We start from the raw sequence: 288,358 nt of genomic DNA, 5'->3' as shown, positions 1-288,358 counted from the left end.
CTCTGCCAAATGGTATTATATTTAAAAAAAAAATAATTTTTAATTAATTTTAGTTGTTTCCTTTTTCCCAGTTTTTATTTGTGTTTTAGTTAAATAAAATGTTTTCATCAATTGTAGTTTCCATTTAAGAATAATAACTATAATCAGTTTGTGGGGTGGTCAGGAGCAGTAAATAAATTTACACTTTACTTTTATTTTGTTTTAAATTATACAGTAACCAAAAACCACAAAAAGTCTTAGACAAGACTCATGTTTATGCTAGTGTCACAACGGACAAGTCACTGAGGAAATTTGCATATCCTGATGCGTTGATTCATGGCTATTAAAAAAGAAATATGGCTTGATGAATTACAAAACCATTGATAAACCAATGATTATCAATTTAATGTATTTTACCTATAATATGCAAGTTTTAGAACTTATCTGCACTGCGAACGAATGCTGTAAAATGTCAACTGCAATGCTTTATAATTGATGTACTTGGCTGCAGTGTCGCCATCTTCATTTATTATAAGAGGAATGTTCTGATTGCCTGAGTAACCTCATGGCAGACTGGATGTAGATTTATCCTATAGATGAGAAAAGCAATCTCATTCCATCCACAAGCCTGTGTGAACTTCTCTTTGCATGTTGGAATCGCACAGCACTGCTGTTCTCCCACTCCATCTGAGTGGCCTTTGCCTTCTTGAGGTTGATGTGGCTTGTTTTATTGTATGTTTGTGTGGTGTGTGCCTTAAGAGAGCTGTTGCACTCTTGCTTTCTTTATTGCTCTTGTTCTCACTCATGTTTAGTTAACCCCGTGAAAAGAAATTTGCTCTCCACAGGAAAACCTCAACAATGTCCATCTGTCTTAACCAACAGCAAACACGCAATGTCTTTACCAGCTGGTAATGGGGTGCAGTTTTGTGTGACGTGGACCTGGTGTTATGCTGCTTCTTTTTGCTCCGCTTTTTTCAATTGATTCCCTCCTTTTTACCTTCATGCCCCTCTCCATCTTCACAGGCACGTAGAGAGCTGAAGCGCTTGAAGGAGGAAGCCAAGCGTAAGCACGCCATTGCTGTCATTTGGGCCTACTGGTTGGGACTAAAGGTATCTTCCAACCATCGGTTGCCAGGAGTTGAAATGAGTGGGATGCATGCACATAACCGGCTAACTCTAAGTGTCACTTAACCAGCTGTTTTGCTATGTACTAACAATATAATCTAATAGTATAGTATAGTAAATCATAATCTATAGTTCAGTTCCACAGGTCCATTAGCATCCAAGTCAGTGACACAGACAAGTATTGTCATAAGCAAGGATGAAGTGCTAAACACATGCCGCGAGGCTTTACATACTGCATGTGTCTCCAGAAAGTATAATCAAATCTGTTATCATAATCCATGGCTTTAGAAAAGCTTCCTCTGAATAGATGTTTCCCTTCTTTATAGACCTTATTCAGAGCAGCACCATTTCACCATTTTTGCTGATAGAGTGATAGACTTTTGATAGGTTGCTGTAATTTATAATATCTTCAGTATTACTCAGAAGTCTAGTTTCATAAAGCACTAATTGTTGGTGATTTTAATATCCATGTAGACAATGAAAAAGACGCATTGGGATTAGCATTTAAAGACATTATAAACTCTATTGGAGTTAGGCAACACGTGTCAGGACCCACTCATCGCCATAATCATACTTTAGACCTTATATTGTCACATGGAATAAATGTTGAAAATAATCTTCCTCATCAGTTTCATCTCCTCAGCATCCCAGATAGCTTAGAAGAACTCGATTGCAACAGAAACTATTGACTCTCTCTCTTTTCCAGCACTTAGACACAGTTGCTCCCCAGCACTTAAAGAAGATTAAAGAAAATAGTCCAACGCCATGGTACAACGAGCACACTCGGGCCCTTAAAACAGCAGCCAGAAAAATGGAGCACAGCTGGAAGAAAACAAAACTAGAGGTCTTTCGTAATTCGTGGAAAGAAAGCATGATCGCATACAGAAAGGCCATAAAAACTGCTAGATCTGCTTATTTCTCGACTCTCTTAGAAGAAAACAAACACAACCCTAGGTATTTATTCGATACAGTAGCTAAATTAACCAAAAATAAAGCTTCAACTTCTGATGTTTGTAAACAGCACAGCAGTAATGACTTTATGAACTTCTTTACATGTAAGATTGATAATAATAGGAAGAAAATTTTAACCATGCAGCCGTCTACTACAGTATCACATCAGACAGAGCATTGTAGTGTCACTGAGGAAAAATTACACTCATTCACTGCTATAGGAGAAGAAGAATTGGCTAAACTCGTTAAATCATCAAAATCAACAACATGCTCGACCCTATACCGACTAGGCTATTACTTTTAATAGAAAATAAAAATGTAATTTTTAGATGCTACCAGAGGTAAAAATGAAAATTCTGTCATCATTTACTCACCCTCAAGTTGTTCCAAACTTGTATGAGTTTCTTTGTTCTGCTGAACACAAAAGAATTAGCCTGGATGCCAGCCGAATTTAGCCCCGCCCACAATGTTTTGGCAATTCGGTCTGGACTCGCTCCATAGAGGAGGAATTATGCCCGAACAGAAACTGTTGTTGACCAATGAAATTGTCAGGGCGGGCTTTAGATCGAAGGCTCTTGGGTTGAATTTGCTCTTATCCTAAACGGAGAACTTGTTCGTATATGCGTTCACCTTTACTATTTCTCTCAGAAACGATTATCGTGTTGGTAAGTAGTCTGTGTATCCTTAAATTATTTTATTACTGCCAAAGATCGTTTACACTCATCTTTTTCTTGTAACGTTACTTAATCCAGTGTGCGTGCAGACAGGGTTTCCAAGTGTTTTTGCAATGTCGCGCACAATTGCTACTCAAAACTATAGCCCAAAACTATAACTTTCCGGGGGGTTCTCCGGAAAAAAATAACAATGTTATTTTGGCATGGTTGCCTGCTAAAATTCGCATTCCTGGGTTTATATAATCACATAATTGGGGTCGCTTCAACCCACGGACATGGAGAAAAACACGGACTTGGTAACAGTGCAGTTGAGTTCTGTTGACATTTGACAACTAACGTTACGCGTTGCTCTGATTGGTTGTGGGTCTATCCAATTGAGGTCTTTCCTGGCTTGGTTGAAACACGCCCCATAATCAAAGCTCAATGGAGCGGTACCAGACTCATATTCTGACTAGAATTGAGTATGGCCACGCCAGGCTACAAAAGAATATATTTAGAAGAATGTTTGTGACCAAGCAGATAGAGCAACCATTGACTACCAAAACAGGGAAAAAAATACTATGGTAGTCAATGGTTGCTCTATCTGCTTTGTAACAAACATTCTTCTAAATATCTTCTTTTGTGTAAGCACTGTTCTTGAGCTAATCTGAAGGCCACACTAAGTTTGGAGGTCTGTAGCTATTGACTCTGCAGAAAGTCACCATGCACTGACCCTGCTCTGTGATTTTACGTGGCCTACCACTTCGTGGCTGAGTTGCTGTTGTTCCCAATTGCTTCCACTTTGTTATAATACCACTAACAGTTGACGGTAGAATATTTAGTAGTGAAGAAATTTCACGAATGGACTTATTGAACAGGTGGCAACCCTATCACGGAACCACGCTTGCATTCACTGAGCTCCTGAGAGCGAACCATTCTTTCGCAGATTCTTTCACCCATTCTTTTTGTAGAAGCAGTCTGCATACCTACGTGCTTGATGTTATACACCTGTGGCCATAGAAGTGATTGGAACACCTGAATTCAATGTTTTGGAGGGGTGTTCCGATACTTTTGGCAATATAGTATATGGCTGAATCCGAAATCGCTCCCTATACCCTCAAAAAAATTAGAGGGGACAGCCATTTGTAGTGGTAACCGAAACCGGGATATTATTGAGTGCACTCATTCTATTCCACAATGCACTGCAATAATGAGTGTACAGCTGATGTACACTCAACGGCTGTCCGACTTCACTCACTCATTTCATTCACTCCTTCAAGTGAACTGTATTAGTGGACTAAAGTAGGGAATAGTGATTGAGGGTATAGGGGGCGATTTTGGATTCAGCCTATGTCTATCCCTCATCCCTCAAAGATGGTGCTGCTGTGAACAAGGTCTATTCCTAAAGACTGGCACTGGGCAAAATTGCTGTTACTCCTGCGGAGGCTGCCTGATTATACTGCGGTCTCTGTCAGGGGCTGTTCCAAGGTCAGTGGGTGTTTGGGGTGTACCGTATCTGTGGATATGTATGGGCCGGCCTTTGAAATATTGGAATTTACAAAACGGATAGTTCTTGTCCTGGATGCTTTCATAAAAATCTGTCGTTAATAAAGTACATGGCCAAACCATTCAATCAATTACTAGACACATTAACATTAGATGTTTTGTTAGGAATTTTTTTTTTTGTTTTTGTTTTTTTGCTCACATATAGCAATTTCTACCCGATAAAATATTATAGAGCTTGTTACAAAATATATGTGTGTGTGTGTGTATTTATTTATTTATATATGGAGGGAAACTCTGAGCAAAGCAGGCCAAAACACAGTTTCTTCAACACAGGCCATTATGACGTATTTAAATGAGCTGTCATCTACAAAATTATTTCATGTTACACCCAACTTTAAGCCAATAGTCGGGATTCCAAGATGACATCTGAATTACAGAAACTTTGCCACAGTAGCTGAACCATAGGACAGCCATGTTTTCTGTTTGTTGCGGTGTGCCTGTCCTGTCTACTGTCTGCATGCTGCTCCTAAAAAATCTGTTGGCTTTTACAGACATTGAAGGCCTTTCTTGTGTTTTGCCTTTTTTTATTTTTACTTGCTGTCATTACCGGTTTTGTTTTGTGTCTGGGTTTTAGGGGTGACATCAAACTTTTCAAGTTCTCTGAAAAGTATGACTGTGGATCTCTCATGGTTTCAGAGCATCAGTTCTCTCACTTTTGCTTTCCAGTGTGCTGCTCTTTAGGTGTTAAGACCCTGTTTGTCACAAACCACTTGTCTGTCCTGATAGTGTCCTGTCCCATCCCTGCTGTCATCACAAGACTGTCAATACAAAGAACTGACTATTTAAACCCACCTTTTTACAGGTCCGTCGGGAATACAGAAAGTTCTTCAGAGCTAATGCTGGCAAGAAGATCTATGACTTCACCATCCAGAGAATTGTAAGTGACTTTAAGTAGCTGATTTAATTAATACTTTTTGCTAGTCACCTACTTATAAAGAAAAGTAGTCTTACTTGTTGGTGGGCCAATGTTTACCTTATGATTTGCCACAAGCTGTGTAGTATCAGGATCTATTTCTGGCAAGTCCAATGGTCCTTTGATGGAGAACATTGTCTTTGTAAAACTAAAGTGCTCCTGCTTTTTTTTAATTTTCATTTTCTTTGCATATATATTTGGCTGTAACCAACTAGTATATAAAGCTAATAACAGCAATAAGAACCCAAAGCAGAATAAGACCCAACACAGAATAATAAATAAGTAGTTGGCGATACACCTAGGATATTATTTCCCCTACATGTTCTCCATTTTATTATTTTTCAGAGAAGAAAATACTCCCAAAAGGGATTAATGCGAGTTTTTGTCTACAGATGCAAAAGTACTTCCTTGGCTTGAAGAAGACGATGCCTTCCATGTCACCAATTGATAAGAGCTGGCCAGCTCGGCCCTACGGTTTCCTGGACGGGACACATCAAGAGCTCAGGAGGGCGTTCCATCTGTGGAGGGTCTGTGTCATTAGACAACTCTGATATCTAAATTGAACTGATGAGACCTTTTGTCATGTCTGATTTTAAATTGATAATAATCTAACAGGGACCGTGGGAAGATGTTTTTTGTTGGGGTGCTCTGTTTTTTTGTTTGTTTGTTTTTTAATAAGAAACTTTAAAGGGGCATTCATTGACATCATTTTCCCACCGGAACACGCCCCCTCAGCCAGATTGCGTGGCAAAAGAGCTGCTGTGTGACTGGAGTTAATTGGGGAAACTGCGAAAACGCGAGTAAAACAAACGATTTACAGTTTAAATTTAAGAATGGACTCAATTATAAGTGTTCCCTACAACTTACCAAAGATCCAATGATCTATGGATATTTACATGCAGCCAGGAATCGTGTTTCCTGACATTTATATGAGCCTGATTTCAACGCCGGGGAAATACATAAAGCCAAATTGCCTGTGAACGCTTTATATAAAAACAATATAGATAGGTCTAAATCCGGGTGATCACTTATATCAATGTTATATATATCATCATATCGTATCGTGTAATTGTAAGTGTTTATTTAAAAGCATCAAATTAGGCAGAATATACTATTGTAAATATTTAATTGATGAGTTTTTAAAACAATATATAACAATACAATATATATGGTATGGATTTAACCCAAAATTCAACATTTTGAGACAAAATAACTGCAAATCCACATTTCGATCCCTGGTGTCCAGTTGTTTGTGAACTGCAGCAATCCATTTGCTTCTCTTTTCTGTAGCTTTCGGAAGTCTGTAAAAATATACCTCAGAAATCTGTTTGTACAGTCAATCTCAAAGCTCTTTCCCGTTTTTAGATGTGTTTTGTGTGTTTCGTGGCATTCACGCTGAAAACCAATGCTGCCTCTTAGTCTTTTTGCCACTCACTGAGCGTAACCGCAGCGACTCTGGCCGATGGTGACGTCACAGGCGTACCCTCTACATAGTCTATAACGGTCACAATATGATGTCACACTCTGTGCTTATATTAAAAAAAAAAAGCATAATTCAACATAAATAACACTTTTTTTTTAATAGCCCACTATTTATTACAAATAAATTACTTAATGCTAATGCTAAAAATGAATATGTAAATGAACAAAAATGAATTTGCGCAATTTTTTTATTTATTTACAAGTGTTGCATTTACAGTCCTGTAAAAATAGGGGTACAGCACTCCTACTTCCTGCGCCCCTGTAATCTAACCATCTGTCCTCATGATGTCCTTCTATTAGTGTAAGAAATATCACAGCCAGTTCACAGAGGAGAAGAAGGCTACCTATGAGGAGAAGCTTGCAGCTAGTGAACTCTTCAAAGATAAGAAGGCCTTGTATCCTAGCAGGTAGGGAAAAAAAGCAGTTCACTTATGTTCCTTTATGTAATTTACATACGGTAAATACATATCTGCAGTGACACAATTTATTGCAATAACATTTGTCCTCTGTTTACAGTGTGGGGCAACCTTTCAAAGGAGACTATGTGGAGATAACCAAAAACCCAAAGTACCAGAAGCTTAACAGCTTGGTAGAGGATAAAGTTCTTCTTGCAGATGTAGTCAGTAAAATCAACCGTGCCAATGGCAAGGTGAGTACAAGTAACCCCGTGCCAATAGAAATAACATTACAATAGATAAATGACTGAGAGCCCAAATAGCCAATCAAATAGCTAATAATCTTTATCAGCACTTATACAGTCAAACTTACTGTACTGTCTGTGGCATACAGATCCTTTTTAATTTTTTGCCAAATTCCCAACATTATTGTAAAAAGGTGTTATGGTACATGTAATTCAGATACTAGGAAACTAGAGAAGTTAGTGAATGGCACAGTTTGTTCCATTCCCAAAACCGTCAAGTAATATTAAAAAAGGCATGTGTTGGATCAGACTGCAAATTTCAAACGATCGTCCAAAAGCAAAACATGTCCAAATTTGCACAAAGGAATGGTAGAATACTGTATGGTGGCTATTTTTAGAAAACATTTTAAATATCGCTTCTTGTTCTTTGACATTGACGTTCATTTTTCACTTGGTGGAACGTGGTTTGTTTTCTCCATTAAATATAAAGACTACTAACATGCAGGCAAAATTAACTTTTATAAAACAAATGACCTTTCTGTTTTTCTTAATGTCTGTATTTAAAACATGTCAATAGTCTGACTTCATAGAGATATAAAAAAATTACCCAAATATTGAAGTCATTTCTTCCAAAAATCATCAGATACATGAGAAAGTCTGCTGACCTGCAACATCATTTTGTTTGACAGACATTGAGTACCCACTCTATCATGGGGTCAATTGAGGTTATTTTCATCCTTTCTGTCTAAACTTGACATTTAAAGTTTGTTGATTCACTTTTTAGGGAGCTCCAAGAATTTTCCTCCTGACCAAGAAGATTTTGGTTCTGGCTGATCAGAAGACAGGCCAGGTGAAGGCCAGTGTTCCCCTGCTGGACCTCAGCAGTGTTTCTGTGAGCACACAGAATGATGGCTTTTTCGCCCTTAAGCTCAAAGAGGTGCGACATACAATAATCATCTCTCATAAGGGCACCATTTAAGTCAGGACCGCTGCTGACCGTGCTTGCTCTCTCTTTAGGGTGCTATGTCTGCAGCCAAAGGTGACTTCCTGCTGAGCAGCGACCGACTGATTGAGATTATTACCAAACTTCATTGCACCGGTGCAGCTTCAGCTGACAGGAACCAGATCAATATCGATATTTCAGATGAGTAAGTGTCCAACCTTTCTGTGCATCTTGTTTCCTTAGTATCATTCTTGTAGCATAACTTTTTCTCTCTCCCTTTCAGGTTCTTAGTGCAGTTCAAACAGGACAAAGTGTGTGTAAAATTCATCCAGGGTACACCAAAGAATGGCAACGGTGTCTCCTGCAAGCGTAAAAACAACCGTCTTCTGGAAGTGTCCGTTCCGTCACCATAAGAAGTGGTCAGCTCGGCCCACTGCAGGGGTGTCATCTCTGAGATTCTTCACCCTCTCCCAATCCCGTAATGATCGTGCAATTATGTTGATCAAGTCATTGTCATTTCTGATTCTATTGTCAAATCAGCAGTTTTTTGGCACCTAAAGATTGTACTGCTTCCCTGTTTTTAACGATTGGGTGGAAGTCCATTATTATCTCTTCCTAATTCTTGGGACTCTTTCTTTAAAATAACAATAAAAACCATTATGATTTCAACTAGATACGTTCTGGCCGACAGTGGCTGAAGATTCTCTCAGTGAATCTCACCTCATGCTTTGCTCAACTAATTTTAGTTGTCATACTCTGGGTGTAAAACTATGTAAATGGAGATGCTGAAAGGTTTTTGCTAAGCTCCTAGAAAGAGGCTGAAAAGCTACAAAATGTATGATTGCACTTTTTCACTGGGTTGGTTGATGTGTTCTATTTTCATATTGTTTCTCTAGTGCAGAACAGTAATTTATTTAAAAAATACTCATCTGACTTTTGCCAAATGATAAGGCATTTTGTGATCTAAAATCTTGTGCCATTTAGCTGTTCCTCCCCAGGAGAAAGACATTTTTCTTGTAGACATTGTAGTGCAGACACTTACTTATTTATAAGCCAAATAATGATTCCGTTTCATGATAAATGCCAAACAATGAGTCCTGCTTTTTAACATTGTTTATCAATGCTTACTTTATTCTTTTCATAAATTGAATTAGGGTATTATTATGAAAACCACTTCCCCGCAATTTTAACGTGTCCTGCATTGTTCATTTATATTCATGCAGTTGAGCATTTGAATTAACAGGGCCTAAAGACCGTCCACCGCCTGCATTTATAGTGGAATCTCCAATGCTCTAAAAAGTAGACGCAACAATAATGCATATGTGGAAATGCCTTCATGCAGCAGGAAGACTTGATTCCCACATCTGGGATTACTTAGTCAAGACAGTTTGTGGGTGCTTGTTTCAGAAGGCCTCGTAGAAGAATGCTAATAACCTAAACGCTAAAGCCCTAGCTGGTACGATCTTTGCTAAGTCCGCTTCAGTAAGTCCCTTTTACTTAAAGCTTCATTTACGTGAGCAGTAGAACTTGTATGGAAGGAGGCTAATTATAGTAGGTGGTATTTGTTGTCCTATAGCTGTATCTTGGCAAAATCTATATGCTTTTTGCCACTGGAATGTGGGCTGCATCATTTTATTTTTGGCCTGCTTACATCTGCTAATAATAAATGCAGTGTTTTTCTTAAGGTCTGACCCACATGTTGTTTGTTTTTTTGAGTGAAAGCAGCAATGCATTCTTTGGATGCAAGGCAAACAGTGCACTCTGCTTAATTATATGCCGTTTACCAACATTGTGGATTATACTTTCAGTCGTATTTAATGTGATATTTTCTCACCGTTTTAGTGGACTTTTTGTACTTCCGAAGACAAGGCCCGCCAATGTAACTAACTCGGCTTCTGATTCAGTTATACTTTTTGATGTTTTTGTCATTTTACAGTAAAAGCATAATTAGGGTTTAGAGGAGGGGATTATCTTCCTCTTCAGTACAGGACAATTGTGGAAGCTGAATTACTTTGATCTAAAATTCTGCATTGTGCCTGTCTTTTGTGCAGTAAGCAGTGGGTTTTCCTCCTCCTCTTCCGTGTAAGGAGTTTGAATTGAAAGAGAGGAAAATATTTGTTGTATGCATTTTTGTGTGCCTAAATGTAACCTGTTCTGAATGAAAACATGGAAGTGTTTCTACGAAGTGTAACAAATGACAAGTAATCTTTTCTCTCTTTTTTGTGTAAATTAAAGCAATAAATAAATGACTTCGTATAATCAGTGTGGTATGTTGGTTTGATAATTGAATATTGTGAACTCAAAAGAAAGAAGAAGAGTTACACATTCCTTTAAAAATAATTAACAAAATTGTATTTTCTTTTATAAATCATCAGCTGCTCATACAATTTAGCTTAATTATATATAAAATATCTATATTAGAAAACGGCAGCAAAACCTGAATGGATCCCAGGCCCATACCAGCAGTATTAAAAGTAGTAACAATTTAGTACGCCGGGTTGGGCAAGAGTTTAAAAATGTGAGTCTTCCCAAAAAAATAATTAAATGTGGCAATTTACGTCCACTTATACGGACACATTTCTCTGTGTTCAGTAATGTCAATATTTACAGTTATCAAACGGTTTAATTTTACCATGAATCAGCACAGTGTTTAGTCTAATTGTTTATGGGACAATTGTATTGAAAAATTTAATTTAAAATGTTTACAAGTTACATTTTTTATTTCATTAAATGTCATTTAACTTATATTTCCCTTTATTATATACCAATTTCCTTTATTTTAATTTCTCTAATACCAATATCTTAATACAAATCCAATAAATTCAAACTCCGGTATTCAGTTTATGGTTTACAAGGCATTGTCAAAGCAATTCTGAAAGGACTCTGCAGAACACTTATTTGTCATACTTAATTTCTATTTGGGACTGAATTTCCAACTTGCGATTTGGTTGTAATAGTGTAGATTATTAGATTAGATAGAGTATAGATTTTCACCCATTTAACCAATCAGAAACCTCATTACACCAATATCAGAGGTTAAACCCCCAAGGAAATGTAATTTCTATAGACACATCTTTTAGTGCAAAAGTACATATAACAGCGAGGGAGAGATATCCCTTTTGCCTGTCTGCAGCTCAGTCCAGATGTTTTCCATCACATCTGGAGAGTTGTCCCGGGTTGAATTCCGTGGCTTGAAGAGAGTGCTGGTGGCAGGTCTCTGTGGAGCAAGCCTTGACAGATTGTGGATGTAGTGTTTAAAAATAGCACCCAACTGCAGAGCTGCCCTCCCAGGGTTCCCACCATTGTGCAGTCTGGGAACAGTGGAGGCCAAACCCCCTGAAATAGACCATCCCATAGACACACCCAGAAGAGTTTGTTAGCTTTATTATTTTTATTCAACATGAATTAGACCTGGGCAGTGTTGTCTTTTTCTTTTAGTAGTCAACAATGTTTCAGGTAAGGTAGCCCCAAAAATTCCACACTACAGCCAGGACAGTTATCAGGTGGGGACAACCAGGAAGACTGGTACTGTGATCCTCTGTGGTATAACCAACTCCCATTATATACCCATAATATTTTTCCCAGGCTCTGTGAATTTTATTAATTCATATGCAATAACTGATACCTACCTGTGGTCTGTAGTTTCAACCATAAAAAAAAAAAAAAAACATGGGTCTGCTTCATTATCACAATATGAATTGCGTGGGCCTCTGACACCCTCTTGTGGATAAATTGCAGGCTGTTGATTCAGACCAGATTTCCCATTTTTATTTTTTTACAGTTTGTTTAGACTTTTCGGCCATTCTCGGGGGAGTTTGCGACGCTGGGAAAAGACTTTGCGCTGAGAACTTTCGAGGAAGATCAGGAACGTTTACATGCAGTGAAACATTTTATGTTGTTGCCCAGCCATCTATAATATGGCAAGCCGTTTTGACTTTTAATCATTCACAGGATATTAATTCTTATGGAAGCCCGTTTCCGCCACTATTAAATTAAAAGAGTAATTGCGACTTTTTATCTCAGAATTCTGACTTTTTTTCTCACAATTGCGAGTTGTAAAGTCAGAATTCTGAGATAAAAACTCGCAATTGCATGATATAAAGTCATTGATCTGCCGCGACCCGACACATGATGAGTTGTGAACACATTAATGAGTATTTTAACTGTAGTTTTAGCTGCTAATGATGGAATGATTGTCTTATTATCTGAACGGCATTAATATCTGCAAACGCGCTCTTGAGGGGATTTTAAGCGCAAGCTTTGGCGCAGAAACAACAGAACGGATGTGAGGTGGCAAAGTTCACTCTCAAAAAAAAGAGTACAAAATTGTACCTAAAATTGTCACTGCAGTGGTACCCTTAAGGGTACATTTTTGTACCAAGTCAGGGGTAGGCAAGCTCGGTCCTAGAGAGCTGATGTCCTGCAGAGTTTAGCTCCAATCCTACGCCACCACAGTATAAAATTCATTGCTCCCAGCATGCATTGCAGAATTAAGTAGGCTATGTCACCATTGTTGAGATTCATATGCTGATTCTTGATATCTGTGTGCGTCTTAACTTTTTTTTCCTTAAAATGTTTTTAAAAATCAAAATTCAGGACGCCTGATCTGTGGAAAGAAAGTATTGTTGGTGAATATTATTAATTAATATTTTTGGTCAGTGATGAGTTTAGTCAAACATTTCACTTCATTTCAATTTTTGTTTATGGCTTTTTTAGATTTGAACAGATTATGTGTTTTGTTGACACTGTAAAAAAAAACAAAAAAAGCAAAACACAAACTCACATAAATAGCCAAGAGTTAAACTGTCCAACTAAAGGAAACACTAATCACCATTTGACCTGACAATCACCTAATGACCAAATATTTTCAATAGAACATCAACATCTGCACCTCTGTTAATTCTCAATAAGAGCTTCTATAGATGTCTTTCAGGGTTGGAGCCAAACTCTGCAGGACAGCGACTCACTAGGACCGAACTTGCCTACCAATTGTTTAATTGTACCCTAAGGACCAATTGTGTACCTTTAAAGGTACAGTTATACGTTTTGTTCCCCAAGGAACAAAATTGTACCTCCACTGTACCTTTTTTTCTGAGAGTGTTCATTGAACATATTCTGATGTGTTATTATGGAAATATGATCCCCAGAACTCCACCACCCTCAGAATGTGCTGTAATTCACGATGTCCTTAGAGAACAAGTGTGTCCAGTAATGACACGTCCAGTAGGCTATGATCTAGCTGTCGCTTCATACAGTCACCTGAGGGTGGCGCTGTTCTGGGATCATATTTCATCAATAACGCATCAGATAATACTGTAATGCAAAATTTCGTTTGAGAATGAATTTTATTGACCTCCGTGTGCTCGGTTTTGATAATATTTATAATTGATCTTTAGCTAATATGTTACAAATTCTAATAAAGTAATATAATTGCATATAATTAAATCTCAGCTGCAAACATTATCTAATGTCATCTTTATCTGTGCTTTTAAATAGAGAGTAAGACATAAATGCCTCCAATGATAAATATGTGCAATATTTATTTGACAAGAACCTTACTCCATTCCCTGTTAATTCTATTGTATTCTGTTCCATTGCACACCTACATACAAATGTGTCTATTTTTGTTTATTATGCATATGTGTATCTCATTCATTTATCTTTATTCTTTATTGTGGACTGTGGTTGTCTCTGTGTTCTGGAAACTTAAATTCCTTGTGTGTGCAAAAATGGTAATAAAGCTCCTTTTGAATTTTTCTGATTCTGGTTAAATAGGCTACAAAAGAGCAACTCTGGTTCAATTTGTCACGTGCGCCATTTATTGAAACATACAATATCATTTTACAGGAGTATAAGCTATATATATATATATTCACCGTTTAATGAAAACTGCTGCCCGATCACAACACTTCCAGTGCTCTGTTCCTAACATACAGTCACCTGAGAGTGGCGCTGTTCTGGGATCATAGATTTCATTAATAACGCATCAGAATATGCTGTAATGTAGGATTTCGAGAATTAATAGAGTAAGGCATGGAGATTAAATACAAAGAGGTACTCTGGTTGAATTTGCCACGTGCGCCATTTATTAAAATATATAAGATTGTTTTTTACAGGCTATTACTGTTTAATGAAAACTGCTCCATCTCAACCTCATATTTCTGTTGCAACTGTTCGGCAGCAGAACTCACTGTACAGAACTCACCTACATCAATTATTATTTTATATTAATTTAATATAATATTAATACTATTTTTAATCAAAACCGAGCACATGGAGGTCAATACAATTCATTCTCAAACGAAATCTTGCATTACAGCATATTCTGAACGAGGCTGAATCCAGCTTCTTATTCGCAACTTCTTCTTGATGCTATCCGGTCCACCTTAAAAGACGCGACGCTTCCGCGTCTTTGGTTTCTTATTCACGCTCAACTTAGGAACCGTGCGGTTTTTCTCCTTTTCAAGCTTTTTAGGGATTGTGTTGCTTTTGTGTCCATTTTCAGAATAAAAGAATAATATATTAGCGAAGATTGATAGTAAAAAATATTACGGCACATACAATATAATTACAGTAGGCTATGCCTATTCTTTAATTATTGTACATGCCATCAGCTCAATTTAGGGACCATGTGGTTACCACTTTTGATACTATTGTGTCTATTTTCAGAAAAGAATAATAAACTATTTTAAAAGGTAATTAACACAGAAATATCAGTGAAGATGACTGTAAAAAATACAAATGTACATAAAATATAATTACATCATTCTTCAATTATTGCACTTGAATGCGTTGAATGCATTACTGTAATAAATCAATAAAAGGTAAGGTAACTAGAGATTAATGCCAGATCCAGCTTGGATCCAGCCTCCGAAGACTTCAGATGAACCAACACCAGATGACACCTACCCCTGCAAGGTCTCCAGAACATCAAATATGGATGAAATACAAAATGTATAATCATGTTATCATTGCTTTGAAATGCAAACTAATTTTGCTTAAATTGATATAAGATATTTGTCAATGGTGTAATTTGTAATATCTTACAACTGTATTTCCTGATTTAATTGATTAATTAAATTGGCTTGAAAGAGCCATTGCATTATGGTTACTGTACCATTTTGATGTTATGGACCTAATCTGACAATGCAGTTAGAAGAGCAATCACATTGTGGACCCATTTGGGGAAGTAAAAAATTTCACTGGTGCTTTATACCCATTGTGCTTGTATATCATCATTCAAAATTTCAAAGATTTTTACTGTAGCGTTATGAATTTATGGACCAACGAATTTGACAAACGATATAGTACAGTAAGAAGAGCCTTTGCATTAATGGCACCAGTGGCCCATTTGGAGGCATTATATCTCGGCTGACTTTATAGGTGAGTTCACAGTTCCACTGGGGCTTTATACCCAGTGTGCCTGACTGTAACCATGCAAAATTCCAGACATTTTTACTGTAGCATTTTGAAGTTATGGATCCATGTATTTGACATATATGACAGTAGAGTTAGAATAACTATTGCATTGTTGACCCATTGGAGACGCTATATCTCGGCTGCCTTTTTGGGTGCGTTCACAGCTCCACTGGGGAATTATACCCAGTGTGCCTGACTGTCACCATGCACAATTCCAGACATTTTTACTGTAGCATTTTGAAGTTATGGTTTTATGAATTTAACATATATGACAGTACAGTTAGAATAACTTGCATTATTGGCCCATTTGGAGGCGCTATATCTCGGCTGCTTTTATGGGTGGGTTAACAGCTCCACTGGGGCATTATACTCAGTGTGCCTGACTGTCACCATGCAAGATTCCATACATTTTTACTGTAGCATTTTGATGTTATGGATTTATGAATTTGACATATATGACAGTACAGTTAGAATAACTTGCATTATTGGCCCATTTGGAGGCGCTATATCGCGGCTCCTTTTATGGGTGGGTTCACAGTTCCACTGGGGCATTATATCCAGTGTGCCTGCCTGTCACCATGCAAAATTCCATACATTTTTACTGTAGCATTTTTAAGTTATGGATTTATGAATTTTACACATATGGGTGGGTTCAAATTACTCCCCATGAAGTTGACTGTCACCATGCAACATTATAAGTAATTTTACTGTAGCATTATTGAGTTATGAATCTATAAATTTGACAGATGTGACGGAAGTTATGAATCCTCCAATTTGACAGATGTGACGGAACAGTTACATTAGAATTTGCTCTATTGGCCCAATTGGCGGCGCTATATCTCCGCTGCCTTTGAGGGTGCGTTCAATTTTGAACTGGAGCCTTATTCCCCATGAACTTGACTGTCACCATGCAACATGTTATGCAAGATGCATACAATATTTATTTTTTGTTGTCATAAACTATGCATAATTGATAGTTATGTAGTTAAATAATGTTTGGCGGACATTTGCAACACAGCGTACTTATACTGAAATGTAATGCATCAAGTAGTTCCCTTCACTTGCCTGTAGACTTGTTTAGACATCTTTCGAGTCTTCAAGCATGGTTAGTTTCAGTGTAGCTACTTAGTAATTGGAGCATAGGTTTATTGTTGATGTATATTGCATAAACCCTTGCTGGAAAAAGCTAATATATATATGAAATTGACAGCGCTTCCAAAGGGCCGACGGCAATGGTACTACATTTCGTAAAGTTGTCATAATACAGCATTTCATATATGACACAAAAAAAAAATTGTAGAAAACAATTGAGATAAATTAATTAATTTGTTTACAGCTGGATAAAATGTATTTTCAGTTCTTCAAAGCCAGTCGTTATTTCTTTGCACAATGGACAATGACATAAAAAACATAAAAATACAGGTATATTTTAATATACTTAAAATGTATGGGTCTATAACTTCAAAATGCTACAGTAAAAATGTCTGGGATTTTGCATGGTGACAGTCAAGCACACTGGGTATAATGCCCCAGTGCAACTTAGAACGCACCCATAAAGGCAGCCGAGATATAGCGCCTCCAATGGGCCAACAATGCAATAGCAATTTTAACTCTATTGTCATATATGTCAAATTCATGAATTCATAACTTCAAAATGCTACAGTAAAAATGTCTGAAATTTTGCATGGTGACAGTCAAGCACACTGGGTATAATGTCCCAGTGGAACTGTGAACGCACCCCGTAAAGGCAGCCGAGATATACGCCTCCAAATGGGCCAACATTGCAATAGCTATTCTAACTGTATTGTCAAATATGTCAAATTCATGAATCCATAACTTCAAAATGCTACAGTAAAAATGTATGGAATTTTGCATGGTGACAGTCAAGCACACTGGGTATAACGTCCCAGTGGAACTGTGAACGCACCCATGAAGGCAGCCGAGATATAATGCCTCCAAATGGGCCACTGGTGCCCTTAATGCAAAGGCTCTTCTTACTATACTATCGTTTGTCAAATTCGTTGGTCCATAAATTCATAACGCTACAGTAAAAATCTTTGAAAATTTGAATGATGATATTCAAGCACGATGGGTATAAAGCACCAATGAAATTTTTTACTTCCCCAAATGGGTCCACAATGTGATTGCTCTTCTAACTGCATTGTCAGATTGGGTCCATAACATCAAAATGGTACAGTAACCATAATGCAATGGCTCTTTCAAGCCAATTTAATTAATCAATTAAATCAGAAAATACAGTTACAAGATATTACAAATTACAGTATTGACAAATATCATATATCCATTTAAGCAAAATTAGTTTGCATTTCAAAGCAATGATAACATGATTATACATTTTGTATTTCATCCATATTTGATGTTCTGGAGACCTTGCAGGGGTAGGTGTCATCTGGTGTTGGTTCATCTGAAGTCTTCGGAGGCTGGATCCAAGCTGGAGCTGGCATTAATCTCTAGTTACCTTACCTTTTATTGATTTATTACAGTAATGCATTCAAAGCATTCAAGTGCAATAATTGAAGAATGATGTAATTATATTTTATGTACATTTGTATTTTTTACAGTCATCTTCACTGATATTTCTGTGTTAATTACCTTTTAAAATAGTTTATTATTCTTTTCTGAAAATAGACACAATAGTATCAAAAGTATGAATAAGAGAAACACCACATGGTCCCTAAATTGAGCTGATGGCATGTACAATAATTAAAGAATAGGCATACTGTAATTATATTGTATGTGCCTTAATATTTTTTACAGTCAATCTTCGCTAATATATTATTCTTTTATTCTGAAAATGGACACAAAAGCAACACAATCCCTTAAAAAGCTTTAAGTTAAGAAACCAAAGACGCGGAAGCATCGCGTCTTTTAAGGTGGTAGATCCGGTGATAGCGTCAATAAGAAGCTGCGAATAAGAAGCTGGATTCAGCCTCGTTTTGTGATCAAAATTTTTATTTAAATGTATTCACATACCAGGAACATATCAAAGTTCCCATGAACTACTGTATATACAGACAGATACCGTGAGAAATGTCCACAGTGAAAATGTTATAAAATAATATGAATATGAATAATATGACTAAATAAACTAAACTAAATAAATAAGCATAAGAAATTATACATAAACATACGTATGCACATATATAAAAGAAAAAGAGAAAGGAAAAAGTAGTGTCAACATTTCAGCTGGTCTAATAACAACTTTGCAATATTTGTCCAACTCTGAATAGTTTTTTCTTTTGCGCCGTTGAGCTTGGCAGTGGTACCTTCCAGTAAGACAATGTCTCTGAAATAAGATAGCCAAAGGAAAGTTGCAGGGCTGGATGGTTCCATCCATAGCTTTAAAATAGTCTTTTTGGCTGCAGTGCTTGCGGCCATTAAGGTCCTGTTTTGGTGAGCGTTCAGCTGGAGAGCGGAATCGTCTAAAAGCAGAAATAACACAGGGTCCTGAGGTATATTCAGGTGTAGAATGTCAGAAAGGAAAGAACATACTAAAGTCCAAAAAGGAACCACAGTTGGGCATTCCCAGAACATGTGCAAGTAAGAGCCTACTGTAGATGCATTACATAAATGACAATATGGATTAGATCTAACATGCATCTTATATAAAATACTAGGAGTGATATAAGCCCTATTAATACATTTATAATGAATCATCTGGTGTGCAAGGTTCTTAGATGCAGTGAAACACCTGGCCCATACCACTTCCCAATCGGGTTTGCCTAAACCTTCCTTTTCCCAGGAGTAGACAGCTGGAATGTAAGAGTACTGCAATAAAATAATAGAATTATAGACTTTAGAAACCAAGCAACTATAGGGGATGTCAGGGTCCAGCCACTCCCACAGAGGATGTGGCAAGACGCCAGTGGCCCAAGGAACGCCATAAGCTTTCAAGGCTGACCTCAATCTTAAATATAAAATGAAAGAAAATCCAGGTAAGGAAAACTCTGTATTTAAATCCTGAAACGATTTTATGCCCTTGCCACCAAAAATGTAATTCAGGGTGTGAACACCTAGATCAGACCAAGCTTTAAAGACAAAGGGTTTGTTACCGTGAGTACATAAACAAGTATTATGCGTGTTATCTAAGAAGCTAAGAGGTAAGAAGGGGCCTCCCATAATTTTCTCATCCCTTTTCCACACATCATATTCAACAATTGGTCCGTAATTTTTCTTAGAACTTTTAGAAACACCTGAAAAGGGAAGGTCTTGTAGGCGAACAGGATGGACAATATTCACTTCTAAATCTCGCCATGGAACCATAGAATCAGGATTAACCCAGGTCTTGATTGGCCTTATTTGAAACGCTAAATTATATAATTTGAAATCAGGAAATGACAGACCCCCATCAAGTTTCCTACACTGCATTGTCTTGAGTCGGATTCTGGGTTTCTTCTTATTCCAGATAAATCTAGAAATAGCCGTATTGAGCTCTTTGAAAAAACATTCAGGTGGTGCTAATGGTAACATGGAGAATAGAAAATTAACCCTAGGAAGCACATTCATTTTAATAGTAGATATTCTTCCATGAAGAGCCAAACATAAGGGGGACCACCTATCTAAATCTTCTTTGATTTTATTCAGAAGGGTTTGATAATTACATTTGGAGATAATATGAATTGGATGAGATATGGTGATGCCCAAATATGTGAATTGTTTAACTATGGGGATCACAGGAGGTACACTCTAAAAAAAAAAAGGTTCTATATTGCACCAAAAATGGTTCTTGGCTCGTAATCATAGGGGAACCTTTTTTAGTGCTATATAGCACCAATTTTGGTGCTTCAGTGGTTCTTCAGCGGTTCTTCAGTGCTATATAGCACCAATTTTGGTGCTTCAGTGGTTCTTCAGCGGTTCTTCAGAGGTTCTTCACCGGTTCTTTGACTAAGGTGCTATATAGCACCTCTGAAGAACCGCTGAAGAACCACTGAAGCACCAAAATTGGTGCTATATAGCACTAAAAAAGGTTCCCCTATGATTACGAGCCTTTTTTTTTAGAGTGTAGGCTATTAGATTCCTGTCTCACTGGGATAGAGCATTTCCCTCTAATAAAGCATTTTGTTACCTCCCATAAAGACTGAGTATTATTTGTAGAGCCCCTATTCAATTCAATAAGTCATTAAGAGGCTGATTTATTCCAATTAATTTTGTAACCCGAGACAGAACCAAATATTTCAAAAAGCTTTAAGTATTCAGGAACGGACATCGAAATATTGGAGACATAGAGCAAAATATCAACAGCATAAAGGGAGATTTTATGCAAAGTATTTACGACTTGTTGACGACAAGACGTACTGCTTGAGCCAACGGCTCTACTGATAAGGTAAAAAGCAAGGGTGATAGTGGGCATCCTTGGCGGGTACCCCGACCAAGAGCATAAGATCGAGACACTAAGGAGCCGCCGGTAAGAACACAGGCTGAGCAACTATTATAAAGCGTTTTAATCATTTTAATAAATCCTTGTCCTGCCCCTACATGTTCAAAGACTGACCAAAGAAAGCTTCATTCGATTCTATCAAAGGCCTTCTCCGCGTCCAGTGAAATGACTGCGGAGGAGGCCGAATAAGAATTTCATCTATGAATGATGTGTAATAGTCGTCTGATGTTATCGGATGCGAAACGGTTTTTGAGAAAACCGGACTGATCATAGTTAATGATCTTATCTATGCATTTATTCAATCGAAGAGCTAGAGTTTTGGCAAAAAGTTTGGCATCAGTGGTAATTAAACTAATAGGTCGGTAGCTTGCACATTCTAAAGGATCCTTGCCCTTCTTAAATAAGGGTTATGAGAGCTGTGTTTTGGTCCCTATGCAGGGCTCCATTTTCAATTGCAAAATTAAATTAGTTTAGAATAAGTGGTGATACTTTATCCCAAATGGCGGAAATTAATTCAGGAAGAATTCCGTCATTACCTGGAGCTTTGTTCTTTGGCATAGAGTCCAGCGCCGGTATTAATTCTTCAAGCGACATGGGGCAATTTAGCATCTCCTCATGGTGTTCATCCATTTTAGGAAGATGAAACTGTTGAAGAAAAGATTTGTGTTGCTCGTAGCTTATAGAAGAATTAGAAGTGTTATTCTTATTATTAATATACTTAATGTTATTAAGTATTATTATTGTTCATAATAATTTTTAAAGGTCTGATTTATTTCTTCAGATTGGGTGCATAAAATACCGTCATTCTTTATAGCATTTATGTTTGCTCTAGATTCCATATGCTTGATCCGTAACGCTAATAATTGACTTGGTCTCTCACCGTTAAAATAATAATATTGCCTTGTTCGATGCATAATGAATTCAGCTCTGTGTAAAAGAAATCCTTTTAACTCAGATTTAAGTGCATTTAGTTCTTTTACCTTCTTTGGACAATACGTGTTTTTAAGATCCAGTTCCAACGCCTGAACTTGTCTCTCCAACTCATTTCAATGGCTATCAGATTTCTGACAAAAAGAAGAGAAACCAATGCATTTCCCTCTAATAAAGCATTTTGTTACCTCCCTTAAAGACTGAGGATTATTTGTAGAGCCCCTATTCGATTCAATAAACTCTGACAGTGAGGTACGCAGTTGTGATAGGAATTCTTGATCATGGAGTAGGGATGTATTAAATCTCCAGCGTTTACACCCAGAGGGAACAGAAAATGGAAGAAGACATAAAGTTACCGGGGAGTGGTCTGAAAGAAGAAGAGGTAATATATCAGCATTATCAATAAATGGGATATAAGCAGGTGATATAAGCAGATAATCAATGTGTGAATAGGATTTGTGGCGGGCTGAAAATAATGTATAGTCTTTGGCACTATCATTCCTCAGTCGCCAAATGTCACACACGTTGACCTGTTTTATAAAATCATTAAATAACTTCGAAGAGGCCAAATCAGAGGGAAATATTTGAGACCTATCGAGTACGGGATTATGCACAGTATTGAAGTCACCGCCTATCACTAGATGGTAGTCATTAAAACTCATACGGAATCATACGGACAAGCTGCTGAAAGAATTCACTGTCATATTCGTTGGGGGCATATACTGAAATAAATGCACATTTAATATTGGACCATGTGCCAAGTACACAAGTAATACATCCATCTGCATTACTCTTAGAACAAAGAGTTCTATCGTGCTATGCCGTGCTATCAAAATCAGGACCCCTTTAGTTTTCTTAGCAGATGAAGAAAAGGAAACTAATTTATAGTGCCTATTCTGAAAACGATGTACGTCACAGGCTTTTAAATGGGATTCCTGTATTAAAACAATATGCACGTTTAGATCTTAAATAATCCAAACATTTAGTTCTCTTGACAGCGCCATTTAAACCATTGACATTCCAAGAAACTATATTAAGAGCCATAAATCAGTCATAACCTGCATACTGAATATAAAACCAAAATTTGTGGACTCACATGGATAATTCATGGCATCTGGAACTTTAAATGAACAACAACAAGAAAAGAATGAGAAGGCAGAAAGCAGAGAGATAGAACGAACTCTCCTGCCTGCCAGCACAACAACCTCGTCTGGAAACGTGGCCATCATAACAGTCGATCACTCCAGTCCAAAAACCGACTCGGCATCACAGTTTCCAAAGTAGTGCTCGGCATAGTCGCTGCGAGTCTCTAAATCCGTTCCTAGAGGTCACAGGCAGCTGGCGTCCATTAACATTCCCGCTGGCGTGTCATCACCTGTGGGCAGAGGTGTGGCAAATGCCTGTTGCTGGTCCGCATAAGAATCCACTTCAGCTGACGTTTCGAGAAGAGAGGTTGATCCGCGATGCGTCACTTTGATAGTAGCGGGATAGATCAAGAAGGAAGGTATCCCAAACTGCGTGAGTTTTTTCCTCAACTGGTTCATCGCACGTCTTTTCATAGCGGTTTGGTTACTGTAGTCGGGGAAGAAGAGAAGTGAGCTGCTTTTATGGAGTATCTGACCCGAGGCGCGCGCTCCTTTTAGGACCGCGTTTCTGTCTTGAAAACGTAGCAGTTTGAAGATCAAAGTTCGCGGACCCTTTCTGTTGCTGTCACCGGCATAGATGCGATGCGCCCGCTCTATCTATATCGGTCCAGTTTTAAGGGAAGGGATCCACAGGGGTAGTTGAGTTTGCATGAAACCCACGGGGTCACTGCCCTCTTCCCCTTCTTTAAGTCCAACGAGACGTTTGTTGCATTGACGGTTCTTGTCTTCGCCATCTTGTCTTGAAGTGTCTATGGCCAGTTTAACTTATGCCGAATCTTGCTTAAAGGGTTAGTTCACCCAAAAATGAAAATTCTGTCATTAATTACTCACCCTCATGTCGTTGGACACCCGTAAGACCTCCGTTCATATTCGGAACACAAATGAAGATATTTTAGTTGAAAGCTGATGGCTGAGAAAGGCTTCACACAGGCCTCCATTGGCATTCAGTACATTGACACTTCCAAGATCCATGAAAGGCACTTAAAACGTCGTTACAAAGTCTATCTCACCACAGTGGCTCTACAATAATCATACAATGCGACGACAATAGTTTTTGTGCGCAAAAAAAAATCAAAATAACACCTTTATCCAACTTGTTCTCGACTTCCGTGTATGCCTCCACGACGCATGCGCGAGAATATGACGCAGATCCGGCGTTCGGACATATGACCCAGAAGCGATTTGTTTACGAGCAGAGGAAGACGCGCGTGTCTAAGCTGTTGGATTCTACATTGATCGTGGTTTAGGTCTCGGCGTAGTGCTCAAAATGGGGCTTGAGTGTGTATTTCATCGATTCCCGAACACCGGCGCTACGTCATATTCTCGCGCATGCGTCGTGGAGGCACATACGGAAGTTGAGAACAAGTTGGATAAAGGTGTTATTTTGATTTTTTTTTGCGCACAAAAACTATTGTCGTCGCATTGTATGATTATTGTAGAGCCACTGTGGTGAGATAGACTTTGTAACGACGTTTTAAGTGCCTTTCATGGATCTTGGAAGTGTCAATGTACTGAATGCCAATGGAGGCCTGTGTGAAGCCTTTCTCAGCCATCAGCTTTCAACTAAAATATCTTCATTTGTGTTCCGAATATGAACGGAGGTCTTACGGGTGTCCAACGACATGAGGGTGAGTAATTAATGACAGAATTTTCATTTTTGGGTGAACTAACCCTTTAACTTCCCGAACTGCCGCCTGAATATTATCAAAGTTGTTGCTGATCACTCTTATCTCTTTCTCCAAGGAGCCAATTCTTTCTGCGATTGGTTGAAATTCCTCCTTAAAGATTTTGCGTATGACGCCAAGCTGTACTTTTAGCTCGTCTGCCATCATGGCGCGCAGCACTTCGTTATCAGGATCTTTCAGCCGTTTCTTCTCCGGGGAGGCTGGTAAAAGCTGACGTTTAGCCATCACCCACTGGTAAACCAACCCTGAGAGTAAAATATATTGTGATATATAGTGCCGAAAACGGATGATTAATCGACGCCGAGTAGTGGAGTTGGTCACGTGATCTCCTTCAGCCTCGTTTTGAAAAATGTATGGAATGGACGGATGTGCAGTGAGGGTTCTAGTCCTCCCCCTCTCTGACATTCTTTTTTCTCTATGTGTCTTCCATGTTCAACCATGTTTCCAATCAAAATCTGAATCTATCTTGTCTGGCTATCACCAGACCAAGCTCAATTTAAAATTGAACATTTTTCTGGGGAGTCTGCTATGTATTTTCTACTGCATAATTCAAATGACTCTGTATGCAATTGGATAGTCCTTCAACCAATCAGACTACAAGATAGCGCGTCAGGTGGATAAGCCAGTCTGTGATTAGTTCCCGCAAAAGTGTAACAGAAGCAGTAGTTTCAAACGAATGTACAGGTTTCCAGACTGAGTTGCAGGGCAAAATCAAATGGCCGGCAGATCAGGCTGGGTTTACCCGGTCTACTGTAGAATCTATTGCTATACATTATTTTTTACGAATTTTTTCAATACTTTTAACAATTTTCCTGAACATACCTACAACACACAATTGCCAAAACGGTTAATTTCATGCTCAAAATCACACATTGTAATCTAAACTCCAACACTAATTTTCAAAATACAATAATAAACTAACACAATACACAATGTCTACCAAAACCCAAACACATGTTCTCTTCCAACAGGAACATTTAGTCAATCATAGCACAATGTCATAAAAACACAAACATCGGATGGAATTACAGAAACTGCATTATTTTAAGTGTCAGGTCTGCCTTTATACAATAGACAGTATATTTTATTACTATATTTTATAGATTGTGTCTTTTGAAGCCTCTCCACATTTTTGTTTTGTTGGGTTTAAATGCATGCATTTTGTTTCTTTTGCTACAGAAATTCAATACAAAAAAATGAATGACCCATCTCAGAGTATCTTTATAGAATGCCCTTCAGTTTTATTTCATTATCAGCAATCACCATGTTGACAATAGCAAGTTTCTGTTCTTCATTTCGGAGCTTTCCTCTGCCCCTGAGGGAGGTAGACGTTGAATCCTTAGTTAGACAAAATACAGTTAGGGACCAGAGGCATACACATGGTAAAATTATTTACACTTTGCAGTAGGAGAACCCCTTATACAATATCCTATCTGGAAAATCTGGATAATGGATGCCACTGTGTCCCGGCTGAGATTTGGCTGTACTCATTCACCAGCCTCTCTGCATGATAGCCTGTGGTTTATGACATGGTCTATGATAGTAGCTCTTACTGTATTTAATCAGTTGCCCTAACTCTGGCCCTTCTTTGAGCGCCACCATGCAGTCTAACTCCTCAATCTCTCCCTTGCCCTTGTCCAAATCCTCTCCCTTGTCCTGGTACTCATCTTCCTCTCCCTTGTGCAGGCATTTCTCTTACTTGCTTTGTGTTGCTCTATATTGTTCCTTTTTTACACAAGATAATCCCAAAGATGTCATCTTTTACTGTATACAATATAGTCATGTGATTGAAAGAACATCAACACCTGAACAATTCCTAGATGGGAATCAGCTGTGATTTATATATTTGCATAACGTCAATCGGCTGATTCTCAGTACCAATGGAATAAAATACAGGGGATATATTTGTGTTTCAATTCACAATATGAACAGTTGTTCACTTTTACTTTAGTCTATAGGTTTGGAACATGGTGTTATCTGTTCTGACATACAGAGTTAAAGCATTCGTAAATTTGGCAGTAAAAATCCATTGTTTTGGTATTGGTTGATCTTGTGTGTATAAGAAGTTCAAGCATTTTAAATTTGTGTTAACTGTATGCATTTTGTGTAAAAGCAACAATAAATGTGTTAATTGTATAGCCTACACAGACAGATGTTGTGCTAACTGCGTTAAGAGTTTAGGAAATTAGTTAAAAGTATTGAAAAAATTGTCATAGCAATTGTAAAAAAACTGTAACATAAGATAACCAAAAAACAAAACAAAAAAAAGAACACCTGGGTCGGCTTTCAGATGAAATTGCAATTATTTGCGTTTGGAATTATTATTATTTAATTTGTAAATTGTAAATATTCTTCTAAGATTTTATATTTCAATATAATTACTACAGAAATGCACAGAGTTTGAATTGAATGTGCTTTTATCAGTTCCGCAAATATATAGTGTTTTGTATTCATGAATTTTGGAAAACGTGGTCATTGCTTTCAAACTAATTGGATTCAATGAAAAAGAAGTCTATCTAACTGAATCATGTTCCCATTCAGTCGGTCACTACGACGTACGTCGGTATTACCGACGAATTGGGATCACTTTAGAGAGCCCCTATCAGCTTCGAGATTTAGAGAACAGGCCAATGGGCCATTGGCGTGCGAGATTTGCATCTCGCGCTCCGCCCCACGCCGCGGGTATAAACAGGAAGCGAGAGCATCGCACTGACGTCATTCACTTCGGAGCCGAACGGCGTTGATGAAGCAAGCCTGCTTTTCTAAAAGAAAGCCTATCTGCAAGAGAGATGCTCCAGAGAACGAGAAGGACGCTCTGTGTTGGCGAAAAAGGCACAATCAGTGCGACCGCATGTTCACCGCTGCATCAGCATAACAAACTGCTGTTCTCACAGCAACTGTCGGTCTGGTGAGGGCGTTTGTTTCAGTGAGTGCACCACAGGACTGCACTTACCACCTGTGTGTTGCCGCGGTCTTCCCCTGGGTGCTTCAGCACTGTTTAAAGAGCGTTTCCTCACAAAAGAGCAACACGGGTGTGACACTGCGTCTTTTTCAAGATGTCATTCCACTCGTGCGTTTCTGGATTCGGTTGTTTCTTGTCCTGACGGCCACGATCCCTCTCGCATAAACATGTTGAGACTGTGTTCGTGGGTGATCCGTGTTCTCTCAGGGGAACGGGATCACGTCGACGCGCTGGTCATCTCGCCTTCCGCGTGAGGGTTTGAGTGTTTGAGTGTTCAGCGCGCCGTGTGCCGTCTAGCTGCTGAGTGACAGCGCGGGTTGCCACGGCAGCTCAGCGCGCGTCACTCGGCGGCTACGCATGTTGAGACTGTGTTTGTGGGTGGTCTATGCTCTCTAATGAGAGCATAGCCACGTCGGCGCGCTGTTCGTCTTGCCTTTTTCATAAGGGCTTGAGTGTTCAGCGCGCCGTGTGCCGTCTCACGGCCACGCCCACTGTCTTACATGTCTGCTGGTAGCTTACAGATGGGATTGCTGGTCCTAAAAAATAAAAAAAAATAAAAATAAAAAAGGACCTAGCGTTTCGTTTGGGGCTCTAGCAGAGGACAGATGTCAATCGCTGCATCGGAGAGAGGGCTGTTATGTGTTGAAAATGAAGATGATGCTGAGATTCCCAATGTGGGCGCTCGTGCTGAATCCGATTCATGCTCGACAGCCATGCTTTCCCGGGTGGCTGAGGCATAGTGCAACGCATAAATCGCCTTGCCTGCCCCTTGCCTTTCCCGGATGTGCGTTGGAAGGCTTTTGCATTATGGAACTATTGGTGCCAAAATATGGAACACCAATAGGGCCATAATCTGTATAAAGTTTTCCTCTCTCTCACTACCCTCATCGGTGGGGTGGCAGTGCCACTGGCAGGCCACCTCCACCCTGCTTAGGGCATGAGGGTAGTTCTCAGCCGAGGTTGAGCTGCGCACAGCGCTGGCTAGACGATGTCCAGAAACACCATTGACCCGGATTTGGTTAGGGACTGTTCTTCCCCCGGATAAAAACCATTAGTAATTCTGTTCCGCCACTGGGGTTAAAAACAGCCAGTGGTACCCAAAAATATATATATAAAAAAAAATAAAAAAAAAAATAAAAAGAGAAGAACAGTTCCAATATCTCTGGGTCTCGGGAGTTCAGGAATGGCAGCGTGTGACGCTACAAGCCTCGCCGCCCTCATTCCCCTCCCCACAAGAGGGCGAGAATGGCAGTGTGTGACGCTACAAGCCTCGCCACTCTCATTCCCCTCTTCTCAGCAGTGTGTGGACGACAGTGCGCAACGCTATGCCTCGCCGCTCTTGTACCCCGCTGAGGAAGGAGGTGAGGCAGACCGTGTGCAACGCCACAAAGCCTTGCCACGCTCAGCCCCTCCTTCATTTGGAGAACGCGCTGGACGGTGTACAACGCTCCCATGCCTTGTCAGCCTCTGGTGCCTCTCCAAATCGCCAGCAGGGGGTGCCGGCTGTGGGAACGCACTCAAGCGGCCTTCCCACACTCGCGCACCCCCTCAGCGGATGCAGGTCGTGTGTCAGACCCAGACCCCTACACGGACCACTCCCATGTCGTCCTGGGGTCCCTGCATTCCGCCTCGCTGCCCTGCTGCGGGTACGTCTGTGGTACCGATGGCCCCGCTTGTTCGGTCTCTGGGGGCCTGGCTAGCGCTCCCCAGCCCGTCTCGCTGGGTCATCTGTACCATCAGACTCGGCTTGCGATTCAGTTCGCCCGGCGTCCGCCCAGGTTCGGGGGCGTTCACTTCACGTCTATTGCATGGGTGGATGCCCCCGTGCTTCAGGCGGAGATCGCTGTCCTACTGGCGAAGGACGCGATTAAGCCGGTCCCTCCAGCCGATATGAAGTCCGGGTTCTACAGCCCGTACTTCATTGTACCCAAGAAAGGCGGCGGGTTACGGCCAATCTTGGACCTGCCTTACTTGAACCGTTCCCTCCACAGGATGCCGTTCAGAATGTTAACGCAGAAACGCATCTTCAGGTGCGTCCGTCCCCAGGATTGGTTTGCAGCGATCGACCTGAAGGACGCGTACTTTCATGTCTCGATTCTCCCTCGACACAGACCATTTCTACGCTTTGCTTTCGACGGACGGGCATGTCAGTACAAAGTCCTGCCCTTCGGGCTGTCCCTGTCGCCCCGTGACTTCACGAAAGTCGCAGAGGCGGCCATTGCTCCCATGAGAGAGCGTGGTGTTCGTCTTCTCAACTATCTCGACGACTGGCTGATTCTTGCCCAGTCGTGGGAACAGTTGTGCGAACACAGGGACATTCAGCCGGTTGGGTCTTCGGGTCAACTGGGAGAAGAGCAAACTCTGTCCCGTACAGAGGATCTCTTTTCTCGGGATGGAGATCGACTCGGTCGCCATGACAGCGCGCCTCACCGAGGAGCGCGTCCAGTCGGTGTTGAGCTGCTTGAATACGTTCAAACGCAGTACAGCGGTTCCACTGAAATAATTTCAGAGGCTCCTGGGGCATATGGCAGCAGCAGCCGCAGTAACGCCGCTAGGGCTGCTCAATATGAGACCGCTTCAACACTGGCTACACGACCGAGTCCCGAGATGGGCGTGGCACAGCGGGACCCTCCGTGTCCAAGTGACGCCGAGATGCCGCCAAACCTTCAGCCCGTGGTCGGACCCTTCATTTATACGGGCAGGAGTGCCTCTAGAACAAGTGTCCAGGCATTCTGTTGTCTCCACGGATGCCTCATCCACGGGCTGGGGTGCCACGTACAACGGGCTTGCAGTATCGGGTCTGTGGACGGGGCCCCAACTGCAATGGCATATCAATTGCCTGGAGTTGCTGGCGGTTCGTCTTGCTCTCAGCCACCTCAAAGGGTCGCTCAAAGACAAGCACGTTCTGATCCGGACGGACAGCACTGCGGCTGTTGCGTACATCATCAAACAGGGTGGTCTACGCTCCCGCCGCATGTCCCAACTCGCCCGCCATCTCCTTCTGTGGAGTCCGAAGCAGTCTTATAATTAAAACGGAGTGGAATAGTCATGAAGTTCCAGAAAGACTTGGACACAATCAAAATGCACTTACCAATCACAATGCAAGCTTCGGAAAGGTGCTTTCCCATGTAAACCTCTCCAGTTTGGCAATGTCATTTTTGATTGCTTGACTTATAATCCACAAGACCTTTACGTCCACTCCACCCAGCAATCACAGTTCAAGTACCTGAAATATGTTTAAAACATGCCGTCACTATTACAGTTTTTTTACAGACGCTATAGGACACATTTCTCAATACTTAGGTCACTTTTGCAAAACTCTTCACACAGTGAGCACAACAGAAGTCTATGTGGGCTAAACTGAGGATCAATTATCATTGCTTTGGCACAAAATGCATTCAATGACAACATCTCTCAAATTTAATGAATTATTTTCTCACTCAGACACAACAACTGCCAAAACTCTTTGTACGTACAGGCCAATTTGCACATGCTTACATACTGTTACAAACTTATGTTCAAAACAATAACATAATACAAAATTGAATAAGACAGAAATTTTATGAAATATATTTTAAATCTTAAAATTAAATGCTATAAAAACAATTGGACAATTGGACCAGCCACAGCTGATTCTCATTGTAGATGGTGGATGGTGTGTATACAAATTCTTGTATTTTGGAAATACTCAGTGCAAAAAAATTAAAATAAATAAACGACATAAAAAATTGACGAATTCTGCATCATGTCTGATTCATTCCAGTAACATATGTTGCAACATATATTGCAGTGAATTATAAACAGAGATGTGTCCTTGTTTTACACAAGAAAACATTATATAATGCTACATGTTGTTAATGTTTTTTAGGTTATTGTTTTGTGGGTGACAAAGTGTGTTTGTCGGCTGTCAACCTTTGCTAGTGTTCTGGAAGAATTTGATTGGTTGATTGGAGACCTGAATAAAGTGTTTTGGTAGTTGTAGTGCATTTTGAATGTGAAATGAACTGCTTTGCCAAGCTGAAAGTTGGTTAGGAGAACTGTGTGAAGAAGAGTTTTGCAAAAGTGACCTAAGTATTGAGAAATGTGTCCTAGCGTCTGTAAAAAACTGTAAGTCAAAACACTAAAACAGTCAACACTAGATCTTGCTTCAACGCCATCTTGGGTTGGCCACTTTTCAGGCTGAGAATTAATTTCTTTTTTCAAAGATTCAAACTCTTTTAACAGCCGTTTTACTCGTGTTATTTCGCTCACTGTAAGACAACATATTTTCCATTAAGCACTGTAAATGGGGGCTGAGAATAATTCTAGCACCTCTAACATTAAAACAAATAAAATTCCACCACAAAAAATGACTGCACACAAAAAGCCTACTGCGCTGTAGATGACAGACTAAAATCTAGTTGAGATATTAAAAAAGTATCAACTCACCTTGATCATGATGTAAAACGCCAAAAGATAAAACCGATATAGCGCTGTGATTGTCAGATTTATTTATTTATTTTTTAGGTTTTAAAAGACTTTTATTTTATTTTTTAAAGTAGAAGTTCAGCATCCGCCATTCTACTGAATTTTAGTTCTTTTTTTATTTATTTAAAAAATTTTTTTAAACTTTATTAAATCTTTACGATTCAAACATTATGTTAAGAACACACAAATAGAGTCATTAATACAGAAACAACAAATAATAAAAAAAGAGCAGAGCCATGGGGAGTTTCAAATAAATACATTAAAAATAGAGCATAACTGAATGGTTTTAGCAGCCTTCTTATTTTTTGAATCATGTATGGAATTGATGTACTGTTCCGTCTCCTTACCAAAAGCAATAAAAGAAGGTTTAGAATTACTAAATTTGGCTTTGTGAATATGATATTTCCCTAAAATGATCAATAGATTAATTAGGTATATTTCTTTGTGTTTTTTACTCTTGTTGTCATGGAAACCAAACAGTAAATTTTCCAAAACAAAGAAAAATCAGCAATAAGCTTAACAGTAATGTATCGGCACAGATCTTTCCAGAAAGTGATGGCATAACCAGAACAGATGTACATGGACATATTCTGGACATATTTCAAAAAAAGAACAATTAACACATATGTCAAACTTACACCTAAGGAGATAATGCTTAGCAGGATAATACCTATGTATGAGACTTCTCTTACTTTATTCGTAAGGAGGTATTTGTAAGGAAGGTTCCATATATTCCCCCAATTCAGGTTGTCAACAAAGTTAGACCAATAGGGAACAACATTAGGTATGCTGGTAACATCTCTCTGGAATAAAGAGCGAATATTACGATTATTATTCCTCATTTTGGTTGCAAAACATAATTTACCAACTGAGGTCAATTTAGGGTCCAGATCTGGTAGGCAATCTGGTTTTCCAGACCCTTTTAAGAGAGTTAAAATACCAGATGGGATGGCATCCATAACAATTGCAAACTCTCTTGGGGAGATTGGAATGCCAAAAGTGTTAAGGAATTCAGAATAATTCAGCAATAATCCACTATCATTTATTGATAGTGGGACACTAGAATTATGTTATTATTGAACCAAGTTTTATAAAATAAGGATTTATTCTTGAATTTCATAAGCCAATTATTCTAGATGAAGCACCTATGTGGGGAGAAATTATGTTTGTAAATTAAGGACCATGCTAAGGCATTTGTTTATGGAATTTAGATAAAATTAAGGGAATTTTTTCTATTTTATAATCTCATAAAAGTAAGAATTCTAGACCACCAACCTTAGAGAAGATATAGTTAGATATAAAATTCCACATAGATGTGGGATTTTTTATAAAATGCTTTATCCTTAATATTAAAAGTATTTTTAAGGGTTGTAAAATCAAGAAAGTTTAGACCACCACATTCAAAAGGTGTTCATGATTTTTCGAGATTTTTTTCACATAATGTGTCTTGTTTTTCCAAATAAAATTGAAAAGTAAATTATCAATAGAATTACAGAGCTTTTTGTTGACAAACAAGGGGATAGCTGCATATGTATGATGGGATAAACCTTCTGCCTTTGTCAACAATACTCGTCCTTTCAAGGATAAATCTCTCTGCAGCCATTGATTTAGGTTTTTCTTTGTCTTTTGCACCTTTTGCTTTGTTAATTTAAGTTGTTCTGAAATTAAAGTTAGTCGCTCCTCCTCTGATATATCTGCAGGGTCCTTCTGGTACAAGGAAATTATTTTAGAGACCACTCTTTCTTCCTCCAATTTACGATTTTTGGATAAGATACTACCATAATTCCTCAAATATTGGCCAGTTTTAAACTTTAGAAGTTCCCAATTGCTACCAAAAGCATCCTCGGACTTTGCTTTATTCCAGAATTTCACTATTAGATTCTTTATGTCTTTATTTTACTTCATCTTGTTGTAGAAGCGAACTGTTTAGTTTCCAGTAAGCATTCCTACATCTTGTGGAGGAGGCAGAGTGCAAATGGATAAAGATGAAGACTGCATTATTATCTGTTGATAGAGTTTATTAATATTAACTGATATTTTCTCAATATTCAAATGATCAGAAACGAACCAATAGTCCAATCGTGAACATCTGGTGGCACTTCTATTACTCCAAGTAAAAGCACTTGTGTTGTTAAATCTCCATACATCAATCAAGTTAAATTTTTCATAAATGGTGTTAAGTTATCATTTACTGCAGTGGAAACACGTGGAGGCCAACAGTCAATATTGTGATCCAGAATCATGTTAAAATCCCCCCCTATTACTATACCTGAATTTGGAAAGTTATTAAGGGTATTTTGTATATGCTTCTCTAAGGTTTCAAGCATTATGTCGTTCTCATGGTTAGAATTATAGTGTAACAATGTTCGTACAATGGGAAGGAAGAAGACAAGGGGTCGGCTGGCTGGAAACTCGGAACAGGTTTATTCTCTTTAACTCAGGTCACAGAACAATGTGCAGATCGCACAACTCAAGCAAACTTGTATTCTCATGTATCAACGGTCGACCGGACCTGTGCAAATGCATTTCTGAGCAACTCATCCTGGGACTGTTCCAGAGGAAAATCATCGTGGTCGGTGAGGATCAGCCTCTCCACACCGCTCCGTTCCTCTGCAACAGTCCCTGAAGGTCCCGACTCAGATTCTCCCACCTGCACAGCCGCTCTTTCTCCCCACCCTCTTTTGTCCCAAGAGACATCCGCACATAAACACCCCAATAAACTACCAAATGCTGGCCAATTGGTCCCCAAAATCAGCGGATGTCGAAGGCGCAGACTAACTGCCACCTCCACTCTATGTTTTTGTCCCCGGAATTGAATTATAACCGTCACCAGCGGATAATTCACCACATCCCCGTGCACACACTGTACCTTAACCATGCGGCTCCTATCCAATGCCAACGATTGTATCAGGCTTTGATGGATAGAGGTCTGGTTACAACCTGAATCCACCAAAGCCGGATAGGTACCCCCCTGAAAACTCACTGGTATTTGGTACAGCCCGGCTCGAACGGGGGCAGCCTGAGGCGCGTTGGGGATCCGGATCAGCGTCCCGACCTCCATCACGGGACACCGATCTATAAAGTGACCCGGATCCCCGCAGCGCCAACAGGCCGGCCCAGACTTCCCCGCCGCCCCAGTGGCAGGAAGTGAACCAAGGAATTGGCGTGGGGAGAGAGGGGAAATGGGACCGGAGGCTGGAGGGAACTCGAGGGGCTCCGCGCCCCTAGATGGCACTCGAGAGCCCGAGGCTCCGTCCGGGAATCCCCCGGACCTTCCTCGAGCCGGACCCCGGGACTGGAACCCTCCCCTCGTATGGGGAGCTGGAACAGGCCTATGGGAAGATGGAGAAGAAGAGGGACAGGGGAGAGAGAGAGAAGCTGCTGGCAGGGGTTCGCTGACCCCTGGACACGCCACCATTTGATCCTCCGCCAGCTCGATGGCTTTGTCGAGCGACGCCGGCCTGTGGCACTGGACCCATTGCGCGGTTTTCCTTGGTTTCCTTTATTCTCTTTAACTCAGGTCACAGAACAAGGTGCACATCGCACAACTCAAACAAACTTGTATTCTCATGTATCAACGGTTTCACTTTGGCAGTTCCTCTCTGCCCGAGCTCCCAGCGTGTGTGTATATGTGTGCGTCTCCAGCCTCTCTCTCTAGTCCTCATTTCCTGCGTGGCTTTTAACCTGTCACCTTTTTAACCCACGCCAATTACTGCAACAAGAGACAGGTGTCAATCATTTGCACTTGATTCACTTACGTGCCGCCCGTCCTCTGACTCTCTCTCCCGTCACAGACCTCGCTAAACCACGCCCCCCTCGCCACATATAGCCATGTATATTAATAACTATCAAAGTAAAGTTTTCAATGGTTCATACTTGAAAAATAAAATGACCTGATGTATCACTGACAGATAAAAGAATAGTCCCTGGAAAATTATATTTTAGAGTTGCAACACCAGCAGAGCGTTCAGACCCATGAGCCTGCCACAGAACATCCCCCCCATTGGGATCTCCAAAATCTACCATCGTCCGGAACTGAGTGTGACTCTTGAATGAAACAGAAACCAGATTTGTGCTGCTTGACAAACAAAAATAACGCCTTGCATTTAACAATATTCCTTATCCCCCTGGCATTGAGAGTAATGATAGATAAAGACGTATTAACTGATAAAACAAAAATAAGAGATAAAGTTTGGAAGAAATTAGACTTTAACCTTACTGTAAGGAGCTGCACCAATAAACGTAAATAAAAGGTGCATAGCAAAACTTAGTGAAACTTAGGTTCTCAGTCGACAACTTAATACAAACCAGATATTAGCAACTAAAAGACATAAAATGCTATATAGAGCATTGCAAATAATTAAGCAGGATGTAAAAGACGTTGTCTTGTGAACATATTCAGTTGAGTGTCATTAAAGAGCTCAACAACCTTTATAAAAATATTTGAAAAATATAGTGTTTCTCAGAACAGATAGAAAAATATACACACAGTGAATAATGAGCATTTTGGATATTATAGCTTAACTCAACTTAAGGCACATATTGACAGTTGTGACGTTTACCACAATCAGGTATCTGGAAACAGTTCAGCCCCGTTGGCAAAGGCTCGACCTCCAACGAAGTAAGAAGCTTTCCCTTGTTCTCGTGCTTTAGCCACCAGTGGCCACAGCTGCATCCTTCGCTCTCTAACTGCTGGGGACAGGTCTTCGGTAAAACGTAGCTTGTTGTTTTGCAGGAAAGTGGACTTCTTTGCAGCCTTCCAGAGATCATCGCGGTAAATACGAGCACTAAATATCTAGATGTATTTTTAACTAGGCCAATAACAAACATTTAATTGTATTATTTTTTACAAAAATTATCTTTATATAATGTATAAAATATGAACCAATTAATACCACAACTTCACAGCTGTTTTACAGTACAGCACATTCATGCCAGAGATCTTTTATTGAATCTTCGGCTAACCAAATTCCAACCAGATCTCAGCCAAATATTTTCTTATTCTGGCAGACCGAACTCAAGCCAGGGCTCAGCCAAACAGATACAATTTGCTTTTTGTTTCTGTTGGTTAGCCAGACTCCAGCCAGAGCTCAGCCTAAAGCTGTTTGACACAAGAGTGTAAAAAAACAGTGCCAGAATTAAGCCAGAAGTGCCTAATGTAAGCCAGACTCGGCCCAGACTTTGTTGCTATCTGGGTGGTCTTTGTGATATCACCCACAAATGCAAAGTCGGTTGTTAACATTGTTAACTTGTTACAATGTTATTGTACACATAACGTGTTTTACAAATCCTTACGGAAAAAGAAGTATACTTCAAGTTCATTTTATGAAGTATATTTAAGTAATGTTCAAATATATTTTCTAAGTATACTTTATGTAGTAAGTACAATGTACTAGTAGTAAACTTTTTAAACGACTTTTTCAATACTGCTTGGGACTAAATTGGCCCACTTGTTATTATATAAAAATTATATGTTTAAGTGTACTACAAGTGCAACAGTATTAAACTTTAAGTGCACAATTAGTTCACAACTGTGTTTTTCATTTGTACTACATCTGTACTAAAAGTGAACTAGTAATTTACTATTTTAATACTTGTAGTAAAATTTTCTTAGTTTATGAAAGTAGCACTTTGAAGTGTACTCTCAGTTTAGTACTAGTTTAGTAGTTTTATACTGCAAGTATACTTGTAAGTTTTCTTTATGTGAACATAACATCATACGCATAGTTATTTTTTGCATTTTTGCAGAGACTATGTATCTATTCTCTATAGGTATTCATTTTTTATACTCGAAATGTATCTTTTACTGTACTTTAACTCTTTCCATTTTAAAAACATTTTATTCAAGCTTCATGCATCCTTATTTATCAGCAATGTGGGATTGTTGCCAAAGAGTATGTCCGGATCAGATTCAGAACAATGATCAAAACAGTAGTATCAGTAACCTGGTGGATTTTGTAGGCAGGTTAAGACTATCTAAAAAATCTATTTTAGATTTTTAAAATGTAGCCAACTGTAAAGGAACGCCAATGCTTTAATAATAATAATACAAATAATTAGTGCATAAATATTTATATTTGTTGCATTTCACTGAGATCTGGGGCCCGTTTCAGAAAGGAGGTTAAGTGAAAACTCTGAGTATGTTAACCCTGAAATAAGGGAAACTCTGTTTAAGAATGGGAAGTATGTCAAACCCGAGAAAGCAGGGTAAGTCAAGCCCGTTTCTAAAAGAGAGGTAACTTATACTCAGAGTCAGTTACCAGGGTAACTTACTCTGTGAACCTAACCTGGTCAGGAGCAGGTTCTCTTATGAGAGGACTCCGGAGTTCGCTGAGAGAAGCTCGCCGGAACCCTTCCCGCCCGCTTCACTCTTGCCTTCCCCGCCCCCACCCCAGGCCGCCATTTCTGTTGCCGCCTCCGGGGATGAGGCGGATGCGGCCGCGGAACGCGCCGACAGCTGCTACATCATGGCTTCCGACAGCGAGGAATGGTCTTCCGTGACCTCTTCAGTCCGGGCCTCCGGACGCTCTCTAGCGGGTGAGGACGCCGAACTGTTGCGCCTTCTCACCCGGGCTGTCGAGCAGCTACAGGGATTAAAGTGAAAAAAATTCTTCTGACTGAAATTTTTTTTCAGGCCAAGTCATATTATTTTAATTTTACTTAAATAGTCGAGACCAATAGCGTTTTAAGGGGAGATGTTTTAAACCGCTTTAATATTGCCAGTTTGCGTATTTTAAAAGCTATTTTAATCTATGAAAAAAATATACTTAGCTTGACAAATAATCAACCATCTACATAACTTTGCAGTGCATGTTTTTATTTATCTTATAAGACTAAACAATGTTTTGTAAAACTCTTAATTAACAGAAAAAAAAGAAAAAAGTAACAGCACCACCATTAAAGTGCTATTCTTGTGCAAAAGTCTCTAGAGTGCTTTTCACTTTTTCTGCCTTTTGGCTGTGAAACCATATTCCTGAAGCTTGGCTACACCTGACACCCGTTTCAGTGTTTGACTAGCTACATGTGCAGGAGTTGCTCCAGGAGAGGTGGAGGCTGTAGCAGCAGTGAGTTTAAGTCCAGGGGTGGAGGAGGTGGAGGCTGTAGCAGCAGCAGTTTTGCCTTTAACTCCAGGGATGGAGGAGGTGGAGGCTGTAGCAGCAGTGCGTTTAAGTCCAGGGGTGGAGGAGGTGGAGGCTGTAGCAGCAGTGCGTTTAAGTCCAGGGGTGGAGGAGGTGGAGGCTGTAGCAGCAGTGCGTTTTAGTCCAGGGGTGGAGGAGGTGGAGGCTGTAGCAGCAGTGCTTTTAAGTCCAGGGGTGGAGGAGGTGGAGGCTGTAGCAGCAGCAGTTTTGCCTTTAACTCCAGGGATGGAGGAGGTGGAGGCTGTAGCAGCAGTGCGTTTAAGTCCAGGGGTGGAGGAGGTGGAGGCTGTAGAAGCAGCAGTTTTGCCTTTAACTCCAGGGATGGAGGAGGTGGAGGCTGTAGCAGCAGAGCGTTTAAGTCCAGGGGTGGAGGAGGTGGAGGCTGTAGTAGCAGCAGTTTTGCCTTTAACTCCAGGGATGGAGGAGGTGGAGGCTGTAGCACAAACAGAAGAGTTGGAACCTTTCTTTACTTTTTTAACCCTAACTGCTGAGAGGACCTTCACAGCTTCCCTCAGTTTCCTTTCCTTTTGCTTGTCAAGGTTGTCCTTCTTTTTCTTCAATTGATTTTGGTATGTCCCATAAGAAGACAGGCACGATCTCCTCAATGCAGGGGTAATTTGCATTTTGGAGGCAGTTTTGCCAATTACCTTCATGTGGGACTTGATAATGGCTAAGCCTTCATAAGTCTCAATGTTCAGCCTAACCCTGTCTTTCTCAATTATGTCATCCATGATGTTAAACGATCCTTCGACAAGAGGGCCAGTGAACAATGACAGAAGAGCCTTTACCAACTTCCCTAAGATGGGGAATCTCATTCCTCCTCCTGGCATCTTCATGGCAAAGATCTTACTCCACCAGTCAACATCGATTCGTGCAATGTTCTCCTCAAAACATTTGGCCAGTGCTCCTAGATCTGTATCAATCTGGTAGGCTCGCACCTCTTCATCCAGTTGACCCAATCGGTCATAGATGCATGAACCTCCGTTGTGGTACTTGGCGCACCAGGCAGGGAGCATGTGTATTGTAGAGCACGAACGGCAGCATTGTGACTAGCTTCAGATTGATGGCGAGCTAGGACTTTTTTGCCATTATTGCCATACTGAAGTCTCCTGTGACACACCGTGCAAAGACACGTACCTGGCTGTTTGATTTTTTTAGCCCACGAACTAAAAGGCTTGCCATTCTCCCCCATTTCGCTAAGCCAAGCCCATCTCCATTTATTTTTTACACTTTTATCAATCTCCGACACATCGGAGCCTTCCTGCATTACAAGTGTGTCCATGGTAACTGACATATAATTATAACGTTACCTCAGCGCTCAGTTGTACCTGACATGCACTTTCCAAAACTAAGATTAATTGAGTGAACATGGAGCAGTTTTTCCGTGAGCGGAAATTGAAAACCCGGAGTGGATCATGAGCGAAGTGATTACAGAATGCTTAGAGTGGAGAGAGGAACGTGCTTTCGCTCCACTCCAGGCTTTGATCACATCCCCCTCAGCAGGATGAATACACCTCGTCTTTCCTTAATTTAAGACCTATTCAAACTAAAATTAAGACATTTATTACACTATTTGAGAAATGAAAGCCTATTTACGACCTTAAAATTATGAAAAGTGATTTTAAGACATTAAGGACAGACGGGAACCCTGTAATTGACGGAAATCCATCATAGACTCGCTGCAATTAACGTAAATCCGTCGTAGCGACGGAGAACTTTAATCCCTGCAGCTAGGCCTCGAATGGGCCCCGCCCAAGGTGGCAGCGCCGAATCGACTTGACGGATGCTTCCTAAAAAGTCGCCGCCGTGCGCCCACCTCCAGGACTGCACCTTTTCTGCCAGAGCTTCACGAGGAGCTCGCGAAGTCGTGGAACGCGCCATTCTCCGCGAGGGTCTCGTCTCAGGCTTCTTCGACGCTCTCACAAGTTGACGGCGCGGCTGAGAAAGGCTACAATGCTATCCCTCCGGTGGAAGAGGCGGTCGCAGCGCACCTTTGCCCGCCTTCTGGTTGGCGCTCAAAGGCTGCCCTCCCGTCTAAGGCCTGCAGAGTGACGTCATCGCTGATCGGCCGCGCTTTCGCAGCCTCCGGTCAAGCTGCATCTGCTCTGCACTCTATGGCCGTGCTGCAAATCCTCCAAGCCAATCTCCTCCGCGACTTGGACGAGAAAAGCGGTGACGCTGAGTTGATCACAGATTTGCGAAGCGCGACGGATCTCTCCCTTCGTGCTACCAAGACCGCAGCACAGGCCCTCGGACGCTCTATGGCCTCCCTCACGGTAGCTGAGCGCCACCTCTGGCTCACACTCACGGACATGCGAGAAAGGCCTTTCTAAACGCCCCGCTCTCCCCGTCTGGGCTCTTCGGACCAGCGGTCAAGGGGATCATCAATCGTTTCTCTGAAGTGCAGAAAACGACTCAGGCCATGAACCTCTTCCTGCCTCGACGCCCCGGCGCTAGCAATAGCTCCGTTGCTCGCCGTCCTCGCGACCAGCCAGCACCGAGCTCCGCGCAGCGCCCAGCCCCCTTCGTCTCAGCGAAGACCGAGCGGCCGCCCCAGATCGCGCTCTTCCAGCCGTGGTAAGCCGCCTCCACCTCGGGGCCCCCGGCCTAGGATCGCGCTGAAGTCCGAGCCTCCAAAGTCCTCCTAGCCAGAGGCAAGAAACGACGGTTAAGTCCCGCCGCGGCCGGACCACCGTCAAAACTCTCTTTCCTGTCACCCCCCGCCACTGTGGCTGCTGCAGATGGATTTCACGCAGCCAACGAGCCGGCAAAAATGCCTTCTCGCCTGTCAATAACCGTTTTTACGGCGAACCAGAGAAATCACAAAAGTTGCATTATTTCTGGTTGCACGGCTCACGCCGTATGTGTTTCAAATGCAGTAAATGTGCCCACTTTTCTGTGTTCACCCCTGCACACAAGCACTATAAACCCCGTGTCCCCCACTCACATAAAGCGGCCACCGGCCGCTCGAGTGCTAGAGTTAGGTCACGTGTCTGCTTGTTTGCGTCCACGACTAACCACCACACGCGCTGTCACACAGCCACTCTTAACCGGTCATGTTCCACGCGTAAGAGTTGTGCCCGCTCAAACGCGCTCACACATTTTCGCGAACATTATGCCTCAGGCGCTACGCGCCGCGCCTCACACCATTTGTTCTCCGCCCAGGGTGGCCGGAGCGATGAGTGTAGGTCCACACACAAGCCACTCCCCGCTCGAAGCGGCAGAGATACAGTGTGTAGGGCGGCCAGCCATCACGAGCGATCGGCTGGCCCACAGCACAGAGAGCGCGCGCACTGCGCCTGCCCCTCCTATACAGGCCGTCAAACCCGCGAAGCGCGGCGTTTCGAGCCCGGAGGCCGTTCTATCCCGTGTGGCACACGCGAGAGCGTGGGAAGCCATTCCAGGTGTATCAGAATGGGTGCTGAAAACAGTGAAGCACGGCTACACTCTGCAGTTCGCTCGCCGCCCTCCGCGCTTCTGTGCGCGCACAGAGACGAGAGTGAGCGAGGAAGTAGCACATCTACTTCGAGCAGAGATAGCCACGCTGCTGTGCAAAGGGGCTATAGAACCGGTTCCCCATTCTATGAGCGAGTCAGGCTTTTACAGCCGGTATTTTCTCGTGCCAAAAAGGGATGGGTCGCTCAGACCGATTCTGGATCTGAGGCGTCTGAACAAAGCTCTTATGAGAAGATCGTTCAAGATGCTCACGACCAAGCAGATCCTCGCGCATATTCGCCCGAGAGACTGGCTAATCTCCCTAGATTTGAAAGATGCATATTTTCATATCAAGATAACGCCGCGTCACAGGCCATTCTTACGATTCGCCTTCGACGGCCAGGCTTATCAATACACCGTCCTTCCGTTCGGCCTGTCACTAGCACCCTGTACATTTACGAAGTGCATGGACGCGGCCCTCGCTCCTCTGAGAAGTCGAGGGATGCGAGTGTTGAACTATCTGGACGATTGGCTCATCCTGGCGCAGTCAGAGGCCGAGCTCGTCGCCCACAGGGCAATGCTGCTCAGCCATCTGGACAGCCTGGGGCTCACGGTCAATTGGACCAAGAGCTCATTAGTGCCCACGCAATCAACCTCATTTCTGGGTTTGAATCTGGACACTGTGGCAATGTCAGCCCGCCTGTCACCCCAACGCACACGCCAAGTTCGGCGCATGGCTGCGTACTTCCGGCCGGGCAAAATCGCACCTCTCAAGCTCTTTCAGAGGATGCTGGGACGTATGGCCTCAGCTGCAGCTGTGCTCCAGCTGGGCTTAATGCGCATGCGCCCGCTGCAATGCTGGCTCACAGAGCAATGCTCACAGAGCCTGGGCGTCCGGAGGCTTCAGGATCAGAGTGACTCAGGGCTGCGTTTCAGCCCTAGAGCCCTGGTTAGTAGCCGACTGGTACCAGAGGGGAGTGACGATGGGAGCCATCTCACACCGCAAGGTCATCTCGACGGACGCCTCCACCACGGGTTGGGGCGCCGTTTTCGAGGGCAGATGGGCCTCGGGCCTCTGGTCGAGCGAGGAAAAACTCCTACACATAAACTGTTTGGAGATGATAGCGGTAGAGAACGCGCTCAAGCAGTTTCTCCCGCTTATACGAGGACACCACGTGTTGGTCCGGTCGGACAATACCACAGTGGTGTCCTACGTGAACCGGCAGGGCGGTGTCAGGTCCAGGTGTCTGGGCAATCTGACAGAACGCCTGCTCGTGTGGGCACACAGCTCGCTGCGCTCGCTGAGAGCTGCGCACGTACCGGGCCACCTCAATGTGGGCCCGGACAAGCTGTCCAGGGGCCTCATTCTCCCAGGAGAATGGTCCCTGCACCCCCAGACAGTCCAGCTGGTATGGCGCCTATTCGGCAGAGCGGAGCTCGACCTCTTTGCAACAAAAGCGAACGCCCGCTGCCCGAGGTTTCTGTCCAAAAGCGAGGATGCGCTGTCCCAACCTTGGCCCAGCCTCCCGCTGTATGCTTTCCCGCCGATTTCCCTATTGCCCCAGGTCATAGCGAAAATCAGGGAGACGCGCCGCCCGGTGCTCCTTATAGCGCCGCGCTGGGAGAACCAGATTTGGTACCCAGAGCTGGTGAAGCTGTCGCACTCACCCCCCTGGCCAGATCCGCTGAGAGCAGACCTCCTCTCTCAAGCAGGAGGGTCAGTTTGGCATCCCCATCCAGAGCGATGGTCTCTGCATGTATGGGTGACCAACGGATACCCGTTGACCTGCCCGAAGGGGTTATGAACACGATTTCACACTCTAGAGCCCCCTCGACGAGACGGTTATATAGTTCTAAGTGGTCGGTGTTCACTGAGTGGTGTGTTTCCAAGGGATTGGACCCACAGCAATGTGGGGTCCAGCGGGTGCTCTCCTTCCTCCAAGAGCTTTTGGAACTGGGCAGGTCCCCTTCCACGCTCAAAGTGTATGTGGCGGCTATAGCAGCGTTCGCTCAGACGACGCTAGGTAGCACGCTAGGAAGGAACGAGCTCATCATCCGTTTCCTCAGAGGAGCCAGACGGATGAATCCCCCGCGGCCCCCATCGGTTCCTATACGGGATCTGGCCTTGGTCCTAGAGGCCCTGAAGGCTCATCCCTTTGAACCGCTCGAGACTGTGGAACCAAGGTTCCTTTCGCTAAAAAACGCGTTCCTGATAGCTCTGGCTTCAGTGAAACACGTGGGGGATCTACGCGCGCTCTCAGTGAGCCCGACGTGTATGGAGTTCGGTCCTAAAGACTCTAAGGTCATTCTCAGACCGAGGCATGGCTATGTCCCCAAAGCGATCAGCACTCCCTTCAGGGCGCAGATTATCTCCCTCTCGGCTCTGACAGCATCCGACGAGGGGGACGGTGGCAATATCCTCTGCCCTGTCAGGGCATTGAGGGTTTATGTCACACGCTCCGCCGCCTTCAGGCGTTCTGAGCAGCTATTTGTTTCGTTTGGTGGGCGCACTCAAGGTCTCGCCTCCTCGAAACAGACCCTGTCCAGGTGGATAGTGGACGCGATTGCAACTGCATACGCTTCCAAACACCTGCAGTGCCCGCTAGGTGTCAGAGCACACTCCACTAGAGGCATGGCCTCTTCGTGGGCTTGGGCCAGAGGGATTTCCATCCACGATATCTGTATGGCGGCAGGCTGGGCCTCCCCGTCTACGTTCGTGAGATTTTACAATCTGGAAGTTCCTGCCTTACAGGCGAAAGTGTTATCAGTTCAATAGGGCTGTTAGTTCTGCCCAGTGATTCTGCGCAGACATAGCTCACATACTGGTAGTAAGTTCGGTACTAGGCTCATGCGAATTTGAAGGAGACCGGCAGTGCCGTTCCCTTGTTTACGGGACGAGCTGTTGTGAGTTTGAAGGTGACCGGCGGTGCCGTTACCTCACTCATATAACAAGATATTGTGAATTTGAAGGCGACCGGCGTTGCCGTTCCCTCATTCATGAGACAAGGTGTGGTGAATTTGAAGGAGACCGGCAGGTGCCGTTCCCTCATTCATGGGACAGGGTGTTGTAACCACCCATTGTAACCACCCGTCAGTTCGAATGAAGTGTCTGTATATGTGGTGGCCCGTTTTCCTTACCGGCCACTCTGCCGAGCAGTGTTATGGTCCCCGGTTCCCTGGGATACATATGCTGTACGCGAGGCGCGCACGGCGTTGACAATGTGTTCCCGATGTGTAAGGAAACTTACGCAATACGAGAGAACCTCTCGTAAGAGAACGATACTCGGTTACTTAACGTAACCTCGGTTCTCTCTAGAAGAGGGAACGAGTATTGCGTTCCTTGCCGTGCGCCCCGCTGGCTTTTACGCTTCAGAACTACGAAAACCGAATATGCAGCCCGTGAGCCCTGCTTATATACACGTGGCCACGCCCCACCTGTAGGCAAATGAAGCCAGGTGGGCGCGAAGCGCCCTCATTGGTCGCCACGTCACGCGGGCTCACCGATAGGCTGCCGAGAGGCAATACCGAGAGGCAATACCGAGAGGCAATACTCGTTCCCTCTTCTAGAGAGAACCGAGGTTACGTTAAGTAACCGAGTATCGTTTTCTTTGGTAAACCCAGAGTTTCTTTCAGTCTCCTCGCCTTTTTAAAGCGCCAACAGAGTTTAAATACATAATTAATTAATTCAAATGCCTCAAATGCTTTTCTTACTGAGTATTTTGGTCATATTTCAAGTACAAATATAAAAAATATATAAATTTAATCTAGTAAAGTAAGCAAAGTTCACTTAAAACAAATTAAATTATCTGCCACTTGACAAAAATACATAGTAAGAAAAGCATTTTTTGCAGTGCAGGAACATTCATTCATTGCTCATGTTTCATCATGAGGACACTGTCAAAGTGACAAAAATGGCATGTCCTTTTATACAGGGTCCTGACATTCACTTGATAAACCTCTAGAAGTAACCTAATAATTAGAATTTCCTTTAGGATTTCCAGTGGTTGGACGCATTGATGACACTCATATTCCCATCATCACACTTTCAGAAAACGTATAACTGTATGGAATGGAAGGATGCTGCCAGATGGTAGCATGAGATATATGTCATAACCACCACCACAGCTGTTAAATACATTTATTTACAATTTTTATGGTCATCTTTATTTCCTACAAATGCTTTATTCTTTTTCCTGTTGGATGTTAATATTCTTCCTACATCTACTCTTCATCTGTCAGTGGTGCTGGTGTTTGGCTGGCCTGAGTAGAAGTCAAATGTTAATGTCATTACCCTAATCAATAAATGTAACGGGTGGGATCATAGAACATTTCATTATGTGAAAAGAGCATAGACCCTTTTCACATTTCTGGGTTTCTGAAGCTGAAGTCGTCATAGTTGGGTTAACTCTTATAGCGGTGAATGAGAGAATACATTAAATATATATTTTTGTGTCCCCATTTGCTCAAATAGCAAAAGAAAAAATACACAATAGTGATGTCACAACTTTCAAAAAGAGGGAAAAAATAGAGTGAGATTGATGACGGAAGTAAAAAGAGAGAAATATATTATTTTTTACCATCACTCACATAGACGCTTTATTAGAAACACCCTCAAAGCAGCAGTAACTTTTTTTTTTATTTGATGCAAAAGTAATATAATACAAAGTATTAGTGTTATAAATGTACATACATAAAAATAAAAAAATAAAAAAAACTTTGCAGAATTTACGATATTGATGACCATTAAAACACCATCACAGTCTGTGAAAAGGGTCTATGTGGGAAAAGCTGCTGCACATTGGACACTGAATGATATTTAATATGTCAAATGTTTGTAAAGTCATTAAACCAACACCCATGAACAGTTTATGCTTAAAGCTTTACCTGATTGAATTATGTTTTTATTTTTCATTTTTAGCTGTTGCCACATTCTTTTTTTGCCTTTTGGACACCATGAAAATTTAACTTAATTAAAATAATTAAGAATTAAACTTACATATTGACCCGGAAGTATGCAAACATCTTTTTGTTGGGTGCTGTTGCCATTGTGAATCATAATTCCGGAGCTCCATTAATCGTGGCTTTTCATAGTTGAAGTGCATGTGCTTAACTCGAAGTCAGTCTACTCAGAGTTGATTGAACTAACTCAATTCAGCTGTTCTGAAACCCAAAACCCAAAAAGAGTTTCCCATCTCAGAGTAAGTCAACTCAGAGTTCAGGTTTAAACTCAGAGTTGGTTGAACCTCCTTATTGAAACGGGCCCCTGATCACAATGTGCCCTCAACTACCTCTGGACCAGAACACACTAACTTATCACAAATGCGTTTACACTGTATTTCAATGTGTATGGGAACAACATGCAGATGTTAATGCATTGAAATGTAAACACAGCTATATACACATTAAGTTCATATTTTGCATCTACTCATAATAACACAACGCTAACACAAACCAACAAAAAACAAAACAAAACTGCTATGCGGCAGTGTTTTCCTCACTCAATCTAAAATCAAATCAAAGATATGTACAAGATGTATTTATTATTTTGACAAAATGTAGTTTATATTCAGGTGCTCCAAGTTTGTAAGAATTTCTCAGCTTTTTCCTCACTTATATATTAATGCTACAGTTCAATAAGAAAAATCATCTAAAATCTATACTAAGCTCAAATCTATGCAACATCTCTTTAGCCCTCTACACTACAGAGTTAATGATTAATGTCCATTTTCATTAAAAACACATTCTGCTAGACATTCTAAACCACATCCATCTGCTTTGCATCCATTACTCACATCTCTTTAAAAACAATGTGTCCCAACATCAGCTAGGTCTCTATACCCATGAATCGGGGGATCTTTGGTAATGTTCATTGTAGTGCGATGATCTCCTGGTGGATGAGTAAAAGTCCACATACTTGCTTCTGGTTTTAAAGCCATGTGCCTGGCTGTAATCAGTGGGGAAATAGTGCAACATCTTTTCCAGACATGAGTCCTCGTAGGCATGTTGTGAATGCAGGTATGTGCAATAAGTGTCATCGTTGCGGTGGCCTATTTTGTTGGTGTGATACACCTGCAGTGCACACAAACAGAACAATCGTTTCTAAACAGAAAACTTGTTTCTATAATAATTTTGTAGTGCAGTATATAAAATGATAGTTCAGATTACTACAGTTTTACAGAAATGATGATTTAATGAAAATTAGAATAAAAATTCAAAATGTCCTGGTGCATTGCAGTAATTGGATATAATATTGCAGTCATTTTTTTATATAATAAGCTTTTTATATAATTAAGCTTATTGTCATTGACATAATAATAATAATAATAATAATAATATAGGGTTAAATGGAACCTTGACATGCTTTTGTGAAACAGTCTATTTTAGTTCCCTTTTGATGTGGTTAACTTGCATTGCGTCCTCTAAGCAATTTCTTAGCTGAGGGGGAAACTCTGTTTCTCCAAATACTGAAGCCTGATTGGATCAAAAGCCTGCCAAACCGGGCAGGGCTGACTGCCTATATAGGTGCCCCGCCAGCAAGCAGCCCAATTCTTCCCAGACGTTCACAATGAACTCACCAAATTGTGGCACACCCCTTATTCCACACACGTTTACCACTCCACTTCGTCAGCCCTTAATGATGCAGTGCAGAAGGCCTATGCTAAGTGGCCCCTATTGGAAGAGGCCATCAGCACGCATCTCTGCCAGCTTACATCTCTCGGAATGAAGACCAAAGCCGCCCACCCCTGGCGGCCAGAGCATATGCTGCGGCTGGGCAAGCTGGACCTGCTCTTCACACAATGGCAGTCTTTCAAGTTTACCAACTAAACTCCTCCACTCCATGGACTTCTGGACTTGACCCGGCTACCTTTAAAGATCTGCGCAGCACCATCGTCGTTACCCTGTGCGCTATTAAGTCCACAGCCCAGGCAATCGGATGACCTATGGCCAATTTGGTGTTCCTCGAGTGCCACCTTTGGTTAAATTTAGACAGCCGATAAACCAGCCCTCTTCCACTCCCCTGTCTCCCCAGCGGGTCTGTTTGGTTCTGCGGTAGATGGATTCGCTGAGTGTTTTAAAGCAGTCCAGAAATTTCCGCAAGTCATGCGCCATTCCCTGACGAAGAAGGCTTGTTCCGCTACTGCTTTCGGCCACCACAAGTCACTGCCGACTCAGCAGCACACCAGGCCAGCATCTACTTCTGCTCAGCCCCAGCCCAAGGCAGGACCCAAGATCATGCAGTGCTCCTGCAACACTAAGCGCTACCAATAAGGATACTCACTACAGTTTACTCACAGGCCCCCCTGTTTCAGGGCTGCGAGTCACACTTCGGTCTTGGGCGGCGAGGCTCACATCCTCCGATCCGAAGTACAAGCATGGCTAGCAAAAGGTGCTGTGGAGAAAGTTCCCACAGCTCACAGTAAATCAGGCCGTCCGATTACTTCATCGTTCCAAAGAAGTATGGTGGCCTCAGGTCCATCCTAGAATTGAGGCTCTTGAACCACGGCCTAATAAATTGGCCGTTCAAAATGCTAACACTGAAAAAAATACTCTCACAGATTTGCCCAGGGGATTGATTTTTGTCAATGAATCTGAAAGATGCATACTTTCACATCCCTCATCACAGACCAATTTGCATTCGAAGGGGTGGCTTATCAATATACAGATATATTTCCGACTGTCTGCACCTTTACGATATGTGTGGATGTGGCCCTCTCCCCCCGAGACAGAAGGGAGTGTGCATCCTAATCTCGACAACTGGTCAGTCTTGGCCCCGTTGAGACAATAGCTATGTGCACACAAGGCCCTGCTCCTCAGGCATTTAGATTGTCTGTGGTTCAGGATCAACCTGGCCAAGAGTCTCCCAGCCAACAAATTTCTTTCCTGGGTGCAGTTTTCAACTCGGCCTAGATGCGGGCATGGCTTTTACCAGAGGGCTCTCAAAAAATTCAGAGGCTCGTGGCATCATTCAATGTTGAGGTTTCTGTTCCCATCAAAACATCCCAGAAACTACTGGGTTTCACGTAGTGTTGCACGACATACCAGTACTAGAAAAGTGTAGCGATACCCTGCTATTAAAAACGGTACGATATTACATTTTATTAGTACTTTAAGAATGACAGGATGCTTATAAGAGCATTATTTCTTAATTTGCGTAGATGTGTGACAGCAGGAGTCAGGACGTGTGCAGAGTTCTGCTTCCACCGTTCACTAAACAGTGGAAGCAGAACAGTCAAATATATACGCAAAGAAAGCAACAGAATCATACATGCATGAGAAAATAAAGCGCGGCGTGGGACGTGCTCGCGCTGCCGGACTCTGACCTGAAGTGCGCGCACATACCTTTCACTCAAACAGCATGCGATCACGACGTCAGTTTCGTGTATTATTGGGTTTGAATGGTCAAAAATATGTAAAAATTTACGTCCTGGTGAGTATTCATTTAAACACAGTCGGGTATGTCTTTAGTCAACATGACATCATGACTTTGCGTAAACATACATGCCACTTTCTAAAACCAAATGGCGTGTTATCTGTACGCATTATGAGCTATCCGCGTGTACTGTATGTCTTTGCCGTGTGATTCCGCGTGTATGTCTACGCCGTGTGATTCCGCGTGAATGTAAATGGATTTATAAACATACTAAATGATGTTTTTTTTCAAAATGTAAATATGCAGAATGTTTCTTGTGATGGGCAGGTTTAGGGGCAGGGGTAGTGTAGGGGGATAGAATGAAACGGCGTTGATAAACACGCTAAAAAGCGATTATGCGTCTTGATAGCACGCCAAAATGGCATAGCGAATTGGCGTGTCATACATACGCTATTTCATGAGATCAGTCTGCTTTAGTGAACATATACAGAGTTGAGTGAGTACACATTTTTACGCTAAAAATATGTTCTAAATTATGAATGGGTCAAATGCGTTTGCAAAACGCCCTGAATGCACTTGAATTAGTTTGGACTGCTCTCTCACTGAATCATCAGAAGCCATTTCTCAGTGGGTAAAATTATAAACAGACAGTATTGAGAGGACCAGCGCTGTTTTTCAGTATTTCCTCTGTGAAAATGAACACAATGGATGTCTGACAATTTCGTTGCTTTTTGCAGTTTTCAGATTTAAAAAACTCTCGAGATAGAGGCTTTACTCATTCTGCGGTGCCATTGCTCTCACTGATGCTCTGACAGGCTAGTAATAGTTTGGTTATGCTTATTTAACTTTAATAGTGTTAAATAAAAAACCTTTTGTGCATACCGTCAGATGAAATGCAAGCGTCCGCGCTTTCTCCATCCATGCAATAAATGCACATGCTTGAATGAGCGCACATTTCTAGCGTATTTACTTGAACTTCGTAGGTAATATCTATGGTTTGACCCATGTCAGAGGCGGCCAAAAATCTGAAATTTGAATGGACTGGGAATAAAGCTCTATGAACTTGACGTGCGATGCCCGCTGACTGACATGTATGCGCATGAATCACCGTCACACGCACAGAGAAATGGGCTATTGCAAGTTACTGCATAATACATTTTTAACAACCAGAATAATAAAGCATCACCATACACACTTTTAGCTATGTTTTTTTAAACTATTATAGTATTTTGAAGGACAAACATGAACTTTAACTATTGGCTTTACATCATCAAGTCAGCTGTCGTCTTTACTTTTGCGCGAGGCCCTGGTGAGGTGCGAAGCCCTGTGCGGTCGCACGCTTGGCACAGCCCTTGCGACGGTACTGACTGCAGCCTTTCATGTGATGGGAAAAGATCTAAAAATAATGCTATAATCAACACTTTCACGATTCGTTAATCTCGACAGCTCTAATAGTAAAAAAAACGAATTAAAAGTATTTGAAAGGGGTTCCACATGTAATACGCATTTCAAATGCGAAGATGTCAGCCAATCACAGCAGTGGGCGTTTACACTGAAGTCTTACTAAAGACACGCCCCTTCAAACAGAGCATTCAAGCCAGAGGGCTAAAAAAAAGCCTTTTATTTCTAAATTATGACATTTTATGATGTACAAATCATACTAACAATATAAGTACACCTCAGGAAACATTATAAAATAATTTTAAAAATCCACATCATGGGACCGTTAAATAAAGAAGAGGGAATGGTCAAAAAGCCAGCAGGGGTTCAGAAAAAAAATTGTCCGGAAGACAGTTGCTGGCAGCCAGACAACCTGCCAAAGTAGGCGGCACCTTCCGCTTCACGATCTCCAATCACTAGCATCCAAAGAGTGACAGCAACCAATCAGATGATGGCCGGGTGACATCAGCGTGTAAACAGTGTTGAAGTCGTCAGAGCTCAAATGAGTTAATTGATAGACATTATGAGTAAAAAAAACCTGGCATTCGATAAGAATCGGTAGGTTTGTTAATAACTTTAATATCAGCGAAGGACAGTATCGTTACCTACTGTAGTTAATTGTTTAAAGAGCCATGTCTTGTGTACCGTATTTCACATTTATAATTAGCTTCATCAGCCCCAGTATTGTCTGTCAGAAGAGTCGACACTACAGACTGTGGAAATCAGTGAATCTGCAGTTGTCAGAAATAAAGAAGGGGAGGAATAGACTATGTGAATTCAAGCAATTTTTTACTTTAACTTTTGAATATTAGTAATCACTAATTAATATTTTCTAGGAAGACACAGTGCACATTTGTTGCAGAAGGATGCAGGCAAAACAACAGACGAGGTAACAGCACATTCAGTGTGACAAATGCTAATTTCAAGTGTTACCCTCTCATACTATATCTACAGTATCTTTCTGATTAAAATACAGAATAAATGTATTTCTCAAGTACTAACTGCACCCATAGGATGTGCATTCTGTAATAAGGGAAGTTACTGTAAGTCGTGATGTATAGAAAAAAGTGTTTAATGACAATGTCAGTCATTTTTGTTAATTTTGTATGCCACATTGTTGCCAGAGAAATGCTTCTTCATGTGGTCATTGAGGTGGGTGATCCTGCTTTTGTAAACTTGGGTCCAGTATGTTTGCATTAAAAACTCTGGTGGGAAGCGACTCGTTCTGTGTGAAAGCACACTTTCGCTGGTTAGACCAGTGTTTCCCTATCCTGTTCCTGGAGGCACACCAACAGTACACATTTTGAATGTCTCTCTTAGTGAAGTTTTAGTAACTAATTTCGGGAGGAGCACGTCCAGATAATTAAACCTATCTAAACAATGGAGCACGCCAGATAATGTAACCTATTCAAACCCAAGTGGAGCACCCTCAGATAATTAAACCTAATTAAACACATGTGGAGCATATCAAGCCAATCGATTTAATCAACGATAAGAGGTGTGTGTATATATACAGCATATTTACCTTCTTTCGTTGACCGTTTTTATTTTTAGCATCCCTCCACCACCCCATCTCCTCACTTTGATTTAATAAACTCATTAGACGTCAACACAATCCATAATAAAATACAGTCTAGTTCTAGACTATCTTCGTCATGGGGAGGATACTCTGGGTTCGGGCCAAATTCCGAGCCCGGAGCCCTCCCCCGGACAGCACGCCAAATACGCATAATCTTTACTCCATTTAATTAGATGTACGTGTGAACTCGTGAATATGGCCCATCCATTTCAGGCCTTGGAGCAGGGATGTGCTCCAAAAAGAATTGGAGACCTGTAGACACTACCATGTAACCTTTAAGCACTGCTTATCAGGTGATAACTGTTTAATAGGTATTTGATGGCAAAATGCAACAAGAATAGTATTCACATGGCCGTGCATGCATGTATACTGTTAATAAGGTAATGTAAACCTTGTGTATGTAACGGTTTTCTTATGAATCCTCTAGGCTACATTGGAAGAGGAAAATGGAGATAGATGCTTCAAGAAACACACTGGTGTCAGGAGAACCACCTCTCACTCAACATCATCAACACCAAGCAGCTGGTGGTGGATTTCAGGGGAAAGGATAGAGAACACACCCTGTCACCATTGACAAGACACCTGTGGGGAGTGGGTCAAAAGCTTTAAGTTCCTTGGTGTTCACATCACTAAAGATCTCACATGGTCTGCTCTCACAGATGCAGAAGGCACGTCAGGACCTCTTTTATACCTCAGGGGCCTGAGGAAGTTTGGAATGATCCCCAACATCCTCAGATCATTCTGCACCTGCACTGTGGAGAGCATCAAGAGCACTTGGTACAGAAACTGCACTGCTGGCGACCTGCAAGCCACATTGTTGGAGGTGAGCTTCCCTCCCTCCGGGCGGTGTATAAGGAAAGCCCGGAGGATCATCAGTGACTCCAGCCACCAAGCCACGGACTGCTCTCTCTGCAGTCTCTGCAGCACCTGGACCCACACAAGCCGACTGAGGGACAGCTTCTTCTCTCAGGCTATCAGGCTGCTGAACACCCAGAACTGATGCACCTTACACAGTACACTCTATGCCATGCATGGCACTTTACACTCCATCACCACAATTTCAACCAAACTAGAATCTAATGTATTATGCACTGCACTTTAACACAATAATCAATTCTGCCATTACCAACTTATCAACCCACTGTACATCTGCAACTGTATAATTAGATGCCAAGGATGCTGAACACTGGTGGTGGTTGAGGAGAGACCCCTGACATGGTTGTAAAGCACTTTGGGTGTAAAGTAGTACATATGAAAGCAAATGCCTCATTCATTCATTCATATAATTGGATATTGTGTGTATAATATTTATATTATTTATTGTGTATAATGTGTATTGTTATCTGCAAAGTATGTCCAATTGTATTCTGCTCTGCTCTCAGACGGCACATGTGCTGTTGCTGATGTGACAATAAAATTGATTTGATTTGATGTGTCAGTTGCTGGAGGAGTGATTTGTATTTATTAATACAATGATTTGTTCTTGATAGTTGCACTCTTAAATTCAATAAAACATTTTAAAAACATTGTTTACATTTTGTGAATAGCTCTGCATTTCTGAATTACATCATTAATCTATTTGTGAGATGTGTTTGATACTTATATCACACTAAACGTTGTTTTTTTTTCTAACAACAACTACCAAACACAACATGCATCATCAAGAATTATATTATTGTATTATTGTTTTTTTTGTTTTTTATCACTGCAGTGTAAAACTGAACTTGAAATGTTTGTATGATACAGCAATTTATTTATTTTGTATATAAAAAGTAGGCTAGCCTATGTACTATAGTAAGATTTAATTTAATCATTTAAAATCAATCTAAATCACAATTATGATTAGGCTATTATTTTTACGATCACTCATTATTTTTAGCCTTGCTTCCGCTGAAAGCGACAGGTACCGCCTACTTCTGGTAGTAAAACGGCAGCCGACGTTCAGTTTTAGTGGCAGGTACTGTCGGCTGCCATCGGCAGCAACTTCCTGCTGCCAGCTGCCGATTTTTCGCTGAACCCCTTCTCCAAAAAGCAGGGCAGAAACCTGCTGGCCAAGTGAGTTTTTAGTTAAAAAAATTAATACATTTATAAAACAGTGAATAGTAAGTTATGTCATATTATTCAATTACTTTTAAAGGAACTGTATGTAAGAAATGTATTTCAATTAATCATAAAATGGCCCTGATATGTCACTAGACATTAAGAAATCATGTTAATTTCAAATATTTATATCACTGACAACGGTTGTCCGGCCAAGATATTGTCATTTTAAAAGTGAAGTTGCAGCCCTCAACTGATGTTGATGTTGACATGTTGTGTCATGCCTGAAGCGTCTCCCTCCACCTATCTACCAATCACGAAGTCAGTAGTGTTTCTGCATTCGGGTTGCCAGCTCTGCTCTAGTTACCACAGCTGCAGCTACAAACTTTTTGGATAAACAATGTCTAACTTTACGAAACCTAAACGACCTCGTTATGAATCAGAAAAACGTTGTGACAGTGTCCGAAATAAAACAAGGATTTGTATAGGAGATGCCTTTGAAAGATGTAGACGGCTGAAAACGGAGAATAATTTGAACTGATGCCAACGTTGCTAATTTTCTCCTGGACAGGTAAGGTTCATCTATGTTTGGCTACCTTGTACTTAATGTAAATGGACATTTCAAATATTCATGACAGTCGAACAAAGATATGCATGTTCGTGCAAAGTAACGTTAAGTTAGCGCAGATGGAGGAGGCGGGTTATTGAATTGAAAAGGTAACGTTAAGGAATTGTTTGGTAAATAAAAACGGCGAGTCGTCATTGCTAACATTAGTAATGCATTATCAGAGCCCGTTTCTCTGTCATTATGCTGAGACGCTGAGGAAAACAACATTAGCACGCCTATTATGGCAATGTGAAAACGTATTTGAGACCGTAGCCTAACGTTACCTCATATTCCTCATTCGTTCTTCGCATATATAGTGGACAAAACATGCTGCAAGTTGACCTGTATGACCATTGCTAATGTTATTTAGCTTTGCTGTAATTTTACTATAATATACTATAGTATTTTTTCATGTGGGAATGTACGAGCGTTCATATTTACGATTATATTTGGCTAATCGCCATAAGTAAATTGCGATTCATAATTACTTCACAAAACATCGCTCTTGAAGCATAAACATAATTAACAGAAAGAAAAAAACGTACTGTGTAGGACTCGTCAATTGCCATTGAAAGCTCCGTGTAGCAGCCTACGTTCCAGCTGGATCCTGCAGCCTATCTGGCAGCCTCGAGTCCGGGGGAGGGGGAGAGGGGATACACCGCTCAACAGTAATTTGAAAGTGATTGCAGTACCAGTTTTGGCCACAGTCCTACATACAGCTCCTTTAATGTTTTTTGCTGTGGTATCGATTCAGTATCGGTATTGAGGTATTTTAGTCTGGTATCGTATTGAAGCTATAATTTTGGTATTGTGACAACACTAGTCTCATGGCAGCAGCCTCCCCAGTATTTCCTTTAGGTTTGCTTCATTTGCGCCCACTCCAATACTGACAATACTGACTCCAATACTGTGTCCCTCCCAGAGGCGAATGGGACACCTTAATCTCAGGGTGACCCATGGCTGTGTCAGAGCCCTGGTCCCCTGGAAATCACCCCGTCTGTAGCTGTCTGGTGTGGATCTGGACTCAGTCTACCGAAGGAAGTTAGTCGCGACGGATGCCTCCAAATCAGGTTGGGACGCCCTGTGTGATGACAGGCCGCTTGGCTCCTGGACAGGCCCAAAGCTGAACTGGCACATCAACTGCCTAGAAATTATGGCAGTTTTCCTGGCCTTCAAAGCCTTCCAGCTAGAGCTGACGTCCTGGTCCGATCGGACAACATGACAGTGTAGGCTTTCATAAATCACAAACCGTCACAGGAGGAATGGAGGCTCCAGCCTCTAGTGTAGTTTCTGCACTATTGGATTGCATTCCCTATAGCGTTAGCTAAGAAAATTACACAAAGCGTGTGAACTGTATCAAAAGGGAACACTTCAGTTACTAACGTAACCTCAATTCCCTGAGATAACTGGAACGAGCAGATAACTGGATAACTGGATCCAGCTGGCCGTGCTACTATGGTCATGCACAAGTCGAGCTAAGAAACTGACGCAATGCTCTTTCTCGTTATCTCAGGGAACCGAGGATATGTTAGTACTCAAAGCATTATTTGCACTAATTGTTTTCAGTATTACAGGAAAAGTAGGTGAAGAAAGATAATGCAGTGTTTTGGAACAGAGCTTGAGTTCTTTTGATGAGCTAAGTGTCCAGTTCAGCTGTCTCACCTGTTCTCGTGTCGACCCCTCTCTGCTTAGGGAAGCGTATGGCCCAAAGTAATACTGAGATGCTTTTGCAGATCCTTAAATAAAATCAACTTGGAATTAGGTGGATTCATGTAGCTCATTTTTAGAAACAGTATCCAGTTATCCAGATTTGGAGACTAGAATTTCATTATGAATATACAGTAAAATTGGGTTTTAAACTCAATCCAGTTAACACCCTGTTAAAGGAAGTTCTCATACCTATATATTTGTTTTTATTGATGATGTTTTCTCCTTGGTAATCATAAGACTGCATAGTTTGAGTCTTCCGATTATCAGCATGTTCTTTGATGTCCAGCATGGCAGGAGATGATGATGTGCTGCCCACTACAAAAACAACAATTCACAATTAAATTCTAGGTCACATGATTAACACAATATTGAGATCATGTAAATTGTGAATGCAGTACTATTAGCATTGATGGTTTGCTCTTGTAAATCAAGAAACATGTTTAAAATAATACAATTAGTGATGACAGGCTACAGTAATTTTACCACAAGGTGTTCTTAGGAACCAGTTGAAACACTGTGGTAATATCCAGTAATTCAAGTAAAAACTCTAAATGTGTTTTCCTGTCATAAGATAAGGTATGTGGACATTAATCACAAAAATGTACATGTAATAAGATGTCATAGGTCAATTTCAAATTTGCTCTATAATAAACTTTTTCAAATCCAGAAGAATTTATCGTAATTTATTGTAACCATTTTTAATCTTCATTTCAATAATAAGTGTAACTGTGTTTAAAGGTTAGAATTATTGTGTGAAATACTGCGTTTAAACTCTAAAGTGCAATGTTTTAAGAATCACTTTACATTTATGCATTTGGCAGACGCTTTTATCCAAAGCTACTTACAATGCATTCAAGGTACACATTTTTACATTTTGTCAGTTCTTGCTTTCCCTGGGAATAGAACCCATGACCTTGGCGTTGCTAGCGCCATGCTCTACTGTTTGAGCTCCTGGAAAGCTACTAGGGTACACACAGCATTTGTGTCTTGGTACTCTGATCACACATAAAACTCCTTTCTGGTAAACAAAAACAAGCGGATTTGATTGATGCGCTATACTTGTGTGTTTAACACGCAAGTCTGTTTAATTATTCATACTAAATAAATACTAAATAAGTGTCTAAAATATAAATTTATACTAAATAGCATTTTTATACTACATAAGTATCTTAAAGGGGTCATGAACTGGATTTTTAAAATCTTTTTATGCTGTTGTCTGAGGTCAACTTATGACGTTCGCGTGGTTTTTATATTCAAAAACATCATAATTAATATGTAATAGACTATTTTCTACCCGGGTAGTTTTCAGCTCTGAAATTTACAGGATATTCTTATATATATCAAATGATCAAGGGAAAGTTGATTTCTCAATTCATGACCCCTTTAAAAGTTACAAATACATTTTATAAAACTATATTGGCAGTTCAACATAGAGCAGAAATTAACTGGCTCTCACTGATTCTTGAGATAAGGGAAAAAACATGTTTTAAAAAATAAAAACTAACAATACATAATTATAAATTGGTATTTTTGTAGACAAAGGTCTCTCAGATAAGGAACAGGCTTATTTCTAAATATTTTGTCTAAAAATTCATATTTATTTACTCCATAACTTAATTTGTGTCAACTCTGTCAGACACACTTAAAAGCATGCTAATTTAATTTAATCTATGCAAAAACAGTGTAAAGTCTTCAGTTATGCAATACTGGTGTTCAGTAAAGGAGCTAAGTCATAGTCATCTGGGGGGGGTTCTGTTTTTTTCTTCTTTTTTCACACTATTATGAACAACCCGAATAAAAAAAAAGCTTAATTCTCCTCCCTCCTTTTAATATTAAACATATATCACCAATGTTCTTGGATAATTAAAGGGATAGTTCACCCAAAAATGAAAATGTTATGTTTATCTGCTTAGCCACAGGGTAAGATATAGGTGACTTTGTTTCTTCAGTAGAACACAAATGAAGATTTTTAACTCCAACCATTGCAGTCTGTCAGTCGTATAATTACGCCAGATCATGTACAAACCTCACACACCGGAATTGATCGCACGCTCAAGACTGTTGGACATAGTGGTGTATTAGAGGTAAAAAATTATATAAATACTGTTTGTTTTCTCGCACAAACCGGTCGGTTCATGTCTTAAAACATCAATGCGTCGTCACGAGTCGCAGGGTTTAATTTGGATTTGTCTGTGCATGTTTTTTTTTACTCTCATAGATTTTGTTACCATGCACATGCATTATATGACTGACAGACTGCAACGGTTGGATTTAAAAGGCTTTCATGCTGCGTCATCTGCTGACGGTATGGGGAACTGAATGCCTGCATATTGCAAAATGCCTTCCCAGCAAAACCGGGAAAAGAAAAGCTTAGCATGCGTTTTCTGAGTGTTAATATTTTCTTATTTGATAGGTTTAACTTTTGAACTTCCCTTGCGCTATGGTATGTGCACATCATGGCCAAACATTTTTAAAGTTAGCCCTGGAAGATTTTTCTCCAAGGGTACTGTTTAAACACACTGTTACCTGACAAATATTTTTAAGCAGTAGTCCCTCTGTTTCTGTGCGAGTGTGTGTCCGTACGTACGGTATGTGTGAATTTCATTTTTATCCTATTGTTTACTATATTTATTCGCTTGGTCAGTATCATTGTGGGCTTCGGTTCTTTTGCTGTTGTATGCTGTAAAGACCTTTGAAATAACTGAAATCATTTGGCGAAGTGATATGGAACTGTAATGCGGCTAAGACCTGCCTTGAACTACTTGCCATGCATTTCCCTGAAAATAATTGTACACCTTAGACCATTTGTCACCCAATAAGATTTAAGGATTCAACAGCCCTGTAGTATAAGAATAAGCAATTACTTCAAAAATTACAATAATTCTGAATAGTATGAATGTGTGTAGTATGTATGTAATCTGGACATACTACATTCACCATGCTGTCATTATAAATGTGACCTACCAGCTGCCATTCACAAATCCTTTCCTGTAGCCTAATAGTAGAATAGTAAATTGTCCATCGTATGCACACTTCAGAATCTCGCTGGAAGTAGTAGGTCATCCAAGTACTTTTTGCGTATTCTTTTATGAGAATTCGAACATACTTCTTTTGTCACATACAATATAGTAGGGAAATATACCATTTCGAATGCAGCCATAGGCATATTAGTCATAATAGGCCAGATCTAGGATATACTATATGTCAGATCATACCTGCTAAATGGTTTTATGGATAATAATTATTTTGATAACTTGTTAGGGATGATGCTTGCCAAATATCATGGGAATAGAACAAATGGCCTAGGAGGAGTTTGCTGAAAATAAACTCTTGTCATTTTTGAAGACATCCATGATGAGTTACCTCGTTCATGGGGGGAACCAAATACATTGCATGTCTTTGTGCCCTCAACGTCAAACTATTCAACTATTGTGGGTTGCGAAGGCACACGGTTATATGACATTGCCTCAGATCGAAGAGACGCTCATGGACTATCTCCTTCTATTGTTCTCTTCATTTGTAAGTCACTTTGGATAAAAGCGTCTGTATTTGTGTGAGGTGTGAGGTGTGAATCTAACTTGTGTGGTGCACAGAGGATATCTGTAGTGTGGTTGATGGTACTGTGGGCTGTGACTTAAAGCGTTGTCTCTCCAGAGTTGACACAGGAGTAAGGAAGTCATTCTGATTCCAACCATCCTGCTCAATCACAAGAAAAAAATCAAAACACATACACTGATGTGGAGCAGTTGTAGCCTCAATGAGCTGCTGCTCACCTTCTTATAGATGGTTCGCAGGTCTCTGTACAGCCACAGCATGTTTAGCAGCTGAGTGGCAGCCTTCACCACCTTCATAGAGTATCTGTAGCACATGTGAAAACATGTGAAAAAAGTATTTTTCATTGACAGATGAAGGTCAAGAAAGTATATGATTTGTATAAGTGTGCAGTACTGAATGATTGCATTAAATATGAACAAGTGTTTATTTGTGCAGTGATCATATTAGTCACTTACCTTTCTCTTCTACCCTTGGTGATATTGACAAGCTTCTCAATGCCACCCGTGTCTGCCAGGGCCTTAGCATTCTCAATGTTTCTTCTGGTGACCTCATACAGAGTGCAGCAGATCACCACCACTGTGTCATCAGACAGCATTCTGGTGTTTTCCCCAGGCAAACCGTTTACCAGGTCCTGCATAGCATATTTTCCTGAGATAGAAACAACATAAATCATCACACTCACAAGATCAGGAATAGGGATCTTCTTTACAGTGATATTTGTGTGAACACACTAAGGTAAGAATTATTTGTTGCAGCTTTCATGATTAAAATTAACGGATGTCAACAATGTGAATAGATAACACATAATGCATAAGTACAATATTATAAGTTAATCTTGGTAATGGCACTCTCACCAATCAGTTCTTTATTTCTCACATCCAGGGCCATGTTTCTGAGTGTTGTGGCAATGGAACAAACCACTCTATCATTATCCATGCGTAGTAACTCAACCAGAATAGGCAAACCTTTCTCCTTACGGACTGCTGCACGAATATATGCTGCAAACTACAGACAGATTCAGATTAACACACATTAAAGGGCAGAAAAGAGAAATAACTTTCATACAAATTCTGGTTATTGTGTTCATATTGTATTGCAAAACACTTTTACTGATATTGAGGTGGGATATGGGTAAAGTTAGGGACAGGTGTGGTGGTATGGGTAAGTTTAAGGGTAGGGTTAGGTGTAAGGGAAGTGTCAACAGTGTCTCCGAGCAATGAAGCAAATGGCCCACGCAATCGGCCATTCTATGTCGGCTTTACTGACCACGAAGAGGCATCTGTGGCTGAACCTTATGGGGATCAAAGACAGGGACTATACATTAATTCTTGATGCCCAGGTTTCGCCTTCCAGACTGTTTGGTGGCTCAGTAAACACTTTTGAGAGATTCCGGAGGCAAAAAGGCATGAGGAAGCCTTAAGTTTCTCCGTGCCGTACTCAAGGGGAGGGGCTGTTGGCCATCAAGCCCCAACCCGGTCTGGCTCCTAAGCGGAGAGAGGCACAAAAGCAGAGTGCGGCGAGTTGGGCTCCCCTCAGAGACTGGGGACCGGCTTGTCACGCTCAGCAGCCTGAAGGGAGAACGGATCTAAGGACAATCATTTCCACAAAGAAAAAAAGTCTGTGGGGGTGTGGTCCCTCAGGACGGCGCGCATAAAAATACAAAATCAAACAGCTCCTTCCTAACACCCTCATGACACCATTCTCGTTAGAGGGCAGCATTGAGAGTAACTTTTGAAAGGGAACATCTTGGGTTACATGATTGTAACCCTATTCCCAGAAAAAGTGGGAATGAGATGCTGCACTACATTGCCAAACTGGGGACATGTCCAGACATCTCTTCAGACAAAGGGATACATGAATGTGCAGCTGTTTCATGTCTATTTATAGCCTATCATGAGTGCGGATTCCAATAGGCCTTTATCACTCTTCGTATACCTGTTAAGTGAAGCAGTGTATCGCAACTTCCAGTACCATTGCAACCATTAACCATGGATTTATTATAGTAAAAATGTAGTAACCATGTTATTTTTGCGGACTGATTACCATTTGTATTACAGTTTTACTACAAATACCATGGTTAAACTCTGATTAGCAAAACCATGGTTGATCTGCAGTTACCATTGTTTAACTACAATAACTACAATGTTTTTTTGGTTTTATTTGTAGTAAAACAATGGTTCATTTTCATGAGAGCAGTATTAAAATAAATTAATGTGCGGTAACTGCCTCAAAGAAATGTAATGATTTTAAAGAGATAGTTCACCCAAAAATGAAAATTCTACTATGGTGGTCAATAGATCTGCTTGGCAAAACCATAGTACCCCGCATTCTTCCAAATATCTTACTTTGTGTACAGCAGAACAAAGACATTTAGGTCACATTTTATATTAGGTGTCCTTAACTACTATGTACATACATAAAAAAATAAGTACAATGTTGTGCTGATGTTGTATTGCAAAACACTTGCTGCTTTTGAGGTGGGATACGGGTAAGGTTAGGGACAGGTTTGGTGGTGTGGGTAGGTTTAAGGGTGGGTTAAGGGGTAAGGGTCGGGTCAACAGTGTAATTATAGATGGAATTACAGAGATTAATTACAGCTGTATTTTTTTAAGTACATTGTAAAAACACAATATGTGCATTGTATCAAATTATTAATTTAATTATTAGTACATAGTAGTTAAAGACACCTAATATAAAGTGACACTGAAATGTATACAGGTTTGGAACAACTTGAGGGTGAGTAAATGATGACAGAATTTTCATTTTTGAGTGAACTATCCCTTTAAACTTTTAATTAATCTTAAACAGTAGCATGTTGACAGCATGACTGCTTTGAATATGAATGATTAATTTTGGCAAAAATGTGTGAATTACATAGTGAAATTATTGTCACTGAAAAATCGCCACCTTGGAATTATAAGGTTCTATCTGCATTCTGAGCAGTTTTGAGATATTCCATTCAAATTGTAGATTGAACCTTTTTGTTTTCTAAATAAAAAGTCCCAAAATAAAAATAAAAACATTAAAAAAATCACATAATGCAAATAAGTTATCACAGAATATGAATATGTGAAGACAGACAGAACCTTAAAATTCCAAGGTGACAGAGATAATGACTAAAATATTTAATACAAATAAATAAATATGTTAATTCTGATCTTAAGTAAAGGGATACAGATTTGTACCCTAAATGTGCCTTTAAGGTTTTTTGAGTTTTTAATAAAAAGCTTTTGAACTCCGATGTTTTAGACTGTAACACTTGGTCTTGTGTGGGTTGTAGAATACAATTACACACCTTCCAGTTTCCTGCGGAGAGATTTTGGAGTGACCCGGCAGAGCCCTCAAGTGTGGCTGGGTTTGAGCTCTCAGCTAATAGGGTGAGATAGGGCTTCACTACAGATGGATGCCATAACATCTCAGCACCTTTAGGAGACTTTGAGAAACCAGGGATCGGCCCGACACCATCCCACTGAAAAAGATTTAAAACACACAAGAATTGTCAGTGACTTAAAGGAACAGTTCACTCAAAAATGAAAATCTTATCACCATATTTTGAGAAATTTCTCAATGTTTTTTTGTCCATGCAATGGTGATGTCGTGAACATGGTTTTTCTGGTCGATTTTGCAGGCAACATTTGGCTATAGAAATCTAAAACACTGTTCATGCATAGCTTGATAAAAGTCACAAACATCAGTTCACACAAAAGAGGAAAAATAGATCTACTTTATTGCTGTGATGCAGATTTTGCTCTCACTCTGACATAAGAGAGATCGGAAGGGGATTTTATTATAATATTACCGCCCCTTAATTTGCACGTTTCCACCCACGGCGCTGCTATTTTGTTTTCATAAGCGACAACGGTGAAAAAGACCCTTTGTGTGTATTTGCCAGTTTAAACAAAACAAAAAATGTAAAAGATTGTCTATGTGCGTGTGCGCTCAGAAAACGATCCAAGTTTAGACCAATATAGCTTTAAAACGTGTGGAAATAATAAACTTTAATAATGAAAGAAGAACTATGCTATCCGTGAGAGTGATGTAGATGATAATCAAAACCAAGCAAATGTCTTGTTAGTATTTGGCAGAGAATCCGCGATTGAGGCAGGAACTGTGTAAAGAGGGGGGCGGCACGCAGCAGCTCATTTGCATTTAAAAGGCATCTGACTGTAGTCAGAAATAGGTATTTACAACATTGATTTATAAATGACCTGTGAGGTATTTTAAGCTGAAAATTCATAGACACATTCTGGGGACACCTGAGACTTAAATTCAATCTTGTAAAAAATAGGCATAATAGGTCCGCAATAACAATAACAAGTCCGCAAGATTTTAGGGTGTCCCATTTTTCATTTCAGAAGGGTGCGAAGTGGCGTCGCTATGGGTGGGCCCAGGTGGCCATGGGCCACTTTGTTCTTTTAGTTAAAATAATTATTTTTTATATATATGTTTTTTTAATGTTTCTCATACTCAACAGAAAGGGTAGCGCTTATCCGTTACAAATTATTGGCACCAGTACAAAGGTCTGCAACACGTATGTGCAGCATTTGCATAGTGCATACACATTAAATCAAACATTTATCAAAACTTTTGATATTATTTTATCAAGGAAAATTAAATCACAATAATTATCGTTATGGTTTTATCACCAAGCCCTAGATTAAACTAAATATTAATTTCCCACCGCACTTTTTGATGTATACAAGTCCACTCCACAGGGTACTGTAGACAGTATAAGCATTTTAACAGGCTCCATTGTTAACTCCGGTGCAAGCACTGACACTAATTTTTCTTCTGCCCATAAAAAATAAGATAAGAAAATACAATCATTCAAACTTCACACACACACACACACACACACACACACACACACACACACACACACGCCTGAACGCACACACACACGCACGCACGCACAAACACACACACACACACACACACACACACACACACACACACACACACACACACACGCACACACACACGCACACACACAAACAAAGGACTTAGGAATTTAATTAAAAGCTGTTGGCTCTCTAGTTTAAAAGTTTTTGTAGTTTTTTTTTTTTTAAGTTACTTAAGGTAATGGGTTCACTTCTATTATGTAATGAGATTAAGTTATACTAGTAAAGTAATAATTTGCAAATCATATTGGATTACCTTTCTGACAGTGTAAAGGAGTTACTGGAGTTTAACAGAAGTACCGTTAAACCATCTTTGGAGGTGTAATAGTGCCAGTCTCACCTGTTCTTCTAGTAAACTATTCTTTTTTCTCCTCTTCCTTCCCCAGCAGCTGTAATCTGCCTTTTTACTTGGCGACTCTGACACAACAAGCTCCTGATTGGCTGTCAGCCAGGAGGGTGACATTTCCAGCTCCAGCCGATAGGAGAGATTCCTCAAAATGCAAATACAGTTCTCTACAATCTGAGGGAGAGAAAGTCTTCACTGACTGAAGATGACTGTGTGACTCATAAAGTGTACGTTTATGAGACTGATTGAGTGTGTATGTGTGTTTGGTAGGGGGTGTATACCTTGCTGTCAAAATCAGAGGTGCTGACACAGGATTTAATGACGTACAGTAGTGAGTCCACAAGTCCCTTGCAGCAGCGCATATATTTCCTGGCTTCTTCTCCAGCTGAACTCAGGTTCCTGTGGAAACACAAAATCACTGCACAGTCATTCACAACAAGCTACAGCTCTGATTTAAATTATTAGTACAGTGGACGTCCACATCCACACAAAATTATGTCGAAATGCCCACCTTGGTGAGTATTCACCTAAACACAGTTGGTTAACTCTGTAAACAGTTGAGAAAGAAAATACATGTGCAACAATATATTGGATTCATGCATTCAGTCTTAAAGTGTCAGCAGACCCCTGGACTAGTTACATATGGTGGATTTCCGGTATAGCGAGTGTGTGTATAGACACTTACGGTTTCACCTGACACCTATGCAGAGAGCTGGAGAAAGCTGAAAATGATTTACATAATATCACTGAAAATATTATTAAGATCTACATTAATGGACTGCATTTATATAGCGCTTTTAACAGACCAATGGCCATCCAAAGCGCTTTACACCATGCCTCACATTCACCCATTCACACACCGACGGCGGTGTCAGCCATGCAAGGCGCCATCCAGCTCGTCGGGAGCAGCTGGGGTAAGGTGTCTTGCTCATGGACACCTCGACACTTGGTCAGGTGGAACCGGGGAATGAACCACCAACCTTCCGGTTTGTAGACAACCGACATGAACCACTGAGCCACTGTCGCCCAGTGACAATAGTACATTACTATTACATGATGAGCCACTGGCATTTAAACTCACACATGTTTGAGTCAAATTATTTAATTACACTTTACTGTCCACATAGAGAAAATTGTCTTGGACTTATGGCGCATATACATACACAATTATGTATTTGCTGACCAATTATGCCTATTATAAATATACAAATATGTAAACATAACAAATTTTTTTTTTTTTAAACAGAGCAAAACAATATGTATAGTAAAAAGGTAAAACATTATACAAATCTATCAGTTAATCTATCTATGCATCCACACCCATCAATAAAAAAATTATTTCTCGAAAATATTGATATTACATTGTGATACACCTATGTGTAGTCACAATGGTATGGAGCCCCTAAAGGGGCATGGTGGTGGAAAAAATATCATTTGTGTAATGAATAGGCCTACTTATGCTACTACTTTTATTTTATTTTAAATATTTGTACATTTATTATTTATATGTGCTATTACCAAACTAAGTTTTGTAGTGTAACCAGCAGGAGAGCAATGATATCTGAATTGAATTTGGTGACAGTACAGTGTATTACTGTCAAGGATCAGGACGAGATTCAATTGCAGACAACAAAACTCAATTTATTAATTGTTCTTTGCACTCAACTGGGCAAAAATAGTCAACAAAAGAGTAAAGTAAAGCCAGCAGGGGGCGCTGGCAGCACGGTTCCGTGCGGGTTTCAGGTAGGCTGAAGAAGCAGACCGCTACGAAGATCGCAGCGCCCGGGTGGGCGGGCCAGCAGAGAGAGCGACAGCTGGTGGGCGAGGGACGGGAAACTGGAGCGAGACAAACCAGAGCCGGGGAACGGGAGAGATCCAGCCAGGAACAGCGAGAGAACAGTCTGGGCGGCAGAGAGAGAGAGAAAGGAACACTAACAGGAACTCAAATAGGCACTGGAGCCTCAAAAACGGGAAACAAACACGATTTCACTATGACAAGACAAGAGAATGGCTGGCCGGAGCGCAAGGTAACAAACACAAACAATCTGGCACAGGACAGCAAACACGAGAGGATTAAATAGGGGAATAATTAAGGAAGTCTGATAAATAACAGGTGATAGCGGTGAATGATAATGCTGATGGAATAACAAGGGGTGGGGAGACACCACAATGACAGCAGAGCACATGGCGAACTGTCAAAACAAAACAAAACACGACAGGTCAGATCGAAGACATGACAGTACCCCCAGGGAGGGGCTCACCTCATTGCCGACGGAAGTCCTCGACCAACGTCTGGTCCAAGATGTCCCGAGCCGGAACCCAGCTCCTCTCCTCCAGACCGTAGCCTTCCCAGTCCACTAGATACTGGAAGCCCCTGCCCCGGCGTCTGACATCCAACAGTCTCCTGACAGTGTAAACAGGAGAGCCATCCACCAAGCGAGGGGGAGGGGGGGCAAGGGAAGTAGTAACAGCGTTAAGATCGGACCTAAACACAGGCTTGACCCTGGATACATGAAAAACAGGGTGAACCCGACCAAGTGAAGGGGGAAGCTTGAGCCTAATCGCCACTGGACTCAGAACCTTGGTGATACGGTATGGCCCAATGAACCTGGGAGCCAATTTACGAGAGGCAACCCTGAGAGGCAGGTCCTTGGTAGATAGCCATATTCTTTGACCACACACATAACGAGGTGAGGGAATCCGATGTCGATCGGCTGCTGCCTTGGTCCGTCTGGAAGTCTGGGCCAAGACCCCCTCAGCCCTCCTCCATGTGCGGCGGCAACGCTGGATGAAGGCCAAGGTGGACGGGACCGCAGCATCGGGTTCCTGTGAGGGAAACAAAGGAGGTTGGTAACCAACCAATAGAACACAGAAATGGGGACATACCTGTCAACGCTACAGGCAGGGAGTTGTGGGCGTACTCAACCCACAACAACAGTTGACTCCAGGAACTAGGATTCTGGGAGGTCAGGCAGCGGAGAGCTCTCTCGAGATCCTGATTGGCTCGCTCACACTGCCCGTTGGTCTGGGGGTGAAAACCTGAGGACAGACTCGTAGAGGCCCCGATCTGTCGACAGAACTCCTTCCAAAACTGAGAAATGAACTGTGGCCCCCTATCAGAAATCACATCAACCAGAAGGCCATGAATCCGGAAAATGTGGTCTACCATAGTCTGAGCAGTTTCCTTGGCAGTGGGGAGTTTGGGCAAAGGGATGAAGTGAGCCGCTTTGGAGAAACGATCCAATACCGTCAGGATGACGGTGTTACCTCTCGAGGGTGGAAGCCCAGTGACGAAGTCAAGGGCCAAGTGTGACCAGGGACGAGAGGGAATGGGCAAGGGCTGGAGCAGACCAACAGGCGGGCGGTTAGAATTCTTGTTCTGAGCACAAGTCGAGCAAGCCAACACAAACTGCCTGACATCCAGGGCCATGGAAGGCCACCAAAACCGCTGGCGGATGGCAGCCAGCGATCTCCGAATTCCTGGGTGACAGACCAACCTGGATTCGTGGCCCCACCGGAGGACATCAAGACGCAACGCAACCGGCACAAACAGCCGACCCTCCGGGCACTCCTCTGGCACTTCCACTCCTCGACCAGCCTCCTCCACTCGCCTCTCGACGTCCCAGTAGAGAGACCCTACCACCACCCCCTTGGGAAGGATGGCCTCGGCCGGCGCCCCCTCCCCAGGAGCATCGAACAGACGAGAGAAGGCACCAGGCTTGACATTCTTGGAACCCGGACGGTACGAGAGGTTGAATTTAAAACGGCCAAAGAAGAGTGCCCATCGAGCCTGCCGCGAACTCAACCTCCTGGCCGAACGGACGTACTCAAGGTTCTTATGATCCGTCCAAACCAGGAAGGGCTGCGCCGACCCCTCCAGCCAGTGACGCCACTCACCCAAGGCCAACCTGACTGCCAACAGCTCCCTGTTTCCTATGTCATAGTTACGTTCGACTGGGCTCAGCCGATGGGAGAAGAAGGCGCAGGGGTGCACCTTCCCGTCTTTATGGCTCCGCTGAGACAGGACCGCGCCTACCCCAACATCGGAGGCATCCACCTCGACAATGAATTGCCGATCAGGATCTGGAATAGAGAGAACAGGAGCAGAGATGAAACGGGACTTAAGAACATCAAAGGACTCCTAACCCTGACTACTCCATCTGAAAGGTACTTTGGTACTACGGCCCTTACCTTGGCGGGATCAGCCCTGATCCCATCAGCTGAGATGACATACCCCAGGAATGTAACCGACTTGGAGTGGAACTCGCACTTCTCCGCCTTAACAAAGAGCTGATTCTCTAATAGCCGTTGAAGGACCTTGCGAACGTGCTGAGTGTGCACCTGTAGGGAAGGGGAAAAGATGAGAATATCATCCAGATACACAAAGACAAACTTGTTTACCATGTCCCTCAGCACGTCATTGACCAAGGCCTGGAAGACAGCAGGAGCGTTAGTCAGACCAAAAGGTAGGACCAGGTATTCAAAGTGTCCCGTAGGGGTATTAAATGCTGTCTTCCACTCATCCCCCTCACGAATCCGCACCAGATGGTACTCGTTGCGGAGGTCTAACTTGGTGAAGACCTGAGCTCCCTGCAATAACTCAAAAGCAGACGACATGAGAGGTAGGGGGTACCTGTCGTTTAACCCTCTGTAGTTAATGCAAGGGCGCAAGGAGCCGTCCTTCTTCCCAATGAAGAAGAACCCTGCCCCGGCGGGAGAGGAAGAGGGGCGGATGAGACCGGCATTGAGAGATTCTTGAATATACCTGTCCATGGCCTCTCGTTCAGAACCAGAAAGGGAATATAACCGACCCTTGGGCGGAGAAGTGCCTGGAAGGAGGTCAATAGCACAATCATACGGCCGGTGGGGCAGTAGGGACATGGCTCGGGACCTGCTGAAGACCCGATGACGGTCGCGGTACTCCGCTGGGACTCCGGTCAGATCTGCTGCCTCCACCTGAAAAACAGGACACACAGAACCAGAAGAAGCAGCACCAAGACAAGACGTTAAACAAAACTGACTCCAAGCTAACACAGAACTCCCAGACCAATCCACGTGAGGGTTGTGCTGCACCAGCCACGGATGCCCCAAGATGACTGGGGCCCCCGTGGAATTCAGTAGGTACTGCTCAATATCCTCCCGGTGATTGCCAGAAACAACTAAACTTACGCGAGGGGTGGTGTGGGTAATGGTGGAGATAAGCTGACCAGCTTACGACCACACCGGAATAGGTGAGGAGAGAGGGATGGCTGGAATGCCCCACTGCTTGGCGCTGTCCAGAAAATTGCCCTCAGCCCCAGAATCCACGAGGGCCTGGCAGGAGTTGGAGGAGCCCCCATGCTGGACGGAGACGGGTAACAGTGTGCGAGAACAAAGGGAATTAACACAAAGAGATGCGCCCACCAGGAGTCCCCAGTTCACTGGTGGGCCTTGCCTTTTAAAGGACACTTGATAGCAAAGTGCCCAAGTTTCCCACAGTACAGACATAAACCTCGAGCCAGACGATCCTGTTTCTCCTGAGGTGTGAGGCGGAGACGTCCCAGTTGCATGGGTTCAGGGTCAGTGGGGAGAGGTGAAGACTGGACGGGGGTGACTTGGGGAAGGGAGCCCTCTCCCAACCTCCAAAATGGGTTAACGGACCGCCGCTGGCGCCGACGAAGGATCCGAGCTTCTATACGAAGAGCCAGGTCAACCAAGGAATCCATGTCACGGGGCAGCTTATGGGTGGCAATCTCATCCTGGATGCTGTCATCCAGCCCTTCTAGAAACTTGGAGCGCAGGGTGCCCTCATTCCAATCGCAGATGGCCGCCGAGGTTTGGAACTGGATAGCATAACCTGTGACGGAACGACCTGTCTGCGAGAGCCGCACCAGCCTGGAAGCGGCCTCATCACCCCTTGCCGATCGGTCAAACAGTTTAATCATTTCCTCACGGAAGTCCTCAAAATAATTACAAAAAGGAGCTTGAGCATCCCAGACGGCAGTACCCCATTCACGGGCTTTACCAGTAAGCAAAGTTAGGACGTACGCCACCCTGGAGTTTTCGGTGGCGTAGCGGCGGGGCTGCAGTGCAAACACTAGAGAGCATTGAGACAAAAATGCCCGACAGAAGCTAGGATCCCCGTCGTATAGTGGTGGGCTGTTGGCATGAGGTTCGGGCTCACGGTGAAGAGAAGATTGAACAGGAGGGTTGGTAGGTTGAGGCCCCGGGGCTCCTCGCTGGAGCTCTATAACCCGTGCGTTGAGATCGGCCACCTGAGCTGTCAGAAACTCTACCTCCCGTGAAGTGGTGGTAAGCTGGGTAACTTGCTGGCCTAGAAGGACACCTTGCTGGGCGAGTGCTGTCCGGACCTGGTCTGTGTCTGCTGAATCCATCATGGCCAGATTGTTCTGTCAAGGATCAGGACGAGATTCAATTGCAGACAACAAAACTCAATTTATTAATTGTTCTTTGCACTCAACTGGGCAAAAATAGTCAACAAAAGAGTAAAGTAAAGCCAGCAGGGGGGCGCTGGCAGCACGGTTCCGTGCGGGTTTCAGGTAGGCTGAAGAAGCAGACCGCTACGAAGATCGCAGCGCCCGGGTGGGCGGGCCAGCAGAGCGAGCGACAGCCGGTGGGCGTGGGACGGGAAACTGGAGCGAGACAAACCAGAGCCGGGAAAACGGGAGAGATCCAGGCAGGAACAGCGAGAGAACAGTCTGGGCGGCAGAGAGAGAGAGAGGAACACTAACAGGAACTCAAACAGGCACTGGAGCCTCAGAAACGGGAAACAAACACGATTTCACTATGACAAGACAAGAGAATGGCTGGCCGGAGCGCAAGGTAACAAACACAAACAATCTGGCACAGGACAGCAAACACGAGAGGATTAAATAGGGGAATAATTAAGGAAGTCTGATAAATGACAGGTGATAGCGGTGAATGATAACGCTGATGGAATAACAAGGGGGTGGGGAGACACCACAATGACAGCAGAGCACATGGCGAACTGTCAAAACAAAACAAAACACGACAGGTCAGATCGAAGACATGACAATTACACTGCAAAGGGAATGCAAATGTTTTGCAAGGGAATGCAAAAATTTAAAAAATATTTTTTCCTTCCATTCCAAATATTTTCCACCATGTCCCTTTAGGGGCTCCGTCCAATGGAAACGTCTGTTTTCTTATTATTTTGTATTTATTCATTAATTAATGATGAGACAGAGAAAGAGAAGACAGTCTTGTACAGTCTTCTGTAAATAATCACTGTAAAAAGCTGAGTTTTGAAACAAAGCAGCTTTAGCCATTGGGGAGGTAGACACTGCAAGTTGTCATAGTGATGTACAGTGTTTACTTCAGATGCTAACTGGCTGCGCCTGAGGAAAGCCATTAAATTTGCTTGTCCCTTTTGTCTTTCCTGATAACTATGTGTTCACAAAAGTGAAAAAATAGGTCAATATCACATAAAAACATGTACGCTTACATTTTTATGTGTTTGGAGTCAAACAACTTGTTTGCTGTGGGAAAAATATGTTAATTGAGATAAGTTAATTTAGATAAATTTTTACGAGAGTTCACAGGGTAGAGCAGCAGTTGGTCTGTGTTATGAATTCAGCCACCGATCTACATGTAAATGGAAAAAGAATCTCAGAATGTGATAATTTATACAAAATAGACTACAAAAATGTAAATGTATATTTGTTTAAAGAAATGTATCTGTTTAGCGAGTGCTCTGATAATGGGTGTAATGCTACAAATGCAGTGTAGGATTATCTTCTGAACAGGCATCGATTTACCGACACATCAGACTTCAGGGACTTCTTGACCCCCTTCCTCAATCTTCTGATTATTGAGTCACAAACTCAGCCTGGGGGCCAATTAGTCAGAAAATGGTCTACACACATCCGAGCGTCCATTTGCCCGGCTTATCTCAAACCCAATTCACCAGGACACGTTAAACAACAGACAGACATTCCTTTGTTCCACAAACAATGAATCCTTTCGATTCAACCCAGGAATGACCAGACTTGAAGTCAGCAGAATTTATCATCCCTGCATAAAGTAACGAGATTACCAGGACCCAACAGAGTGCTAAACGTTTCCTAAATGGGCCATTAGGAAGCATTCAGGAGATCCCAAAGACATGGGCAGTAACACCCCTCCTTTGACAATGACCACACATCCCAAAGACTCTTTGTAAACCAAACACAAAGACTTCTATGTAACCAACACGAGGACTAAAACTGAACTCTGAATCAATAGCATGAACTAATCCAAAATCGGGATTTGGATTAATTATACGTATTATGGACAATGACGTTTCTCAGGGTAAAACCTTCTATTGCCGGCGATTTTGCATGTTCTCTCTTTTAGATATATGTTTAAGTACCTGGGAAATCACTAAGAAATCTCCTGATAATGTGTATCAATGTATTATGTATGTCTTATAGGATCTGTGGAGTGTCTGTATAACTAGACAGTTACCACATCATAATCCTCATTATCATGCCCTCCATATGTACGAGATGGATAAATGATGACCTATATTTTGAAGCAGAGTAAAGTTCTGTATGATATACCATATTTGCAATATGAAAATTATGTGTTTGAAATGTTTGCCAGAAGCCAGGGAATCTGCTCGCGTTTGTCACATGGGGCAAAACGCTAATGATATGCAAGAACGGGAGAACTGGGCGGGAGACCCGCCCAAAACAATATCTGAGTGGCTGGAACACCTCCAGGGGCGTACCAAATGGACCTGTTAAAGGGATAGTTCACCCAAAAAGGAAAATTTTATGTTTTTCTGCTTACCCCTAAGGCATCCAAAATGTAGGTGTCTTCGTTTCTTCAGTAGAACACAAATGAAGATTTTTAACTCCAACCGTTGCTGTGTCACTCATATAATGCTTGTCAATGGGGTTGCATTCTATTAGAGTAAAAAAACATGGACAGACAACTTCAAATTAAAGCATTTTAATTTTGGGTCATAGAAATATACATAGATACCTCATTCGAGCGATCCACGCCATGATCCACGCAGGCACTAATGAGGTATCTATGTATATATCTATGACCCAGCCAGAATTTTTACCTCACCTACGGGAAGTGATGGCAGTCTGCAGAGCTGAAGCGGTCGCCTGATATGAGGTGATATATTTGCATAAATACCGTTTCGATTGTTTCGTGTCTTAAGACATCAATGTGTCGTCACGAGCCGCAGGGTTTAATTTGAAGTTGTCTGTCCATGTTTTTTTTACTCTAATAGAATTCGACCCCATCGACAAGCATTATATGAGTGACACAGCAACGGTTGGAGTTAAAAATCTTCATTTGTGTTCTGCTGAAGAAAAGAAGACACCTACATCTTGGATGCCTTAGGGGTAAGCAGAAAAACATAAAATTTTCCTTTTTGGGTGAACTATCCCTTTAAGACAGGGGACACAACAGTTGACTTTGCTTTTTTTTTTAGGCTTCTTGCTTCGTGCGTCTAGACGTTGTTTGCAGTGACCCTCGCTACAGCTGACTCGTGCTGGCCTCATCATCTTCTTGCCCGCACGTTTCACTAGCACTGAGAGCTGCCAAGAGTTCTTTCAAACTCAACAACTCCGTCTGAACCTCGCCGACAAACTTCAGTGAGCGCATCCAGCAGCTGCGCACCGAGAAGCAGAGAAAGCTGTTGCATAGCAACGACGACGCCTGAGTGACTCAAGCGACCAGAAACGGAGCACAAGGCACCTTCCGGTGAAGCCACCCTCGACAACCAGACCTGTCCAGTCCCGCAAACGCAACGACTGCCCGCCCGCCAGCCAATCAGCGCCGCAGCCCCTTCATCACGAGAAGAGCCCGCGCTTCAATGAGCAGTCAGAAACGCAGGTAGAACTACAACTTTCCATTTCTGGCCGAGCTGATGAAAATTGTGTCGAGCAGACACACTAAAGGCCTTAAGGGGGTGGTAAACAACGATTTCACTATTCTAACTTTAGCTAGCGTGTAATGTTGCTGCTTGAGCATAAACAACATCTGCAAAGTTACAACGTTCAAAGTTTAAAGCAAAGGGAGATATTTGCTTTTAAAGAAATCAGTTTCTAAGAACTACAGCAAACGGCCAGTAGGCGACTACACACATTCTTCCAGGGTTGGTGACATCAACAGGCTCAATATTTCCATAAACCCCTCCTCCGAGAATATTAAATAAGGGGGGGTGAGGCCATTTTGTATCGCGGCGCTGTTGTGGTTAGTAGGCTGGAGTGTTGTTGCCGCGATGCCGAGGAAACGCTGTTATTTTCATCCGGATTGCAGGTCTGGGGTACTTGCTCTGTTCAGCCTTCATAGGGACGGGGGTGCGTTGCAGAGCGTTTAACATACAGCATGTTATATGCACGTGTGTTTGAGTCAGCGGGGAATCAGGCACGCGCAGGGCTCCCTGCAGCACATCTAACAGAGGAAAACATCCACCGTCTTCGCGATTTCAATGCCAGATTTGCACAACGTCAGCTGCGTGAAAAAAACACTGCCGGTGCGTGGATGCACGACGCGCGCGCTGCACATTTCACGGAGGACAACACAAACTTCCACAAACTTCGCGAGTTCAATACAGGATATGCACAATGGCTTGTCCTGAAAGCTGGATTTACAAACAGAAGCTGTTTACGGGCCACAACCTGTAAGTCTGATTTATTTTTCATCGATGTGTTTTCCTGTAATACGTTAATTGTACGTTGTAGCAAGGAAGTAAACAGATGACAACGCTGTTCTGCAAACCAGTCTGTTAAATGCTCATTCATACTTAACGTTATCCGACGAACACCTAACGTTACAAACACTAACGTTAAAATCTCAACAGCGAACCTGGCATTAGTGTAAATGATTCTTTGATTAGAGCTTTTATGTATTGTTTATCTACAGGCTTGCTAAACATGCTTCTGTGTGTGATTTGGCTAACTTACTAGTTAAAGCCAGTGCTTAGTGTTCATTTTGGGTTAACGTTAGTTCTTGCGACAGATATTTGGCTATAATCGTTCTAAAAATACAAAAGTTAAAGTGCCATTCAGTAGCATTATAGATCCGCAGTCTTTACTCTCGAGGACTGAACAGGTTCTGCTCGATCATCTTCACTCAAATGTTCTGGGTCTGATTCGAGCTCATATGGTTTTATTGACGCCGTTGTTTCTAATACTGAACAGCCTCCGGTAAGGGGCGTGACGTTTCCGACGTGCACTGCGGTTAGCGAATCACAACACACTGGGCCAGCTAACCAATCTGAGCCCACTGCGTATTTTTGAGGGACTGGCTTCATACAACCCGGAAAGCATCAGACCGTTTTACAAGGAGGGACAGAGCAGTGTAGAATAAAGGTCAAATATATGAAAAATAAGGCAATTTTTTTTAAACGAAGCATGAACACATGTTACAGTGCACCCCACAAACACAGCCAAGCCTTCAAAAGAATGTGTTTTACCACCCCTTTAAGGGTAAAATTACTTGATTCTCTCAGGTCGCGGTTTAAAAAATAACTGCTAACGCTAGAAGGTTGGGACTCAACTCCTCTAACAAATTGTGTGTCTTGTGCTTTATGCTCATGTTGCATTAAAGCTACACTGTGTAACTTTTTTAGTCTATTCTTAGCTAAAAACACTTAGTTCTTTCAAAAATATATGTGCTCATTAATGTATATTTACTTCTTTCAAGTAATAAAGTATTCTCGTAAGTTTATAATATGCCATTGAAAATACATAAGGTAATGGGATCTAACGGTGGTCGCCATGCTGCCCCTCCATCTTGAAAGTACATTGGCCAAAGAGGGACATACCCGTAAATTCAAGCTTCGCCTTTCGCGTTTTAACCGGTTTTAATACTCGATGGCACTGTACAAAATTCTCTGCCTCGCGCATGTGCGCGTCAACTTGTTCAGACTTGTCTGGTGCATGTGCAGAGAGTTTTCATCTTAGCAGCGTCCAGTAACAGAGTTATACAGAGTTTTCCTGGCTTGTTTATTCCTCAAAAGTCTGTTTTTCCTTGTGTGGTATTTCTGTGCGTTAATAACTCCGTAAGTAATAATAGTTATTGTCATTGTAGATGTGTTTCAGAGTGTGTCATCGCGTAATTCAGTTGATGTCACCTCAGAAGTAATTTTGTGTCAACATACAATAGCGTAATGCTCACCTATTTGAATAATCATTCAGTTATTTTGTTATCAACAATGTTTATTGGTTTATAGAAAATATTTGCTTGTAATGTATGTTGATGGAAATATGTATCAGGTCTGATCGGCATATTAACAATTGTTATACAGAGCGCACTGCAGTGCTAAAGCTGCGTTAGCAGCAGCAGCGGCAGCTCCGCTCCTTTTAATGCAGCTGCATTTAGCGCCTATATATGGTACAATAAGCTCTGGTTTACGGTTACATTATACAAATGTAACTTATAAGTATAGTTATACAGTTCTTATTTGTTCTCTCACAGAAACCACATTTATGTACATATCCACGCAAACCTGTTTAGGCCTTGCAATTGGATGACTGAATAAACATTACTATCATCAAAGTTCACTCTGGATTAGCTGCAGTTCTTTCAAGCGAATAATTAGGCCAGTTGAGTTCCAACCATCCCACTGCGCACAGAATATCCCACAGGCACCGTGTCGAATGTGGACGAGGTCGAACTGGAAGCCATGTTAATCTTGGACTAAATCGGCCACCGTAGGAGTTGAAACGAAATCGGAATTGAGAGGAACAGAAACTAAAATTCACTGGATGGTCATATACCTTTTCACCACTAGATGGGGGAAAATATCACACAGTGTAGCTTTAAACTGTCGATCGTGTTAACGTTACCGTGCTCATATCAATGAACATAAAATTAATGATATTACCTTTGGCCAGGGAGTAATATCCTGACCAGAATTGATAAGATAACTCTAATATCGACGTACCGCTGGACGAATAGTTGATAAGGTGTTAAATATTAATTCTGAATTATTCATATAACGTTAGGTGATTCGGTTCTTTTAATTGTGAATCAATTCCCCAAAAGAGTTATTTGATCCGAATTATCCCAACAGCAGTAATTTAATGCAAAAATAAAACTGAACATTATGCAAACTACAACTGAATTAAATGCTAAATAAAATATATATTTGTTGTCCTCTCCCATTCACCACTATAGAAGTTTACCCAACTATGATGACTTCCACTTTTAAAAAAGATTTCTGAACTATTCAAAACCAACTTGTTTTGTGTTGTTTATTTGCAAAAACACAGTCCATCTCCTTAGTCATAAATTAAACAAACTGTGCAGCAATAAAAAAAATGTTTTAGTAACTAGGCTACACATTTATTAATTATGTTTTGTTGATATCAATTAAAACTATTCTGACTCCACACCTCTCATCCACGAACTGGCACTGTGCTTTGCTGGTGTTACCTGAGACAGCCAGTGCTATTGCAGAGCACGAGTGAGGAGTGTAACTTGAGTTTGTGCTCATCGTGGAAGTCAGTGCTGCTCCAGCCTGAGTGAGGGATGATCACAGTGTTGGTCATGCTGCTTAAGGCATCACGAATGATTGTCATCTTCACTGCATCACACGAAGATAGATTCCACAACACACCTACACAGAAATAAAGATTTAGTCATTTAGCAGGTTATTTTCACCAAAAGAACATGATATTATAGTAAATAATACAACAATATTCATATTACCACTTCACAAAGTTATCATTTATTAATCATTCTTCCTATAATAAATACATCAATTCACGCTATGACGTTGATCTTGTATTCGTTTTTCAAGTAACGTGATTTTGTTACTGGAAATGTCAGGAATGCAGTTAAGTCACACTCATTTATATAGTATAATTTATATTTATATTAGGGCTGCCAAGCATTTAATAATTGTAATCTAATTAATAAATAACTAATTGCATCATGTGGCGATTAATTAATCACAAATTAATCACACATCAAATCTGACTGTGAAATTACTCCCAAAAGATAATTTAAAGTTGTTGTTGTATAGACATTACAAAAAGTAGCTTCAGGAAAAAATATTTTAGTTGATTCAACAGGATTTATTACACATAGTGGACCATGAGGTTGAGTAAACAATGTTTAAAATGTTTTTTTTTATTAATATGGAAATATGATTTAAAGATTTTTTAAATTATACTCTAAGTAAGAAACGTCTCGGTTACGGATGTAACCCTCGTTCCCTGAGGAGGGAACGGAGACGTAACGTTAGTGACTAACGAATGGGGGTTTCGCTTAGAAGCCTATCAACTTCGAGTTTAGAGAAAACGCCCAATGGCGTGCCAATGCCATGGGGCATGCGGAATTTGCATACGTAACTCCGCCTCACCGCGTGAGTATATAAGGAAGTACGTGGCAATATCGCATTATGTTACCTGCTTGAGGAGCCAAGACTGAACTCCTGCGTTCCAGGTAGCACAACTGATGTGGCAAGGGGACGTTACGTCTCCGTTCCCTCCTCAGGGAACGAGGGTTACATCCGTAACCGAGACGTTCCCTTTCGTTCAGTCACTACGACGTAACGTTAGTGACTAACGAATGGGGGTCCCAATATAATCCCGCCACTCAGCTGTCTTCCAGTGCCCTGCGTAAGTGTGAGTACCCTGTCGTAAGACTAGTACGGACGAGGGACTCCCACTTAACACAGGATTACCAAGGTACACTGGGAAGCATATCCCAGTGAGGGAATGCCAAAGATGCCTACCCGTGGGGAGGACTTAAGAGACACATATGACCCGGAGAGGGTTGCATATGGAAGATCTCTAGGGTACCAGCCGAAGGTGGATTTTTAACCCTAGGGGTGGCGGGGACACGCCAAGGGAAGAAACCCGCTCACTGCGGAGACTTACGGTGAAATACACATGTGGGGGTCGCCAGAGGGAACCATGCACATGGGGCACCTGGCCGGACATGAGGGTCTGGGCTCGAAAGGGCAGACTGAACTGATGTCGGCGTCGACAGTGCTGGAGGAGCTCAGGGCTCTCGGGGAGCTCACCTGAGGAAAATATCGCACGTATCCAGTCCGTGGAGTGGAGTGGCGAGCAAGCGAAGACACCTGAGCCTGGCCCATCACCGGCCCCTCGGGGGGGCGAGTACATAGTCGGACACTGGCTCCACTCGGAGATTGTAGAATCTGGCGAATGTGTTGGGTGTCGCCCAGCCTGCAGCTCTGCAGATGTCTGCTAGCGAGGCGCCATGCGCTAGAGCCCAAGAGGAGGCCACACTCCGGAAGTGTGCCCTCACACCAAGGGGACATGGTCGGCCTTGCTGCTGGTAAGCCAAAGCAATGGTGTCCACTATCCAGTGAGACAGCCTTTGCTTTGAGAGAGCACTTCCCTTCCGCTCTCCACCATAACAGACAAAGAGCTGGTCTGAGGTCCTGAAACACTGCGTCATGTCTACGCAGGCGCGGAGAGCGCGTACTGGACAGAGCAATGCCAAGGCTGGGTCTGCCTCCTCCAAAGGCAGCGCTTGCAGGTTCACCACCTGGTCCTTGAACGGAGTGGTGGGAACCTTGGGCACATATCCAGGCCGGGGTCTCAGGATCACGTGAGAGTTAGCCGGCCCGAACTCCAGGCACGCTTCGTCAACCGAAAATGCCTGCAGGTCCCCGACCCTCTTAACGGAGGCCAATGCGGTCAGCAGAGCTGTCTTCATGGACAGAAACTTAATATCAACCGACCGCAAAGGCTCAAAGGGAGGTCTCTGCAGAGCAGTTAACACTACTGCGAGGTCCCAAGAGGGTACGAGAGGAGAGCGAGGAGGATTCAGTCTCCTGGCTCCCCTAAGGAACCTGATGACCAGGTCGTGCTGACTTACCTTTTTGTTCTCCAAGAGATCATGGTGGGCAGATATTGCAGCCACATAAACTTTGAGGGTGGAGGGAGACAGCCTTCGCTCCAGCCCCTCTTGGAGAAACTCAAGCACGGACCCGATCGGGCATTTCCAGGGGTCTTCTTGGCGGGAAGAGCACCAGGTGACGAAGAGGTTCCACTTCAACGCATAGGCATGCCGAGTGGACTCTGCCCTAGCGGAAGTGATGGTGGCGACCACAGTAGGTGGTAGGCCACTCAAACCTGCCGCGTCCCGTCTAGGAGCCACACGTGGAGGTTCCAGAGGTCGGGACGCGGGTGCCAATGGGTGCCCCGTCTCTGAGTAAGGAGGTCCGGTCTCAGAGGAATAGGCCAGGGAGGGGCTGTCGCAAGGAGTATGAGTTCGGGGAACCAGGTCCGGCCGTGCCAGTACGGGGCGACCAAAAGGACCTGCTCCTTGCCCTCCCTGATCTTGCACAGGAGCTGTGCAAGTAGGCTCACTAGGGGGGAACGCATATTTGCGTAGGCCCCGCGGCCAGCTGTGCGCCAGTGCATCCGTGCCGAGCGTGCCCTCGGTCAGGGAATAATACAGGCTGCAGTGGGAAGAGTCGTGGGAGGCAAACAGATCTACCTGTGCGTCGCCGAACTGTTCCCAAATCAGCTGAACCGTCCGGGGATGGAGTCTCCATTCTCCCGGGAGAGGCTGAAACCGCGAGAGCTCGTCGGCTGCGTGGTTCAGGACTCCCGGAATATGGACAGCACGAAGGGACCTCAGGCGCTTCTGACTCCATAGGATGAGATGGCGGGCGAGTTGAGACATACGGCGGGAGCGTAGACGCCCTGGTGGTTGATGTACGCTACTACGGCCGTGTTGTCTGTCCGGACAAGCACATGTTGACCCTTCAGCAGCGCTCGGAAGCGGTGCAGGGCGAACCGTACTGCCAGCAACTCGAGGCAATAGACATGCAGGAGGCGCTGGGGTCCTGTCACGGAGCCCGCGGCTGCTTGTCCATTGCACATGGCACCCCAGCCCGTGGCAGAGGCATCCGTCGATACGACAACATGCCTGGAAACTCGTTCTAAGGGCACACCGGCCCGTAGAAAACTGAGGTTCGACCACGGGGTGAGCGTCTGTAAGCAGGCCCGAGTCACTTGGACCCGGAGCGTGCCAGACTGCCATGCCCATCTCGGGACTCGATCGCGAAGCCAGTGCTGAAGCGGTCTCATATGAAGCAATCCGAGCGGCGTTACCGCGGCTGCAGATGCCATATGCCCCAGGAGCCTCTGAAATAGTTTCAGTGGAACCGCACTCTTGCTCTCGATTTGTCGGAGGCAAGTCAGCAGAGACTGCGCGCGCTCGCTCGAAAGCTGCGCGTACATGGCGACCGAGTCGATCTCCATACCACGGGGCAAAGTTTGCTCTTCTTCCAGTTGACCCGAAGGCCCAGACGGGCTAAGTGGTGGAGAACCAGATCTCTGTGTCCGCAAACCTGCTCTCGAGAGTGGCCTAGTATAAGCCAGTCGTCGAGGTAGTTCAGGATGCGGACCCCGTGCTGCCGAAGGGGCGCAAGGGCTGCCTCGGCGATCTTCGTGAAGACGCGAGGGGACAGAGATAACCCGAATGGGAGAACCGCGTACTGGTATGCCCGCCCCTCGAAAGCAAACCGTAGGAACGGTCTGTGTCGAGGAAGGAGGCGTCCTTCAGGTCGATCGCTGCAAACCAATCGTACGGACGAACGCATTCGAAAAGGCGTTTCGCAGTCAACATCCTGAACGGAAGCCGGTGAAGGGATCGGCTCAAGATGCAAAGGTCCAGGATTGGTCGTAACCCACCGGTTTTCTTGGGTACAATGAAGTAGGGGCTGTAGAACCCCGACCTCATTTCGGCTGGAGGGACAGGCTCGATCGCACCCTTCGCCAGTAGAGTGGCAATCTCCGCACGCATGACGGGGGCATGGGCCCCGGTCACGGTATAGCGGACTCCCCAGTAACGGGGAGGAGCCTGCGCGAACTGAATCGCGTAGCCGAGCCTGACGGTCCGGGCAACCCAGCGGGACAGCCCCGGAAGCTGAAGCCAGGCTTCCAGAGACTGCACCAACGGGGTCATACGGACGACAGACGTACCCTGGGTGGGGCAGCGAGGCAGCGTTACCGGCGCGGACAAGGGAGGCTGTTGGGCGTCCCGGGGTCGGAGCACGGTTAACGGCTGCGCCCTGACAGAGGAGACCAGGGAAGGACTCGCGTTCCACTGGGGTCTGCTCTGCCAGGGGGCTGGCGACAGAGAGGAATGCGAGTGGCGAGACCCGAGGGTGGCGCGCACTGTCATCACCGGTCTCTGGGTGCTTAGAGACAGGAACATGAGTTCTTCCCAAGCGCTGCTAGCCCGGGGGCCAGCAGCGGAAGGATTTTCCCCCGGCCCTCCACCGGGGGAAGGAGAGGCCCTGCTACCATCCCCTGGGAAGAACTGGAACCCATCTCTGAGTTGTCCACCTCCATCCTGGCGTTTAACCAGTCTGGGGAGCGGACTGGGCGACATCCTCAACCACCTCCACGGCGCGGCCCAGGTGAAGGCTGCTGCTGGGGCCGGGCGGGAAGAGGGAGGGCGCCCTCGGCGGCGAGCGGACTGAGGCGACTGGGCCGGCGGCTGGTGCAGCAGCTGGCCGCCGGGGCAGTACGTGTTACAGCCTCAGTCTGCTCTGGGGCGGCCGAGAACTGTTGGGCGCAGTTCTCAGCCGCGCCGCCGAAGAGGCCAGCCTGGGATATGGGTGAGTTGAGGAGGCGGGCCCGCTCAACGTCCTCCACATCACCAGGTAAGGCCCGGTGTTCTCCCGGACCACAGCTGTGGACATCGCCCGACCCAGGGAGCGTGTGGCCACCTTCACCGCCCGGGGGCGGGGTCAGTTGCGGCACGCAGCTCAATGAAGAGCCCTGGGTCGGCTCCACCCTTGTGCATGTGCAAAGGGGCGGCGGCCTGCCCGTAGCTCTGCGGGACCACGCCACCGAAGTAGACGAGCCCACAGGCTTTGGGGGGGGGTGCTTAGGACAGCCACACCACGCCACGTCAAAGCCCTCTGTGGACACCGTAGTGCGCAACAGAGAGTTCAACAGTGGGGGGGAGGGGGCCCCAGTGTACCCAAGGCCGCGGCCCCATCAAGGGCAGAGAAGGCGGAGGAGGCCACCAAACGGTCACGGGAAGCACGGGGACTTCCGGGACCGCGTGATCTCCTCATGCACCTCGGGAGCGAAAGGCATTGGGGGCGGGGCCCAACAGCTGTCGGGTGCCGCCCCCAAAAACCAATCGCGCAACCACGAGCACCCGCGACTGGGCGGAGTTCCACACCAGCGCGAGACCCGCGGCTGCCCGAGATAACATGGCTGTCAACTTTAGGTCAGATCAGGCAGTGCTAACACACCCGGAGGCGGAGCACAACCTAATCGTCATCCCCAAAGGACTCCAGCCCACCTTGGGATGCGGCGATCGACATCTCACTGCTATCCGGAGCGTGAACCGAACGAACGGGGCGTCAGAGACGGGCCGTAGATTCAATCCAACACTCACGGAAGCGATGTATAAGAGGGGGGCGTGGCCCGAGGAATGAACGTCGGGGTTCTTAATACCACAGCACCGCCCTCAGGTCACCCTGGCCACCAGCCAAAGTACCATCTCACTCGGGGACGGTAGATTGGGGTGTGGCAGAGGGGACTCTCTCTCCTCACGGAGATCATTGAGTCTCGACCGCGACATCGCGATGGTCACGCCCCCGCAATGGAAACGTGACACATCCGCAAACACTGCCCGAACGTGCTGAAGCCCAAACACGCTCGAGCAGTGAATGCGTCCACAGACAGCAGCGGAAAATCGATCGCACCCGGAAGTGCACGGGCGAGCCGTCTTGAAAAAGACGTGCCACGCGCAAGCTCTTTTTGTGAGAGGAAAGCCTCGCAGTCGATGCCGAAGCGCCCAGGGAAACACACACCAGCTGTCAAACGGACCACTGCGCAGATCAGCAGGCAGGAAGTATGCGATCACTGGAACGCGCCGTCACACCAACACCGACTGGAAAGCTGCTCGTCTCGAAGAAGCTGACAGAGTCTCAGAAGGCTGTAGGAGTGAAGAGGTAGGTACTCTTGGCTCCGAAAGCAGAACATAATGCGATATTGCCACGTACTTCCTTATATACTCACGCGGTGAGGCGGAGTTACGTATGCAAATTCCGCATGCCCCATGGCATTGGCACGCCATTGGGCGTTTTCTCTAAACTCGAAGTTGATAGGCTTCTAAGCGAAACCCCCATTCGTTAGTCACTAACGTTACGTCGTAGTGACTGAACGAAAGGGAACTAAAACTGCGAGTAGGTGGCGGTAAATGTCTTAATGATTAAGTCATTGAGTCATTCATTCATTCATTCATTCATTCGATTCGTTCAGCGGCCTTCACCGCGGTTTGCTACCGATCCTTGGAGCGAATTCATGCGGTCTTACATCCTTTTCCTATTTAGCACCTAAACTAGCATGGAACAGTCTTCCTAGCATCATTGAATAATTTTCCTGTTAACACTGTGAAGCTGCTTTGAAACAATCTGCAATTTAAAAAGTCACTATATAAATAAAGGTGACTGCACTGACAAATGGATGAGAACTGAACTGAGCTGATGACGACATGAGTGTTTTTGTTGATGATGTCATCAACTGCTTTATAGATGAAATTAATGAAAGTAACTGAATAATTGATGATCTTTACAACGGAACTGAATCAACACTGAACAATGATGCCATTTTCTTTTAGAGCTGCTGTTTGCATCATTGAATAATTTTCATGTTATCACTGTAAAGCTGCTTTGAAACAATCTGTATTGTATAAAGTACTATATAACTAAAGGTTACTTGACTTGACAATTTAATGTCACATTTCATATTTATCATATTTGATTACAGAACAAATTATTTGACAGAATAATCAAATAGCATAACAAAATGATCATATAACAGAAAAGAATAAATCATAGAACAGAATTATCACTTGCAGCCTTAATATTTTTGTATTTGGACAAAGGTACCAGCACACACTCTGCAAAATATGATCTATTTATCGTTAGTGACAAATTCCAGGAACTCCACTGGTTAAGCTGTGTGATGCTGTCACAGAGTAACAATATGTGCCATTTCGTAATATTACATGCTGAATGTGTTATGCATTTTCTGCAGATACACTCAGGGAAGTGTGTGTCTATTGAGAGAATGCATGTATATAAGAGAGATAAGCTATGCCATGTGATCATATGACAAACCACACACATACACATATGTAATGACTGACTGGCTGACCTGTAACAAGCTCTCGAACTTCAGTGTCCACTGTTGTTCTCAGCAGACGGAGCAGTGCAGAAACTCCATCTGCGTTTCTCACTGTAATCTTGTTGTCGTCTGTGGCTTTGCCATAAACAAGGTTCCTCAGGGCTCCGCATGCGTAACGCTGTACTTCCAGAACCTTGTGATCCAACAAATCCACCAGGTGTTTTATACCACCCAGACGACACACCTGCAAAGCATGAAATATTTTAATTTTGCTCAGGGGTTATTCAGTCTGCATTAAAGGCGAAGCATGTCATCCTATAACCAGGGGCCCATTCTTCGCACATGGATTACTCAGTTATCTGGATTTTACTGTTGATGAATTGACATGATCCAAGATTGTTAGGTCATCCTGGAGTTGTTGTCATAGCAACAGACCTGCAGGCTTATTTAGTGTAACAGGAATAAAGTGCATTTTTTAAGCGGAGGTAACACTTAAAGCTACACTGTGTAACTTTTTTAGTTTATTCGTAGCTAAAAACACTTAGTTCTTTCAAAAATATATGTGCTCATTAATGTATATTTACTTCTTTCAAGTAATAAAGTATTCTCTTAAGTTTATAATATGCCACTGAAAATACATACGGGTGAGGGGTTCGAATGCGGGTCGCCATGTTGCCCCTCCATCTTGAAAGTACATTAGCCAAAGAGGGACATACCCGTAAATTCAAGCTTTGCCTTTCGCGTTTTAACACTCGATGACACCGTGTCGAATGTGGAAGAGGTCGAACTGGAAGCCATGTTAATCTTGGACTAAATCGACCACCGTAGGAGTTAAAACGAAATCGGAATTGAGAGGAACAGAAACTAATATTCACTGGATGGTCATATACCTTTTCACCACTAGATGGGGGAAAATATCACACAGTGTAGCTTTAAAGTCTGTCCCAGCCTTTACAAGTGTACCTTCTTACAAGAGTACTTTTCTTACAAGAGTACCTTTTTTAAACCAGGAACAATAATAATTTGAAATAATAATAATAATTTAAAAATTTATTATAAAACATAATTATTTGTAACGACTGAGACAAATCAGACACAATAATTTATTCATTATATTTAATGAATGATCCAGCAAACTTACTCTCCCAAATATTTTTGTGAAAACATCCCCCAGAAGAGCAGGGAAGGCCTCTGTTACCATGGCTACCATCAGATAAGACTTGTTTTACGACTTAAAGGAATTTCCAGAGAGCTGTGACTCTAAATTGATTATTTTTGAAAAGGGACCCAATGCCCTTAAAACAGACTTTCCTGCATTAATTTATAGAAACACTGTTCTATAAATGAACATGCACCCCAGGACATTTGGTGTACGATTATAACTGTTTTGTAAAGGGTTTCTTGAATGGTATTTTGTTTTATGCATATCTTTTGAGCAAACTACTAGTTCATGTAACCTCATATATGTTGTGTCTCCTATCAAATTAATGCTTGTTTCACGATTTACACTTTTGTGTATGTTACTTCCTCATGGGAGGCAGTGTGAGTTTGTTGTATTAATTGAAATATAAATGGGCATAAACCCAGTTTAATCATGCTTGAAACAAAGAGCCATAAATCTCCCACAGAGGAATTTCCTGCTGGGAAATCCCAGCAATCCCATTGGTCAACTTGACCATCGAGGGTGGGATTTCTCTAAGACTCTTAAGAGAGATGCACAGATCCTCCCTCTCTCTTCTCCCTCGCTGTGCCTGTGGACTTCCGCCCGGCAGGCCACCAAGCATGGTGGGCCTACACACACAGTGTAATTTGCGTGTGTGGGACAGGAAACCCGATGCCCCCACATGGCCATTAGCCTCCTACGTACTTCAGGTCAATTTTCATTGTCCTTCATTACTCTGTCTGGGATTGCGGTATATTCTCTGGTTTTCTCCGGACAAATTTTAACCGGTCCAATCAGCGAACAGAGGGAGTGGCTGAGAACGATGACGTTGATGTTGTGCGCTAGTTTGAGATGACATACGTCATGACCAAACATTAGCGATTGGTTATGGCAGATCCAGTGTGGCTCTGGGCAGAGTGCCTTCAAGGAAGTTAATGCCTGTTAATGGAGAGTGGCCAGACTGATATGTACAAATGAAATGTATGAGAGTCTAGTAGGACCAGGCTACACGGCCATGGGCCAGTAGGTCCAAACTCCTCACGCCATGTGCAATTTCCTCAACCTCAACAGAGTCAAAGCAACCATGCAAGTTCACCGTCGTTCCTTCACTCAACACGGAAGGAAACGATTGCAACTGCAAAACCATCGGACGGAACCATCAATACTTACTGTATATCTGGACGCCTTCACAGGCAAATGCACGTAACGTACCACAAAATACAAATCGCTGTGTACAGAGCCGGCCCAAGGCATAAGCGAACTAAACAGCTGCTTAGGGCCCTGTGGCCACCAGGGGGCCCCCAAGAGCACACTAAATGGCAGCGTGATTAAAAAGAAAAAAGAAAGAGATATATATATATATATATATATATATATATATATATATATATATATATATATATATATATATATATATATATATTTATATATTATGTCAGTGGACAATGGTAATTATAAAAAAAAAACAATACAGTTAAAACAATACAGATAAATAAGTTTCTGTTCCATAAACTTAATTACAACATTGAAATAAAAATGTAAAGCCTGTACAAAGAGAAATAGTGAAATAATGGAAATAAGTGTGAAACATGTAACAAACAGTACACATTTCATTTATCTACTATAACCAGGGGTTAAAGTGAGAACTCGGATAAATTAATAACTAAATAGATCCAGCTGTCACAGCGCGAGAGCAAACTCGTTCGGCGCTTTTGCCACTCTATTGAACTGATAACGAGCGCCAGGCAGTTGCTTTATCCGTTTGAATACAAGCGCAACATCATGTGTACAGTAAAGGCTCTGAACCAGACTGAATAGCTCCGAGTCCGACCATGTAAAGTGAAGTGTTGAGGTAAACTATAGGCTGCCTACACAACTGTAATAACTGTAATCATGGCCGTAGTCAGCTCACCTGTATTTTTCCGAGGTGTAGCTATATAATACATGTTGTAAAATAATTTAAACCAGATTTGGCATAGAATAATGAATGTGTGTGTACATATTGTGAATTAATTTATTAAACATATTTACCTAGCGTTCGTAGCCTTCAGTGAATTAATAAAATATAGGCTAAAAATATCAGTTGACCCTATGTTTACTTTCTTCACTGAGGCGAAAATGAAGAGACTAGTCAGAGCTCAGCTTTAGGATGGGAAGAAACAGGACAAGAGAAGGAGACTGAGAGAAAAATAAAGAGTCATGGAAATGAGAGAGTGATGAAATGAGGAGAGAACAGGTGTGACAAGATAAAAGCTATTTATTATTATTTTATTTTTTGCATTCAAACACATTAAAATGCACATATGTAAATCAGAGAAATCAAAATTTTCTTGGGGGACCATGCCCCATTTAATTAGCTCGAATTTGGGACCTCACCGGTTTTAAAATTCCTTAAGGCAGTTTTATACTCAAAAGTTGTTGCTGTTTCTGGAAACATGTTTGCTTTGACCTCATTTCTGGAGATAATGCATTTATGATGTTAATGTGTTGCAGCTTGGAATATTTATAGGCCTACTTAATATTAAAATTGAATATTCAGACATTATATACTCATTATATCTCTGTGCTTTGACGAGTTAGTAAAGAAAAAAAAAATCTGTGGTAGAAAACGTTGTGGCACCAAGATCAGCTAATATGGGGCCCTTGGGTTTGTTATTGCCTCAGGGCCTACAGCAAAACTTTTGATTCTGCATTTTGACTTTGAGACTGGTCTATTTAGGCTGTGATTTATTTCTATTGTAGTTGTGTCTTCAGCCATTTTGGTGTGTTAAATGTTAAGAATTTTTATACTTCCCCTTTTTATGTTTGAATTTACAATGTGAAAAACAAGGTTGTGTTCCATATTATTTTAACATAGTATCATCATCATATCAGTGTAGATGTAGATGATGGACCAAAATAAAACCATTAAAATATAAAATAAATAAGTATTGTGATACTTAGTGCCCGTGACACTCTTGTCCCAAAAAGTATTGCTATACCACGATGCTCAAAATGTTGTCCCACGGTGAGTCATTTTTCCCTGCTGCACCTACACAAATTGAGGTTCCCCCATCTGCCAAATCCCACTTTAACCACTGACTATAACTATGTTGTTTTGGTCGCTTGGCTGTTTCCTTATAAAGGTCCAGAAATTCTGCAAGTTTGTCAGGTGTATGATCTTCATTTTGAACATGATGTCATTACATTGCTGTCTTGCGGCAGCCAATTGCTGCATTGCTGATCATGGTTTTGAGTATTGATATATCTGCCCTTTCCAATTAACACAAGAATGTGTAGTAATCTTAGGCCCTGTTCCAAATGGCACACTTCATGTGCACTTTCGGTCTTGTGGACTTACAATGGCCGCTGCGTGCACGTCCAATAAGTCCACGAGACCACAGGGTGTCCCATTTATCATTTTAGGTCTCAGAAGGGTGCTCGCGAGCGCCCCCTTTGAGGACGATATGCGCCCTCGATGCGCACTTCTGCCGAGCCCGCACTGGTGCGGGTTACACAGCGGACTTCTTCCCGGCAGTCAAAGCGGCATTACGTCGTGAAAGTGCGGAACCAGAGGAAGACCGTGAGGGTTTAGAGTGCCATTTGGGACAGGGCCTTAGACAACTTAATCCAGACATTTTAATCATTTTAGCCATGAGATCAGTTATCATGATTAGAAGATCTGGCATCTGTCAAATCATCAGATGTATTAAACAAGGTATGAAGAATGGAGCCCAGGTCAAGTTACCTTTGTTTATATAGAACTTTATACAATATTTATTGTTTCAAAGAAGCTTTACAGTGATAAACATGAAGATAATGATCAATAATGCAAAAATAATTAAATTCTGTGGTAAAAGCAACTCTAAAAGTGTAATTTTTCAGCTGAAGTCAGTGTTGATTTAGTTCAGTGCAATAATTGTGTTAAGTTCATCAATTGTGTAAAGTGAAAGTTCAATTCAGCTCTAAGCAGCTCTAAGGAAGACACAAGTGTTGTTATTTAGTTCAATGATTGAATTCAGTTCAAAAAGTGTCAACATTGCAACAATCATCAACTGTTAAACAAAGTCAGATCAGTTATAAAGCAGCTATATGCAGAAAACAGTGGTGTCCTCATTCAGCTCAATTCAGTTCAAGTTTTGTTCTCATGTGTTAAGTGGCTCAAGACAATTCAAATCCGCACTAAAAGATTTATGGATAGTTTCTACCCTAGCATATAGCCAGGTTCCCTATTGTTGAGGAGCTCAGATCTAAATGTGGTCTACTCCTGAGGAGACCACACGCAGCAACCTTGATCATTGGTTCCTGCTGGGGTGCCAACCATGCATTCATCGGAGAGCAGCATCATTCTTTACGGAGGTTCATGATGAACTCACCAGATTGTGGCGCACCACTTACTTGCCGTGTATCCACACTTCAACCTCCTCCACCCGCACCACATGGCGCTGAGGAAAAGGGTTATGTGAAAATGCCTAAAATGCCTCTAGACGAAGCAGGGACCGCACATCTCACAGCACTGGGATGGAAGGCCAAAGTCACTTACTCATCCAAGCCCTGCAGGACCATTTCAGCCCTTGCTGCTCGGGCCTACACATCGGCTGGTCAAGCAGGCTCCGCCTGGATTGCTGGATCCTGCACCAAAGAAGCCGCCCTGATCCTTCCCCCAAACAGCCTCGAGTTTGCCTTCCAACCCCCTGTTCAGTTCCGGGTGTTGGAAGTGATGTTTTTGTTGCAGGCCCATTCATGTTCACGCAACCAAGCAACAACCGGCTGTTACAGCGAACAAAATTAAAAAACAAACATATTCAAAAAGAGAGCATTTTTCCTCTTCCCAATACCATGGGCATCAGTCCCCTATCCCAGCACAAGCGGCCTGTCGTCCAAACCACTTCAGCTCCTAGCCACATGGGCCAAACCTTACGAGGCCATCCCCTGAGTGTCAAATTGAGTTCTGAACATAATCAAACAATGACCCCCCCTGCTTCAAGGGTGTGGTCAGCACGTCAGTGCTTCACTGAAGTAATGAATTTGCTGGTGAAAGGGCTGAAGAGGCAGTTCCTCTGGCCAACAGCGTGTGGATTACTCAATTACTTCAAAACAGTAATGGCCATTTCACTGCCATTATAAAGCTTGGAAGAGATAGGACATTTTTTAATATAACTCCGATTGTATTCATCTGAAAGAAGAATGTCATATACACCTTATACAAAATGGAGTATTCTTTACCTCAGTCTTGACGTGGTTGTCACTGTAGCACAGGTGCTGTAGGTATGCCGCTGCATTAGCCTGCACAGATGGAAACTGATGCTGTAGCATGTGGATTACCTCTGACAGGTCTGGGTCACGCCATGCAAACTCTCTACAAACACACATTTAACCAATACAAACATTATGAAGCCAGGTTATTGTTTATCATTTAATTTTACCCCACTAGGAACAAATGACCTGCAGCTAATAGGATGGTATGTGATGTTTTCTAAATTATTACACTCACCAGTCCTTTTATTAATGGAAAATATTATTTTGGATTCAGTCTTATTTTGAGCAGTGTTGGGTGTAGCTCATTACTAAGTAATTCATTATTGTAGTTTAATTACTTTTCCCTTGAAAAAGTGAAGTGTGGGATTACTCTTACTTTTTATGTAATTTAATTACAGTTACCGCTGATGTAATTGCATTAAATACTCTATGGACTTCATAGAACAATTCTATATAAAAAATAGTGGATTTAACATCAATTTATAACATTTAACGTCTGATGTTAAAATTTATGTTTTTAATGTAACATTCCTTTAAATTCTTAAGTTAGTTAAAATATAATTTATGCCAGTGGCGCCTGCAACCATACGGCTTTGAGAATGAAAATTCACTGGTATAAAAATGTAGGCTACTTATTCTAAATTAGTCAATACATAGCACACAACAAAACACAGACAAATTCACCTACATTTTAGTACTACCACAACTGTCGGAAACATCACAAGCTGGCTTTGATGTACAATAACTAGGACAAATGCTAGCAGATGGCCAAAAACTGTCAATAAAATCCATCGCTAGAGTATGCACTACTACAGCTTAAGTATAAAATGTGATTATGATCACACTGTGATCATACGTTACAGTAAACATGACCGCAAGTGCTTGTTTGAATGAGTGCTGTGAGTGAGAAGTTTGTAGCCCACATTTCTACTGATGTTCAAATAAGTAAAAAGTGTAAAAATGGCTGAGCAGTGTCGTCTACCTTGGGTCCTTCTGCATGCTGTCTACTGAAGGGGAGTGTATGGCATCATCATCCACGGGCTGATGTGTGTATCTGGGATCAGAGGGCCAATAGGGGGCAGACTGGTATGCTTCTGTGTATATGGTGTTTAAAGCATAGTTATTTCTTTGGAACATCATGTTAGCGCGCTGACTGGACTTCCGCTGCAAGTTACTCACACCTAAAACAACACAAACAGCACAGATGTTAAGATTTTTGTTTTGAACCTTGGATTCTCTGATTTAAAGAGATCAATATATAATCAGTATCAATAATCAATCAGTTAACAAATCTTTCTGTTGCCAACTTATGTAGTCCCTTAACAAGCACTGTATTGCTAATAGCCGATTGCTTTGTTATTCAATTCAACTTCATAAACTATACCATTTGAAAGCTGAAACCCTTAAGATTCGACCTCTAAAGAGCTTTACTATAGTAACAGCACAAAATACACATGAATGAATGGATTTTTTGGTACTGTTTTTCAATATTTAATGTATGTTTTAGTAAATCTGTGGGACCCACTTTATATTAGGTGGCCTTAACTACTATGTACTAACATTTTAATTAATAATTTGATACAATGCACTTATTGTGTACATATATGTTTTTACATTGTACTTACAATTTTTTTAAATTACCTGCATGTGCTTACATCTGTAGTTAATTTCTGTAGTTACATTTGTAAATACACTGTTGACACTTCCCTTACACCTAACCCTAACCTTAAACTTACCGATACCACCACACCTGTCCCTAACTTTACCCGTATCCCACCTCAATATCAGCAAAAGTGTTTTGTAATACAATATGAACACAATAAGTACATTGTACTTTTTTTTAATGCAAGTGCATAGTAGTTAAGGCCACCTAATATAAAGTGGGGCCAATCTGGGAGACAGTCACTATCAGAACAGAACTTGCTGTGTGACAGTCACCACCAATGACCGTCACCATTTAAATGTTTATATTTCAAAAATCTAATTGAAGTAGAAACAATTATTTTATTATAAATAATATAATAATTTACATTCTAAACATTATAGTGGAAATCAGTGCTGAAGCTACGGGTGGGCCCACTTTACAGAAACTTGGATGTCCGCTGAGATTCCAGATTCGGCCATCGAAACCACGGGGTTCTCCGTGCATCGGATGGACAGAGAAAAAGATCTCTCCGGGAAAAGCAAAGGCGGGGGTGTATGTTTTATGATCAACCGATCCTGGTGTGATCAGAGGAACGTACATTCTATCAAGTCTTTCTGTTCTCCTGATCTGGAATTTCTCACGGTTATGTGTCGACCATTCTGGCTACCGAGGGAATTCACAGCGGTCATCATCACAGCGGTGTATATTCCCCCACAAGCCGACACAGACCGGGCACTGAAGGAACTGTATAGGTCAGTGAGTGAGCAGGAAACCGCGCATCCTGAGGCTGCGTTTATTGTGACCGGGGACTTTAACAAAGCCAACTTCAAGCGCATCGCACCCAAATACCACCAACATGTTAGCTTCAACACACGAGGGAACCGAGTTCTGGATCATTGTTACTCTCCCTTCAAGGATGGTTACAAATCACTCCCGCGCCCACCATTTGGCAAATCGGATCACGCTTCCATCATCCTTCTGCCCGCTTACAGGCAGAGACTGAAACAGGAAGCACCCGCCCTCAGAACCATCCAGTGCTGGGCGGACCAATCGGACTCTATGCTACAAGACTGTTTTGATCACGCGGACTGGGAGATGTTCCGGTCGGCCTCTGATGACGACATCGAGGTCTACGCCGATAGCGTAACGTGTTTCATCAGGAAGTGCGTAGAAGACGTTGTTCCGACCAAAACAATACGGCTGTACCCCAATCAGAAGCCGTGGCTAAATGTGGATGTTCGCGCGGCACTCAATGCGCGGACCTTCGCCTTTAACTCCGGTAATGCGGAGGAGCATAAACAAGCAAGTTATGCCCTCCGGAAAACCATCAGAGCAGCAAAACGCCAGTACAGGGACAAGATTGAAGGACAGTTCAACACCACCGACTCCAGAAGCATGTGGAGGGGAATTAACACCATCACGGACTACAAAGGGAACACAAACTCCACCGTGAACACCGCTGCCTCTCTCCCGGACGAGCTAAACACCTTCTATGCTCGCTTTGAGGGAACTAACACCGCCCTCGCGGAGAGAGAGCTCGTGGCTGAAGATACAGAGGTTAGTGCACTCTCCGTATCTGTAGCGGATGTTACCCGTTCCTTCCGGCGGGTGAACGTCCGTAAAGCCGCGGGTCCAGACGGCATTCCGGGCTGCGTCATCAGAGCGTGCGCGCGCCAACTGGCTGGAGTTTTCACGGACATTTTTAACCTGTCCCTCTCCCTGTCTGTGGTCCCCACATGCTTCAAAACGTCCACCATTGTTCCTGTACCGAAGCAAGCAAAAACCACCTGCTTAAACGACTGGCGTCCTGTTGCTCTGACCCCCATCATCAGCAAATGCTTTGAGAGACTAGTCAGAAACCACATCTGCTCTGTTCTCCCCCCCTCACTGGACCCACTGCAGTTTGCATACCGCAAAAACCGCTCCACTGATGATGCCATTTCATCCACTATTCACACTGCTCTCTCCCACCTGGAAAAGAGGAACACATATGTGAGAATGCTGTTTGTAGACTACAGCTCAGCATTCAACACCATTGTGCCCTCCATACTTGACATGAAACTCCGGGCTCTCGGCTTAAACAGCCTGTTATGCAGCTGGATCCTGGACTTCCTGTCAAACAGACGCCAGGTGGTCAGAATGGGCAGTAACATCTCCTCACCACTGACTCTCAACACTGGAGCCCCTCAGGGCTGTGTTCTCAGCCCACTCCTGTACTCTTTGTACACACACGACTGTGTGGCAACCCACAGCTCCAACACCATCATCAAGTTTGCTGACGATACGACGGTGGTAGGTCTCATCACTGACAATGATGAAACGGCCTACAGAGAGGAGGTGCACACTCTGACACGGTGGTGTCAGGAGCACAACCTCTCCCTCAACGTCAGCAAGACCAAGGAGCTGGTGGTCGACTTCAGGAGGAATGAGAGAGAACACCGCCCCATCACCATCGATGGAGCACCGGTGGAGAGAGTCAGCAGCTTCAAGTTCCTCGGTGTCCACATCACAGAGGAACTCTCATGGTCCGTCCACACCGAGGCCGTTGTGAAGAAGGCTCATCAGCGCCTTTTCTTCCTGCGACGGCTGAGGAGGTTTGAAATGAACCGCCACATCCTCACACGGTTCTACACCAGCACTACAGAGAGCCTGCTGACTGGCTGCATCACCACCTGGTACGGCAACAGTACCGCCCGCAGCCGCAAAGCCCTGCAAAGGGTAGTGCGCACGGCCAGCTGCATCATCGGAGGTGAGCTTCCCTCCCTCCAGGACATTTACGCCAGGCGGTGTGTGAAGAGAGCTCAGAGAATCATCAGAGACTCTAGCCACCCGAGCCATGGGCTGCTCTCACTGCTGCCATCAGGCAGACGGTACCGCAGCATCAGAACACGCACCAGCCGACTCCAGAACAGCTTCTTCCCACAAGCAATTAGACTCCTGAACTCTTGATCCATCAGGATCATAACACACACTGGACAGAATATCACTCAGCACAACCCACTGTCGATACACACACATTATATACACATTTATATAATTTATTATTTATCATATAGCACCTATTGCACATTGGATCTCTACTGTGAATAATAATGTATACTGTACATTGTATACTATTATTATTATTATTATAGCGTAATGTATATTGTTTAATGTATGTTTTAGTGTGTATATTGTTTAAAGTATATTGTTTAAAGTATATTGTTTAAAGTATATGTATATTGTAAGTATGTGTATATTGGTTAAAGCTGTGAGAACCACACTCACATTGTGTAAATTATTTATTGTTTATTGTAGAGTTTACTGTGCTGTGAGTAATTGTGGGCGCATCAGTGTAATCTGATGCTGCTCTAAATGTTGTACATGTCATGTCGTGACTACTATGTTGTTCGGAACTGCACCAAGAATTTCACCTGCTGTTGCACTTGTGTACATGGCTGTGTGACAATAAAGTGATTTGATTTGATTTTGATTTGAATTGTGGTCCACCCAATAAATAGTTATTAGAGAGATATAAGGCCACTATGTGTCAAAATTTGATTGATTGATGACCGTCATAAATCACTTGAAACGTTTTTCAGAAATATAAAAACAAGTTAGAGAATATGTTTGATGTACAACTTGTAAAGATACAGAAAAGACTGAAATGTGTTTTCTAAAACACTGTTTCAAACAAGTGTATGCATTAAACATGTCAAACAACAGCGGTTAAAATACATCACAGTAATAGCTTTAAGTTCTCTTTAGTTTTAGAAAAAAAACAATTCTCTCTTACGGAGTTCCATGGAAAGCGTCCTTTCTCTCCGACGAAAACATGTATGAGCACTGGGGGGCGTATGTGAAGGAACCCCCAGTCTCCACCCCCTAACACACCCCCTCAACGCAGAAGAATACACCAGTTTATTAATTAAATAATGGTAAATAACGGTTAATAATATTTAAAACAAAATTATGTTTATAAATAATACCTATTTTGTTTTAACATGTTTTTATTTAGTTATTTATTCGCTCTTAGCTCTTTCAAGTCTAATTGTTTCAAGTCCCACAACAACACCACCACCACCACACACACACACACAGTTGTAGATTTAAATGTTGGTAAAATAATAAAATAAAATAACATTTATAAAATAATAGTTGCTTTAACAAAGTTTAAAAAAACATTTTTGTTGATTAGCTAATTGATTATTCAGTCTTTGATACCATCATCCACCCCCTTCCAATGGATGAATTTATGCTCCATTGTTTGAGAATGTGTTTTTGAAGTAAAACATTTAAACTGTTAAAAAACGATGTACTTTAAATTTGCGTTTAAGTTTTTTCTTACATTTGAAGAAAGTTTTTCACACACATGTAACATTTTCACATATAACTTTAAAGCTTTAAAGTGATGCAGATCTTTAACAACCACAGGGAATACCTCTTGATTACCCAGTAGTTGTGCTTAAATCTTTGTGCATATTTTTATACGCCTATATTTTGTCAGGGATATGTCACAACGCTGTGATGCAAATTTCCATACTCTTGTAAAGGCTAAAATAACTTTCAAACATAAACTCTATACATGAATTATGTGTATCTAGAACATCCATGTAAAATTCAAAAGACTAAATAACTAAGAAAAGAGGGCACAGCACATATTGTGAAGTACCAATTATAATTAAAGCTGCGAGCAGCGATGACGGGCCCAAGCCGGTGGCACCGCCACCCCGGTGGCATCAGTTTAACTGTGCACGGCAGGCAATAGGCATTTAAAATGGGAAAACATAAAAGGACTATGTCAAAGTCATCTGAATTCACCACATTAACTGCAGCAGTTGGTGCTGCTATGACCACAAACCACAACAGCCACATCTATGAGATCAATTAAATTTATATGAATTTCATGTCAGATTATGTCAAAGGTCAAATTGGAATGAGTTCAGAATACCATTCGAATGCTGATGTTGTTTTATTCTAACACTTCTCTTCATGTGTTTTTGAGCTACCTTAGCTACCGTTTGTGCACCAATCTTATGCACCATAAAACATGCTTTCATTTCAATATGGGTGGTCCAATAAATTCTTTTTAATGAAAAATGTATAAATGGAGCCAAATCACAGAAACTGCAAAGATGATTTTAATATCAGTGTCAGGTAAGAGTAAGATGCGTGTCTACATTTTATGGAAGTTTATTATAAATAGCCACTTTTATAAAATCATGTGAAATTTATGTTTTAATACATTTATATTATATCAGTAAATAATTAATTTAAAGACATGTGCATCATACGTGATCTTGGCAAACACATCACATGACGTTTTTATTTTAAGTGATAGTTATTTGTGATAGCCTATATGAAAGGGTTAAATTATGATCAAAAGAGAAAGTCACACACACACACACACACACACACAATGATAGAGTGAGAGTGAGGGGGAGGGGAAGGACTGAGAGAAAGGCACACACACAAACTCACAGGGTGAGAGAGAGACCCCCCCCACACACACACACACACACACAGATAGAGAGGGGGAAGGGGAAAGACAGGCAGATGGCATTCCATAGACTTAATGGTTTGTATACTGTACAAACTGTACATTCTATCCCCCTACACTACCCCTAAGCCTACATATCTCGCACACACACACACACACACACACACACACACACACACACACTACCCCTAAACCTACCATCACAGAAAACATTCTGCATTTTTACATTTTTATTAAAAAATTGTTTAGTATGCTGTTAAAGCTATTTTGATTTACGGGGACACATGAAATGTCTTCATAAACCATGATTATGTTGTAATAAACACCCCTCCAACACACCCATTTCTGAGGCTTTGCCCATTTCCACTGACTGACATCTCTGATGTGTGTGTTGAGTTTCAAGCAATTTCAAGCATGCTAAGAGGAATTATACAAATATTCACGTTCAAACCAAAATATCTGACTTCCTGTTGGTCAGAGCTAATGACTGTAAAGTAAAAAATTAACTAATTAATCAAATTTTTTTCTGTAATTAATCACGATTAATCGCAAGTTTTTAATATTTTAAGTTTGTAATATTTTGATATTGTAATAATTTCAGTTACTCTCCAAATTAATTTAGAAACAATTTAAAGACAGCATATTGTAAATATGTGTTGTGTTGTCATTTTTTATGAATGAAGGCCAGTATCACTGATACTAAATTCTCTATGAAACATTAATGACATTACAGTATAACTGAAAGCTCCCAATTTCAACATTTATTAGGCTTTAAAAAACAACTTTTAATTTAAGTGAACTTAAAACAATCTTTACATAAACCCAAAATAATAAATGTTATATTTACCCATGGCCTTCCCTGTTATACAGAAATGTAATAGTTATCAAACCTTCCTTAACTGCATAAATAATAAATCAAATATAGATGAATCATCATTAAAGCTACAATTTTCTCTGTTCCCGTTGTTCTTTGATGAACATTAATGACAGGCATCATCAGTGCTCCTGTCACTTTAAGAACAACCGCGGATCTCACGCGCGGTCCCGCGCATCTCATTTCCTCACAACTCTTTAAGTTCATTTAAGACGTTATTTAACTAATTTAAGACTCTAATATGAGAATACTCAAAATCCTCTGTGTTATTGGTTGTTCAAGAGCAAAAGAGAACTCGATGTGAGCAGGAAACTAACGCGTGTCTATCTATGCGTCGAGTGTGTGTGTGTGTGTGTGTGTGTGTGTGTGTGTGTCAGTGTCCCTTGATTAGCTGACATGAGACGCATCCACACAGACAGGACACTGACACACACACACACACACACACACACACACACACACACACAGACAGGACATTGGCATACAGCGCGCTCTCTTGTGTCTTGTCGCGCTTGGAAGCATTTACATGAATAGGAGCGTGATCATGTAACGCTAAGCAAAAATGGATATAAAAACGGACGCTGCGTTATTTGCGTTAAATATTTTTAATGCGTTAAGCTTCCGTTTCACGTTGACCGAGTTTGGTGGAGATTGAATAAATCGCCTACGAGGAGAACGTAAAAACTCAGACCCTGAATTATACAAATATTCACGTTCAAACAAAAACTTTATGTGAAAAAAAGACACTTATAAACAGACACTTGTAGAAAACAATGTGAATTTTGTTTTAAAATAAATTTGAACTATGCCAGTAAATAATGAATTTAAAGACAAATGTGTCAAAAGTGATCTTTGCAAACACAGCACATGACCTTAAAGCACATGTATAGAAAACACACTCACACTCCTCTGTTTTAAAAAAGAGTTCTGTCTGAATGAGTACATGAAATCACGGCTGTCAGGTGATAAGATAATTAGTCCAGAGATGTTTTTTCAAGAATTACTTTTTGTAATTGCAATTTTTTTTAACTATCCACTCACCTAATTTAATATATATTTTTGTTATAGCTTATGATTATATATTTTTATTTTATTGCTCAACAGTAGTTCTCATCGCCGATGAGGTCTTTAAATATTTTGAGAAGGTCTTAAAAAAGTCTTAAAAAGGTATTAAAATTTACTTCAGGATTCCTGCATATACCCTGCATATGCATCATACGTGATCTTGGCAAACACAGCACATGACGTTTTTATTTAAAATTAGAAAGTTTTAAATTAGTTAAATTAGATTAGTTAAATTAGAAAGTTGTCCGGCTCGAAGAGAACAATATATGTACGGGGACACATGAAATGTCTACAAATGTATGTCCTCAGAAATCACAGAAGCACACACACACACACACACACACACACACACACACACACACACACACACACACACACACACACACACACACACACACACACACACACACACACACAGAGAGAGAGAGAGAGAGAGAGAGAGAGAGAGAAACAAGTTTTTTTTTTATCCTGCTTCAAAACTAACACAATGCTGCCATCTTGTGTTCATTGAGGGAAGGGCAGCACACACGGGCACAATACATTATACAAATAAATATTTATAAAATATATATATATTCATCTGAAAAATAGTACAGTCATTTTAAATTAATCTAAGTTCAATTACCAAACATACAATCTTAATTTAATTTAAATCAAAATATTATTTTACAAGATATGAGACAATTTCTGTTCCCCTTTTTTTGTCCTTATTTAATCCCTCGCCATGGCAACACCGTTTGAGATATCCAATATTCGTTCGCATTTTAGCATCTTCCGTATCTTTGTTTCATGTTGACCGAGTTTGGTGGAGATTGAATAAATCGCCTACGAGGAGAACGTAAAAACTCAGACCCTGAATTACATAAATATTCACCTTCAAACCAAAATATCTGACTTCCTGTTGGTCGGAGCTAATGACTGTAAATTAGAAAGTTGTCCGGCTCGAAGAGAACAATATATGTACCGAGTTTGGTGACTGAAGATAAAACTAACCCCCCCACTTTTGTCAAAAGGTGGCGCTAGAGAGCCCCTCATCCCCGCCCGTTTCTGAGGCTTTGTCCATGTGTACTGACTGACATCTCTGATGTGTGTGTTGAGTTTCAAGCAGTTTCAAGCAATTTCAAGCATGCTAAGAGCCTCAGAACAGCCAAAAGATTATTAAACTTTGACACGTTGCCATGGCAACAGTATTTGAAATTTCAGGAATCCATTTCATACGTCTCTATCTGTCATGTTTTCACATTATACTGATGAAGTTTGAAATAAATCGGGTCAAAATAAGATGGTGATTCAAAGCATTTTTGAAAGTGACACACTTCCTGCTGCCAGTTGGTGGCACAGGAAGGTTTTGGTTTTGACTCACAAAAGTCATATCCATGTGATCGGCCTCTTACAACAAACACACAGCTGAAGTTTCATCCAAACCAGTCAATGTTTGCACAAGTTATAACACACTTCCTGTTTCCCTTTTCTCGCCATAAATTCGTTGCTTCGCCACGGCCAAACCATTTGAGATATCAAAAATCCGCTCGCAATTTAGCATCCTGGATATGTTCTCATCATGCTGACCGAGTTTGGCAATGATCGAAACAATGGCCTCGGAGGAGTATATTAAATTCCAGAGCATGCGTTTTCCGAACAACCCATAATAGCTCACTTCCTGTAGGGCTGACGCATAACTTAGAGCACGAAAGTTGTTCGGCCTGATGAGATCTATATGTGTACCAAGTTTCATACATGTACGTGCAAGTGTGTTTGATATATGGACCAAGTTTTCAGACCCCACTTTAGGGGGCGCTGTCGAGCCCCCCTGCCGCGCATTCCGACGCCCGTGCGAAGTTTCAAGAGTTTTCGAGCATGTTAAGTGCCCCAAAAGTACCCGAGAAGTCGAAGAAAAAAAAAAAGAAAAAAAAAAAAAGAAAAAAAAAGAATAATCTGAGGAAGAACAATAGGGCTCTGCGCCCTTTGGGCTTGGGCCCTAATAAATACATAAAATCTATTCGTGAGTAGTTTTGGAAGTTTGTAAATGTGGTAAATTACTTTTTGTCAAGTTAGACAAGTTTTTAGTCATCTTGTTCAGAAAGCAGACAACACTGTTCACATTTATGTGTTGGACTGTATGTGTTTTTAGGTGAAGACTCTTTTTGAGAGCTGTCAACATTCAATGTTTATTGGAATAAATAAAAAATAAAGAATTTAAGTAATAGTCTTTCTGTTTGAGAAGGTTTGATCAAATTGACATTTTAGTGCAACTTTATAGCTATCTATGATGTGGGATCGCATGAAGCATCAACACAAATTAATTTGTGCAGTTTACACTTAAAACAATTACAACTGAATCACATCTGACTATTGAACTGAAAGCTGCACATTCATTAAAGTTTGAGGCTGTTAACAAAGGTACACACTCTGGTAAAACCCATAGACAAAATGAGAAGAGAAAAATTATGCGTGTACAACACACTATGTAAATTCAAGACCCCACAAAGTATAGCTCAAATGTACAAGCACTGTTTATAATGCATACAGAAAATCGATTTATGAGCAATTTGCTAGTTTGTTACAAGTTTGTAAATTTACAAATTATGTTTTTTACTCCACTATGTTTTAGCCATCTTGTCCAGATAGCATAACACTGTTCACGTTTCTTTGTTTGTTGGAGTGAGTTCTGTTTTAGGTGAAGACGCTTCTCTGGGTGTTGTCAACAAAGCAGTGTAAGTTCATGCTATTCCTCACATGGGAAAGCGTGTGTGATGAACGCAGACCTTTCATTTAAGAAACTTTTTAAATATATGACTGAACTTTATCTTTTGACAAACCAGCATTTTAAAAAAAAATTCCTAAGGTGTTTAATGTACGCAGAATAGTTTATTTCAACATCCAACTTGGCATTAAAGATTATGTTTTCACCATGTAGACCAAATTTTCAATATTACTTTTTATTAGTATTCATAATCAGTTAATATTTTGTATCTGTATTATTTTTATTAGTATTCATAATCATTTATAATCGTTGTATGCTTGAATATTTGTGTGTTGGAAGGCATGGGAGAGTTAGCTGTGGACTATGTGGTTCCATGTGTGCGAGCGGGAGACAGCATAAATGTGTGTGTAAGTTTCAATGTATATGTTGACTTATACATTCCATTTTAATGTAAACCATATGTTCTTCGGGGTGCATAAAACCACAATCCCTTTGTCTGGAGAGCAGAAAACGGATGATGGAGAACTACAGAGAAGCTGTATAAGATCTCTCCAGAAATGGTCTTTCTCTCACATGTCTGACAAAATTATTAAAATAAAGAGATCTCTTGACAAAACAACTGGTGTCTGGTCCTGTGAATTAAACAACGGGGAAAGAGGCAAATTTCAAGTCTACAATTGGTGTCCCGAACAGGATTGCATCTTCAGCCTTTTGTCTCAGTCGATCAGTAAGCCTTTTTTTTTCCTTTCTAAAAGTACTAAGTCTGCCGGATGATTAGAGATATTGACTGAAACTGCTAAAAAGAACTGTGTTATTTAAAATACAAGTTGTATTGCCAATGGATATGTGTCAGGCATAGTAAAATGTAAAACCCTAACCTTTTTAATTAATAAAAATGTATTTGATTTGATTTGGCTTATTTAAATTGCTCAGATTAGTGGAGCTTCAAATATATATATATATATATATATATATATTTGAATAAAGCTGGGGTAAAAGTGGATCTTTGGTAGAAAGAAGACCATTTAGTAAAATTTTCAGGAGAATAAGCCATAAGGCGATTTAGCAATTAGCTTTACATGACTGTGAAGTGGAGGAATGTGACGAGTCTGCGGTGGTAGAAAACTCTAAATATTTCACACACTGAAGATCCGTGCTGTTACGGATAGACGGGGAAGGTGTCAAGTGGTGTTTGGATTAAATCGGTTTAAAGTGGCGGATCTGGTCTCTAATGAGAGTCCTGTAAATAAGAATCCTAAAACGTTTAAACACGCTAAAATTGCAGGCATTCTGATGACACACACACATGCACACACATACATACATACATACATACTTATACAGTCATTTGGAGATCCACGTACATGCACACACATAGTATACACAGCTTAGAGAGGGGAAAGAGAGAGAGAGAAGTGAAGTAGCCCCTTCCTTTGGAAATCCACTCGCAGACATACCACAGCCCTGCTGTTGAGCATACAGACACAGAGTGACCAATAATTAGCAAAATGGCAGAAAGTAACAGCAGAACAATTTCTGCTTGGTACTTGGAAAAGAAGAACAAGAAGCAAACAAAGTTTTTGAAAAAAGGACTCGACATTAATGCTTCTATGGATGAGCAGTTAAGCTGGTTTGAAAGTGAAAAAGACTATCAAGTTATTACTCTATCAAGACTATCAAGTATTTCCAATAATGGCAGCTAATTGGATTGAAACAAGGTGGAGTTTGTTGCAGCATTGATGGTTGTCCAGTTCCTCTTGCTGAAGCAATGAAGCCACAAGTTGAAGCATATAACAAGTTGAGCAAAATCATGTCTATCATATGTACAGAAAAAGAAAACATCACCAGTGATGATTAATTTGATCCAGATTGGACAGATATAATAGTCGAAGCTGAAAGGAAATATTCACAAACACCAGCAAAATCAGCAACAACTGCAGTGTTGTTACCGCCTCCTTACAAGCCAATTTATCCGACTTTGCCTGAACAATGTACAAGTTACTCTAAACCTCTGATACAGCATCAAGCTTCAAGCTCAAACAGAGTCCCAGTTGACAAAATGTATAGCTTCTGCACAAGCAGCTCCAATAATAACCAGATCTAAATCAACCCAGCCAAACAGAGACATGCTGCGATGCACACCGGCTCGTAATTGTGCATCCGAATGGGGTGATGAGACAAGAGATGACGACATGATCACAAATTGATAAAGTCAGTCCTGAATTTTCTTCACTTGCTGTTAACCCCTAGAAGTCTGAGCTGTTTTGGGGCCCTTTAGAAGTTTTGACATGCTCAGACATTTGTGCTTTTTTCAGTTGCTTAAAACATATTAATGGCAAAAGTGCAATTACACTGTATTCAGCACAAACTGGGCTACCATAATATGTGAGCAACATGTATGTACATGCTTGTAGTTTTGAGAGAATAATGTTTATGCATGGTTTTTGAAAAAAAAAAATTAATGAAGGCCTCAAAACACTCAATATATGTGTCCACAAGACTTTTGACTAATGGGTGTTATTGCCTAGAGTTTTTGCTTCAAACTGATGTGAGAATCATTGAGCCTACTTATTCACATGAAACAATATATTACTTTACATTTTGTAAGACACTTTTTCTTTACAAAGGCAGTATGCGAGGAGGCATGAACGTTAATGAATAATGCTGGGTATCACACCTGAGAGAACAATAGAACGCATAATGGGCCACATAATGACTTGCATAATGAATGAGCTTCAGGTATGTGACTGAAAGGGAGCTAAGCAACAGGACAAAGGAAATATATTTTGTTGTAGTTTATTTAGAATGTAGTCAACAACGGCCTATTATATTTTAAATTATGAAAAGATTTGACTACACTGCAAAAAAATGCTCTTCTTATTTAGTATTTTTTCTTGTTTCCAGTCCAAATATCTAAAAATTCTTAAATCAAGATTCATTTACTAGATAAGTACAATTTTCTGGGGGAAAATTGAAAATGAAGTGAGTTTTTGCTTAAAACAAGCTAACTTATCTGCCAAAACAAGAAACAAGATTTCAATCAGAAATGTTTTTGAAAGAAGTCTCATGTTAAAAAAACTGTAATATTGTGACACTAAACCCAATTCAATATTCAGTAAATACAAATAAATGAATAAATGGTAATGATGAATGTTACAAGTAAATTATTTGGGATTTAAAACAACATAATGTAATGCAATTATGATTTCAAATAGTATAGGGTGAATTCAGGTTGATTGGGACACTTTTTTCCCAGTCATTTCAATGGCAAACATGTTCTGAATCATTTGATTTTGTAAACGATCAGATACACACAATACTCAAATATAATTTCGAGCTTCAGTTCATTTATGAGACATGCGTGCAATGCATGATCGCCAGCGCTAAGGCTATTGTCTGTTATATTGGCTTCTTATTAAATAAGAAGCAAATATATTAAACATTGATTAAAATTAAGATACAATTTATACAAAACGAAATTCCTTTTTTTTAAGAAAGGCTTTCTACAAAACAAAACTCCAGAATCATCTCTGACAAACTTTGATATTAAATAAAAAAAATCAAAAAACATTAGGCTATAATATTTAAACATCAATATGAAGCAAAATATGTTTAAATGGCTACTGAACACAAAACGTTTGACTGGTACTATATTTATAGCATCTGAGCAGACATTTGTGAATAAAAGCTTTATTGATGTGACACTAGGCTCTTTTACAATAAACACGTTATAATCTGTCCAAAACAGGCCAAATATATTTTGTCTAAACAGTCTTGTGTCTATGACATTTTATGTTGCAACAGGATTCATATTTAAACGGTCTTTTTGCGTTTAATATTCACAGATGCTAACAGAATAAACTTAGCCTACCACAATCAGCAGCTGAATCCGTTGCTCTGAACAGAACATGAACAGCTTTTCATGAGAATTATTCCAGGATTATTCCTCAACGCGTCTCAAAACGATGTAGCTGAAGTGTAGCATTACACTTGATGTGTTTGTTTGAGTTGATGTGTGGGCGTTGACGCATGGATCGCCTCAGTATTTGAATCTTAAAGAACGTGCGCTCCGTTGGCGTGGTCACATTAGCGGATAATGAGACGCTCGGAACGACTGACATCTCTCTTTTTCAAACAGATTACATAAACACAAAATATTTGTTTTCGATTTGGTTTACATTATTTAAAACCGAACATTTTAGCATTTCTTTAGACATAAGTCTCATGTTTGTGTGATAAGTTTTCACTAAGCTACAGGTCATTTTCTGAAGAGAATCAGATTAGACATCATTGAGAGAGAGGCTGCAGATCGCGCATCATGTTTGTTTTCTTTATTTTGCAAAAAGCACAACCTTTTGTTTTTATTGTGACTGTACACAAAAAAGTAACTTAACAGATTATAATGATGTATAACACTTGCCTGAATTATAAAAAACAACAGTTATTTGAGTCTCTTTGGCACTGATAAGAAAAAAAATGAGTCGATTGACTCGAGGGGGTTAAAAAGGAAGAATCTGAAATGATTACAGAAGAGAGACCATTCACACCAGGAGAAAGTCAAACAATTCTCACAGCCTTGCCTCCTCCGAAGAGACAAGATCCAAACAAAGAGTTTTGGAGAGAATTAGATTGCTTTGTTGAAGCACATCAAATGACATTAAGAGACATACACACCATTGTGAAAGCTAAAATCCCAAGAGCCCGATGGGAACGCTTACCAGCGTCGATAACAACAGCCCAATGGATAGACTTGTGGGTAGATGGCCAGGGAAGCCCCCTGGGTCTTCGGCAAGCATTAGATGGATTCCGAAAAGAAATCCAAGAGCTCTTATGAAGTGGTAAAATCCCTTTCACATCGGTGATGTTGATTAAGCAAAAAGACGATGAATCTCCAGATGAATATGCCTTGCGCAAATGGAATGCTTATGAAAGAAGGGCCCTCTGTGCTAGGAAAGATCCAGATAGAGATGATGTACAGTTTACTGACACACTTGTGGATGGCTTTAGCACAAAATACCAACAAGATTTATCACTTGGCGTTAGCGTTAGGCGAGTGGCGACAGTGGTTAGATCCTTTTTTGGTCAGGACAGATCACCGTAACCTCGAATATATCTGTAAGGCCAAGAGACTTAACGCTCGTCAAGCCCGCTGGGCTCTGTTCTTTACCCGGTTCGATTTTACTATCTCTTATCGCCCGGGCTCCAAGAACGTCAAGCCTGACGCGCTATCTCGTCTTTTTGACTCCTCGTTATCGACTGAACCTGAGGAGATTATCCCCTCGGGTCGTGTTGTTGGCACGTCCGTCTGGGGAATAGAGAGGCTGGTAAAGCGTTCTCTTTCTCGAGTCATAGTCCCGCGCAATGTTCCTAAGGGACTTCTTTTTGTTCCCGTATCCACGCGACGAGCAGTCCTTCAGTGGGGACACGCCTCTAAATTGTCTGCCCATCCTGGCGTCCGGGGCACCCTCGCTTTTATCCATCAGCTCTTCTGGTGGCCCACTTTGGAGCGTGATGTGCGACGTTTTATTGCCTCCTGCGTTACGTGCGCGCAGACTAAAGGCCTGTTCACACCGGGATTTTCGCACGCGTTTATCGCCGACGTTTAACGCCTCGGGACTAAACAATGGGCGCCAATTTGAGTGTTCACACCGACGCGCAAAACGCCAGGCGTAAAAGCGTCATTTTTAAAAAAACGCCTCGGGTTCGTTTTTTTATTTTGACGCGACGCGTAAAAAACTGGCCGACCAATGAGATCGGCGCTTTTGTTCACGTGCCTGGAGCTGCTGAAGTGACAGTAAAACACGACTTGGTGGCGCTCAAGCACAAAACGCTCTTGCCGAGCACACATTGATACGACGAAGAAGTAGTAAGTAGACAAAGAAGAAGATGAACTGCTAATGCTGCTTGCCAGTTAGCAAAAAGTGTGTGAATGGTTTTGTCCATATACATAATGGGCCCTATCTTGCACCCAGCGCAATTGACTTTGTACACCGACGCATGTGTCATTCCTATTTTGCACCCGCGTAAAGCGCGCTTTTCCCTCCACAGAATCACGTCGCTAAACTAGTGAATGAACTTGCGCTACCTGGGCGGTTCAGCGCAAAAAAGGAGGCGTGTTCCGGCGCAAACAATCCCTGGTGCTATTTTGCTGTTCCATTAAACAATTGCGCCACTGACCAGAAAAAACCTAGTCTAAAGTCAGTGGCGCGTTGCGCGTTGTTCATTATGCTATTTTAAGGGCGCATGCTTGACCATAATGTATAGCGTGCACAACGCGCATACACTTTGCTCATGTAACCTACACAGATGCAACAGTTATTTTTGCAAATCATAAATTGTTACACTAAAAAAATATTAACACATGAGATGACGGAAATCATTGTGGTGTGCCACGAAGATGTGAAAAAATAGGCATAAATCTAGCTTACAAATGATTCAGGCTAATTGTAATAATTAAGGATAAGACCTGTTAGCCCAATAGTGGCAAGACATATATGTATATAAGGACATCTGACAAATTGGTTTGTCCGTCAAGAACCAGGAAAAAAAATCGACTGAAAAACTGAAAAAACTGAAAGACTGAAAAAAAAAAGACTGTGAAATCACCTTTACCATAATGTACAACATTACAACTTCACTTCTCTGTCTTTCACTGCTCTTACAAGCACATCAGTCTCCTCGGCTGTGAACCGCTCCTGGCGTGCGCCTGGTAAATACGCCATAATAATAGCAATCCATAATGGAACTTGCGCACCTGCTTTTAAAGGGAATGTTGGATGACGCTCGGATTGGTTTATTCACGTTACGCCCAAACCACACCTATGAATAATGAAGCTACTTCAGACCAACCCATTTTAGATTTGCGCCGGGCGCAAGAGCCATTTATCCCGCCGGGAAAATAGCAACAGCGCCGAGACCCGCCCACAAAGTTACTTGCGCTTCGCGCGTTGACACTTGCGTTTCAGATCGTTAAAATAGGGCCCAATATGTCTATGGTTTTGGCAAGCACGTAAATACTGTCTCTCTTCTCCTTCTGTGTGACAAGCGAGTGTCAGAGGCTTAAAGTGCCGCAGCACCATCTTGTGTACTTGGGTGTGAACACTCAAGACGCGCCGAAAAACGGCACGAAAAACGCTGGGGATAAGCGCGCGCGATATTCGTCCCGGTGTGTACAGGCCTTAAGGCTGGCAATTCCCCTCCAGCCGGTCTGCTTCAGCCGTTACCGGTGCCTACACGACCCTGGTCTCACTTAGCTCTTGACTTTATCACCGGGCTTCCCCTCTCGGCGGGTAACACTGTTATTCTAACCGTGGTAGATCGTTTCTCTAAGTCGCAAACGCACCTGGAAGCGAGTGCGGTCCACTCTCTGTCGAGTTAGAAGACGCATGACCGTTGCAGCCAATAAGCTCATGATTAAGAGTCCTCGCTATGCTTGCGGTCAGAGGTTATCTACTTTGAATTTACCTCTCCAGTCCGATTCACGTAAATTATCTCCCCATTTTGTTGGACCATTCCGCATTGTAAGGGTCATAAGCCCTGTCGCAGTTAAACTTCACCTTCCGCCCAATTTACGCCGAGTTCATCCCGTGTTTCATGTCTCCTGCATTAAGCCCGCCATCTGTCCTCCCTCTCACCCGGTTCACGCTCCTAGTATTGTCAATGATACCCCTATCTACAGGGTTCGTCGAATTCTCGACATGCACCGTCGGGGACGCGGTTATCAGTATCGTATTACGATCCATTGGTTTTCGATACAACTCGAAAGTTTGAAGTTTGCCCTCAGAAATGTATACATTTACATCAAGAAAACGAATACTCGCTGTGTCACACTCCTCATTTTATTTATGTGCTTTATATGTTTTGATTATCATATTATTTTACATATGCACCTACACTTTTAGAAGATATAGGGCCCACACCATATAACTGTTAAAACACGAAAAAACGGAAATTGGAGGGGAAACGTTGTCACATAAATAATGTAAATTTCTGTCAATAGCAAGGAAAGAGTTAAATAGCTCTGGGCCGTTCATTTACACAACAACAGTGTTTTGGGGGACTGAAAGCACAAACTTTTGAAAAGAGGTTTCAAAGTGGAAGTTTTTGAAAATTATGTCATTATCATCTCCGTGTAAACTACAAAGATGCTAAAAGGGTGACGTCATGCACATACGTATTTGCTTGTTAAGTCTATAGGAGAGTAGTGTTTCTTTTACACATAAACTGCCTACTGGCCTGGCAGCAGAATATAACAATTGTAATTGTTTTTGCAGATCCATGTGAATGGGGATAAATTTGACAACATCATTGTCTATACAATGGGAAAAAAGTTGTGTAAACTTAACCTAAACTTTCGGTCTCAGAAAACTCTTTTTAGGTAGAACTCTGATCTCTTTTACGTCTCTTTTAGGCACAAAAGGAGATTTTGTGCCATAAACCAACATCTCTTTTTGCCAGAGGTGGCCATAGTGTTGCTCATTTTGTGTGTAACTTATCTTCATAGCTTAAAGTTCAAAGTTAGAACAGTGTTTTAAGGTTTTCTAACTTAACATAGGCATTGCATTGAATGCAAAGAGCCTAGACACTTAGTAGGTGAGTTTGAAAATATTGTTTTGTGAATGGATATGGAGATTATATACTCCATTTTGTATCCATTTAGTGTAATGCAGATATGCATGTGGTAGGAAACTCAAAAGAGACCAGGAGACTCCAGTATCTCCTCAGCAGGATTCTTTATTGACAATAAAGAATGCTGTTTCATTCAGCAGTCATCAAGTTTAATAAGGGATCTGTCCATTGCTTTATATACGTTTAATTCATTTCCTGTTTTCTTACCTGTTAAGCTGTTTGGTCGCGGGTTTATCCGCTCGTAGATCTCATAGCTGTGTGTAATGAACGGCTTAGATCCGTCATAAAGAAACTTTCTTGGCATCATCGGCCCATAATGCTGTGGTACTGCTGTCATCACTGGCCTGGCTGGTGACCCCGACTCGATCTGCCCGTCTCCACTCACAGAGCTTACACCTCTGGAATAGGGTGACATGGTGCAGCTTGCACTGCCTGAGTGGGAGTTAGAGGATCTCATTCTACACAGGGTGGCAGGAGAGCTCTTCTGTGGGACTCCAGTGCTTGTGAAAATGGAGAGCAGAGGTTTGGGCTCTGTCAAGATGGGCCCATGGGAGCTCCCTATGGTCTGTAGGGACCCTTGAGACGGAGAGACTTTGCTTCTATACAGTGATTGAGTACGAGTGGGCATTGATCCAACTCGTCGAATAGCACAACCTGGTTTAGCCCCGCCCATCACTCCTGATGCCTACAAAAGGACACAAAAATTATTTATTGCAATCTGCTGATCTATCTAAAAGATGGGCATCACTTTAACAGTAATGTTCTCTTATCATAATACATTAAGATTCAAGATTCAAGAGGTTTATTGTCATATGCACAGTAAAAACACCACTGTTTGACCACACAATTAAATTCTTACTTTGCAAGTCTCCCTTACACAAAAATATACAGTATAATATAAATACAGAACAAATATTCAAAAATAAGCAAATATATACTGTACAAAAAATTTGCAAATATGCATTGTGCAACAACCAAGGTAACAGTAAGTGAAGATAATGGGGAGTTAGTGTTTCATGTGTTGTTCAGGAGTCTAATGGCTTGTAGATAAAACAATGTTTGTTTTTCTTTTTGTGTTTGAATTCACATTCCTATAAGTGTGAAGAAGTTGTGGATGTGTATTGTAAATTACACGGGGGAAAAAGTGCATATGCCTGTCATTGTATCTTCCGGAACCAATGTTTTTGCTGTGCTTCACATGGATGAATTGGTTCAACTTACCAGTGTAAACATGGATACAGGACAATTTAGAGAGAATTGATAAATGCATATCATTAAAAAAAAAAAAAAACAGTGATTTGCCGTTTTGAATGATCCATAACCAATTTTTATCATTCATCGTGTCAACAAAATTTCGACTTGACGTTACACACTTTACAAGCACAACACAGTAGCCAGAGCTACTTTTCTCTGTGTATGAATATGATGTGACATGCACAGATGAATGATATACAATTTCCTGTGAAATCTTTCCTGACAGCTCTAAAATATAAATCATTATTATAGGTTTATCAAAGTGTATTTTCTAAAAGACACATGCATTCTCCCATCAATAACATTTTTTTATATATATATTTTTATATACAACCCCAAATCTAGAAAAGTAGAACATTTGTAAAATGCAATAAAATCAAGAATCTGGAATCTGTGATTTGTTCATTCTTTTTCAACTTTATTTAATTGACAAAAGTACAAAGAAAAGATTTTCAACGTTTTCATTAAATAACAAAGTTGTATTTTGTAAATAATAGACAAATTTGGATTTTGATGGCTGCAAAACACACCGAAAAAGTTGGAACAGAGGCATGTTTACAACTGAGAATGTTGTAATTTTGCAAGTGGAATTTTTGCACAATCTCACCTGATACAAGACAGCTGCTCAACAGTCTGTGGTTATCTTTGTCTGATTCCACTTTTCATGATGAGCCACACATTTTCAATAAGAGACAGATCTGGACTGCAGGCAGGCAGTCAAGCACATCCACTCTGTCTAAGAAACCACTCTGTGGTAGCACATGCAAAATGGCAGTATTTGTCTCTGTACAATCTCAATACACAGCATCCACATCAATGGTACCTTCACGCACATGCAAGTCACCCATTCTGTTTGCACAGATGCACCCCCATACCATGGCAGATGTTTGCTTTTGCACTTGTCGTTGATGAAAGTCTGGATTTTTCCTAACCCTTTCGTCTTTGGGACTGAGATCTCAGTGTCAGTTTTTCCCGAAAACAAGCTGAAACGTGGACAGCAGCACACATTTCCACTGTGTTTTGTATCACTTGAGATAAGCTTAGGTCCAGAGAACTTGGCGCCATCTTTCCATTGAAGAGATGTGTAGCTTTCTACTTGCATAAGAGATTAAAGTTGTCTTTATTGATCCAGATGCAGAGGCAGACTTTGTTAAGTGACAACCAAAGTACCAAAGTTTTCCCAAGTACTCCCGAACCCATGTGACTATATTTAACACAGTAACATCATGGTTCCTCATTCAATGGCATATGAGGGCTCAAAGGTCATATACATTACACGGAGGTATCCTGCCTTAAGCCGGGTACACACTGTGCAATTTGGCCACGATTTGGCCGTCTGAGCCAAATTTAGCAAATCCTAAAAGATTCCTCTGATCCTAGGCTAAAATCTGAAGTCTTTGATCGTTAGTTTGACATGTTTCATCGGCAGCCAATTAATGACCGCTGCGATCAAATTTGACCTCAGATGAAATTCTGGCAGTGTCAGAAGATTTGGTGCACAGTCTGCAGTGTGACTTCTCCTACGAAAACCGTCAAATTATCTTCCTTTTTCAAGACAAGCTATATGCTGTTTCACTAAATGAGGTTCGGGAGGAACATGTCAGATAATTGACACAGGTGGAGAGTACTCAGCTAATCAACAAAGAGGTATATATACGCAGCCGTCCTACCTCCATTTTGTTGACAGTTTTTTCAGCATAATGGCTCAACGAACAAGCTCCTCATCCAACGATGAAGCAGACCTCCGTAAGGATTCGCCGTTGCAATCCGTCGGCCCCAGTAACACCTGTCCGACGCCGGCTATCACAGCCGAGCCCCAAGCTTCTTCACGCGGCCGCACGCCTGCTCGAACAAGCTCACGCACGCCGAGACGCCGGGGCCAATCTTCACCACCACCTACAAGGCTTCCATCTTCCTCCCCGGCCTCCTCCTACCGCTCGGCTGTCCCGACGATCCCACCTATCGGGAAGTGGACCGTAGCGGGGTTGAGGCAAGTGCTGGGGAACGCGAACATCCAGGCGTCACGTAAAATGAACAAACAAGAATTATACAATCTTTACGTGTCTGTTCAGTCAACTAACCTCTCTCCTAAGCTCTCATCAGCCCCAAAGGCAGCCCAAAGGCAGAGCAGAGCCCACAGAGCTCAAAGCTCGCCCAGCCAGACACCATCATCATCCTCCAGCACAAAATCCGGCAGGTGTCACCCATCAAGCCGCCGCCGCAGGCCTTCAGCAAGCCTGGGCCACGCCCAGGATCCCGCCGGTGCAGGCCTTCTCCAACCTCCTGATGCGGCTCAGCCCTTCACTTTTGCGGCCGCAGGGCCGCTCGCAGCCGGGCCCAGCGGCCTCCCCACAGCTTCGCATTTTAATGCCCCCGCTGTTCATAACCCTTTTTTTCCACAGTGGCCGCCAGCGCCAGTTGCAAACGTCAGCGCGATGATGCATCCGCTGACAGCACAGGCCCAAACTTTGCATCAGTATTACTCCACAGGTTATAACCCCACCCACTTTCAGTGGCCTGCAGCTCCAGTAGCGCAAACAAGCGCAGGCACACCTCCGCTTGCAGTACAAGCTCTCTCTGTCACGTTACGCTGAAAGAAAACTGAGGTGCGAGGACTCAAGTGCAGATAGAGGATTTATTAACAAAAACAAACATAAATACAAAACAAAAACCCACGAGGGGGCAAAACACATAATAAAACATAAAATAACACAAAAAACATACCACAAGAAATCACGGGGGAAAACGGGAGACGTAGACATAACAACGTAACCACAAAGACTGTGAGCACATGGGAACTATATAAAGGGGAAGAATCAGGAGGGAACAGGTGGAGGAAATCAAACACTAATCAGATAACAAGGGGGAGGGATCAAACAATGACAGAGGCACATGGCCACACTAACAAAACCCACATGTGCACACAAGACAGGACAGGCATGTGACATAACCCCCTCTCTACGGAGCGGCTACCAGACGCTCCATCAGCCGAGGGCGGGGCAAGAAAGACAGACCAGGGAGGGACGGGAGGGACAGACCAGGGAGGGACGAAGAGGGACAGACCAGGGCGGCACGGGAGTGACGGACCAGGGCGGCACGGGAGTGACGGACCAGGGCGGCACGGGAGGGACGGACCAGGGCGGCACGGGAGGGACGGACCAGGGCGGCACGGGAGGGACGGACCAGGGCGGGACGGGAGGGACGGACCAGGGCGGGACGGGAGGGACGGACCACGGCGGGACGGGAGGGACTGACCAGGACGGCGCGGGAGGGACTGACCAGGACGGCGCGGGAGGGACTGACCAGGGCGGCACGGGAGGGACGGACCAGAGCGGCACGGGAGGGACGGACCAGAGCGGCACGGGAGGGACTGACCAGGGCGGCACGGGAGGGACTGACCAGGGTGGGACGGGAGGGACTGACCAGGGCGGGACGGGAGGGACTGACCAGGACGGGACGGGAGGGACAGACAAGGGAGAAACAGAAAAGGAAGGGGAAAACAAGGGAGAGACGGGGATCACAAAAAGTTCAGGCGGCCGGGGGGGCCGGGGACACCAGCAGAGTTCAGACGGCCTGCAGAGTTCAGGCGGCCGGGACGGCCAGGGTGGCCAGCAGAGTTCAGGCGGCCGGGACGGCCGGGGTGGCCAGCAGAGTTCAGGCGGCCAGCAGAGTTCAGGCGGCCAGCAGAGTTCAGGAGGCCAGCAGAGTTCAGGCGGCCGGGACGGCCGGGGTGGCCAGCAGAGTTCAGGCGGCCAGCAGAGTTCAGGCGGCCGGGACGGCCAGGGTGGCCAGCAGAGTTCAGGCGGCCAGCAGAGTTCAGGCGGCGCAGGAAGAGCAGGGCGCCGGGGCGGCGCGGGGAGAGCAGGGCGCCGGGGCGGCGCGGGGAGAGCAGGGCGCCGGGGCGGCGGGGGAAGAGCAGGGCGCCGAGGCGGCGCGGGAAGAGCAGGGCGCCGGGGCGGCGCGGGAAGAGCAGGGCGCCGGGGCGGCGCGGGAAGAGCAGGGCGCCGGGGCGGCGCGGGAAGAGCAGGGCGCCGGGGCGGCGCGGGAAGAGCAGGGAGCCGGGGCGGCACGGGAAGAGCAGGGCGCCGGGGCGGCGCGGGAAGAGCAGGGAGCCGGGGCGGCACGGGAAGAGCAGGGCGCCGGGGCGGCGCGGGGCGCCCGATCGGCACCTCCGGCACAGCAGAGTCTGCCTTCCCTGATACCACCGGCACGGGGACCACCGGCACAGGGATCACCGGCACAGGGACCACCGGAACACGATTCACCGGAACAGGGACCACCGGAACACGATCCACCGGCACAGGGACCACCGGCACACGATCCACCGGAACAGGGACCACCGGAACAGGGACCACCGGCACACGATCCACCGGAACAGGGACCACCGAAACACGATCCACCGGCACAGGGACCACCGGAACAGTCACGGAGCGTGCTTTCCCTCTCCTCCTCCGCTTACGGACCCCAGGGACAGGATCCACCAGAATGGGGACCACCGGAGCGTGGACCACTGGAAGGGGGTCCACCAGAGCTGAGACCACTGGAGTGGAGGCCACCGGAGCAGGGACCACCGGCGCAGGGACCACCGGCACAGGGACCACCGGCACAGGGACCACCGGCACAGGGACCACCGGAACAGAGTCCGCCGGAACACGATCCACCGGCACAGGGACCACCGGCACAGGGACCACCGGAACAGGGTCCGCCGGAACCGGGATGGAGGGAACCTTTCTCCTCCTCCTTCGTTTCGGAACCACTGGAACTGGGTCCACCGGAACAGGAACCACCGGAAATGGAGCCACCGGACTCAGGGGAGGGGCCCTTTTCCTCTGGCCAGTGAAATAATCCACCGCCTCCTCGAATGTTGTCCCCTCCAGCGCTCTCATTATGATCCAATCAAATGGTTCGTCGAGGGCATAATTGAAGAGCTCCTTAAGAGACTCATCTCTGTATCCCAGTCCTTTAGCAGCCCTCTTAAACTCCCGTGCAAACTCTCTCATCTCAGTCCCCTCTTGCCGCATAGTGCTCAGGGAACTGAACTGGACTATGCGGTCCCAGAGGGGACAGGAGACAAAAGAGGAAGGTCCTTGCGGTGACCTCCTTCTCTGCTGAGCCCTCATAGTGGTGGTTACGTTCTGTCACGTTACGCTGAAAGAAAACTGAGGTGCGAGGACTCAAGTGCAGATAGAGGATTTATTAACAAAAACAAACATAAATACAAAACAAAAACCCACGAGGGGGCAAAACACATAATAAAACATAAAATAACACAAAAAACATACCACAAGAAATCACGGGGGAAAACGGGAGACGTAGACATAACAACGTAACCACAAAGACTGTGAGCACATGGGAACTATATAAAGGGGAAGAATCAGGAGGGAACAGGTGGAGGAAATCAAACACTAATCAGATAACAAGGGGGAGGGATCAAACAATGACAGAGGCACATGGCCACACTAACAAAACCCACATGTGCACACAAGACAGGACAGGCATGTGACACTCTCATCACAGTATCATCCTTCTTTTCCCTTCTATCCTCCAACAAATGTTCCTTTCCAAGCCACAGAGGGTAATCCAAGGGCTGAGCCACCGCCACCGTCGAGACAGCGCTGCCGATTTATGCACATTTGTTCTTTTTGCGGCGGGGCTCACGCCCGTGTTGTATGTCCTATGTACAAATCTGTAAATAAAAAATCAAAAAATTACTTATCGACTCCAGTAAATATTTCACGCCTGGACTTAGAACTAACTCATCACCCAGATGCCAGTTTTACCAATTATCTGCTGTCAGGGCTCAAAAATGGCTTTAAACCCGGAGTAGAATGCCCGCTCTCACAAAACACCATTTGCAACAATCTTCAATCCGCTCTCTCAGAACCAGAAGTAGTAAACAACCTGATTAAAAAAGAAGTCGAGTCAGGCTTCATGATCGGGCCGTTCGATATTCCCCCATTTAACATGTTTCGTATCAGCCCCATCGGCGTGGCCACAAGAAAATTTTCAGGTAAAAAACGCCTAATAATCGATCTGTCAGCCCCGCACAATTCCCCATTCCCCAGCATAAACAGCTTGATTCCCCTCAACGAATTTTCGCTTAAATACCACGACATAGATCAGGCAATCAACATGATCAAAATCGCAGGAAGGGGTGCATGGCTGGCAAAAAACGACATCACATCGGCTTTCAAAGTAATGCCCATCCATCCAGATTCATGGCACCTCTTCGGAGTTCGATGGCTGGGGAAATACTACTTCGCAGTACGCTTAACGTTTGGATGCAAAAGCAGCCCTAAAATTTTCGACATGTTATCAGAAGCCGTTTGCTGGATCTTGTCAAACAATTATGACATTCCCCACCTCATCCACCTTCTAGATGATTTTCTAATTATCTCGCCTCCCGATGCCATCCCGGCCGCTGATATCCTCACAGTGCAAAAAGTTTTTGCTGAGCTCGGAATCCCCATTGCACAGGAGAAATCCATGGGGCCCGCCACATGCATAGAGTTCCTCGGGATTAAATTAGATTCAGACAAATTCCAGGCATCCCTGCCCAAAGAGAAAATCGACCGAATAATTCTCGTCTCATCTAGTCTCCTAGAAAAAACCGAGTGTTCAAAACGTGAACTCCTATCTCTGCTCGGTCATTTAAACTTCGCAATGCGCATCATTCCACAAGGCCGCCCCTTCATATCGCATCTCCTCTCACTCGCGTCCTCTGTCCACTCGCTAGAGGACCAAATTTCAATAACTCAAGCATGTCGTGACGAACTCAGGCTATGGGTAATGTTTCTGAACCAATGGAATGGCCTATCCTTTTTCTACAGTAATCTCGTCTTGTCCCCAATCGATATCCAACTGTACACAGACGCCGCCCCCTCAACTGGATTTGGGGGGTTTTACCAAGGTCGGTGGTTCGCTTCTCCATGGCCCCCACAGCTCCAGGACACGACACAGTCCTCAGCGCTATTTGAGCTTTACCCTCTCGTAGTAGCGGCTTTTCTGTGGGGAAAAGAATGGGCCGCTAGCAGCATTCTAGTGCACAGCGACAACGAAGCAACAGTGCATTGCATAAATAAAGGTCGTTCACACGCACCTGCCATGATGCCACTTCTAAGGCGTCTCACATGGATTTCAGCTTGCGACCAATTCATCATGATAGCTAAACACGTACCTGGATCAGAAAACCAAATCGCTGACTCTCTGTCTCGTTTTCTGTTTCAGAAATTCAGGACGCTGTCTCCAGAGGCGGATCAGTTCCCAACTCCAGTACCTCGCTATTCGGAACTGATATTCCCATAAACCACCCCTTGAAACCTCTCCTCAACGCATCGTTAGACACCATTCTCCAAGCAGTTTCTCCCAGGACCCTCCAATCCTACATAACCGCTTGGAAAAATTTTAGAGCATTCCACAACTCGTATAATATGCCGTTCCCCGATTTCTCTCTCCTTTCAATCACCTCATTCTCACCTTAACACCGTAAAAAACCTCCAAGTCGGGTCTATCAAAGGGTACTTGAGTGGCATTCAGTTTTTTCACAAACTATTACACGGCGGTCCCTCGCCCGAGATAAACAATTCTCAAACCTCTCTACTGATCAAAGGGATCCAAAGATCCCAGCCCACCCGCCCTGACACAAGACAACCAATAACGATAGACATCCTCACCAAATGCATTCACACCTTGCGTACAAGCTACCAGCCCAGAAATACCGCCCGAACACTCGACACCATGTTTATCCTAGCTTTTTTCGGTTTTCTCAGATGCTCGGAGCTCGCTATTACATCCAAATTCGACCCAAAAATCCACCCCACCATCTCAGACTTAACAGCCATGGACGAGGAAACAATATCATACCTGATCAAACAAAGTAAGACTGACCAAACCAAAAAAGGTCATTTCATCTACATTTTCAACCTTCCATCACCAATCCAACCATACCAGTCCGTTCTGGCATACCTCCAATGGAGAAAATCTCAGGCCAAATCTCCCATGGAACCCCTGTTTACAGATGAAGTCAACAAACCCGTGACGCGCTTTTGGTTTCAGAAGCACCTCAAATCCGTTCTCCAACAGGCAGGCATCTCAGCAACGAACTACTCAAGCCACTCTTTCCGCATTGGGGCGGCAACATCAGCAGCTCAAAAAGGCCTCTCCCAACAACAGATCCAAGCTCTCGGGAGATGGTCCTCAGATGCCTTTCAGAGCTACATCAGGACCAACCAGTTCCACATCAAAAAAGCTCACCAAACTCTCATTGCTTAAAAATCCTCTAGGGCATTTACTGGGGAATTTCCTCCTGTCCAGCAAACATTGAGTCTTACGTTCTTCCCGGGTTCTTTCCAGAGTCAGTGGAAAGTTTCCCACGAAGCGAGTCAGTGGAAAAGTCTCCACGCAGCGAGTCAGTGGAAAAGTCTCCACGCAGCGAGTCAGTGGAAAAGTCTCCACGCAGCGAGTCAGTGGAAAGTCTCCACGCAGCGAGTCAGTGGAAAGTCTCCACGCACCGAGTCAGTGGAAAGTCTCCACGCAGCGAGTCAGTGGAAAGTTTCCACGCTGCCAGAAAGTGGAAAGTTTCCACACTGCCAGAAAGTGGAAAGTCTCCACGCAGCGAGTCAGTGGAAAGTCTCCACGCAGCGAGTCAGTGGAAAGTTTCCACGCTGCCAGAAAGTGGAAAGTTTCCACGCAGCCAGAAAGTGGTTTCCACGCAGCCAGAAAGTGGAAAGCTCCACGCAGCCAGAAAGTGGAAAGTTTCCACGCAGCCAGAAAGTGGAAAGTTTCCACGCAGCCAGAAAGTGGAAAGTTTCCACGCAGCCAGAAAGTGGAAAGTTTCCACGCTGCCAAAAAGGGGAAAGTTTCCACGCTGCCAGAAAGTGGAAAGTTTCCACGAAGCCAGAAAGGGGAAAGTTTCCACGAAGCCAGAAAGTGGAAAGTTTCCACGAAGCCAGAAAGTGGAAAGCAGCCAGAAAGTGGAAAGTCTTCCACGCAGCCAGAAAGTGGAAAGCCTTCCACGCAGCCAAAAAAGTGGCACGTTTCCAGGCAATAAATCAGCGCACGCAGGAAATCAGCAAAAAGTTCCCACGCAGTAAAAAGTGGCACATTTCCACGCAGTAAACCAACAGAACGTTTCCACAAAGCAGGGAAGTGGAAAGTTCCACGCAAGAAGTCAGTGGAAGTTTCCACAGAGCAAAGCAGTACGTTCCTCGCAGTGAATCAGTGAACGTTCCCACGCAGTAAGGCAGCGGAAATTTCCACACAGTGAAAAGTGGATCAGTTTCAACACAACAAGGAAGGATAAAAAATTCACACAGCGAGAAGTGGGCAGTTTTCTACACAGCAAAGAAAGGTCGGTCTCCCACGTACAAGACCACACCCGGCTCTCACCAAGAACCGTGCGATTCCTGAACCAACAGGGCCGCCCATCCGTGACACAAGCCGCTCACGGGCCCTCCCGGTCAAACAACCAGGCCCCTCTCTCATGCCAGCCGCCAAGCTCGGCACTTCTTGGGGGGTAATTAGCAGGCGGCTGTCCTATGCTTACTAGCTTTTTGGGGGGTACTCTGGGTTCGGGCCGAAGTCCGAGCTCGAAGCTCTCCCCCCCGGACAGCACGCCAAATACGCAATTCAATTAACTCTCTACAAATTATATGTAAGTGTGAACTCGTGAAATGCTGTTTCACTAAACGAGGTTCGGGAGGAACATGTCAGATAATTGACACAGGTGGAGAGTACTCAGCTAATCAACAAAGAGGTATATATACGCAGCCGTCCTACCTCCATTTTGTTGACAGTTTTTTCAGCATCCCTCCACCACCCCTTCTCCACATCTTGCCCTATCTTTTAGTTCTAAACTACTTACATACGGGGGGTACTCTGGGTTCGGGCCGAAGTCCGAGCTCGAAGCCCTCCCCCCCGGACAGCACGCCAAATACGCAATTCAATTAACTCTCTACAAATTATATGTAAGTGTGAACTCGTGAAGACCAAAATGAGCGCTAGAGATTTCTTTGTAGCCACCATTTCAATCCGGCGTGTAATGCAGCTCACTGTCACCAAACGCGTCATTCATTGATGATATAAAACTCCAGATGAGTTTTCTTGCGTTCATCTGTTTTACCACGCCTCAACTATCGTACAGTCTGACATTAATGACAACTTATGACGGCTTTACCCTACACAGAGAGATTTCTCAGTCCCTGAATCTTTCAAAATATTATGTATGGTAGATGGTGAAAGACCTAAATACTTTGCAATCTTGAATTGAGAAATGTGGTTTTTGAATTGTTTAAAATTCGGCACAAAGTATGAGCCTTGAACCATCTTTGCTTACAAAGACTGAAGGCCCCAAAATACTTTAAGCGTAATGGAAGAACAAACTGATGTGATGTAATTTCAAACAAAATCAGGCCAAAACAAACCTCGTTTGGAGTTTGTTTTAGGAGTTTGAAACCGCTTCCAAAAGCGAACTTTCTGGAAAAGTTTGTTACGGCTGGTAAACACCTTTGTACAACCATTGGTCTGTGGCAATTAAGTAACAGAAAGCTGCACGCGGAGGCTTTCCCTTCTTTCACATGGAACTTTTCCCAGGTTCTTTTCTCCATCGAAGTCAGACATCCACCAGTGAAAACATGAACACACAGGAGAGCTGCTGTATAGTTGAAAATTAAGTTGTACTTCTGATGAAATGAGACACTGACACTTATTTTCATGTTTGATACGGTAAAGGTGCTTGATTTCAAGCAATCTATTGTATAAAAAGTGCTTTGTAAATAAATGTGACGTGATGTGACTTTACTAAAGTGCAGAAATTGCAAAGCTTGTGCAAAAATATCCACGTTGCTATGATAATCAGATGCTTTTCTTATGGTTTGTTAAAAAAATGTTTGCTGTTTCCTCAATTTTGTTGTTTATTTTGTTCTTGAGAGTAAAGCGTGCAGCACATATTTGCATATTAATCTAACTGTTGCTCTCAGCAATGTGGGCATCGTCATCTGTTCGCTAACAGTATATAGCTGGTAATGCATTTCAAACTTCATTTTACTCTTATCGAAGAACGAAAAATAACATTGCCATGAGTATATGGTGCCTTGAGCATTTGGTGAATGCTTCTTTTATACCCAGTCACGATACCCTCACCTATTACCAATTCCTGCTGAATGTGTACTGTTTAAAAACAGTACATTAACCGTTTCATTTTTATTTGGAATGTGTTGCAGCCAAAAAAATAAATTTGATTATATTTACAACTAATTTGGCCAGTGAAAATGTTGGATTTTTTTTTCCTCTGTACTTTTGTCAGTTAAAAAAAAGTTAAAGAGAATTAACAAATCAACAGATTCTTTATTACATTTTACAAAATGTCCAAACTTTTCTGTAATTGGGGCTGTACACAAAAATTTAAGAAAAAATAAAAGCAAAATGTCTGGACATATTACGGTAATGAGATTTTTGGATATAGGAGTGGATATGCGTAATTGTCTGAAGCTCAGTTGTTCAGTGGTGGCTGAAGTGTACCTGTCCTGCAGCCTGGCCCTCTGCCCTGGAGTTTCTTTGCAGTGCGGAGCTTCCTCCTGAACCAGGGAATGAGTTTTGTAGTCTCAGCTGACACTTGCCCTGTGTCTGAATGCTGTAGTAGCTGACAGCATCTTGATAACCACTATCAGAGTTCATCTGGGTAGAACTGTGAGAGTTCCCCACAGACCCTGAGAAAAACAGTAAAGTTCAGGTTAAACACTTAATAATAATATTTAGAAAATGTTACATTTAGGGTGGTTTTACATTTGAGCTTTTTGTGTGGACAAGCACCAGTTTGTTTTCCAAGCTTTGTTTGTTGGCTGATGGGTTACTTACATAATGCATTTCATAGCTGCTCGTCACTCAATGTACTGCCTTTTGCTTCTCTTACAATTAATCTGGGCCTTACTTTCAATCAACAGTCATCAGGGGGCATGTGGATGGTAATTAGGGTGACCAGACGTCCCGTTTTTCCCAGGACAGTCCCATATCTCAGCTCTATTTTTAGTGTCCCGACTTATTATGAAAAAATCATGTCTTTTCCCGTATTTCATCTGTACAAAAAAAATTGTATGCCTATGATCATAGAGCAAGTAGTAGTCTTCTGTCATGCGAGAATAGCCTATCAAAAGTAAGCAAGCTCATTGTTCAACAAAATTACCATCCAATCACATTTCTTTATCAATTTGCAGTTAGTGAAGCGCTTTAGAGAACGTGGAGGAGATTGTTAGATCCAAGCATTCTGGATGCTTTGATCTTAAAGATGCAGCAGCATAAAATACCTGTCTGTATCATTAATGTTAATCAAACAAAAATGTGTGTATATATGTTAAATAAACTTATTGTACTGTACCTGAAAAATTCAGTTTATTTTATTTGTATCTCTATTATGTTTGCCCTACACTCTAAAAAAAAAATGGTTCTATATTGCACCAAAAATGGTTCTTGGCTCGTGATCATAGGGGAACCTTTTTTAGTGCTATATAGCACCAATTTTGGTGCTTCAGTGGTTCTTCAGCGGTTCTTCAGAGGTTCTTCAGCAGTTCTTCAGAGGTTCTTCACCGGTTCTTTGACTAAGGTGCTATATAGCACCTCTGAAGGACCGCTGAAGAACCACTGAAGCACCAAAATTGGTACTATATAGCACTAAAAAAGGTTCCCCTATGATTACGAGCCTTTTTTTTTAGAGTGTATTGTTTGTAATATGCTTGTACTTTTTTATATAAATTAATTCTATATAGAAATAACAAATAACTATACAGGTGCTGGTCATATAATTAGAATATCATCAAAAAGTTGATTTATTTCACTAATTCCATTCAAAAAGAGAAAGTTGTATATTATATTTAGGGGTTCTCCGATTGATCGGCAACCGATCTCTATCGGCCAATAATCGCTTTGGGATGATTGATCGGCGGTCTCTAAAAAGGCCGATCTCATAAACCGATCGCATGCTGACGACACATAAAAACCTGTGCCTGCCGTGAGAGCTAGGGCATGATATGCAGCGACACCGTCTCATTCTCTTTCCGGCGCGGGTAAAATAATTATAATGCTGAAGGTGTGGTACAATTCATATTTCTATATTAAATGACTTACGCAGTCATTTGAAAACTTTCTGTGAGACGTAAGTTCACAAACAGCGCGAGTGAATCACCGCGTGCGCACGCTCTCTCTCTCCCTTTCATAATGCTCAATTGGCTTCACATCAGCGCATCGCATCTCCACTAAAATCGAGCTGCACAGTTGACACAGGATTTGCCACTTGCACAATCGAGAAAGTGTCGCATCGTCACTAAAGTTTATCATTTGCATTTATTTTTAAGTCTTGCCAGTGTTCAAACCGCTCAGCACTCGCGCGCTCTCCAGACCATGAGCGCGCGCGCACACACACACACACAACACAGGCCATCTCACAAAAAGCTTGCGAGTACAAATTGCGCTGAAATGGTCAGATACACACAAATGTATGTAGTACATTACCGTCTTGACGAGTATGCACGTATACCCCGTCGTGACTCGCGAGTGAATGTTTGTGCAACTGCATGTATCCGTGTTCGCTCTTAAAGTGACAGCTTTCGAATAAACTGCTGCTGTCTCTGAGTTTCTCTTTGTCTTGTGTTGTTTGATGAACCTTTATGACACTCACTGCTCTTGAATGACTAACTTTTGCAACCTTAAGTGTAAGGATTAATCTAATTTAATTTATTCAGGGAAGACCAATATTAATTTACATTTGATTTCTTATTAAATGTCTTTAGTATTTCTTACCTCAATACTAATGTTAGACCTACCTGAAAATGTGTCTTTAAAAACAAAAATGCACTGCATGATCAAATATTTAGGTGAGATAATTATATGCATTTATATGACAAGAGTCACCTAAGGGGTGTGAATAAAATTCAGGCCCTGAATGAATGTCTGTAAAATTCCCTATTAATAATTCTACATGATAAAAAGAAGGCTTCAAATAGATCAGTATCGGTGATCGTATCTGCAGATACTGCTTCCTGTGATCGGTGATCGGCTCCAAAAATCCTGATCGGAGCACCCTTAATAACAGAAAAAAAAAAACTTGCCATAGTTTTGTCCTTTGTGGCAGTGGCCAGTTTTGGTGTAACAAGTTTTACATATAGCTGCCAATTATTAAATGTAATCAGTGTTTTAAGAGGCTACATCCCATTAAGCTGATCTGATGTGTGTTGGTCTGCCTAACCCCTCTTTGTTTGGAATAATTTTATGTTACTCTGCCTTATTTGGGAAAGATGACCTACAGTAGCCTTAAGTTATCTCATTTTCTGAAATAAACACCTGGTGGTTCTTCAAGATCTTGACTCTAGCCTATTTCTACAGTTTTTTTTTCTCAATATTATCAATATTTTCTTAGATTATAGATAAAAGATTCCCATTCCCCTGCCATTCTGTGATCGGCAATCGGCAGATCATAATCTTGGTGATCGGTAATCGGCCCCAAAAATGCTGATTGGAGCATTTCTAATTATATTCATTCATTACACACAGACTGATATGTTTAAAATGTTTATTTCTTTTAATTTTGATTATTATAACTGACAACTAAGGAAAATCCCAAATTCAGTATCTCAGAAAATTTTAATATTAGTTAAGACCAATACAAAGAAAGTATTTTTAGAAATCTTGGCCAACTGAAAAGTATGGACATGAAAAGTATGAGCATGTACAGCACTCAATACTTAGTTGGGGCTCCTTTTGCCTGAATTACTGCAGCAATGCGGCGTGGCATGGAGTCCATCAGTCTGTGGCACTGCTCAGGTGTTATGAGAGCCCAGGTTGCTCTGATAGTGGCCTTCAGCTCTTCTGCATTGTTGGGTCTGGCATATCGCATCTTCCTCTTCACAATACCCCATAGATTTTCTATGGGGTTAAGGTCAGGCGAGTTTGCTGGCCAATTAAGAACAGGGATACCATGGTCCTTAAACTGGTTCTGGTTGCTTTGGCACTGTGTGCAGGTGCCAAGTCCTATTGGAAAATGAAATCTGCATCTCCATAAAGTTGGTCAGCAGCAGGAAGCATGAAGTGCTCTAAAACTTCCTGGTATACGGCTGCATTGACCTTGGACCTCAGAAAACACAGTGGACCAACACCAGCAGATGACATGGTACCCCAAACCATCATTGACTGTGGAAACTTTACACTGGACCTCAAGCAACATGGATTGTGTGCCTCTACTCTCTTCCTCCAGACTCTGTTTCACAATCCTCTCCAGGGTGCGGTTATCCCTGTTGCTTGTACACTTTTTTCTACCACATCTTTTCCTTCCTTTCGCCTCTCTATTAATATGCTTGCACACAGAGCTCTGTGAACAGCCAGCCTCTTTTGCAATTACCTTTTGTGTCTTGCTCTCCTTGTGCAAGGTGTCAATGGTCATCTTTTGGACAACTGTCAAGTCAGCAGTCTTCCCCATGATTGTGTAGCTGTCACGAATCCACTGGAGGCAAGTTGAAGAACCCAAGTGCAGTTTATTATATACAAAATCCAAACATAAAACAAAGACGTTGCTGACTTGACTTGACTTGGAAACAGACTTGACAAAGGAAAACTCATCAACAGCAGGTAACAACATTCAATACTCGACAAAGACACATGGCAAACATGAGGGCTTAAATACACACAGACTAATGACAAGACAAGGGGCACCTGTGAACAATGATGAGACAATTAGCCAATGACATGACAACACATGAGGGCATGGGAATCACATGACAAAGAACCACATGACAAGACCAGGAAGCAAGGTAATGGGAAAACATAAACGTGAAAACGGAACATGAACCAACTGTGACAGTAGCCTACAGAACTAGACTGAGAGACCATTAAAAGGCCTTTGCAGGTGTTTTGAGTTAATTAGCTGATTAGAGTGTGGCACCAGGTGTCTTCAATATTTAACCTTTTCACAATATTCTAATTTTCTGAGATACTGAATTTGGGATTTTCCTTAGTTGTCAGTAGTCATCAAAATTAAAAGAAATAAACATTTTAAATAGGGATGCTCCGATCGATCGGCCAGAGATCGGTATCGGCCGATAATCATATTTTATGACTCGATCGGTACTCACTAACTTGGCCGATCTCACGAACCGATCGCAATTTGATGACGTCATCACATGAGGGCTTACATGACGCGTGGGCTAGGTAGTAGCAAATATTCAAACAAGAGCTTTGAGGCAGAAGTGGAGAAGGGTTCCATGTGAACAGCAGTTGAACACGGGTCAGTCGGTCCTAAAGCCCCGTTCACACCGCCAGCGATGATGTCGCTGCATGTCGCCAGCGCCGGAGATTCATGTCGCGTTCCCACTATGAGTTGCCTATAAACGTCATTAGCAGATCACCCTCCTCCTTCTGTCACGGGGTGACCAGGGCCTGAACCTTTTTTGCACGGGAGTTGTTGCCATGGAGGAACACTTCCGGTGCAACACCAGGCCGGTTCCGGGCTCACGAACAGGGCGGAAGTGCAGCGAGAGCTGATCGAGCGAAATCACCGGCACGTGTGAGAGAAAAACCCCAACTGATTATCGGGGCGTGAGAAGCATAAAATACGCTAACATTAGAAGAAAAAGGAGGACAGGACAGGACGAGAAACAGTGAAGGAGGGTGGGGGGAAAGAGGAAGAAACAGCGGGAGCCACAGTAAAGGCGCAAGGGAAGGACTGGGGACTGAGGAAGCAGGATTTTTCCAGCTAAGTAGCTAACTTGCTGTGGCATGAATGTTACATGAGGAAGATAAGTGACGTGGAGATGATGGTGAAATAGAGTCTTGTTTTATGCCAGCGTATGAAGATTCCATTTATCAAGGTGTCCATCTGAGCCCGAATACTGCCTTATTCATTGTGAAGTTTGGAGTGATTTGCAGTGCTGAGTTGATATTTTCACGTGTGGAGTTGAGTATGTTTACAGTGTACACACGAGTGTGGGACCTCCGCAGATTGTTCGGGCGACTGAGTGGATAAAAACCCTTAAGCACATCAGAGCTGCTGAATTGAGTTCATCTCCTGCTGAAACCCAGTCCTGTGAGTACGAAATACAGAGTTAATGCTGACATCCTCGTCTGTTCCCTGTCTGTGCTGAAGAACATCAGAGCTGCTGAATGGAGTTCATCTCCTGCTGAAACCCAGTCCTGTGAGTACGAAATACAGAGTTAATGCTGACATCCTCGTCTGTTCCCTGTCTGTGCTGAAGCACATCAGAGCTGCTGAATGGAGTTCATTCCCTGCTGAAATCCAGTCCTGTGAGTACGAAATACAGAGTTAATGCTGATATCTTCGTCTGTTCCCTGTCTGTGCTGGAGCACATCAGAGTTGCTGAATGGAGTTCATCTCCGGCTGAAACCCAGTCCTGTGAGTACGAAATACAGAGTTAATGCTGACATCCTCGTCTGTTCTCTGTCTGTGCTGAAGCACATCAGAGCTGCTGAATGGAGTTCATCTCCTGCTGAAACCCAGTCCTGTGAGTACGAAATACAGAGTTAATGCTGACATCCTCGTCTGTTCCCTGTCTGTGTTGAAGCACATCAGAACTGCTGAATTGAGTCTCCCTCCTCATGAAGTCCAGTCCTGTGAGTACGAAATACACAGTTAACGTTGACATCCTCGTCTGTTCCCCGTCTGTGCTAAAGCACATCAGAGCTGCTGAATGGAGTTCATCTCCTGCATGAAATCCAGTCCTGTGAGTACGAAATACAGAGTTAATGTTGACATCCTCGTCTGTTCCCTGTCTGTGTTGAAGCACATCAGAGCTGCTGAATTGAGTCTCCCTCCTCATGAAGTCCAGTTCTGTGAGTACGAAATACAGAGTTAATGTTCACATCCTCGTCTGTTCCCCGTCTGTGCTGAAGCACATCAGAGCTGCTGAATTGAGTTCATTCCCTGCTGAAATCCAGTCCTGTGAGTACGAAATACAGAGTTAATGCTGACATCCTCGTCTGTTCCCTGTCTGTGTTGAAGCACATCAGAACTGCTGAATTGAGTCTCTCTCCTCATGAAGTCCAGTCCTGTGAGTACGAAATACAGAGTTAATGCTAACATCCTCGTCTGTTCCCTGTCTGTGTTGAAGCACATCAGAACTGCTGAATTGAGTCCCCCTCCTCATGAAATCCAGTCCTGTGGATGGGAAGAACAGAGCCGACGTATGTTGGAGAGACACAGGAAGAGACTGCTTGATTTTAAAAGAGACATTCCTTTAATAAATAAAATTACAATTGTGCATCCTGTTGTCCGACCTCTTCTGTCCCGCGGGGTAGCTCCTCAGGGTGTCGGTGGTCTGGCTTTGCGCCATCAGCCCACCCCGGCCTGTGACACTTCCATGCATCATTTTTTTTAAATGTGTCTCTGTATGTACCATAGACAGGTATGCACACAGAGACATTTCGTAAAGAACAGGGAAATTGCTAACTGCTAAAATCAACATCTCCTCCATCTTAACACGACACCGCAGTAGCAGTACAGCAGACGGATCACGTGCACTCCACTGACTTCACTCCTATTGGTTGTCGCTCGGGAAAATCGCTTCTCATTTGCGTAAAGTTGACATTTCTGAACTTTTGTCGCTTGTCTCGTGCCGCTTGACACGCCCACATTCTGTCGCCAACGGTCACTGTTGCTCCTGTCGCCGAAAGTCGCCAGCGCTCCATTGAAATGAATGGGATCGTGTCGCTTTGTCGCTGCGTGTCGCTGGCGGTGTGAACGAGGCTTAAGGGATGGGCGAACGCCGTTCAAAAGAAGTACGCAGAGTGAGCTGATGCAGGGAAAGTGCATGATACAATTTGTCCTAAACATGACACATCCTTTATATTAAGGGCTTTAAAATAACTGGTAAGATATTGTTAATGCGTAAATTATAGTTTAAAGCAGCTTGTCCTGTCACTGTCAAACGCTCTGAGAGATACTTGTGCTGACAGACAGATAAATACCTGCGGTGTTTAATCCGTTTGAAATGTGGTGCTTTCCTCAGTGCATAACTTACATTTTACAGGGATATTCTCCTGTATTCTCTGTAAATGTTAGAAAGTCATGCAAATATGTCATTTTTTCTGTCAGGAGACGACGAGCCTTCTGCATGTGAATCTCCGCTAAAACTCAGACTTCCGCGAGCACCGCCGCGCCAGGGTTGCCAGGTTTCACAACAAAACCCACCCCGCATTTGGGGGGTAAAATATGTGGTTTTTTTGGCATGGTTGCCTACTAAAATTCGCATTCCAGGGGTTAAATATCACATAATTGGGGTCTCTTCAACCCGCGGACATGAAAAACAGCCCGCGGCAACAGTGCTGAAGTAGCCCAATTCCGGAAAAATTGCCACTGATCCGCGCCAAACAGACGGAGAGCTATAGGATAGGAACGCAATAATTCTGACTAAAGTATACATATTTCTAAAATATTTGTTGTTGGACAATAAATGTGCCATATGTAGAATTTTAAACCTACAAGTATATATATATTTTTATGAAAGTGACCATTATAATTGGGTATTCAAATATAGTCTAATATGCTTTTGTTTTTATTTTCATTTTTAGTTCAGTGAATTAAAAAATAAAATTATTAATACATGCCTACATTACATTCACTGTATTTGTTTATAGCCTTCTATATCAACATTGTTTTTAGGACATCATTGGGCAGGATGTGAAATAAAATTATTATTAAAATAAATACAGATTTTTTTTTTTTTCTCTAAATAGAAAAACTTAGAAAATACAGCCCTATTAAGTATCCTGATCTGCATAGTGTTATGCAGAAACCCCATTTAAAAAGCATATTAAAATGTTCACTGTATAATGAATATTTTTTTGTGATTATTTAGTACCATGTTAAAACAAGTTACATTACAGTACATAATTACCATAAAAATGTAACAAAAATATAATAAAGGCAACATCTATAGTTTTTTTTTTTTATCTGAAAAAAAGGTTAACAGTGATCAGAGAGCTTACAAATCTGTGAATCATTGGAATCGGGATTGGTATCGGCCAATAACCATGACAAGAAATCGGTACTCGGTATCGGCAGCAAAAATCCTGATCGGAGCATCCCTAGCTTACATTATTTTATTTTATGATGTAGTTGGTTCCTCAACTACATCAGACGTTTCATAATAACAGGGAAAAAAAAACTTGCCAAAGTTTTGTCCTTTGTGGCAGTAGCCAGTTTTGGTGTAACAAGTTTTACATATAGCTGCTAATTATTAAATGTAATCAGTGTTTTAAGAGGCTACATCCCATTAAGCTGATCTGATGTGTGTTGGTCTGCCTAACCCCTCTTTGTTTGGAATAATTTTATGTTACTCTGCCTTATTTGGGAAAGATGGCCTACTGTAGCCTTAAGTTATCTCATTTTCTAAAATAAACACTTGGTGGTTCTTCAAGATCTTGACTCTAGCCTATTTCTACAGTTTTTTTTCTCAATACAGTTAATTTAGAGTTAGTTTAATTTCTACAAATGGTGCAAACTCTGCAAGATTATAGATAAAAGATTCCCATTTCCCTGCCATTCTGTGATCGGCAGTGATCGGCAATCGGCAGATCATGATCTTGGTGATCGGTAATCGGTGATCGGCCCCAAAAATGCTGATCGGAGCATCTCTAATTTTAAATATATCAGTCTGTGTGTAATGAATGAATATAATATACAAGTTTCACTTTTTGAATGGAATTAGTGAAATAAATCAACTTTTTGATGATATTCTAATTATATGATCAGCACCTGTATAGTGGTATCGCCGGGGGCTCTCCCATATTCCACCATGAGAAATCTGGTCACCCTAATAGTAATAGAGTTGAAGTTGTTTTCTGACCAAGCAATCAACACAACTATGTGAAAACCAATAGTGAAAACTTACAAGTAATAAGTATGGCTCCATAATATTTAGTTGAGTTACAGGATGGGCAGTTATATGGCTTTAATAAGCCATATAATTCAAGCCTATTGCTAAGATTTTCAAATAAGCTCCTTTCATCAGTTCCCAGAGTGCATCTCAAATCTAAGAGTGGCCACGTTTTTTTCTGTCGCTGGTCCAAGATTATGGAACAACCTGCCCATTGAGGTTAGATCTTCCCTGTAATTACATTATTTCAGAGTTTGCTGGAGTATGTCAATGGTTTTCGCAGACGTTTGTTTTTAGCCGGTCAAGCTGCACGGATAAATTTAGAGAAGGCGCAAATGAAATAAAAAAGCTTTTTGATCGCCAGTCTGAAAAGCGAGCATTTAGTTCTGGAGATCAAGTTTTGGCATTGTCGCCTTTATGGGCTCTCCTTTTTGTGCAAAATGTATGGGACCTTACACTGTTGTGCGTGCCCTATCTGATTTAAACTATGAAATTGCGACTCCAGACAGAAAGAAGATAACTCAAATCTGTCATGTGAACTTATTGAAACCATTTTCCCCCGTGATTGTAAACAACCTGATGTTAAATCATCCGTTGTGGTTCGTTCTGTAATGGGTCAGTCTTTGGTGGGAGAGGCCGAGGGGGTTAAAGTTCTTTTTTTAGGGGGGTGTGTTAGGGTTAAGTTGTGTTGGTTGGTGTTTTGGTTTTCTCTTTTCGTTGCAGGTCTTGTGATTGGGAATTGAGTGCCCCTGTTGCTCGTCACAGGATCTGTTTTAAGCAAGGAGCAAGAGGCTGTCTGGGCGGCTGCTCAGCGCTCGTTCAGGAGCAGTTTGCCATGCGCTCTTATCTTTTGTTTTGTTTTTTGTGTTGTACAGCCATTCATGGTCATTGCTTTATTTGTTGCATCCATTCACGCGCACCTCTCAACTACACTCAGCTTTATTTATAAAGCACCATTAAAAACAACAATTGTTGACCAAGGTGCTGTACATTATATCAAATATCATCAAAATATAGCACCATGTAAAACATAAATTAGGACACAAAACAGACCAGACACAGCACAAATCAGCTACAATTAAAAGCCAAAGAAAAAAAGATAGGTTTTGAGTTTTGCTTTAAACTCGTGCAATGTAGAGGCAGTTCTAATATAGACAGGTAAGCTGTTCCAAAGTTTTGGTGCAGCAACGGCAAAGGCACGGTCCCCTTTCAGTTTCAGCCTAGACCGGGGAACATTTAACAGTCTCTGGTTGGTTGACCTAAGAGACCTTCCAGAATTTTGAATGGATAGTAAATCTGAAATATATACCAGAGCTGCTGATTCAATGATTTAAAAACCAGCAGTAAAACTTTAAAATCAATTCTATAATGAATGGGGAGCCAATGCAGGGATTTCAGAATTGGAGTAATGTGCTCACGTTTACGAACACCAGTGAGGAGCCGAGCAGCTGCATTTTGTACCATCTGCAGACAGTTCAAAGATGCTTGATTAATACCCATATAGAGGGATTTACAGTAGTCCAGCCTTGTAGAAATAAAAGCATGAATCACCCATTCAAAATCCTTAAAAGAAAGAAATGATTTTACTTTAGAAAGTACTCTGAGATTAAAAAAAACTGGTTTTGACAATGGTATTAACCTGTTTGTCAAATTTAAGAGCACTATCAAAAAACACGCCCATATTTTTTAATAGTGGTTTCACACATGAAGACAAATAAACAAAATTTGCACTAGGGGAGCTAGCAGCTTCTGAGGATTTAAAAACTATAATCTTTGTTTTGCCTTCATTGAGGTGAAGAAAATTCAGCTACATCCATGCCTTTACATATGCTAAACAAGCCAACAGGGTTTCCAAACCAACGTTATTCGTTCCCAGAGGCAGATAGATTTGGGTATCGTCTGCGTAACAATGAAAGGAGATGCCATGTTTCCTAAAAATTGCCCCCAAGGGGAGCATATACAAGGAGAATAAAACCGGAGCAAGAATAGAACCTTGAGGGACACCACACATAGCAAAAATCTGTTTGATTTTATCTGTTGTTTTATTCAGAAAGCTCTGTAGTTGGTGAAACACTATTTTCTCTAAGATTTTAGACATACAAGTAAGATTTGAGACTGGCCTAAAATTTGACAGAACTGTCGGATCTAAATTTGGTTTTTTGAGAAGTGGACGAACAATGGCATGCTTCATGTCATCTGGTACCATAGCCGTTTCAAGGCAGCCGTTCATAATCTTTAGAACAGTAGGTCCAATCACCTCAAAAATTTGTTTAAAAAACCATGGGGGAAGAACGTCATGGGCCAGAAGGTTTGAGCTGGTCTACAATATATTGTAAATCAGGCAGCGTTACAGGTTCATATTGACAAATTGGGTGTTGGTGTAAAATTAAGGTATAGAAAAATCATATGAAGAAAATGAAGAAGAAGGATAGGGGATATTTGACCTAATACCTAGGGATGCACCGAAATGAAAATTCTTGGCCGAAACCGAAAACCGAAAAAGAGGAAACCAAGGCCGAAAACCGAAACACCGAATTAAATTATGCCAATTATTAGTACCATTGCATTTATGGTTATGACTGTTTACTAACTTTACTAAAATCAAGGCATTGTAATTGCATAAATTAATATTAAAGTTTCAAAGAATAAATCAATTACAAATTATGCCAATATTTATTTAGCACATTGCAACAATGCACAGTATAAAATAAAATTCTAACTAAAATGTTTAACTTGACCCCACTCATTTGTGCATTAAATAATAATGTACAGGCCTACAGAAAGATTTTAAAATTAAATGTTCTCTCATAAAAACAAAGTACATTTAGGTCTAGTGCATTTTAAATTTTTCTCTGTAGGACTACTACAAGAAAGTGCATTCAGAACAAGTGCAACTGCTTAAAGATAAAACTATTTTCTCTGTAGGCCTTCAACATAATAGTGTATCAAAGCAAAGACTGCCATAGCCCATATGTTAACTGTAGAATAGGGGTGTAACGGTACACAAAACTGACGGTTCGGTACAGCAGTTTTACAAAATGACTTTTTATTTATTTGTATTGGTTTACTGGAAAAAAAAGTATCTGTCCTTAAATGAATTAAATTATAACTAAAAGTGTATTGAAGATATTGCTGTAAACTAGGCTATATAGGGAGCCCTTACTTGCACATTAATATTAAAGGTTAACAACAGAGCCCAAACTATTAGCCTAAATTCAGTTGCTATTTATTTTTAGGTCTAATAATCAACACTCAAATAACATAGTACGCAAACATGCAAACTTCACATAAGGCAGTTTTTGCAATAACTAATAATCTAATAATTGTTTTTTCTCCAATTCGTTGTTGAAATATAATCATTTATACACAGTGTCTGTCATTTTCATGACAGGTTTATTTAAACATACAGGAAATAATCAAGATATCATTAACAGGTTAAGTAGAATATAATGAATATAACGGCTAATATAGGTCATATATTTAGTGAAAGAGTTGATTTACTCTAGTGAATAAAATTCTGTGGACACTGAATGACTGCCTGAGGTAAATGTGATGCTAAAGTTGCATGACATTGTTTAGGCTAGTTTACAAGCAGTTATATTGACGTCTTTTCGCTGTTGAAACACTGATTGAGCGATTACACCACATATGATACGTGACAGTAAGTATTAATGTATCCTCAACATACCTTAGATGTTCATTCATGTTTATTCTTAAGGAAGAGATGATCGATCGCGCTCACAGATGATCGCGTTCACGCGCGCGCGCGCCGCGGCTTGAACTGTGATGTGATCAGTGATGCCACATTAAAGAGCGTCAAAACGGCATTTATCGTTTGAATTTCGTGATACATGTTGATCGATGTTTGTGTGGGAACTCACAGTGAAGTCTGTTCCTCTTCTCATCGAGAACATGAGCTCTGGCTGTCAGTGCTTGTACATGGAGCTGACGTGGGTGTTTCTCAAATATACTGCTTCAGACAAGCACGTGCAGGTCGCGGTTTCTGTTTGCGTCATCACAACATTTCGGCCGTGTTGTTTCAGTGATAAAAGTATTTCGGCCGAAAACCGAAAATGCACTTTTGGGCCATTTTCGGCCGAAAATTTTCGGTGGCCGAATATTCGGTGCATCCCTACTAATACCCCTTATCATGTCCATAAAAAAATTAAGAAATTTGTCACACATATCCAGAGATTCGCAGGGAAAAGTTTTCACCTCATACTGTTCACCTCATACTGAAAAGTTCACCTTATACTGATTGTCTTACTGATATTAACTTTTTATTATGTTATTTTGTTTAATAAATATTTTGTTTGGAAACGTTCCGCTGTGTCGTCTCCCTTTATGTTGCACCGTTGAGCCGGGTGTAACAAAAGTAATTTTTAAAGTACTTTTAAAGTAATAACTGTGATCTCTTGCATTTCGACACATTATTATAAATGTTGTTTTACTGTGCTATTTTCTGTTTTCTTTTCAATTGTTTATATTATTTACATTGTACTTTGTAGTAACTTTGGAGTTACTGTGTAGCCTGTGTAGTCAAGCGGTTGTTAAAGGGTTAGTTCACCCAAATAGTTTTTGTGAGAATAGTTTTTGTGCGCAAAAAAAACCTAAATAACGACTTATATAGTGATGACCGATTTCAAAACACTGCATCATGAAGCTTCAAAGCGTTATGAATCAGTGAGTCGAATCATGACACCGCTGAATCGACTCACTGATTCATAACGCTTCGAAGCTTCATGATGCAGTGTTTTGAAATCGGTCATCACTATATAAGTCGTTATTTAGGGTTTTTTTGCGCACAAAAACTATTATTGTCGCTTCATAAAGTTATTGTAGAACCACTGTAGTGAGATGGACTTTGTAACAACGTCTTTAGTACCTTTTATGGGTCTAGAGAGTGTAAAGTGCATTGTGCCAATGGAGGCCTTTATGAGCCATCGGATTTCAACTAAAATGTCTTAATTTGTGTTCCGAAGATGAACGGAGTTCTTACCGGTGTCAAACGACATGAGGGTAAGTAATTAATGACAGAATTTTCATTTTTGGGTGAACTAACCCTTTAAGAAAAGTGCTAAGGTGAATTTTTGTGCCATCTAGTGGTTTGAAGGAAAATAAAGTAAAATGTAACGTTCACCCCTGTGTGCCTCTTTGCCCCATTACCCTATGTGTTTTGTCCATCATTAAAACGGCCGCATCGGAATCATCGCATTACGTTTTAATCAACTAGTAGGCTATAAAGTCTTTAAATTTTTTCAGCTTTACTATAGTTACAGCACAAACTAAAAATGAATGAACATCAGAAGGTATGTTAAAAGACAGTGGCAGCTCATGGATTTTTTGGTACTGTTCTTCAATATATAATGTATGTTTTAGTAAATCTGTTACGTTTTTATGACAGTCACCATTTAAATCTTTATATTTCAGAAAATGAATTGAAGTACAAACAATTATTTAATTATAAATAACGTTATAACTGTATTATTATAAAAAACATCCTTGTGTGTAATTTAAGTGTTTGTATACAATCAGTTAAATTTAACCTTAAATATTATAATAATGTATCAGCCAACTCCCGTAGTTTACAGCATTAGAATCTAATCAAATCGAATGTAATCATAAGCTTGTGAATCAAAATAGAATCAAATCATGAAATTTTTGTAAATACCCAACCCTCATTAGTACTATAGCAGAATTTTTTTATATAAAAATAGATTTTTAGATTATTTAAATATTCCACAACTGTGTAATTTTCTGTCAACTAAAATCATGATAAATGCTTATTATAATATGTGAAAAAGTAAAATATAATATGTATAAAAACAAGAGTTTAGCTAGCTTAGCTAACTATTTTAAACAGGGCTCTTTTTTACATGTAAAATAATTTGTGTACATTAAAACCTGCATAGAAAAGCATTCATTCATTCCATACCTGCAGATCTCCAGGGAAGAGACATCTCAGAGGAGCTACAAAAGAAAGAAAGAAAAAAGAGCTTATTTATGTTACTGTCACATAAAATCACTGCCCAAAAAATGTTGAATGAAGAATTGGATTTTTCGATGGAAGAAAGTAATTCATACAGATTTAAAACAACACAAGGGTTGAGTAAATGATGACAATTAACAACATAACAAAACAACATATTAATAATTGAGCAGTACATATAGACCAACATAACGTTCTAAAAACACAGTGGGCTCAATTTGAGTATGTTTCACGTGTGTGAACAACAGTTCACTCCACCCTGGCATATGCATGTGTAAATCCACCAAAGTACAGGGAGCAGTGCAGGTCAAATGTAATAATACTCCCAGGATAACAGGGACAGTTAGGTCTGCTCATAGGGCTGTGTATTATGTATATACGTATATTGACATCCTTACCAATATGAGTATCGATACAGCTGTTTCTGTATTGATTCTGCAGCATGTGCACAGACTAGTGGACACTGTGGAAAAGCCTTTGCTACCGTGACATACAGTTGTTTAAAATTGAATAGGTCAACATGCCAACTGATTTTATTCTTATTGGATTGTCAAACTGTATTTGAGAAAACAGTCATTTTGCAGAATTACTCAATCTATAAATTTACAAAATCAGCGAATCAACACACCATTTATTGTTGTAAATTCTGCTTAATATTTTCCCCCAAATAAACTATATTTTAAAATAAACTATAGTTCATTACTACTGTCCATTACATACATTTAATAGGCCGCTGTGCCAATCTAATAATATTATTTATCAACATGGTGGTGGGTTCCAAATTGACAAAAAACAGTTGAGTTTTATCGTTTTATCGGGTTGAGTAAATGATGACAATTAACAACATAACAAAACAACATATTAATAATTGAGCAGTACATATAGACCAACATAACGTTCTAAAAACACAGTGGGCTCAATTTGAGTATGTTTCACGTGTGTGAACAACAGTTCACTCCACCCTGGCATATGCATGTGTAAATCCACCAAAGAACAGGGAGCAGTGCAGGTCAAATGTAATAATACTCCCAGGATAACAGGGACAGTTAGGTCTGCTCATAGGGCTGTGTATTATGTATATACGTATATTGACATCCTTACCAATATGAGTATCGATACAGCTGTTTCTGTATTGATTCTGCAGCATGTGCACAGACTAGTGGACACTGTGGAAAAGCCTTTGCTACCGTGACATACAGTTGTTTAAAATTGAATAGGTCAACATGCCAACTGATTTTATTCTTATTGGATTGTCAAACTGTATTTGAGAAAACAGTCATTTTGCAGAATTACTCAATCTATAAATTTACAAAATCAGCGAATCAACACACCATTTATTGTTGTAAATTCTGCTTAATATTTTCCCCCAAATAAACTATATTTTAAAATAAACTATAGTTCATTACTACTGTCCATTACATACATTTAATAGGCCGCTGTGCCAATCTAATAATATTATTTATCAACATGGTGGTGGGTTCCAAATTGACAAAAAACAGTTGAGTTTTATCGTTTTCAATCCATTAAGCCGATCTCTGGATCTGGCGGTAGAACTTTTAGCACAGCTTAGCATAGATCATTGAATCTGATTAGACCTGTAGCAAGTCGCTCAAAAATGAACAAAGACTTTCGATATTTTTCCTATTTAAAACTTGACTCTTCTGTGGTTACATCGTGTACTAAGACTGACGGAAAATGAAAAGTTGTGATTTTCTAGGCCGATATGGCTAGGAACTATACTGCGTAATAATCAAGAAACTTTGCTGTCGTACCATGGGTGCAGCAGGTGCAATGATATCACGCAGTGCCTGAAAATAGGCCAACTTGCCTATTTTAATATGCCTTTATAACTGAGGGGATTATAATCAGAGGATGGTTACGTTTAAAATAAAAATGCTTAAATGTAATATATTTTTCTCCTGGTCCTTATTTTAAATAGGTCATAAAAAACATCAATAATTATCAATATCGACTGAAATTAAACACTTATATCATTATACAGGTTTCTGCCATATTGCCCAGCCCTAATTGGAACACCTGAATTCAATGATTTGTAGGGGTGTCCCAATATGACCCTATGCTGTTGTCCAGGGACATATTTTCCCTTTTCTGACTACTAAATGTAAAGTAAATGCAAAATATCAGTGTCAGTAGGGTGATGCCGCAAACTTGTGAGTGTATTTGTGTACCAGCCACTAGCAGCGCCTGGAGATTCCGTTTTCAGTCTGCATCGTTCCAGCTGATTGGCCACAATCTGTCGTTCCACCTCCAATTCCCATGTCAAACGCTCAAACTGCCGCTCCTAAAAACAATACACACACTCAGTCTTTGTCTCTGTTGAAACACAGCATAATTGAGATGAATGAGGTAAAAATAAAAAAAGCAGTAAACACACACTGCAGCAGTGTACAGTACGAACCCATTTAAGGGTAAAAATGTAATTGATGTTCAACAAATAAAAAAACAGATTTAATACAGATGAACAAATGATAAAGCTTGGTGCTGCTGAATATTCAACCCCTTTCCCCAAAAACACTTATTGTTAACGATATGATTACAGATCATAACCTTGATATGCTGTGTTTGACGGAAACATGGATAAAACCTGACAATTACATTACTTTAAATTAGTCCACCCCCCAAGATTAATGTTATAAACACGAGACGTGTCTGAAAAGCAAAGGGGGAGGGGTTGCTGTAATTTATAATAATATCTTCAGTATTACTCAGAAGTCTAGTTTCAAATATAATTCTTTTGAAGTTTTGGTGCTTTTTGTAACGTTTTGTAGAGTAAATGATAAATCTTGTTTGACATTTGTGCTGGCTACTGTATACAGGCCACAAGGGCACCATACAGACTTAAGAATTTGCTGATTTTCTATCAGAGTTAGTACTGGCTTCAGATAAAGTCCTAATTGTTTTTTATTTTAATATCCATGTAGACAATGAAAAAGACGCATTGGGATTAGCATTTGAGACATTCTAAACTCTATTAGAGTTAGGCAACACGTGTCAGGACCCACTCATTGTCATAATCATACTTTAGACCTAATATTGTCACATGGAATATATGTTGATGCCATTGAAATTCTGCAGCAGAGCGATGACATCTCAGATCATTATCTAGTATTGTGTTTACTTAATTTAGCCAAGGCTGCAAAGCCATCCCCTCGTTTAACAAATGGCAGGACTATCGCACTGCCACTAAAGATTGCTTTGTAAATAATCTTCCTCATCAGTTCCATCTCCTCAGCATCCCAGATAGCCTAGAAGAACTCAATATTGCAACAGAAATTATTCACTATCTTTTCCAGCACTTTAGACACAGTTGCTCCTCTGCGCTTAAAGATTAAAGTAAATAGTCCAATGCCGTGATACAACGAGCACACTCGGGCCCTTAAAACAGCAGCCAGAAAAATGGAGCACAACTGGAAGAAAACAAGCACACTCTGGCCATTAAAACAGCAGCCAGAAAAAAGGAGCGCAGCTGGAAGAAAACAAAACTGGAGGTTTTTCGCATTTCGCAAAATTCCACTCATTTACTGCTATGGGAGAAAAATAATTGTCTAAACTCGTTAAAAAACCTAAATCAACAACATGTATGCTCGACCGGACTAAGCTACTAAAAGAGATGCTTCCAGAGGTCATAGATTCGGTTCTCTGTCCTGCAACACAATGCAAAGGTAATGCACTGCTCTGAAATTTGACTGCTAGGCCCTGTCAGCATTTTTTAAACAGGCCCTGTATACTGCATTTCAGTGGGTCTTTGCCTGTAGCAAATGTACAGTAATTTGGATAATAAAACATGCAACCATGTTCGTGGGGTAAGAGGCTCACCAGCACGGAGCAAAAAGGTCCCCCAGTATTGATACAAATATTTTAGCTAAAGTAATTAATTATTATAATTTATAACAATATTGCGATGCATTTTAAAAACTATTATATTTCACAGCTCTAAGGTACAACTATTTAGTCATTACAGTGCATTATTTAGCTACTATCAGGTACAGTCCATGTTAGGGCTGGACGATAAAATGATAACGAGAATTATCACAATATAATTTTCCTAGATAAAACGATATCAAGATGTTTGATATAATGTGTATGTGCCAAAAGCATAATGAAACAGCTCTACTCATTTGAACCGCACCAGGCGGACCATGTATCCGCTCGGCTCAAACTTCAAACAGCATCGCAGCATGAGCTTAATAGATTTTTATCACACTTCCTACTTCTGGTAAGGGAAGCAATGCATCGCTACTTCCGGTGTAGTGACAAATTGGTGGTGGTTGAGGAGAGTCCCCCCTTCCATGTAAAACGCTTTGACTGCCTAGAAAAGCGCAATATAAATTAAACCAAATATTATTATTATAAAACATTAAAGGAGTAATGGAGTACAATTACAGTATTTTTGTGATTAAGCTATATAATTTGTGCATTTATTCCAAATGTATTTAGGCTAAAGTTTTTCATATAAATAGCCTACCATAGAAACCATAATGTTACATTTTACCATGGTATTGAGGTGCTATATGTGTAGTTTTAACTGGTTATCATGAACTAAATGTATGCTACTACGGAATACCAATGGTTAATTTTAAAGGTCCCATGGCATGAAATTTTCATTTTATGAGGTATTTCAACATTAATACGAGTTCCCCTAGCCTGAATATTGTCCCCAAGTGGATAGAAATGTTGATCGGTGTAAACCCGAGTTCTGGCTGTCTTTCTCTGCCTTTGAGAAAATGACAGGCCAGACTAGCCAATCCTGAAGTCTCCTGGTTTGACGTCCAAGCAGGAACGGTTACCTCCCTTTCCTCCACCCAGAGAATCTGGCACGCCCAAGCAAGCGCTATATTTGTCCTGCAGAGATCATGGCTTGTGAACGAGTGAATGCTGGCAGTTTCTCAGTGTTTGGATGTACAAATGAAAACAGAAGTCTTTTTTCAGTTCCTTCTGATCTGTGATCAGTGATTTCTTATGTGTAGCTAATTATTTATTATTCGTGCACACACTGCGGCCTCTCTCTCTCCCGACACAACGGTGTTTTCGTGTTTTCTATCTTGTGAGTCAGTGTTTTTGTACGTCCTCGTCGCGTCTATCTGTTCTACAATGTGCATACAGTCATGAGTTTCTGCTCAACATCGGCAGACTCACATCTCTTTAGAGATAAACCTCACACACGCCGAAGCTGGGGCTGCACTGACCGGTCGGCCTTCAACATCCCCGACCCCTGCATACTGCATCTGGCCCACAGCGGAGGCGCCTTACGCGGCGCGAGATTAAGCAGACGGGGGGGGGAAGCGTGAGGGTATCCGGCTAGGCTAGCCAGCTATCCCCACAATAAACTGGATTACATTCAATTACTGCTGTTGTGTCTTTGTTTGCGCTGTGTACTCAATGTGCGTACAAATATAAAATTTTAAATAATGCTATAATCAACACTTACTAACTCGTTCATCTCGCTGTAATGGTGCATTGCATGTGTTACAAAGTTGGTAGAATAATGATGAAGACGGACTCGGCGTGACTGGGACTTGTGTTTATTCAGAACTCTCAGATACAAACACAATAAACTCGCACTGACAGACAGCGCTCTCACAACTCAGTAGTTACTATAAATAACTTTGTTAGCAATCGCTCCGTCTCCGTGATGTCCGGTTCGCGAACGAATCATTCTTTTGAATCGGTTCTTTTTAGTGAACCGAACCAGTTCACCAAATCGGACTGAATCGTTCTAAACGGTTCGCGTCTCGAGTCAGCGCTGATCCATAATTTACTAAAGTTACTAACTTTCTGACATGAGTGACAGCCCCTCCGACAAGAAATAAACTAATAACCTGAAGTATATTCTAGTAACAACAGTTCACTGAACTGAGACATGCTGAGAACTGATGAGAAGTGAACTCAGGTCCATCCGTCTCTCTGGCAGCAGCTCGTGCGTCGTAGACCTCGTTAAACCACGCCCCCTCCGCTCATTTCAAATGCAAAGATGTCAGCCAATCACAACAGTGGCCGTTTTTACTGAAGTCTCACAGCAGACACGCCTCTTGAAACAGGGCATTCAGCCACAGGGAAAACAGCAGTATAGAAAAAATGCCTTTTATTTCTAAATTATGACATTTTATGATGTAAAAATCATACTAAAAATATAAGTACACCTCAGGAAACATTATAAAATAATAGAAAAATGCCATGCCATGGGACCTTTAAAAATATACTTGAAATTCAAGTAGCATGCTTATAATACATTTGTATCCCAAACATTCTTATCTGAAGTGCATGAGAAATATATTGAATTGCATTTTAATATATTTCTAAAAAGTATACTAGAAGTACTTTGGTAATAAATATATACTTAATTATACTTTTAAGAAATATGCTAAACACAAGCGTACTTTTAATATATTTCTAAAAAGTATACTAGAAGTACTTTGGTAATAAATATATGCTTAATTATACTTTTAAGAAATATGCTAAACACAAGCGTACTTTTAATATATTTCTAAAAAGTATACTAGAAATACTTTGGTAATAAATATATACTTAATTATACTTTTAAGAAATATGCTAAACACAAGCGTACTTTTAATATATTTCTAAAAAGTATACTAGAAATACTTTGGTAATAAATATATACTTAATTATACTTTTAAGAAATATGCTAAACACAAGCGTACTTTTAATATATTTCTAAAAAGTATACTAGAAATACTTTGGTAATAAATATATGCTTAATTATACTTTTAAGAAATATGCTAAACACAAGCTTCCTTTTAATATATTTCTAAAAAGTATACTAGAAATACTTTGGTAATAAATATATGCTTAATTATACTTTTAAGAAACATATCTTTAGTGTATTTATATATACAATATATTTATGCAATATATAATACATACACTCTAAAAAATGCTGTGTTAAAAATAACCCAAGTTGGGTTGAAAATGGACTAACCCAGCAATTGGGTTGTATATAATGCAAAATATATATCATATATTTATGCATTTATCCTTTTAATATTTTCAAAAGATATTTAAAAAAACATTTAACATTTAAAATGTACCAAATTATAATGTATTATAAACATTTACAAACTATTATTAAGCATTTCAATATGCATACTTATTCATATCATAGATTCAAATGTTGTTCATTACATGATCCGTTTGTAATAGGCTACTACTGAAATTCCCATAAGGATTTCAACATCATATTATTTGAAATGCATCATAAACATGATCCATATAGAGAACCGTGATCATAAATCTTTAATAAAAAATCCCTGTTTTTACTTGTGTTTAAATTCAAACCACATGCACACATGTTTTTTGTGAAATATTAATTAATTAGTTTTTCCCTTCAGATCAGCTGCTATAGAAGAGTGCAGAGACAAGCAAAGAAGAGAGAAGTAAGTATGATTTAATCTCGTATCACCTCTGTTGTACAGATTTTGAACCATGCCTAATGGAGGGTGATTCGGTCAGTCTTGATAGGAAAATTATCAAAACTGGCTCCAAATGGCTAATTTCTGTGCTTCATTCATGTAAAAATCTGTCTGTTATTTAATTGTTTTTGTTTTTCGGTAAAGCCCCAGGTCACTTGTCATAGTCGTCCTGGCATGCCGTTTTGCACTACTTCTAATTTCCTTAAATATCTGCAACAGAGGTGAAGAGGGCATGTTATCATGACCACAATAGACACATTAATTGGAAATATAGGTTAAAATAAACCACAATAAAGTGGTGCAGGGGTAATACTGATGTGTTTTATGTTGTAGAATAAAACGTGAAAGTGTCTTGAGCTTGTGTTCACCACAGACCTTATTTCAGCCATTTAAACAAAATCGCATTCAAAAAACACATTGACTTCAGTACGAGAGAACCAGAAGTGCCAAATGCTAACTCGCTTACGTGTTTTGGCCTACAAAGTGATGTAAATGGTATTTGGACTGCATTTTTATATGTTGAAATTCCTGAACCTGGTATATAACCTGAAATACACAGGTTGCATTATTGCTTCAAATAACAATATCAGTGAGTGATGAATCTCTGCTCACTGTAAGTGGTGTTGTTGGTCTTCTTCTAATCTTATGTTCATTGTAACTCATAGAGTGCTGTATAGTGACGACAGACAAGAGTATACAAATGGACAAGCTTGATGAAGATATAGTCAAAGATTTGAAAGGTAAACTGAGAAGTCACGAAATTGTAATGCATATCTATGTAAATTATATATTAAATATTATATTCAACCATGGATGCAAAACTGTTAATCATTGATTCATTTTATATAAATATTTTTTTCGCTTTCACAGATCCCGTGATAAAGAAGTCTTCAAACATTACGGTGTCTGAATCACAAGCCCTCAGTTGCAGAAAATGCAAGTCGTACTCCGAAGTGACCGTCCACTTGAAGATGATGTGGCATTTAAACTCTTCTGTTTCTTTGTTTGGTTCAGTCTTTTGCAGGCTTGTTTGTTAAATTAAAAAAAAAGTCCCAGGTGAAAAAGACACAATTAAATGAATTAAAAATGTACTTGTATGTTTTAGTACAATTCAAATATAATATAAACATACTACTTGAATTTAAACTGCATTTCTAATACATTTAATAGTATGTCTTTTTCACTGGGGCTTTGTTTCTGACTTTTATTCAATGTCATATTCATAGTGTGCTTTTCAGTGATATAGGTATAACTTAAATGTTCTACAAGTGGATGAAAATAGCTCTGCCATAGCATTTCACTGATCTTTCATTTATGTATTTGTCAAGAGATTATGCATGCTGCTGTACTTTTTTTAATGTACTCAAGGAATTTATTTTGTAATGTATATAATGATATAGTACATTAAAGTGTTCTAGATTTCAAAGTGTGTACGTGTCTTAACATTTATATTTAATAATTTTGCACCTTTTTATACCATTTTGAATACTGAAAAAAAACAGTTTTATAATATACTAGTAGTGTAATACTAATGCATTTCTAATGTACTAAAAATGCTATTAAAATGTTCTTGAAGTGCATTAAAATTCATTATTAAAAATATATTTTAAATTAATTTTAAAGAAATACATTTAAATTGCACTAAATGTACTTAAAGTTGTTCCATTTTAGCACAATTTAATATATTAAAATATATTGAAAATAGCTTAAAATTGATCTTAAGCATATCTTAAAATGCACTTAATATACTTACAGTTGTTTCAAAATAATACTTTATATGCAAATAATCTACTATGCATTTAGTATAGTATAATTTAAATATAATAAATATGTAAAAAAAAAAAGCACAATTTAAATATGTTTCTTTTTCACCTGGGAACTGAATCATTCGCTCACCCAATTAGTTAAAAATGCAAATTGATTCACAAACCAAACACCACTGTGTTGCTAGGAGATGCAATTAGGAGATTCAGATATAGCTGCAGACCAGAGACCTCCAAAAAGGGGTGGAGTGTCTACATGCGCTTCTGCTTAATGTCGTTGACTTACATTTCAAAATGAAAGTTTGTATATTAAAATTTTAACATGTGTCTGATGCTAAACCATATAGAATACATATAGAACAATATAGAAATAAACGTATGTGAAATCAGTTCTTACCTGTTCTTTGACAGAATTCAGGATGTTTGTTGCTGTGCTGTCCGACCCCATGATGTGAAGTGCTGCAACTGCACCTTCCTGCGTGCATGGGCTTGCCTTCGGAGATTGCATTCCTCCTGTCAACACACAACACATGCCTGTGATTTCCACATTCGCACAGGGAAATTGCTTTATACCACACAAAAACTCTTAGTTATAAAGGTGCTTATACACCAAACACAAATATTCGGTGCAAATGCAATTTAATCAATGGAATCTTTATGGAGATGTTTACACTAGAGTGAACATTTATTCCTCAACAAATCCAAGTGTTTGTTTTTTGGTACAGTGCGGAAGAGTCGTGAATTTAGAAGCGTAGAGAATTTTTTTGACAGTCCCTATTGTGTGCTCTGTGTTCCAAGATCAGTCTGAAACCATTCCATCGCAAACTGTAAACATATTTTAAAAGTCAAAAATGCCAATGCAAAGTTCAAATCATCCACCATATATTAAAGTGCCCCTATTATGCAATTTTTTATGCTATTGTCTACAACAACAGGTTTACATGTATAAAAGTTCCAAAGTTTCATTTTCTCATAATATATATTGCACGTCACCACAATGTTCAATGATCCTCAAACGAATCGATGGATGAATCAGTCTCTCAAAATCTCTCCTTTCCACGAGCCTAGTCTGCGCTAATTTATCAGATGGCCCAGTCTGTTGTGATTGGTCTACTGCGTACAGCGCGTATTTTGGAAACAAACATCCATTACCATAACTGAACTCCAGCTCCGCCAGGAGGCTTCCTTAAGCTCAGTGATTATACACACTGTAAAGACAGTAACGATTACGTGTGCATGTGTGTTTCTAATTTATTGCGGTGCACATGCAGGAATTGTATCAGTAACAGCGCATACGTTAGCCCAGCACTAACATGAATGACTGGTGTAACATTAAAGGTGTCATAAACTGGCTTTTTTTATTTTTTTATACTGTTGTCTGAGGTCAATTTTTGACGTTCGCAAGGTTTTTACATTCAAAAACATCATAATGAATAAGTAATAGGCTATTTTCAGGGGCAATGAACAACAACAAAACAGTACAATGACAAACTCACTTAAATAGGCACTTTTACATTACCTGTTGAGACCAAATATTCCGCCATCTTCTTGTCATTCTGTTCCTCACTCTCGTGATGAATGAAATCTGACTCATGCTGCTGCTCTGTGCTGCTTTAGCAGACACGTTCAGTTTTTATTTGTAGTGTCTGTTTTCTAACTTAACCAAATTATTGTTTTACTATAAAAAATTCAAAACGACGGTGGGGGGGCGGTGCCGTGTGTTAACACGTTATTTCCCCTTTACATTGTTCATTACGGTACAAGGTGCCTCTACACTGTTGAATATGGAACGGTGTGCCTGAGGTTTGAGATGGTGTGAGATGGTGGTGTGAGATGGTGGTGTGAGATGGTGGTGTGAGATGGTGGTCGAGTGGGTTAAACCATGGAACTAATACGCAGAAGGTTGCTGGTTCGATCCCAGCGGTCACCACCAGTGTGTCCTTGGGCAAGGCACTTTACTCCATGTTGCTCCAGGGGGATTGTCCCTGTAATAAGTGCACTGTCGCTTTGGATAAAAGCGTCTGCCAAATGTATAAATGTAAATGTTTGGCGCATGTCCAGAGAGGTGCTCTGCGTGTAGGTGACGGTGATGGTAGTTGTGTTGAACTTTGCCATGCACTGAATAAAAAGTATAGAAAGTTGTGGGAACTATAAAGTCGTGTTTATTGTATTTAACATGGTAGCAGAGGATAGTTGAAAGATGGCAGCTAGTTATAAAGTTCCGCCGAAGTTTGATGAAGCCAGGCCATGCGAGTGTTGGAAGAATGATGTCAATATCTGGTTTGAGATGGTGGTGTGAGATGGTGGTCCAGTGGGTTAAACCATGGAACTAATACGCAGAAGGTTGCTGGTTCGATCCCAGCGGTCACCACCAGTGTGTCCTTGGGCAAGGCACTTTACTCCATGTTGCTCCAGGGGGATTGTCCCTGTAATAAGTGCACTGTCGCTTTGGATAAAAGCGTCTGCCAAATGTATAAATGTAAATGTTTGGCGCATGTCCAGAGTGGTGCTCTGCGTGTAGGTGACGGTGATGGTAGTTGTGTTGAACTTTGCCATGCACTGAATAAAAAGTATAGAAAGTTGTGGGAACTATAAAGTCGTGTTTATTGTATTTAACATGGTAGCAGAGGATAGTTGAAAGATGGCAGCTAGTTATAAAGTTCCGCCGAAGTTTGATGAAGCCAGGCCATGCGAGTGTTGAAAGAATGATGTCAATATCTGGACGCGGGTTACCGATCTTGATAAAAAGAAGCAAGCCCTTGCTGTAGCCTTGGGGCTTGAAGGGAGAGCCCGTGAAACGGCGATGGAAATACCTGCAGAAGATTTGGACAGTGATAACGGCATGACAACGTTGATGGCAAAGCTGGACGGCGTGTTCCTTAAAGGTCCCATGGCATGAAATTTTCATTTTATGAGGTTTTTCAACATTAATATGAGTTCCCCTAGCCTGAATACTGTCCCCAAGTGGATAGAAATGTTGATCGGTGTAAACCCGAGTTCTGGCTGTCTTTCTCTGCCTTTGAGAAAATGACAGGCCAGACTAGCCAATCCTGAAGTCTCCTGGTTTGACGTCCAAGCAGGAACGGTTACCTCCCTTTCCTCCGCCCAGAGAATCTGGCACGCCCATGCAAACGCTCGAGAGATCATTCCTTGTGAACGAGTGAATGCAGGCAGTTTCTCAGTGTTTGGATGTACAAATGAAAACAGAAGTCTTTTTTCAGTTCCTTTTGATCTGTGATCAGTAATTTCTGATGTGTAGCTAATTATTTATTATTCGTGCACACAATGCGGCTTCTCTCTCTTCAGACAGAACGGTGTTTTCGTGTTTTCTATCTTGTGAGTCAGTGTTTTTGTACGTCCTCGTCGCGTCTATCGGTTCTAAAATGTGCATACAGTCATGAGTTTCTGCTCAACATCGGCCTCACACACGCCGAAGCTCTGGCTGCACTGGCCGTTGGCCTTCAACATCCCCGACCCCCAGTACTGCATCTGGCCCACAGCGGAGGCACCAAACGCGGCGTGAGATTAAGCAGAAGGGGGGTAAGCGTGAGCATATTCGGGCTAGCCAGCCTAGCCCCACAATAAACTGGATTACATTCGATTACTGCTGTTGTGTCTTTGTTTGCGCTGTGTACTCAACGCGCGTCACTGACGCTTTTATTTTATTTTAAAAATAATGCTATTATCAACACTTACTTTTAACTCGTTCATCTCGACAGCTGTAATGGTACTTTGCATGTGTTACAAAGTTGGTAATAATGATGAAGACGGACTCGGTGTGACTGGGACTCGTGTTTATTCAGAACTCTCAGATACAAACACAATAAACTCGCGCTGACTGACAGCGCTCTCACAACTCAGTAACTTAGTTACTATAAATAACTTTGTTAGCAATCGCTGATCTCCGTCTCTGGTACGTTAGTGATGTCCGGTTCGCGAACGATCTTTCTTTTGAACCGGTTCTTTTTAGTGAACCGAATCAGTTCACTAAATCGGACTGAATCGTTCTAAACGGTTCGCGTCTCCAGTCAGCGCTGATCCATAATTTACTAAAGTTACTAACTTTCTGACATGAGTGACAGTCCCTCCGACTAGAAATAGACTAATAACCTGAAGTATATGCTGTAACTACAACAGTTCAGACATGCTGAGAACTGATGTGAAGTGAACTCAGGTCCATCCGTCTCTCTGGCAACAGCTCGTGCCTGCTCGTGCCTCATAGACCAAGTTAAACCACGCCCCCTCCGCTCATTTAAAATACAAAGATGTCAGCCAATCACAACAGTGGGCGTTTTTACTGAAGTCTCACAGTAGACACGCCTCTTGAAGCAGGGCATTCAGCCACAGGGCAAACAGCAATATTGAAAAAATGCCTTTTATTTCTAAATTATGACATTTTATGATGTAAAAGTCATACTAACAATATAAGTACACCTCAGGAAACATTATAAAATAATAGAAAAATGCCATGCCATGGGACCTTTAAAGAGGAAAAAGTTTGCGCGTATGAAGCCTATTCATTTTTTGATGGCATAACTAAGAAAAGTTCAGTTTCCATAGAGGACTACATAATTGACTCCGAACAGCGATACAACCGGATGAAAAAGTATAGTATGATGCTGTACTGGCGTTTAAACTATTAGACATGGCCTGTCTCGACGATAAAAGCAGACAGCTAGCATTGACGGCATGGACTGAGTTGACGTTCTCCTCCATGAAGTCTGCTCTAAAAAGGATTTTCGGGGCTTCAAATCGACAGGCTTGTCGAGCGAAATACAAGTGAACCAGGACGTGGCGTTTTTCACAGAACAAAGACCACAAGGCAGGGGAAAACGGAGCACAACTATCCAAAGTGGACAACTAAAGCAGCCATTACCCGAGACTAATCCACTGGATAAGTTCGGTAAGAGATCCAGATGTGCTATTTGCCAGTGTACATTTCATTGGGCCAAAGACTGTCCCCACAAAAAACGGAACAAGTAAGAGTAACTGAAGATGCAAATATAGAGGAATGTAACATAACATTGTTTACAAAGGCCGCCATCTCAGATGCAGAGATATTTATGACTGAATCATTGGGATCAGCTATTATTGACACTGCTTGTACCCGTACTGTGTGTGGGGAGAAATGGCTGGAAAGCTATATTGAAGACCTCACCCAGGATCAAGTGAACCAGTTGATGCAAACAGAAACTCCCAGTTGCAGACCATTTCGATTCGGTGATGGGAATTTGGTATATTCCACAAAAAATTTGAAACTGCCAGCTAAAATAGGACTGAAGAAATGCCAAATTGAGACTGAAGTTGTCAAGGTTGACATTCCACTTCTGCTGAGTAAAACATCCCTGAAGAAGGCAGGGACCATTTTGGACATGGAAAAGGACAGTGCAGTGATGTTCAAACAATCCATTCCTCTTGAATTTACAAGTTCTGGACATTACTGTGTCGATATCAGAGACAAAAAAACTAAAAAAGGTAAAACTGAAGAGGAAGTCCTAACAGTGACAGAAGATATGTCTCCAGATGAGAAACGCAAAGTCCTTCTGAAGCTCCACAAACAGTTTGGTCACGCGTCGGCAGACAGGCTACAGAGACTCATTCACAGTTCAGGAAACTACGACAAAGAATGCTTTACCATTTTACAACAAATAGTATCCGACTGTGAAAAATGCCAGAAGTACAAAAAGACAAAGCCAAAGCCTGCTGTGGGGCTGCCCTTAGCTTCACAATATAATGAGACAGTTAGGGATGAAACGATTACCGGTTTCACGATAAACCACGATAAAATTTAGTGACGGTTAGTAATATCGTATACAATTTTATTATCATTAAAACCGCGTGTGATTATCACGGTTGTGAAAACTCGCGGTAAATCCTGTGTAGTCAGCGTCAGTCAGGCGCAGCACCACTGTTTTTTGAATAAGAAATGGCAGAAGGCAGTGACAGCACTTCTGGGGATTGTTCAGCCTCTAAAAGGACCAAATCTGAGGTGTGGTCATATTTTGGCTTTTACAAAAGTCCTGTGAGAAACTTAATCTAAGATGGTCACCCTGTCTGCAGAACATGCAAGAAAGTCACTGTAATAGGGGAAACACTTCAAAACTACGAACGGCAAGTGGACTTTGACCTCAATACCAAAACTACATCTGGGAAATAATAACGTGAAGCGAACGAACAAATTTAGTCAAGACTAACATTTAAGGGATAATAATCAGGGCTTGACATTAACAACCGCCATTTGCGGGTGTAAGTTAACGTTATTTCGGCTGCACACTAGTCACTCTGGCTGTTGAACTTATAATAGTCTTCTCAAAAGCCATCTGTTATAATCGCGTTGCGCATTATAACCACTCACACGTGTTTCTATTGAGTTTATGAATGCAATGTCTCATAATCAGAGGCGTTCAGATTAGCCGGAGTTTCATTCAGAGCGCGCGCCGCTCTTACTCGCTGAAATCTACACTAAAAGCAGAGATAAACGTGCGATGTATGCAGGAGATTCATTCATCATATAGTGGTTGTACTGTTTTTGTTCTATTTCAGCAGCGAAAATGGTTTTAAAAACACAGCAGAAGCACAGCGCATCTGATATGACTGGCATAACGCTGGTGAATTTAGGGACCGTCTCTAAAGTTACATACAACATTGGTAACGTTACACGTTTCAAACTTCAGCATTTGAAAAGAATGACAGTCATAAAACTGACTGTAAAGTGATCATTTAGGTGTCAGGTATGATGCACACATTTTGATATTTAATAAAATAAACTGTCAAATCATATGGAAATATGGATATGCATTATTTCACTTGGATACTGTTTGGGCTCTAACACAAAATATGCTAGATTTAAATGCATCATTGCTGAACACTGTAAATATATTCTCAAGCAATATTCTCATCAGAGATAATATTAGAGATTATATTTACGACAAATTATTATTATTTATGCGTTATGCGTTGCTATTGACGACGGCCATTAAGGAAGGAAATCCCACAGAATCTAGCTTAAAAAAGTGCATAGAGCTGCTTGATTTATTTGTTGTTTGTTGATTTTCAAATATAAAACTTGTTGAAATGTTTTAAGTGTGTGCATCAGTTCTTTTTGAACACTTTCATCTCGTTTGAACAAAACCGTGATAATATTGATAACCGTGATAATTTGGGTCACTATAATCGTGATGTTAAATTTCCATACCGTTTCATCCCTAGAGACAGTGGCAGTGGATCTGCACGAGTTGGAGCCAGGTCTGTGGTATCTCCACATTATCGACCACTTCACGCGTGTCAGCGCTGGAAACATTGTTAAAGGTCCCATGGCATGGCATTTTTCTATTATTTTATAATGTTTCCTGAGGTGTACTTATATTTTTAGTATGATTTTTACATCATAAAATGTCATAATTTAGAAATAAAAGGCATTTTTTCTATACTGCTGTTTTCCCTGTGGCTGAATGCCCTGTTTCAAGAGGCGTGTCTGCTGTGAGACTTCAGTAAAAACGGCCACTGTTGTGATTGGCTGACATCTTTGCATTTGAAATGAGCGGAGGGGGCATGGTTTAACGAGGTCTACGACGCACGAGCTGCTGCCAGAGAGACGGATGGGCCTGAGTTCACTTCTCATCAGTTCTCAGCATGTCTCAGTTCAGTGAACTGTTGTTACTAGAATATACTTCAGGTTATTAGTTTATTTCTAGTCGGAGGGGCTGTCACTCATGTCAGAAAGTTAGTAACTTTAGTAAATTATGGATCAGCGCTGACTCGAGACGCGAACCGTTTAGAACGATTCAGTCCGATTTGGTGAACTGGTTCGGTTCACTAAAAAGAACCGATTCAAAAGAATGATTCGTTCGCGAACCGGACATCACGGAGACGGAGCGATTGCTAACAAAGTTATTTATAGTAACTACTGAGTTGTGAGAGCGCTGTCTGTCAGTGCGAGTTTATTGTGTTTGTATCTGAGAGTTCTGAATAAACACGAGTCCCAGTCACGCCGAGTCCGTCTTCATCATTATTCTACCAACTTTGTAACACATGCAATGTACCATTACAGCGAGATGAACGAGTTAGTAAGTGTTGATTATAGCATTATTTAAAATTTTATATTTGTACGCACATTGAGTACACAGCGCAAACAAAGACACAACAGCAGTAATTGAATGTAATCCAGTTTATTGTGGGGATAGCTGGCTAGCCTAGCCGGATACCCTCACGCTTACCCCCCCCGTCTGCTTAATCTCGCGCCGCGTAAGGCGCCTCCGCTGTGGGCCAGATGCAGTACTGGGGGTCGGGGATGTTGAAGGCCGACCGGTCAGTGCAGCCCCAGCTTCGGCGTGTGTGAGGTTTATCTCTAAAGAGATGTGAGTCTGCCGATGTTGAGCAGAAACTCATGACTGTATGCACATTGTAGAACAGATAGACGCGACGAGGACGTACAAAAACACTGACTCACAAGATAGAAAACACAAAAACACCGTTCTGTCGGGAGAGAGAGAAGCCGCAGGGTGTGCACGAATAATAAATAATTAGCTACACATAAGAAATTACTGATCACAGATCAGAAGGAACTGAAAAAAGACTTCTGTTTTCATTTGTACATCCAAACACTGAGAAACTGCCAGCATTCACTCGTTCACAAGCCATGATCTCTCCAGGACAAATATAGCGCTTGCTTGGGCGTGCCAGATTCTCTGGGTGGAGGAAAGGGAGGTAACCGTTCCTGCTTGGACGTCAAACCAGGAGACTTCAGGATTGGCTAGTCTGGCCTGTCATTTTCTCAAAGGCAGAGAAAGACAGCCAGAACTCGGGTTTACACCGATCAACATTTCTATCCACTTGGGGACAATATTCAGGCTAGGGGAACTCATATTAATGTTGAAATACCTCATAAAATGAAAATTTCATGCCATGGGACCTTTAAGGGGGGCGTTTTCCCCCCACTCTACCCTAAGTGTTGATTTAAGAGGATAAATGGATCAAACATGTGTTGTTAACTCACTCAGTCCGCTTGGTCGTTACTTTAAAAAACAAAAACTTTAATTTAACAATCAAAAAATGCTTTAAACATTTTTCTAAATTAACTTAATAAAGAAACAAAACGAAATATAACTACTTTGACATTAAAAACAAAACTGAACTATTTTAATGGCTGCAACGATGTGTAATAGGGAGGAATGTTTACTCAAAAAAAAAAAGGTTCTATATGGCACTAAAATAAAAAACAAATTAAATAAATAAATAAATAAACACGTCACTTTACTTTATTTGTTTCATTTGCGCCGTTGCGAGCAGCATCTGCCTGCCTCAGCTTGTCAAAAATGCATTTTTACTGTGGTGGTGGTGATAGTAGGCTAAATGTTTAAACCAACATTGTGATGCTTGAAGTGTTTTATATCTATGGATTTTATTATAAGTAAGACAAGTCCAGTGTTGATTTGAGAGGCTAAATTGATCAAACATGCAGTTAACTCACTGTCAGCCGCTGGCCGCTTGGTCATTACTTTAAAAAAACTAAAACTTTAATTTAACAAACCAAAAAATGCTTTAAACATTTTTCTAAATTAACTTAATAAAGAAACTAAACGAAATATTACAACTTTGACACTAAAAACAAAACTACAAAACTGAACTATTTTAATGGCTGCAACGATGTGTAGGCCTAATAGGGAGGATACAATTTTTTTTTTTTTTAAATTAAAAAATCACGGGACTCGGGCCGATAGTTTTGGTAAGCTGTCGGACACGGCCGGGCTAGGGCCTAGATTTGAGGCCCGTGCAGGGCTCTAAGACTAACTACAATTAAAAAACTGAACGTGCCACTTCAGCACATCAGCAGCAGCAGTCAGATTATATTCTTCACGAGAGCGAGGAGCTAAATTACAAGATGATCGCGGAATATTTGGTTTCAAAGCGATGTAAAAGCGCCTATTTAAGGGAGTTTGTCATTGTACTGTTTTGTTGCTATGTTTTTCATTAAGAAAAATAGCAAATGAACCCACAATTCAAGCAACCCGCCCCTGAATTGGCAAACCGAAAGTAAACGCGGCGCAGGGCTGCATGCGTTCAGCCGCTCAGTGCAAAAGCACAGCAATGATGGAAACGGTGAGGGGAAATGTTTTCACCATCACATCCCTAACGTATAAAAAGGATAATACATTTTGATTATATTATTCTATCAGAGGTGTCAAGTAACGAAGTACAAATACTTTGTTACCTTACTTAAGTAGAAATTTTGGGTATCTATACTTTACTGGAGTAATTATTTTTCAGCCTACTTTTTACTTCTACTCCTTACATTTTCAAGCAATTATCTGTACTTTCTACTCCTTACATTTTAATAATAGCCTCGTTACTCCTATTCTATTTCGGCATGTTTTCATTCCGGCTTGTCGTCAAAAAAAAACACTATCCAGATAAATCTCGCCATCTGGATAGAGTGAATTTGATTGTGGTTGGATGAGAAGGATGAACACAAACCATTCCGACATCCTATTGGGTTGTACGCGATCAATCACGCCTGCACCTGCACAAATCACACACCATGTTCCCAGATAGGGCGGGTTCTCGCCGACGAGCACGCACTTTTAGCCAATCAGCGATCAGCAGGCAGACGAGCTCATTCATGACTTTGGCCGGGTTTTTAGCGCAATAACTCGTAGCTGTATATTCCAGTGATCGCTATGTCAGTGGCATAAATGCACAGTAAGTTGTATCTACAGTAAAGAGTGGGAGAGTGACTCAACTCTCAAACGTGAATTACACCTGTGACTCGAAGACTCTATAACCGTGACTCCTGTCCATCGTCACACTTATACTCAATGGGATGTCCATCGACATCTGCAACCCCGACAGCTGCTGAAAGAGGTTTAAATCAACGATTAATCAGTTTTGACTGTGCTAAGTGCATGTGCCATGTAGAGCCCGACCGATAAAGGATTTTTAAGGCCGATACCGATACAAATATTTGGTCACTTAAAAATCCGATATTCCGATATATCAGCCGATATATATAAAAAATAAAAAAATAAAATAACAGAAACGCGTAAAAAAACACAAACAGATTTCCCTTATACATCAGTTATTTGTAGTTATTCATGATCCCTCAGCCTCTCTAAAATAATATGATAATGCAGTTTAAAAATAAACTTGTTTGTTTTATTGTTACAACAGAACAGAGGAACATAAAATATATTAAAGTTCTGATAAATAAAATGTATAAAAATACAAACTTAAGATATGAAACTTAAAGTCGTTTGGACGAAAACACAATAGGCTAACAAAAACAAAAAATCAAAGTTACCAGTATTAATAGATGTGGTAAGCTTTATAAATATAACTTTTAGCAAGACTGGAAAAAAAAATATTCAGTTAAGTTCTAGAAGTTCTGATAAATAACAACAACAGCAAAACATAAACTATATACAGTATAAATATGAGCCACCTTATAATTACAATGTCAACTTGCTTATCCCTTTACATGCACTTTTAATTCTATCCATCACGCTACCACAAACCATTTTCAATCATCATTTGCTGCCTGCCTTCTAAAATCTACTAACGTTACTGATGATGACTCGTGTAATCCATTATTTGACTCGTTAATGCGGCGTCTGAACGAAGTCACGCACTTTCGTTCACTCTTCACGAGCCTAACTTACGATTTACAATGCAGAGACTGGAACTACAAATATGCTAGTTATAAATACAGTAATCATTACTTTATTTAGGCAGAATAAGTTTGTTGTGATTTCCAAGGCGCATTAATGTTAGCGGTCTCCCACTGATAGCCATGGCATTAGCTAGCTTTGTGCTTAGCGTCTATGATAAGTTATAATTTAGAAATATGTATACTTTTTCAAAATAACGGACAGGGGAGAGATGATACGTCTCATGATGTCAAACTGTCAGACTATTAAAGAAATACATTTTATTCAGTCACATTGTCCGAGGTAAAATAAGTCAGTCAACTGTAACCTAGCGTAATTACAGCTCTCTTGGCTTACATGTAACAGCAAAACTGGACTTGGCAGTTACAAATTGTGTCATGTTATTTGAGTTAAGAGAACTGATGGGGATGTTCTTTTAACTGTTATTCAATTCAAGCAATGTATGTCTCGTTGCCAACTTACATGCACTTCAAGGATGATCTGTGTTGTGAATGCAGCGCTCAGAGCGCTGAAGCTCAGCATGACTCTGCTGGATCAGCTGGTGGTGTTGCCAGCCGGCACGTTGTAGAGCGCCCTCTGGTGGACAAACTATGAAACGCCAACACTCAATGTGTTTGAGAGGTGTTTCGTCCGGTTTTTTTATTTTTAAAAAAATATTCATTTATCGGCCATCATAAATGCCGATACCGATAGTTTGGAAAAAGCCTAATATCGGCCGATAATATCGGCCCGCCGATATATCGGTCGGGCTCTAGTGCCATGTACTTCACGAAAGACATACTGTAGTTTTGTCAAAGCAAAGTGCAACACAAAGGTAAGCGCATTGTTGTTATTTATTTGTTGACGGATTATTGTACAGTATCAATGAATTACGCATTTTGGCAGTGGTGTGTGCATTAACGTGTGAAATGCCTGTTTATTACATTGCTTTTTCCAATCTCTATAGTGGGCACTTTTTGCACAACTAGCTGTTGACATTGAAAATGATGCATGTGTTTTTCTGAGGGATTGCGGTTTTGACAGTTTCTACCTGGACATATAGTCATATTTGATCCGTTTTACTGATAATTATTATTTTTTTTATCATCAATGTTATGTTTTAAGGAGATAAAATGGTAACTTACTTATCAACCTTGATTGGTATGGTAATAAAATATCACATTATTTGGGCAGTTAAATTTTGGGGTTTTTTTCTTGGAGTGACTAGTTGCCTATAAGTATTGTAAAGGTGCAAAAAAATCAAAATTCAGAGGCATGCTATCGATAACCATTTTTTGAATATAAATGTACATTTGGTGTGTTTTTGGGCTGGAAATCGTCGACCAAATCTGGCAACTCTGATCACACATTCAAATAATGGTTATTGATAACATGCCTCTGAATTTTGACTTTTTGCACCTTTACAATATTTATAGACAATTAGTCATCAAATCTTCCGCTCCATGAAACACGTTAATGCTCAGTAGTACACATATGGTTCATTAATGTATTTGCATTGTCCTAAAATGCGATCATTTTCAATGGTAATATATGCGGCTGAAACGGGTAGCCTAGTGCATCTAAAAATTTTCAACATGAACTTTTTGGAGGAGGTGGGGTATGCAATGTGGCGCGGCCTAATCTTCTGTCCTTAAAGGGATACTTCACCCAAAAATGAAAATTCTGTCATCATTTACTCACCCTTAAGTTGTTCCAACCGGCATGAGTTTCTTTGTTCTGAAGATATTTTGAAGAATGTTTGTAACCAAGCAGATAGAGCAACCATTGACTGCCATAACATTTTCCCCTATATGGCAGTCAATGGTTGCATATAATCTGCTTGGTTACAAACATTCTTCAAAATATCTTCAGAACAAAGAAACTCACACCGGTTGGAACAACTTGAGGGTGAGAAAACGATGACAGAATTTACATTTTTTGGTGAACTACCCCTTTAATGGAATTTTTTTCCCTTACATTACTTTTACTTTTATACTTTAAGTAGTTTTGAAACCAATACTTTTACACTTTTACTTGAGTAAAAAGCTTGAGTTGATACTTCTACTTCTACAGAAGTCTTTTTAAACCCTAGTATCTATACCTCTACCTGAGTAATGAATGCGAATACTTTTGACACCTCTGTATTCTATTTTCCACAATGTCAAACGAACACAGTTTAACCCAAAATGCAAGCTCAGACATGGCTTCTGCCTTATAAGCTCGTGCAGTTGTGCGCTCTGGTGCCGGGAACACTAAAATGAAGCAAATATATTAATCAAGTATAACAAGGCTATTAAAAATGGCTTGGCTATAAGATAATTGAAAAAAAGTATTGTATTTTATATTGATTTTATAGTGTAAACATATGCAAGTGCGAATGAGAGCCGTTTTAAGCGGGATGCCAGGTGTTCGCGAAAACAACAACAACAACGAATATTCAAATCACAAATTTGAAAATCTAATACCAACCCATCGAACGAATATTCGAATATTCTGGTCCAGCCCTAGGGTATACAAGCACTGAACCCCAAGAGTAAGAGCTTTTTGTCACAGGAAATTGTTTTAGGTTTAGCAAGCCTGTATGAATTTGATCTTGAGGCTCTCAAACATGAGCTGCATCAGGCAAGGAAGGTTGTTCAGAGAAAAGCACAGTGTGGGAATGACCTGTCCAGTGTTGTGGAGTTTACCCCTTTTTTCGAACCTTACAAAGAAGTGTTTCATCAGCTTTTCCACTTATGTCGAATAGCTGTAGCCTTGCCAGTAAGCAGTGCCAGTTGTGAATGCAGTTTCTCATTGCTTAAGCTTATAAAAAATAATTTGTGCACAACAATAAGTGATGAGAGGCTGAGCAATATTGGATTACTGAGCACTGAGGGGAGACGGAGAGCAAGATCATTGAACATGGATGATTTTGTTGGACGCTTTGCCCTCCGTCACCGTAACAGGCGTATCCAGCTCTTATAAGTCCTTGCTGTTAATGTTAAATTTTTGGTGTCAACCTTATTGACTGACAACATAAAAAAAGTTATTGGCACTGATGTCACTTAAAATTTGGTTCTTTACAACTTCTAAACAATGTTGTTTGCCATACTGTTCATCTTTAATATAATATAAATATGGCAGACTTTTAAAAGCTGCCAGCCATTTAGTAAAAAAAAAACTTGGTCTATGTTTTAAATCTGTGTATGTAATGATGTAATATATGTATAATGTAATATAAATAGGAATAAACATTGCTACAGCTTCTTGCTGAGCTCAAAAAACACTTTCTACCGTTGTCATTGAAGTTGCTCTTGTTTACAAATATATACATGTATGATGGAAAATATTCTTGCTTGCATTACATTTACCACACGCCATGTGCTTCTACTATTGTTTATTTTATTTCATCATATTTAAAGTAACTTTTTAATTCCTTTTCACACAGAATAATATGTTTTGTTATCAATAATAGATAATTACCTCCACAGTAGGGCTATTTATACTGGTTCACTGTTTACATGTATTTAAAAGTTTGCCACCCCTCTCTGAGTCTGTGCCCCAGCCTGGCCCCCCCATGAAAAATGTCTAGACCCACCACAATACATTTCTGCTTAGGGCACCCATTTGGCCAGCAGTGGCCCTGGTTTAAAGGGGTCATGAACTGGCTTTTTTAATTTTTTTATACTGTTGTCTGAGGTCAACTTATTGCGTTCGCATGGTTTTTACATTCACAAACATAATGAATAAGTAATAGGCTCTCTCAAGACACGCTCAGCTTTGATGGGCATGCTGCACTGAAGACTTGGAAGTAAAAGCCCACGGCTAGGATTGGATAAGATATGCATATTTAATGAGCTTCTGCTCCCCCTGACAGCGTGTGGCAAACGGCAACCAGAATTGTCTTTATCAAACAAACACAATGATTAATCTCTCATCCACCCGCGATTGATTGGAATGTGAACAACACACATCAAGACAGTAATGAACCATATTTTGAATTTTTTAGAGAGTTAGGGATGGCCCGATACCGATACTGGCAGCGAGTATCGGGTCGATACTGTCCTCATATACTCGTACTCATAAAAATGAGCCGATACCACGCACCGATACCACGCACCAATACCACGTACGTTTTGTGAAACGAAACTGGCTGCCGCGAGCCGCCGCTTTGTCTAAGTGAACGCCATATGAACGTAAAATGTCGCGGTTTGGGCTCATTTCAAAATAAGGGATGATGACAGTAGCAAGGCAGACTGTAAGTTATGTTCAGCTAAGGTGTCAAGAGGAGGAAAAGAAAGTACATCGTTTAATACCAGCAATCTAATTAAACATCTGAAGACGCATCATAGTGCTGAATACACACAGTTTAGTCAAGCTAAACAAGCAACTCAGCAGCCAACATTAACACAGGTTTTACAGAAGCGCGAGAAGATGTCCAGAGATAATCCTAACACTAAAAATAACAGAGGGAATTGCATACTTTATTGCACTTGATGACCAGCCATTGTCGGCTGTTGAAAATATAGGATTTCGACATCTTCTTGGCATACTGAAGCCGCGATACGAAATTCCGAGTCGCCATCACATTACAACCGCTATGCTACCGAAAGTGTTTCATGACGTGAAAAAGCACGTCAGTGGCCTGTTGCGTGACGTTTCGACCGTCAGTTTTACAACAGATATTTGGTCAAGCAGTGTCTGCCCAATGTCTCTGCTCAGTTTAACTATACAGTGGATTGATGACAACTTTACTCTTTGCCAAGCCACCTTACAAGCAAAGCCGTTTCGGGGTTCGCACACCAGCAAAGCCATAGCAGACGCGTTCAATGGGATGCTTCAGACCTGGTGCATTCGGAAAACCTCTGTCCACGTTGTGCAACGAGACAACGCTAAAAATATGATTGAGGGCATGAATGATGCTGGACTCCCCAGCCTACCTTGCGCCGCTCACACTCTCCAGCTGGTGGTCCACGAAGGACTTTTGTCACAGAGAAGTGTTGCTGATGCATTGGCTATCGGACGCAAAATCGTTGGACATTTTAAACATTCTCCTCTAGCCTACTCCTGCCTCGAAGACATTCAGTTAGAGATCGGTCAGCCTGCAAAACGACTACAGTAGGACGTACAGACCCGCTGGAACAGTACATTTTACATGATCCAGTCCCTGATTGAGCAGAAACGGGCACTAGGAGTTTTTGTGTGTGTGTGTGTGTGTGTGTGTGTGTGTGTGTGTGTGTGTGTGTGTGTGTGTGTGTGTGTGTGTGTGTGTGTGTGTGTGTGTGTGTGTGTGTGTGTGTGTGTGTGTGTGTGTGTGTGTGTGTGTGTGTGTGTGTCTGTGTCTGTGTGCGTGTGTGTGCTAGATAGCGAGTTAAAAGTTGCCAATGTCTTGCTGAAAAGTACATTTTAGTATTTCATTTTCATTAATAATTATAATAATTTGATTAGGCTATGTTATTTTAATAAATACCTATTGTCAGATGCCTCATTTTTTCTCCCTCTGTTATAGGTATAAAAATCTTTTTTTCTCTAACACCAACACTGCTGCAAATGCCAAGGAGATGCTGATGCGTGAGCTGTTGAGGTCGTCTAGAGAAGAGGAGAATCATGACCTGCACGAACCTCCTGCCAGAAAACCACGCAGGGACCAGGCAAGCAGCAGCCTGGACAGTATATTTGATGAAATAGCAGATGAGCAAGCACCAGTCTCTCTAAACAGAGCTTAAGTAGGTTCTACTGCACAATTAGAGACATACCTAGGGGAGACCACAATTTCTCGAGAAGACAAACCACTACAATACTGGGCAGTTAACAAACTGCGGTTCCCTACTCTGGCCAAAATGGCATCCAGATACCTCTCAGCACCATGCAGTAGTGTTGACAGTGAAAGGCTGTTCAGCTCAGAGTCACATATTGTGAATGCCGACAGAAACAGAATCACAGCTGATCATGCAGAGATGATTTTGTTCATCAAAAAGAACCTGCCTCTCATTCTCCCAAAAAGTACCTAAGCTAGTTCAGATCACATTGCTGACTGAAATGTTTGTTTAATTGAAACAAGGGAGCTGTCACTGTGCCACATAGTTTAATTGTTGTTTAATTGAAATATGCAGTAGTTTAATTGAGACTTGCAATAGTTACATTGATGTTTTGTTTAATTGAAATATGTAAGTGTTTCATTGAGACTACACTACAGTTACATTGAAATTGAGTTCAATTGAAAGCTGGAGACGTTGTCAAACATTTCATTGATATATTGTTGAGTTGACGGTGTTGACTGTACAATACGTTTTATTTATATTTTGTCAGTTGTGAAGACAGTGCCAGTATTGAGGTTTTTTGTTTACACAGAAATATATATAATTTATTTTTTATTTGAAATTGCCTACATTTATTATTTTACTCATTATTTATTTTAGACTTGTTAAAACAAGCAGAGAAAATAAAAACCTGTGTTCCGTGTTCTGTCTTCTTTTCTGGTAGCCTGTAATTCCTTTCGCGGTAGAAATATCGGTATCGGTACTCGGTATCAGCAAGTACACAAATGTAAATACTCGTACTCGTATCGGTTTGGAAAAAAATGGTATCGGGCCATCCCTAGTTTTTTCACGACTTGGTGGCATTCATTTTCTCTTAATGTGTAATTATGATATATCCAAAGTCTATCAAACTCTCCAATTTTCATCGCCAGGTTCTCTTGGCATGGACTTTAATTTATAAACATAACTTTTCACCACATAGATGTTTTATTTTGAACAATAAGAACATTTTATTCAAGAATAAATCTCTATTTTATTATAATTGGTTCAATAATGGTTTATTCTTGGTGGAGCAGTTGTTTAATAAGCAAGGTCTTTTGTTTAGATACTCAGAATTTCTTTTCCAATACCAAATATCAATAACCCCAAAATAATTTGCCACAGTAATGTGAGCTATTCCCTCTGGTTTATGTATGCTTTTTAAAAACTGTAATTACATCTCCCCAGTATCTACTGCATCCTTTCCCAAACCTTGTGATACCCCAGTTGGTCAAATCTGTTTCTCTGAGTCGAAAGCTAAAAACTATAAAATAAGATCTTTATTTCTTAAGAATTTGATTTCTGTTCCACCTGTTATTTCCTTTTGGAATAATTTGTTTGTTAACCTTAATTGGAAAAAAATCTGGTCTTTACAGCAGAAATTCTTTCTTACAAATAAAGTGAAAAATTTCATTTAAGCTCATACAGAGGTTATATCCTGTTAAGAAATGTATACAAAGATTTAAATCTGACATTGAGCTAACATGCTCTTTCTGTTTGATTTCTGATGAAACAGTGGTTCACTTATTTTGGTCACGTCATTATACTCAGAAATTCTGGAATGATATTGGTGTATTTGTCAAGTGTAAAATTTTGCCAGGTTTCTCAATACATATGAGGAACATTATATTTGGGTACTTTGACTCAGACCCCAGAAACGAAAATATTTGTTTTGCTATTCATTTAATTTTTTTTATGAGCAAATTTTACATACACAAATGCAAATTTACAAACTGTAAGCCTGTCTTCTTAAAAGAAATGGAAAATTATTTAAAGGGTTAGGTCACCCAAAAATGAAAATTATGTCATTTATTACTCACCCTCATGTCGTTCGACACCGTAAGACCTCCTTTCATCTTCGGAACACAAATTAAGATATTTTTGTTGAAAGCTGATGGCTGAGAAAGGCTTCAGATAGGCCTCCATTGGCATTCAGTACATTTACACTCCCAAGACCCATAAAAGGCACTTAAAACGTCGCTACAAAGTCCATCTCACAACAGTGACTCTACAATAATTTTACGATGCGACAACAATAGTTTTTGTGCGCAAAAAAAAAATCAAAATAACGACTTTATTCAACCTCTTCTTGTCTTCCGTGTATGCCTCCACGATGCATGCGCGAGAATATGACGTGGTGCTGGGGTTCGGGAATCCATGAAATGCACACTTTAACCCCATTTTGAGAACTACGCCGAGACCTAAAGCATGATCAATGTAGAATTCAACAGCTTAGACACGCGCGTCTTCCTCTGCTTGTAAACAAATCGCTTCTGGGTCATGTATCCGAACGCCGGATCTGCGTCATATTCTCACGCATGCGTCTTGGAGGCACACACGGAAGACAAGAACAAGTTGGATAAAGGTGTTATTTTGATTTTTTTTTTGCGCACAAAAACTAAAGTCGTCGCATCGTAAAATTATTGAAGAGTCACTGTGGTAAGATAGACTTTGTAACAACGTTTTAAGTGCCTTTTATGGGTCTTGGGAGTGTAAATGTACTTAATGCCAATGGAGGCCTGTCTGAAGCCTTTCTCAGCCATCAGCTTTCAACAAAAATATCTTCATTTGTGTTCCAAAGATGAACGGAGGTCTTACGGGTGTCGAACGACATGAGGGTGAGTAATTAATGACAATTTTTGGGTGAACTAACCCTTTAAATGTGATTTCAGTATCTACTAATAAGAAAGCTATAAAGACTGTTAGGATTTGCACTGCCTTTGATCTCTTTATGTGAACTTTTTTATGTGATGTAATGGCCCTCTTCTTTTTCTTTTTTTTCTTTATCCTTTTTCTTTCTTTCTTTTTTTATTTTTGCGATTGTCACATTTACTATTGTCCTAGTTGATATTATGTGATGTACACGTCTCTTTGTATGGTTCCGTTATTAGCAATAAAATAATTTTTTTTTTTTTTTTTTAAAAGGCAGACGTGTTGGATTCTGCAGTCGAGCGCAGTTGCTCTCCACAAACTGCGCTGATCAAAAGCATGAAGGGAAACGACTTGCTGACGACACAGCTTAATGCTTATTGGCTTAAACAACCGTGATGCGGTTCTTTTTTAAAATGTTTGATTTTAAAACTCTGATATCATGTTTTTATGTGTGAATATTCCGAAACTCTCGGACAGTGCGATCTCTCTGTGGGTTATGTGATTGTTGTCATATTTATAAAAAATATATATAAAAACATGTATAATTAAAGTAAAAATGATTGATAAACACGTCTTTCGAATGGAAATAAATAACAAAAACTTTGGGTGTCTTGTTCATAATATTTATTTTCATATAAAAGTAACAAAACTTAAATTACATCCAGTTTATCAGCAACAAAGCGCACGAGTGTGAATCCCGCGATATCCGCCTTTGATCTCGCAGGTGTCTGATCCACTACGAGAAGAGAGAACTGTCCGTCTTGCCTGCACTTTTTTCACTCCTCCCCTCACTGCAGCCGCCTAGTCTCGGCTGAATTTCAGGTAAGGCGAGGCGCATCTCAAACAAGCCTATTAATACCCTCCACTCACACATACTAGCCTATCTATATTACGTGTTCCCTGAGTGATAAGTAAGTTAGCCTACTGAACAGACGGAGTAATATACTACATCGACTGAATAGCCTAATCTTAGGGTTTTAAGGTATGCGTGCGAGCTATAGATAGTCACAGGAGACAGATTAAGATTAATTTATATTAAGTATTAATTTATATCCTCCTCCGCATGAATTTACCGCCCTCTACAACAGTAAAATAAACTTTTTATGTCAGAAAACTGCAGTCATAATCAGCAGCCATCTCAAACTTACAACGTTAAGTAAATAATAAATACATTCATTATCATTACCTTTCGAGGCACTCCTTTAATCCAGCCGATATGTTTAAATATCAGAGCTCATCGAAACAAAATATTCCCCACTGTCGAGCTCATTCGTCAGTTCCGTGTAACCACTGTCATACTCATGGAGCTCGAGGATACTCTCCTCCCCTTTTGCGCTGTACAAAAATCCGGACAAGCGGAATACATATGACGTGAGTGCACTCTGGAATCTGACCGCACGCCATTGGCCCTCACCCGGTAGAGCGGACTTGGTTGGTTGGCTGTGTTGTGGAATTGACCACTAGGAAAGAAGAAAACGGTTTCCGTGGTTACACTGGATACACAAGTAACAATTTTTGCAACAGGACCATTGAGGTAATTCATGTTTTTAATATGCGTTTATTATGTGCTGTTTGAAGTTATTTTCTTCCTTTTATTAGTTGGGAAGTATCTCTGTGTAGGTCTACACAGATTTTAGATAAGACTGTATGTGTAAAGCTAACGTTACTCAGAGAAAACATTTCGCCACTTTAAATTATATTTTGTTTTAAGGTCACAATGCAGTGCCTGTGGCATACGCGGAATAGGCAAATGCTAGGGTCGCCACTCATCCATAGGGGCGCCAAAAATGTATTACTGATACTATTTTATTAATATTAATTTGAAATATTACCAAATAAAGCGCAAAAAAAACTTAACTAAGTCCCCCGCATCTTCCCGGTCCGCCTCATCAATCTCCCCCGCCGATCTTGAAGTGCGTCAGAAATACAACGCGCGATCAGGGGAATTTGTTGTGTTGCGTCGCCTCTCGCCGCATCCAACGCAGACAGGATTGCTTTCATTTTTTAGGGTGCTTGGCCGCTCGCTCCAGGTGTTGATACGGTGTAAGTTGCCTGATTATTTATGACGGATGGCCGAATTGTAGTGTCAAAAAAGACAGAAGCCCTCTGAAGCAGGGAAGATAAGGGATACACTGCTCTTCTTACTTAGTATTTGTGTTTTGTTTATCTAAAAATTCTTAAATCAAGGTGCATTTACTAGATAAGTAAAATGACAGAAGATATTTTTCTTGTTTAGGCTACTTGAAAATAAAATCAAAATGAAGTGAGTTTTTGCTTAAAACAAGCAAAATTATCTGCCAATGGAGTGAGAAAAATAATCTTGTTCCTGATTGAAATCTTGTTTCTGTCCCAAACAGAAATAAGATTATTTTTCTCACCCCATTGGCAGATAATTTTGCTTGTTTTAAGCAAAAACTCACTTCATTTTGATTTTATTTTCAAGTAAACAAGAAAAATGGCTTATGTCATTTTACTTATCTAGTAAATGCACCTTGATTTAAGAATTTTTAGATATTTGGACTGGAAACAAGAAAAAGATTCTTGTTTAAATAAGAAGAGCATTTTTTGCAGTGTAAAGACAGAAGTAAAGTGATGTAGGCAAATTAATGAACAGTTTATTTAATTGCATAGTAGTAAAATGCTAATGTTTGCTAATTAATTCCAGTTATTTTTACCTTAAACTTTATGCAAGCAGCTGTTCTGGGTTCTCCAGAGGCCACAGCCAGTGTGATTTTGTACAAAATAAATAATATAAAAATATTAAACGCATGTAATATCACTTTTTTAATAGCCTAATGTTTTAACTCTGCAGTTGTGCAGTTTTAAGGGAGTTTTAAGGGGGTGTATATCAATTTTAAAATGTATTTGCCCAAATTTTTAATGATATTTATATACAGGTTTATTTAAAATAGCAACATTTTATGTAAAATTCACATTAAATATCTAAATTTCTGTTTAATTCCTGGTGAAAACATGAATGCTCATAGTTTAGTGGAATATTGCTGCCATCTACTGGAAAACAAAAACTTTTGCTAGTTCTCAATGAATAGTTTGTGCATGAATGCTAGATGCACTCTTGCTCTTTGTGTTTAGGCTGTAATGTGGCATAGGTGCAATTTTTGTATAGTTTGACTATCATCAGCCTTTAAAAAATAAAAAAATAATAATAATATCATGAACATAATGACGGGGTAGAATGGACTGGACATCATATAAAACAACAAAAATAAAAATAAAACATCAATGCATTACAAAAATAAAACAGTACGAGTGTTTCCAAAGACTGATAACGTGTAGTGCTAAACCTTGACACAGGGGGCACAAAGTAAAATCTTGCCTAGGGCACCAAATTGGTCAGGGCCGGCCCTGTCACAATGAAATCAAAAATGACAATTGACTTATTTTTTATGGCATATTGCAGTATTTATTTAGGGATAATTTGCCAGCACTGATAAGCAAACGCTGTTTTGATGTTTGCAGTTCAATATCTGTCATTGTTTTTAGCTCAGTTTAGTTGTTGTTTCTATTCAGTTCAATAACTGTATCATGTTTCAAAGTCAATCAATTATGAAATAAGTTAAATTCAGCTATAAGCAGTCCGAGATACCTCTCAGCACCATGCAGTAGTGTTGACAGTGAAAGGCTGTTCAGCTCAGAGTCACATATTGTGAATGCCGACAGAAACAGAATCACAGCTGATCATGCAGAGATGATTTTGTTCATCAAAAAGAACCTGCCTCTCATTCTCCCAAAAAGTACCTAAGCTAGTTCAGATCACATTGCTGACTGAAATGTTTGTTTAATTGAAACAAGGGAGCTGTCACTGTGCCACATAGTTTAATTGTTGTTTAATTGAAATATGCAGTAGTTTAATTGAGACTTGCAATAGTTACATTGATGTTTTGTTTAATTGAAATATGTAAGTGTTTCATTGAGACTACACTACAGTTACATTGAAATTGAGTTCAATTGAAAGCTGGAGACGTTGTCAAACATTTCATTGATATATTGTTGAGTTGACGGTGTTGACTGTACAATACGTTTTATTTATATTTTGTCAGTTGTGAAGACAGTGCCAGTATTGAGGTTTTTTGTTTACACAGAAATATATATAATTTATTTTTTATTTGAAATTGCCTACATTTATTATTTTACTCATTATTTATTTTAGACTTGTTAAAACAAGCAGAGAAAATAAAAACCTGTGTTCCGTGTTCTGTCTTCTTTTCTGGTAGCCTGTAATTCCTTTCGCGGTAGAAATATCGGTATCGGTACTCGGTATCAGCAAGTACACAAATGTAAATACTCGTACTCGTATCGGTTTGGAAAAAAATGGTATCGGGCCATCCCTAGTTTTTTCACGACTTGGTGGCATTCATTTTCTCTTAATGTGTAATTATGATATATCCAAAGTCTATCAAACTCTCCAATTTTCATCGCCAGGTTCTCTTGGCATGGACTTTAATTTATAAACATAACTTTTCACCACATAGATGTTTTATTTTGAACAATAAGAACATTTTATTCAAGAATAAATCTCTATTTTATTATAATTGGTTCAATAATGGTTTATTCTTGGTGGAGCAGTTGTTTAATAAGCAAGGTCTTTTGTTTAGATACTCAGAATTTCTTTTCCAATACCAAATATCAATAACCCCAAAATAATTTGCCACAGTAATGTGAGCTATTCCCTCTGGTTTATGTATGCTTTTTAAAAACTGTAATTACATCTCCCCAGTATCTACTGCATCCTTTCCCAAACCTTGTGATACCCCAGTTGGTCAAATCTGTTTCTCTGAGTCGAAAGCTAAAAACTATAAAATAAGATCTTTATTTCTTAAGAATTTGATTTCTGTTCCACCTGTTATTTCCTTTTGGAATAATTTGTTTGTTAACCTTAATTGGAAAAAAATCTGGTCTTTACAGCAGAAATTCTTTCTTACAAATAAAGTGAAAAATTTCATTTAAGCTCATACAGAGGTTATATCCTGTTAAGAAATGTATACAAAGATTTAAATCTGACATTGAGCTAACATGCTCTTTCTGTTTGATTTCTGATGAAACAGTGGTTCACTTATTTTGGTCACGTCATTATACTCAGAAATTCTGGAATGATATTGGTGTATTTGTCAAGTGTAAAATTTTGCCAGGTTTCTCAATACATATGAGGAACATTATATTTGGGTACTTTGACTCAGACCCCAGAAACGAAAATATTTGTTTTGCTATTCATTTAATTTTTTTTATGAGCAAATTTTACATACACAAATGCAAATTTACAAACTGTAAGCCTGTCTTCTTAAAAGAAATGGAAAATTATTTAAAGGGTTAGGTCACCCAAAAATGAAAATTATGTCATTTATTACTCACCCTCATGTCGTTCGACACCGTAAGACCTCCTTTCATCTTCGGAACACAAATTAAGATATTTTTGTTGAAAGCTGATGGCTGAGAAAGGCTTCAGATAGGCCTCCATTGGCATTCAGTACATTTACACTCCCAAGACCCATAAAAGGCACTTAAAACGTCGCTACAAAGTCCATCTCACAACAGTGACTCTACAATAATTTTACGATGCGACAACAATAGTTTTTGTGCGCAAAAAAAAAATCAAAATAACGACTTTATTCAACCTCTTCTTGTCTTCCGTGTATGCCTCCACGATGCATGCGCGAGAATATGACGTGGTGCTGGGGTTCGGGAATCCATGAAATGCACACTTTAACCCCATTTTGAGAACTACGCCGAGACCTAAAGCATGATCAATGTAGAATTCAACAGCTTAGACACGCGCGTCTTCCTCTGCTTGTAAACAAATCGCTTCTGGGTCATGTATCCGAACGCCGGATCTGCGTCATATTCTCACGCATGCGTCTTGGAGGCACACACGGAAGACAAGAACAAGTTGGATAAAGGTGTTATTTTGATTTTTTTTTTGCGCACAAAAACTAAAGTCGTCGCATCGTAAAATTATTGAAGAGTCACTGTGGTAAGATAGACTTTGTAACAACGTTTTAAGTGCCTTTTATGGGTCTTGGGAGTGTAAATGTACTTAATGCCAATGGAGGCCTGTCTGAAGCCTTTCTCAGCCATCAGCTTTCAACAAAAATATCTTCATTTGTGTTCCAAAGATGAACGGAGGTCTTACGGGTGTCGAACGACATGAGGGTGAGTAATTAATGACAATTTTTGGGTGAACTAACCCTTTAAATGTGATTTCAGTATCTACTAATAAGAAAGCTATAAAGACTGTTAGGATTTGCACTGCCTTTGATCTCTTTATGTGAACTTTTTTATGTGATGTAATGGCCCTCTTCTTTTTCTTTTTTTTCTTTATCCTTTTTCTTTCTTTCTTTTTTTATTTTTGCGATTGTCACATTTACTATTGTCCTAGTTGATATTATGTGATGTACACGTCTCTTTGTATGGTTCCGTTATTAGCAATAAAATAATTTTTTTTTTTTTTTTTTAAAAGGCAGACGTGTTGGATTCTGCAGTCGAGCGCAGTTGCTCTCCACAAACTGCGCTGATCAAAAGCATGAAGGGAAACGACTTGCTGACGACACAGCTTAATGCTTATTGGCTTAAACAACCGTGATGCGGTTCTTTTTTAAAATGTTTGATTTTAAAACTCTGATATCATGTTTTTATGTGTGAATATTCCGAAACTCTCGGACAGTGCGATCTCTCTGTGGGTTATGTGATTGTTGTCATATTTATAAAAAATATATATAAAAACATGTATAATTAAAGTAAAAATGATTGATAAACACGTCTTTCGAATGGAAATAAATAACAAAAACTTTGGGTGTCTTGTTCATAATATTTATTTTCATATAAAAGTAACAAAACTTAAATTACATCCAGTTTATCAGCAACAAAGCGCACGAGTGTGAATCCCGCGATATCCGCCTTTGATCTCGCAGGTGTCTGATCCACTACGAGAAGAGAGAACTGTCCGTCTTGCCTGCACTTTTTTCACTCCTCCCCTCACTGCAGCCGCCTAGTCTCGGCTGAATTTCAGGTAAGGCGAGGCGCATCTCAAACAAGCCTATTAATACCCTCCACTCACACATACTAGCCTATCTATATTACGTGTTCCCTGAGTGATAAGTAAGTTAGCCTACTGAACAGACGGAGTAATATACTACATCGACTGAATAGCCTAATCTTAGGGTTTTAAGGTATGCGTGCGAGCTATAGATAGTCACAGGAGACAGATTAAGATTAATTTATATTAAGTATTAATTTATATCCTCCTCCGCATGAATTTACCGCCCTCTACAACAGTAAAATAAACTTTTTATGTCAGAAAACTGCAGTCATAATCAGCAGCCATCTCAAACTTACAACGTTAAGTAAATAATAAATACATTCATTATCATTACCTTTCGAGGCACTCCTTTAATCCAGCCGATATGTTTAAATATCAGAGCTCATCGAAACAAAATATTCCCCACTGTCGAGCTCATTCGTCAGTTCCGTGTAACCACTGTCATACTCATGGAGCTCGAGGATACTCTCCTCCCCTTTTGCGCTGTACAAAAATCCGGACAAGCGGAATACATATGACGTGAGTGCACTCTGGAATCTGACCGCACGCCATTGGCCCTCACCCGGTAGAGCGGACTTGGTTGGTTGGCTGTGTTGTGGAATTGACCACTAGGAAAGAAGAAAACGGTTTCCGTGGTTACACTGGATACACAAGTAACAATTTTTGCAACAGGACCATTGAGGTAATTCATGTTTTTAATATGCGTTTATTATGTGCTGTTTGAAGTTATTTTCTTCCTTTTATTAGTTGGGAAGTATCTCTGTGTAGGTCTACACAGATTTTAGATAAGACTGTATGTGTAAAGCTAACGTTACTCAGAGAAAACATTTCGCCACTTTAAATTATATTTTGTTTTAAGGTCACAATGCAGTGCCTGTGGCATACGCGGAATAGGCAAATGCTAGGGTCGCCACTCATCCATAGGGGCGCCAAAAATGTATTACTGATACTATTTTATTAATATTAATTTGAAATATTACCAAATAAAGCGCAAAAAAAACTTAACTAAGTCCCCCGCATCTTCCCGGTCCGCCTCATCAATCTCCCCCGCCGATCTTGAAGTGCGTCAGAAATACAACGCGCGATCAGGGGAATTTGTTGTGTTGCGTCGCCTCTCGCCGCATCCAACGCAGACAGGATTGCTTTCATTTTTTAGGGTGCTTGGCCGCTCGCTCCAGGTGTTGATACGGTGTAAGTTGCCTGATTATTTATGACGGATGGCCGAATTGTAGTGTCAAAAAAGACAGAAGCCCTCTGAAGCAGGGAAGATAAGGGATACACTGCTCTTCTTACTTAGTATTTGTGTTTTGTTTATCTAAAAATTCTTAAATCAAGGTGCATTTACTAGATAAGTAAAATGACAGAAGATATTTTTCTTGTTTAGGCTACTTGAAAATAAAATCAAAATGAAGTGAGTTTTTGCTTAAAACAAGCAAAATTATCTGCCAATGGAGTGAGAAAAATAATCTTGTTCCTGATTGAAATCTTGTTTCTGTCCCAAACAGAAATAAGATTATTTTTCTCACCCCATTGGCAGATAATTTTGCTTGTTTTAAGCAAAAACTCACTTCATTTTGATTTTATTTTCAAGTAAACAAGAAAAATGGCTTATGTCATTTTACTTATCTAGTAAATGCACCTTGATTTAAGAATTTTTAGATATTTGGACTGGAAACAAGAAAAAGATTCTTGTTTAAATAAGAAGAGCATTTTTTGCAGTGTAAAGACAGAAGTAAAGTGATGTAGGCAAATTAATGAACAGTTTATTTAATTGCATAGTAGTAAAATGCTAATGTTTGCTAATTAATTCCAGTTATTTTTACCTTAAACTTTATGCAAGCAGCTGTTCTGGGTTCTCCAGAGGCCACAGCCAGTGTGATTTTGTACAAAATAAATAATATAAAAATATTAAACGCATGTAATATCACTTTTTTAATAGCCTAATGTTTTAACTCTGCAGTTGTGCAGTTTTAAGGGAGTTTTAAGGGGGTGTATATCAATTTTAAAATGTATTTGCCCAAATTTTTAATGATATTTATATACAGGTTTATTTAAAATAGCAACATTTTATGTAAAATTCACATTAAATATCTAAATTTCTGTTTAATTCCTGGTGAAAACATGAATGCTCATAGTTTAGTGGAATATTGCTGCCATCTACTGGAAAACAAAAACTTTTGCTAGTTCTCAATGAATAGTTTGTGCATGAATGCTAGATGCACTCTTGCTCTTTGTGTTTAGGCTGTAATGTGGCATAGGTGCAATTTTTGTATAGTTTGACTATCATCAGCCTTTAAAAAATAAAAAAATAATAATAATATCATGAACATAATGACGGGGTAGAATGGACTGGACATCATATAAAACAACAAAAATAAAAATAAAACATCAATGCATTACAAAAATAAAACAGTACGAGTGTTTCCAAAGACTGATAACGTGTAGTGCTAAACCTTGACACAGGGGGCACAAAGTAAAATCTTGCCTAGGGCACCAAATTGGTCAGGGCCGGCCCTGTCACAATGAAATCAAAAATGACAATTGACTTATTTTTTATGGCATATTGCAGTATTTATTTAGGGATAATTTGCCAGCACTGATAAGCAAACGCTGTTTTGATGTTTGCAGTTCAATATCTGTCATTGTTTTTAGCTCAGTTTAGTTGTTGTTTCTATTCAGTTCAATAACTGTATCATGTTTCAAAGTCAATCAATTATGAAATAAGTTAAATTCAGCTATAAGCAACTCTACAGAATTGTCACTATTCAGATATACAGACAGTGTTGTTTCAATTCAGATAAATTAATTCAGTTCAAATTTGGCTTTCATCCGATTCCGATAGTGTCAAACCTGTTATATGTATCAGAATTTTTTTTTATTTTTTTTTTTACATTTACATTTATACAAAGTCCTACATTTCCTACATATTTACATGTTTTCTCCTGAATTATTCACAGATGTGTAGCAGAGATTGTTGTACTTTCGTCACAAACCACTGCTCTGAAGACACAGGTAGGGCAGCTGTGATCAGACTTTAAAGTCACCATGAAATCAAAATTGGCAAAAATACTTTTTTATGGAATATTTTATTTTTTTAATAAATTATTTATCCATCATTGTCAATTTGTAATGTTTGTGTCCTCGTAATCTTTAATCAAAATAGCTTTCCCTCCCTCGCAACAGGTGCGTAGAATGGACGTGCCCCCAGCACTTTTAATTAAACATAAATTCGTCCACACTTTTTTAGGGAAAGTGTGTTCATGAGTTTTTCATGGGAAAATGTGAATAAATCTAGGTTTAAATTCAAAGAGGCAAGATAGTCTATGCATGACCTGACATTTATTCTTATCCAAAATGAGGAGATGTGAACATTATGGAGTGCTAAACACCCTCAAAACCGTGTGTGTATTGGACAACATGGGCAGTTATAATCATAACCGCGGGAACATATTTTATCGGGGGGGTTCTAGGGGCGGGGCTTGATATTGCAGGTGCTGTGGTGGAGGATTTTAAACAAAATCCTAATATTAAACAGGCCAAACAACACAGAGCCTGTTCATATGCCCTGCTTGGGAGCCGCTGTTATAGCAGAAATAAACATCAAATATACTCAAAACGAGAGCAAATTTCCTCTTCCACCACACACATGCACCCCAGTCCCTCACAGTGACTTAGTGCCTGTATTAATTCAGCCCCTGCCACACGGGCCGAGGCCTGGCAGGCCATCCCTGGAGTGTCAGCCTGGGTTCTGAACATAATAAAATGAGGTTATGTTCTCCAATTCGCTCAAAGACCCTCGTTATTCAACGGCGTGGTCGAAACCTCTGTGGAAAGCAAGGATGTCCTGCGTGAACATCATGCTGGCAAAAGGAGCAATAGAAATAGTTCCCCCAGCGATGAGTGAGTCAGGCTTTTAAAGCAGGTACTTCCTCGTCCCCAAAAAGGATGGTGGTCTAAGACCCATCCTCGATCTCAGAAATCTGAACAGGGTCCTAATAAAGCGCTCTGAAGCAGATCTTCCCGCAAAAACGCTTGGGAGACTGGTTCTTTACCCTGGATCTGAAATATGCTTACTTTCATATCCAGATAGCCCCCCATCACAGGCAGTTCTTGAGATTCGCCTTCGAGGGCGTGGCATACGGTACTGCCGTTCGGCCTGTCCCTGCCCCCCCGCACTTTTCACAAAGTGCATGGATGCGGCTCTATCCCCTCTGAGACAGATGGGAGTTCGCATTCTGAACTACCTCGACGACTGCCTCATTCCGGAGGCGGAACTAATATTCCACAGATCCGTTATTCTCAACCACTTAGAGTGCTTGGGTCTCAGCGTCAATTTTGCAAAGAGCTCATTATCCCCCAGCCAACGTGTATCGTTCCTGGGGATAATTTTAGACTCAACCCTTTTGAGGGCCACAGTCACTCCAGAGTGTGCTCTGGCCATTCAGCAGCTCACGCAAACATTTACAACTGGGGTTTTTCTACCGTTTCAGAAGATGCTAGGCCTTATGAGCTCAGCATTTCCAGCTCTGCAGATGGGGTTGCTTCATATGCACCCTCTGCAGTTCTGGCTGAAAACGCGGGTCCCGTCCTCAGCCTTGCACCACGGCCGACTCTCGCTCAAGGTCAACCAGGCATGTGTCACAGCTCTGGCCCCTTGGACGAACCCTTGCTAGCAATCTTCCTTCAGAGGAATGGTCGCTCCAACCCGCTCGGTTCAGAAGACTTGGGACGTCTTCGGGAAAGCAGAGGGCGACCTCTTTGCCTCAGAATACTGTCATCACTGTCATTGCACCTCCTGGTGCAAAACCCGGGGCGACGACCCTCTGAACTGTGACATACTTCAGATATTGTCATTTCTTCAAGACTTAATGGATAGAGGCCGTTCTCCCTCTACACTTCAAGTCTATGTTGCGGCCATAGCAGCTTCACACGCTCCTATAGCAGGGCAGTCAATAGGAAGAAACAATCTTGTTGTTCACATCCTCTAGGGCTCAAGGAGGCTAAACCCTCCTCATCCCCTCATGGTCCCTACTTGGGACCTATCTGTGGTTCTCAGTGGTCTTAAAAGTCCTCCATTTGAACCAATCCAGACTGCTGACCTCCAACCCCTGACGCTAAAAATGCTTTTCTGCTAGCGTTGCCATCGGTTAAGACTTACAGGCGCTCTCTGTGAGCCCCTTGTGTCTTGAGTTTGGGCCTAACGACTCTAAGGTCGTCCTGAAACCTAGATATGGGTACATTCCAAAAATCTTATCTACCTCTTTTAGGGCACCGATGGTAGTTCTCTCCGCCCTTCCTCCTTCTCAGGATGAACAGGAGCTGAACCTTCTCTATCCTGTCAGAGCCCTGAGGACATACATTGATCTTTCCACCTCTTTTCGACAGGCGGAGCAGCTCTTTGTTTGCGTTGGTCGCTGCACGAAAGGTCTTCCGGTGACAAAGCCTAGACTATCTAGATGGATAGTAGATACCGTAGCTCTTGTGTACTCCTCCTTGGGCCTTCAATGTCCCTTGGGAGTCAGAGCACACTCCACGAGAGGCATGGCCTCCTCATGCGCGTGGTCATCTGGCGTTTCCATTGATGACATCTGTGCGGCGGCCGGCTGGGCCTCACTATCCACATTTGTTAGATTTTATAATCTAGAGGTCCCTGCACTTCAATTGCAGGTCCTTTCTGCATAAACTATTGCACTTATGTGTCTTGTTATATCCCCGACTTAGGCCCTGTCTACACGAACATGGGTATTTTCAAAACCGCAGCTTTTTCTACACGGTTTGGCTGTTCGTTCACACGCAAACCCAGTATCCGGTTACTGAAACCGGACTTTTTTGAAAACTCCGGCCAGGGTGAAGATTTTTAGAAACTCCAGCGGTTCTAGTGTTGTCGTGTAGATGGTGAAACCGGAGATTTTGGCTTGTTAAGTCGAAGTGTGCGCCATTCTCTCCTTTGTTTGACGTCAGATTGTGCACATTATTGCTTTTGTTTACCGGAGTCGAGTCTATGCAATGGCGGACGTAGCTTTTAATAACTCTTATCACATGTATACAGATACATGTGCAGTTATCTCATTGTGTTGCAGAACAGAGGCGCCAGAATGCAATAATACAAAATAGTAAGGCAAGTGTGTGAAGCTATTACAGTCCACTTGGGCCCTGCCCTGCAGTTACTTGTCACTGAGTCCAAAGTAAAGGAACTTGTAGAAGGGTTTCACTGAGCCCATGGCATCCCTCAGTGCATCGGTGCCGTGGATGGGGCCATGTGGAAATCAGGCAGCCAATCATAGCGTGGTTTTGCGTTTTCATGTGGACAGAGATTTTTTCGTCTTTGTGTAGACGCGATTGTTTTTTAAAACAGAGGAGGAAAAAATCTGGTTATAAAAATACCTGTCTATGTATGGACTAGGCCTTAGTCTGAGAGTAACCACTGTCTGCCTCATATATTCATAAACTAGGCCCCTAGAAGTCCTGGTAATGGGGTTTTTGATGTATGACTATTACTTTGTGTCTTGGAGCCCTTTAAGCGCTTCCCACTGTATGTAGTCGTCATCTTACATAGCATGGTGTGATTGTATTATCCCGTAGTGTCTTGTCTTATTTATATTAATAAGACTAACGACGCAGTACTTGTGTATTATCACAAGGGAACGTACTCGGTTACTGACGTAACCTCAGTTCCCTTAGATACGGAACGAGCACTGCGTAAGTTGCTGTGCTACGCGTGAAGACACCTCTTGCGTTGCTTCAGTCAAAACCAATCGATTTGCCATGTTGAAACGGCCGCTTTTATAGCCCGAGTCTCCGCCCATTCTGTTGGGCTCGAGTGGGCTCGCTCACCTTTGGCTCGTACGTGCCGCGTCGTCATTGGTTCAATTTCTTTGACTATTTATATTAATAAGACGAACAACGCAGTACTCGTTCCGTATCTAAGGGAACCAAGGTTACATTAGTAACTGAGTACGTTTTTGCTTAAAACAATCTGCCAATGGGGTAAGAAAAATAATGCAAACAGGAACAATCTTATTTTTCTTACCCCATTGGCAGATAAATTAGCTTGTTTTAAGCAAAAACTCACTTCAATTTCATTTTATTTTCCAGAAAACAAAAAAAAAAATCTTGTCATTTAACTTATCGAGTAAATGCATCTTGATTTAAGAAATTTTAACCTACATTTCTGACAAATTACCACGGTTACAGTTAGTGTTACCACAGTAAATCCATGATAAATGTTGGTGAATTGTTGTTTGAAAAGTATTTTTACTGGATCAGCTCAGTGTTTCTCCTGATTTACACGTTAGTATATGTTGATTAAGTCAGCGCTGTTTAACTGGCTTTAAACTAAATTAAATCACTGAGAGATTTGCAGCTTGTACCGGAGACCTCTGCGCCGAACTCGAACGCTTCTCATGGGCTGTTTAGTGGTCACATGATCGAAACACTCGGCAAGTCAATACATTTGTTCAGAGTCAGAGCTTGCGAGTTGCACTGCGCGGACAAGTAGCGCTGTTTCGTTCCGCTTTTGGTGCTGTTTCCCTGGCCTAAAATCTACTACTGCCACCTTGCGTTGACATTGTGAAACTGCACGATTTGTAAATTATAATATATTGTATATTGTAAATTATAAATTATGTATATAATATATTTTAATAGACAAGCTGTGGGCCGTTTGAAATTCATCCCGGGCTGCCGGTGGGCCGGACTTGGGACACCCCTGTTCTAGGGGAACACCTGCCCGTAGAAACGAAGGGTCCGATCACGACTGAAGGTTTGGTGCCTGTACAGGGTAACAGGAGCCCAGTACTTGCCACCTGGCGACCCACTCTGCCACAGCCATCTCTGGACCCAGACGTGAAGCCAGTGCTGAAGCGGTCTCATGTGAAGCAATCTGAGTGGCGTTACCATGGCTACAGATGCCATATGCCCCAGGAGCCTCTGAAATAATTTCTGTCCTGCCATTGAACGAATTCAAGCAGATCAACACCGGACCGGATTTGCTCCTCTATGAGGCGTGCAGTCTGGTTGACCGAATCCAACTCCGTACCGAGATAAGAGATCCTCTGCATGGGGCAGAGTTTGCTCCTCTTCCAGTTGACCCAAAGTCCCAACAGGCTAAGGTGACTGAGCACCATGTCTCTGTGTCCACACAACAGGCACAGCCCAAAGGGAAGGACCTTCAGGTCGATCGCTGCAAACCAATCTTGGGGACAGATGCACTCGAAAATGCGCTTCTGCGTCAACATCTGAATGGGCAGTTTGTGAAGGACCTGGTTCAGGACTCGCAGGTCCAAGATTGGTCATAACCCACCACTTTTCTTGGGACATTATGAAATAGGGGCTATAGAAGTAGAGGCATAGCGTCCTGAAGTGGGGTCTGACTGCACAAAGCAGCACCTACCTGCCCCCACGCTTGGACAGAGGGTACGAGAGACGGCATGGTAGCGTTCTAAAGCCATACGCTGCTGTCCGCTGGCGACTGAGGAGAGGCTGAGCTTTGTGGCGTCACACACTGTCTTCCTCACCTCCTTCTTCAGCAGGGAACGAGAGCAGCGAGGCATAGCGTCACGCACGGTCATCCTCACACCACTGAGAAGAGGGGAACAAGAGTGGCGAGGCTCCCCGGCGTCACACACTGTCATTCTCGCCCTCTTGTGGGGAGGGGAACGAGAGCGGCGAGGCTTTGAAGCGTCAGACGCTGCCATTCCTGAGCTCCCGAGACCCAGAGGTATTGGAACTGCTCTTAAGAATTTGGGTACCACTGGCTGTAACACCAGTGGCAGAACAGAATTTATCAATGATTCTCCACCCGGCCCTCCTCCGGGGAAGAGCAGCTCTGACCAAGTCCGGCAGCTGAGACGGGTGGCATCGTGGGACCGATGCCCATGGCGACGAGCAGACTGAGGGGTTCCATCTGCTTTGCACTGTGGAGGACTGCTGGGCACAGTCACCGACAGTGTCACCGAAAAGGGTCACCTTGTGAGATGGGAGCATCGAGAAAGGGTACTTTGGCGACGTCTCACACCCCTGCAAGGTTAGCCCAAGGGTGTTTCTCGACCAGGGTGGACATCGTCTGGCCGAGGGCCATCGCTATGACTCTAAATATAAATCAGTCACTGTGCGCAGCTCAACCTTGGCTCAGAACTACCCTCGTGCACTAAGAGTGCAGGGCAGAGATGGCCTACCAGTGGCGCTGCCACCCCACCGATGAGGGTAGTGAGAGAGGGGAGAACTTTATATAGATCATGGCCCTTTTGGTGTTCCATATTTTGGCACAAAATAGTTCCATACCGCCAAAGTTTTCCAATGCACATCCGGGGAAAAGGCAAGGGGGCGGGCAAGGCGATTTACGCATTGCACTATGCCACAGCCATCCGGGAAAGCATGGCTGCCAAGTCTGAATCTGATGCAGCATGAGCACACACTATTATAGTGGGAATCTTAGCATCATCTTCATTTCTAGCTCATAACAGCCCTCTCTCCGATGCAGCGATTGACATCTGTCCTCTGCTAGAGCCCCAGATGAAACGCTAGGTCCCCCCCTTTTTTTTCTTTTTTTTAAAACTAGCAATCCCATCTGTAAGCTACCTGCAGGCATGTGAGACAGTGAGCGTGGCCGGCAGACAGCACACAGGGTGCTGAACACTTAAGCCCTTATGAAAAAGGCAAGACGAACAATGCACCGATGTGGTCATGCTCTCATGAGAGAACATGAACCACCCACGAACACAGTCTCAGCATGCTTGCAATGTGATAGAGAAGTTGGGGCCCATGGAGACGTACTCGGTGGGGAAGCCCCACTGTAATCCTCAGGTCACCAAGGCTTATTAGCCTAAGTAGCCCTTTTCTGGAGCACCAGAAAAGAAACTAGATCGGGGAATAGGCGAAGGGACTGAACCCCATTTGAGGTTTCAAGTCTCGACCGCGCATCTAGAGCGCCGAGTGAAGCGCTGGGTTGCCGTGACAACCAGCGCTGTCAGCCGGCGGCTAGACGGCATACGGCGCGCTGAACGCTCAAACCCTCACGAGGAAGGTGAGACGAACAGCGTGCCAACATGATCCCGTTCTCCTGAAAGAACATGGATCACCCACGAACGCAATCTCAACATGCTTATGTGAGAGGGATCGTGGCCGTCAATTAAGGCTTCACAGGCTATGAAGCATTTCTTGCCTAAGAGATCCAGCTCTGCATCTGGCCTTCAGGCTAAGGTTCCGCCTCCCCAGCAGCCGAAGCCAGTGCCGGCAAGCACACAGCCCTGCTCTGCCTCGAGATCAAGACAGCACTCACACTCAGCTAGCCGCAACAGACTGCCAGAGCTACGGGGTCCTTGGCCCAAGATTGTGCTGAACCCCGAACCGCTGAACCTGTCTTAACCGCGTTGAGAAAGAGAGGGTGGTTAAGTCCCGCTGCGGCTGGACCACCACCATCCTCTCCCAACCTGTGTCTCACAGTTCCCTGCAGCCAGGTGACTGGAGACTTCAAATATACAGCCAACGAGCCCGTGACCAAACGCGTTCGTCTGTACCCAAACGCTGTTTGTTTGGCGACCCAAGTATATCACAAAGAGAGCTTTTTCTATGTAGGCAGTGTGCCAACTACACAGTATGCACCCCTGCACATAAGCACTTTACACACACAGCACCCGGTGTCCAGCGCTACAAGCGCTATGAATGTAATGCACAGGCCATTCTTGAGATTCACCTTCGAGTCTATCTCTGGCGCCCCGCATTTTTACAAAATGTATGGATGCAGTACTAACTCCCCTGAGACTAAGGGGAGTACGCATTCTCAACTATCTCGACGATTGGCTGGTCATAGCCCAGAGACACAGTTGATGACTCACAGATCCTGGCTCCTGAGATGTATAAAGTACTAGAGACACAGACTTGAGTAAAAGTACAAGTTCCTTATCAAAAAAGTGACTTGAGTTGAAGTTGAAGTGCTCTTTAAGCACCACACTTAAGTAGAAGTACTAAAGTATTCAACATTTTTTGTACTTAAGTATTGCAAGTAGTTTATTTTAAAATTTACTACTCAAGAAAGTAGTCAAAAGTTTGAACATCATATTGTTTTTATTATTTCAAATGATTAACCTAAAGGACAATCACGATGTTGGTAGGTAATTTGTCTACACATTGCCATATAAATAACCTGAAAATACTATAGTTCATTAAGATTAAATCTTACTAACCACTCTTACTAAAATAAAATGGGGTAAGCACACTTATATTCACATTTCAAGAGGTGTTCTGAGTAAATTATTTGTTTTTAACACTTTACAATATGGTTTGATTTGTAACATTACATTAGTTAATGTATTAGACTAATAACTAACATGAACTAACCATGATCAATAAATTTTTTACTGTATTTATTAATCTTTGTTAATCTTAGTTAATAAAAATACAGCTGTTCATTGTTTGTATATGTTACTTCACAGTGCACATTAACTATGTAAACAAATAGAGAGCAATTTGAGCGCAAGACGCTCGTGTTGTTTTAAAGACAGTGAATGTGCGCGTGCGCGGGGCTCTCTCGCACGCGCGCGCTCTCTCTCACAGCCACAATCACTTGAAGTTGAAGGGGTGGAAGGTGGTGTTTTTGTTTTGTCCATCTATTAAGCTGATCAAAAGGCAGAACGGAAGCACGCACAGTCTTCTTAATAGCTTGATTCAGCTTCATCAAACCTGCCATCTACCGTTCTGGCAGTGGTAATGTGGGTTTGGAATGGAATGATTCATAACATTTTTTATAATTGTAACGAGTAACGATGCTGCACAAAAAAAATATCGGAGTAAAAGTATTAAACTCATCGAAAATATGTACTGAAGTAAAAGTGGAAGAAAAATAATACTCTAGTAAATAGGGTTGGGCATCGTTTTGATTTGAACGATTCTGATTCCGATTCCGATTCTTAGTTTCGATTACGGTTCTCCATTCAGAGTCTGGCAGCGTCGTTCAAGGCCGGCACTTAGACTCCTCTCAAAAAGTTCCAGAGGATTTTAGGTCAGATGGCCTCAGCATCAGCAGTGCTCGAACTGGGTCTATTGCACATGCCCTCCAACACTGGTTAAAAGACCGCATCCCAGCCAGGGCGTGGCATTTGGGCCAGTTACGCATCAAAGTGACCCACAGCTGTATCAAAGCTCTGGCTCCTTGGTTAGCGACCAACTGGTACCAATCGGGCGTGAGCACAGGCTCAGTTACTAGATGGAAAGTTCAACCCGAAATCAGAAAAAGTTGGGACAGTATGGAAACGCAAATAAAAAAAAAAGAAGTGATTTCTAAATTTACTTTGACTTGTATTTCATTGCAGACAATATGAACACAAAATATTTCATGTTTTGTCTGGTCAACTTCATGTCATTTGTAAATATGCATCCTTTCCTGTCATTCAGACCTGCAACACATTTCAAAAAAAGTTGGGACAGGAGCAATTTAGGGCTAGTAATGAGGTAAAATGGTTAAATAATGATGTGATTTGAAACAGGTGATGTCAACAGGTGATTGTAATTATGATTTGGGACAAAAGCAGCATCCAAGAAAGGTCTAATCCTTTAGGAGCAAAGATGGGCCGAGGATCGCCAGTTTGCCAACAAATACGTGAGAAAATGATTGAAATGTTTAAAAACAATGTTCCTCAAAGAAAGATAGGAAGAGATTTGGATGTTTCACATTCAACAGTGCATAACATAATTAAAAGATTCAAGGAATCTGGAGGAATTTCAGTGTTTTTTTTTTCAGTGTTTTTCAGTTTTTTTTAAATGTGTTGCAGGTCTGAATGACAGGAAATTATGCATATTTACAAATGACATGAAGTTGACCAGACAAAACATGAAATATTTTGTGTTCATATTGTCTGCAATGAAATACAAGTCAAAGTAAATTTAGAAATCACTTCTTTTTTATTTTATTTGCGTTTTCCATACTGTCCCAACTTTTTCTGATTTGGGGTTGTATATGGCTTACTGGAAAAAATAACTGTGGGTGTAAGTGAAAAATCCTACGTCTTGTTTACGTAAAATAACCGTACTTGGTGAAGCAAAAGTTGCATTAATGTTTTTATAATGTTTAATCAATTTCTTGAGAGAAACCAAAATTTTATATAGGGTATATGTAAAGGTTTGCAATGCCAACCAAAGTTCACAATGCCATCTAGAGTTCACGATGCCAGACCCTTGCAGATTTACCAGAGCTGTGTTGTGAAACATCGCAAAACATCTTTAGAACATTTTTTACAACCTTTGACACTTTACTGATTCTACGTCACGACCAGACATCCTTTCTCGTTATACAAAACAGCATGATACTTACAGTACCTTACTGGTGCATCTGTTCATCTGGTACCTTTCATTGCAACGGAACATTTCAACTTTGCGTTAAAGCTGGTTTGAAACAGTGCTTTAGAAACACATTTGACCTCTTCTGAAATTGTTTACCTCATGTAAAAAAACATTGTACCAATCCTGTCTTAACTTTTCTGTTTTTAGCATTTTTTATGTTGTTTAATGTTTTAATGGGGAACCACACTTCAAATGTAGGCCTATCTTAAAAGATTTTTAATAAAAACACCCTGATTGCAGTATTTAAGATCAAAAGTTTCACATTTAAAAAGCATATAGTTTTATACTGTTTCAATACATTTTACTTTTTTCTGATAAAATTTTACAATGCCTGAATAGTATGTTTTTGTTTTTAACTATATGTATCGCTTTAAAGTTTTAGTTGTATGTGAAAATGTTACATGTGTGTGAAAACTTTCAAATGTAAGAAAAACTTTATTCTTGATCGCAATGTTTACCACGCAAGATGTATAGGAATTTTTTTTTAATAAAAACAACCCCTGAATCCAGCGTTTAATCTCAAACTTTTCACATTTCATAATTTGAAAGCATATAGGTTTATACTGCTTCAGAAACACATTTTACTTTTCGGATAAATGCCTGAATATATTACGTTTTTGTATTTAACGGTCTGCATCACTTTAAAGTTATATATGAAAATGTTACATGTGTGTCTGTGAAAAACTTTCTTCAAATGTATGTATTTCATAAAAATGTTCTTTAATAAAACCCCCCGTCAAATGTACTGTTTGGAGACAAATGTAGGCTATAAGATTTTTAATAAAAAAACCTGAATCAGCTGAATCTCAAAAACTTGTTTCACAATTTTACATTTTTAAAGCGTTTCAGAAACACGTTTTACTGTTTCTGGTAACATTTTACAATGCCTGAATACTGCATTTTTGTTTTTAACGATCCGCATCACTTTAAAGTTTAAAATTAGTGTGTGGAAAATGTTACATGCGTGTAAAAACTTTCTTCAAATGTAAGTATTCGAGCGTATGGGACGCTCAAAGGGTTCGGTTAAGTACTAGTAGAAATGGTGGTGGGAGTTTCTGATTAGAGAAACTGGAGCGAGAGACAGTGTACCAGCTGAAGGGTTTTATTCAGATTTCTGCATGTATGAGGTATGCACGTGGTCTACAATGAACAGAGAAAACAAAATACACTAAGTTTTCTAATATAAACAGTATTACAGATAACATAAAACGAATATACTATACAAAATGGGAGTAACAGTAAATCAGGTAATTAAAGTGTTAAATATGAATTATTTGTAACCCATAGGTACGCATTACTTTGGTAAAGGGTATTCAAGTATTCAAACATAAATATATAAAGCATAAACAGGCATGCAAATCTAGCCTACCTGTCTAAAGCATACTGCAGAATATATACAACTAAACAGTATTAAACTAGCTTCAACATTTTACTTGACATGGACTATAATAGCATATAATGTAAAGCAGATAACTTACTTTTTAAATCAATCACTCACGGAATCACAAACATGCAGCAGTCCATTTTGTGCAAGCAACAACAAGTCAGTCTCTTCACCTCTGTATCGATACTGCCAACTGAGACTTGTCCAGGCATGTCCTGGGTTCAAGCATTTATAACTTGTATACGAAGAAATACCTGCAGGGGGCGTTGTTGGGCTTTCATACATAGCCGCCCCCAAATGTTGCTTGTGACATTTGAACTTGGTAGAAAGCCCGACCTAAGTGGCAGGATTGGTTTTGTCATCATCCATGAGCTTGGGAAGTGGGATCAACCGAGCCACAGCTCTAACATAAGTCCGATCTTGAACCTGAACTGCAACTGTCCTTATGCGTCCATCAGGTCCAGGGAAGGTACGGGTCACCTTGCCCACTGGCCAGAGGACTCGTGGAAGTTGTGGGTCAATGATGAGCACTACCTGGTCGACCCTGAGCTTGTCGTTGTCCTTTTGCCATTTTTGTCTTTCCTGGAGAGTTGGCAGGTAGTGATGAATAAATCTAGCCCAGAATTGGTCAGCAAGTATTTGACTATGCCTCCATCTTCTGGTTCCCAAAAGATTGCTGGAGTCATACATTACTTGTGGGAGAGAGGAGTCATGGCGACCCATGAGTAGGATGCTGGGTGTGATTGAGTCTGGGTCGGCAATGTCTGATGATACGTAGCCTAAAGGCTTGGCATTCATGATGCCCTCGACCTCAATGAGAACCGTGCGGAGTACAGTTTCAGGGAGTGTCTGTTCCTTCAGAATGGCTTTCAAGGCTTGTTTCACTGATTTGACTTCCCTCTCCCATACCCCACCAAAATGCGGAGCACTGGGTGGAATAAATTGGAAAGCGATTTTCTGTTCGGCTAATCGCTCCTTTAACTGAGGTGCCATAGCATCATAAGACTCTTTAATCTCTCTGTTCCCTCCAACAAAGTTGGTGCCATTATCAGAGAAGAGCTCAAGGGGCTTGCCTCTTCTAGCTATAAATCTCCGTAGAGACATCAAGAAGGCATCAGTGTCCAGACTCTCAAGTAGATCCAGATGGAGACATCGGGTGGTCATACATTTGAAGACTATTCCCCATCTCTTTTCAGTTCGTCATCCTATTTTCACAGTGAATGGGCCAAAACAGTCCATTCCAGTGGAATAGAAGGGGGGCTTATAAAGCCTTAGACGAGCTGGTGGGAGATCTGCCATCATGGGGATGCTTGGTTGGGCACGCCACTTTTGGCATTCAATACATCTGTGCTGATGTTTCTTGATCGCTGCTCTGCCTTTCAAAATCCAATAGTGACGTCTGAGCTCTGCAAGGACTCTTTCTGGCCCGGGATGAAGGAGATTGGCATCATATTCCTTAATAAGGAGTTGAGTCATTTGTTGACAGGGATCGAGAACTATGGGATGCAAGGCATTCATGTCTATATGTTCAGCATGACGTAGTCTCCCTCCAACCCTAAGCAGCCCTGCATCTTTATCATATTCAGGAGACAGAGACACTAACCGGCTATTGGATGGTAAGGGTCGGTTTGATGAGAGAGCCTTAACCTCCTCTGGAAATGAATCTCTTTGGGCTTGTTGGAGAAGGAGCTTTTCTGCAGCAACATAATGTTCAGCTGCAGCTGCTTGCGGTGTGGAAGATTGAGCCGCCCCGTGTAGGTACGCCACTGTGGCCTTTACCAAGTCTTTCCAGGTGTTATACTGATTTGCGTCTGGGAGTTGTACATCGGTACTAGTGCATAGGTGCAGGCAGATTGCTGAATTCTTTAATTCAGTATCTGGTTCAGGGTCAACAACTAGCATGTTTGGCCAGGATGCTTCTGATTGATACAAGAAGCCTGGTCCATTGGCCCAAAGGCATGATTGTGTCAACTCCTTTAAGGACTTTCCCCGGGTTATGTCGTCGGCTGGGTTATTGCCAGAGTCCACATACCTCCAGGAACTAACATCTGTGAGGGACTGAATTTCAGCAACTCGAGTTCCTACAAAGACCTTATATCTACAGGAGTCAGCCAGCAGCCAGTGAAGGACAGTGGTGGAATCTGACCAGAGAACAACTTGCCTGATGTTGACGGTGAGTTCTGTTTGGAGAACTTTAGCTAATTGTGCTCCAGTAAGTGCTGCGCTCAGTTCAAGACGAGGCATTGACATTTGTTTCCGGGGGGCTACACGTGAACGGGCCAGCACAAATGAAATGTGCACATGGCCATCTTTGTCTTCAGTGCGCATATATGATACTGAGCCGTATGCTCTCTCAGAGGCATCACAGAAGATGTGTAGGTCTCTGGTGCATGTTTCATCGTGTACTTGAGATGGAGTGTAACATCTGGGAATTTCTAGCTGTTCCAAATCTGGTAGCTCCTGTACCCAGGTTTGCCATCTATTTCGTAAGCTGTCAGACTCAATGAGGTCATCCCATCCCACGTGAATTTTCCACAGATCCTGAATGAGTATCTTGGCTTGAGTGGTGAATGGAATTAGGTACCCGAGAGGGTCATACTGCGATGCCAATACCTTGTAGATATTCCTCAGAGTTGGTTTGGAACATTCCACATGGCGAGGCTTGTATCCTAAGGAATCGCTGAGACAATTCCATCGCAATCCAAGGGTGCCCCCTAAAAGATCTGGACTCTTTTGGGATAACCATAGCTCACTACTTTGTGACCTTGCTTCTGATGGAAGATGTTCAATGACTTCTGGTTTGTTGCTGGCCCACTGGCGGAGATCAAACCCTCCAGTAAGCAGCAATTGCCATAGGCCATCTACAAGAGCTCTAGCCTTCTCCGTTGATTCCATACTTTGCAGACAATTGTCTACATAGAATGACTGGGTAACTGACTCCACGAGAATGGGATCAATTTCACTGTTGTCATTGGCCATTTGTTGCAGTGCATATATAGCACAACAAGGACTGCACGTTGTGCCAAAGGGCAGAACTTGCCACTCATATATCTTTGGCTGCTCAGTCTTTTGCATGTTTCTCCAGAGGAAGCGCAGGATCGCCTTGTCATCCGGCAGTAGACGAACTTGGTGAAACATCCCTTTCACATCTCCGCTCACAGCCACAGTGTGTTGTCTGAAACGAAGCAGAACACCAAGCAAAGATGCGCCAATTATGGGACCAGGAATAAGGAGCTCATTCAATGATTGACCCTGATACTGGAAAGAACAGTTAAACACAATCCTGTTTTTATCATTGTGATTCACCATATGGTGTGGAATGTACCAGGATTCAGTGGACTTCTCAGCTTCCTGCGTAGAGATTTCTGCCACATAGCCAGCTTGTTCTAGCTTGTTCATCTCAGTGCAGTATGCTTCAGAGAGGTTTGGGTCTTTGGCGAGTCTCCATTCAGTGCTGCGAAGACTGGCCAGCACTGCTTCCTTTGGGGCATTAAGGGTGACAGCATTTGGTCGTCTAAGCAAAGGAGTGGCATATCGTAGAATGCCGTCAGCTTCTACCCTAGTAGTGCATGTTTGTAGTAGTGTCAGAGCATGCTGGTCCTGCTTAGAACGAGTGGCTGTTGTTTCATTAATGTAGGGCAGGGTGTCAATCTGCCAGAGACGCTCAACGTTTTTGAGGAACTCTGCATTCTGAGCATCTATAGAGATGTTCAAACATTGTTGATCACAAGGAGCAGTTTGGCTGTATCCAACAGGGCCTTGAAGAGTCTAACCGAGTCTGGTGCAAACAGCTATTGGTGCATTAGGAGCTCCCCTCCATATGGGTTGGACTGGCACAAGTAGGTGAGGCATGTCCGGCCCAATGAGTAGCAAAGGTTGTGCTCGCTCAATCCGTGGCAATGGTAAGGACCTGATGTGGGCATATTTGCATTGGAGAGCAGCTACTGGATAAGAGTGTTCAGACAGTCTCAGATTCCCTGCAGTGAAGGCATGATTAATCTGGAACCTCTTAGTTGGTCTGTTTAAAGGTGACACAGAGAGGGAAACAGATGCTCCATTTAACTGAAGTACCTCCTGACGTATTGTACGCAGTGTGAGGGTTTCAGGCACTGTCGTGAGGCTTAACTGGTCCACGGCCTGTGGCAGTACAATGCTACGCTCAGAGCCATCGTCTAACACTGCATATGTCTCCATGGATTTATCTCCATTATGAAGTAAGACCCTAACTACCTTGAGCATCACCTTTGGAGATCGGTTGGGACGATCTAAGTATACCTGTGAAGTGGGAACGTTGACCAGAAGAACACTCCTTTGTGTCTGCATGGCTGCTTCATGGAGAATGGTAAGGTGCAGCTCTTTACAGGTCTTGCACTCTCGCTTCAGAGTGCAGTTGTCTGAAGGATGTGTCCTTCCACATTTCCAACAACGCTTTCCATCCGTTATCCACTTCAGTATTTGCTCTGTGGTTAGTAGCTTAAATTTAGAGCAAGAGTTCAGGAAATGGTCCTTATTATTGCAATAGGGACAGTATGGTTGAAATTTGGGTGTCTTCACCCCTGCTTGACCTTGAACAGGTGAGGTACTGTTGGTGGAGTAAAGGATTGAGGTGGATCTATCCTTAGGGCGAGAAGGTGGGCAGAGATCCTTCTTAGCTGTCCTGGTTGCCTCACTTTGATAAAGCGCTGCTGCCCTGTTGGAAATACAATTAGCCTGGGACTTTAACTGTAGCCATGCAGAGAAATCAGGTAGCGTATAGGTACGGTCTGTGCCAGTCTGGAGAATGCCATGGCTAAAGCAGTATTCCACAAAACTGTCACGGTATGACGGTGGCATTTTACTCAGAAGGCGATCAACATGAGATCCACACCTTAACTCATAGCCATTTGGGCCCTCTAGAGTCCTTAGCATCCCTACCAATGAATGGATGGATAAGGCGAAGTCGTCAAAAGCTTCAGCATCTCCAAACTTTACAGCTGGAGCATTCAGTATGGCTCCCAACTCACTCTGGACTAGTTGGCGTGGTTAACCATATTTATCTTGCAGTGCTTGTAATGCAGCTGTGTATGGCCGGGGATCGTGCCTTTGCAAGCTGGAGAGCACTGGAAAGCTTTAAGTGACCTAGGAGCACTTGATACTTGTACTGTTCACTTAAGTGTTGTTGATTATTGATTAGATTGTCCAGTGCCATTTTGAGCAGTGCAAAGTCACTTTCACGTCCAGTTTCAAAGGTCGGTATGGCAGGTTTTGGAACACCATAGGCGGAAGCTGCTAACATCTCCAGTCCAGGCGGCTGGGCTTGAGGTGTAAACATTGTTGCCTGAGCTGGAAGGGCATGAGCTGGAGCTGGATGAGTGGCTGGGAATGCCATTTGAGTGTGAGGATACAGGACTTGGTGTGGCTGAGGATGTACTGAAGCCCCGAAGGTTACAGGGTCTGGAGGTGAAGCTATTGAGGGAGGCACACTGACAGCCGGTATCTGATGGTAGGTTACAGTGGTCAGAGGAGGAGTTGGCTGCACTGTAACTGTAGCTGGGTAAATCGTTGTAGGAACAGTGAGAGAAGTTCTAGGCTCTGAAGTGGGCTGAGCTGCTGCAAGAGGTGGCAATGACCATGTCACTACATTAGGATGCCGCACATCTGGAGCAAAGTCATGGTCACTGAAGGAAGCTTCAGTTGCTAAGGCTGTGGTTGGTAACACATGTGATGTTGGATGAGGCAACACTGATGCCTCAGAAGTAAGAAAGACAGGGTGTGGAGTGGAATGTCCTGACATTTCCTGGGCAGATGATATGTAAATATCACTAACAGCAGCTCTCTGTAGAGGTGGACTTACTCCAGGTAGTGCTCCAGGTGAGTTACTGGTGATGCTAAGTTGCAATTCAGATTTGCTAACATCATGGTTGTCCTGTTTAAGGAGTGAGGTGACTAGCTTGGCAACCTCAAGCTCATTTTGTACTTTTTTGAGACGCCATCGTGTCGCAATCTGTTTAGCCAAGGCTTCTCTGGCTTTGGGTGCCTCTCTAGCTTGGTCATCAAGTCTCTGACATTCCTTATCTGCTGTAGTGTCCTCTTCGATCTGACGTTGTAGTTCCTCTAGTTCAAGAGCTTTTAATCTCTCCTCCAGCATTGCAGCTTGAATGTCAGAGAGACCATGTCTTGGAGACCTACTTGATGCACTGTGGCGTGATCTGGATGTAATGTTGGAGGCTGTACCAGAGGAAATGGAATTAGAAGAATGTCTAGAATGCCTCTGCGAATAAGCATCAGCTGGAGTTGGAGCGGAGTGCAGGTGTGCAGGGAGCTGGACTTCATAATCATCAAGATGGGCTGGAAGATGTCGCTCTCTTTGTGTGCGGGGTCGTACCGCAGGGTCTGCTGTGCTAGCAGTATCAGGATCCATCTCTACTGAAGTACCTCCGGCTCGAAGGACCATATTCGAGCGTATGGGACGCTCAAAGGGTTCGGTTAAGTACTAGTAGAAATGGTGGTGGGAGTTTCCGATTAGAGAAACTGGAGCGAGAGACAGTGTACCAGCTGAAGGGTTTTATTCAGATTATTTCTGCATGTATGAGGTTTGCACGTGGTCTACAATGAACAGAGAAAACAAAATACACTAAGTTTTCTAATATAAACAGTATTACAGATAACATAAAACGAATATACTATACAAAATGGGAGTAACAGTAAATCAGGTAATTAAAGTGTCAAATATGAATTATTTGTAACCCATAGGTACGCATTACTTTGGTAAAGGGTATTCAAGTATTCAAACATAAATATATAAAGCATAAATAGGCATGCAAATCTAGCCTACCTGTCTAAAGCATACTGCAGAATATATACAACTAAACAGTATTAAACTAGCTTCAACATTTTACTTGACATGGACTATAATAGCATATAATGTAAAACAGATAACTTACTTTTTAAATCAATCACTCACGGAATCACAAACATGCAGCAGTCCATTTTGTGCAAGCAACAACAAGTCAGTCTCTTCACCTCTGTATCGATACTGCCTACTGAGACTTGTCCAGGCATGTCCTGGGTTTATCCATTTATAACTTGTATACGAAGAAATACCTGCAGGGGGCGTTGTTGGGCTTTCATACAGTAAGAAAAACTTTCTTTAATAAAAATCACCATGATGATCGCCATGTTTACTACCTATGTTTCGCGCTTTTAAAGTTTAAAGCACATAGTTTTGAACAGTTTAAACTTTTTTCTTTTTTTAAAGTAAAAAACTTTGTTAGTATTATTTGTATAAATGTTATTTCATTATTTTGCCAACATTTAAATCTACATCTCTCTGTGTGGGTGTGAGGGTGTGTGAGAGTGTGGGGGAGAGAATGTGTGTGTGTGTGCGTGTGTGTGTGTGTGTGTGTGTGTGTGTGTGTGTGTGTGTGTGTGTGTGTGTGTGTGTGTGTGTGTGTCTTGAGACGATTATAGTTGAAAGAGCTAAGAGTGAATAACTAAATAAACTATGACTAAACAAAATGTTAAAACTATTTATAAAAGTAATTTGTTTAATTATTTTAAGAGGGTGTATTCTTCTGCTCCTAGGGGAGTGTTAGGGGCGGAGTCTGGCGGGGGTTTACGCACAGCCACCAGAGTCCATTGATGATCTAGCCATCAGGGAGAGAGGACGCGTTTGCACGGAGTTCCATAAGAGCCAATTGTTTTTGCCTAAACTAAATAAAAAATTAACTGTAATTGTAATGTGAAAAACTTAATATTATGTTTTGCATTTATTTATTTATTTATTTTTAACATCTGGGCTGCGTTCAGCCCCGACAAAACGTTGCAAAACGTTTTTTAAACGGTAACGGTGCTGCGTTGAACACCCTGTTCTGTTGACACAAGAGTGGTAACTATGGCAGCCGAGAAGGCCATTCTTTGTGTTCTTTTTGTGGAATTTTCGGAGCCTGATGAAATCGATATAAATACGTGTTTAATACTGCAAAATAAATGCAATCACTGCCCTTGCCGTCCAGAATAAAAGACAACATCCCAATCCCATTTAATGAACCTTTTTCATCTCCTGGTAATCAATTCTAACTTAAATCATTTTATTTCTAGTTCTTACTTTTTTAATAGCTTGTATTTTCTTTCTCACTTTATGTCAAGCAATTGCTATATATGAAATTTGGTATATAAATAAACTTGCCTTGCAATTAAGCTAAAGATATAAATAAATACATCATCATGATATATATATATATATATATATATATATATATATATATATATATATATATATATATATATATATATATATTAAACTCTTACGACAATCATGTCTTCTAATACCAGCGGACACATTAAACAACTTTACTTCCATTGTGTGAGCTGTCTCTTTAAAACTGCGTGGTTTATATACATTTTGCCGCTGATTGGGCTGTCATTTTTGACACACCCACCAAACGAGATCAAACGCATCTCAAACCCGTTGCACACCGTTGCACACCGTTTCCAGGAAACATGACGTTCAACCGGAAACCGTAGCAAAACGTTGCGCACCGGTTTGAGCTTTGAACGTGCCCCTGTTCCGTACCGAGGGGGAGTGTTAGGGGCGGTGCTTGTCTTGTTTCTGTCGTCAACCTGAAAGGACGTGTTGGCACAGAGGTCCATAAGAGAGAATTATTTTAACTAAAACTAGAGAAAAACTTGAACAGTAAGATGTAATGTGAAACAACTTAACATTATTCGTTTCATATGATTTTAACCACATTTCTTTGATATGTTTAAAGCCTATACTTGTTTGAAAACAGTGTTTACTCTATCTTTATATTTATGAAAAACATTTTAACGGCTCAAAGTTCAAATGTATGTGAAATACTATCTTTGTTTAATAAAAACTATTCCCTGTTCTTGTCACTGTTATCCAAACACAATGTCTGACATTTTAAAACGTTTAAAGCACATTCGTTTTTAAACATTCTTTGATCGTTTTCAAACTTTTTAGAAAAAACACACAAAGTTACAAACATTCCTTTGAATGGGGGGGATAGCAGGTGGAGGATAATTAAATATTTGCGTGTGTGTGTGTGTGTGTGTGTGTGTGTGTGTGTGTGTGTGTGTGTGTGTGTGTGTGTGTGTGTGTAGGGGTTTCGTGTTATAGTTGAGATGAGCTTAAAACTATATGGTCTATAGTTTTAAATATAGACCAACTTTATCTCCGATCTTTAGACAATAATCACAACTAGTATTTCAGCCCGGCCTTTTTTAAATGTACACCTGGTTCAGGCGAGGGAGGGGGAAATTCCCACAAGGGGGGGGGGGGGGGGAGAATTCCCTGTGAGTGATGTCATCATCAGCGTCATTTTTTACGTATCCCCTTAAATTTGAATTAACCTCTCAGCTTTGTGAGGGGAGTGTTAGTGGGTGTGGTCTGTTTTAGCCAGTGCATCCTGTTTGACCGGTCATTTCTCACTTAAACTTTGAAGGGAGAAGACGCATTTTTATTCACTGAGAACCAAAGGCAATTTAGTTTTTCCCACGGTGGTCATGTGGTGTGGGCGGTGTAGGGGAGGAGTCTGGGTGTGTCTCCCTGCAATCTTAAAAATGTCTTGAAATCTTAAAATAACACTAACTCTTTTTTGGACAACTTTTAGAGAAAAAAAAAGCAATTTTAACATATCGATGCTTTAAAGCTACACTGTGTGATATTTTTCCCCCATCTAGCGGTTAAAAGGTATATGACCATCCAGTGAATATTAGTTTCTCTTCCTCTCAATTCCGATTTCGTTTTAACTCCTACGGTGGCTGATTTAGTCCAAGATTAATGTGGCTTCCAGTTCGACCTCGTCCACATTCGACACGGTGCCATTGAGTGTTAAAACGCTAAAATTCACGGGTATGTCCCTCATTGGCTGATGTACTTTCAAGATGGAGGGGCAACATGGCGACCTGCATTCGAACCCATTACCGTATGTATTTTCAATGGCATATTATAAACTTACGAGAATACTTTATTACTTGGAAGAAGTAAATATGCATTAATGAGCACATATATTTTCTAAATAACTAAGTGTTTTTAGCTAAGAACAAACTAAAAAAGTTACACAGTGTAGCTTTAACGTTTTAAAAGTGATAACGATTTCATATGTAATGAAATTACGTCTTCTTTAATAAAAAATTCCCACGGTGTACATACAGCCCCCATAAGGGGAGGAGCTAGCGTGGGAAAATTCCCACGGTCAAAAGGGGCATGGCTTAGAGGGCAATAAACCTGTCAGTTTGATGGGTGCTGCCCTCTACTCTCTCTCAGGCGGCTTTATGCTATGAAATGGTCAGTCTTCTCAGACTGGTGTAATGCATGAAACCTGAACCCACAGTCATGTGAGGTGACAGAAGTGCTTAGTATATATGGCTGCAATAGCGGCATATCACATCCAGGTGACTGGTCAGTCCCTGGGGAAATGCGAGCTTATAACACGATTTCTTAAAGAGGCTAGAAGGCTTAACCCCCCTCGTCCCCCTTCAGTTCCTATATGGGATCTTTCCACAGTCTTACAGGCTATGAAAGGAGCACCATTTGAACCACTACAGTCAGTGAGGTTAAAGCACCTTTCACTCAAAGTTGCTTTTTTGCTGGCTTTAGCGTCTGTAAAGCGAGTGGATGACCTGCATGCACTTTCAGTGAGTGCATCCTGTTTAGAGTTTGGGCCTAACGACTCCAGAGTCGTCCTCAAACCAAGACACGGTTATGTACCTAAGGTGCTTTCCACTCCGTTCAAAGCACAGGTCATTACACTGTCAGCGCAGCCTTCATCAGAGGGCGAAAAAGATGCAAACTTGCTCTGCCCAGTCAGGGCATTGAGATTATATATAGAGCGTTCCGCCACCTTTAGGCAGTCGAAAATGTCGTTCTTTGTTTGCTTCGGCGGCCGCACTAAAGGGAGTTTGGTCACGAAGCAGAGTTTGTCACAATGGATAGTAGATGCTATCTCGTTGGCTTATCAGTCTAAGGGCCTCAACTGCCCTATAGGCATCAGAGCTCACTCCACAAGAGGCATGGCCTCTTCATGGGCTTGACTAGTGGTATACCACTGGAAGATATCTGTGGCGGCAGGCTGGGCCTCACCATCCACTTTTATCAGATTTTATAATTTGGAGGTTCCAAGCAGGTATTCTTTCCATATGACATATTGTGAAACACACCTATGTACTCACAAGCATGACATAAATTATAAGCCCGACTCTGTCTGGCTACATTATACCTTCATATAAGGCCTGATTATATCCAGCCTACATAAAAAGTTTTTCATTGTTACCCTCTTCAGGGCCCACCACGGTCGGCTTCCAGGGGATCATTCTCTCTATACTGGGGCGTTTTACATTGTGTTCCCCTAGCGCATGCTATGCAATACGAGTGATTCTCTCGAAAGGGAACGACTCCTTGGTTCCCTGAGAGAAGGGAACGAGTATTGCGTAGCTTGCCGTGCTTGTGCTCAGTGAGCTCACGGGTGCCGCTGTTTGTGCCTTCTCTCCCATCACAAAAAGCCTCTTCTCTCTCTCTCTCTCTCTGTCTCTCTCTCACTCTCCCTCTCCCTCTCTCTCTCTCTCTCTCTCTCTCTGCTGTAGCAGGAACAGTCTTCATGGACACCTGTTCGGCTCCGAAATGAATGACAAATGTGCGCTGCATCCGCCTTCTGTTTATACCCGCAGTGCGGGGTGGAGCGCGAGATGCAAATCTCGCACGCCAATGGCCATTGGCCCATTCTCTATACACTCGAAGCTGATAGGGGCTCCCAGAAGTGATCCCAATTCGTCGGTAACGTCCGACGTACGTTGAACGCGACCGACTGAAAGGGAACAGAACAGTTACTAATATATAAACAGCAATCTACATTTTTATAATTCTTTGGTGAATGTTTTAACCATATCTATTTGTCCTTAGCACGCAAGACATTATCAGGCAAAACATTACTTTTAGTGACAGTACAGGAAAACAATTTACAATTATAAACCATAGCTGTACTAAAAACTTTTTTGGAACTTATGAACAGCTATTGCGACGCTAATATTATTTTACAAAACAATTGTATCCTTCAAATAATAATTGTAATTTGTTTTTAATTATTTAATTATTTACATTGATTATTTTGATTACTGATACACTATATAGGTGATGATACACTTGGCAACTTTTTGAGCAATGTTGCTCTGCAATGTTGACGTCAATGGGCAACCAGGTGAGACACAGCGCCCACGACCGATCTAAAGTATCTAGATAGAAATTTGTTGCCCATTCTCAATAGGAAAGTGACCAAGCAACACGGCTTCATCCTGCTTGCCACAGATACTTTAAAATATTTTTTTTTATCTTTTTAATACCATTATTATTCACTGAATTATGACTACAATGTACGCACCTATTGTCTATGCTGGTTTTATCACTTCCTTTTAACCTGCATAGACGCATATTTTTCATGAATTCCGAGAGCTGATGAGTTGATTTAGCTCTTACATTTACATTACATTTACATTTATGCATTTAGCAGACGCTTTTATCCAAAGCGACTTACAACTTGGGAGTACAGTAAGCAATTGGTCATGAAGAGTCGAGTAAGCGCAACAAGTTCCTGAAATACTGAGTCCGTGTACATTGCTCAGTGTAGCACAGGCTAGAGTAGGGAGGGGAAAAAGAAAGAAAGAGGAAAAGAAAGGCTTTTTTAATAAATAATAATAATAATTAGTCACGGAAGAGCTGAGTTTTTAGTTGACTTTTGAATGTTGTCAATGATTCTGCGTTTCGGATGGCGGAGGGAAGATCGTTCCACCAGCTGGAAACGTTGAATGAAAATGTTCTGGAAAGGGATTTTTTGCCTCTCTGTGATGGTACCACAAGCCGTCGCTCCTTAGCTGAGCCTTAGCAAAGGCTTCTGGTGGGGGTTCATAGAATCGAGTTAAAGTATGCAGGAGCTGAGCGCTTGGTGGCTCTGTAGGCAAGCGTCAGCACCTAAAACTTGATGCGAGCAGCAAGTGGTAGCCAGTGCAGAGATGAAGAGAGGTGTAATGTGGGTCCTTTTGGGCTCGTTGAAGACAAGACGTGCTGCTGCATTCTGGATCATTCGAAGTGTTTGGATCGCACAAGAGGGGAGTCAGAAGCACATTGCAGTAGTCAAGTCTAGAAATAACCATGGCCTGGACAAGAAGCTGTGTTGCATGCTCTGTTAGGAACGGTCTAATCGTCCTGATGTTGTGGAGCGCAAACCTGCATGAGCGAGCTGTCTTAGAAATGTGTTCTCTGAAGGACAACTGTTCATCAAATGTTACTCCAAGATTTCTGACTGACTTTGATGGGGAAATCAAGGATGTACCTAACTGGATGGTGAAGTCATGTTGTATAGTGGGACTGGCAGGGAAGACGAGAAACTTTGCCAGGTTGAGCTGCAGGTGATGTTTTCTCATTCATGCAGAGATGTCCGCCAGACAGCTGGAGATTCTTGCAGCTACTGTGGGGTCATCTGGTTGGAATGAAAGGTAGAGCTGAGTGTCATCAGCATAGCAGTGGTATGAGAAGCCATGTGCCTGAATGATGGGTCCCAATGAAGTAGTGTAGATGGAGAAGAGAAGAGGTCTAAGCACTTAGCCCTCAGGAACCCCGTGGTCAGTTGATGTGCTTCGGATTCCTCTCCTCTCCAGGCAACCTTGAAAGACCTACCTGTGAGATAAGACTCAAACCAATGGAGCGGAGTCCCTGTGATGTCCAGTGATGAGAGGGTGGACAGAAGAATCTGAGGATTGACCATGTCAAAGGCAGCAGATAGATCAAGGAGGATAAGGACTGATGAATTGGAATCAGCTTTAGCTATCCGCAGGGCTTCAGTGACCGACAGTAATGAAGTCTCTGTGGAGGGGCCCCTTTTGAAACCTGATTGATTGACGTCCAGCTGATTATTCTGTGAGAGGAAGGAGGAAACCTGGTTGTAAACAACTCGTTCAAGAGTTTTCGCTATGAATGTTAGGAGAGAAACAGGTCTGTAGTTATCTATGAGTGATGAGTTTAATGTGGGTTTCTTAAGCAGTGGAGTTACCCGAGCCTACTTGAATGTGGTAGGGAAGATGCCGGTGAAGAGAGATGTGTTGATGATGTGTGTGAGTGCTGGTAAGAGTGTAGGAGAGATGGTTTGAAGGAGGTGTGAGGGAATTGGATCTAGAGGACAGGTGGTAGGATGGCTAGCGAGGAGAAGTTTAGATACTTCTGCCTCAGTGAGTGTAGAAAATGAGGAGAGAGGATGTTTGGTTGTGGATGTGGCTGATCTAAAATCCACAGTGCGCGTGGGTGAGAACTGATTGCTGATTGTTGTTGTGATTGTTGTTGTGATTGTTGTTGGAAGTCACGCATATGGACTACAACATATGGAATGTCAACATATGGAATGTCGCTGGAGTGGCTCCAGCCTATTTAGGGGAGAGATGACTGTCGAGGGAAAGACACCGGTTAGCTGACAGGGTAGCCGTACCATGGAAGAATACACATATGGGGTTGCCGCAGGGACCGCTACATATATGTTTCCCTTCTGCTGGCCTCCGTAACAGATGAAGAGCTGGTCTGAGGTGTTAAAGCTTTGTGTTCTGTCCATGTATAACCGCATAGCGCGGACAGGACAGAGAAAAGCCACGGATGGGTCTGCCTCCTCTGCGGGCAGCACTTGCTTGTTCACCTGGTTCTTCAAGGGGAAGAAGAGGGGAGAGAGAGAGAGAGAGAGAGAGAGAGAGAGAAGCAGATGGAAGGGGTTCGCCGACCCCGTGGCACGCCACCATCTCGTCCTCCGCCAACTGGATGGCCTGGTTCAGTGACGTCGGACGGTGGCACTGGACCCACTGCACGGTCTTCCGGGGAAGCCGCACGACGAATTGCTCCAGCACCACATAATCAATGATTTCCTTGACGCCGCTTCCGTCGGCCATCAGCCACTTGCAGCCGGAGTCCCAGAGCTGGTGCGCGAAGGCGAAGGGTCCCGCTGAAGAATGGCGCGCTTCAGGTCGTCGTAGACCAGGAGATTCTGGACTGGCAGTTGGTGGGCGGCTACCTGCGCCTCCCCGGATAGCAGTGGCAGGAGCCGCATTGGCCAGTCCGACTTGGGCCATCCCCGGGACTCGGCGGACCTCTCGAAGAGGTCGATGAACGCCTCCGGATCATCCTCGGGGCCCATCTTCGAGAGGTGGAGGTCGGCGGCCGAGTCGGTGGTGGTGGGGGGGGGGCGGCCCGAATCTCCCGGTCCATCCAGCTCCTGAACAGCTCCCGGTCTTCATGCTGGGCCTGAAGGAGGGCTTCAAAATGCTTCTGTTGCTGCTCCCTCACGGCCAGCAGGTCCTGGTGGTGCTCCTGGTGAAGCCGGCGAGCGACTGGACGATGTCCGCAAGCGGCGTCTTTGGCGGGGTCTGCATGGCGGCGGCGATCTTCTCCCTTCCTGGGTTTCGGCACCAGTGTAACGTTGGTTCGTGTGGGTGTAGGAAGGAAGAAGACAGGGTCGGCGTGACTGGGACTTGCGAGGCTTTATTACTCAGTACTGGATCAAACACAAAAGACGCACGTGGGCGTTCTGCTCAAAACACTCAAAACTCTTTTACTCAAAACTTTTCACTCGGATTTCAGCTTCTTTTCTGCAGGCTCATCGGCTTTGCTCGCGCAGTCCCAGTCCAGGTCTCTCTCTCTCTACTCTCTCCCCGCAGCGGCTTAAATGCGGTCTCTCCACGCCAATTACTGCTATCAGACACAGGTGTTATTCATCTGCACTTGACCTACTTACTCACCGCTCGGCTCTGCTCTCTCTCTCCGGCTACAGACCTCGCAAAACCACGCCCCCTCCGCCACAACCTGATGTACACGTTACATCATCAGAAGAATGGCATCTACTCTAATGTTAGTCTCTCTGTTTTATCCCGAGGTTTACTGCAGTCAGCCGGATCCGGGCTGTATCCAGATCAGATGGTGGACCTGCGCCCAGACATGACCAAGCCTGTAGTGCTTCAGTCAGAAATTGAAGCTTTCGCGCCTCGATCGCCCCCCGGTGGCCGGTCCCAGTATAGCTCCTAAACCCCGCCTCTCCATGTATTAGAATGGGCGCGAGACACACTAAACAATTTAATTACACTTCAAATAATTGTTTCCTAAAGATGGTTTCTGTCATTTTAGGCAGTTTTTATTACAATAATTTTATTTCAAGTGTTCGTTTTTTAAATAAGTTTAGTTTTAGTGAGTTATTTGATGCTATAAAAACGAGGGGTGTGACGTCATGATTGACAGCTCAGATTGACGGGTTCTCTGAATGAACTTGTCACTGAGGCACTAACGGACTTTTTTCTGGATTTTTGGGAGGAGATTGGAGCTTTAGCTTTAATTTCTACACTTCCATAACTGTTTATTTCACACCAACATAATGAATTGTTCTGCATCTGCGAGAGTGTGGGCGGGCTTTTGATAATCGCGCCTCTACTTCCTGTTCTCTACTGCGCAACTCCGGTCCCGAGATCGCTACTGCGCAGACTCGGTCCCAAGATGTCAGCGCCGTGAGCGGGCCTATGAAAGCTTCAACTTTGGTCAGCGGAAGTCAATGAAGTCGCGTCGTCCATATTTTTTTACGGCCTATGGACATGACCAACGCATGACCCTGAAGTGTCTGCAGAGACCGTGTCAATTAGACTCCCCTGAAATTACCTCATCGACACAGCATCCTCAATAAACCCGTCTCCGGCCTGATGGCTCCGATCTTTCGAATATTGCAATTTAATAATTGTTTAATCAATACATCATCCTCAATAAACCCGTCTCCGGTGTGTTGCCTCCAATCTTTTGAATATTCCGATCTAATATGACCCCTGACCTGTAAAGATGCCAGAATAATAATCATACACTGTTTGTTAATTGGCCATAGGAGAACTGGCACCCCGACTGAGCCTGGTTTCTCCCAAGGTTTATTTTTCTCCATTATGCCCCTGATGGAGACTTGGTTCCTTGCCACTGTCGCCTTTGGCTTGGCTTCCTCAGTTAGGGACACAACATTTTTTTCAACTAAATAAATCTAATTAGTAAACTAAATTAACCATATAAACTAAATTACTGGTCTGCCCACATTGTCACTGTATGATAATTGAAATGAGCTAGATGACATCACCGTTTTCTCCAGAGCGGCTATACAGCCGAATCAAATTCTGTTGCATTATTTTCCTGTTTTACACTGTGAAGCTGCTTTGAAACAATCTGCATTGTAAAAACCGCTATATAAATAAAGTTGACTTGACTTGACTTGACTATCGCAACTTCAGTTTTATGCCAACTTAAACATTTCATTTTATTAAAACGATCTGTAAGCTGAACCATCTGTCATTCATTCCGCTCTGCAACTATGAGCTGCAGATAAGTGTGTGTCTATCATGGGACTGCTTACACCTCTGCTGCCTGCAATGTCACTTCTCTACAGACATTCACAAATCGTACAGTTTAGTGTTATTCTGTGCACAGACTATAACTATTTGTAAATAAAAAATAAATTAAGGTATAAACTATGGACTGATTAATGAATTGACTACAACTAACCATATATAAATTACATTTACAATGCTTTGTTTATTGTATGTTTTTGAATCTCCTAGAAAAGTTGTCTCGAAGAATACAAGTGGGTCTGGGATACTCAAAATGTAAACTGATCCAATATGAGCGAATGCAGGCCATGCTAGAGGCCAAACGCCTCTCCTCTCAGCTCTCTCAACAGAAGGTAAAGACTGTATTTTGCTTTTTTGATTGCATACCTGTGTTCATTTCTATGATAGCAAATAGATCAATAATTGAAACTAGTGATGCACCGATCATGATTTTACATGGCCGATTCCGATACCGATTTTTTTTCAAGAAAACTGGCCGATTCCGAGTTCTGAATTAGTTTTTTTTTTGTTTTACAATAAAAGAATGAAAGTATACATGAACACGATGTTTATTTGGTATTTAACAGGCTAAATTGGCTTTTGGCTATGGAAAACAAGTTCGCAATCTGAAATTAACGGGAAATTGAATTGGAAATTAAAAGGCTGAAAGGTGAAATTAAAGGCAACAACTGCATATTCTGCAATCCAAACAAAGATCTTACTTAAATCAGCATTTGTTTTTAAATTCAGTGTAAAGAAAAAAGACTTTACCAGTGAAATTAAATAAAACCAAAGTATATAATTGTTCCAAAATGTTAAATCAAATAATGTTTAGTGCAACGAAAAAAACTAAGATGCTACAGCAGGTGCTTTTTAAATCAAATTAAGTCAATGTAATTTTAAGGTAAAATAAAAATGATCATCCTATTGGCTACAGCAGTGTTTCCCAACCACGATCCTGGAGGCACACCAACACTGCACATTTTGCCTGTCTCCTTTATCTGCCACGCCCATTTCAGATCTTTGAGTCTCCACTAATAAGATGATAATTTGAATCAGGTGTGTTTGATTAGGGACACATGCAAAATGTGCTGTGTTGGTGTGCCTCCAGGATCGTGGTTGGGAAACACTGGGCTACAGAACTGATAGTATTTAATTTCAAAAGTGCATGCATGTTCTTCTCTACAAAAAGAAGTATTTCGGCTTTGTCACAAGTTAGTCTGTTTCGTTCTCATCCGATCCAACACGTGAGAAGCTGAGCTGAACAAACGCTCACTATCTGCGCTTGTGCAGGGCGCGGAGAGGTAAGCTCGCGCAACTTCAGCTCGCGCAGGAAAGCGGCTCTTCATTCCCTTCAGCAAATCTCGTCTCTTCCCTCCGTTCTCCAGTTTCCGTTTGTAACACACAAGTGACATGTTCGCGATTGCAATATAGACGATATAGGCAATATAAGGTGCACCTTTATGTGCACGCGGGCGCACTTCCGGAAAAATCGGCAGAAAAATACAAAGAAAACCGGTTCCGATTTTTGGCCGGTCAACCGGTGCATCCCTAATTGAAACAATTATAAATAAATGTTAAAGCTTTTATGGACTGTGATGTTAGAGCTGTTAAAGTGCATACAAGGGGTTTCAACGACCTGGGGCCCTATGTATAAAGCCGCTCTGAGTAAAAATGTAGTCTTTAGGATGTCAAAATTCTAAGAATGATGTAATTTTACTCTTATTCCTAGACTTAAGAATAAGTCTGATTCATAAAGGTTCTAAGTAAGACACTTATCAGCTTCTAAATTATTTAAAGGTCCCATGGCATGGAATTTTTATTTAATTTTATAATGTATTCTAGGGCTGTACAATTAATCGAAAGATAACCGAAACCGACATTCAGAACCTCTAACCGGCGTATTTTTCCCATGTCGGTTATTTCGGTTTTCACGTGACTCCGCCCCTTCAGTCACATCAAGTGCAGTTTGCAGGCACACAGAGAGATGCAGGAGTAGTTATCTGTGTATGTAGATGCCCAGAATCACTATAGTAACTGCATGTTTTACACAGTTTATACAGTAAGTTGATTGCTGTTCTTATAGCCTACGCGCTGACACACACACACACACACACACAAACACACACAGACGGCGCGCACAAGCGAAGCCAGATTGCTTTCACTTTCGTGCTCATAAATTTTGTCAAGTACATGCGTTTAAAGGCTTGCCAGTTTCAACATTTAAAGCGATTGTACACTATTCAAAAACAAGAATACGGACAATGTATCCGTTCATGGCTCAGCTTTTTTCTGTGACACAGAGAGCCGAGCCGTGTCGCGTCTCTGACAATGCTTGCGCGCCCTGAAGGCAGTCCACTTTCACCTGCGTCCTCGCAAAGCTTGTCATTTGTATGTGGTTTAAGCCCTGCCAGTTTTTGACCATCAGATGTGTATTATGTTGAACTAATGCCTAATTTATTGTGTCAAACGAGCACTCAGACAGAAGCTCGCACATCACGTGAAGATCGCGCGCAGAAACGCAGTGTCAACGCTAAAGTAGTCAAGTCACTAAAGTAGCTTAGAAACTCAACCGTTATAGGCATACATTTTAATACCTTTGAAGTAAGTACAAACCACAGCTTCATAATGAATAGAGACGGTATGAGTAATTCACACACAATCACTCTCTCATTAATGCATTCAAATAAATGTAATGTAGGCCTACTGTGTTCATTTATCTGCATCTGATGTACAACAAACAGAAATCTGCCCCATAGACAATAACTGCTGAAAGTGAACCGTTTCCTTCAAGTACTTTAAAATCACAAAGAAATGCACTTTTTCATTAGAAAAAAAATTCCACCTTTAATAGTAGAAAATATTTACAGTACAAACCTTATCAGTGAACTTACTCAAAAACCTTATGAGGGTAAAAAAAAAAAAAAAGCAAAATAATCGTTCATTAATCGTAAGCGAGGTCAAATGTTCAATTAATCAAGGTTTTTATTTTTGGTCAAATCGTTACAGCCCTAATGTATTCTGAGGTGCACTTATATTGTTAGTATGATTTTTACATCATAAAATGTCATAATTTAGAAATAAAAGGCATTTTTTTCTATACTGATGTTTGCCCTCTGGCCAGGGCCGGCCCTGACCAATTTGGTGCCCTAGGCAAGATTTTACTTTGTGCCCCTTGTGTCAAGGTTTAGCACTACACGTTATCAGTCTTTGGAAACACTCGTACTGTTTTATTTTTGTAATGCATTGATGTTTTATTTTTATTTTTGTTGTTTTATATGATGTCCAGTCCATTCTACCCCGTCATTATGTTCATGATATTATTATTATTTTTTTTATTTTTTAAAGGCTGATGATAGTCAAACTATACAAAAATTGCACCTATGCCACATTACAGCCTAAACACAAAGAGCAAGAGTGCATCTAGCATTCATGCACAAACTATTCATTGAGAACTAGCAAAAGTGTTTGTTTTCCAGTAGATGGCAGCAATATTCCACTAAACTATGAGCATTCATGTTTTCACCAGGAATTAAACAGAAATTTAGATATTTAATGTGAATTTTACATAAAATGTTGCTATTTTAAATAAACCTGTATATAAATATCATTAAAAATTTGGGCAAATACATTTTAAAATTGATATACACCCCCTTAAAACTCCCTTAAAACTGCACAACTGCAGAGTTAAAACATTAGGCTATTAAAAAAGTGATATTACATGCGTTTAATATTTTATATTATTTATTTTGTACAAAATCACACTGGCTGTGGCCTCTGGAGAACCCAGAACAGCTGCTTGCATAACGTTTAAGGTAAAAATAACTGGAATTAATTAGCAAACATTAGCATTTTACTACTATGCAATTAAATAAACTGTTCATTAATTTCATAAAAATCACTTTACTTCTGTCTTTACACTGCAAAAAATGCTCTTCTTATTTAAACAAGAATCTTTTTCTTGTTTCCAGTCCAAATATCTAAAAATTCTTAAATCAAGGTGCATTTACTAGATAAGTAAAATGACATAAGCCATTTTTCTTGTTTACTTGAAAATAAAATCAAAATGAAGTGAGTTTTTGCTTAAAACAAGCAAAATTATCTGCCAATGGGGTGAGAAAAATAATCTTATTTCTGTTTGGGACAGAAACAAGATTTCAATCAGGAACAAGATTATTTTTCTCACTCCATTGGCAGATAATTTTGCTTGTTTTAAGCAAAAACTCACTTCATTTTGATTTTATTTTCAAGTAGCCTAAACAAGAAAAATATCTTCTGTCATTTTACTTATCTAGTAAATGCACCTTGATTTAAGAATTTTTAGATAAACAAAACACAAATACTAAGTAAGAAGAGCAGTGTATCCCTTATCTTCCCTGCTTCAGAGGGCTTCTGTCTTTTTTGACACTACAATTCGGCCATCCGTCATAAATAATCAGGCAACTTACACCGTATCAACACCTGGAGCGAGCAGCCAAGCACCCTAAAAAATGAAAGCAATCCTGTCTGCGTTGGATGCGGCGAGAGGCGACGCAACACAACAAATTCCCCTGATCGCGCGTTGTATTTCTGACGCACTTCAAGATCGGCGGGGGGAGATTGATGAGGCGGACCGGGAAGATGCGGGGGACTTAGTTAAGTTTTTTTTTTGCGCTTTATTTGGTAATATTTCAAATTAATATTAATAAAATAGTATCAGTAATACATTTTTGGCGCCCCTATGGATGAGTGGCGCCCCTAGCATTTGCCTATTCGGCCTATGCCACAGGCCGGCACTGCCTCTGGCTGAATGCTCTGTTTCAAGTGGCGTGTCTGCTGTGAGACTTCAGTAAAAACGCCCACTGTTGTGATTGGCAGAGGGGGCGTGGTTTAACGAGGTCTACGGGGCACAAGCCTGCCAGAGACATGGATGTCACTTCTCAACAGTTCTCTCAGCACGTCTCAGTTCAGTGAACTGTTGTAGTTACTAGCATATACTTCAGGTTATTAGTTTATTTCTAGTCGGAGGGACTGTCACTCATGTCAGAAAGTTAGTAACTTTAGTAAATTGACTCGCTGACTCGAGACGTGAACCGTTTAGAACGATTCAGTCTGATTTGGTTGACTGGTTCGACCTGTTCACTAAAAAGGACGATTCGTTCGCGAACTGGACATCACTAATTGACCAGAGACGGAGCGATTGCTAACAAAGGTATATTGTAACTACTGAGTTGTGAGAGCGCTGTCAGTGCGAGTTTATTTTGTTTGTATCTGAGTATGAAGGTAAATTGATGCCTTAAAGAATCGCAAATGCAGGGTAAGATTTGTGAAAGTGTACATAAGATTGCAAGCGTAAATTAAATTTGTATGCACAAGATAAGTTTTGTAAAGGTGTAAATTGCCTTTCAAGTGTAAGAAAAAAACATTTGCAGCATTATACTGTTATTAAGTGTAATTCATGTATTGTGAAACTGCAGCTTCATGTTAACGCAAACAGACTTTGTGTAAAAAATATAAACTGCTGCAAATGTCTAAATGACTTCTTGTGAACGTAGGGCAAAAAAGTTCCCGAAAGAAACCGATTTGTACAGTTCCGTCTTTCTTTTAGCTGCGCTTAAAGTTTTGGCACGATTCTCTCACTCGCTCAGTTTTGCGAGCTCGAGGAGGAAGGCGGGTCCACCTTCTTCTGTAGCCAATCAAATGAGCTGCTCGCTGACTCTGGATTTATCCTTATCTGATTGGTTCAATAAAGACCCCAGACGCCAGAACACATCTTAATCTTCATTTGGCTAAGAATCGTTCTCACTGCCGAAATTGTACTTTTAATGCACACATACATGTTAATAAATAAATCAAGCATGGTTGCTTAATAAGCTGTACACCGTTCAAGGCTGACTATATGTGTTCATCCTGAATTTTGAGCTGGTGTGTCGTTATTGGATTGGTTTGGAATTGCATTGAAATTTTATATATTATATAATCTGTTTACACCACTGAGCTGATGTTATACTTTACAATCAAAACATTTAAAACCCATTCTTTAATACCCAATAATACCATTCTGATTAAGACTTTTTCAGACCACATTTCATGGTATTTAACACTCAATTATATATTTTGAAATATTGTCCTGGTCGCACTATTGATTCTGATTACTATAGTGTGACTGATCAAGCTATTATATGTAGCTAGTATGAATAACAAAATGCTTTCTCTGTCCAGATTTGACAGTAGGCTAATACAAAACTGATACTTCAAATCAATATAAAAACACAACTTTGACAAAGAGTAGTCTTTCATATATATATATATATATATATATATATATATATATATATATATATATATATATATATATATATATATATATATATATATATATATATATATATATATCCAAATCAAATGAAAACTAACTAATTATGTCTGAATTAAAACCCAGCAAACAGGGAATACACAGCCATGCTTATGTTTATATATAGGGATATACAGCCATCTAGAGGTTAAACGATTGTATTACAGATGACAAATGGTGCATCATTTAGAGATGCCCTTAAAATACATGTTAAAGGAAAAATAATAATTTAATACTAACACTACTACTAATAATAATAAATAATAATAATAATAATTCTGGAATCGCCCCTGATCAGTAGACATTATGAAATTATGCATGCAGTAGTGCAGATACTATACTTTTAGCATCATCAAGATAAACTAATATCATGTCATGATGATGATGATGATGATGATAAGGATACACTGAATATACATTTTCTTTCTTAACACACTAGCTCGGAATGCTGAGCCAAATGAAGATAAAGATGTGTTGATAAAGATGCACCTTGATCGGTGTACAGCTTATTAAGCAACCGTGCTTTATTTATTTATTTATTTATTTATTAACATGAATGTGTGCATTAAAAGTACAATTTCGGCCGTGAGAACGATTCTTAGCCAAATGAAGATAAAGATGTGTTCTGGTGTCTGGGGTCTTTATTGAACCAATCAGATAAGGATAAATCCAGAGTCAGCGAGCAGCTCATTTGATTGGCTACAGAAGAAGGTGGGCCCGCCTTCCTCCTCGAGCTCGCAAAACTGAGCGAGTGAGAGAATCGTGCCAAAACTTTAAGCGCAGCTAAAAGAAAGACGGAACTGTACAAATCGGTTTCTTCCGGGAACTTTTTTGCCCTACGTTCACAACAAGTCATTTAGACATTTGCAGCAGTTTATATTTTTTACACAAAGTCTGGTCTTACACGGTCAATCTGGTTTGCAGTTCCTGACTCTGATGTTTTCGCTTGCAAATCGATGTTCACAGTCGTGCAATGATTTTGGCCGTATCTTAGCGAAAGAAACATGTCAAAAGTCTTAGCACGGAAAAATGGAAGTCAGAAGAATACAGATCATGTTTATTTTGCGTTAACATGAAGCTGCAGCTTCACAATACATGAATTACACTTACGAATAACAATAAAATGCTGCAAATATTTTTTTCTTACACTTGAAAGGCAATTTACCCCTTTACAAAACTTATCTTGCGCATACAAATTTAATTTACGCTTGCAATCTTATGTACACTTTCACAAATCTTACCCTGCGCTTGCGATTCTTTAAGTTTAAGGCATCAATTTACCTTCATATCTGAGAGTTCTGAATAAACACGAGTCCCAGTCACGCCGAGCCCATCTTCCTCCTTATTCTACCAACTTTGTAACACATGTAACGTACCATTACAGCTGTCGAGATGAACGAGTTATGAGTAAGTGTTGATTATAGCATTATTTTTTGATATTTTCCTATCATATGAAAAGCGTCAGTGCATTGAGTGCATTGAGTACACAGCGCAAAAAAAGACACAACAGCGCAGTAATCGAATGTAATCCAGTTTATTGTGGGGATAGCTGGCTAGCCTAGCCCGGAGACCCTCATGCTTACCCCCCTTCTGCTTAATCTCACGCCGCGTATGGTGCCTCCGCTGTGGGCGAGATGCAGTACCGGGGGTCGGTGATGTTGAAGGTTGACTGGCCAGTGCAGCCCGAGCCTCGGCGTGCGCGAGTTTTATCTCTAAAGATGTGGCTCTGCCGATGTTGAGCAGAAACTCATGACTGTGTGCACATTTTAGAACAGACGTGACGAGGACGTACAAAAACACTGACTCACAAGATAGAAAACACCGTTCTGTCGGGAGAGAGAGAAGCCGCAGCACGAATAATAAAGTTCTGTGTGAACTTGAATAATTAGCTACACATCAGAAATCACTGATCACAGATCAGATGGAACTGAAAAAAGACTTCTGTTTTCATTTGTACATTCAAACACTGAGAAACTGCCAGCATTCACTCGTTCACAAGCCATGATCTCTTGAGGACAAACAAATATGGCGCTCGCATGGGCGTGCCAAATTCTCTGGGTGGAGGAAAGGGAGGTAACCGTTCCCGTTATGACGTAATAACAGGAAAATTCAAGATGAGCTCGTCTGGGCTGTCATTTTCTCAAAGGCAGAGAAAGACAGTCAGAACTCGGTTTACACCAATCAAAATTTCTAGCCACTTGGGGACAATATTCAGGCTAGGGGAACTCATATTAATGTTGAAAAACCTTCTAAAATTAAAATTTCATGCCATGGGACCTTTAAGAGAGCTGAAGATGGCAACAGAGCTGATAAAATAACAAAAGCTTGACCGTCAAGATATTCTTTTTGTAGTTGTAATTACAATCTTATTATGGTATAACTTCTCAAATGAATGCTCTGGCTGCAGAAATGAAAGTAATAAATAGTCCTAAATAGCACTATAGTGTCATTGACCCCACTAAACATACAGTAGTCGCCAAAAGTGATGTTCAGAGGGGTTTTTTTAATGACCCTACAAGTTTGCTTAAATATGAGGAACATATTTTTATAATTATATATATTTCTTTATATTTAAAAAAATGAGGGAAGAACAAAACACTAACCTTAGTAAAGGGGTATCTGGCAAAATTATTCCTTTGTGTACTATAACAATTGACTCCAATCACAACTACGCAATATGCTTACAAAATTTTTAACACATTTTAATAATATTAGAATAAAGGGTGAATATTTAAATTTTCCTATGACAGAAATAACTTTTGGCCACTACTGTATGGCAGTTCATTGACTTTCCAACTGTTCTTCAAAACATGCAGCAAAATCAATTCACTTTTATTTGGATTTTGGGCTTCCTTGGAGTTGTTGGAGCCATTGCTCCAACAGTAGTTATTAAGCTACACCGACTGTCAAAATTTATGATTGATGGTGACCTCTGACCTTTGTCTTTGAAATTTTTGACCTCTGAACCTGGGCCCAAACCCCTATGCATCAACCTTTGACCTTGAGTTATGGTTATGAATTGGTTATTGTCATGAGATGTGTTGCCCCTTGTCCTTTGACCATCTGTGAGCAATTATCCCGAATTAAACTACCGATGTTGACCTATGGGTGTCCAAATTGGATATGGATAATTTTGTGGTGGGTCAGGGTAATTTGAAGGTCGAGGGGGGTCGCGGATGTGCAGACAATGTGACGGCTTCCGCATTCCATCAGAGTTGTATATAAACAGAGGGTCCACGCCGTACTACTAGTAAGTGACGGAGCCAGGAAGAATTTAAGTAAGTAAAAGAAATAAACATAACATTTAACATATCATATTATAAGGATGAATCTCAATATGATCTCTCTATCTCTCACACATGCACGCGCGTTTCAAACAGTTGAGTGAAATATATTTCAAATTAAATTACTATATATATATATATATACAGTATATATATATATATATATATATATATACAGTATATATATATATATATATATATATATATATATATATATATATATATATATATATATTACGCTATAATTTTACTCATACTAAATTACTGAAACACACTAAAATTATTCATTAAATGTCTTTTTCAGAGAGAGCATAAATGGTTTACAAAAAAAATGCTATACTTAAAAATGCCAGCACAGTCTGTCTTTCTTTCTAACTTTTTCCAGAGCAAATACATGATAAAGTCAAACATGTTCAAAGCCTTATCATAAAAGTTTAAATTAGATGTAACTAAAATCTTAAAAGTTTTAATAAAATCATATATTTATCTACCTATAACTAAGACTGCTATATAAAGCAATTTTGTTAAACCTAAAGTGTATTGGTTATTAAAGGGTAACTAAACCCCTGCTCAGAGCTTAACTCCACCCACTGGCAAATTTTGAAAAATGCTGGAAAAGTGGGCAGGGCCCAGCGGAGACAGAGGGGACGAACCGAGGGCGGGGCTGAGCGGAGGGTGTGCACCTGAGACCCGCAGTGACGGCTTGATTGACAGCTGTCAGACTCGCGAGTCGCAAAGATGGAGAATGACTGGAGTGACGCCAGCTTTGCAACAGAGCGGTCATTCTCCTACCTTCACCTGAAGTGGAGGAGGGTGAAAGGTCTGTAGACACAAACCCGGAGCCTTATCAATGCAAGCCGCTGGCTCAAACAGCGTTAACTCCCGATGCAGACGATGCTAGTGAAGCAGCCGCGCAAGAGAACTGACCTAATCTATCTGCGTCCGCGGCAACCACTTGCGTGTCAGGGTTTGAAAGCGCGTCTCATGTATGAAAATTATCTGTACACATGACGGGCGGCAATAATATCGCAAGAAAAGCCTGATGTGCTTTTGCTGAAAATATACTATCGGTTATCTACTCAAAAATACGAAGAATTTTGAAAATGTAAACATATGTTGATGAGATGGTTTGTCTGTGGGCCAGCATGAACAGACTTTAGAGAGAGCTGCTAGCAGGGAGAATGCCCTTTGACCCCAACGATTTTGCAGGCTGTTAAAGACCCTACAAGGTAGTCATTCATTTCAATTGTTATTCACAAAACAGCATATTTCAACTGAGTGAATCTTTAACATTTAAAAATGGGTTTTAAAATCTTACAATTAATTTTTAAGATGGTACATGTCTCATGGATCTATATGATTCTACTTTTCTTACTTCTACAAAGTTTCAAATGAATTCCTAGTAAATATAAAGTAAAAATATGATAACACACAAGAATAATGTTGGCAATATGTTTGCTGCAATGCTACTCCAAACAGTTCCTCACACCACTGTAAGATCGGGGTCCTTGCAAGTTGACTGAGCACCGATATGCTGGTGTTACTGTCTTTTGAGGTCCATTAAACTACGCCCACTTTCCCTGCGGCGACCAATCGTTGGTGTGAATTTCAGGCGGGAGAGAGTTTCTTTGTTCGGACTTTATTACTCAATGGAATATTCTTGCTGGAAGCCAGAACTAGTAAAGTTTCACTCCACAGGACTAAAACCTACTAGCAGTACATCTCATAATCATATACTTTGTACCATTGACTAAGACACAGAAAAAGGAACATTTAGACATCACACATGCCTTGGTTACAGACATGAAGGCAGTGCATCTTCTATACAGAGCAATTTGGAGCGTTCAAGATAGTTCTTACATCACGCAAGCATAAGAAATATAGGGAGCATGCATACACTTAAGAAATCATCATATATGTAATTTCTGGGATAGTTTAATTAAAGGCTAAATAGAGGGGAATGCTTGTGTGTGTGTGTGTGTGTGTGTGTGTGTGTGTGTGTGTGTGTGTGTGTGTGTGTGTGTGTGTGTGTGTGTGTGTGTGTGTGTGTGTGTGTGTGTGTGTGTGTGTGTGTGTGTGTGTGTGTGTGTGTGTGTGTGTGTGTGTGTGTGTGTGTGTGTGTGTGTGTGTGTGTGTGTGTGTGTGTGTGTGTGTGTGTGTGTGTGTGTACTTGTCTACCTATCTAACAGGGGACCTTGGTGTCGTAACACACTCACTAACAGGGGACCTCTGAGCCAAGAGGGGACATTTTTCAGGTCCCCTGTTGGTCATGCTTTAAATCATGTTAAAATCAAGTAAAAACACTAAAAAAACACTCTGGTGATTTTTTTTACTTTTGACCAAGTGGGGACCTACAAGTGTGTGTGTTTAAATCATGTGAAAATTAAGTAAAAACACTCTGGTAATTTTTTTAAAACTTATGACCAAGTGGGGACCTAAGTGTGTGTGTGTGTTTAAGGTCATACTCAGCAGCTCCCCTGTAGGCTGGAGCAGGAACTGTAAGGGCTCTTAAACACACGTCGTTCACACACACTCCTCTATTGTTTGAATGGCCTGCTGTCCCAGAGAGACTCTGCTGTTTAACAGGCTGCTTACTAAAGGAACAAGCATTACATCTCTTTACTAGATACCTTGACTAGTTTCAAACTTTGCATTACATTACAATTAAATTCTACACAGAATCCAAGAAAAAAGGATTTAAAAATCTAAACAACCAGAATGTAATTAGAAGTTTTGTTTTTGTATTTTTTATTTTAACATATTTTAATGACAGTAGCCTATATTCATTGAATATTATTGTATTTAATCAAAATAAACAGAAAATAGTACAAACTTTACTATTCTTTTAAACAAGTGTTAAGACATTATTAAAAAAAAAACATTTTAGCTCAAGTATTTGTATAAATAATGTGTGACTTTTGCCCCATGTAAAATGGGGTGTAAAAGGCCCACCTTACCACCTTATACATTTATGAGTTTTTTTAAACAAACCACTTTTGATTTATTTATGATTTACACAATGACTCGGTCCCCTGTTAGATAGTAAATCACGACACCAGTGTGTTTGCGTTGTCATTTCTTGCCATCATAAACACACTGTAGAGATTTAGAGTTTTTATAGCAATAACTGAGTTTTAAGAGTTAAATCAAGCAGAAATAGTTCTCTAATGTATAAATTTCAGATCCTCTTTGAATAATGATTATGTTAAACACAATGACTCGGTCCCCTGTTAGATAGTAAATCACGACACCAGTGTGTTTGCATTGTCATTTCTTGCCATAAACACACTGTAGAGATTTAGAGTTTTTATAGCAATAACTGAGTTTTAAGAGTTAAATCAAGCAGAAATATTTCTATAATGTATTAATTGCAGATCCTCTTTGAATAATGATTATGTTAAACACAATGACTCGGTCCACTGTTAGATAGTAAATCACGACACCAGTGTGTTTGCGTTGTCATTTCTTCATCTCAAACACACTGTAGAGATTTAGAGTTTTTATAGCAATAACTGAGTTTTAAGAGTTAAATCAAGCAGAAATATTTCTATAATGTATTAATTGCAGATCCTCTTTGAATAATGATTATGTTAAACACAATGACTCGGTCCCCTGTTAGATAGTAAATCACGACACCAGTGTGTTTGCTTTGTCATTTCTTGCCATCATAAACACACTGTGGAGATTTAGAGTTTTTATAGCAATAACTGAGTTTTAAGAGTTAAATCAAGCAGAAATATTTCTCTAATGTATTAATTGCAGATCCTCTTTGAATAATGATTATGTTAAACACAATGACTCGGTCCACTGTTAGATAGTAAATCACGACACCAGTGTGTTTGCGTTGTCATTTCTTGCCATAAACACACTGTAGAGATTTAGAGTTTTTATAGCAATAACTGAGTTTTAAGAGTTAAATCAAGCAGAAATATTTCTCTAATGTATTAATTGCAGATCCTCTTTGAATAATGATTATGTTAAACACAATGACTCGGTCCCCTGTTAGATAGTAAATCACGACACCAGTGTGTTTAATTTGTCATTTCTTCATCTCAAACACACTGTAGATATTCACTGTATATATTGAGATAACTCAATTTTATGGTGACTTGCATTAAAATGTTTATCCGTCTCAATTAAATTATGTGAACTGAATGACTTTTAACATTGACACTTTAGTTATTTAACCAACTGATGATTTTCAAGTCAGCAATCAACACACAACTGAGTTTTGACCTCCAAAATCTTATTATAGTGTATTTTTATGGTAAGTATTGGTGTTTTATGTTTTAAATCAAGCAGAAATCACTCTTTAAGGAAACAATTGCAGGTCACACTTTATACAGTGAACATGATTTCCTTAAATTGACTTAAGTCCCCTGTTGGATGGTAAAACACGACACCTGTTTGATTGCTTTGCCATTTCTTGCCATCACAAACACACTGTAGAGATTTTGAAGGTCAGAACTAAATTTTTTGGTGACTTGCATGAAAATCTTCATCCGTCTCAATTAAATTATGTGAACTGAATGTCTTTTAACATTGACACTTTAGTCGAAGATTTTCAACTCAACAATCAACACACAACTGAGTTTTGACCTCCAAAATCATTATACAGTGTATATTAAATTTAAATAAAAAATATAAAATTTATTTACAAAACAGTTTGACTCAAGTTTGACTCTCTACTGCTTATTCATTATTGTTTATGTTACATGGTCCATGTTTACATTACAGTATAAAATTGTTCCTAAGTTTTCCCCTTTTATATAGATGGTAATGACTAAATATCCTCGCACAACGAAATTTTCACACGTAAAAAAAAAGATCAAGCACGTTTACACACAGCCTCTGAAACTTTCCTTCCTTCATCATAAAAAAAAATCTGATCAGGTTCAGTTTTCTGCATTTTTCGCATCCATAGCAAGCATTTAAAGAGGGGTTTCAAATTTCTGTGTTATTCATTTTTGTGTTAAAATTTTGAACATAAGTTGAACAGTTTAAAAAAGAAAGTGTGAACCTTCAAATTAGCCATTATAGTTCATAAAGTTTTGCTGGCGTTTGTATCTAATTGAGAAAAGAATGAATGTAAATTGAAAGATGTCGTCATTGAACGCATTTTGTGCCAAAGCAAATAAATGATCCACAGTTTAGCCACATAGGCTGATGTGATCCCTGAGTGAAGAGTTTTGAAAAAGTGATGAGTATTCAGAAATGTGTCCTAGCAGATGTTTAAAAAACCCTGTAATATCACTATTAGTAAGGGATCACTGTATAATATCAGTCTTTAAATGTGAGATATTTAAAGTGAACCTAAAGTATACTTGCAATAGTGTGATTTTAGCACAATTAAATATACTTAATGGATGTTTCGCAAAAGCGTTGTTTAGTGATATTGCGTCCTTGTGTTTCTGCTGTACGTCATCAGCAACTGTCTAAGTTCAATTACAATACTCAAGAACACATGTACAGAGGATGCACAAAAGTACCCGGATGTTATAAGATATATGAGTATAAATAACTCCATACAGATCTATTGTTTTACAAAAATAATCTATTGTTTACAAAAGGAGAAAACGTGTGTACTTTAATGAAAACTTGGACCATGTGACATAAACTGAAGTTAACAGCAAAAAAATATACTATAATGCTGACTGTTGTTAGTGTTTTTTGTTGTATGAGTTAAAAGTGTATATGTTGGGTGAATCCTCATTGTGTTCTGGAAGAATGAGTTGATTTAAGACATCAATGAAGTGTTTTGGTAGTTTTAGCACATTTTGAACGTGAAATTAACTGCTTTGCTTTGAAAGGTGTCCTAGCGATTGTAGCTGAGAGATAGACGTCAAACATACTCAAACAAAGACCCAGAATTCTGTGGTGTTACAGCACTGTGGCTGCTGTAAATGACTGCTGTACGGTTTCTTTATGAAATAACAGGCACAATGGCAAAGATATTTCTGCAAAAACTCCAAAGTAATGTTCGGTTGCAGTGAGAAAGTCACAAGAGACAACTAAAAAAACTCATGCGTGTATTTAGCCTAGTGTAGATCTGTTTGCTTACACATCCCCCAAACTCCATTTACATATGAATACAGGAAAGGCCAAAGCCATTGTCTCACAGGTGAGGAACAGGCCTAACAGAGCTGTTACACCCATGTCACAGACACAAACTTCTCATCCAAACTAGAGAAAACGCTGGGATTTACCTGGGAAAATTAAATCAATGTACACTTTTTCCAATCCCTACGACACATTTTTCAATACTTGGGTCACTTTTTTAAAACTCTTCTCACACTTTTTCACACAAATTCACACAACTGAATTTCAGCTTGGCACAGCAGTTATTTTAGTGTTCAAAATGCACTAAAACTACCAAAAAGGATTCTGAGGATTCAAAAGAATCACCCAATATTTCAATATGGTAATACTGCCTAAATGTAGCAAATTGTTTTGTTTTTTTTAATTAATTTTAGTTAAGTTTTGAACATAAGTTAGGGAGTTTTGAAAAGAGAATCAAAATTTTTTCAAATTGGCCTATACAGTTCATAATGTTTTGGTGGTGTTTGTGTTGAAGTAAGAAAATAATTCTTATAAATCGAAAGATGTCGCCATTGAATGTATTTTATGCCAAATCAATGATAAATTATGACTTTAGATGGCCCCACTTTATATTAGGGGGCCTTAACTACTATGTACTTAAATAGGTACAATGTACTTATTGTGTTCATATTGTATTGCAAAACACTTTTGCTGATATTGAGGTGGGATACGGGTAGGGTCAGGTGTGGTTGTATTGGTAAGTTTAAAGGTAGGGTTAGATGTAAGGGAAGTGTCAACAGTGTAATTACAAATGTAACTACATAAATTAATTACAGATGTAATTACATGCAGGTATATTTAAAAATGTAAGTACAATGTAAAGACATGTATGTACACAATAAGTGCATTGTATCAAATGGATAATTAAAATGTTAGTACATAGTAGTTAAGGCCACCTAATATAAAGTGGGTCCCTTTGGATTTTAAGATTTTATATTTCAGTATTATTCCTGCTTTAGCTGGTGTTAGTTTTTAAATTGCATTGCCATCCATTCAAAAGGGAAAAATTTAGGAATAATGTTATACTGTACTGGACCAAGGACCATGTAACATAAACTGCAGTGAATTATAGTGTAAGTCTTTTTTTGAAAAGAAAATTTTACAGAAGAAAACATTGTGTAATGATCATGTGTTTTAGGTCTGTGTTTTATGATTGAAAAAGTGTGTTTGTTGGGTCCTTTTTGGTAGTTTTAGTGCATTTTGAACACTAAAATAACTGCTGTGCCAAGCTGAAATTCAGTTGTGTGAATTTGTGTGAAAAAGTGTGTGAAGAGTTTTAAAAAAGTGACCCAAGTATTGAAAAATGTGTCGTAGGGATTGGAAAAAGTGTACATTGATTTAATTTTCCCAGGTAAATCCCAGCGTTTTCTCTAGTTTGGATGAGAAGTTTGTGTCTGTGACATGGGTGTAACAGCTCTGTAAGGCCTGTTCCTCACCTGTGAGACAATGGCTTTGGCCTTTCCTGTATTCATATGTAAATGGAGTTTGGGGGATGTGTAAGCAAACAGATCTACACTAGGCTAAATACACGCATGAGTTTTTTTAGTTGTCTCTTGTGACTTTCTCACTGCAACCGAACATTACTTTGGAGTTTTTGCAGAAATATCTTTGCCATTGTGCCTGTTATTTCATAAAGAAACCGTACAGCAGCCATTTACAGCAGCCACAGTGCTGTAACACCACAGAATTCTGGGTCTTTGTTTGAGTCTGTTTGACGTCTATCTCTCAGCTACAATCGCTAGGACACCTTTCAAAGCAAAGCAGTTAATTTCACGTTCAAAATGTGCTAAAACTACCAAAACACTTCATTGATGTCTTAAATCAACTCATTCTTCCAGAACACAATGAGGATTCACCCAACATATACACTTTTAACTCATACAACAAAAAACACTAACAACAGTCAGCATTATAGTATATTTTTTTGCTGTTAACTTCAGTTTATGTCACATGGTCCAAGTTTTCATTAAAGTACACACGTTTTCTCCTTTTGTAAACAATAGATTATTTTTGTAAAACAATAGATCTGTATGGAGTTATTTATACTCATATATCTTATAACATCCGGGTACTTTTGTGCATCCTCTGTACATGTGTTCTTGAGTATTGTAATTGAACTTAGACAGTTGCTGATGACGTACAGCAGAAACACAAGGACGCAATATCACTAAACAACGCTTTTGCGAAACATCCATTAAGTATATTTAATTGTGCTAAAATCACACTATTGCAAGTATACTTTAGGTTCACTTTAAATATCTCACATTTAAAGACTGATATTATACAGTGATCCCTTACTAATAGTGATATTACAGGGTTTTTTAAACATCTGCTAGGACACATTTCTGAATACTCATCACTTTTTCAAAACTCTTCACTCAGGGATCACATCAGCCTATGTGGCTAAACTGTGGATCATTTATTTGCTTTGGCACAAAATGCGTTCAATGACGACATCTTTCAATTTACATTCATTCTTTTCTCAATTAGATACAAACGCCAGCAAAACTTTATGAACTATAATGGCTAATTTGAAGGTTCACACTTTCTTTTTTAAACTGTTCAACTTATGTTCAAAATTTTAACACAAAAATGAATAACACAGAAATTTGAAACCCCTCTTTAAATGCTTGCTATGGATGCGAAAAATGCAGAAAACTGAACCTGATCAGATTTTTTTTTATGATGAAGGAAGGAAAGTTTCAGAGGCTGTGTGTAAACGTGCTTGATCTTTTTTTTAACGTGTGAAAATTTCGGTGTGCGAGGATATTTAGTCATTACCATCTATATAAAAGGGGAAAACTTAGGAACAATTTTATACTGTAATGTAAACATGGACCATGTAACATAAACAATAATGAATAAGCAGTAGAGAGTCAAACTTGAGTCAAACTGTTTTGTAAGGAATTTTTTTTTATTTTTTTAAATTTAATATACACTGTATAATGATTTTGGAGGTCAAAACTCAGTTGTGTGTTGATTGTTGAGTTGAAAATCTTCGACTAAAGTGTCAATGTTAAAAGACATTCAGTTCACATAATTTAATTGAGACGGATGAAGATTTTCATGCAAGTCACCAAAAAATTTAGTTCTGACCTTCAAAATCTCTACAGTGTGTTTGTGATGGCAAGAAATGGCAAAGCAATCAAACAGGTGTCGTGTTTTACCATCCAACAGGGGACTTAAGTCAATTTAAGGAAATCATGTTCACTGTATAAAGTGTGACCTGCAATTGTTTCCTTAAAGAGTGATTTCTGCTTGATTTAAAACATAAAACACCAATACTTACCATAAAAATACACTATAATAAGATTTTGGAGGTCAAAACTCAGTTGTGTGTTGATTGCTGACTTGAAAATCATCAGTTGGTTAAATAACTAAAGTGTCAATGTTAAAAGTCATTCAGTTCACATAATTTAATTGAGACGGATAAACATTTTAATGCAAGTCACCATAAAATTGAGTTATCTCAATATATACAGTGAATATCTACAGTGTGTTTGAGATGAAGAAATGACAAATTAAACACACTGGTGTCGTGATTTACTATCTAACAGGGGACCGAGTCATTGTGTTTAACATAATCATTATTCAAAGAGGATCTGCAATTAATACATTAGAGAAATATTTCTGCTTGATTTAACTCTTAAAACTCAGTTATTGCTATAAAAACTCTAAATCTCTACAGTGTGTTTATGATGGCAAGAAATGACAAATTAAACACACTGGTGTCGTGATTTACTATCTAACAGGGGACCGAGTCATTGTGTTTAACATAATCATTATTCAAAGAGGATCTGCAATTAATACATTAGAGAAATATTTCTGCTTGATTTAACTCTTAAAACTCAGTTATTGCTATAAAAACTCTAAATCTCTACAGTGTGTTTGAGATGAAGAAATGACAACGCAAACACACTGGTGTCGTGATTTACTATCTAACAGTGGACCGAGTCATTGTGTTTAACATAATCATTATTCAAAGAGGATCTGCAATTAATACATTAGAGAAATATTTCTGCTTGATTTAACTCTTAAAACTCAGTTATTGCTATAAAAACTCTAAATCTCCACAGTGTGTTTATGATGGCAAGAAATGACAAAGCAAACACACTGGTGTCGTGATTTACTATCTAACAGGGGACAGAGTCATTGTGTTTAACATAATCATTATTCAAAGATGATCTGCAATTAATACATTAGATAACTATTTCTGCTTGATTTAACTCTTAAAACTCAGTTATTGCTATAAAAACTCTAAATCTCCACAGTGTGTTTATGATGGCAAGAAATGACAACGCAAACACACTGGTGTCGTGATTTACTATCTAACAGGGGACCGAGTCATTGTGTTTAACATAATCATTATTCAAAGAGGATCTGCAATTAATACATTAGAGAAATATTTCTGCTTGATTTAACTCTTAAAACTCAGTTATTGCTATAAAAACTCTAAATCTCCACAGTGTGTTTATGGCAAGAAATGACAACGCAAACACACTGGTGTCGTGATTTACTATCTAACAGGGGACCGAGTCATTGTGTTTAACATAATCATTATTCAAAGATGATCTGCAATTTATACATTATAGAAATATTTCTGCTTGATTTAACTCTTAAAACTCAGTTATTGCTATAAAAACTCTAAATCTCCACAGTGTGTTTATGATGGCAAGAAATTACAACGCAAACACACTGGTGTCGTGATTTACTATCTAACAGGGGACAGAGTCATTGTGTTTAACATAATCATTATTCAAAGATGATCTGCAATTAATACATTAGAGAAATATTTCTGCTTGATTTAACTCTTAAAACTCAGTTATTGCTATAAAAACTCTAAATATCTACAGTGTGTTTATGGCAAGAAATGAAAAATTAAACATACTGGTGTCGTGATTTACTATCTAACAGGGGACCGAGTCATTGTGTTTAACATAATCATTATTTACTATATAAAGTGATGACCTGTGATTATTACCTTAAAGAACAATTTCTGCTTGTCCAGTCCTATATATATATTTTTTTTTTATTGGTGCAAGAAATCAAATCTCACTCTAAAAATCTCAAAAACAAAGGACATTATTTGGGATTTTAGAGAGCAGAAACTATGTTTTATTCAAAAATAAGTCACACATTGAAATACCTTTACTGTAAAAAAAATGTGGGTCTCCAATTGAAAATTTTCTGTAAATTGATGCACTTTAATTCAATTAAAATTCAAGAAATTCAATTTGGCCAACTAAAAAATTTAGATGTGATCGGTCACTAGAAAATTTTCAATTGGAGACCTGATTTTTTTTTTTACAGTGTTGGTGTTCTTGAAAATAAGCTTAAATGAGAGATGTGGACGGATCATATACTGTAAGTATGAAGACACAACAGAGAATGAATTTCTTAAAGATAACTCTTAATTTTAAGAATTTTTTTATTTCTTAAATTCTTTTCTGTAATGTCCACAACATGGCTTTTTCTCCGTTGTGTGCTCATTGTGTTCCCTGATGCCTGTGTGAACATTATATAATTATAATTATATATATATATTAAATAATGAAGACAGACTTGACTGCCAGCTCTCTTCCCTTTCACACACACAGCTCCATTGCAGGCTATGGAGGTCCCCTGTTGGATAGGTAGACATCGGTCAGGTCCCCTCTTGGCATGTTTAAAAATAAAAAAATAAATGCTTATTTGAAGTTATATTATGAAAAAAGACCTTAAAACAAAATTTTGTATCTAAGTTTTGTTTCTTCAAAATGACTAGAAACACAGGTCCCCTCTTGGTCAGTGTGGAGTGATGGTCCCCTGTTGGTAATATAGACGTGTATGTGTGTGTGTGTGTGTGTGTGTGTGTGTGTGTGTGTATTAGAGTACTCCTCTCAGTCACGAGAAGTCCGAAGGATCGGAGTTCTGCTCTGCTTCTTGTGGCAGTGCTGTTGTGAGCTTGCCTGAGCTGTGTGTGGCAAGGAGTTGGAAGCTTGTCCTTTGCAGTACTCATCTGGTGAGTCCTGTTCAGGGGCTATTTTGCTGGTGTCAGCAGCTCCTGTGACCCTGAGATAGTAGTGTCCCGCTGTCCTTGTGCAGCCTCCGCTTGACACCTGTGTGAAGGGTTTGGCAGAGGGCGTTGTTGTCGGCGGCTGTGGGACATCCTGTGGTGTGCGCAGGTTGGACGCGCTGTCCTCCATGGCTTTGCCCAGTGGTTTGTCTGGTACTTGGCGTTTGCCATAGTGACAGTTCTGCATGGGTCCTGTGCTTGATCTGTCCAGCTGCTCTCATGGTTCAACAGCTGTCTGAGCCACTTCAGGTGAAGTTTGTCAATGTGCTGGTGAGCAGTGTAAGTTCTGACAAAGCTAGAGTCTCTTGTTTGATGCAGCAGGGTCGTCTGACACCCAGTCACGAGTTCAAAAGTAGACACATGAGTTGATTCATGCGGGGTGGCTCTGATGGTCATGAGCACCAATGGACGTTTCACATCCCAGTCTTTCTGGTTGGCAGACACATACTTTCTCAGCATGCTGGCCCCAGCTCGATTGGTTCATTCAACTTGGTGTCGTTGGGTGCTCAAAGACATTCTACTCACTTGGAGAACTGGCATACAACTGTGAGGAAGTACTTGTGGTCCCTCGTCGATCTGGGAAGGGATCCCGCCCAGTCTATTTGGAGGTATGACCACGGGACTGTGAATGCTTTGGCTGTTGAGGACATTACAGGCTTTGGAACGTCTCTATAATAACCTTTTGTGGTCCGATGTAGTCGGAGAATCGCTGGAAGGCCCATGCGGTGCAGAGTAGAGCCTTTTTACAGTCAGAGTATCTGCTCTCTGGTGGAAGAAATGTCTTGCTTGCCTGTACAACTAGTCTTTTGTCTTGGTCATGTTTTGGTATAGACCAGCACTAAAGCAGTGTCTGGAGAATCCAGCTTTCAAGTGGAACTCCTGTTGTGTGTCAGGGTGAGCAAGACATGGAGCTATGCAGAGATGTTGTTTCAGTTCATTCATGGCATTTGCTTTAGCTTCTGTCCAGACGAATGGGCTGTCCTTCTTCAGAAAAGGGTTGTGCTCTTCATTAGAAAATCATCTTCGCAGGTGAGATTGCCTCTCATTCTGGTGTCTGGGCATGCTTTGTTTCGGAGGATGTTGAACTCGGCTGGTGAGTTGGCATAGCCGAGTGGGCACCTTGTGAAAGTACACTGTCGGCTGCAGAAGGTGAAAGACAGCTGGTGCTGCAGTATCCTGTTCGTTGATTAAAGTACAGACTCTTGGAATGGTCTGGCCTGACAGGAGGTTTTCAGGCTTGGCAGGAACCACAGGGGGCTGTGATGTCAGTGGGGCTCACACTACCTCATTGGTAAAGTCCACATGAGCCTTGAGGCGAATCAAGGGGTCTGCATCTATGTAGACGTTATGCAGTGGATCTTGAAGGACCAGGATGTGGTGTGTGAGGCACGGATCGTTCCATTTCAAGTTCAAAGTGCAGGTGCCCTTGACAGTTACCATGGTTGTTAGGCAGGAGTCCAACGGGCTGTGGGTGCACTTGCTTGCATGGAAGGTTGGATGTGTCTTTCATGAGGGCTTTGAACAGTGCTAGACTGATGGCTGAGTTGTCTGCCCATAGTGAGAGTATGATGTCTGTAGTTGTTACATCATGCAGCTGGAGGTCGGTCATGACCTTGGGGCAGTGAAAGTCAGAGTCTATGGTGAGTTGACAAGTGCAGAGTAGCACAGTGTGTGTGTGTGTGTGTGTGTGGCCACCAACTGGCAGCAGGAAGTGTGTCACTTTCAAAAAAACTTTAATTCACTGTCTAACTTTAAAAACATTCTAAACAATGTTTTATTCAAAATGCAGAATGTTTTCTGTGATGGTAGGTTTAGGAGTAGGGGTAGTGTAGGGGGAAAGAATGTACAGTTTGTACAGTATAAAAACCATTAAGTCTATGCAATGTCCTCTGCCTTTCCTTCCCCTCCCCCCCTCACTCTCACTTTCTCACTGTGTGTGTGTGTGTGTGCGTGCGTGCGTGCGTGTGTGCGTGTGTGTGTGTGTTTGAAGGGGGGTGGGGGTTGGCCGCTTAAGCATGCCTCTCTGCCTGTGTGTGTGTGTGTGTGTGTGTGTGTGTGTGTGTGTGTGTGTGTGTGTGTGTGTGTGTGTGTGTGTGTGTGTGTGTGTGTGTGTGTGTGTGTGTGTGTGTGTGTGTGTGTGTGTGTGTGTGTGTGTGTGTGTGTGTGTGTGTGTGTGTGTGTGTGTGTGTGTGTGTGTGTGTGTGTGTGTGTGTGTGTGATTTATGAGGACACAAATTTGTATGATGACATGGGTATTACACTGGTATTACATGGTTTATGAGGACATTTCATGTGTCCAAAAAAACCCCAGACTAAACAATGTTTTATTAAAAATGTAAATGCAGAATCTATTTTGAAGATAAAACTTATTCCTATAGTAAAATAAAGTTTCAGACAATGAAATAACAACTCTCTCCCACTGTTTAGATTTTTTTTAAAAATGTTTTTATTCAATCAGAATCTCACTCTCTCTGTCCTTCCCCTCCCCTCCCCCCACTCTCTCTCTCACTCTCTCTCTCTCTCTCTCTCTCTCTCTCTGTGTGTGTGTGTGTGTGTGTGTGTGTGTGTGTGTGTGTGTGTGTGTGTGTGTGTGTGTGTGTGTGTGTGTGTGTGTGTGTGTGTGTGACTTTCTCTCTTCATGACGATAATTCAACCCTTTCATATAGGCTTTCACAAATAACTATCACTTGAAATAAAAACGTCATGTGCTGTGTTTGCCAAGATCACGTATGATGCATTTGCAGGGTATATGCAGGAATCCTGAAGTAAATTTTAATACCTTTTTAAGACTTTTTTAAGACCTTCTAAAAATATTTAAAGACCTCATCGGCGATGAGAACTACTGTTGAGCAATAAAATAAAAATATATAATCATAAGCTATGACAAAAATATATATTAAATTAGGTGAGTGGATAGATTCTTATTAAAGCTACTGTATTAGTTTTTCAGTCAAGAGCAGTGAGTGATTTTCTCTTTGTCTTTTGTTGTTGTATTAACATTAAAGGGATAGTATATTCAAAAATGAAAATTCTGTCATCGAGAAATTAATACAGGTTTGGAACAATATTAGAGTGAGTAAATAATGACATGATTTTAGAGGTGAACTGTCCCTTTAAGGACAGCATGTTCACTACTGCACTGTCAATTTAAGACCTCGTGCGTCTAATATACATACACACGTGATTTTACTTTCACTTTAGACATAACCGACTGTGTTTATGTTAACCTTGTGTGTATTTGACAGTATTAGCAGTAAGACGACTATGTAGTTCAGTAATCACGTGTTTGACAGGCGTTTAGTGCGCACGCTCGGAAAAGCGCATGTTAAAACCGCAAACGCGAATGAAACCGGCAAGGCTTTAAAACACATGCAAATAATGAACTTTCGTGATTGTGAATAACTTGATATCTCGAATGGTTTGGCCGTGGCGAAGCAACAAATTTATGGTGAGAAAAGGGAAACAGGAAGTGTGTTATAACTTGTGCAAATATTGACTGATTTGGATGAAACTTCAGCTGTGTGTTCGTTGTAATAAGCCGATCACATGGATAGGACTTTTGTGAGTCAAAGTTATAGCGCCATCAACTGGCAGCAGGAAGTGTGTCACTTTTTTTAAATGGCTTTAAATCACTGTCTTATTTTCACCCGATTGACTTCAAACTTCATCAGTATAATGTGAAAACATGGCAGATATAGACATATGAATGGATTTCTTATATTTTAAATAATGTTGCCATGGCAACGTGTCAAAGTTTAGTAATGTTTTGGCTGTTTTTGAGACTCTTAACATGCTTGAAATTGCATGAAACTCAACACACACATCAGAGATGTCAGTCAGTACACATGGGCAAAGCCTCAGAAACAGGCAGGGATGAGGGGCTCTATAGCGCCACCTTTTGACAAAAGTGGGGGGGTTAGTTTTATCTTCAGTCACCAAACTCGGTACATATATTGTTCTCTTCGAGCCGGACAACTTTCTGATTTACAGTCATTAGCTCCGACCAACAGGAAGTAAGATATTTTGGTTATAGAATACATACGGAAGATGCTAAAATGCAAACGGATATTGGTTATCTCAAATGGTGTTGCCATGGCGAGGGATTAAAAAAGGACAAAAAAAGGGGAACAGAAATTGTCTCATATCTTGTAAAATCATATTTTGATTTCAATTAAATTAAGATTGTATGTTTGGTAATTGAACTTAGATTAATTTAAAATGACTATACTATTTTTCAGATGAATATATATATTTTTTTATAAATATTTCTTTGAATAATCTATTGTGCCTGTGTGTGCTGCCCTTCCCTCAATGAACACAAGATGGCAGCATTGTGTTAGTTTTGAAGCAGGATAAAAAAAAAACTTGTTTTTTTTTCTCTCTCTCTCTCTCTCTCTCTGTGTGTGTGTGTGTGTGTGTGTGTGTGTGTGTGTGTGTGTGTGTGTGTGTGTGTGTGTGTGTGTGTGTGTGTGTGTGTGTGTGTGTGTGTGTGTGTGTGTGTGTGTGTGTGTGTGTGTGTGTGTGTGTGCTTATGTGATTTATGAGGACATACATTTGTAGACATTTCATGTGTTCCCGTACATATATTGTTCTCTTCGAGCCGGACAACTTTCTAATTTACAGTCATTAGCTCCGACCAACAGGAAGTCAGATATTTTTGTTTGAACGTGAATATTTGTATAATTCAGGGTCTGAGTTTTTACGTTCTCCTCGTAGGCGATTTATTCGATCTCCACCAAACTCGGTCAACATGAAACAGAATGACTATACTATTTTTCAGATGAATATATATTGTGTGTGTGAGAGAGGGGATGGCTCCAGCTGCTGTGACCTATGAAATCTTATGACATGAAATAGTTATTTTACGTTTAACGGATACAAGTTCATATTTCAGCAAATGATAACTTCACATTTGTAATTAAACTATGACACTTTATCAACATTCGGACAGGACTAATTTTCTTAATGACATTTGAGTTACAATTCTTATCACCTGACATCTGTGATTTAATGTACTCTTTCAGACAGTACTCTTTTTTTAAAACAGAGGAGTGTGAGTGTGTTTTCTATACATGTGCTTTACAGAAGGTCATGTGCTGTGTTTGCAAAGATAATTTTTGACACATTTGTCTTTAAATTCATTATTTACTGACATAGTTCAAATTTATTTTTTAAAAATTCACTTTATTTTCTACAAGTGTCTGTTTATAATAAACTTCCATAAAATTTAGACATGCATCTTACACTTACCTGACACTGATATTAAAATCATAGTTGCAGTTTCTGTGATTTGGCTCCATTTATTAATTTTTTTAATTAACATTTTTTAATTGGACCACCCATATTGAAATGAAAGCACGCTATATGGTGCATAAGATTGGTGCACAAACGGTACCTAAGGTAGGTCAAAAAACACATGAAGAGTAGTGTTAGGATAATACAACATCAGCATTCGAACAGTATTCTGAACTCATTATGTTTTGACCTTTGACATCATCTGACATGAAATTAATTTAAATTTAATTGATCTCATAGATGTGGCTGTTATGGTTAGTGGTCATAGCAGCACCAACTGCTGCAGTTAATGTGGTGAATTCAGATGACTTTGATATAGTCCTTTTATGTTTTTCCATTTTAAATGCCTATTGCCTGCCGTGCACAGTTAAGCTGATGCCACCGGCGTGGCGGTGCCACCGGCTTGGGCCCGTCATCGCTGCTCGCAGCTTTAATTATTTTTCTTTTTCTTTTTTTTTTCGACTTCTCGGGTACTTTTGGGGCATTTAACATGCTCGAAAACTCTTGAAACTTTTCACACACGTCGGAATGCGTGGCCATAAGGGGCCAGGCTGAAGCGGGTACCCGGGCGTGGCAGGGAGGCTCGACAGCGCCCCCTAGAATGCGTTCTGAAACTTGGTCCATATATCAAACACACTTGCACGTACATGTATGAAACTATACACATATGTGTACATATAGGTACACATATGGAGCTCATCGGGCCGAACAACTTTCGTGCTCATAGTTATGCGTCAGCCCAACATGAAGTGAGCTATTATGGGTTATTCGGAAAACGCATGCTCTGGAATTTAATATACTCCTCCGAGGTCATTGTTTCGATCAATATTCGATTGAATATCTTTATTTAAAATATAAGTTTGTGTGTCTCTCAGGTGCAGAAGGTGTTGGATGCAGCTCAGGGGAACAAGGAGAGGAGTGTTCTGAGACTGCATAGACAAGTGTGGCTCCAAGAACATCACAGACTCAACATAGCCAGGTACCACCTGTGAATTCTATAAATGTATTTTCAAAACATTGTTTAAAAACACAAGGGTTTTCCCCTTTTTAACATTTGTTTGTAAATAAATAAAAACATCTTAACAACACCTTGTTCCTGGAGGCACACCTTTTGGATGTCTCCCTTATCTGACCCATTCATCCTTATGAGTTATGAGAATAATGAGCTGATGGGTTGAATCAGGTGAGTTTTGTCAGGAAGAATGGCAAATATGCACTCTTGGGGGCCGTTTACATGACACATCTACTTAGATCGGAATATTCGAAAGATCGGAGTCATCACGCCGGAGACGGGTTTATTGAGGATGTGGTGTCGATGAGGCAAAATAATGTCTTATAATTTGAGTGGTACTGGTAGCTTTCAACTGGAAATTCAAGCATCAATTTAAAAAAAAAAAAACTAATACAATGATGGTAGTGAGGAGTGTTGGTGGTGATGGTAATGAAGATGGTAATAAATAATTAATGGTTACTTTTCTTATGCACACACACACACACACATCTATACATTTACAAATTTTTATTTCACTTCTGGAATTATGGAATTACTAGATTGTTTGTTACTGCACTATTTTGGTCTGTATGTCTGTCTGTAAAAAAAAAAAAAAAAAAAAAAAGGAAATTCAAGCATCACATCATTTGCTTCATTGCATCATGTCTGTATACCTATAGAAGGAGTCATGCCAATGCATGCCACATAAAGATTATAATTCCGCAAATAACTGCTATTCTAGGTTTCAAACAGAGATGGCGACAAAGAGGCACAATTTACGGCTGCAGCTTTAATTTTTCAAATGCAGTTTGAACGATTTCATTGAGACTAGACTGAATGGGTTAGTGAAAATGTATTAAATTGGCACTATATATTTACTTTGGGCATTTGAAAAATAATAATTGATCTGTAATAGTTTATGACAACTGTATTGGTCATGTACTAAAAAAAACAGCCATAGTTAATACATACTTTCAACAGACAGCAAGTGAGCTTTACCATTTTGAGCAGCACTGAGTGGATTTCTCTCACTGCAGTGGACATGTACTGTTACTATTGTAACTTGTAATATTACTTGAGCTTCAAAATCTCATATAAACTGTAATCTCTATGTTTATTGAATGTATCCAGGCACAAGACTGAAAAAGACTTTCAACATTTTCTTCATGGAGTTGGACTTGAAGAAGAAGCAGATATAGATATCCTTTCTCAGTTACAGGAATATGGTAATGTTCCCTTTCAGTCGGTCACGTTCGACGTACATCGGAACTGACCGACGAATTGGGATCTGTTTTCAGAGACCAATCTACTTCGAGTGATTAAAAACGAGCCAATGGACATTGGCATGTGGTTCACGCATTCCACGCACCGCCCCGCTGTGCGGGTATAAATACGGAAGTCGAAAAACCGCATCATTGCTTTTAACTTCGGAGCCGAATGGTTTGCTGTATCAAGCTGTTTCTACAAAGAGTGTTTAGATGAGTCTCGAGGAGGATCGCTCTCTTACCTGGGTGCTGGTGTGACGGCGCGAGTCAGCGAGTGGCCGCTGCAACATACATTTGTTCCTGTGTTGGTTGGCTGGGCGTTTCCGTTCTTGAGTGCTCACACACAGGCTTGCCATCGGACTGCTGTGAGCCGCGGTCATCTCCCGGAGTGCTTCAGCACTTCTAAAAGAGCATTTCCTTCTAAAAGAGCAACACCTTTTGACCCTGCGTCTTTTTCAAGATGTCATTCAAACCGTGTGTTTCTGGATGCAGTTGTTTCCTGTCCTCATTTTACGGCCACGATCTCTTTCACATATAAACATGTGAGATTGCTTTCATGGGTGATCCATGCTCTCTCTGCAGAGCATGGTCACATCGGCGCGTTGTTCGTCCCGCCTTTCTCGTAAGGGCTTGAGCGTTCAGCGCGCCGTGTGCCGTCGAGCGCCGGCTGACAGCGGGGGTTGCCACGGCAACCCAGTGCGTCACTCAGCACTCTTTAGATGCACGGTCCAGAATATGAAACCTCAAACGGGGTTGAGTCCTTTTGCTTATTCCCTGATCAAGTTTCTTTTCTGGTGCACCAGAAAAGGGCTACTTTGGCTAATAAGCTTTGGTGACCTGAGGATTACAGTGGGGCATCCCCGCCGGGTACATCTCTTCGGGCCCCCACTCCTCTATCGCATCATGAGCATGCTGAGACTTTGTTCGTGGGTGGTTCATGTTCTCTCATGAGAACATGGCCATGTTGGCACGTTGTTCGTCCTGCCCCTTTCATAGGGGCTTGAGCGTTCAGCGTGCCGTGTGCCGTCAAGTCTGGCGGCCATGCCCACTGTCTCTCATGCCTGCTGGAAGCCCAGATGGGATTGCTGGTCCTTTTTTGAAAAAAGGGGGGACCTAGCGTTTCATTTGTGGCTCTGGTAGAGGACAGATGTCAATTGCTGCATCGGAGAGAGGGCTGTTATGCGCTGGAGAAGATGATGCTGAGTTTTCCACTATAATAGTGTGTGCTCATGCTGAATCAGATTCAGAGTTGACAGCCATGCTTTCCTGGGTGGCTGCCTGGATGTGCATCGGAAAAATTTAGCAGTGTGGAACTATTTGGTGTCAAAATATGGAACACCAAAAGGGCCATAATCTGTATACATTTTTTCCCTCTCTCACTACCCTCTGTCCTGCATGCACAAGGGTAGTCCCGACTCAGGGGTTATGCAGGAACTGCGTGCGGTGATGGTGACCTCGCTCTCCAGGTGACGGAAGTCACTGCACGCTCCCTGGGTCAGGCGATGTCCACATTAGTGGTCCAGGAACCTGGGGCTAACTTGGCAGATATGCGTGAGCCCGACAAAGTTCGGTTCCTCAACGCCCCTGTCTGTCAGGCTGGCCTCTTCGGCGGCACCGTCGAGAACTCGCCCAGCAGTTCTCGGTGGCCCAGAAGCGGATGGAGGTGGTTTAAAAAAAAAAAAAATCCTGCCCCGTCGACTAGCTGCTGCCTCCACCCAGTCGTCGGCTGCAGCGCCTCCGTCTGCTTGTCGCCGAGGGTACCCCCCTGGGTCCGCCTCCGCCTCTGCTAAGCCAAGCAGCAGTCTCCACCCGGGCAGCAGGTGGCCGGGCGCAGGGGACACGCCCAACCCGTCCAGGGTCCCGCGAGTCCGCTAGCAAGCACAAGGGCAAGCGGCCCTGGAACAGGCAGCCTAGCGAGATGGGGAACTGCTCGGGGAGACGGTATCCGCAACCCTCCCTCCCCCGGGGGAGGACCGGGGAGATAATATTTTTCGTTTTCGGTCCTGCCATTGGCTCTTCGGAGTCCAGCGGTACCCACATTCTCAGAGCAGTTTCCTCCCTCCCTGGGCCCTGAGAGGGTCAGGTTGGCAGTGTGCGACGCCCCCGGGCCTTGCCACTCCTTTCCTCCCCTCTCCCCCTTGCCAGGGGGCAGCAGTGTGGGCACCGAGCACGCCCCCAGGCCTTCTCACCCATACTCTGCCCCACCTGGAGTACTCAGGCAACACTCTGGGCTGCCTCCGGGCCTCCCGAGTCGGGTCTGCGTACTCCACCTCGCTGCCCCACCCCGGGTACGTCTGTGGTGCCGTTGGTCCCGCTTGTTCGGTCCCTGGGGGCCTGGCTAGGTCTCCCCGGACGGTCTCACTGGCTCATCCGTACCATCAGACTCGGCTACGCGATTCAGTTTGCTCGCCGGCCTCCCAAGTACAGGGTCATCCTCTTCACCACCGTGTGGAGCAGCGATGCCCATGTCTTGCGGTCAGAGATCGATGTCCTGCTGGCAAAGGACGTGGTCGAGCCGGTTCCTCCAGCCGATATGAAGTCAGGGTTCTACAGGCCCTACTTCATTGTACCCAGGAAAGGTGGTGGGTTAAGGCCAATCTTGGACCTGCGCATTCTGAATCAGGCCCTGCACAAGCTCCCGTTCAGAATGTTAACGCAGAAACACATTCTCGAATGCATCCGTCCCCGAGATTGGTTTGCAGCGATCGACCTGAAGCCCTTCGGGCATGGTGCTCCGTCACCTCAGCCGGTTGGGCCTTCGGGTCAACCGGGAGAAGAGCAAACTCTGTTAAGAAGAGGATCTCTTATATCGGTATGGAGCTGGATTCGGTCTACCGGACTCCGCACCTCAACCCAGAGCGAGCCCGGTCAGTGTTGAACTGCTTGAATGCGTTCAAGGGCAGGACAGCGGTCCCACTGAAATTCTTCCAGAGGCTCGTGGGGCATATGGCATCTGCAGCCGCGGTAACGCCGCTCAGATTGCTTCATATGAGACCGCTTCAACGCTGGTTACACGACCGAGTCCCGAGATGGGCGTGGCAAGTACCGGGTCTCAGTTACTCCTTATTGTCGCCAAACCTTCAACCCATGGGCGGACCCCTCGTTTCTCCGGGCCAGAGTGTCCTTAGAACAGGTGTCCAGGCATGCTGTGGTCTTCATGGATGCCTCATCCACAGGCTGGGGGACCACGTACAATGGGCACGCAGTTTTGGGTCTGTGGACGGGGCCCCAACTGCGTTGGCATGTCAATTGCTTAGAGTTCTGGCGGTACATCTTGCCCTGGCCCGGTTCAAGAAGCCGCTTCGGGGCAAACACGTACTGGTCCATTCGGACAGCACTGCGGCCGTTGCGTACACCAACCAACAGGCTGGTCTACGCTTCCGTTGCATGCTCCGGCTCGCCCGCCATCTCCTCTTGTGGAGTCAGAAGTTTGTGAGGTCACTTCATGCCATTCACATCCCAGGTGCGCTGAACCAGACAGCCAACAAGCTCTCTCGTCAGCCGACACCTCCGGGCGAGTGGCGACTACACCTCCGGAGCGTCCAGCTGATATGGGACCACTTTGGAGCCGCGCAGGTAGACCTGTTCGCCTCTCCGGAGTCGACCCATTGCCAGTGGTACCATTCCCTGACCGGGGGTACCCTAGGCACGGATGCACTGGCACACAGCTGACCCCGAGACCTACGCAAGTATGCGTTTCCCCCAGTGAGCCTTCTCAGGGAGGACGAGGAGCAGGTCTTGTTAGTTGCGCCCTACTGGCCCAACCGGACCTGGTTCCCTGAACTCACAGTCCCCGCGACAGCCCCTCCCTGGCCGATCCACCTAAGGAAGGACCTGCTTTCTCAGGGGCGGTGCACTCTATGGCACCCGCATCCAGACCTCTGGAATCTCCATGTCTGGTCCCTGGATGGGACGTGGAGGTTCTAGGTGGCCTGCCACAAGCAGTGGTAGACACCATCACTTCGGCTAGAGCCCCCTCTACGAGGCGCCTCTACGCGCTGAAGTGGAACCTGTTCGGTGAGTGGTGCTCTTCCCTCCGGGAAGTCCCCCAAAGGTGTTCGATTAATGTTGTGCTTTCCTTTCTGCAGGATGGGTTGGAGCGAAGACTGTCTCCCTCCACCCTCAAAGTGTACATCACAGCAATAGCCTTAAATATACCAAAAATCCTAAAAAATAAAATAAAAATAGGTAAGCACGACTTAATCGTCAAGTTCCTCAGAGGTGCGAGGAAACTGAGTCAACCTCGTTCAACCTTGTTACCCTCTTGGGACTTAACCCTGGTGCTCAGAGCACTGCAGGGTCCTCCATTTGAGCCTTGGCAGTCTGTTGAGCTAAAAATTCTGTCCATGAAGACAGTACTCCTGACGGCATTGGCCTCAATCAAGAGGGTAGGGGACCTGCATGCACTTTCGGTCGACAAATCGTGCCTAGAATGTAGCTTCCTGCTGGGCGCTGGCTCAAGGTGCCTCGCTGACAGATATATGTGGAGCTGCGGGCTGGGCGACACCTAACAAGTTCGCTAGATTTTATAGCCTCCGTGTAGAGCCGGTATCTTCCCGCATCCTCACCCCCAGTGGCCAGTAGCGCTAAGTACCCGTTCTAGTGTCGGCTTGCAACACCACTCCCGCCCTCTGGGCCGGATACGTGTGTCTATTTTGCTCCAGTTGAGTTCCCCGGAAACGGCTAACCCTGTGAGTTCCTCCGCCATCCCTTCGGTGTCCGACGTTGTGGCCGTCTGACGCCAGGCCTGCACCCGTATGCTTGTGGAACGGGTGTGTAGGCTAGGTTCCATATGTAGCGGTCCCCTAACGGCTACCCCATATGTGTATTCTCCATGGTACCAGCTACCCTACTCGGCTAGCCCCTTGTCTTTCCCTTGGGACCAGGTTGGAACCACCCCAGAGACTGCCATATGTTGCACTACCCTGATAGGTTAGTCCTTATATGTATTTCGCCACCTCTCCTTCCACTGAAGGACGTGGCTCCACAGCGTGCCATCTCCTCGAGATGGGCATGCTTTCCCAGCGTTATCCAATAGTCACGCTTAGTGGGTCTTACAGGAACAGCAGTGACTGTCCTTCCCTGCCGGGAGCCCTGACTTCCACTCCAACAGAGGAATGGTCCAGCGAGCTCAGGCAGGGCGCTGGAAGGGCCAGCATCCCTGGCGTGTTGGTAGGGATCCCAATTCGTCGGTCAGTTCCGACGTACGTCAAACGTGACCGACTGAAAGGGAACGTCTCGGTTATGTATGTAACCCTCGTTCCCTGAAGGAGGGAACGGAGACGTACGTCCCGTCGCCAGGTGCTGTGCTTCAGCTGAAGGCCCGAGTTACTTATCTCGGCTCCTCAGTTGAAAAGCAATGATGCGGTATTCCACTTCCGTATTTATACCCACGCAGCGGGGCGGTGCGTGGAATGCGTGAACCGCATGCCAATGTCCATTGGCTCGTTTTTAATCACTCAAAGTAGATTGGTCTGTGAAAACAGATCCCAATTCGTCGGTCAGTTCCGACGTACGTCTCCGTTCCCTCCTTCAGGGAACGAGGGTTACATACGTAACCGAGACGTTCCCTTTGTTTTTTGTTGAAATATTGAAACACATGAAATACTGTTAGCTACATATTCATATTGAAATCACAATATAAATGTAATATTATGATATATTACCATATTTATTGCCACAACACATTTGGATCACATTAGCTAAATATTTCTTAGAATAGCCAAACTGGTTTCCAAAACCCCTCTATAACCCCTTTATCAAACTAGACCAGCCTGACCAGTCCTAAGACCAGCAAATATTTTATTTTCCTTATTCAGGATTTTTTATATTATTTAACGTAAAACTTGCATTTCTTGAAGTGCATGCTTTGTGTTTGTTTAGAATTGGAACTGGAAAAGGAACGTGCAAAGTTTCGATTAATCACAGTAGAACCTGTTTATCACCTAAGAGATGATCTGCAGTCCAGACTAACATCACACTGCTCTACAGCCAATCCCATCAGTGAGCTAGAGGAAGTCTTACAACAGGTACCCATTCACAATTAGCAATACACATGTTTTTATTGAGCATACACATCCATTTGGACAATGGCGTTAATTAACTGTGTGTGTATGTATGTGTGTGTGTGTGTTTGTTTGTGTGTGTGCGTGCGTGCGTATGTGTGTGCGTGTGTGTGTGTGTGTGTGTGTGTGTGTGTGTGTGTGTGTGTGTGTGTGTGTGTGTGTGTGTGTGTGTATGTGTGTATAATTGACTTTGTGAGGACGGGTTTGAGTTTTAGACCAGCGACGTGAGGGCAAAGAGAATGAATTGAGAACATTTAGCCTGGCCCTCACTTTCTGAGAGCCCTTTAAAGGCCTGTTTGAAGGTCAATACTTGGTTTCAGGGATAAGGTTATAATTAGGTAAAGGGTAGGTAAGGTTTAGGGTAAGGGTTCATGTTAACTCCTTAAGCTGCATGAGGACGTGCCCGGGTTGAAGCGCTATTATTGCCCGGGTTGAAGCGCACTTAGTTGTGATGGCTAGGGTTAGGGTAAGGAGCTAGAGATTGCATTGTGCCAATGAATTTCCTCACAAAGATAGATGTACAAGAATGTGTGTGTGTGTGTGTGTGTGTGTGTGTGTGTGTGTGTGTGTGTGTGTGTGTGTGTGTGTGTGTGTGTGTGTGTGTGTGTGTGTGTGTGTGTGTGTGTGTGTGTGTGTGTGTGTGTGTGTGTGTGTGTGTGTGTGTGTGTGTGTGTGTGTGTGTGTGTGTGTAAAAATGCAGAACGTTTTCTGTGATGGGTAGGTTTAGGGGTAGGGGATAGAATATACAGTTTGTACAGTATTAATATCATTATCACAAAAAACATGGAAATCCAACATGTGTGTGTATGTTAGACAGAAATGGGTCTGCATATAGACATCTGGCTGCTCTAAGATGAAGCTATCTATGTTTGTATATATTTCATATTTAACACCATCTCGTTGTGTTTTAGGTTCTGTCTGTCAGACAGCAGCAAAAGGAGGTGATAAACAGACTGCAATGTGAATGTGAATCTCTACAGCAGGACATCTGTGTTAATGAACTCAAGGTCACTTTAGATTTCACTTATACTATAGGCCTATACACTTTGAACTGAACATGAAAATGTTGGTGACCTGTAATGTTTTAGGTCAGTCTTTTAGGGTAGCTTTTTAGGGTAGCCATGCTATTAACTATGTCTTCAATGATACATTAATCAGTGAGTTTTGTTGTGGAAATGTATACAAATATGTGTTCAAATTATAGTAAAACATTGTATCAGCCATGTTGTCCTACAGGAGCACCTACTCGCTGCAGCAATGGGAAACCATGTAGCATATTTGGAGAAGGTTCCAGAGGAGATCTTCACTGCAGACTGCCCATACCCTGACCTCAGATCAGATCTTATTCACAGCTTCCACTCTCTCAATGAGAAATATAAACTCAGACTAGCAATAGTGGAGGGCAAACTGCAGGGCCTGGACAGGTAACACTTTTAATCTGTTACAATCTATATATTTAGTGAACATGGTTTGTTAAAATGTATGTGCAATATGACTTTTTTTTAAAACAATACTCCATGAGGGGCTATCCTTAAAGTGTGTTCATGCCATGTCTTAATTACAGTAATGACAAATAAATAAATAGATAAAAAGCGTTCACATCCTTGTAGAATAACTCTAATAATTTTCTGACAGCTCTGACTTGTACCACTTGACTGCTGTACCACCTGACCGCTGCAAATTTATTTTGGTGCTGATAGTGTTGCCGCAATACACATGAACAGGCCTTGAACAAGTATTATCTTTAAAACACCAATTGTCAAAAAATTATTTTAGCCAAAACTAGAGGGAATGTTACCACATTTCAGAATCAACACTTAGCCCATACCAGGTAAATTCAGAAGAAATTGTTAAACAAGGTAATCTGATGACTTTGATGGGAAATGAGTGAAATGGCACAGACAATGGGTGCGTCTCAATCAGCTCCCTAGTTCAGTAGTCAGGGCACTGATCAGGGAGTCAGCCCATTGACTGATTCCCTGATCAGTGCCCTAACTACTGAACTAGGGAGCTGATTGAGACGCACCAAATGTTGAGAGATACTGAGATACTGAAGAGAAACTTTATTGAGAATAAATAAAATAAAAAATAATGCTGGGTCATCAAGTCCCAAGCCACATTCTGACCAGCTGTGCAGAGGAATATGAAAGTTCAGGGTAAGCGAGGGTCAGAGGATAGACAGTTCAAATCGTAATAAAGGCACCAAGAGTGAGTCAGAGTCAATGTCTACAGCAGGCCAGGATCCAAACCGTTTGACTCCTTTCCATGGAGCACAACAAGATGAATTGTGAAGAATGCTCATGCTGCTCTTTTCCATACAATGAAAGTCAACCATGAAATGTTGTTAAGCTCCCAAAAGGACAAAAGAGTTGTACATACATTTTGTGCACTATATTTCAAGTCAACAGACTGACATTTAAATTGTAATGATCATTGATAATCTTCACCTCTGTCATACATCTCAAATCTTACTTGTGGTTGTGTATATATAATTATGCCACATTAAGGACTTAAGTCACACCAAGTTTGACATCAAATGTACCAAATGCCATTGATTTTCATCTATCAAATGACCAATCACGGCATTAGACTAGCTATGGTGGTGGCAGAGATGGGCATAAATACTTGGAAATGTGTGGAAAAATTTATTAAAATACAAAATACATGTGAAATTGGCGATTCAGTGCAGGTATCCCTATTAGGCTGAAATCTATCTGGGCCTATTCATTAATATGTTTTGTTCTAATGTCACAACAAGTTACAATTTCAAGTTTACTGGGTTTAACTTGATTATTTGGTTAGGGTTTACGAAGTATAGGCTACTAAAAAACTTTCACATGCGTCTTCAAAATGACCCACAACCTAATCAGTTTATATGTGAAGAAATCCATTTATTCACAAACTTATCACGAGACGAGTGTTTGACAAATTATTCGGCAAACTACTTCCTCTCATCGCTGTTTTTTGATGGTTTGGAGAACAATTATTCAGAGTCGCCCTCTGTCGCTTCACAGAATTATACAACGGAATTATACAATGGAGAGCACGTCAATCATTACTTCACTGAGGAGTGCACGCAGTAAGCAGGTTCGCGCCGTAGAGCCATGCGAATTGCGAAAGTATAAACAAGGCTTCAACCAGTGTTGCCAACTTAGCAATTTAGTTGGTAGATTTAGCAACTTTTCAAACTACCTTAGCAACGTTTTCTTCTAAAAGCACCTAGCAATAAATTTAGCAATTTTTTAAAATTTATTTGGCAACTTTTAGCAACTTCTGGAAAGCGACTCTAATCCAAACAACACACGTACAAACTAGCTCAATAGGCCGAGCGGTTCATTCATAATTCCTTAAGATTGCTGTGGAAATTGCTGTAAAAAATGGAAGATCATTTCGGTAGCATATTTACGGAGCCCTGCATGTTACGGAGACATGCAGGAAAAAACTAGTGGGCTAAATCATGCACACAATTTATAAATCGAGGGAACAAATGAGTAAATCATGTGGATGGTTTAGCAAATCGAGGGAACAAATTAGTAAATTTTGCACACAATTAACTTTTTTTTCTCTCTTGCATGTCATGTGTGGGGCCGCACATATTAACTAACACATTGCTTTAATTTATTTTACAAACAAATCGAAATTAGCATTTCAAATAATATTTATGTGTTACATAATGGCGTAGTTTTGCCTTGCGATTACGTAATGACGTCATAGTGCAATGATGTCACAACGTCTTTTAGCAACTTTTAGCAACAACTCGATCTGCCTTTAGCAACTTCCCCTGAAAACTTGTTGGCAACAGTGGCTTCAACGGCACAAAGCTAAAGAGAAAGCGGCAACTGTGTGCTGATTCCACCGCTTGCCGCATTAAAAAGGCCTTTAAGTCAAAAGTGTAGGCCTATTTGTCTCGGAGCGTGCACAAAAAAACTGCCTGCCAACATGCAAGTGTAAATTTGAATTTCCTTTTGCAGCAGTTATAATAACACAAATCACATCACACCCAATAACTCATTCGCCTTTGCTTCTTTTTCCACTCCAACATTCCAATTATTCCTGCCCACTAAAAGCTGCACAGATATGTGTGCTTACCCCGATAGGCCTATGTAAACGATTTAGAAAAAGTTCCATCTATTCACAATTTATATAATCGCTGCGAATCTACGATATGTATTGTCATATGATATCACCCATCCCTAACATGCAGTAACATTAATACTTCAAACACATTTGACCAGCTACTTTAATCAACAAGTAGAATTGACCATGACATCCTTATTCCAGAAAAGTTGTGCATGAATGTTGGGATTGGGGGGAGGGGCATGTCTGGTCTGAACTAGTTGATGCATGAAAACAGCACCCTGATAAAGAGGTTGACTGGCTCAAAATATTTTTAGTATTTTGAAAATACAAAAATACTCATCTTACATGTATTTAAATACAATTTACATTAGTACATTAGTTACATTATTACAATAGTATTTTGTATTTCAAGTACGTATTTTAAATGCATGTCTCTGAAATACTGCCCATCCCTGGGTGGTGGGGAATGACAACTAAAGGTCGACCGATAGTGGATTTTACAGATAGCGATAACTAGGTTGGACCGCACTTGCAGATAACCGCTTAATCGACCGATAGTTTTTTAAATGGATACTGGATTAAAAAAAACATAATTAAAACAGTGCTGAACTTTGAAAATGTGCTAAATTTAAAACATATAAATATGGATATTAAAATGAGAAGTTCTAACATAAATTCTTCAGAAAATAATTTAAACATTAAAATATTACAGGTCAAATTTGTTTCGTTACCTATAACCTAGAAACAAGCATGCACATATATCATAGGTAACACTATGCAAGTCCCTATGCAACAAGTATGTATAGCTTACATAAACTATAAACATTATGCATACATTTTTACAGCATGTATTAATATGAGCAATATTGTACCTTGATCATTCATGTTAGTTCATAGTGCATTAACCAAGGTTACCTGATAAAAAATTCAAACAATTTAATGTTAAAATTAACATACTAACGATTAACAATACTTCCACAGCATTTATTAACCTTAGTCAATGTTACAAATGGAATCTTATTGTAGTGTTACCATTTCATACAAATCCAAACAGTCTGCTTTTTTAGAAGGCGATTATCTAATAAAAAACGAACGCGTTTCTGCTTTGTTTATGTTTCTGTCGGCAGCATGATGCAGTTTGCTTTCTCACATCACTCATTTTATATATGCAACATTTGGGTCGAACTTAAGTGTGTTTTTATCACATTGTTTTAACTGCTTGAGGTACTGCTATTAGCGTCCTCTCAGCCTCGTCGACAAACATACACACTGCTGTTCTTTACCTGTTAATGCAGCATCTAGTCAAGAAATTAATTACTTTATAATGATTTGGCAACAAGTACTGTAGTGTTCTGTATTCATACCGTTTCGCTGGCGTGTTTTAAACATCTGATGTGTCAGCGCTATCTGTGCAGCGTGCTCTCCGTTCAGTGCGCAGCCTCACATGGTAAGGCTGATAATACTTCAGCGTCGGACCTACGGCGTATCCTCTACGCTGCTAGTTACGCGTTGGTTTTCGTTTATTCTTCGTTTTTGTCTGCGTCATTGTGCAATTGGGTAAACGAGGGTAACCAAGGAAACAGAAAGTGGCGGGAAACATAGACAAAGGAACATGTCACCAAAGCAAACAACACGACAGAAACACAGATATGTAACATAACGCCCCCCTCCCGGTAGGCACGTCCTTGCGCCGTAGAAGTCCAAATGGGGAGGGAGGGTGGGCACCCTGGAGTCCTGGGGGCGGGAGCACTTGGGTCTGAGTGGCTGGGGGGCCTCCAGGGTGGAGCCGTGGGTTGGCCATGTCGGGTCAGGAGCCTTGGGCGGCCATGGCGGGTCAGGAGCCTTGGGCGGAGCAGGAGACCTGGGTGGGTCAGGAGCCTTGAGCGGAGCAGGAGACCTGGGCGGGTCTGGAGCCTTGGGCGGAGCAGGAGACCTGGGCGGGTCTGGGGCCTTGGGCGGAGCAGGAGACCTGGGCGGGTCTGGGGCCTTGGGCGGAGCAGGAGACTAGGGCGGGTCTGGAGCCTTGGGCGGAGCAGGAGTCTTTGGGCTCCTAGGCCGAACCAGAGCCCCACCCACATGTGTACCACCCACATGTTTCCCACCCACAGGTACATGGGGCCCCCCCAAAAAAAATTTCTTTGGGGAATTCAGGGGTGGAGTTGAGTGCTCGTGGAATGGGGTGACTCGTGGGTTGGAGCGGCCTCGTGGAAGCCTGGAGCGGCCTCATGGAAGCCTGAAGCGGGCTCGTGGAAGCCTGGAGCGGAATCCAGGAAACACAGATCAGGCACAGGAAAGTCTGGAGCGGAATCCAAGAGACATGGAGTGGTCACAGGTGAGTCTGGAGCGGGAATCCAGGAGACACGGAGCGGGCACAGGTGAGTCTGGAGCAGAATCCAGGAGACACGGAGCGGGCACAGGAGAGTCTGAATCGGAATCCAGGAAACACGGAGCGGGCACAGGCGTTGCAGGGGATGCCCAGAAATCAATGCAGTCCCTTGCTGGCTCTTCACTGGTTATGGTCACCTTGACAGGGATAGTCCCTGTAGAATGGCATGTGGAGGGCTCTGGTATCAGGTGAGCTGGAAAGTCGGACGGTTTGCGGGGATGAACTGGATGATGCTTGGAGACATTCATATTTACAGGATCAACAAAGAAATCAGAACCCTTTAACTCGAGGGCATAATTAATATAGTCTGCAACAGACTGATCACAAATCTCAGGGGACAACATCAGAAAAAAAGATTATCATCCAGCCCATCCTGGAAACAAGCATTGACCATGGGATCTTTCCAGCTCACCATGTGGGAATACTCGAGAAATTCCTCCACATACCAATCCAGCTGACGACCACCCTGCCGGATGCTCAGGAGGTGCTCTTCAGCCATCTTCAAAGAGAAGTCCCTTCACTGTATAGGTCTGGTGTTCTGTTACGGATGTCTGGTGCAGCAGAGAAGAGGTGATTCGGGACTTCCACAAAGAATGGCTTTATTCAACGTAAACGTAGGACAGCACACCAAACAGCACTAATATAACGTTATAGTACAACGGAGACCAGACAAGGAATGAATGAACAAGAGGGAACTAAATACAAACTCTGATGACTGACTAACGAGGGGCGCAGGTGATACAGATGAGGATAACATAACACAGCCGAACAGAACTAGACTAACGAGGGTAACCAAGGAAACAGAGAAAGTGGCGGGAAACATAGACAAAGGAACATGTGACCAAAGCAAACAACACGACAGAAACACAGATATGTAACATTAGTAGAGTTACATAAGAGGCGATCTGGCACTGGAATGCGTTTTTGAAATAATACCGAGTGCTCGTGGGCACTGTTTTCAGTATCGGTAGCTCGTGCACAGGCTATAGCGCTTCAATGGATTGCTGTTGCGGAGACTATTCGTTCCGTTGAAATCACAAAACGAAATGCACCCATTGTGATGTGTCCCTGTTCTTGATATACAATCACTGATTAACATATTTGGTTTTAATGAGAAAATAAATAAACTATACACAGCGGATCTATGTTTTTATTCACTAACATAAAGAATCTCTGCACTACAAAATATTGTGTTATATAGCAGATGTAACGATTAAACTATCATCCCATTTCTGGACACACACACTCCTATCGCACATTTTTAAAATGTATTTATTGACCTGAGGGAGGGTTCTGGCAGACCAATCACAGCGCTTGCGGTCCACGTAGAATTGACGCGTTGTTACATATTTGGAGAGGTGCGCGTCAGGGTACGTCGTAGGGTACGCGCGCATCACACAGCCTACGGCGTAGCTACGGCTTACACTCGACGCAGAAGTATAAATTGGCCTGTAATGTAAACAACACACGTGAGGTTTTTTTCTCGCCTCTAGAGGCCACTCTCATGCTATATAAATGCCAACAGACCCATCTCAGAGCTCTTGTACTGTATAATAACAGCGTACCCGTCTCAGCCGCTCCAGCAACGAACGCAACACGGGAAAACTATCTGTGAGGATTTTTGCCGATAACCGATTGTTTCACCAATCAACTATCGGCGCCGATTAATCGGCAAAACCGATGAATCGGTCGACCTCTAATGACAACTAATTAAATTAATGCCTGATACTTACAAAACTCTCTCAGAAGACTTGGTATATAGTACACCAGTCATTATGATATAAAACATCAGAGTAAGAAATGAAATGGGTAATTGTGAGAAAAAGTTAAATATAAAAAATGAAGTTGCATTGTGAGATGTAGAGAGAAGAAAGTTGCAAAAACAAGACAATTTTGAAAATAAATATAAATAATATAAATATATCAAGTCACTGTAAAAGTCACATTGGTAAATATGAAGTTAAATTGTGTTTTTGTGAATATTTTGAAATGTAACGTTACAGAAAACAAAATTAATCTTGCAAATAAAAAGTATTTATTTTATTTTATTATTTTTATTTGTTTATTTTTTACTCTGAGGCAGAAGTGTGTACTTTAACCTGTGTAGTCTAGGAAGTATTATCTGAGAAGGGTAATTTGTTTACTGTGTGACTTTGTGTCACAGGAATTGTGGCTGGAATGCAGCAGATCATGAGTGTTTCCAGCACATAATGAGTCAGTATACCCCAAGTCTGAGGAACCAGCGCTCGCTTTACATTGACATGCTGCAGAGACTACTGCCACACATAACCCAACAGGAACTGGTCAGTACTCATACTACTACAACTAATAATAATAATAAATATAGCTGCGAGCAGCCATTAACGGGGCCAAGCGCAAAGAAGAAGACAAGACATGCCAACATGGCTAAGAGTGTTAGACCAACTGCAACAATGAGCAATTGAAGGCATTTTAAAATGATTTTAGGCAAAATGGCTAAAAAAAATCATATATACAGTCACTAATAATATGATTTAATGGTTTGTCACTTTTTACCAATAGGTGGCGCAGTAACGAAATTGATGTGGTGTGGTCAGAGTAAGATGACAATGACAAAGGCAAAGTTTGGTGTCAGTATGTCAAAGCATTGCAGAGATACAGCCTCAAGAGTCGTTTTGGCATCATGGCTCAACTTTGTCGCTGCGGTATATGAAAACGGTTTTGTCTGTTGACACGAAATTAATAACTTTTTGCTGTAATGGTCTGAAGATGTTACGATTCGATTTTGGTGAAAATCAGACAAATGGTCTAGGAGGAGTTTGAAAAAGTAGGATTCTAAAGGAAATCAAAATGGTGAACAGAATGTTTGGCCAAATATGGTAAAATTGGGATCTATGTTCTTGGCATGACCCAAGGAATCTATTAAAACCAGTTTTATGACAATAGTCAAATTTAATCAAAAGTTATTAGCATTATTGGAAAATTCATTATAACTTTTGTCCACAAGGTGGCGCTGCCTTGAAACTTTTTGAGTACTTTCAGGGCTTGGTGACGAAGACACACGGCGAGTTTCGTAATGATGCGCCAATGCGTTTGTAAAACATAGCACTTTCTGACAAAATTAAAAATGGCCGACGCCCAAAATGGTTGATATGGGAAAATTGGGTATGGCCTGGCTCGGCGCGATGCCCCGACTCTAAAGAGACCAGTTTTGTGATATTTGGCTAAAGCCTTCTTAAGTTATAATCAAAAATAAAATAAAAATTAAATCTCTGGACCACTAGGTGGCACTGCGCCGAAACGCTGCAGGCAGCCTCAGGTCATGGTTGGCATAACACACACCATGTTTGGTTAGAATATGCTAAAGCGTTGCGGAGATAGAGCCTGACTTTCATTTTTCTGGGCACTTTGTCGATTTCGTTCAAGCGTTATTCAATAACAGTTTGACTAATCATCTTGAGTCTGATACGGTTTGGTCAGCATAGTCTGAAGATGATCTGGTTCAATTTTCATGCAAATTGGATCAACGGCCTAGGAGGAGTTCGCAAAAGTAGGTTTTTCGGTTAATTAAAAATGGCGGGAAAATTATTATGACGGAAAATGAGGGTGCAAATCATAGGGTGCAATCGAATTGGCTTGAGCCAAGGAATCAGAGGAAAAAATAATTTTGTTTCTAGCCCTTACGGTTCAAACGTTATTAGCAAAAATATGAGTCAAACTTTGGACATGTGGTGACGCTAGAGGGATTGTTTTAGAGATTCCAAAATTGGTGTGGTTAATGCTGGGCCTGTCCTCTATCTGTGTGCCAAATTTCACAACTTTCCCGCAAGCGGTTCTATGGGCTGCCATAGACTTTCGGCGGAATAATAATAATAAGAAATCTAACTATTTCAATAGGTGCCTGCACCTTCGGTGCTTGGCCCCTAATAATCATAATAATGTTTATTTCATATAGTGCATTTCTACCAACTCATGGATGCTTTACAATACAACAATAGTACAATACAACAATATAGTACAGCACATAATACAGAAGTACACATGAGAACAATTTTTTTTTTGTTATGTATATCCTTTTGGTTTAGCATTCTTCATGACCTTAGCTTCCTTAGTTACTGATTATTGTCACCTGTGTCTCATTTAGTTCCCTTTTTTTATCTGTTCAGTTCTTGGTTGGTTGATGTCTTTATGTTATGCCTGGTTAGTGGTCATTTTCTGTGTATTCTCTTGTGGATATTCTCCATGTTGATTCACCTCTTGTGAAGAGGCCTGGTAGGGCTACTGGTCCGACGGGGGGTCCTGCTAAGTTATCATCATGTTACTTCATAACCAATTGCTTACCCAAAATAAAATAGATGTCATTTAAAAACTTAGAAGTGTGACATTACAGTGAATATAAGGACTACAGCCAACTTTAACAAGTGCTTTTAAAAATGCTAAAATATTGGAGGCGGGCCATTTTCGTAGTGTGAAAACAATTACTGCTTTACTTGAAAATGTGATCTGTAATAATATCATACATAACAGATTTTTTTTTTTGTCATATAACGTCAAAAAGGTCTCACCTAGCAGAATACAAAAGTTTCTACATCGTCTATGGGAGTGATGGTAAAAATTAACAAATTTCTCTCTTTTGACTGCCGTTATCAATCTCACTCTATTTTTTCCCTCTTTTGAAAGTTGTAAAATCACTATTGTGGCGTTTTTCTTTTGCTATTTGAGCAAATGGGTACACAGAAAAATATGTAATGTATTCTCTCATTCACAACTACAATAGTTAACCCAACTATGACGACTTCCGCTCTGAGAAACCCAGAAATGTGAAAAGGGTCTATAGGCTTTAAGCTGCAATCGCTGTCAAAGTTTTGTCAACAAAGGTAGGGTCTGATTACTTGTATCTGTGGGTGTTTGTTATATTGCAGAATGCACATGAGCGTTGGAGTGACTGGTATCATTTCAGCATGACACAGAAGAGTCTGGTACTGCAGGGCTGGCAGCGGGATCACTCAGAACTGCTCCTGAGGGCACTGAGCGTGTTGGAGGACTGCAGGATTTCTCGCATACAGCAGCAGGAACTTCAGAACCAGCATTCACACCAGCAGAACATCTGCCTAAAGCTCAGAGAAAAGGTTTTTACATTTACCATCCTAAGACACTGCCACACTAGGTCTTCTGTTACTTTAATACATCACAAATAATAAATTTAGAATGTGAAATAATAACAACTCCACTTCTGTGCAAAACTTCAAACCTTCACCTTTGAAGTTTGTGAACTTTGAATTTCAGTCAAGAGGTCAATCTTTGATGTTCAGACGAGTCATGTTTTTTTTTTTTTGTCATAGAAATTTGGAGGTCACAATTCACCAAACGTTAAACTTTTTTATTCAATGGAATGCGTAGCTTATGTTTCCTGTCTTCTGTAAATTGAAGTCAGTAGAGCGCAAAGTTTAGTGTGGCTGTGGCGTTAGTCTTCATTACCCTTGAGAAGTGTTTGAGAATGTTGTTTGGAAATCATTAATTTTGCAATTCCATTTAGTGCCTAATATATCCCACCCACTAACAGGTGCCGTGATGAAGAGATAATCAGTGTTTTTCACTTCACCTTTCAGTGGTCCTAATGTTATGCCTGATCGGTGTACAATATCACTCAATATTACTATTAAATACTATGGTAATGCCCAGGGGTGGACTGGGGCAAAAAAATGGCCCTGGACTTTCTGGCACAAAGCGGCCCATCACACCTGGTCTCAGGTCTGCAACACACCTCGCCATTAACCCACCAGCTTATTATACACAGGGCAATTTTAAACACCGAAGCTATTTATACAAAAATTGAGCGTCAGCGTCAGTTTTGGCAGGCCAAGTAGTCAAGACGCTGCTAACGCTATTGGTAACAACACTGTCTCATCAGCTGATTTGCATCAGCTGTTTCAACTCCCCTCGTTACTAATGGCTACGCTAAAAGCAGGGCGCCTATTTAAAGCAGATCAAGTTCGCTCTTACTACTAGCTGCTCGCTGCTTTGCAACCAGGATAAGAATTTATTGGTTTTCTTTTGCTTATCGCTATGCATTTTGTGCAGTCTGCTTTATCAAATCATCGAACCATACACAAGGCTCTTTTAGAACAAGAGTTCTATTGAGTGAGATAAGTATGTGTTGGCTAATGATTCAATCATGCAATGTGAGCATTATTTTTGCAAATAATGTATTCAATATTACATACAAACGCCAGCAGCTGCATTTGCAGCAGAATTATATCAGAATTATATTTCATAACTATGGGAGCAGCAACAATTATGACCATGTGTTGATACTTTCGTCAGCTTAGTACTAGACTAACTGCTGTCTAACTGCCCCCCTAACTGCTAACTGCGGTTCGAGTTCTAACGTTACAAGCTATCTTCTCAACGAAAGCAACCCTGCTTGATGAGCCTGTAATTTTATCATTTGACAAACGTTTCACTGGGTTCTGTGTCTCGACTCTCGGATACGTCGGCTGTTCTATTTGCGGCGTGTTTAGCAGCGATGGGCGGCGGCCGATCATCACAAACGTGATCCTGAGAGGTGGCCGCCAGAGAGGTATTTATTAGTTAAAATCACTCACTGCTCAAATGCATGTTTTGCTTTAATACAAGATTTGTCAGGGACTAATTAAATGGGGAAATCGGCAGGCAAAACAGAATCATCACAAGGATTTGTGCTGTGCGAAATATAATGAGAGCAATTTGACCCCACACGGTTCACCTCTCATTCATTCAGGTTGTAAACTTGAACTTGCGATTTTGTCGCATGGTTCATAAACGGTGTAATTTGGAGTTTGCATCACTGCATTATTTTCATGGACTCTCTGAAGTTATACTTACAACTTTTGTCACTGACTCAAGAACAATTTCAGAGAAATCTGCACTCCACAAGTTAAGTATATCAAGCCTATGTCTCAGCTGGCAATTTTCACTCTCATTCATCTGTGTCTTCATGAAGCTAAGTTAATTTTAAAACACTGTTAAAAATGATCAGGTAATTGGCAACGTAATTGACAATGTTATTTGCATTGCTTAAGCTTAGTCGTTTCAGTAAAATGCTAGGCTTATGGATATTGTTCTGTCTTTATAGTGGAATTTGTAAATGTGTAACTCGTTTTAAGCTAAAGTTGCTATTGGATTGGATTATATCTTAAAGATATAATTAATATCTGAAGTGCTTGTTATCAAAGCTATATTGGAAGCGTTGTATTAAAGCTATAGCTAATATTGGAAATGCTTGTTAAAGCTATAGGCTAATTAATATTTGAAGTACTTGTTCTTAAGCTATAATATCGGAAGTGCTTGTTCTTACAGCTATAATTAATATTGGAAATGCTTGTTCTTAAAGTTTTAGCTAATATGGAAATGCTTGTTCTTAAAGATTTAGCTAATATTTAAATGCTTGTTTTTAAAGATTTAGCTAATATTGGAAGTGCTTGTTCTTAAAGCTATAGCTAATATTGGAAATGCTTGTTCTTAAAGCTTTAACTAATATATAAATGCTTGTTCTTAAAGATTTAGCTAATATTGAAATGCTTGTTTTTAAAGATTTAGCTAATATTGGAAGTGCTTGTTCTTAAAGCTATAGCTTATATTGGAAATGCTTGTTTTTAAAGCTATAATTAATATTCAAAGTGCTTGTTCTTAAAGCTATAGCTAATATTGGAAATCCTTGTTCTTAAAGCTTTAACTAATATATAAATGCTTGTTCTTAAAGCTTTTTATGAAAGGCTTGTTCTTAAAGCTTTAGCTAATATTGGAAGTGCTTGTTCTTAAAACTATAGCTAATATTGGAAATGCTTGTTATTAAAGCTATAAATAATATTGGAAATGCTCGTTCTTAAAGCTATAATTAATATGCAAAGTGCTTGTTCTTAAAGCCATAGCTAATATTGGAAATGTTTGTTATTAAAGCTATAATTAATATTGGAAATGCTTGTTCTTAAAGCTATAATTAATATTGGACATGCTGGTTTCTAAAGCTATAGCTAATATCGGAAATGCTTGTTCTTAAAAACTATAATTAATATTGGAAATGCTTGTTCTTAAAACTAGCTAATATTGGAAATGCTTGTATTAGCTATAATATTGGAAGCGCTGGTTCTTAAAGCTATAGCTACTATTGGGACGCTGTTCTTAAAGTAATAAAAAATTGAAAGTGCTTGTTCTTAAAGCTATAGTAATATGGATAATCGCGTGTTCTGAAAGCTATAATCAATATTAAAGCTATAATATTGGAAGTGCTCGTTCTTAAAGCTATAATTAATATTGGAAGCTCTTGTTGTTTAATTAATAGTTGATATCGGGAACATGCTTGTTTAAAGCTATAATCAATATTGGAAATCGCTTGTTGTTAAAGCTATAGTGTCTGATGCATGCTTGGCTTAAGCGATATAGCTACTGGAAAACTACTTTTTCTTAAGCTATAGATGTTGGAAATGTGCTTGTCTTAAAGTGATATCGTAAGCTATAGTAGAGTTTGGAAACATGCTTGTTTTTAAAAGCTGTAGCTGTGCTATTAGAAACACACTTGTTCTTAAGTTATAACTAACTTTAGAGTTAGAAGTTACTTTTCAGATTTGATTAAAGATTCTTTCAGAAATTCTTTCTTCAAGCTAAAGTCGCTATTGGAAATTTGGAAATATGTGTTTTCTTAAAGCTATAGGCACTATTGGGAATATGCTTTTCTTAAAGCTATAGGCACTATGGGAATTTGATAATATTAAAGCTGATAGAGGTGTTTTTGGGCCTTATCCTGATATATTGCTAAGATACGTTTTACTTGCGGTCACATGACCTCACATTTCTTATGTATCAAATTGTTGCTAGCACTTCAGCATAATCCTAAGCACACTAAACTGATAGGAAAGGGGATGAACGGCTTTTATCTCTGAATCTGACTCTGCTTTTGTCATCTATGTTAGCCTACCTGAGGAGCCATCCACAAGCTGGTCAGCAGGATCCATTATTTGCCTTGGAGTACGGAAAGCTCGTGTCCAGAGCCTGGCTTGCCTCCTGTCTCCGCCACTATGCATACCGCAAGCTTCCCTCAGAGCGTTATACGGCTCATTCTCTGTGCATAATGGCTGCTACAACTGCAGCTTCCTCCACTCTTGTCTCTACATTTGAAGGCCATTCATGCGATTGTCTTCAGCTGCTTATGAACGTTTTATCTGGCCCGATGATTGACCCATCCATTGAAAAGCTATGAGTGCTGCTCTCTGATCGTTGCATGAGAAATTTAATATTATAGCTTCAGTAGCTGTCGACGTATATAAATTACTTCTATCAATTAGCTGGTTACATTCATCATGCTAGCTTCACGTAGATCGATTGGATCTTTACTATTAAATTCAGTTCGATTGCCTTCTCTCGATACACTCTTTTTGGATCCTCCATGGCTCTTCGATTTAGAAGGAAGAGCCTGGGAGGATTGCCTGGTTATGGTCTATTGGGGGGATTTATGCTACTCTCCAGTCTATAAAATAGGATGATTGCCCCTAGAAGCTGCTGCTGTTCCCTGTTTTGGATTTCGTGGAGCTCCCCATGATAATGAAGGGGAATTTAGAACAGAGCCATATCGCCTATTTACTATTTATTTACTCGTATCAATAACTGTAGCTACATCCTCGTGCTAGTTGAATTTGCTTTTTATCCTCTGCTGTCTCTTCAATTAGCTGGAAGAGCCAGGGAGGATTGCCTGGTATGGTTTGGGGGGGGATAGTTCAGCTCCCCTAGTCCTAATTCATGTGAGTGTCCACTAACGCTGCTGCTGTCCCCTGACTCAATGCTATTTCATGGTGCTCATGAAAGGTCAGGAGACTCATCTGAAAAAAAAAAAAACATATTGCACTAATTCGTAATTCATTCATAAGACGTCTAGGAATTTTAATTGTCTAATTCCATCCTCTTGTTTTATTCTCAAGAGGATTGCCAGGTACGGTTTGTTTGGGGGGAATAGTTAAGCTCTCCCAGTCCTAAACTGTGTGAGCGTTCCCTAATGCTGCTGCTGTCCCCTGACTCACTGCTAATTCATGGTCTCATGAATGGTCAGGAGACTCATTCGAACAGAACCATATTGCACCAATTAGTAATTCATTCATAAAATTCATAAGCATTTTTCTACACCATCCTCTTGTGTCATTCTCAAGAGGATTGCCAGGTATGGTTTGTTTGGGGGGAATAGTTAAGCTCTCCCAGTCCTAAACTGGTAAGCGTTCCCTGATGCTGCTGCTGTCCTCTGACTCTCTGCTATTTCATGGTGCTCATGAAAGGTCAGAGGACTCCCTGAACAGAGCCATACCGCCAAAAACAAATTTAATTCAGAATTCATCAACTGATTGCAATTCAATAAAAATTCTAAATCATTTTTATTGTCATGTGTGTTCTTGACTTAATGGACCTGACAGAAATATTAATTATATAAACTTTTTTATTGAAATGCTTATCATACTGAATGACTGGCATACTTCTTCAGGTTACAATTTGTCTTTCCTGGTGCACATGGCAAATAGTTTTTTTTAAATACAAATTTTGATTTCTCTTTTCCATACACTGTAGTTTAATCTCATTAAGTTCAATACCTACCATAAAATCAGACCGTATACAATGCTATGGTCTAGAAGACTTAGAATGTAGTGCAGAATGTGGACTGTTTTAGGGTGCCTTTCTAGCCTTTCTAATGATGCTGAAAAGTCAGCTTTTACAGAAATAAATTACATTTTACAATACATTCTCATAGAAAACAACTAGGCCTATTGGAAATTGTATTAATATTTCTTAATATTTGTGGTTTTACTGTATTTTTGATCAAATAAATTCAGCCTTCTTCTTTCAAAAACATTTTAAAAAGTCTTAATTATTTCAAACTTTTGATTACCAGTGTATAAAATAATGCATGTGAACTAACTAGCAAATTATATATTTATTTTCATATATGACACTTTCCATAGGCTACTTGAATATGAAAGTTGCCAGTTTTAGCATGATGTATGTGTAGGCCTACGTTTCAGAAATATATTTTGAGTATTATGAATAATTTGAAAATCAAGGTCAAGGTACCATTTATTGTCTCCCTTAGGAGAAATTTGTTTTGGATGAGAGAACTGCTGCACATCAACATACACAAACATACATTCCATACATACGTCAATTCATGAAAAACTCTACTCTCCAAACATGATAATTCTTATTAAAATACCTATAATAAAATAAAAAATATAAATTAAAATAAAAAAAAATATATACACATAATTATATAATAAAAAAAAAAAAAAAAAAAAAAAAAAAAAAAAAAAAAAAAAAAAAAAAATTGTGAAATTACTGAAGAAAGCCTGGAAACAGAAAGACAAACATTCCCTCTGATATGTTGAAAACTGCGACACCTACGCTAATGTTTCTTTGTGCATTCTGTGACGAATAACGTAAAAGGCATTACAATCTGATTAATTCTGAAAGGTCAGCAGTAGCCTAGTTTACATCCCTGGAAATTAATGTCCGTCATTTAACATTTTTAAAATCGTTAACAGTCGGGAAATATTGCTGTAGCAATTTGACTCATCTGCCATCGACCCATATTCAGCTCTTACCTCGGCTCGCTTTCAAGTGCCGCCCGCGCTGCTCGGCTGCTGTGCACAGTAAATCCCGCCTCCTTCAATTTGATTGGATATCGCAAACATTTTGACATTGACGAGCGCTTTTACACCACAGAGACACTGGGACTGAGCAGGCTATAGATTAGATTTTTGCCTCAAGTGGGCTGCGCGGGCCATTCGTCTGGGCTGACGGAAGGATATAGGCTACGTAGTTTTACTATAATTTATTCTTCATATATATTTACGTAGCAACGGGCCGGCCCACATTGTCCAGCGGCCCACTGGGAAAACGCCCGGTACGCCAGATGGCCAGTCCGCCCCTGGTAATGCCGTACATGAGACAACACTGTAACATATTACTCTTCATTGTTGAATTTAGCATACTCTTTGATATACTATTTTATACATACACTATTTTGCCAAATGTATTGGGACACCCCTCCAATTCATTGAATTCAGGGGCCCTAATTTAACAATCTAAGTGCATGGTTTAAAACGCACGGTGCAAGTGCACTTAGGGCGTGTCCAAATCCACTTTTGCTAGTTTAACGACGGTCAAAAAAATGGTTGGTGCCTTACTGTGCACTTATTACAGGGACAATCCCCCTGGAGCAACATGGAGTAATGTGCCTTGCTCAAGGACACACTGGTAGTGGCGGATGCTGGGATTGAACCAGCAACCTTCTGCTTAACAGTTCAGTGGTTTAACCCACTAGACCACCATCTATTTCGGAATGGTCTATTTCAATTGCCTCACACGCCAACAATGCGCCTGAACACACCTCGTTTTCAGACCAGCACGCTCATGGGCACACAAATGGGCGCAAATGCATTTGCTATTTAAACAATGTGGCACTGAACGTGAACATGATAACTGTGTCAGGCTGTAACTAGCCAAAAACACTAGGTATAGGGCCCCAAGTGTTCCAATCACTTCCATGGCCACAGGTGTTTAAAATCAAGCACCTATGCATGCAGACTGCTTCTACTAACATTTGTGAAAGAATGGGTTGCTCTCAGCAGCTCAGTGAATTCAAGCATGGTACACCTGTGCAAGTCCATTCCTGAAATTTCCTCACTACTAAATATTCTACGGTCAAATGTTATTCACTCTAAAAAATGCTGGGTTAAAAATAACCCATGTTGGGTTGAAAATGGACTAACCCAGCAATTAGGTTGTTTTAACCCAGCGATTGGGTTGTTTAAACCCAGCGATTGGGTTGTTTTAAGCAAACATTTAACCCAACAGCTGGGTTAAAACAACCCAATTGCTGGGTTAGTCCATTTTCAACCCAACTTGGGTTATTTTTAACCCAGCACTTTTTAGAGTGAATAACATTTGACTGTAGAATATTTAGTAGTGAGGAAATTAGATTCAGATTAGCTCAAGAACAGTGCATAGAGAGCTTCATGGAATGGGTTTCCATGGACGGAGACATGTTCATGGTCACTGGAGAGACGAATCACGCTTCTCTGTCTGGCAATCTGATGGACGAGACTGGGTTTGGCCGTTGCCAGGAGAACGGTTCTTGCCTGACTGCATTGTGCCAAGTGTAAAGTTTGGTGGAGGGGGATTATGGTGTGGGTTGTTCTTCAAGGGTTGGGCTTGGCCCCTTAGTTCCAGTGAAAGGAATTCTTAATGCTTCAGCATACCAAGACATTTTGGACAATTTTATTCTCCCATCTTTGTGAGAACAGTTTGGGGATGGTCCCTTCCTGTTCCAACATGACTTCGCACCAGTGCACAAAGCAAGTTCCATTTAGAGATGGATGAGCGAGTTTGGTCTGGAGGAACTTGACTGGCCTGCACAGAGTCCTGACCTCAACCCGATAGAACACCTTTGGGATGAATTAGAGCGGAGACTGTGAGCCAGGCCTTCTCGTTCAACATCAGTGCCTGACCTCACAAATGCGCTTCTAGAAGAATGGCCAAAAATTCCCATATACACACTCCTAAACCTTGTGGAAAGCCTTCCCAGAAGAGTTGAAGCTGTTATAGCTGCAAAGGGTGGGCCAACTCCATATTAAACCCTACAGATTAAGAATTGGATATCATTAAAGTTCATGTGTGTGGTGAGGTTGGCGAGGGACATGGGAGGAGCGAGCGGTGGGTGATTGAGAATGAGCACCACCTGCGAGTCACACCAGTCTCGAGTCCCCTCATGAGGGAGCCCGGAGACATATAAGGAGGAGCGACATCAGTAGAGGACGAGAGAGGGCCAGGCCTGGAATTTGATGTTGTGTTTTTGTTATGTTCGTTTTTGTACAGTTGTCCGTGAGGGGCTGCCACCGATTATTCAATTTTGTTGATTTATTTTATTAAAGTTGTTAAACGTTTGTCGGTTCCAGCCTGCTTTTTCTCACATGAACAAACATTACTACAATGTGCATGTAAAGGCAGGCGACCCAAAACTTTTGGCAATATAGTGTATATAGATATAGTCTGCAGTATGCAGTAACCAGTGACCCATGCAAGTATTCCATCCATGCTCGTGTGTAAGTCATGTGTGAGTGTTTAAGACTCAGTTTCTCTATTTTCTCTAATTTGAGTGCTTAATCATATTTTAATGCTGTGTGTGCCTACAGAGATTTGCTATGTTTTTTTATGTATCAGTAAAGTCTACATACTGTATGTATCTCTCTACTGAACATATTTCCAGCTTAACACTTTTGACCACTTCCAGTGGTCTAAACACTACAGAGAGATTTCTGCTGAAGCTGTCACTCTGTGTGTGTTTAGCTCCAGCAGTGGCGCATTCTGCACGTGGAGGCTGCGGAGTTGGAGGCTGCTCTTGCTGCTTATGGGCACAAAGAGGAAGAGGAGAGACTGAGGAAAGAACAGCACAGAGAAAAAACTAGAAGAGCTCAACTGACACAGCAGGTAATGGCAAAAATTTCATGACAGTACATGTGATCGTTAATTAAAGTCAACATGAAAACCAAACTTTTTACATCCGTAATGTGATGTTATGTAATGTTATAGAAAACAGTACGATGAAATGTAATTTTTATGAGCCATTTTCATTAATTGAATGCTTGTAAGTCATTAATACATTATCATTTATTAGTGTACTCTGATAACCCCAGTGTAGTCCAGTGTGAGCATTAGTAGTGAGGGGAACCTGAGTTTTAAATGTGTGTCTTTCTGTTTCCCTTCTCTTCCTGCAGAGATGTGTTATGTAATTGATTAATGATGTTTATGAGAGAGGAATAGATTATACCAAATCTTCGTACTCTCTCATTCACACAATACATAAATAAATCTCTAAATGTAAAAATAATTTTCTGAAACAATACAAATAACTGACTGAAGTCTGAAAACTTTAGTTTTTGGCTTATGGTTCTGCCAAAAGTGTATCTAGTTTAAAACAAATCACATGACTTTTCTTTCTTTTTCTTTTTTTTTTATCGCACTCTGTCTCCATCTCTTTCTCTCTCAGATAAATAGGTTCCATGCAGAAAAGCAGAAGAGAAGAGAGGAGCAGAGAAAGAGGGACATGGAGAGGCTTGCAGAACTGAGGAGAGTTATGGAAGAACAGATGCAGAGAGATACAGAAAGGTACTTTGGTTGGAGAAAGAAATTGGCAAAAAAAAAGGCCAAACAACCAGCACACCTTTAGTACCAGCCTTGCAAATGATACAGCTACAGATACCATAGATCAGACAAATTATCATGATTATATTATATGAACAAAGATTTCATACATTTCTACCAAATATATATTTTAACATTTAAAACCATTGTTGTAAGAGCTGGTCTTTTTCAATGAACTGATTCAAAAGTCTAATATAACAATTCACTTGCATCATCACCCAAAAGGTCATGTATGCATGGCATATATTTCGATACAAAAAGTTCCATATATTATGATTTAGTCGCATAGGTAAAGTAGGTAAATAATAAGTATTTTATTATGTATTGTTATATGGCCACATAAAAAATAATACAATTCTATTATTCATTATGTTCATTTAGTGAAATACAGTGGAACAACATTTTATTTTATATATATATATTATTTTTTAAACTCCTTTAAAACCTTTTTTTTTTTTACTTTGTTGCTTAAATTATGATTATGTTTCCTCTAATCAGCAGATACAATATTGTATGCTGAACATTGTCAAAATGCTGACGAATCCAATCAGAATGTTATATAATTGTTTCAGCTGTATCATTGGTTGTATATGTTGTGCAGGGTGAAGTTCAGGAAAGAACTGTTACAGCAGAAACTGCAAGTGCGTGAAGCTAAAGAAAAACAAAAACAGAAGGAGGATAAAGAGAGAGAGGAGAGACTGCAAGCTTTATGCAACCAGGTACACCCACATGCATACAAATCCAGACACTCTTATATTTCCACCTAATTATTTGTATCATGGCCCAAGTCTAGATTATAGCATCATTTTGTGAAGCAGTGAAAACCCGTTGTGCGTATTTGTTTGCTTTACAGGTCTCTAAAATAGCTGAGGCCAATCCGGAGAGAATGATGGGAAACACAGTAGTATGGAGAGTACGTCAGCTTCCAGAAGAAGTGTTTGAATTGCAAAGACCACTGTACCAGCTAAATACGTACACTGATAAACAGGTAGCACTTGCACAAAATACACACAGCATAGTGTAAATACCTACTACACACACACATTCACCTCCCATACACAAACACATATGAAGCACTAGGGCTGGGAATCGATTCCAAAAAGAATCGGTTAACTTCTGATGACATTTTGGGACTCTGACCTTTACAAAGTAATTGGCCAAGGCCAAACTGTGAAACTGTTTTTTCAGACTTTAGTTTCAAAACATAGATGTTTAACATCACATCCTGTAAATAAACATAAAACTGAGATAAGTTACTGACTTTAACCTTTGACATGTCAAAGTAGATCATCCACTGGAACAGCCACTCCTGTTACAAAATTACAACCTAGAAAACATTTTACCATAATAAGAATTCTATTTACATTATTTCCCTGACTGTTGCTTGAGCAATAATTGAAAGATGCTCTTATTTTTGTCTTTCAGATTGTGTCTGATCCCAGAGTGCGTATTGAACAGGTGCTCAGAAACGCAGGTCTCCATAACACCCCTTATGGAAGACAAATTCTGTCTGAGATCCAACCTCCAAAACCACCCAGACGAGACATGGAATCCACTGCCTTCAGAAGCTGATCATTATTTAAATAAATATATTAATCTTTTCACATATATTAGTCATACCTCTGTCTATCTTAAAATGTGTGACTAATCATTTTACAATAATAATAATTAAAAAAATGAACTGGGAGTTTTTGTTCCACATGATCCACATGTTAGTGACTTTTTGAGCCATGTCATATTTAAATTTTTAATGATTTTCAACCCTCTCTGACCCTTATAGAATTAAATTAAAGTACACTTTTTTGAGTTTTTTAACATAAAAACCTTTTTATAATTGGGTATGTGGCTGTGTTCAGAATTAAAGGGTTAGTTCACCCCAAAATTAAAATGATGTCATCATTTACTCACCCTCATGTAATTCCAAACCAGTAAGACTTTCGTTCATATTTGGAACACAAATGACGATAGTTTTAATGAAATCTGAGATAATTCTTTCCCTCCATTGACAGTACACACAACTAACAACTGACACATCAAAAATGTAATAGCAGTTATCTGAATGAGCTTAAGACAACAGCATGTAGCCAATACCCAAAAGCTCAAAGGGATAGTTTACCCAAAAATAAAAATTCTGTAATTAATTACTCAGCCTCATGTCATTCCAAACCCGTAAGACCATCGTTCATCTTCAGAGCACAAATTATATTTTTGATGAAATCGGAGAACTCTCTGACCCCTCCATAGACAGCTATTTAATGAACACTTTCACGGCCCAGAAAGGTAGTAAAACATTGTTAAAATAGTCCATGTGACTCCAATGGTTCAACCTTAATTTACTGAAGGGACAAGAATACTTTTTGTGTGCAAAAACAAAAAGATTTTATGACTTTATTCAACAATTTCATTCAAGCCTGTGCCAATCTCCTAAGCTGTTTATGTTGCAGCTCCCGCGGTGTGTCGTGGTGCTGACGTGAACAGCATCGGCTGCCGTAGATCTCGAGAGCGCTGCACTATTTACAACGGAAACTGCATAGGAGACTGGCACAGGCTAGACCGAAATTGTTGAATAAAGTCATTATTTTTGTTTGTTTTTGCACACAAAAAATATTCTTGTAGTCCATGTGGTTGAACCAATGGAGTCACATGGACTATTTGAACAACCTTTCTGGACTTTGAAAGTGTTAATTAAATAGCTGTCTATGGGATGGCCTGAGAGCTTTCTTTTAAAAATATCTTAATTTGTGTTCCGAAGATGAACGAAGGTCTTACAGGTTTGGAATGACATGAGGGTGAGGAATTAATGACAGAATTTTCCTTTTTGGGTGAACTATTCCTTTAAGGAACAAGCTGGATAACCTTAAGAAACAGATGCCAAGCATGTTGCCAATAACCTGATAGCTTTCAGCAAAACAGTGCTTCCAGATTTTAAATAAATGTATAGCTGTGTGGAATATCATCCTATTACCCACAGCACAAAGCATAGTTTACTTCGAATTAAGGGAAATTAAATTAATATAAATTAAATGAAATCAGATTAATTACAGTTGAGACATAAAATATGCGTTCTACAACTGTTTACAATATATTTTAATACAAATACCATAAAGTAAACTTTGTCATAACTGATCAGCATTAGTTCATACCAGCATAAGTAATCGCTTGGCATAACATGCACTATACATTGATTGCGAACCCCTTTGAAGCTGTCTGAAGCGCTGCGTGAGCACTGTAGAACGCACAACAGTGCCACATTTGAGCGTCACAACATGCCCTGAGCCTTTCAGGTTGTGGCCGTGTGGAACATACCCAGACCATGGTGTGTGGTGATAAGCAATGAATCAGAAAGTCTCTTGAATGACTTTCTGATCCTTATTCTGACTGATCAGACAGTTGAGGGTTCGAAATCCATAATGTCCAAATTGTTACTGATATGCCAAGTATACAAGTGTACAACATTTTTTATCTTTTAGTAATCTTAGTCGTAGTATGACAACTTTCTAGACTTTCAAAAATCTGAAAATCTTTGCAATACTGCAATAAACCATGTTGATAAGCAGTTTGCAGAATGGATAAATGGATGAAACAACAAACTATACTTGACAGAAGCTATAGAACATAAAGAACTGTGGAACATTTCAAAAGTAACAATTAGAATCAAAGTTGCATTTCACATCTTTATTACAATGAGGCCTAAGTATAGTTTTAAGACAAATGTCATTATTACATTTAGAGACTTAGCTACTTAAGTATTTTACTTAGGGCCGCAGTTTTGCCTTCAAAATATGTTTTATTAACAAAGTTTGGGAGGAGCATGTTCAGATAATCAACCAAGTTAGCACGGGAGTCGCACTTTCAGTTAATATACTCAATTAGCATGACAGGGGACATACAGCAGACTTACCTCTGTCCCACAACAGTTTTCCAGTGTCCCTCCACCATCTCCTCACTCCTAACTATTCCAATCCCAGCCTGGGATGGGGTAGTCTGGGTGCTGGCCAAAGAGCTCTGAGCCCTCCCCTTGGACAGCTCGCCAAATACGCTTAACCTTAGTTGATTATATGTAAGTGTGAACTAGTCGTGAACTCAAGGCAAATCAAGGTGTATGAATGGTGTACTCTGTAAAACAGAGTTGTTGTTTTTTTGGACTGGATTACATTAACAATTAAAACAAATAGTCCCCTTGCCTTGATGGATTTTGTCAAGTTAGTGCCTGCCAAGAGAGGTTCCTCTTTCACCATGAAAGGTGGAGGACTGATTGCACCCAGAATTTGAGCCTACACCCGCCCTGGACTCAAAGCCAGAGCCCACACCTGCCGCCTGCAAGGTGAGAGTTCCACCCTGGAACTGGAGCCTGCAGCCAAGTACATGCAGGAGCCAGAGCTAATTTACATGTCAAGTCACCTTTATTTTATAGCACCTTATAAAATAGAAATTGTTTCAAAGCAGCTTCACAATAATAAAGAGGACAGTAACAGAATTTATGATGTGAACTTCATCAAATATGATACATATAAAGCAGCTGTAGCAAGATAATAGTGTCATTATTCAGCTCAGTACAGTTCAGTGATAATTAATTTCATTTCAATAACTGTTTAAAGTTAATTCATTATGAAACGAGTTCAATTCGGCTATATGAAGCTCTACTGAAGATAACAGCATCATTATTTGGCTTCAGCTCAGTTCAATAACAGTGTTAGATGTTGATGTTGCAAACTTCAGTTTTGAAAAAAAAATTGATTCAGCTATAAAGCAGAAGACAATATTGACATTATTCAGCTCAATTCAGTTCATCGTCTGGTTCCCTGACTCCGCCCATTTGCCCGGCTCTCCCTCTTCAGCCTGTGCACCATGTCTAGTTTAGTTCCTTATGTCTCTGTTTTTAAACCCTCAGTTTGGTTCAGCCCTTTGTCCTGTGTCCTGTTTGTCTATGCTTTGTTTTGAGCTTAGTTGTAACATTTTTGCCTGCTCGTGTTTGGTTAAAAATAAAACTTTAGTCCTGCATTAAGATCCACCTCTCCTCGACTCGACTCCTCCATAACAGAGAGACTATGACCCACAACACAGTTATAAAGATCTGCATAAGGTTTATGAGCTGCAGTGCAAATACTATAAAACCATTAGAATTTCCTCTAGAGACAAAGAAAATGCATTTCCAGCATAATCAGTTGCTTTGAGTTTGTCATATTATCAGTATCAAGTGTTAACCCACATGACTAATTTCATGAACTTCACATAATTTATTTGGGTAATTGCGAATAAGCTTAACACACATATAATTTAAATCATATAGTAGATTTACAAGTTATAATACACACAAATGACTTACAATATTCAAAAAGTGAGGTGTGTGTTCATTATTTTCAAATGTTAGGAAGTCAGCTGAGGATTGTCTGAGAATGTGAATGTCACCTTTAAATAACAAAAACACACTATGAACAGTATTATGTACACTGTAGACATTGATTACATATTTTTATGAGATGAGTCTGAGATGTTTCTTGATGAAATGAGCAACAAGGCGCTGCGGTCTCAGCTGATATTCCAGAAGCACATCATGAGGTGTAGAAATTTGATCCCCCTCAAACCTGTTCAGCAGAGTCACACATACCACTGCAGCTGGGGAAAAAAAACATCATGCCATTAACCACTTTGAAGTAGTAAAGGGGGGTCTAATGGATGCATTCTGACTTATTTACACTTACAATTGCAAAAAAAAACAAGTTGGACGGAGTATTTCTGTGCCAAATACACTCCATCAGGATTCTAATACGTTTCGGAAAGTTTTTTCAGAGTATGGCCCTGTATGACGTTATAAAGGGCGGAATTGCTTGTATGGGCACTTCTCCCGGATGAGCGTGTGCACATCAACCAGAGTAAGTCCATCAACGAGCTTTGTTCGCTTTACATGCTGTCATTTTGTTTTTAGACCACGGAATCAACAATGTCACTAACGAAGTGGGTTTATGGTTGTGAGGGAAAGATAACCTTGTTCAGATTCTCAAATAACCCAGAGTTAAAGAAACAGTGGATGCAGTTTGTTTTTCCAGAGCAGCAACGTATTTCTGCAAGTGTGTTTGTTAGTTCCCGGTCACCAGTCGAAACCAGAGTCGGTGAGTGAAACTGCATCAAATGTCTGTGTTTTGTTGGCAATCGGCGCATAAGTGCCTATAATGTGTGTGTGTGTGTGTATGTGCGTCCGCTCATGACTCTTTAGCTCCGCCCACTTCACAAGCGTATCTGTCTTTTATAAATATAATAAAACTAAAGACTCTTCAGAGATATGAAGGATGCAATAGTACTCTATAGGTACTCAAGACTGGCAGAAACTGTGTGTGTTATGTACCCTTTAAGGTGATTCAGTGCTGCTTGAAACAGGTATGAGTGAGGCTTAGAAAGCAGTACTAAAAGGCAGGACTATACATATGCTTAAAGCGTTAGGTCACACAAAGATAAAATTCTGTTATAACTTTTTCTTATTTGCATGAAACACAAAATGAGATCTTAGGCAGAATGTCCAAGACTGACATACAATAACTTTTGTGTGTGAGGAACACACTCACAAATGTAAGATGTTATTTACTTAAAATCTTTTCCAAAGCTCTCAAATCGTACTTGCAAAAGCTCAAAAAAGTCTAAAGTTTGGCATGTTTTTCATACTTGATAGAAAAGCACTGATGTTATTCCGGGAGTTGTGCCTACAGCGAGCCAGTGTCTGATCCTGCGGCTGGAGGGCCACCATTTTGCAAAGTTTAGCTTCCAGATAATTCTGTTTTTATAATGTTATTTTTTAGAGCTTGACAATACAAATCACCAACCACTTTCCTAGTATGGAGAAAAACAACTCGGACATTCTACTTAAAATCGAATTTTGTATTTAATTTAATTTCATTTATTGAGCGTAATTTCGAAAGCATACCCAAAAGGTAGCCAATACTATTGAATTTAATTTGGCTAACATTAGGTATATAAGACTCTATAGTCTTATAGAGCAGCACAGTTTCTTGTGGTCTTTTCTCACATCACATATTGCTTCACTAGTTGGTACAACAAGCAAGCACAACAATTTTAAAGTCTGTTGAATCCCTTAACAAAACAGACACTGATCAGAGGTCTAATAGATTTCATCATTGCAATATCGTTCAAAAATACAATCTATAGAGTTTTGAGTTTTATTAAACGTTTTGCTGATGCTTGCTTGATTTTTAGGATTTTAAATAGACCTTCTAAATGCACCTTCTTCATTAAGCCAGTTTTTAATGCAGAAAGATAATAGTGGCAGAGCAACTACTAGAAGAGACTGTGTTGTACAATTTTACAATTTTACGATCAGTCTTTTCAGTTAGAGCCATTCATTATTGGAATACTTTTCCAATTGAGTTAAAGGATAGTACATGTTAATTAACATTTAAATATAAATTAAATATATGGCAAAAAGCAAATCAAACTTGTGTAATCATGCATAAATGCAAAAAAAAAAAGTCATGAGATCTTTCTTATACATCAATTTATAAAAAAAAAAGGTGCATACTTGCTTCACTTTGGTACTCTATATATTCTTATATATATATATATATATATATATATATATATATATATATATATATATATATATATATATATATATATATATATATATATATATATATATATATATATATATATATATATATATGGTACACTAATATAGTAGTGATGATGACAAAAGACAATGTAAACTTCTGGGGTACCTTTAAGATTGCATACACGACACATGGCAGCAAAGACAGTGGATTCCATCTCAATGTTCCTGACGCCTGCCTCGTAGGCATTCCTCAGATATTCTAATTTTTCTTCAGTGGAAAATGAGCACAGGGCTCCATCCAGTCGCCCCTGACCTACAACAGGAAAAGGAAGAGCAGATATAGCTATAGCTAAAGATCCATAGGTCACATAAAATCTGTTTTGGAATGCTTGTGATTAATAAGTTGCGAGAGGCCAGTCCAGGTACTGTAAATATAGTCACAGTTAAAGCAATTGTTAGGCAAGTCTGACATGTAAAGCCAAGGACACACCAAGCCGACGGTCAGCCATCGGGCAACATCGGGCCGTTTTTGAGCGTTGGACATGTACGTTTTTTTTTTTCGATTCAACATGTAGAATCGGCACTGGGCTGTCGGTGAGAGAGACTCTGATTGGCTGTTCAGCTTAGCAAATGAGTCAGTGCTCGAGAATAAGAGCAAAAGGGATGAAAGCGTGTCAAAACTTAAAGGGATAGTTTGACCCACAAATTAAAATTTTGTAATTAATTACTGTCCCTCATGTCGTTCCAAACCCGTAAGACCTTAGTTCTAGCCTGAAAAGCCAGACCCACATCAAGATGTTGGGTCTGGAAACTCACCATTGACAGGGCTCAATCCGAGGGGCGGGATAAACGGTTGTCTTTCAAATTCCCTCTGCACGCAATTGGATAGCACCATGAGCGCCACAAACAACCAGAGCAAAGAAGAAGGTGATGCTGAGCTAACGTTAGTTGGTTTCTAGGATACCTTCGTTCATCTTCGTAACACAAATGAAAATATTTTTTATGAAATTCGAGAGCTCTCAGACCCCTCCATAGACAGCTTTTTAATTAACACTTTCAAGACCCAGAAAGGTAGTAAAGACATTGTTAAAATAGTCCATGTGACTCTAGTGGTTCAACCTTAATGTTACAAAGTGATTAGAATAATTATTTTTTGGTGCGCAAAAACAAACAAAAATAACGACTTTATTCAACAATTTCATTCTAGCCTGTGCCAGTCTCCTATGCAGTTTACTTTGTAAATACAGTGCAATACTCGGATGACGGATAACAAAGTAAGTAGTAAAATTGTGAACCTGATTCTCAATTTTCTTCCATTCTAGATTTGTGTAGAGCACTTTGAATTACCATTGTGTATGAAATATGCTATATAAATAAACTTGCATTGCCTTGCCTTGCCTTGCCTTGAATATATCTGCTTAAGAAGACAGTTCTCCGTCACACGCAGGCACATGCTAGTTGACAGTCGCCTGTAGTCCTTTTGGTGTGTTCAGGTGCTGTTTTTTCCTCAGACGCAGGCAACAACACCGTCAGCTTTCATCAGTGCTAGTTCTTTGGCATTGGTTTGGTGTGTCCTTACCTTAAACTATGGTTATATGTGTGTTATGACACACACAGTTGCTAGTGACATCATAACAATACAGTATACTATACTATATTTTATACAACTATATTGTATATTTTAGCATGGCTGGAACACTGTATTGACCAATCAACATCCAGGACCAAAACGATCTGTTTTATAAAGATATTTTTACATTTATGGATTTGGCAGACTATCCAAAGCAATTTACATTGCATTCAACACATTTGATCAGTTCATAAGTTTGATTCCCATTGAATTCACGATCTTGGCATCGCCAGCAACATGCTCTACTGTATGAGCTACAAGACCAAACTCAGTATGGGATAATCAATAAAACAAAATACAAAAAAATTGCAGTACCTTCGTAGAAGTCATGTGTGCACATTGTGTTTCCAATAACAGTGGGAATATCCAGAAGCTCTGAGGAATACTGCAGCAGCTCTTGGGCTACATCTTCATCTAGCTCTGAGCTCCTGATGATTACCTTTCCCAAAACCACCTGTTCAAACTGTGGCCTGAAGAAAGAGTCCACAGCTTTATCTGTGATCACTACAGTACCTGCAGCAAGACCTGTGTGTTCAAAGAAAAGGCAATATGTACTTTTTTTTTCCAGAGTATAGAGTAGAAAACCCATATACCGATGAAGTCCCCCTCCATCCAGCAGTTTTAAATTTTACATGTCATGCTTCAGAATTGATTGATTGATTGATTGACTGATACATTTTTGAGTAGGCTATCCACAATTGCCATTAAAGTTAAAAAACGCTTCCTTAGGGTGATGCATTTGTCCTTCATAATTCATTGATACAATAAAACAGGAAGTGACTCACCAACTCCGCCTGACGTGCCAATGCGAAAGATGATGACATCCCGACAACGAGCATGATAGAGCATTTTAATGAGCTCATGCAGCATAATGGAGATGGAGGGAACGCCCATGCCATGCTGTCAGACATAACGGAGAATGCATTATGATGAAAGTGAAAAAAGTGATGCTAGCCCACTACAGATTATATGATTAATGATACTAAATCACATTTCATTCAATCATTAATTTGTTACAAATAAATAGCTTATGCATACACTGTACTGTAAGTCTGACCACCAGTTCTCCATACACACAGTGTTTTCATGTTTTATGGGGACATTTCTTAGACATAATGATTGTTATACCGTACAAACTGTATATTCTATCTCCTAACCCTGAACCTACCCATCACAGAAAACTTTCTACATGTTTACATTTTTTTACCCCAAAAAAAAAAAAACTATTTAGTCAGATCTATAGTCATAACTAGATTCCCTATCCCCTTTTTTACTGAAGAAAATATGTGTGGTGCTTGTCTATTATGCAAAACTCACTACCACAATGCTAAAATGTTGTAGGTGGTTGTTTACTGGCCCAGGTCAAAAGAGTCTGCAAAAAAGGTCCAGCCTTTTATCCTTTTATAAAAGTAATAATACAGCTATTCTCAACAAGTTGAATGATTTGAGGCATCATTTATGTAAGAGTGTCATGGTTATTTCCGTATATAATATAAACTTTTATTGTTTGTTTTTAAATCATTAAATGGCTTGGCGCCTATGTATCCTGATGCCCTTCGGTTGCTGCTCCGAAACTGTGGAACTAGTTACCCTTTCAAATTAGATTGGCTCCGACATCATTGTTAAAAACTCTACTAACCCAGGCTTTTAATTCTTCTGGGTGTTGAGTCATATTAATCAATCATAATCAATAAAGAAATGTGTATGTGTTATTAACTTACAGTAAGTATAATATTTATATCCATAAGTCCATAAGTAAAACACCATGATTTTTTCCCACCTCATTGTATACACGATATTACTGGCTCAGTAATATTCACTGGCTTTGAGACGAAGAACTTGATAATATTTATCTCACAGTGAAATGCTCCTTCAGTACATAAACCTACATCACATGATCTTCCTAAAAACTGTTCAAATCAATTTACAGGTATGTATGATGAAACTCTTATTTAAACGTCCGCATTTCTGACACTCACACTAATTGACAGCACAGGTCCCACTTTATACATAGAATATCGGTCCGTTCCCTCACAGATATCTCGAATGTCTGCAATGTTGCCAGGGAGCTCCAGCTGCTCATGGATAAACTGGGCAAAAGATCTCATCCGATTTGCACTTCCACCAACACAAACAAACTACAGAAGAGATGACAGAAAGAAAAACAGCCAAATTATTTCCAAATGTAACATTTTGCTCTAAACTACATGTTGATTTTGTTTTGTTCTATGGACTTTTGTCTTTTTTCCCTTATACGGTAGGTTTCAAGACTTGTCCTTTACTGGTGTTAGCTCAAGATGTCTTAATCAGAAAATGAAGATGTATTATTTCAACTACTCTTAAATCTTGGTTCAATGGAGAAGAAGACAAGTGGTCACTCTAATTTGTCACTCATATTTGTGTCATGTGCATTTTTGGAGTAATACCCTAATAGTATGTCAGTCATCCTTTCAATTATCATCTCTTCTCCTCAAAAGGTGTATTTACGTTCTGTGATATATTTAATGATAATAGACAACATACATTTCAGGATATTCAAGCAGGATATTTTTTTTCTTACACAATAATTTGTTTACAACTGTTTTAAACATTGATACTAATCATAAATGTTTCTTGAGCAGCATATCATCATATTAGAATGATTTCTGAAGGAACATGTGACACTGAAGACTGGAGTAATGATGCAATAAATACATTTTTTTAGAAATAAATTACATTTTTAAAATATATTCAAATAGAAAACAGTTATTTTACATTTTAATAATATTTCACAATTTTTTTTTTTTTTTTTTGTATTTTAAATCAAATAAATGCAGCCTTGGTAAGCATAAGAGACTTCTTCTAAAAACATTAAAAATCTTACCGATCAAAAACTTTTGAACAGCATTGTAGCTGTCCTACTAAAGTCATTCTGGCTCAAATCAATATTTCTTATTTATTTTAGTATTTATTATTCAAATAATGCACAATCAGCTGGTGATTATCACAAAATAAAGTAAAGTATCTGTCATTTTTTCAGAAATGTAATATGAAGATTGTATAAAGTAACAGAAAGTAAATAGCAGGCACAACAATGCCGCCATATCTACTATATGGGTACAAGATACGTCACATGAAAATGTATCCACTTGGGAAAGCCTCTTCAAAAAGCTCAGTTTTCTCAGGACAGAAAGGCTGTCTCAGTGTGGACCCATAACGTAGAGAAAAGGATGCATTTTCAAATATATCTGGATATATCTATAAATGTAGATGTACAAGTAGCCTAACTCATGTCTGGTCAGGACTTGCTGTACACACCTTCACATCGCCAAACATCTGGGGCAGGTCATGGGTCTTGGTGCCCAGGTTGAAGTGGTACAGGATGTCCTCTTCCATGGTGTCTAGGTGAGGGTTTTTCACATACTCGACCTGTCTGTGACACATCACATCTGTTATTGCTGTGGACTAAAAGAATAGACTGTGAAAAACAAATATTTATAACTCATTTTACATCCATGTGTGTAGCAGATGTAGTGTAGTGTAAATAAATGTAAAATTATGGGTACTGTGTTTTACTCAAAAAGTATTAAAGTATCTAATTAAAAAAAGAGGAAAAAAGACTTTAGAAATAGAATGAAGTCAAGAGACCAAGGAGATTTCCTCATTAAAATATATTTTTCAACACTCAAATTTTCTCAATATCCTGACTATTTAGACATCAGAACTGAACCGAACCCAGTAGTTCCAAAGACCCAAACAAGCCCAAACATGAAGTCTTTACACATCCATCAAACTGACATTGACCAGCTTAGCTCATCTTCTCAGATCTGTTAAAGATGCATGATTTATGAGTAAATTAAAGTTTTCTTACTGAATGTAACTGCTGTGTTCATTTCTCATGCTGTTCAGTAAAATAGGTGCCATTATTGCAGTTCTCGTCAATCTGCAAGAAAGCTGTAAATATAAATTCATTGTTACAGATAGATAGGAACAAGAAATATGCAGAATATATTCCATTTTTGTACCTGGAAGCAGTTGAATCTTTCAAGAAAATCCTTTAATCGTTTTAAATTGTTCAAATTTTTGCCCTTTTACTGTGCAGACCTTTGTGTCATCAGGAACTTTGTAGAATAAAAATGTGTCTCTCTAAGAGAGGCTCTTATAGAGCTCAGTGTTCATTGATTGGTTATAGAGGGAGGTGTAGCACCTGCTCCCTCTGTCTCCACCAGGTTACTGATCTTCTTTGATATGTTAACAAATAGACGTATGCTCTAAAGAGAGATGCAGCACTGTGCCAACATCAACACAGACAGATTTGAAGTGTGTGCAAACTGTGCATGGTTTAATGTATATGTGTGTGTTTGTGTGATTATCTTATCTAAACTATCTTAACTCCTTAAGGATAAATCTTGTATCCTGGTAACTGATAGTAACCTTCACCACACATCATGTGCTACAACCTATCCATTAAAAGAAAGTTTTAAAATTCTAGTTTTGTAAATAAATATAAATAACTAATAGGCATTGTACATAGTTGTGTACTTTTAGGTGTAAGAGTAAGATAATGACTGCACCAGTGTTTGAATGATTATGTTACAATCAATCACCGTCGACTTCTCTGGGCTTGGAGGCATCTGGGATGGACCATCACACAGTGAAAACGTGTACTGTGGTCAGATGAATCAGTATTTCAGGTATTTTTTGGGAGGAATGGACGCCGTGTGCTCCGGACCAAAGAAGAAAAGGATCATCCAGACTGTTACCAGCAACAAGTCCAAAAGCCAGGGTCTGTCATGGTATGGGGTTGTGTCAGTGCCCTTGGCAAAGGTAACTTGCACTTCTGTGAAGGCACCATTAATGCTGAAAAGTACATCGAGTTTTTGGTGCATAATATGCTGCCTTCAAGAAGACATCTTTTCCAGGGACGTCCATGCATATTTCAACAAGACAATGCAAAACCACATTCTGCACACATTACAAAGTCCTGGTTGCGGAGGAAGAGGGTACGGGTACTTGACTGGCCTGCCTGCAGTCCCGACCTGTCTCCAATAGAGAATGTGTGGCGCATTTTGAAGTGCAAAATGCGACAACGAAGACCCCGTACTGTTGCCCACCTTAAGACTTGTTTGCAGGAAGAATGGGACAAAATTACACCTGAAACACTTCATCACTTGGTGTCTTCAGTCCCTAAACGTCTTTTAAGTGTTGTGAAAAGGAATGGCAACATTACAAAGTGGTAAATGCTTTACTGTCCCAACTTTTTTTGAAATGTGTTGCAGGTCTGAATGACAGGAAAGGATGCATATTTACAAATGACATGAAGTTGACCAGACAAAACATGAAATATTTTGTGTTCATATTGTCTGCAATGAAATACAAGTCAAAGTAAATTTAGAAATCACTTCTTTTTTTTTTATTTGCGTTTTCCATACTGTCCCAACTTTTTCTGATTTGGGGTTATACATAATTATGATTACAGGGGCATATTATGGATTAATGACTTGTTTTCATGCAACACCTTGCACAATAGTATGTTATAACCTCAAAACACTTTTACCATAGTGCATGAATTCATAATTACATTTTGCATCACTTAACCAGCTCAGGTACGAAATCCCATGCAAGACGAGTCACGATAAAAGAGCTCAAAGACGAGTTCAAAACACAAGCTAAAATGGCATGGTTACGACTGTGTTTTTGTCACATTTGCTTTTTTTAACAGGTAGGTTTAAGCAGGGTTCCCACTCTTTCATGAACACCAGATTCAAGGACTTTCAAGGACTTTTTCAAGCACCATTTATTTTATTTCAAGCACCTATCAGATTCATAACCCAGCATCTGTAGCATCACGAAAGACCTCTTAAAGTAGGCTACTTAAAGTTAAATGCAGACTTTTTGGGACTTTAGCTTATTCGCCGTATCCCCCAGAGTTAGATAAGTCCATAGATACCATTCTCATCTCCGTGTCTGGTTGTGTCTCAACTCTGTCTGACGCACCCACCGCTAGCCTAGCTTAGCACAAAGACTGGAGGTAAACGGCTCCAGCTAGCCTACTGCTCAAGAAGTGACAAAATAACGCCAACATTTTCCTATTTACATGCTGTGATGTGTATAGTTACATCGTGTACTAAGACCGACGGAAAATGAAAAGTTGTGATTTTCTAGGATATGGCAGGAACTATACTCTCATTCCTGCGTAATAATCAAAAGCTTTGAGCCGTACCATGGGTGCAGCGGCGCAATAACACAGCGCCTGAAAATAGTCCCCAGCACTCTCTGTATTAGCAGGTTGTCACGTTGGTTATGTTGATGGAAGTTAGCCTATTTTCAGGCGCTGTGTAATATCATTGCTCCGCTTCACCCATGGTGTGGCAGCAAAGCTCCTTGATTATTACACAGGAATGAGAGTATAGTTCCTAGGCTAGCCATATCGGCCTAGAAAATCGCAACTTTTAATTTTCAGCAAGTGTATGTACTGCTATCGGTTCAAGTTTGTTTCCCCTGCTACCCCTCCACCCCCCGAACATAAGCAACAAATAACACCATTCTAAACAAAATTTATTTCAAATTTAATTCAAGCACTTTCAAGGACCTATATTTGTTTTCAAGTACTTTCCAGGCCTTGAATCCATGTGTCTGAAATTCAAGTACTTTCCAGGCCTTGAATCCATGTCTCTGAAATTCAAGTACTTTCAAGTACTTTCAAGAAGCATGGGAACCCTGTTTAGGGTTTAGTATAGGTGTACGTTATTTAACGTGATGGAGCACAACCTGATCTCACAGAATTCCGTGAAATGAACACGGGCCCCTTAACTCAAAATCCGTGGCAGTTTCACGGAATCACAGAAAATTCCATGATGGGTCCACGGAAGTGATGCCTATGTAAGTCAATGACAGTATACAGACGCGTTGGGCATGGTTATCATCATGAAACTATGATTTTGCCATTATGACATGGAGTGTGATTCTCGATTTAATCAGCCAGCATAATTTTATTTACAATTATTTTCATTTTTTTTTTTTTTTTACAGTATTCAGACACGTTTTGAACACGTAACCCAATCCCCTCCCTAAACCTACCCATTTGTGTATCATAAAAAACAGGATATAACAGGCAGATAGGACTGCAGGCACAATTTATTCAAAAGGTACAAATATTCCAAGTGTTCCGAGGCCAAACGATTAATTTGTGTGAAGAAAATCCCCAAAAGCGATCAGCAGCATCGAGTCCATCCGCCAAAGATCATAAACACATTTCAAATTTTAGAGCCGGAAGAAACGTTACGTCAGCTTTGACAGCATTAGCTGTCGTATGTCTCGTGACCAATTGCGTCATTACATCGGCTTTGATTGTTAAATGCCATTGGCTCTCATGTGTCTCGTGACAGATTGCGTCATGCTAAAGAGTTGTGTGTATTATTTGAATGAGATATGAATGAGTGTGTTCACGGAGCGGCGGGATCATCATTTTAGCGATTAAAACATTAAGATCAACTCTGTTCTTCACATAAAGTTATCGTGTGACTTCAGAAGACTTGGAATGCAACATGAGTTAATACTTTTATACTGTTTTTGGTCAGTTTTTGCAATAAATTCCTGTGACTATACATTTATTTGCCTGTTATGTGTTTTATATTGTTGAGAGTGGGTAGGTTTAGGGTAGGAGTGGAGTTAGTTGCTCCAAAATATAAACGTAGCCTATAAATATTCATAAAATCATGTCTACTTTTTACTGTCATTGACTTGCATAGGAATCACTTCCGTGGACCCATCACGGAATTTTCGGATTTTGAGTTAAGGGGCCTGTGTTCATTTCATGGAATTCTGTGAGACCAGGTTGTATTTAACGTGATGGAGCATTAAGCTTTAAGCGCCACTCACCGGACATTTCAAATCAGAATTGCAGTGATACGTACAAACACCAATGTAATAAAACGTTGCCATATTCACGTTTACCTGTTCCGGAAAAAACGAAACATGCTTTTAGCGGTACTCACTGGACATTTCGTGAAACGTGCACGAGGTAACCTATTTTGCAAAAATGTTGGCACAGGTTTGTTTTTATAATTAGCCTGGGCTGGACAGATCGCAAGATTTTATTGTTTATTTTTTCAGATTTTGTGATATTTTTCAGATTTTTTATTATGGACTTGCCGGCCGTCCAACTGCTCTGCCTGGAGCGGGCACAACAAAGCCTTGAGGACCACACCAATGATTTTTTTTTTTTTTTTGACCTGGCGGGCCTTGTGAGCTTTCCAGATTGAAAACCTACACATATTTGACAAATTATAGTATAATTCAAATAATTAGTAATTGCTTTGAGCGCCACCGGATTTGGTAATACTTTAGTCATTACTAGTGGGTTACCACGATATTCACTTTAGAATTAATTATACATTTTGCATTATTCACATTAATTATGAACCTAAGTAGTTCTAAGTAGTTCTTAGTAGTTAGTAAAAAAAAGTAGTTACTGATTAGCTAATAGTGAACTACCACATTCAACTAAGCACTATTACTTACAAGCCTTTAGCTTGGCTTGATCAGTTGGGGAGACAAAATATTAAACTAAAGTAAATATTCAACTATAATACTGATCTGCCTGCATTGACACTAGACTATATGATAATTGAAATGAGCTGGATGACATCACCGTTTTCTCCGTACAGCCGAATCAAATTCTATTGCATTATTTTCCTGTTTAACACTGTGAAGCTGCTTTGAAACAATTGGCATTGTAAAAAGCTCTATATAAATAAAGGTGACTTGACTTGACTTGACTTACTAATTTGTGAATCAGAGATTCTTGTAGTTAATATTAGTAGAATGTCAAGTGCATTACTCATTTGTCCATGTGTAGTTATTCATTAATGACGTAACAGTATTCTAAAGTGTTACCCAAATTTGTAGGCACTGAACAGAATATCCATTAAAAGCTCTTTCAGCCAACAAATACATTTTTTCTTTTAAAGCTACATTCTGGACGAGTTTTGTTATGGTTAAAATGCACAAAAGTCCATTATTGAGAAAGTTCATTAAAAAAAAAGATCCCAAGACGTTCTCTACATGCTAAGTGTATATTTACCTCAATCTGTGTACAGAACAGGGTTATGCAACAGCTGTTCAATAGATTACACATTAAGTCAAAGCAGAACAACATGACACTGAGAATTTGAAAAGCACACAGTGTACTTTACATCCTAAACATTTAGTTTCACATTGCTTACAGTACTCTCAAGTTATTTTATCATATGCTTTATCAAGAGAAGCCACAAAGATGTAACATTTTAAAATTTAGAAACCACAGCTTGAGAAAGCCAACATACTGAAATGCTGTTTTCATAGAACTGCAGACTGACTTCATGGAATATTTTCAATGGAATACAAAACATGGAACTAATTCCACATTTTTTGTTGAACCTAAAATGAATGAATAGGGGTTGATAGGAACTTGAATTATATTGTAAATCCCTAGAACAATTTGGTTTTCATTCCTTGCCACCAGAGGTCGCTTTTTAAATCTATATAACAATTCAGATCACTAAATATTCAACTATATTACTGATCAGCTCATTTCAATTATCATAAAGTCATAATTAAGAGATAAAATGTTGAAAATATGACTTTAAATGTCCTCATTATTAGATAAAAAGTCAAAAATATGATTTAAAAAGTCATAATAGTGAGATAAAAAGTCGGAAATACGACATGCTAAGTCATAATTATAAGATTAAATGTTGAAAATACGATTTTAAAAGTCCTAATTATTAGATAAAAAGTCAAAAATATGACAGTCTAAGTCATTGTGAAATGAACGGTTGAAATTAGGACATTAAAAATTTTGAGATAAAAATTCAAAAAAAATTATTTAAAGTCAAAATATGGCTTAAAAATCTAAATTATGATGAAAAGTCCCAATTATGAGATTTTTTTTTTTTCCTGTAATGTATTTAAATTTCAGAATGTGATCTGCTGCAACAAAGTTTTGCTAGTAAAATAATATTGTAAAATATTGGTCAGAAATAAGATTATTGATTTATTAGAGTTTATGAGGCTGAAAACTTAATCATCTTGGTTTCTTTCTTAGCAACAAATTATGTGTTTTGCTAAACACTGTTGCAAAGGCCACACACTTACACAAAGAGGCTAACTGCCCAACCAAAGGAAACACTCATCACCAAAATGGTAATGATTTTCAATAAAAAATTCAACTTCTGTTTCCAATAGACAACATTTCTTGAATTGGCTCAACTACAAAAGATTTGTTACAGAATAGTTGCATATCTCCAGAAAACAAATAATGTCAAGTTGA

The 288,358-nt window shown here is 40.9% G+C and overlaps 4 protein-coding genes across 13 annotated transcripts in view; 2 read left to right on the top strand and 2 right to left on the bottom strand.

The window, feature by feature from the left end:
* The window catches only part of myo1b (myosin IB), a 96,771-nt gene extending 86,250 nt beyond the window's left edge, over positions 1-10,521 (top strand). For 2 of the 5 annotated variants that reach the window (XM_079820929.1, XM_079820928.1), the window contains 8 exons: positions 1,003-1,089; positions 5,077-5,151; positions 5,580-5,714; positions 6,970-7,076; positions 7,186-7,318; positions 8,094-8,246; positions 8,327-8,457; positions 8,536-10,515. In XM_079820929.1, coding sequence (XP_079677055.1) covers positions 1,003-1,089; positions 5,077-5,151; positions 5,580-5,714; positions 6,970-7,076; positions 7,186-7,318; positions 8,094-8,246; positions 8,327-8,457; positions 8,536-8,665 — 951 coding nt within the window. In that variant the 3' untranslated portion in view covers positions 8,666-10,515. Of the gene's footprint in view, positions 1-1,002; positions 1,090-5,076; positions 5,152-5,579; positions 5,715-6,969; positions 7,077-7,185; positions 7,319-8,093; positions 8,247-8,326; positions 8,458-8,535 lie in introns of all 5 variants that reach the window. The other 3 variants (XM_079820932.1, XM_079820930.1, XM_079820931.1) reach the window with 2 other exon arrangements.
* Positions 10,522-47,407: 36,886 nt separating this feature from the next.
* On the bottom strand, positions 47,408-180,169 carry LOC307128900 (plakophilin-4-like). Of its 3 annotated transcripts, XM_079820933.1 has the most exons (21): positions 180,073-180,169; positions 173,871-174,144; positions 153,011-153,126; positions 145,592-145,704; positions 143,349-143,383; positions 128,061-128,248; positions 115,497-115,974; positions 95,877-96,075; positions 94,862-94,994; positions 88,525-88,738; positions 80,786-80,969; positions 67,663-67,780; positions 67,376-67,555; positions 65,430-65,603; positions 62,989-63,139; positions 62,590-62,782; positions 62,353-62,437; positions 62,158-62,275; positions 58,769-58,894; positions 58,532-58,605; positions 47,408-48,901 (listed from the first exon to the last, which is right to left on the bottom strand). In XM_079820933.1, the coding sequence occupies exons 3-21, from the start codon at positions 153,119-153,121 to the stop codon at positions 48,665-48,667; spliced, it is 3,111 nt and encodes a 1,036-aa protein (XP_079677059.1). In that variant the 5' UTR covers positions 153,122-153,126; positions 173,871-174,144; positions 180,073-180,169; the 3' UTR covers positions 47,408-48,664. The 3 variants fall into 3 exon arrangements, 2 of the variants coding, with proteins under 2 accessions (XP_079677059.1, XP_079677060.1); XR_013816825.1 differs by lacking the exon at positions 180,073-180,169 and having other exon boundaries at positions 62,201-62,275; positions 173,871-174,010; XM_079820934.1 differs by lacking the exon at positions 180,073-180,169 and having other exon boundaries at positions 80,786-80,870; positions 173,871-174,006.
* Positions 179,622-270,755, top strand: LOC307128901 (coiled-coil domain-containing protein 148-like). The gene is made up of 14 exons (XM_079820935.1): positions 179,622-179,708; positions 212,062-212,183; positions 239,773-239,876; positions 241,020-241,114; positions 247,037-247,182; positions 248,130-248,225; positions 248,455-248,642; positions 255,849-255,987; positions 258,586-258,792; positions 268,022-268,162; positions 268,722-268,840; positions 269,478-269,595; positions 269,730-269,864; positions 270,302-270,755. Exons 2-14 carry the CDS (start codon positions 212,130-212,132, stop codon positions 270,446-270,448), a joined length of 1,689 nt encoding a protein of 562 aa, XP_079677061.1. The 5' UTR covers positions 179,622-179,708; positions 212,062-212,129; the 3' UTR covers positions 270,449-270,755.
* Positions 270,756-272,538: 1,783 nt separating this feature from the next.
* Positions 272,539-282,372, bottom strand: upp2 (uridine phosphorylase 2). Of its 4 annotated transcripts, none has more exons than XM_079822239.1 (8): positions 282,072-282,291; positions 281,918-282,000; positions 281,365-281,479; positions 280,047-280,205; positions 278,853-278,967; positions 278,383-278,592; positions 276,604-276,750; positions 272,539-274,492 (listed from the first exon to the last, which is right to left on the bottom strand). In XM_079822239.1, the coding sequence occupies exons 2-8, from the start codon at positions 281,968-281,970 to the stop codon at positions 274,350-274,352; spliced, it is 942 nt and encodes a 313-aa protein (XP_079678365.1). In that variant the 5' UTR covers positions 281,971-282,000; positions 282,072-282,291; the 3' UTR covers positions 272,539-274,349. The 4 variants fall into 4 exon arrangements, with proteins under 4 accessions (XP_079678365.1, XP_079678367.1, XP_079678368.1 ...); XM_079822241.1 differs by having other exon boundaries at positions 272,546-274,492; positions 281,365-281,511; positions 282,072-282,372; XM_079822242.1 differs by having other exon boundaries at positions 272,546-274,492; positions 281,365-281,511; positions 281,918-281,989; positions 282,072-282,281.
* Positions 282,373-288,358: the final 5,986 nt, after the last annotated feature.

This window comes from Gobio gobio, assembly GCF_949357685.1.
Source record: "Gobio gobio genome assembly, chromosome: 7".
Classification (NCBI taxonomy): Eukaryota; Metazoa; Chordata; class Actinopteri; order Cypriniformes; family Gobionidae; genus Gobio; species Gobio gobio.
The sequence above is the reverse complement of the archived record's forward strand: the minus strand, read 5'-3'. Positions and strand labels throughout refer to the sequence as shown.

What these genes read in the sequence shown, in the direction of transcription:
- upp2 (XM_079822239.1), bottom strand. Translation starts at nt 281,970, where the DNA reads ATGGCACCTATTTTACTGAACAGCATGAGAAATGAACACAGCAGTTAC. An exon ending in GAACACAGCAGTTACATTCA is followed by an intron (nt 281,480 to 281,917) that starts GTAAGAAAACTT and finishes GATGTGTCACAG; the next exon opens with ACAGGTCGAGTATGTGAAAA. An exon ending in AGATGTTTGGCGATGTGAAG is followed by an intron (nt 280,206 to 281,364) that starts GTGTGTACAGCA and finishes TCTCTTCTGTAG; the next exon opens with TTTGTTTGTGTTGGTGGAAG.
- LOC307128900 (XM_079820933.1), bottom strand. Translation starts at nt 153,121, where the DNA reads ATGCAATCTCCGAAGGCAAGCCCATGCACGCAGGAAGGTGCAGTTGCA. An exon ending in AGGGCCAGGCTGCAGGACAG is followed by an intron (nt 115,975 to 128,060) that starts GTACACTTCAGC and finishes GTCCTTTTGTAG; the next exon opens with GCATCAGGAGTGATGGGCGG. An exon ending in ATCCTCTGTGCACCACACAA is followed by an intron (nt 58,895 to 62,157) that starts GTTAGATTCACA and finishes TTGTTTTTGTAG; the next exon opens with TGGGCAGCACATCATCATCT.
- LOC307128901 (XM_079820935.1), top strand. Translation starts at nt 212,130, where the DNA reads ATGCAGGCCATGCTAGAGGCCAAACGCCTCTCCTCTCAGCTCTCTCAA. An exon ending in TTCTCAGTTACAGGAATATG is followed by an intron (nt 241,115 to 247,036) that starts GTAATGTTCCCT and finishes GTGTTTGTTTAG; the next exon opens with AATTGGAACTGGAAAAGGAA. An exon ending in GCCTAAAGCTCAGAGAAAAG is followed by an intron (nt 258,793 to 268,021) that starts GTTTTTACATTT and finishes GTGTGTGTTTAG; the next exon opens with CTCCAGCAGTGGCGCATTCT.